This window comes from Stigmatopora nigra, chromosome 4 (assembly GCF_051989575.1).
Source record: "Stigmatopora nigra isolate UIUO_SnigA chromosome 4, RoL_Snig_1.1, whole genome shotgun sequence".
In the NCBI taxonomy this organism is placed as follows: Eukaryota; Metazoa; Chordata; class Actinopteri; order Syngnathiformes; family Syngnathidae; genus Stigmatopora; species Stigmatopora nigra.
Genome location: NC_135511.1, coordinates 14,679,533 through 14,913,565, shown reverse-complemented (window position 1 = coordinate 14,913,565; position 234,033 = coordinate 14,679,533). Strand labels below are relative to the sequence as shown.

The following is a 234,033-nucleotide window of genomic DNA, read 5'->3' as shown; positions in this document are numbered from 1 at the left end:
GACGCCACTGTCTAGGTTTAACCCCCCTACCCTCATTTTAAAGCATAAAGCCTTTAGCTCTTTTGTGATGATAACAAAAGGCCTCCAGTGAGAACGTGTGTGCAGAATTTTAAGTAGGTATTTTATGTATGGGCCTGGATTTCATTGCCTTATTGTGAGTTGGATAGATTGTGGGGTCTACACTTTTTGGAATGCAAAATGTCTAGCCATCATTAGAGAGACTAGACATGTGATTTTTGCATCCCAGCAGTGTGGTTGACTCTTAATCTGAGGTTGAACAGCCACTAAAACATAACAATATTTGCTGTTAACGTATATTCCAGGTGTCAAAGTGGCGGCCCGGGGGCCAGATTTGGCCCGCCGCATCATTTTTTTGTGGCCCGGGGAAGTCAATCATGAGTGCCGACTTTCTGTGTTATGATCAAATTAAAATGAAGAGTAGCTATGTATATAACATTTCCTGATTTTCCCCATTTAAATCAATAATTGTAATTTTTTAATGATTTTTTTTGTTTTTAGTTCAAAAATCCTTTTGTAAAATCTAAAAATATATTTAAAAAAGCTAAAATAAACATTGTTTTAGATTTTAAAAAAAACGGAATAGTCAGGGCTTTTAATTCAGTTCTTTTAATTCATTTATTTAAAAAAATATCTAAATATTATATTTAAAATGGTCCGACCCACGTGAAATCAAGTTGACGTTAAAGCGGCCCTAGAACCAACCCGAGTCTGACACCCTTGGTTTATTGTGTTTGTGTTGTATTGTTGACAGGCTGTGATTTGGCATTTCCTGCCAATAAAAAGATCTCAGCGAAACACTGCAAGATTGTTCATGATGAAAACTCAGGGCAGGTGTGGCTTGAAGACATGAGGTATGATTCCTAACACTCCTATTATAATCCCAAAATAACACATGTATTTATTACTAACAAATGATTGTTATGTTCTTCTAGCACCAATGGTACAGTGATCAACATGTCCAAATTGGTTAAAAAACAAACTCACATCCTTCAAAATGGTGACGTCATCTACTTTGTGTACCGGAAAAGTCAGCCTGAGAAAAGTAAGTTCATGATTGTTTTTAGGGTGTGACGTTAATTCTGGTCCGACAGGCAAAATTAAAATACTTCAGAAACAATTAACCCAAAAGTATTTTTGTATTTACAAGAAGCCAAAAACTGACAATGTTTTTTTTTTTTTTTTTGCAGATATTGCTTATCTTTACCACGCACTCACAACTGAGGAAACATTTTTGGAAGACCACCAAAGTAAGTATTCAAAACTCCTGGTCTAAAATGATGTAATATTTCATTACATTCCCTTATAGTACTACTCTGGGAATAACCGTCTATCTGTATGAAACTTTGTACTTACCAGGCCACAGTCCTGATACCCTTACATCCTCTGATATGACACTATCTGTGGAGCCTGTCATGCTGACAAAAGCTCCACGGGATCTTAATGAAGAGGAACCTCAGCCTTCCACCTCAACTTCCCACCTCTGTTTTCAGCTTCCTTTAACAGCAGGGACAAATAGAGCAGGTTTTCACTCAGGTGTGTTGTTTTGGTGTTTTACAAATACACTGCTAAAGATAGTTTGCAGTATATTCAGGCACGTTTGCTTGGGTTTTTTTTATGTCTTTGCTTTTAGCACTGGCATTGATTAGTTTAGTTTTGGTGTTTTTGCCTGTTTATTTAACACTATTTGTCACTTAAAAATATTTTATTGTGATCTGGGCTTTTTATACTAAGATAACAATAAGGTATGGTTTAAGTATAAACCTTAAGAAGAATTTCCACTTGAATCTTTTTGGTAAATTTAAATGGAGAATGCCATCTAATCTGATTTGATGTAGATTTCACTTGACATAACTGTGATAATAACCAGTGGTTATTCGAGTCAGGGTAAAAACTATGTAATGTAAAATCAAGCTAAATATAGAAGATACCAAATGTAATTAACACAACTCTATAGGTATAAAGTGGCTAAGCTGGGGAGTTTGTTTCTTAGATCTATTATCAAAAGTTTTCAAATGACATGACATGACGATGGGCTTTTTGAAATGATTAAAAGTAGCTTAACTGTGTCTTTTGTCACCTTAACAGGTTGCAAATCTCAAGATGTGGACCAAGAATGTGAGGAAGCACTTCATTCAGAGCCAGAATGCAAAAAGAGAAAAACAGGTGTGTTAGTATTTTGACCAACTGACCTCATACATATTTGTATGCTTACAAGAAATTCCCCCAAAAAATCTGATCTTTTTTTTACCTCTATGCCAAGAAAAAGCCATTAATACTATTCCTCTCTCATGATCAGTCAATACAAGCTTTCTGTTATAACTTTATTATAATTCCCACATTTGTCCAATAGAGGTCATTCCACCAACCTCTGGATCATCAGGAAATCTTTTGGGTCAAACATCGCCAGTAAAGACCAAGACAGATAAGATGGAGGAATCTCTGACATGTAGCATCTGCCAGGAACTATTATATGACTGCGTCAGGTGAAATTCCAATTCAATTGATATTTCTCATTGTGTGTTTGTGTCAATGACAATGTCATTCATGGTTTCTTCTACTGTTAGCTTGCAACCCTGCATGCATACTTTCTGTGCTGCCTGTTACTCTGGCTGGATGGACATTTCGTCTAATTGTCCAACGTGCCGTGCCTTTGCGGAAAGGATTCATAAAAACTACTTCATCAACAACCTGGTGGAGGCCTACCTCATTGAGCATCCAGGTTAGCATAAATTACTACAAATAGGGGTGTATTTTCAGTTGTTTTCATTGTTTGACCATACAGTATTTTTTTAGCAAAAAAACGGGGGTAATACTATGGAAATATTTTTCACAGTATTCCCTCGTTTTACGCGTTTTTCATTTTTCGCGTTTTTGCGGACATGGTGTATTTTGTAGAATGGAGGAAAAAAAAGTGTGGTCATCTGTCTTGCAGAAAAGTCTCGTAGTGAGGAAGACATGAAAAGCATGGACAGCCGCAACAAAATCAAGCAGGACATTTTGGAGCACTTTTCTGATGAGGAGTGCAGCTCAGATAATCTTTATGAGATCTCTGACAATGACAGTGACTCTTCTGTCTTCAGGTATGGATTTTCCTGGGAAAAAAAAAATCTGCACTGATTTTAAGTGAAACTAACCCGATAGCACAGAAAGGAAAAATCTTGGTCCTCGAAGGGCACCTCTACAGTCTTGTTTTTCCATATCTACCTCTTCAAACTCACCTGAATCAAATGATCAACTCCTCCGCAATCTCTCCAGGAACCTGAAAACAATCCTGGCCATTTAATTCAGGTGTGGTGGAGAAGGGAGATACGGAAAACACTGTGACCGGACATTTGGTCGACGGACACTTGGTCCCCGAACGTTTCGTCGAACGGATGTTTGGTCGCCGTATCAGCTCGCTCTCAAAATTATAATCACAAATGAGAGTTAACTGTTGAAAGTGATCAACCAGGTAATCTCTCACTCTCAAAATTATAATCATGAGAGGGAGAGAACTGTCCGTCGGCCAAACGTCTTGTTTGACCAAACGTCCATTCGACCAAACGTCCGGAAAACACCAGACGGGAGTAGGTGACCCCTGCCTTAGATAAGGAAAAAGTCATCAACATTGTTTTTTTTTTAATCTGAGATAAATATTAGGAAACACTACTAGAGAAAACCTTTTTTTTTTCCAGTGTGCCTCTATTCATGTGCCGACAATGCCCAGGCTACAACAACGAGATCAACCAGATGCCGTTTCCCACTGCCTCGAGTTATCGGTTTCCCTGCATGCCACCTTCGATGCCTCCTCCTCCTCCTCCTCCTCCTCCAAACATATCTTCAGATGAAGTCTCTGCCACTGATGGAGAGTCCTCAGTGTCGCCTGGAAACCCGGCAGGTATGAGTCGATGGAAGATAATCTCACATGTCTGTTTGATATTTCAAACAACAGATATAGATCTTGGTCTACCTTTTTTCTTCTATTGTAACCGGTCAACTATTTGTCTGCAGGTCCTCTGGAGTACCGCTGTCAACCTCAGGGCGATCATCTTATTTGTAACTGCTGCCTAGAGGCAATGCCAGATCGACGGCCTGAGTTGAATAGCCACCAGCAATGTAAGTACTTGTAGTGTGCCACTACCATTTATCGTCTGCACTTATTTTACCATTAAAGGCACTTCATGAAAAGTGTTTGAATACATGTTTGCTATGGGCCTTTCAAAATAAGTGTGGTAAGTCATTTTAGTGCCTTTTTTTCTGTGTGGATTTCATTGCTGTTTGTTTTCAGGTGCTCAATGCCAACGTCCTTTCTGTCACATCTACTGGGGTTGCCGCAGGATTGGCTGTCAAGGCTGCCTGGCTCAATTCAGTGGTAGGCATCTGATTTTGTGAACCATGATTGATAGAAAACTAGAAAACTGATCTTACAAACCTGTATGAACAGTTAAAAGTTTGTATTTCACGATTTTGCAGAGCTTAATCTGACTGAAAAATGTCTGGATGGTGTGCTGAACAACAATCACTATGAGTCAGAGATTCTAAAGGTAACATTTACTTGTAGTTATAGTTTCAGAATTTTGTCTGTATATTATTTATCTCTTATAGTTTTTATTTGAGATTTTTCCTAGAAGTTACTTTTCTTCTCTTATGTATCATATTATGGAAATTAGTGATTTTAAAGTTCATGTAGTTGGCAATATCGGGTATATGGAGTAAAATACAAGCCATTACTGCATCATTTAAATGAACTTTATTCTTTTTTTCAGAACTACTTGACTTCTAGAGGCAAAACATGGAAGGACTTACTTAAAGAGGCCTTACATGATTTGGAAGAAGGGAAATATTGCCTTTCAGGTGAGTTTTTCAATCAGTATTTGTAATGTCATCCTGCAAGGAAAGTAATCTGATTTTCCCCCATTTCCCCAGATCGGCATAATTCTGTTTCTGCAAATACAATCATTTGTGTGTGCTGCGGCCTTATGGTTTTCAAGGAGCTGGCGTACAAGTACAGACAGAATATTCCTACGTCTGAACTACCAGGTAAGATTGTTTTATTTTTCAGTTCCAACACATTTTGATTGAAACACTGCTGAAATTAGATGTTTTGATACCCTTTAATACAACACAATGTTCACAGTTAGCAAGGTTTGGGCAGTACTTTAATATTTTAGAGTTTTGCATATTATTTGAGTACTTTTATTTTTAGTCAAGGCAACTGAATGTGATTTTTACCCCCGCAGCTGCCGTATTATCTCGTCCCGACTGCTACTGGGGTCTTAACTGTCGTACACAAATAAAAGCCCATCATGCAAGGTAAGCCCGAAACACCTTTTTGGATTGTTTGATTGGGTCGTCTCACACAATGTGCTTAGTGTAACTATTAAAATTTAATGTAAAAAAGTACTATTTCTCTATATACATCTGTTTATAAAATAACAAGGCCTGAATTCCTAATTTTAATTAACACTTTCACCCGGTAGTCTTCTATTCCTGCTTTTTGCCCTGTTTACCACTAGATGGGGAGCTTGTGTTAATAAGGGACTCTAACCCCTCAATTGGACATGATAGGACATGACTGGACATGCCTGGACACATTACTCCCCAATGATTACATAGTGTGGTTAAATTATTATTATTATTATTTTTTTTTTTTTTAAATAGTCCGGTTGAATTTTTTTTTTTTTTTGATATGTTGATATCAGGAATTTCAACCACATATGTGAGCAGACCCGCTTCAAAAGCTGAGCTGTGTTCCTGTTCAGAAAGCAGACAAAAGGAGGGAAAAACACCAAATATGGTAGCTTTCCACCTGATGATGCTGTCCCATATTATGGATGCAAAAAAATAATTAGAACTTTTACCTAGCATGGATTTCCACTTCTCAGTAGGTGTTACATTGGTTGATTGTTCTCATTAACAAGCTAACAGGTTTGCTTAGATTATGGGCAGGTGGGTGTTCCTTTAGGGTATTGTTTAGAATTTAACAAGGTTAACATATACGATAACATAGATATGCTGTTCATACAATGATGTCATTGTGTTGGAATAATTTTCAAACATTACTGGAATTCTGGAATGGGAAATAACTTTTTATTTGTCTTTGTTCCCATTACATATTGTAAAAAAAAAAAAAGGCTAATGAAAGGTGGCATAGGAAAGTTAAGAAAACTAGAAAGTGTGAAAAGGAACTTAGTGTCGCTAAAAGAGCCTGGTTAGGTTTTAAGAATATGTTATGACTGTTATATAGTTTAATCCATATGTATGTTACAGTAATAACGGGTTGCTCTAGTAAAAGGGATACTATATAGATTTTATTGATAGATTTTAGATTCTATACAATTTGGGCAACACAAAAAAATCACCCTATCGCCAAATTCTCAAAATTGGATTATTTGGAAAGGATTTTATTGGAGGGAGAGTAAAGCCCACTTTTTCAGAACTTAAACTTGGAATATTTTGCAATATATTCTATTTACTAGACATAACAGACATTGTAGTTGTTATTATGAAGGGTTGTATTGCAGGAAAAGTTGCATGATTGCTATTAGAATTTTTCTTCAGCCATTTCTCACCATAGGTGAGTTTGAAATGTTTAGTCAGTTTCAATGTGCATGCCTCTCAAGACACACATACGTTAGTGTGTATAAAACTCCGGTTGAAAATGAAGATAAGTTAAAGGAAAGTTGTTAAATTTTAGCTGGCATCCAGTGAATTGTGTATGGACACTTCACTTGTATTGAGTTTGTTTATATTTTAGTTAGAATTTGTTTTGTGTGTTCTTCATGTTCAAGTTTGACAACATTTGCACAGTTATTTAATCAACCCTGAGGCTAAATTCTCAGCCATTTAAACCACATTTTGCAGTTTTATGGCAGTCATAAACAAATATTAGGACAATTGACTTATTGATCTTTATTATTTTTTTCTATTTAGTGTTATTGACAATGTTAACACACATGATTTGCCATGCAATTTCATTTTGAAGGCATTTTCTATCTAACCCTCCACCAAAGGGTTTATTTGGTCACGGTGTGAAGGTTAGGTTTTGTTTATTTAACCTCCTCTTTAGTCATGGTATATACAGTCATTTTAGCATTCCATAGCAGCTCAGACCCCTCTACAAAAGTCCATTCGATCCCCTGACAGAAAGGCTGAGTTTTAATTATTCCCTACCGAGGTCTGGCCACTCTTAAGCCAATAGCATTACCATGCCGCTCCAATCAGGAATTGGTATTAAAGAGGCTTTTCCAGGAGTACTTTGCATTTGTCCCCAAGATGGGAGGTTTATTGTATACTAACGCAAATGTTTACACATAGTAGAAAGTTTATGACTAAGACATATTGTTGGGTGTACAAACTCTTAGCAGACCCGAGACTGTTATAATCCCATTGGGAAAAAAAAAACTTAGTGATATCAATAAGCGAAAAATTGGTATCTGAGCCACAAATCCCTAAAATAAAAGTGCACAGTTGTTTAGCATATTTCCCCATCTTTTATTGGTATTTGGATTTTTTTTTTCTACCTAGTTTGGATTTGTCATTTTATCAGAATTAAAAAATCGTAACTGTCTTAAGACTGATTTTCCTGTTATTTATATTTGAAGTATTTTGTGATCTTTAGGCGTTGAACTAAATGGAGATTCAAGCATTTAAGTACACTTTGTGAGAATGACAACCTTTATTAAAACATCACATAAATTCATGTCAACTCATTTTATAAATAATACCGTGCTATCTATTTACTTCATACTAGATTTATCTGTTGATGTACATCAGTATAGTTTACAATATTTTGAGTTCCCTTTTATTATCCAGTAAAGTATACACACTGTCCAAGCCATAAATGTAATAGGAAATGTAGGAGTGAAGAAACCATGTCTGACAATTGGTTGGTAATATAAAATGTACACAGAATTGCAGTTATTGAAAGCTATTGAAGTGCAATATTTTAATAATCCTTCCCCAAAATGATCCACAAATCTGGTTTCAAAAAGTTCTCCTGGTTTCCATGTACACTTTGTCCGAAGCGTATTTTTTTATATACATATATATACATATTAAGACCTCAGCATACAAAATACAGAACAAGCAGCCTCCCCAATGAGAATAATATATTCCAGAACATAGCAATCAATTTGTAAAAGTTCATTTTTCTTCTGTCATAGTTGGTAATGTGGCTCTCAGAATAGTTCAAGGCATGCTTCATTGGTCCACTAATTGTTTTAGAATCTTCCTGGTCATTGGTTGGTCACACTGCACAAGCCAGTTGGCTGGCTGTATGGTAACTGGCAGTCTTTGATAGAGTTTGACTCACTCACGGTAATGGTTGTACTCGAAGGGAATGGACAAACCCCAACTAACGCCTGGCTGCCCGGAGACCACTCCAATCTAACCTTGTGATTCTGTGGGCTGGTGGCAGCTGGTTTTTTGCCATCCAAAGTGCCCAGAACCTGTCCATTCTTAATAGCGGTGACGGTACTTTGGCCAAGGTGTTCAGCCGAAACGAGAGGCTGTCGATCTTCTTCCTCAGAGATGGCAAACACGGGTACATTCATGTGATCTTCTTCACCAGGGAAATCCAGCCTATTGGTCACTTGGTTACTTTCATAATCACATTGGGAAGATGGAATGGAGTTAGGCGCTGTTTGGGAGCTCTGGGCACGATGGAACCCGGTGGTTTTCGTTGGGTCTGACGTCCCAGAGAGTAGACCAAAGCAAGGCCCGGTGAAGCGGAAACGCCGCAGGTTGCTGGTTGAGTTTAGGTGTCTTTGCCTCTGAGCTGGCTGAGCGAGTGGATAGGAAGCGTTGCTGATTGGTGAGTCGGAAATGGTGCTGGTGTCAAACTTGTCCGCCAGGTGGACGTCTGAGAAGACTTTCCTTTTGTCAGACAGCAAATTGGCCGGTGCCTTAAATGACAATAGATTGTTTTGATCAACACATACTTACTTTCTACTTTGGTATTCAGAAGGTAAATGTATAATCTCTTGGTTTGGGTCTTGAATGAATATATTTGAGGTTAGTGTGAGGAAATGATAAGAATGGTTTTGATACTGACGCTGTCTACAAGTTTGGTGAAAGGACTGGTGGAGTTCCAGCTGCACCACTTCTTATGGAGTTGTGGCAGTGGAGGCAGGAATTCCTGGAAGGTGCGGACACTCCATGCTCTCGGTCTGACACAGCCGCCACTTCCATCGGTGGTGGGACCAGACCGAGGCTGGGTAGAGTCTGATGACGCCCAGTCAGCAACGGGATCGGGGCCGGTGTCACTGTGCCTCAGGAACCGTTCCCTTTGCTGAGGAGTGAGAAAGCAAATGACACGTGAACATTCTGAAAATGCCACTCAGCGACGTGCTGATGGATTAAATGCATAATACCTTTTAGGAAATGTGCAAACCACGGCCCGCGGGCCATTTAAGTCCGTTAGGCTTTTTAATCCGGCCCGTCGACGTTGTCCAAAATGTTATTTTTTTTGTTTTTTCCCAAGATGGCGCCGTCACGCGTAAGTAGTGACAGTAGCTGTGTCCACTCTTATGTGTTTTTCGTGTTTTAATGCCCTCTATCTATTTATAAATTACATTTTAATATTTCTTAATACATTCCTTTTTACTCTACTTTGTACTTTATACTTTTAACTTTAACGAGTTTGTTAATACTTTAGTCTTTTTATTCTATTTATGTTACATGTGTACTGTTAACAGATGCCCTTTTTTATATGTATCCTATCTTGTGCTGACCTGGCCCATCTGTCAAATTTTTAAAGTCAATGCGGCCCCCGGGCTGAAAAGTTTGTCCACCCCTGTCTTAGAACCTACTTTTGCCAAAGGACTAAAATTGAGTTCTTCAAAAGCTCTGTTGCTCTTTTGAACTTGAACTGGCACGCAAGCTAAAATATAAACTAATTATGATTGAGATAACCAGCGTACATAAATAGCGCAAATATTGGTGGTGGCATTGTGCACCAACCCTCAACTGTGGATACAATGGTCAATGGGCTACACTGTGCGAGAGACTTGTTATTGAAACAAGCACGCATCGTTGCTACTGAACCTCAACATAAAGATCAGAAAGCAGTCAGTGACTGCATTGATTTTCTTTGAAAGCATACCGAAATTGACAATTCAGGCATCAATGAACTGACCCACTCTCAAATCCCCTCCCCACCTTTACTTCTACCCACGGATTGTTTAGTTCATGAATTGAACGGATTATTGAGAAGGAAGTGTACTGGCTTGCTTGGCTCATTTGGTCAAAAAGCTGGCCAACTCAGTATGTGTGGCTCACAGACTCATTCATTATTTTTTCGGACTATTAAAACAGAAGGGGCTTTGGAATTTCCACATTGTTTTAACAAAAATTAGACACAGAAGCAGAACCTCACATGTTTCTTTCATTTAAATTTAACTGTAAACTTGAAAACAATAGCAATAAAATACAGGATATTGGGACAAAAAATGGTAATGATTTTGTGCCAATAGACAACAGAATGCAATCCTTTATACAAATAAGTAAATGAATGAGTAAAACTGAAAATTGCTGCTTATGCATTTGATATTTTTAAAGTCTAGCATAACTTGACATACAGTAGTGCTACTTGCATAGTCATTGTTTGCCTGCCATACTCTAATCTTTCCTGATCTGAATGAAGAATCGAATAACAAACCATTCTTTTGTACTAAAAACGTACTAAAAACAAAGCTAAGCTTGTCATCTACTTTTTTTCCATCTCTTACCTTCCGAAACCTTTTTACACAATGTATAATTCTAAAAAAAAACACCTTATGTAACAGTATGAGGTGGTATAGTCATTGATAAATAAGACTCATATTACACTACATAAAAACAGTCTGAATACCTACTATACAACCCAATGAGATTGGTAGCATATCCACACCCAAGTGGTGATAAAATTACAAACCGGTTTATCATGGAAAAGTGTGAAGCTTGCTTTTACTTAAAAAAATTGAACATCTTCCACAATTTGATCTTCATTTCAGCTAATTATGACTGACAGGCTACACACGTGTATGCTACATTATCCTTCCTGATCGGTCAGCTGCTATTATTCCGGGGAGGGCGAAGGTTTTAGGGTTTGCGCCCATCATCGAGAGAACAAGAGCAGAATAATCCTTCACACAGTCACTCACCGTTAGCTTTGTCTAGACAAGAATTAGCTAGGGGTTTAAATAACATGTTCTTCTGGTCACCAAAGTACCTCGAATACAAAGAGTACTTTTAGGTTTGATACACAAGCTGACAAATCAGTATAGGGGATTGAGATGGGTCATTTGGGGAAGATTTAAATTGAATTTTAGGTCATTTTGTCAAAATTCCATGTGTTTTCTAGGAACTTTGTGAATTTACGGTCAGGTTGAGGAGAAGGTCAAAGGAGTTCATCTGGTGGCAGCATTATTATATGATATACAGGGGCGTCTGCAGGGAGGACACACACCGACAGACCACACACTGTGTGCCAAAGCATGCATGCAATCCACGCGCACACAAACACCCGCACACACAATTGCTGCTGGGAATCTGGCTCTGTTGATAATACTCCATTAGCCCAAGTTGCACAGAAGCTTGCCAGTCCTTTAAAAAAAAAAGCTGCCAGAACTGTTTATGCCAATGTTTTATTCCAGGAGAACACAAAAGCAAGTCGGAAGGATAATGTTTGGTGAAACTACTTTTTCCCCCATCAACATTTAAGGAAAGTGTTTTCTCATTGCGAATTGTAGAGGGTTTTTACGAGCGTTGGGCCAGTACCGTTATGTTTGTCTAAATAAAATAGAAAGAAAATAAAAAAGTGTGACGTTGGGATTAGAGTCTGTAAATGTCAATCTGTTCCAATTTACCCGAGACTCACAAAAGGATAGACCAGAATTGTTAGTTATCTTTGTAGAAGGGCCATAATAGCTATGTTTCTTTCTAAGGATGTTTGTTTGCCAAGTCATATAGAAATATAATGACCTCATATTATTCGACGGTGCTCGGACGTTTGGTCGCCGGTCTTTTGGTCCCATTTGGTCGCCGGTCAAATGGTGACAGAGAGATTACTGTTGAAGCCAACTATCAAAATTATAATAAAGAGAGACTTTAATATCTAAGAGAGAGTTTAATATCTAAGTACTGTTTGATATCTAAGTACTGTTTGATATCTAAGTACTGTTTGATATCTAAGTACTGTTTAATATCTAAGTACTGTTTAATATCTAAGTACTGTTTAATATCTAAGTACATTTGACCGGCGACCCAAGGTCCGGGCGACCAAACGTCCAGGCGACCAAACGTCCGGTCATGTTATTCGACGATAGCCGATCATGTAGTGAGCATAAATGTCAATGAAATCTTACTGTATAAGTGGACGCGGTTGGCCTTTTCGGGCTCGGGGCCGACGATATGATGAAGACCTCATCTGGACCAAAATCCAGCTCTGCCAAACCATTGGAGGAAAGTTCCATTTCTGTATTCTGCGTATCACTGACTGAGAAAAATGAATAATGTTTAAAAAAAACGTAAAAAATAAGTGTCCATATGAGACTATAAGAAATTACTCATAGGAGAAGGCAAAAACAATAACAAGGCTTTCATTAATATGGTCTCATGGTATGAAGAGACGGCTTACATTGCAGGCCAACTTGAATTTGTTAACCGTTTTATGAGCTTTGCATTTTTTTGTCCTCGCACCGTGACCGGAGCCCCCTGGTTGCTTTCGGGGTCAACCGACAAAGCTCTCAGTCTTAGTCTCTTCTTATTGGAAAGAAAAAGCAAGTAAAACCTTTCTGTGGTATAGACCCACCAAGGTTTTTCTCTTTAAATTAAATTAAACTGTACCTCTGCGATGCGTGTCTTCTAACTCAATTTGCAACACTTTATACAAGAAAATAACAACAACAAAATACAGTAGAACCATTTCCTGCAATTAACACCCATTAAAGTTTTTTCCCCAACGTACTGCGTAGAGCATGTGTCAAAGTGGTGGCCTGGGGGCCAAATCTGGCCCACCGCATCATTTTGTGTGGCCCGAGAAAGTAAATCATGAGTGCCGACTTTCTGTTTAAGGATCAAATTAAAATGAAGAGTATAGATGTATTTTAAAATTCCTGATTTTTCCCCTTTTAAATCAATAATTGTCATTTTTTAATCATTTTTCCTGTTTTTAGTTCAAAAATCATTTTGTAAAATCTAAAAATATATTTAAAAAAGCTAAAATAAACATTTTTTTCGATCCATTAAAAAAACGAATGTTCAGGGATTTTAATCCATGTATAAAAATATTTTTAAAAATCTAAATATTATATCTAAAATGGTCCAGCCCACGTGAAATCAAGTTGACGTTAAAGCAGCCCGCGAACCAACCCGAGTCTGACACCCAACTTCATTTTTGCACAGGCACATTAACACATTGCCTACCATTGGCGTTTATAGTTCCCCCGTCTTATTTAAACTGATTCTGGTTCTTCTCACCTGTGCGTGGTGGGCTGTACTTGTTGTTTTCCTGATCGCTAACCATCTCCTGATTGGTCTGACTCTCAGCCATGAGTTGCAGCTCACTTGTATCCACCTTTGCGTTCACAGCTGCCTCAGGCACCTTCACCGCAACATAGCAGGTTAAGCAGTTTATCCATTCTTTCACATCGATTGCTCTAATTTATGTAATGATTGGCTAAAAAGTTGTTTTTATACCTCAGTGCTGGTGGATGCACAGGAACGCTCTCTTTTTCGACATAGTTTGGGTCTGTAGATAAAAAAAGTCATTTATTAAGTGCTTTTCATTAGTTTCCTTATTTTCTATTAATCTACTGTAGGTTATTGTGGTATTTTTGAAGGACTTTGTCAAAAAGCTGTTCATTTAGTCGGCCGTTTTCAGTTATGTTTCTGTCCTTTTCTTAACTTCCAAATGAGCCAATGAAGCATGCTGAAATATTTGAACATGTATCCACTTATTAAAAATTGCTCTTACAGTTGAATGAGCCCATTACCAAACCACCGACAAACTGTAGAGAACGCCTGCTGCGATTCTCTCCACCTTTGCCTCTTTTCTTACCCGAGGGAAGCTTGGGAGTTAATTTCAGAACTGCTTTCCAACATTTAAGACCTTCTTTTCCCCCCATCGTTGTCATTGGATGTTCTACTGATTTGTTAGACATTGTTTATAATAATAAGAAACACCTCAAGCGGAAAAGGCTGCCACTGAGACTTTCCTCGTAGGCTAAAGGTTCCATGATCACACATTTTAACGCTTTTTTAACCAACTTGGCTTGTTGCTGCCGTTAATTGCGCATTCATTTTATGAAACACCTGCTTTCAATTTCCATGTCATAAATAGTTGACAGATTTAATGCTAAGGGTCTGATTGAGTCAAGATCTGTGCAAAAACAGGAACCAGCTTGATTACACAGACAGATGTGAAAACAGATTAGAAGAAAAGACACATTTTACTCCAACAAATTCTATTATAAACCATTAAACATCCATAGTTTGTGGTTATTGTCTGTCCCTTGCGATGAACAAACTAGTAAATTATAACCTTTGACTGTATGACACTATTACTAGCACCTGATGACTTAGATTCCGCTTTCACCTTCTGCCTTTTCCACCTTATTTCCATGCCAATTCACTTTTAAGCAGCTGGAATTAAGGCCAGGTGCCGTAGTACTTTCAGACTGATTAGAGAGAAAATGCTTCACATGCTTACAATTGACCAAAAAATGTGAAATGCTTAGTCTAATTTCATGGAACATTAAAAAAAATGGTGGTTTTTTTCCACGAGATGATTTGCTTAGCTCATTTTGGGAAGACTTTGGTTGACTCACAACAGGACAACATTGTAGAGATGTCCCAGACCCGATCATGTGATCAGAAACCGTATCTAATCATTTACAGGGGATAGCATACATCGCATTGTCAGTGTTCGGATTATGTTTCTTAGTTGTGAGAAGTGAGCAACATTGGGTATTTTTCCGATACCTAAGAGTCTTGAGATGTTACCTGAATATGGCGCAGAGGACACTGGTGATTATCAAGGTGAAGAAGGCAGCTCCACTGACAGCAGCCAGCAGAGAGTCAACTTTGGCAGATACGGGAACTAAATGTGTTCGTTCTCCGCCTGGTTCGGTCAAATTGTTGTAGTGGAAGAGTAGGGCAAAGCCACGCCCCCAATGAGTGGTTGTGATGAGCTCCATGATAACCTCCACCATCTCTTGACTCGAACCAAAAACCAACTGGCTGCTCGGAGGTCTATTAGAGCCACAAAACCTCGAAGAAAAGGTGATGAGATCGGAGATATAGAGGACGTCATGTGGGCAGGCATCCACTCCTGATTGCGGAGTTCCATAGCTTGAGGGTGTACTGTCAGTTGACTTCACCAAGGCAACCGTGGTCACCTTAGTCATGCTAAGGATTGAACTTGGGTTGAAGTCTACTCTCAAATGAGAAGAGGAAGCCGTGTTTATTGACTTATCAGAATTCAACAAGGCGTCAGGGAGGAGGACAGAAGCTGTGGGTGGTGACGTAAGACCAGAGGAGACATCTGTCGATCTTTTGGCAGAGTTGGAAACTTTCACTTTCTGGATTTTTGAGGACGGTTTCTCCTCGTCATCTTGAAAAGAATGCTCGCTCCTAGGAATGTTCCTCTTATCAGTATCTAATGATGAAGGCTTATCCAATTCCAAGCTGTCAGGGGCATTAGTCACCACATCTTGGACATCATCTATCTCGTAACTCGAAATGGCTGAGGTCTGTGCAGAAGAGTCGTGGCTTTCAAATACATCAAAGTCAAATATCTCAAGGATGAGCTGATAGTCAACAGGTATAAAGAACTGCCAAACACAGTGAGTCCCAGAAGAATAGTTATAAGGGAAGCCTGGGGAGAGTATCAGTCCTTGGGAATCCACCACGTCCACTTTGGCACCGCAGTCAAAGTATACCTGCAAAAAATAGATATAAAACATCCTTAAATGTTGACTAAATTTATAGTATCTTGCTACAATGACATTAGACTGCCAGACAAAACATTAGACTAAAACATTGCAAACCTCTTTTCACAATTACCCTTATCTCAAATACTATATTCACGATAGGGCAACTATATTTTGGGTTCAAAAAATGAAAGACTGAATGGATGCCTAAAAGTTTTAAGGTTTTTTTGAGATGTGTTGTATATTATCCCTCAGAGGATAACTTATCTTGACATTGAAAACAGTGTTAAGTTCTTAACCTTAACAATATGAACAACCAAAGTATGGAAAATCAAATAATACCCTTAATTTAAGTCTAATGGTTTCCTAATATAAAGCAGATTGGGAATGAACTATTCAACTCTGCTGTTTTTTACCTTTGTGGCATCAAAGACTGTTTTTTTCCCCAATGTAGCTTGCTTGTGACCCAAGGGAGGCTATTTTCTGGAACATGCACTCTAATTCTTTACAGGTGGTTGGGGATGGAGGTAGACTTGGGGGCCTAAATAGAGGCAGATGTGTAGCTAGTAACAAAACATCAGACCTTTGTAGGAGTTCTCGTGTTAACCTCACTTTGGGTCCGTGGGAATGACCCAGATAAACAAACAGCAATATCAGACGGGTGAACAAAAAACTAGGGTTAATACTACTGTGCCAAAGGAATATAACTTCCTGGGGACATCATTTGATCTGAGGGGAAAAGATAAATGGAAATAGGAACACATGAAGCTTTAGTTTAAGTCTAGGAATCAAGATTTACACTCCCTATCCTTATAAAACTAAATAATAATGAGCATTCAAACCAAAAAAGACAAGAACTACCATGTAAATACCATTTATTTGCAGAAAAGTACCCGATTCTAGACGTTTTTAGGGAGAAAATGTTGTCAATAATATCAGCTTCCTCCCCTAATTGAAGGTTTTCCTCACTGAATAACTTTAAGCACAAGGTCAAAACATTTGATCTCAAAATATTCAATACACCATATGGAATGACTTTAGGGCAAGACTGGGTAAAATGGTCCTGAAGGGTCAAATAGGGGTCCTGTTCTTTGTTCCAACCGACAGTTTACCAATGAGGTTTCCGCGGAAATAAGAAGCACCTGTCCGCAATCTATTGAATGAACTTGTAGGAAACTAGATTTGTAAAAAATAAGGTTGCCCACCCAAGCTTTAGAGCCTAATTTCAATAATAATCAATGATAAACTCACTAACTCGTAGCTGGTTGCAATTTAGTGTCGATTGTTAATATTGTAATGTACCTTTTATTTTTACAATTTCTGCCTATTATTGTGCATTTGCCAAAATATTTTTTCTTAAAAACAACAAATAATCACTAGTTTACACAAACAAATAAATGCAAATAGTTTCTTTCGACTGCACATTTTTGGAAATTCACTTTCTGAACAACTTTTTTTCCCTCTTTATGCTAATTTTAAATATCTACTGTTATTGCATTAGTAACATTCTTTGCAGTCATGCCACAAAAGCCAGTTGCATTGAACTGTAAGTCGATTTGGGGCTCTGGGTCTTTACAACTAGGTTGCGCAATGATGTGGTATAATTCACAAAACTAAATAGCAAAAATTCTGTTTTGAAGCAAGACCACACAATCAGATTTATTTAATTTAATTCTATAGCCTATTGCATTCAGATTTCCTTGTGTTAATGATCAAATATGGTCATAAAACTAGCTAAAGTATACTAACAAGTGTTAAAAGTGTAGATAATCTATTATCGGTCTATTGTCCCACTGGGATAGAGCAACTGGGAGGTCCCCCCACACTGGGATGTGCATGGTAGAATGACTACACATGAAGGGGGCCCCCAGAGTGCCATGCTATCCAATGAAAATGGGCCATTCCTATAATGCCAAACATCTTAGTTCTGTTACATCACAAGCCGCTCCACTGGCAGGCTGCTAATTATGCAAAGGTGCCTTTTCTCATTTCACAACAATTAGTAAGCAGTGCCATTTTGGGGAGCAATAATTTTTAATGAAGTGATGCTAATCAAACAAAGACAAGTTGGAAGTTTACATAATTAATGCCAGGTCAATCTGCCTCATTTGAGCGGAGTTATTGCAACATTATAATCAACAAACACTTTTACAGATCAGTTGTGAAGCACCAAAATAAGGTTATAAATGTATAGATAAGTGATAGATTAATTATTTTAATTAATATAATTTATAATTTTGAGAAAAGCCAAAAAGTTCAAACTTTTTGCACCTTTTAAACAAGGCTTAATATACTATTCTTTACCACAGCGTAATTATAATTCAAATTTCAAGTATTTTTCTTTTCATTTCCCCTATTTCAATCTTTTTTTGTGTTTTCTCATTATTTTATTTGTGATTTTGATTTTTTTATGTGATAAAAGTGCTTTAAATGACCTTGTTTTGAATTTTACTATGAAAATATACATTTGTGTTGCCTAGTCTAGCCTAAATACTGCATTTACTTACTCTGTTTTAATTGGACAAAGTCACACTTCTGCAATCTGACAGTCTAACTAACTGTTTGGCTGCAGAAGTTTTTTTTTAAACCACCCAGGCTGACAACACCACTGTGAAAACTTTGCAACATGAGCTGGCTTCTGCTGAACCACACACACACACTCATCTGGCTCATAAACAGGCTGGCGGGCCTCTCAAAAGGGGGCAGGAATCCTCACCCTCACCCTCACCAGGCCTGTTTACTGGAGGAGAAAAGTGACACTGCTTCTTCACAGTCTAGCGCTTCAACAGTGGCCGTCTGCTCACAACTTCAATTACACTTAATTCATTGAGTGAGTGTTGAGAATTGCACCAGTCATTTCCACACCTATCCAGGTTCATAAATTGCTTTCCCTCCTTATACACCTAAACAGAAAAAAAATACTATATGGGGAAAAACTGCACAATTAGAAGATAATGGATTTCAAATTAGCAATTTTTCAAAAAATATTCTGCAACTGCCGTTGAGCTTTTCAATGTGTAGCGGGTCAAATTCCCTTGATTATTGTGGTAATGTAGACCAGACATGGTGGCGATAAACAAAAAACAAAAAACGCAAAATACAGTCACCCCTATTTCTAAAAAATATATGTATATAAATATAAATATTTTTTTAGAGGACAGGAGTGGCTTCCGTTTGCCAGTTTCAGATTTTCACATCATTATGAATGTATTAAAAATAAAAATATTTTCCCAGAAAATAATCCGCCAAGTAGTGAAACAGCGAAATTTGAAGCCGCAATATTCGAGGGATTACTGTATTGAGTAAAATGAATTTTCAAATACCCAAACATATTAAATTCTGCTTTACTAACAAATTTAAACTGTATTTAATCAATATCTGTGTACAGAATCATTTCAAATCTGATGATTTGTTGGCATAAAACTAATTCTGATAAAAAAGTTTTACATCTTATTGAACTCTAACTCTTTTGAAACTAAAAATAACAAGTGCATATGATTATTTAGAGAAGTGAGCCTCCAAATGCTACAAATCATCATTTTCAGCATTACCTTGCAACATCATACGAAGATAACCTTCCCTTCTCATCACTATGGTAAGCATCAATACACATCCATCATTTTTAAACACACATAACACCTGCAATTTGCCTCTACTGGTGGACTCCTGTCAGTACACATACATCAAACTCGTAGTAAACAAACAAGCACATTTAGCCTTGGCATTTCCAAGATAGCCCTCATTGTCCAATTGGGATAATTTCATCATCATAGCTAAAATGGGAATTATGAAAGGCTCCTTTTAGTCCATTCATGGTTGGTCAACATTTTATTTACAGTGACATTTTTCCCATATGGCTTGTTTTCTTTGCCCCCTTCTGTCTTTAAGTGGACTGCTGGAAATGATTATTGCTTTGGTCCTTTCACATGCATGCATGTGGGTGGGTGGGTGCTTTTTTGGGCATGAGAACAGGCAGATGTCGTTTCTCCCCTCCATGTTTTGGGTGTAAACCTATTAGCATGTTTTCTCTAAAAAAGGGGTTTCTACTGCTGTGTGGTGCCTGTTAAAACGAGCCAGTGAGACCCTCCAGATTGTCCTTATCAACACAGTGGTTAAAAAGGAGTTTGGTGAAATTGTTGGCAGGTTTTTTTGATGATCTCTATTGATAACAATTGCTTTTTCAATGGCATTTGAAGGGGTAAACTTTTAACCTATGGGACTTTGCTTCAGTTATTTTTGAATTTGAATCACTTTATACTGAAAATTATGGCTAATCTAAAGCTTTTTGCCAGATTTAAAAATTAAAAAAGTGAGAGCAAGTTGGAATTTTTGTTATTAATTGTTTTTTATTATTCAGAAGTGATACATGGCAACAAAGGTAATGCTTGAATGTTGGTTTTTATCATTTGTTTTTATTCATTCCCAAAAGTGATGGACGTTGAAATTGCATCAAAACTTATTTTTTTAAAGTGCTATGCTCACCTGCTTAATACAACCCAAACCTATCCCATCTATAATTCATATATCAAGACCGAATCTAACATTTACTCACATTTTAAATATAAGCAAGCCAGAAAAACAAATATTCAGAGTACAAATTCACGGCTGGGAATTGACACGTAGACAAACAAATTTAATTTTTACCCCTATTTAACTCAAGTTTACTTGTTCCAACAAAACTTTACAAAAAGCCAATATACATACATGTAGTACTTAAAATATGTTAATCTAAGAAACATCAAAATTTGTTTACACACATTACCACCACCTACAGGGCAGGTAGAGAACTTTTAATTACTGTCGAGTAGATGTTTACATAAGTTTCCAACACCGTAGTTTGTCTCCTATCCCTCTATAGTACATAATTGTTCTGTATTACTGTATTGCATACGTTAATCTAAGAAAAACATCAAAATTTGTTTACACACATTACCACCCCCTACAGGGCAGGTAAAGAACTGTTAATTACAGTCGAGTATATGTTTACATACATTTCCTACACAGTAGTTTGTCTCCTCCTCATTCTCTCTCTATTGTACAGAATTGTACAGTATTACTGTATTACATTTTCCCCCCTTAATCTTGGCGGAAGGAATCAAACACTTTGAGCTCATAATTGTGAAGTGGGGCTTAAATAATGTCACATTTTGAGGGTACATTTCAGTAGTTGATTAAAACATATTTCATGCTCCAATGAATATTTGTATGCAGCCTTTGGTGAAAGCAAGCAAGCTAGGGAATGTGCGTTCATGGTAATGAAGGAACATGTCACCCAGTCCAACGCTTTGGCTCATTGATGTGTCTTTGATAGTTTTGGGAACAATAGAGCTCTGTGGCAAAGAGGAATCCATCAGACTCTGGATACACTTGTTAGTAGCATCCAATCAAGCTTTTGGCTTTGGCCTCGTCATTTGATTTCTTGGAAGTAGGAACGATATATAACATGGAACTCGTATTCACTAAACAGATTTATAAGATGCACTTACAATGACCTTGCTGGAAAGGGGGAAAAAAAAAGTGTGCTAGTAAATTCCGACTATTGTCTACGTGACACAAACTATCAACTCAGTGTTCTATAGTCTTTCCACTACCACAACATCATGCAATGGCGAAATAATAATACTATATATCTTCATTTTTAGGTTGATTATATCCCTAAGAGAAACATAAACAAGTCATATTTTCAAAATATTATTCCTTGAGAGCCTTACTCAGAATTTAAAAGTAAAAATACATGAAAATGTGAGCATTTTTATTCATTTCACCACTTTGAAAGTAAAAAAAAGTCTGAATTCTTTTGAGAACATTATTTTACTGTTGCTAATCAATGAGAATATGCATGCAGAACAGTATAATGAAGAAAAATTATGATTTTAAAAAGGCAGAGAGCCATATACATCCATCATAAGCCACATATGGCTCCCGAGCCATATACACCCATAAAAAGAGCCACACGTGGCTCCCGAGCCGTATACACCCATCAAAAGAGCCGCATATGGCTCCTGAGCCATATACACCCATCGGAAGAGCCATATACACTCATCAAAAGAGCCACATATGGCTCCTGAGCCATATAAATCCATCAACAGAGCCACATATGGCTCCCGAGCCATAGGTTCCCTACCATGGCTTTAAGAATAGCACTCCAATTCCATAAAATATTCAAAAAAACTCCACAAAACAGCAAAATTTAATTTTCTGTGTACATATCCCTGGAAATAAAAAGACAATAGCTATTTTTTTCCCCTGATGGGGATAGAATAAATGCTAAGCTTGTTTATGCTGTTCCAAAAATCAACTTAATACAAAAGGGGGGCAGAGGACAAAGACATCATTTAGCATGTCCTCTCAAGCAGATAATTGCAAAGATAGTGAGCACCCTATGCATACAGGAACTAAAACTGCTGCCCAGCCGCCATTCTTTATGAGCGGAAAGGACGATTCTTGATTGACAGCAACCCACTTTGGTTCCACAACATGGCTATACCTTTCATTTCCAAGAACACTTCATTTTAATCTGAACCGAATTGTGCATATTACTCAAATAAACCATTCATTTCATTGCTAACCAATGCAAACCCTAAATTTAACATCAAATTGACCCGTTTTCAAATTATCCAACTAAAAAGCAACCATTTTACAGCTGAGAAAATCCTCACAATTCCAAGAAAACAAGGATATTCAAGCAACTTTTGAGAGGGAGCATTCCAGGTCACTTTCTGTAATCTTGGAACCAGTACAAAATATTAATTGCCATGATCCTACTACAAGGAAATTGACTAATCATTTTTAATGACTCGAATTAGTGTGGTATAACTAATAAACTAAGAAAGTGAGATGCTAAAAAAAAACAGCAAATAATCCATTAAATTGCATTTTTGTTGTGTTCAGCTCTACATAATGTATTGTTCTATGAATTAAATAATTAGCACGTTTTTATTTATGAAAGTTTCACCCATTTGGAAGAATTCAACAAAACTTAATTAGCATGAGATTCAAATTTCAGTGATGCTGGTTAATGGAACACATTTTTTTAAAGAATGCATAATTATATAAAATTATACTGTTTGTTTGAACTTTTGAGGTCCCTCAATTTCAGTTTTTGTTTATTAAATTATATTTTTTTCTTAACATATGCAATGAGTTTTTAGCTATTTTCCCTCAATTGCACACGGGTTTAATGAGCACAGTGTTACACTGATTACTCTGCGATGTTAAGAAACTCACTAGAAAACATATTTTACAAAAGTAATTGACGGTGAAGGAAAATGACATTACAATTACAACTGACAGTTAAAAAAACAACAACATTGCTCGATAATATTTGTAATATTTAATGCCATGAGGATGGATTTATTTCCAACACGCTCGCTGAGCTCATTATGCCGCAAGCAACTACTATAATTTCCAAGAGGAATCAAATAAATGCATTTTCGGTGCAAGTGGGCACGGAAATCAACGTAGGTAGAAAAACTCAACTTAACGAGAAGTTTTTTTTGCAGAACACTTACTTTCTGTGCAGCGCATCCCGTCAAGAAGAGTAGATATGCTTTCATGAAAGTATTGGCCCCAAACGACGAAATCCAAGTCATTTTTTTTTTTGTTTTCCTCCAATGACTTCTACTTTGGCGATGCACTGTAAACTGTGTCCCGATTCTTTTGCTTCTCATTCACCTGAAGTTTCGGGGGGCGAGTTTCCATCGTTCATGACGCTGACTCCACTCCAGGACCAGACCCCCACCTTGACAAATATGTGGCCTCCATTCAACAAATCTTTCATTACAAAACAATTTGAACCACGCGCAACCCGTTTTATGCTCATTGCTCTTAATTACAGCGTGTCATTATTATAATAATTATTATTATTCTAACACAAGATATGATGCCGTGCATGATTTCATCACCTGAAACTAATTGATTTATGAGATCAACTGGTATTTGGAATTTATGTTCATGTTATTATAAACACTAGATCTCTATGGAGATCGCTAACAATGAAAATACTCACAAACTGTGGTACTTTCTTGCAATAATGGTTTCATTTCACTTTAGGTCAAATGACACGCCTTATTTGGAGTGAAATACAAGAGGAAATTGGTAAGGTCACTCGGAAAGTATGTAACAGGATCAACTCCAAGAATAGTTTTATTTACAAAACTTTGTATTATGTTGACATTGAACAGATGCATATTGAACAGCGCGGCTTTGTGTGATATTCATTCCACTAGAGGGTGCTGTTGTCGGGTACACAGTAAATATTTAAGGCAAGAAAATTAAAGGGGTAGTCGACGGCGTAAGTTATTGACGGCCATCTTGCGTCAGAGACTTCTTTCGGTGGGCCACACAGCAGGCTTTATGCATATGAATTTCTCCACTAAAATACCTTAAATTTTCTTAAATCTGGCTAGTATTTAGACATCCGAAAAATGTAAAGTATTACATAATGTAATGTAAATAGATTTTTAATCATTTGTGCTTTGTTCTTAATATATATTTTATTTAAATCATGCATAATTTGGATCGGTAGTACTGTTCACATTCAGTGTTTCCAGACGGAAGTTTTTCACAGTCGGAACGCAAACAGCCACGTAGTAGAAGGCGCAGCTGGTTTGGTGAGCCTTCATTCTCATTTTAATGCACTTCTTCAATGTGTCATTGTCTTATTAACTCGTCGATGTCTCAATCAATCAAGATGGGACACCTTATTAATAAAATCAATGTAAATACGAAAAGTAATCTAAGCACGGGCTCCGACTACTCCAGCTACCGAGTTAGCAACTTTCATGTTAGCTTGACAGCTCAGCTACCGTAAACATAACGCTAGCGTTTAGTCTAGCAATAATAAATAAATGTGCCACACTACTTTGCATTTCTTAGATCCCTCAATTTCTAATTGATCTTTTTACATTTTTATTTCGGTAGTAATTGCCTGTTTTGTGCATCTATGTTAGTTTGTTGTTGTTTCAGTCGTAAACTTCAGTTTCACTGGTCAATCAAATGGGCGTTTGGGTATAATGTAAATCGAAAAGGCTCCAATCCACTATATAACTAAATCATTTTCACTGACTTTTACACGATGCGTATCTGTTTGTTTTTATACTTCAAAAATAAAAGTGTTGTAATTATATAATTCTAATTTAACGTAATTAACATAATTCCTATGATTAACATATATGTCATATATGACACAAACACATCAGGTTCTCTTATCATTATACTGTCATCCTCTGGATATTACAGGTATTGTGTTTCTAACCAGTGATGATCCAGAAGGAAGGTTTGCTGATAATGGCCATTAAAAATTAATACACCGCTCAAATGGAGATCAATGCTGATCCAGATCACAGCACTTTGACATCTCGGGAGGCTGAAAGTCAGCAGCATTTGAAGCAACAAAGGCTCGATGGCAATCCAAATATAACCAAGGAAATTCTCAATGGTAAGTGCTCACTACTCCACTAACACGTCTTCTACTCTTTGAAAAGAGAAGAATGAACATGCATACCTTGAAACTGGAATAACTAACTCATTGATATTTGGAACCACCAACCAGTCATTATTTTTTATTTAACATTCCAGTCTTCCAAACGTCTGTTTAACAGTAGATTTTTAAAATTCTTTAACCGGGTATAAGGTATTCTTGAACAAAAAATGGCCGACATTGAATTCAATGGCAAATAGACAATATTTAGTCCGCAAAACACACAATTTTGTGTAGTGTACACATGCTTCAGTAACAAGACCTTATTGAGTAATCATTCATTTTGCTTTTATTGGTTTATATTACAATGAAACATTTTAGCATAGCCTGAAGACTATTGAGTCAGAAGATGAACTTACCATAGTTGCTCAGCCAGTTTGCTAAGAGATTCACTTTGTTTTTCTAGTCCATAATACAAACAATGACTTTCTTTCACATTCCTTGCAACTCGCTCATTTCAGGTCCAGTCGACTTGAATGTGATGCCAAATGGAGATGAAATATCGGAGGGCAAACCTACTCCTGGGAGTACCCATTTTAACGGTACCCTGCCCCGAAAAGACCTTTCACAAAGCACCGATTCGCCGGTCAACGCGCAAAATCAAGAGACATCTGCGGGCGTGACTGCTTCTCCACCCATGATGTTTGAATCCGAGCGTGGTGCTGGGGAGGAAACGAGTCACACGAGTGACGCGTTGCAGTCGCTCAGACTCAGTATGCCATTGCAGGAGACAGATTTGTGTAAGCATAAATTTGTGGTGCCAATGCCCCATTCTCTACATGCATGTTTTTGCATTACATTATTATTATTTTTTTTATAAATAGATTAAAAGAACTGGATTAAAAGCCCTGAATGTTCATTTTTTTTATAGATCTAAAACAATGTTAATATTAGCTTTTTTTTAAATATATTTTTAGATTTTACAAAATTAACATAAAACACAAAATTGATTAAAAAATCCAATTATTGATTTAAAAGGGTGAAAATCAGGAAATTTAATATACATGTATACTGTTCATTTTAAATTGATCCTTAAACAGAAAGTGCAGTGCTGATTTTCTTTCTTGGGCCGCACACAATGATACGGCGGGCCAGATTTGGCCCCGGGCCGCCACTTTGACACCTGTGCGCTAAGGGGGTCCGATCTGGCCCGCAGGGTTTTTCTGTAGTGTTAAGTAGGTTAACTCTTTGGGCCAAAAATAAATATGTTCGGCCCACATGAGATCTAGTTGTCATTAATGTGGACCGTGAACAAAACAATTTGACACCATTTCTGTAGGTTTTCATTTAAAATGCACGATAGCGTTTGTTTTATTTTGCATGTTTTAACCATGCAGATATCCCCCTTTAAAACTTTTAAGTGCTCACAAGTGGTTTCTTTACAAATCTTGAATTCCACATGATACTTATGCAGTGATTCACAAGTATATTATTATTGTTTGTTGCCTTTTGCTCTTTAGCCAATCAGAAGCCTTCATTGGAGATGGAAAATGAGGAGAAAATTCGTCTGGAGGCTCGCAGGCGCCTGGAAGAGCAGCTGAAACAATACAGAGTGCAAAGACATAAGGAGAGGGTGAGTAAACACATAGTCACTCTTCTTGGAGCACAATTGACATCTATGTATGTCTCAGAGTGGCTGCAATCAGTGTATGACACACTCCTCAAAACATAGCATTTTTGGTTTTATTCTTTTTATTTTTATCTAAACTCCTACCACCAAATATTTCTTTTGTTTCAGTCTCATCGTACACCCAAAAACAGGCCATTCAGCACCCTTGATCCAGAGTTAATGCTGCACCCCGAGGGTCTTCCCAGAGCTAATACAGTTGCCATGACTACAGAGTATTCCTTCCTGAGGACCAGTGTACCTCGTGGTCCTAAATTGGGTAGTTTAGGAATCCCACTCAACAAGGAAAAGAAATCGAGAACATCCCGTACGAGCAAGATTCACTCCTTGGCTGACTACAAATCTCCAGAGAATGACGCTGGTGGCGGAATGAAGACCGCAGAGAACATGGCGGGTTCCGTCCATTCCAGTGTCAGCACAGTGTCCACTGTATCTGAGGTCAATGTGACGTCACGGTCGGGGGAAGGGCAAGTCGGCGAAATTGTCTCAGAAATTGATGGCAGCGAATCTGCAGGAAGAGCTGGGAATGATGGCAATGATAGTGATAGCTCATCTTACAGCAGTGTGTCTACCAGGGGAACCTATTCCATGCTGTCTGCTGCCATGGATAAGCCACAGGGGACTTATATGGTTGAAGGACAGGAGATTGCTCCTGAGGCTATGGGTCAATTTCCTTCTCTTCATGAGGTCTTGCAAGCCGCCAGTGATGAGCAGCAACTTCTGGAGATGGAGCAAGAAGGTTCTGTGGAACCACGCAGTCGGAGAGATAGCTTCTCTAGCAGGTATTTTTTGGGTGGTGATGAAGTCATTTTCACTTTTTGTTTGTCTCATCTTGATGGTAACACTGATTTTTATTTATTTTTTTCATTTTCAGTGTCTCTTTGGAGAGTTCCGTAATGGGCCATGATGAAATGCTTCAGGTGCTGAAGGAAAAAATGAGACTAGAAGGACAATTGGAATCTTTGTCTTCTGAGGCCAATCAGGTTTGTGAGAATTTATAAACTCCTTTATTGGCTTTGCACAATTGTATCATTGAGATTGAGTTATTCCAACCATAGTAAAAGCTCTCATAGTTGTGACTATTTTTTTCCAATTCCCCAACCCTATGGTCATGCCAAAGTTTGGCCTCTAGTAAACACTAAATTCCATCTTGGAATTATGACTTTTGCTTGGAAATAGTGAATCATTCCAATTATCTGCTGTCTCTCCCAGGCCCTGAAGGAGAAAACAGAGCTCCAGGCTCAACTTGCCACTGTCAACGCTCAGATGCATGCTCAGAAAGCAGAGGTTCAATTTAGCCAAGAAAAGCAGAATGTCCTCAAGACAGAAGTTGGCAGTCTACGGCACAATTGCAGCCAACTAGAAAAGGCAATGATGGAGCTCCAGGGTAATTTGGAAAGCAAAAATGCCAGCCTGGCATCACTCTGCAATGACCTAAAAGTGGCTGAAGACCAGTACAATAGACTGATGGGCAAAGTGGAGGAATTGCAAAAGAATCTCACGTCAAGGGACAATATAGGTGACACTGAGTCAACTTCATAATCCTATTCATCATTCCTAGCCCAAAAAATGACTTTTATTCTTATGTAATATGTATTTATTTATGTACAGTTCAGGAAATGCGACTGCAAATGGCTGGTATTCAGAGTCAACTACAACAAGTCCAGCTTGAACGCAGTACTTTGCAAAGTCGACTGAAAACATCCCAGGCAGAAATTGACTCACTCAAGCAGGTCAGGCAGTGGTACCAGCAACAGCTCGGTTTGGCTCAGGAGGCCCGGTTGAGACTGCAAAATGAAATGGCTGACATGCAGGTACATTGGGTTTGATTTATTTTATTATGACATGTACATCATAGAATGGTTCTCACATTTTTTCCTTTCAATTTAGGCTGGAAAAATGACCCAGACTGGTGTTCTTGAACATCTCAAGCTTGAGAATGTAACCCTGTCCCATCAACTGACTGAGACGCAACACCGTTCAATTAAAGAAAAAGAACGTATTGCGGTTCAGCTGCAGAGTATTGAGGTATATTATCAAGTATTCTGCTTTTATTTCAAATTTATTGCAATATTATTTATATTTTTCTGTGCCTAGCACGTACTTATATTGTTTCTTTGCTTTTTACAAATTAGCGTCCATTCTATAGCAAACAAATTGTACTTAACTTGATTATGCAGGTCTGAAAATTAGTTTAAACTAAAGAGATTATTTTTAATACTGTGGATCTTCTGCTCCATGTGATATAGGCAGACATGATGACTCAAGAAGCTGCTTACAAGCAGATCCAAGATGCCAAGACTTTGGTGGAGGATGATCTCCAACACAAATTAGAACAGTATGAGGAAGAAAGGGAGCGCTTAATAAAGTTAGCCAATGCAGCCAGCGATTTGGAAATGGAACTTGAACAGGTAGATATTCTTCTGTCATTTCAATTTTTTCCAATAATTTTACCGCCAACCTCTAACTTTTGCTCATCAGTCCCAAACAATGACATTTTTTTTGTGTTCATTAGATCAAGTTGAACCTTTCTCAGAAGGACATCCAGCTGCAGTCTCTCCAGAAAGAACATCTGGAGCTGATGCGACAGTTGACCACAACTCAGGAGAATTTACATACCAAAGAGCAGTCAATCAATCATCTCGAGGCTCGATACCTAGAACTGGAAAGCCAATTGGCTGAGCTTCAGGCAGAAAGCAATAACAAAGACGACACTATCCAATACCTCCAGAATGAGAAGATAGTTCTTGAAGTAGCTTTGCAGACTGCCCGAGCTGATAAGAACCTACTTGATGAAAATGCTGAAAGGCTTGGAGAAGATGTCTTGGTGGCATCTGATGTGTTGGATCAACTCAAACAGGAGGTTCAGGTCAAAACCAACCAGGTACGAAATGTTAGTTGAGATTGTTGATTTGAGATTCCCTGAAATAGCATAACATTTTAAGAAAGATTTTATTTAAGCAGTCCTACATTAAATTGTGATTGAACTTATAATTGGACTTTTAGTTGAATATGATTGTATTTTTTTTTAGGTTCATTGATTAAATGTGTACCATATTTTTACGACTATAAGGCACACTTAAAAGTCTTAAATTTTCTCCAAAATAGACGGCGCCTTACAATCCAGTGCGCCTTATATATGGGAAAAAAATCAAATGTCATTTATTGAGGTTTCGCCTTATAGTCCTGAAAATACGGTAGTTGTTTTGATTTTTGTTTTTAAATTTAAGTACTATGGCATTTTCTATGTTTTAGATTGAAAACCTGCAGCAAGAAAATTGCTCTCTGAAAAAACAAGCTCAAAAATTGAAGGAACAGTACCAACAACAAAAGGTAAATCTGGATTTTATTTCTTTTTAATAATTAGCAAGCGCGCTCTTAATTTTACGTAAAATCAGCAAAAAGAATTATCCATTATTATAAGCCCCTTCTTGCAATATTATTGCAAACCAAATTTCAGGCACTATAGTTCTCTGCAAGTCCAAAAAAATGTCAGTAAAATTGATGGACCAGAAGCAAAATTTGCGTTTTCTTATAACATTATAATGCACGTCTTCCATCTTGCCAGTCCTTTTGATTTTGTGGGAGGACACGTCTATTGTGGAGCTGAATTACTGTCATGTCTAGAATAAAATGACTTTTAGAAATGATGGATGCTGTTTGATTTGCAATCAAAAGCTGTGACAAAGAAGATTGGTTATTTGAAAATGTATAAGGCTACTATATAATTAATAAAATGACTTTTCTGTGATATACGGCTAAAAATCTCACAAATAATGCAACATCTTTCACAGGTCATGGTGGAAGCATACCGGAGGGATGCTAATTCCAAAGATCAGTTGATCAGTGAGCTCAAATCTACCAAAAAACGTCTTCTCGCAGAAGTGAAGGATCTAAAACAAGAACTTCAGGAGGTTCAGGGAGAGAAGCAAAAGGCTGAATTGGAACAGGCACGGTTGCAAAAAGAAGTTCTCAAAGTCCAACAACAGATGAATAACATGGAAAGTCATCTGCAAGACATTCAGGGAGAACGAGACCAACTTGAAAAACAGATTCAGGTCATTGGAAGCACTTTAAATTGTGTTAAGTTTAGGGAAATTGGTGCTGATTTATATTTTCTTCCCCTATTTTACAGTCTTTGCAGTTTGATCAAAGTCAGCTTGTGGCTGTAACAAAAGATAATGAAACTCTTAGGAAACAAGTGGAGAAAATGGAAACTGAAGCTAAAAAGTGAGTCCTACTCCTGATTAAGCAAATGACACTTAAATAACTTCTACCTGTTTGATTTTATTTATGATCATATTTTTCAGGTTTATTTGTAGAATTATAGATATGATTCATGACCAAAATTGGCATTTTAGTGGGGTTTCAACCCGATTCGTGATACTACAAAATTTTGCTTGCGATTAATAGAAGCTTGTCCTTTATTGAAATTCAATGTTATCCTTTGCTTGAAACAGAGCCATTTCGGAGCAAAAAGTACGCATGAAGCGCCTGGGGACTGATTTAACCAGCGCTCAGAAGGAGATGAAGGTCAAACACAAGGCGTATGAGAATGCTGTCAGCATCCTAAGTAGGAGGCTGCAAGAGGCCTTGACTGACAAGGAGACCACTGAGGCTGAATTAGTCAAGCTCAAGGCTCTGGTGTCAGATGGAGGAAACGACCACATATTGCAGGTGCCTGATCACACATTAAAATATGTGCTGTTAATAGTTTTCATCTGTAAATCTTTATTATTGCAGTGGAATATTAAAGGTATGTTTGTTTTGCAAATAGTGTTAAAATATTTTTGGGATTCTGAGTTTGAGTACTGGTTTTGAAAGCAAAACTTATTTAGGATGTAAGCATATGATATACAGTGTTCCCTCGCTTATCGCGGTTAATGGGGACCGGGACCACCCGCGATAAGTGCATTTCCGCGAAGTAGGGATTCCCCTTCAAAAATGCTTAATTTGAATGTAATTCAAATTTTTTATTTTATTTTGTATTATTTTTTTTAATTAAAAAAAAACCCTGTATACAGCACACCATATAGAATACGGGTAGAGAGAGTGGAATTCATGTTATAACAAAAAAACCCTGTAAAATATGTTGTTTCAATGTAATATTTGTATTTTTTTTTTCCAAAAAAATCTGCGAAGCTCTGCGTCCGTGTTAACTGAAGCGCGAAGTAGCGGGGGAACACTGTATTTACATTTGCAGAATTGTTTTCTGTTTCGTAAAAGTGAAATTAATGGAAAATACAAGCAATAGGATACTGATAAGAACCAACTCTTTGTGTGTGTTACGCAGGAGAAGATTGAATCACTTCAGACGGAGCTGCATGCTGTGGCCAAAAGTAAAGCAATGTTAGAAAAGGAGCTTGAGGAAGTTATTTCCCTCACTTCCACTGAGTTAGAAGAGTACCAGGAGAAGGTTATGGAGTTAGAAGATGAGGTGTGCCATCAACTATGTGGACTATCTTAACATTCTTATGCCGATGTTTATGTCGGGGTTATAACAATATTAAACCAATGCTATCTTTCTTTCCCAAAGCTTCAAGAGTCCCGATGCTTCAAGAAGCGTATTCGAAAACTAGAAGACGCCAACAAGAAGTTAGCGCTTGAACTGGAACATGAAAAAGGGAAATTGGCTGGACTAACACAGTCCAATGGTACATTGCGCGAACATGCCAATATTTTGGAATCTGCTTTAGCAAAACGAGAGGCTGATCTTGTACAGCTCAATTTGCAGGTCGGTGTTATAAGTAGAGATGGAATTGTCTTATGTGTCGTTTTTTTTGAAATTGCAGAATTGTGAAGAATCATCTTAATAGTGAAATAGTTCTTTTAAACATCTGCTTATTCAGGTTCAAGCTGTTCTGAAACGGAAAGAGGAGGAGGACCAGCAAATGAAGCAAGTGGTGCAAACTCTACAGATTGCTTTGGAAAAAGAAAAAAACAAAGTCAAAGATCTTAAAGAACAGGTATAAATTCTCAGTTTTGGTCAATTTTACTATTGTGACTTTTTGGTTGATAATTATTGATTTTATGTTTCTTTGTAGGTGGCAACAGCAAAAGCTGAAGCAGCACACAATAGGAGACACTACAGGGCTGCCATGTTGGAACTTTCTGAGATTAAGAAAGACCTGCAGGCCAAAGAAGACTTGGTCAAAGCGCTGCAACATGAAGCCAACAAGTTACAGTAAGAAAACTACATTGTTTAAGAATACAGCATACAATAAAGAGAAGAATACAGATATTTAAACATTCATATATCATGTGCTGGTTGATAAATTTGCTTAGCAAAAATATAAGGCACCTTTTACACGATGTCTTAGTAAACTGTGATTTTCTTTTTCATTTTTGGGGGGAATTTAGCAAACAAAATATTGTTTTTTTTACGACTGATTTTATCTACAGATCCCAGGATGAAAAACATGCTCAAGAGGTCTCCACTTTCCAAGAAGAGCTAGCTGAAGCCCATTCCCAACTTCAGATCCTCCAGAAACAGTTAGATGAAGAGTTGTCCAAAAAGCCCCTCACTAACCAAGAGGTGTGGAGACTTTTATCGTTATTTACATACAATTTAAGGGACTGTCGTCATTGGCTTGGATAAGACTGTCGGTATAGGGTTGGACTTGTTAGGTTTTGAATAATAAAGTGTTGCTGTTGAATGATATTTCCATATTTTTACCCCACTTAAAATCAAACAAATTCTAATGCTGACAACTCACAGGTTGAGGACCTTAAGTGGGAGGTGGAACAGAGACAAAGGGAGATTGAAACTCAGAAGCAACAGTTGGAGATGATGGAGGAGTGCCAGAAAAAAGAACTGGATAGCCTACAAACAGCTTTGCAAGTAAGTGTTTATTAAAACAAAACAAACAAAAAAACACCTTGGTGAGCAAAGCAGACATTTTAAATGTGCTTTTTCCCCCAATAAGTGGATTTATTTGAAGCTTTTCTGTCACAGAATATAAAGATAGAGTTGGAGACCATCCAGGAGGAATTGGGTGGTACAAGGAAAGACAAGTTTATGCTACAAGCTAAAGTAGGGGAACTGAAAAACAGCATGAAGACCCTTCTGTTACAAAACCAGCAACTGAAGCAGGATCTCAAGCAGAACCGTCTCAGGAAGGTGATGCAGAATAGGCACATTCATTTCTTTAACCTCTATAGTACCTTCATATATGCCCAATGTAATTTTTGGGAAGCACAAATCCTCCCAGTATTGAGCAGCCAAAGGGTTAAGAAAGCTATATACATATATAGTTATCTCCCTAAAATTGGGATATTGTTTCAACAGCAATGGGTGGAGCTGAAGACTGAAGGGACCCCATCCAATCCAGTAACGCCAGTAAAGATCCCAGACTGCCCAGTTCCAGCTTCCCTGCTGGATGAGTTGCTCAAACCATCAACTTCGGTCAATAAGGAGCCCCTCAACAACTTGCACAACTGCTTACGGCAGCTCAAGTAAGACATTGGTCATTTGAAATACTATTTCTAATGCTAACATAGGAATGTGCTGACCTTTTTATTATTTTTTGGGGGGAATTAGGGAAGAGATGGACAGCCTCCAAAAGCAGATGGAGGAGCACACGGTAACAGTGCACGAGTCAATGAGCTCATGGCCAAACACAGAGGAAGGTCTAGCTCAACTGGGACTTCCAAATGACATCTCTAATACATCGGGGTCACTGGACAACAACGTGGTGGAAAATAATAATGAAGTAGAACAGCAGCAGCCCTAAAAGCAAACCTTTTGTTGGGGTATAATAACAGTGGAGTTTTATCCACAAAAGCATTGTTAGCCATTTATTCCAGTTTTCAACAATGGCTATCAACATTTGACCTTGTTTTTCAGTCTTTGCAGAAATTACCAGAGTCATACATATTATACCGCAGCTTTATTCTTGATTCGAGCTTTTTATACTGTATTATTTATTAAGAGTTTAAAAGAAATATACGACCACATAAAGACAACCCCTGATATTCTAATTTGTTAAAATTTAAGGCACTCTGAACTTTCGGTAGCACGACACACAATCCCTTCTGTGTAATAATTTCGGGTGATTATTATTATTATTATTTGTCCTGTCACATGTTCATATTTGGTCTCAAGGTTTTTAGTACGCCTTTCCTAATAATTTAATGATCGACTGACAAGATTTAAATATGTAAGGTTTTGTGAGTAAGCCACAATCGCTTGAATGTTTTTTTTTTATTATTTCTGGCTTATGACAGTTAAGATTTCACTAACAGGGTTACTCTTTGCAGCAGCTGGTGGTGGGACATCATTGCACCTTGTCATGAGGTCATGCGCACTAAAACACTTTAGTTGCCTTTTTTAAAAAAAGAATGCAGTAGGTCTTCATTTTTGTTGTAACCGTTCAACCAGAAGTTCTTTAGCGCTACAATTACATTATTTCTTAAGTTTTGGTTGTCTTGTCTAGACTGGTCTGCTGTCATTTGTATATGGAAAAAGCCTTATTGTGCTGCCTTTACAATGCTGTAATGAAACTGAATCTGGTTGAATGAGCGTAGTGTTTTGATAAGGGTCTGTGCAAAATGTAATATATTTTGAGTGTGGAAAATCTGTCAATCAGAGGGTTTATGTCTAACTAACAGCATGCCTGTTGATTGAAATCCAAATGGAAGAAAGCAAGTTGCATGTTGCAAAAATGGTTACCAACAAAAACAGGTGTTTATGGTGTTATTTGTGTACTTGGTGATAAAAGGTGACTGGAGTTATATATACTAATCTTGTTGTATGACTGCTGGATAAGTGAACTGTTTCCAGAGTTTAATATATATTTCTTTTTGTGTGATTGTAAATTAACAGTACATGTTTAATTGTGTAAAGACAAAAAAAGTAATGAAACATTATTTCGACACGTTCTATACATTCTTTCTGTTACAGATGTTTTTTTTTTTTTTGCAGTACAATTTTAAACATCTGACAATGAGGATGTTTTTTGTTGCTGTAAGTTCAGGGTGTATAAGTTAATTTAAGATATGTAACAGCGCTTGAGTATTTTAAAGGAACTGGTTTCAAATTTAATTTCTTTCTGAATTTTCATTGTCATGAAGCATTACTAAAATTGAAAATGTAAATGTTCTTTTAACATATCAAATATTGCAATCATCACCTGCCATAAAAATGTATTTGATCTAACTTTGGTGGTAACGCCCATTTTTTAATCAGCGTCATTTTTGCTCAGGCACTTTGTTGGACAACGTTGGGTCCTTTTTATCTGTATTTCAAAACCATCTGGCAGCAAGCAGCCGAGGAGAGGCGGAGGTGGGCATGGTCTTTAATATTTTTACACTGTATCATCCAACATTTCCCATGTGATTATTGTTCAAAGAACAATGCCAATACACGACACAATTAGCGTGGGTAATACTAGGTCAAACGTTATCTTGCAAAGACGCTAACGTTAGTACGAGAGCCTCAAACACGTATACCCAACACGCTTTTCAGTTATTTTGTATCGGGGTGAGCCAGATTTATTTGTATTATTGTTATTGTTATGATCATCTGTCAGATACAGGCTCCATTTTACTTTCGTTTGAGCTTTTGATCGTTGGCGTTTATTGCCACTTTTCTTATTTGTCCTTCGAGTAAAATTTGGAGATGTGTACTTTTTGCTGAGTACGAATCAGTTTAAGAGTAACACGTTTCATCACTAAGTGAAGTTCTAAGACGAGAACAACGAGACTCATGAATTGAATATACAATTAAAATGCATACATTAAGTTACATACATACACTAAGTACAATTATTAGCACCCATATGCATATATCCCATTTTAATTATGAGTACATTGCTATGAGTTGCTTGCCTAAACCTAAAAAATCCCACGGCAATTGACCGTACCATTCGCACTCCCAAACTGAGCATGCGCAGAATACGTTGTAAACAATGAGACGAGACTATCAGACCGTCCCTAGCTTTTTGTCTGTGCAACACTTTATTAGTATAAAACTAACAAGGACCTACCAAACCTCGTCGTAAAATACAAAACATGGTGCTCTGTGAGTATCACTACTCATTCGTTCCAAGTTGTCAACAGATGCACTTTTAGATTTTGTATGTTTTCAATCGGCATCACCACCCGGAAGACGTTTGTATGTCGGAGCCTAAGAACCCACCTTAAATGACAGTTGGGTGTGACAGCATGCGATGAATCGACTAATACGATCGTATGCATCAACAAATATCTATATTTATATGATGTGTTTCATGCACAATATGGATACAGGTTGTTTGAATTGCTTCCGCTTCTTTGTAATAGGCAGGATTTCATCAAAACCGATGTGCTATGCTAGCTACACTTATCACCGGGTTAGCCAGCTCAACATGTATTTATTTATTTTTTGATTGTTGATAGGTTGGTAAGATCTACAATGTTATGTAATAATACGCGCTTTGTCATAGCAAGCCTTTTATTTTTCTGTAGGGAGAAAATGAGTGCATATTAATTAAAAAAAATGTTTTCCATCTAATCCAATTGCTCCAGCACTAGTTGAATTGTTTTAAGAAATACTACCCTAGATTTTTCAATACTATTGCCAAAAGCAGAGAGTATCTCAAATGATTTTGTGTATTCTGCTGATCCCCAGGGAGCTAGAGAATGGAGGCAGTTTTGATCCGGTTGAAGGGCCTAACTGCCGATGAGCTACGTGAGGAAATTGCCAAAGCAGACCTCAAGTGCGTCGCCATCACAGCCACTACCCGATCTCTTCTTGAAAAGAAGTTGGCGCGGAAGCTTGCTGGGTCAGAGAGCAGCAACCCCGCCGCCGGAGCAGACAACAACGGTCCCTCGGCACGGGATGGAGACGGCGTCGATAAGGTGGTCGAACATGTCAAACCTTCACTGTGTGCCAACACGACCGCTGGAGAAAGTGGCGGTCCAATTGAGGAGCCGGATTTTGGCTATGGCGTAGGACTTAACCCACCCGAAGAAGAGGAGATATGTAAGTCTCAATGCAAAAAGAAAACTCTTTCAAAAGTGGAGCAAGTATCCCCATCTTTTTACTATGGGGTTCAATTGGAAGACATTTTGTGTCGGAATGGTAAGAACTCATAGGAAAGAAAATACTCACTTGTCAAAATCGGTACAAGGACTTACTCGGATTATTGTTTTTCTTTTTTGTAGAAAGAGTACTTGTGTATACAGATCAGAAGGATGCCCTTCAAGCTATCAAAGAAATGAAAGGATCACGCTTCAATCGTTTTTCCAACCGTGAGGATGCGGAAAAGTTTGCGAAGGGGATGTCTGAATGTTTTCTCTCTCCCAGCAAATCTATGCCCTGTGTATCTACATCTAAAGGTACAGTATTCAAAGCTTTATATTTCACAGAATGCTTTAGAAATGGCTTAAATAACTCAGGGGCAATGTTCCCTCTAATTTTTCATGTAATACATGCTTTAAAACACGAAAAAAATAAGAGTGGACAGAGCTACTGCCACTGGCTGCCGCGTAAACAGCGCCATCATGGGGAAAGGGCTAAAAAAAACGTTTGGATTTTATTTACTACGCGCCATATGATTGCTGCTGCGCAGAGAAGACGAGAGTAGTGCGCAATTGCGCATGTGCGCAGCTAAGAAGGAACATTGCTCAGGGGGATTTTTCTTTTAATACTAACTCGATTATTGTATTGGTGTCTTGCTGTGTTGTTAATTCTTCTATACAATATTTCTATTTTTTTTAGCAGACAATGTTCATGTTGAAATTAAAATGAGTTATGTAAAGGTATTAACTGCTCCTTGGACCTAAGCATTGTCCTCACTGTTACTTTCTTGTCTTTCTTACACACACTAGACGTCATGGAGGTGGATACCACTAACAGCGAGCGGGCCAACAGTCACAAGAGCCCACACACCCAGGACCTGACGACAAAACTGAGAGAATCGGTGGAGAAAGGAGATGAAGCAGCCTTCAGTAAGATAGTCTGGAACAACCCACGCTATCTCATTGGCTCAGGGGATAACCCTACAATTGTGCAGGTGAAATTGTACAACATTTCTTTTGATACCGAATGACTGGATTATGTCAATTTTAGGGCGACACAGTGGCCAATTTAAGATAAATACTGCCCATAGATGGTTGGGGCAGGCTATATCTAGCACCCCTGCGACCTTTGTTAGGATAAGAACATTTTAAATGTCTATTTTTAGGATGAAGCGAATTAAGGAAGCAGTAGAATGTTATATTGGTGACCCTGGATTGTTATTCTTAGCCTTTGAAAACATTAATGTAACTTCATTACCATATTTGGTAAAGAACTGGCTTGTGATGGGTCAAGTTGGTTAGCACAGATGTCTCCCTACTCAGAAATCTCAGATTAGGACTTTATATGTAGAGTTTGCAAGTTCTCCTAGTTCTAGTTTATCCTAAAATGTGGTTTGGGGGCTTCAGATCAGTCAGAGAGGTCAAGTTGTTGTAGTATTAGTAGTAGTATTAGTAGGCCTCTAGTAGAAGCCAGGTTACCAAAAATAATGGAAGGATAATAATTGACTAAGATGTTGCAAAACAATGAGGAATTACAATTGTTTTGATAACTGTAATCTTAATTGCTGTGTCCCACGACAATTTTAAGCCATTTTTTTTAATTAGGAACAATTCACTGTTAAAAAAGAGATTTTCTTCAAACTGTTGCATTTCAATGTGTGCTCAGGTGGCATGCAGGTACAACGTAATGCACGTTGCTTCCAAGGAAAACCAAGCAGGCATCGTCCAACTTCTACTGAATACTTTGGAAAACCCAGCGTTTCTGCGTCTGATGTACCCGGATGACCAAGAAGACGTGTTGCAAAAGCGTATCCGTTATATTGTCGATCTTTACCTCAACACTCCAGATAAGGCCGTAAGTTTTTCTGTTTTTTGTGGTTAGAAAAATAGGTTTGATCAATCAAATCATTCATTTTGGACTTTTCTTTTTAATATTTGACAGGGTTATGAAACACCACTACACTTTGCCTGCAAATTTGGATGTCCAGATGTGGTCAATGTATTATGTTCGCATCCTGTCACAGACAAGAACCGCAAAAACAGTAATGGCGAGAAACCATGTGATGTACGTCTTTTTATTTTTAGCAAAATCTTCTCCTGGTTTTAATAACAACAAAACTATTAGGTAGTCAAGACAGATTTTTTTTTTACTGCTACAGACATTCTTCTATTATATTTTACTTTATTACATCTCATTCAAGATGTACTTTAATGCATACTTCAAGATAATCAGATCAAATGTGTGTGCCCAGATTGTGGTGTCATGGTAAAATAGTCTTTAGTCATTAATTATGACCCAAAGCGAAATGAAAATGACATGTTGTGTGCTAAATTTTAGGAGAAACAACCTGGTGTATCATTTGTCTGAGTTTTTAAGAAGTTGTGACCTTTCGACTAGCTTCTCCAAACTTTTGGTTGCAATCTTTCGATGCCCATTGTAGGCTAAATTTAGAATAGCATAAGCACATTCCTTCCCCTGCTAATCTCGGTAACAGTTGGATTGTGACAGCTGGATATATGATGTGTGTGTGTGTGTGTGTGATTGATTGACTCTTTTCATAGATCATTTGTAGCAGAAAGGACACAACACCTGAAGTCAAACAGAAAATAATGAACTATTTGGAAGGTAAGGACAAAGCAAAACTTGGAAACCTTCTATATCAGACACGGGCAAACTACGGCCCGCGGGCCACATATGGTCCATTTGGATTTTTAATCCGGCCCGCCGACGTTGTCCAAAATAATATTTTTTTTTCTCCAAGATGGCGCCGTCATGCAGAAGCCAGTGGCAGTATCTCTGTCCACTCTTATTTGTTTTTTTGTGTTTTACAGCCCCTCTATCTATTTTTTACATTTTAATATTTTTTAATACATTCCTTTTTACATGACTTTGTATTTTATACATTTTACTTTAATGAGGAGTGATGAGTACGTTAATACTTAAGTTCTTTTTTTCTGTTTATGTTTCATATGTACTGTTAACGGATGCACTTTTTTATATGTATCGTATCTTGTGTTGACCCCGCCCATCTGTCAATTTTTTAAAGTCAATGTGACCCCCCCGGGCCCTAAAGTTTGCCCACCCCTGTTCTATATGGACAAGAAAATTGGATTTGTCCATGTAACAGCATGTCAATGCTTGCCTACAGATCGCTGCTACATCCCATTGCTCAGGGCAGCTGACAACACCTGTCAGCCCATCATTGGTGCTCCCTGGTCACCGGAAGCCTCGGAAAGTCTCTCACTGATCCAACGGCATGCAAAAAGCCCATTGGATCCACTAATGACTGTCACAGCTTTTGCCGGTCCACTCAGCCCTTCAAAAGTAAGAGCATTGATTTTATTTTGGCGAGATTATTCAATGATGTTGCATCGAGCATTTTTACCAAATAGAAGTTCAACAACTCTCATCAGTCTTTTTTTTCCCTTTCAGGCAGGAGGTTTTCGCCATTCCTGGAAGACGCCTCCTCGGAATCAAGCAAAGCACTTCCATAACGTCCTCAAATCAGACCCTGAACGTGGCGCAGAGCGCATTGGCAGGTAATTCTAAAGACTACTTGCAAGTGCTCTATGATAACATGATGTGTATCGCCAAAATTATATGCAACGTTCTTATTAGTAGTGCTATAAATACTTACTTAAATTCACTTACAATACAAAGTATACGGTAATTGTGGCATATACACCACTTTTCTACACTTTAATCAAACTACACATGTTTAATATCCTTCTCAATTGTTTTATCTTCATTCCCATTTATCCCATAGAGATTTGGCCCATGAGATGGGCTGCCCATGGGCAGAATACTGGGATTTCCTCGGCGATTTTGCAGATCTGTCGTCAACTAAGGGACTTAAACAACTTGAAGAGTACCTAAGCAAGAGGGATTTATTTGCACAGACTTGTGAAGAAGGGGAAAATGAGACCAGCAACAGATTTAGAACTCCTTCACCAGGTACTTTGGTATTTCACTTTTATATTGCTAGATTAAGCAATGTGCAGTGTATGAGACAATATAGGAAAAATTTGCGGTGGCAACAGGTCTCGTATATATTTTACGGGAAATTGACAAGGGGGCAGTCTGTGGAAGCCACACGTGTGTCAAAGTGGTGGCCCGGGGGCCAAATCTGGCCCGCCACATCATTTTTTTGTGGCCCGGGAAAGTAAATCATGAATGCCAACTTTCTGTTTTAGGATCAAATTCAAATGAAGAGTAAATATGTATATTACATTTCCTGATTTTCCCCTTTTAAATCAATAATTGTACTTTTTTAATCCATCTTTTCAGTTTTTTTAGTTCAAAAATCATTTTGTAAAATCTTAAAATAGCTGAAATAAGCCTTGTTTTAGATCTATAAAAAACTGAATATTCAGGGATTTTAATCCAGTTCATTAAATCCATTTATAAAAAAAAAAATCGAAATATTATATCTAAAATAGTCAGGCCCACACGAGATCTAATCGGCATGAATGTGGCCCGCGAACCAAACTGACTCCGTCTGACACCCCTGCTCTAATCCAACATCCACCATTGCAGGCAAGCCCAAGAAGTTCTGCAACTCCATCTCTGTCGGTGCCTTTTTGGATGAAAGTGAGGACATCAGCCTTGAGGAGATGAAAAATAGGCAAAACGCCGCACTCACCAGCATCACCTCCTCTGCATCATCCATGGAAAACCTCAAGGGCGCCGTGGGAGGTCACAACCTTCACATCATGCCAATGGCACTGAAATACCGGGGCGACGACCTCATCGAAATGGCGGCCGAGCACGAACTGCTATCGCCCGACGTCTGCAAAAACGGAATGGGATCCTCCCGAGAAGGGATTCCCAATGGAGATAAAGCGCCACCTTTACGCTGCTCCCCGTCTTCCGGCCTACGCTCGCCCGTCGCCAACCTGGAGGCGGAGTTCGAGCGCATGTCACTTCAAGATACGCCCGATAGCCCCGACGGATGTAAGGAGAGGAGGAGTGGTGTCGGAGCAACGAGTGCGTGGGCTCCTCCGATGGGGGCCGACCTGAGCAGCGAGTTGAAGCAGCTGTCCATCGGCCAGACTTTGGTGGGAGAAGACATGGGGGAGGGATTCGGCGGCGGCGGAAGCTCACAAGAGTTCTTCCGGGACGATGACGAAGACAGCCCGGATAGGACGAGCAGGACGGCTTTGGGAGTGCGCAACTTGTGCGCCAGGTCCAAATCGTGGGATCACGGAGGGAAAGATTTGAGTAGTTCGGGCTCGTCGGCATCGTCCTATAAGTCCTTAGAAAATGCCCATGACTTCTCTGCCAGGATTCCTGTATCTCCCATTGGTAGACGACTCTTTATTGATGGGTGAGTACCAAGCTTTGCGGTACATGACGTGTGTCAAAGTGGCGGCCCGCGGGCCAAATCTGGCCCGCAGCATCATTTTGTGTGGCCCGGGAAAGTTAATCATGAGTGCCGACTTTCTGTTTTAGGATCAAATTAGAATGAAGAGTACAGATGTATATTACATTTCCTGATTTTTTTCCCCCTTTTAAATCAATTATTGTCATTTTTTAATCATTTTTTTCTGTTTTTAGTTCGAAAATAATTTTGCAAAATCTAAAAATATATTGAAAAAAATGCTAAAGTAAACATTGTTTTAAATCTATAAAAAACTGAATAGTCAGAGCTTTTAATCCAGTTATTTTGTAAGGGAGCGTCTGTATTACAAATGTTGGTTTTACTTCGAGGAAAACTAATTATTCAAATATATAAAAGTTTTTTTTTTTTTTTTTTTAGGGATTCTCCTACCAAGTTGGACTGCGATGTGTTGACTGCAATTGGAGACGTCGAAGTGGACATCCAAAAATATCCCAGCGTTCACAAATGGATGAGCACAATCAAGTCCTACTCTTCCTCAGATATTCAAAGGTTCGTAAGTATACTCGAAGAACACCTTTCCTTAAAACAATCCACGCTACTCAAACTAAAACAATTATCGCCCCCGCCTCCAGCTGGCCCAGCCCCGCGGTACTAAAACGGCAAGTCGGAACACAACATCAGACCCCCGGCTCTCCGTCCAGCTTCCCCGCGTCGCCATCGGGTCGCTTCAGCCCAGCCCGCCACGCCGCCTCGCCGGATTACACCCCCAGCCGCTTCAGCCCCGCCAATGTGAGTTACATCCAACGCATTCGTCTCAATCGTTTGAACGAGTCGTCGATTTAGAGGGTCCAATCGTACGAGACCTATGGGAACAATCGTTAATTAAAGACGCCGAGGCTTCCTTTTCGTGGGATTCAAGAAGAAAGAAAAAAAATGATCCTCAGTGACGTATGTACTTCATCCGTGTAATTTGGCGGTGATATTATTCGTGTGCAACACCTGTATAATAGCCCAGATCAACTTTTTTTGGATATTGTGAATACAACAACAACTACTCAAAGTCTGTTTAAAAAAAACACTTTTAAACATAAGGTTCTCAGTACTTATCCTGTTCTTAAATTGGGGGGTAAAAAGACTATTTTAAGATTTTTTTTTTGTATGTTGGTCAGTAGCACAACAATGTTTTTTATTATCAAAGAAAACTGACTACCATTTACTGCTTTTTCCTCTGTTCAGTACTTGCCTTAATTTTATGAAGTTACACATGCGTTATGGTAGTTTGGGCTTTTATTCTCAGATAACCGTATTAGCTGCAGTATTATAAATACAAGAAAAAATACAGGAGAAGTCTATCTTTTAAATATTTGTTTAGAAATTTTTAATGTTTAAATCTGCCATGATTTTATTTGGTTTAATAAACAATGTGGATTTTACGTCTTTTCAGTGGATCGGAGATGTTTTGAATTTTTTGGAGGTTTTAAGCCACTTCCATTGGAGGAAAGTGTTAAACTGCAATTAGAACGCACAAGGAAAATATGCACAAATTGAGGGTAAGGATTAACTCAAAACATTTCATTTTTTTTTGTTTTTCAAAGACAAATTTGGATTTTTACATTCATTGAACGTGACGGAGGAAAGTTACAAATAATTGAACGGTAAGACATTTGAAAAAGGACAAAGTTTTTGATAGAAATCCATTTCCGAATACACTTGATCTGTTCTGAATGTAATTTTTTGAGTGAATTCAACCTTTCTCAGAGAGCACAAACAACTTTGCTGAGGAGATTGTCTTCACACGCTTGTGCTCTCTCAGGTTCGAAGAGAAAATATTTTGCTCTTTTGAATGTTTCTTAATGTGCGGAGCTTGGCAAAAGTGCCCCCCAAAGGAAAACTTTTGGTCCTGCTTCTTGTGCTTTTTGCAAATTTTTGATCAATTCTCTTCCTGTATGTCAGTCAACAGCTTGTTTGCTTTCAAGTAGTCAATAAAACATCCGTCATACTTTGGTTTTTGATCCTTCTTGTGTTTTTGTTGCAGGGGTGCTGTCACCTATCCCAGTCAACTATGGGCAAACCCTGAAGGGACTACAGACCATCTATAGTAAGGCTTTTCTTACGATAGAAAAAAGCCTTACTATACTATGTCGTTTTTGCGATAAAAAGCCTTACTATACTATGTCGTTTTTAGAGAAAAGCCTTACTATATATACTATGTCGTTTTTTTTTGCTATAAAAAGCCTTACTATACTATGTCGTTTTTTTGCGATAAAAAGCCTTACTATACTATGTCGTTTTTTTGCGATAAAAAGCCTTACTATACTATGTCGTTTTTTTGCGATAAAAAGCCTTACTATACTATGTCGTTTTTTGAAGAAAAAAGCCTTACTATACTATGTCATTTTTTGAAGAAAAAAGCCTTACTATACTATGTCGTTTTTTTGAAAAAAAAGACTTACTATACTATGTCATTTTTGAAGAAAAAAGCCTTACTATACTATGTCGTTTTTTGAAGAAAAAAGCCTTACTATACTATGTCGTTTTTTTGCGATAAAAAGCCTTACTATACTATGTCGTTTTTTTGCGATAAATAGCCTTACTATACTATGTCGTTTTTTTGCGATAAAAAGCCTTACTATACTATGTCGTTTTTTGAAGAAAAAAGCCTTACTATACTATGTCGTTTTTTGAAGAAAAAAGCCTTACTATACTATGTCGTTTTTTGAAGAAAAAAGCCTTACTATACTATGTCGTTTTTTTGAAGAAAAAAGCCTTACTATACTATGTCGTTTTTTGAAGAAAAAAGCCTTACTATACTATGTCGTTCTTTTGCGATAAAAAGCCTTACTATACTATGTCGTTTTTTTGCGATAAAAAGCCTTACTATACTATGTCGTTTTTTTGCGATAAAAAGCCTTACTATACTAAGTCGTTTTTTTCCGATAAAAAGCCTTACTATACTATGTCGTTTTTTGAAGAAAAAAGCCTTACTATACTATGTCGTTTTTTTGAAGAAAAAAGCCTTACTATACTATGTCGTTTTTTGAAGAAAAAAGCCTTACTATACTATGTCGTTTTTTTGCGATAAAAAGCCTTACTATACTATGTCGTTTTTTGAAGAAAAAAGCCTTACTATACTATGTCGTTTTTTGAAGAAAAAAGCCTCACTATACTATGTCGTTTTTTTGCGATAAAAAGCCTTACTATACTATGTCGTTTTTTTGCGATAAAAAGCCTTACTATACTATGTCGTTTTTTGCGATAAAAAGCCTTACTATACTATGTCGTTTTTTGAAGAAAAAAGCCTTACTATACTATGTCGTTTTTTTGAAGAAAAAAGCCTTACTATACTATGTCGTTTTTTGAAGAAAAAAGCCTTACTATACTATGTCGTTTTTTGAAGAAAAAAGCCTTACTATACTATGTCGTTCTTTTGCGATAAAAAGCCTTACTATACTATGTCGTTTTTTTGCGATAAAAAGCCTTACTATACTATGTCGTTTTTTTGCGATAAAAAGCCTTACTATACTAAGTCGTTTTTTTCCGATAAAAAGCCTTACTATACTATGTCGTTTTTTGAAGAAAAAAGCCTTACTATACTATGTCGTTTTTTTGAAGAAAAAAGCCTTACTATACTATGTCGTTTTTTGAAGAAAAAAGCCTTACTATACTATGTCGTTTTTTTGCGATAAAAAGCCTTACTATACTATGTCGTTTTTTGAAGAAAAAAGCCTTACTATACTATGTCGTTTTTTGAAGAAAAAAGCCTCACTATACTATGTCGTTTTTTTGCGATAAAAAGCCTTACTATACTATGTCGTTTTTTTGCGATAAAAAGCCTTACTATACTATGTCGTTTTTTGCGATAAAAAGCCTTACTATACTATGTCGTTTTTTGAAGAAAAAAGCCTTACTATACTATGTCGTTTTTTTGAAGAAAAAAGCCTTACTATACTATGTCGTTTTTTGAAGAAAAAAGCCTTACTATACTATGTCGTTCTTTTGCGATAAAAAGCCTTACTATACTATGTCGTTTTTTTGCGATAAAAAGCCTTACTATACTATGTCGTTTTTTTGCGATAAAAAGCCTTACTATACTAAGTCGTTTTTTTCCGATAAAAAGCCTTACTATACTATGTCGTTTTTTGAAGAAAAAAGCCTTACTATACTATGTCGTTTTTTTGAAGAAAAAAGCCTTACTATACTATGTCGTTTTTTGAAGAAAAAAGCCTTACTATACTATGTCGTTTTTTGAAGAAAAAAGCCTTACTATACTATGTCGTTTTTTTTTGCGATAAAAAGCCTTACTATACTATGTCGTTTTTTAAGAAAAAAGCCTTACTATACTATGTCGTTTTTTAAGAAAAAAGCCTTACTATACTATGTCGTTTTTTTTGCGATAAAAAGCTTTACTATACTATGTCGTTTGTTGAAGAAAAAAGCCTTACTATACTATGTCGTTTTTTGAAGAAAAAAGCCTTACTATACTATGTCGTTTTTTGAAGAAAAAAGCCTTACTATACTATGTCGTTCTTTTGCGATAAAAAGCCTTACTATACTATGTCGTTTTTTTGCGATAAAAAGCCTTACTATACTATGTCGTTTTTTTGCGATAAAAAGCCTTACTATACTATGTCGTTTTTTGAAGAAAAAAGCCTTACTATACTATGTCATTTTTTGAAGAAAAAAGCCTTACTATACTATGTCGTTTTTTTGAAAAAAAAGACTTACTATACTATGTCATTTTTGAAGAAAAAAGCCTTACTATACTATGTCGTTTTTTGAAGAAAAAAGCCTTACTATACTATGTCGTTTTTTTGCGATAAAAAGCCTTACTATACTATGTCGTTTTTTTGCGATAAATAGCCTTACTATACTATGTCGTTTTTTTGCGATAAAAAGCCTTACTATACTATGTCGTTTTTTGAAGAAAAAAGCCTTACTATACTATGTCGTTTTTTGAAGAAAAAAGCCTTACTATACTATGTCGTTTTTTGAAGAAAAAAGCCTTACTATACTATGTCGTTTTTTTGAAGAAAAAAGCCTTACTATACTATGTCGTTTTTTGAAGAAAAAAGCCTTACTATACTATGTCGTTCTTTTGCGATAAAAAGCCTTACTATACTATGTCGTTTTTTTGCGATAAAAAGCCTTACTATACTATGTCGTTTTTTTGCGATAAAAAGCCTTACTATACTAAGTCGTTTTTTTCCGATAAAAAGCCTTACTATACTATGTCGTTTTTTGAAGAAAAAAGCCTTACTATACTATGTCGTTTTTTTGAAGAAAAAAGCCTTACTATACTATGTCGTTTTTTGAAGAAAAAAGCCTTACTATACTATGTCGTTTTTTTGCGATAAAAAGCCTTACTATACTATGTCGTTTTTTGAAGAAAAAAGCCTTACTATACTATGTCGTTTTTTGAAGAAAAAAGCCTCACTATACTATGTCGTTTTTTTGCGATAAAAAGCCTTACTATACTATGTCGTTTTTTTGCGATAAAAAGCCTTACTATACTATGTCGTTTTTTGCGATAAAAAGCCTTACTATACTATGTCGTTTTTTGAAGAAAAAAGCCTTACTATACTATGTCGTTTTTTTGAAGAAAAAAGCCTTACTATACTATGTCGTTTTTTGAAGAAAAAAGCCTTACTATACTATGTCGTTCTTTTGCGATAAAAAGCCTTACTATACTATGTCGTTTTTTTGCGATAAAAAGCCTTACTATACTATGTCGTTTTTTTGCGATAAAAAGCCTTACTATACTAAGTCGTTTTTTTCCGATAAAAAGCCTTACTATACTATGTCGTTTTTTGAAGAAAAAAGCCTTACTATACTATGTCGTTTTTTTGAAGAAAAAAGCCTTACTATACTATGTCGTTTTTTGAAGAAAAAAGCCTTACTATACTATGTCGTTTTTTGAAGAAAAAAGCCTTACTATACTATGTCGTTTTTTTTTGCGATAAAAAGCCTTACTATACTATGTCGTTTTTTAAGAAAAAAGCCTTACTATACTATGTCGTTTTTTAAGAAAAAAGCCTTACTATACTATGTCGTTTTTTTTGCGATAAAAAGCTTTACTATACTATGTCGTTTGTTGAAGAAAAAAGCCTTACTATACTATGTCGTTTTTTGAAGAAAAAAGCCTTACTATACTATGTCGTTTTTTGAAGAAAAAAGCCTTACTATACTATGTCGTTCTTTTGCGATAAAAAGCCTTACTATACTATGTCGTTTTTTTGCGATAAAAAGCCTTACTATACTATGTCGTTTTTTTTGCGATAAAAAGCCTTACTATACTATGTTGTTTTTTTGCGATAAAAAACCTTACTATACTATGTCGTTTTTTTGCGATAAAAAGCCTTACTATACTATGTCGTTTTTTGAAGAAAAAAGGCTTACTATACTATGTCGTTTTTTGAAGAAAAAAGCCTTACTATACTATGTCGTTTTTTTGCGATAAAAAGCCTTACTATACTATGTCGTTTTTTTTGCGATAAAAAGCCTTACTATACTATGTCGTTTTTTTGCGATAAAAAGCCTTACTATACTATGTCGTTTTTTTTGCGATAAAAAGCCTTACTATACTATGTCGTTTTTTTGCGATAAAAAGCCTTACTATACTATGTCCTTTTTTGAAGAAAAAAGCCTTACTATACTATGTCGTTTTTTGAAGAAAAAAGCCTTACTATACTATGTCGTTTTTTGAAGAAAAAAGCCTTACTATACTATGTCGATTTTTGAAGAAAAAGGCCTTACTATACTATGTCGATTTTTGAAGAAAAAAGCCTTACTATATTATGGCGTTTTTTGAAGAAAAAAGCCTTACTATACTATGTCGTTTTTTGAAGAAAAAAGCCTTACTATACTATGTCGATTTTTGAAGAAAAAAGCCTCACTATACTATGTCGTTTTTTGAAGAAAAAAGCCTTACTATACTATGTCGTTTTTTGAAGAAAAAAGCCTTACTATACTATGTCGTTTTTTGAAGAAAAAAGCCTTACTATACTATGTCGATTTTTGAAGAAAAAGGCCTTACTATACTATGTCGATTTTTGAAGAAAAAAGCCTTACTATATTATGGCGTTTTTTGAAGAAAAAAGCCTTACTATACTATGTCGTTTTTTGAAGAAAAAAGCCTTACTATACTATGTCGATTTTTGAAGAAAAAAGCCTTACTATACTATGTCGTTTTTTGAAGAAAAAAGCCTTACTATACTATGTCGTTTTTTGAAGAAAAATGCCTTACTATTCTATGTCGTTTTTTGAAGAAAAAAGCCTTACTATACTATGTCGTTTTTTGAAGAAAAAAGCCTTACTATACTATGTCGATTTTTGAAGAAAAAAGCCTTACTATACTATGTCGTTTTTTGAAGAAAAAAGCCTTACTATTCTATGTCGTTTTTTGAAGAAAAAAGCCTTACTATACTATGTCGTTTTTTGAAGAAAAAAGCCTTACTATACTATGTCGATTTTTGAAGAAAAAAGCCTTACTATACTATGTCGTTTTTTGAAGAAAAAAGCCTTACTATACTATGTCGTTTTTTGAAGAAAAAAGCCTTACTATACTATGTCGATTTTTGAAGAAAAAGGCCTTACTATACTATGTCGATTTTTGAAGAAAAAAGCCTTACTATATTATGGCGTTTTTTGAAGAAAAAAGCCTTACTATACTATGTCGATTTCTGAAGAAAAAAGCCTTACTATACTATGTCGATTTTTGAGGAAAAAAGCCTTACTATACTATGTCGATTTTTGAAGAAATTGGAATAAGAAGAAAAAACCTGGGTTCAAATCATGCTAACTTTACCCACTGAAAGGTACCACAAAGTACTAAGTATGATTCTGGGAATGAAAAGAGACAAAACAACAAATACTACTATTTAATCTTGAAGAGTGGTGGCCCAATGGTTAAGTCATCAGTTTCCCACTTCACTGGTCTTGGGTTCAAATCCAAGTGCCTGCAAAGATTTTCCCAATATATTATTCAGGTCAACGATTGAGGTAAAAGTACAAGTGCTACTCCTTTCTCCAACAGGGTGGTGGCCCAGTGGTTAAGTCATCAGTCTGCCATCTCTGTGGTCCTGGGTCCAAATCCCAGTGCCTGCAAAGATTTTCCAAATATTATTCAGGTAAATGCATGAGATAAAAGTATAAGTATTACTACTTTCTCTTACAGGGTGGTGGACCAGTGGCTAAGTCATCAGTCTGCCACCTCTGTGGTCCTGGGTTCAAATCCCGGTGCCTGCAAAGATTTTCTAAATATTATTCAGGTAAATGAATGAGGTAAAAGTACAAGTACTACTCCTTTCTCTCACAGAATGGTGGCCCAGTGGCTAAGTCATCAGTCTTCCACCTCTGTGGTCCTGGGTTCAAATCCCGGTGCCTGCTAATATTTTCCCAATATATTATTCAGGTAAATGAATGAGATAAAAGTATAAGTATTACTACCTTCTCTCACAGAGTGGTGGCCCAGTGGCTAAGTCATCAGTATGCCACCTCTGTGGTCCTGGGTTCAAATCCCGGTGCCTGCAAAGATTTTCCAAATATTATTCAGGTTAATGAATTAGATAAAAGTAAAAGTATTACTACCTTCTCTCACAGAGTGGTGGCCCAGTGGCTAAGTCATCAGTCTGCCATCTCTGTGGTCCTGGGTTCAAATCCCGGTGCCTGCAAAGATTTTCCAAATATTATTCAGGTAAATGAATGAGGTAAAAGTACAAGTACTACTCCTTTCTCCCACAGGGTGGTGGCCCAGTGGTTAAGTCATCAGTCTGCCACCACTGTGGTCCTGGGTTCAAATCCCGGTGCCTGCAAAGATTTTCCAAATATTATTCAGTTAAAAGAATAAGTTCTAATGCCTAAGTGTTTAAGTGTATAAGTCTTCACTGGTGGATGAAACATTTTAACAAAAAAATGACTAAGTGTTTCACCCCATTTCCTTGGATAAAACGTTTCAACACCCATGTATAAGTGGGGCACGAGTTGGTGTAGTGGGTTGCACACTCGCCTTTGCACCGAGAGAACGTGAGTTCGCTTCCCGGTGTCGGCGGTTCACTGACCAAGCAAGCGGTCGAGGGTCGGCCGAAGGCCGACCCGAGAACGCCTTTCGCACATACAGGTCCATCAAGTGTCTTCCGAACTGCCGAAGGCAGTTCGGAATATAACCTTTTGCTGAAAAGTATGACTAAGTGTTTAATAAAAATTAAAAAGTTATTTTTTTTCTCTTCTTCTTATTCCATTTACTGAACTCCATGGTTTGGTGATCAACCAAATGTCGACAGCGGGAAGCGAACCCGGGTCTCCCCGATGGGAGTCCGGTGCACTAACCTCTGCGCCACCAAGTAGCTATACTTTCCTTAGTAGTCATTTGAGTATCTTGACTACAAATACACAGAAACAACTAAGTGAAAATGTGTCCCAACCGGGATTTGAACCAGGACCACCTAGACGAGAGACAAATGAGTTAACCTCTACGCCACAGTGCCATATTATACTAAGTCATTTGTTAGCAAAGAAGCCTTACTATACTATGTCATTTTTTTAAGCCTTACTATACTATGTCGTTATTTTCAAAGAAAAAAAGCTTTACTTTACTATGCCGTTTTGTATTTATCAACTCATTAAATTGATGCCACACTACCAAACGAAAGAAAAACAAAACCTTAAAACCCCAGTGCAAACATACAAACGCTAAAGTGGTTATTCTAGCACAAATTCCTCTCTCGCATTTCCTTGTCATATAGATATGCTATGGCTCTTAATAAATCATAACTCGGACAAGTGTTTTTTGTCACCTTTATTGATAATAAAAGGTGCAGCAGACATGGCTCAAAACAGTACAAATACTTGCTAAGTGCTTTTTTTTCCAGGCTGGACTGAATGCTGACACCACATAAAGATGGCTGACGATATCGCAAAGCACTTACAAATGGACTACTTTTGAAATGATTTTAACAACAGACCAATCAATCTGTACAGTCAATCCTATTTTCTCTTCTGGAAACAAGTCTTCCTTCCTATCCTATTCATATTAACACTTACACTAACTTTTTTTTGGTTAGGAACTTCTCTCATATAAAAATCCTGAATGACAATCTGTTGTTGGCTGTGGACGCAATGATAATTTTATCACCCACCCAAGCCCCCCGTGCCAATTAAACAAACCTTTGGACGTGAGACGAAAGACACTTGAGGAGAAAACTCATTATCACTGACCCCTGCAGACCAGTCCGTCATCCCAACTACGATTCCGGAAGGATTATCATGTCGGCCGATCAGGTTCGCGTTAGTTTATCTGGGGGCATGAATCCTGCATCTCCCAGAGTTCTTAGGGCCACTCGGCCACTAGGACGAATGGTGAGCCATGTGATGCTGCCATTGTTTAACCCCATACGTAACCAGCCTTCAGGTGGAAACTGCAGGGCCCTGATGAAAACAAACAAAAACACATAAAAAAATTAATTAGTGGGATACACACTCCTAAAAAAAGTGATATCTTAAAACATTGTATCAGGGGTGTCAAAATTGGAGTTGGTTCCCGGTCCGCATTAACGGACCATTTTCAATGTAATATTTAGATTTTTTTTATATAAATTGATTATAAGAATTGGATTAAAATCCCTGAACATTCTATTTTTGATAAATCTAAAACAATGTTTATTTTAGCTTTTTTTAAATATATTTTTAGATTTTTCAAAAATATTTTTGAACTAAAAACACAGAAAAAAAAATATTAAAAATGACAATTATTGATTTAAAAGTGGGAAAAATCAGGAAATTTAACAAATATTTACTCTTTATCTTAATTTGGCCGAACCATTTTAGATAAGAGATTTTTTTTATAAATGGATTAAAAGAATTGTATCAAAATCCCCGAATATTCCGTTTTTATAGATCTAAAGCAATGCTTATTTTAGCTTTTTTTAAATCTATTTTTAGATTTTACAAAAATATTTTTGAACTAAAAACTGAAAAAAATCCTTTAAAAAATTTAAATTTTTCATTTAAAAGGGGGAGAATCAGGAAATTTGATGTACATCTATAGTCTATACTCTTCATTTTAATTTGATCCTAAAACAGAAAGTCGGCACTCATCATTTACTTTCTCGGGCCGCACAAAATGATGCGGCGGGCCAGATTTGGCCCCCGGGCCGCCACTTTGACACCCATGTTGTATATCAAGGCTGCAACAACTAATGCAATTGTTGGCTAACAAATTTGAGGATGGAATTTTGCCAGCAACATTGTTCTTGCTAAGAATTTGGATTAAGAGGAGTACAAACCGGCAGACGAAATAGCGGATGACGTTGGCGTGACACACGATGATCTCGTAGCTGTCCTCCTTCTGCTTGGGTTCCGCCCGGTGGATGTAGCGTCGGAAGGCTGCTTCGATGCGTGCCCCGTCTTCGTGGTACTGCTAGAGGACGGTCGGGTGAAAGCGACAGTGACATATTATATGACGGGTGTGTTCTTTGGTAATGTAAAAGTCGCACAAGAGAGGGCAATTTTAATTCTCACCACAGCGTCCGGCTTCCAATGAGTGACGGGTGGGACGGGCTCAATGGGGGCGCCCTCTCGGAGCAAGTCGCAACTCAAAAGCTCCACGCCTGAAAAACACAAGATGAGCTGAACCAATTGTCAAATGGCATCCACATTGATCGTGACCATTATCTAGAACACGTGTCAAAGTGGTGGTCCGAGGGCCAAATCTGCGCCGCCGCATCATTTTGTGAGGCCCGAGAAAACGAATCACGAGGGCAGACTTTCTGTTTTAGGATCAGATTAAAATAAAGAGTCTAGATGTATTTTAAATTTCCTGATTTTCCCCCTTTTAAATTAAGAATTGTCATTTTTCAATCCTTTTTTCTTTTTTTAGTTCAAAAATAATTTTGTAAAATCTAAAAATATATTTAAAAAAACTTGAATAAACATTGTTTTACATCTATAAAAAAACTGAATATTCAGGGTTTTTGATCCAGTTCCTTTAATCCATTTATTTAAAAATAAATCAAAATATAATATTTAAAATGATCCAGCCAAATTAAGATGGAGTATAGATGTGTATTAAATTTTCTGATTTTCCCTCTTTTAAATAAATAATTGTCATTCTTAAACCAATAAAATTGATTATGTAAAATCTAAAAATATATTTAAAAAAAAAGCTAAAATAAACATTGTTTCAGATATATAATAAACTGAATATTTAGGGCTTTTAATCCAGTTATTTTAATCCTTTTATAAATAAAAAAAAAACTAAATATTATATCTAAAATGGCCCACGTGAAATCCAGTTGACGTTAAAGCGGCCGGCGAACCAACCCGAATCTGACACCCTTCATCTAAAAAGCTACAACGATACCTGGAAGGTGTTTGCTGATGATGTGTGCCGTCTCTGTGGCTCTGGACATACTGGAGTGGACTAGGACATCATATTTCAATCCCAAGGCCGCAAGGCGATGACCCGTCAACTCCGCCTGCTCTCGGCCTGAGGAAACACAACAATGGGCCGTAAGAATAGGAAATGACTTACAGCAATTGTGGATATTTGCTTCATCGAAACCCAAAAAAGGATTATGACGCAAAGAGACATACCCAAAGGGGTAAGGATGCGCTCTTTATCGCTGCTCCCGCTCAGGTTGTACTGGGAATGGCGGATGAGAAGAATGTTGCGCGTGGCTTTGGGTTTGCCGTTGTCCTGCTCCGAGCTGGGATCTTCCGTCGTACTCTCCTTTTTTTTGCCATTGGAAAGGCTAGAATGGTCTCTCCTGCAAAGCAGGATACATTTAGCATCACAAGTGTTATTTTGTTCTTTATCAAGAAGGAAATATTGACACTATAATCAGCTTAGATTTCATTGTGCTTAACAAATGAATATATTGATCCAGATTGATTGTTGTGTCAACATATGGCAGATGTCATGTATTGGCGTTTCACATTTGTAAATGTCTATTTGACCCGATTTTTATTTTATTTTTGTCCTACACGGGTGCATTACATTGATGATGAAGTTGAGTATCCAAGTACTGTTTAATATCTAAGTACATTTGACCGGCGACGAAAAGAGCGGCGACCAAACGTCCAAGTTACTTTTTCATTCTCGTAGTTTTGGTTCATTTCTGACACCTCGATAAACATTTAAACATTAAATGACATAGGCATCCACAGTATTGACAGATACACAATATATATTAGGATAAAACATCAGATATTATTATCTTACTTGTCCCAGTTGGTGTCCCACGAGTGCCCCGTCGGGACTGGTGTGATGCTGGCCGCCGTCCATGCTGGCTGTGCGGCTTCGAGCACGGACAGTCGGGATAAGCGTACGGCCGTCTCGCTTCTATTTTGGCCGAAATAGCCGCGAGAGTCGGCGGCGGCCACTAAAGCCACAGCGGCTGAACCAGTGGCAAAAGCGCATATTAGTTTGAGAGTTTTCCTGGAAGACATCGCGTTAGCTTTAGCCTTAGCGTTAGCCTGCCTGCCTGCCGGTTGTTGAATGCTAACAAATTAGCTTGATCGAAAGAGTGTTGCTTTCAAAATATGCCAAATGTTTGGCTACGACTATGAAAGACTTTAGTAGAAAACACACTGGTTGGTTTTAAGTTAAAACCATCCGAAGTATAAACACAACACTTGAATACTACCCAGGTGATAGTCGTGCCCCAGGAACTGAAGATAAAGCAGGCATACAGGATTGAAAAGCTAATCTTTAGCAAGTTGTTTACGTACTACGGTGGCCGAGTTAGGTCGCATTTCATAGACAGCCGATGAAAAATTGCAAAGAAAAATAGATTGCTAAATTTTGGGTGCAGTAGTTGGAACGATTTGAAAGCTAAACGTGAAAAATATGAAATATGAAAATCACTGCCTTACATAATAATGCATTATTTTAATAATGGAGTCAGAAATGTGTAGCAAGCACAAAACTCAAACACACTTGTGAAGAATTCTGAAACAGTCAACGATAATACCACCATTATTTTTGCAAACGTCATTTTCCCTATTTTTAATAAATAAATGAAACTTGTATTATTCAAACTGACTGGCTGGCCATCAATTCAGGGTGACCCATACATATCTAATGTTTCTCCCCCTCTTCTAACTATAAAATGTAAATAATTTAAAAAATGTCATTAAAAGGCCCCAATGAGGCTTTGGACAATTTGTAATCTACATAAATGATACATTTATTAGTCAAAAAAACGACTTGAACATCTCTGCCCGACACAAACAAATAAATATTTAAAGTCACCACACGAGGGCGCACTCAACTAAATGATACACACCACTAATAGCAATCATACTCTGCTTTCTCTTAAAAAATATTCAACTACCATCTGATTTACGTATACTAACCACAAACGATCAACCCTCATTTCCACAAAAATCCAACCACACCAACACTAAAGATCTCCCGTTTACGATGAAATAACATTCAAATCACGGTGCAGAACTGGCATTCGCTTCTGAATATAGTCAGGTATTTTACTTTGAAAAAAATAAGCAACTTTTCTCATCCCAGCCAAAATAATAATAAAAATGCAATGATTCCCCGTCATCTTTCCCCAAAGACACTTGCACGGAGTATTTTTTTTCTTTTCTAACGGCCCAGTGACCTCAGCAGTGGGCTGGATTGGAAGGGTGGGATTTCCAGGTTTTCAGTCACAGAGCTATTCCTATTCCTGCCTGCAAGAATCTATTCCGCTTCAACGCTAGCAAAGAGCGGACCGACTCTAAATCGCAGTAGAAATACAATCCTGGATCCATTTTTTTTCTTCTCCACATGCCATAGCACCCGGGATTAACAATTAAGGAATGTGGAAATTACAGAATGCCCACCAGCGCCGGAAAGAGATTTAAACCCAGCAAATACATCCCGGTATCTACAGCTGCCACTCTTCTTGTGGGATCGACCACTTTATTTTTCGTTTTCACGTAAGTTGCACATTGCCTTGGTCTTTTCGAGGTTTGCAGGCTCGGATTTAGGTTAATAACTCATTGGATTTTGGAATCTGCCATTGAAAGGGGTTTTGCACGAGAGCCCAGTGGACATTCAGTCGCCTTCATATTGCATGTGGGAGATGAACTTGCTTTATTGTTAAAAAAAAAACTAGTTAAAGAGTGTAACTATGGTATTAGGCATCAGTTTCATCAGTTGCATGGTCTACGTAGGCCCCCCAAACTCACTCATCAACAGCTTTATTTGATCTTTGAACAGGCCATCTCGTTTAATACATATTTAGAATGGTTGCCATGGTCACCTAACAGTGTTTGAAGAGTCCTAGTGACGGTCAGGCAATGTTGGATATTATAATGAATGGGTGTATGGATTTTAAACGTAGTTTTAGAGGAGTCACTGTAAATCAAGGATGGAGATGACTGTGTTGAAATTGATGACATCTGATGAGACCACCCCCCAAAATATACACTTTTTCTATTCTAATACAAACCCATTTTCTAATGTTCAATTAGGAGGGACATTGGGGGTAACAATGTGTTTATTATGGTGGTCATTTCTAGAGTTTGATCTGTTTAGGGATCACGTTTACATCATCTTTGGTGGGATCTAGACATAGTTGACTGGTGTAGTTGTACATTACGCATTTAATATTTATGTTTACTTGTATAATACATGGTTACATTCTGATTTCTTAATATTCAGTGCTTTTTTTCTGCTAAATTATGACCTGGAATCAATTAAAAAAAATACATTTATGCAGTAGGATGTTCTTGACTTACGTCTTGACGCAATTTAACTATCAAAGTGACCATACGTGGTCTGCAATCCTAGTTATTTTGTACTCTTAAGCTCAATGCTTGAGATTGAAGCAAACATATGGTGTTTGCGGCTTCTATAGGCCACTTGGACTCCAGCTTTAAAAGTCTTGTTTTAGCTTTGCATAGGCAAATAACCTACTTTGCAAAATCAAATGGGCAACCTAACACACATTTGTATTCAGATAAAACATAAATTCACAATTTCTGCCTGTCTTAAAAAGGAATTTAGTACATCTAAAGGCATTTCAGTACAGTACAAGAATTGTGTCGATCACTTTAAGTGTTCACAAAGGTTGGTCCCATAGCAGATGGTTCAAGGGTGAGGATTAAGACTTTACTCGGTTACTCCTTCATTTTGCAGTTAAAGGCCTAAAGGATTGATTTGAGCATAATGGAACTCCCTGGGGAGTCGCATACATCCAAACTAGGGCATGTCCCACTACTGTCAAATACACATAAGAGACTATTATGCTGATCCGGGACTCGTCATGTCTTGAATAAATTTAGTCTTCCATAATACAAGGGAGTTCATTATTTAAATTGTAAACTAAATTAAAAAAAAGAAGGCACAAGGCATATGGGACAATCAAAATAAACATTTTTTTTTGGATGAGAGTGTGTTATTTTACAGTTGCCAGCAATGGAGTGAGAATTGAGACCATTTTTTTGGCACATGCAATACTTTTCATGGTGGTTGTGTATTTGGCTTTCTAACAGCTTGTGTTTTCTACTGAGATTAACACACATTAGAGCAGATTTATTTAGACTGTTTTGCATGCATGACAATGAAATGGTGATAATTAAAGGCAGGCCATTTTAGTACTTATTATTATTATTTTTATATTGAATATACATTTACTATATTAAAACAAATAATGCAATTTGAGCTATGTTGGTTGTGATTTTCTTGACTTTTTTGTCTTTTTTTCTGGAAACTGTTTCAGTCTTTGTAAAAAAAATTGCTGCTGTCAAAAAATTAAAAATGTCAATCGAAATAAATCCTGCGTTACCCCTGATTAATCTTTTATTAATGTTTTAAATGCAAAAAATGTATATATATTTTACATTATTTAGTTCCCCGTAAACCTTAAATTACTCACTATAGTTATAGACATAAAATCCATATGAAATAGGAATGCTGGCCTTGAATATTTTTTACCGCCAATGACCTCAACAGACACCCAATCCAATTCGTTCAATTAAAAATACACTATTATTATTATTATTATTAAATACACAATTCCAATCATCTCCTTACCAAATTAACGCAAAACAATTTTATTTTTATCCTTTAATTTTTCTGATAACAACCATAGCAGAAAAAAATCTGGTCGAGGTTATATTGGGATAATACCATCTAGGGTTTTTATCTGCATCTAAAACCGGATTCTATCTCATAATAGAAAAAACTTGCTTAATATATTATTTATCACTACTCCTTGAAAGTCCTTTTGTTGGAAATAGAAACGTTGTTATGTTGTCGTCTGTTTCCAAGTCGTGTAGCAACAGTTTAAGGGCAACCGTAGTGGTTGTTTTCTGCCTGGAAACTCTAAATTCATCATCGAGTAATAACTTTGTGGAGCACCACTTGCAGTCTGTTTTTGAATTATGAAAACGGGAGTAAGTGTTGGCATTGCCTGCTGTCGTACCAGTCAATTTGAGCTTTGGAGAAGTACTGTGCAGAAGTAGTCTTGACAGGGATCTAATCTTCAGCTTCCACATCTGTTTCCTCCCTTTCAAAGCACGTCCATTCACCCACACTTCTTCATTCAGGTCCTGCAAAAAGCATTGTTTGGCCTTGAATCTGGTCTAGAGTCTTAATCTTGTAGGTATGTCCGGCATAGTAGTTGGACTGACTGCAGAGTGGTTGTAATAAATCCCATTTCTTTTGTCGTTAAACTGCATTTCACTTGTACTGAACTTTTGGGAAAGTTTTCCTCTACTTTGATGTGGATTTGTTGATGTGGAACTATTTAGAGTTTCACTTTAGTTGAAGCATCTGTTGACTGTAAAAGGAATTACAAACATGTTCAGATGTGTGTTTTTTTAGGGATGTTTTAAAAGGGACTGCATAGTTTCTATTAAAAAAATACACGGAAATAAAAAGTAGCTTTAGCAGTGTTAGTTTTGAATCGAACATTGTAGCAAAATAGAGAGGAATGTTGCATGTGAAGCCTATGGTGGTACAAAACATTGTTTACTCAATGTCAATGAACTTTAGGGTTTAGGCTTGCTACACATTGACTCTCACAATCATGCGTTTTTAATGAGGTTTTGGATTTTTTGGTCTTTTATTGTACATTTAAAGGTTCAAGAAGTCATCCAATGTTGCCTTCACGCTATTTATTTCCAGATTAGCTGCACTAGAAGAGCATAATTTAAATTAGATTAGATTAAACAACTTTATTCATCCCGTATTCGTGGAATTTCACTGTCATAGTAGCTAGAGGGTGAGAATACAGACACAGAAAAATACACTATAGACCTAAATAAATAGGTAATAAATAAGTAAATAAATACACATTTTGCATGATATATATACATATATACACATACATATATACACATACATATATACACATACATATATACACATACATATATACACATACATATATACACATACATATATACATACATATATACACATACATATACATATATACACATACATATACATATATACACATACATATACATATATACACATACATATACACATATACACATACATATACATATATACACATACATATACATATATACACATACATATACATGTATATAATGCAATTATAGTGTATTCATGAGGGAACCGTTATCTCTGGGGCTTTGTGAAGACAACGCTAAATTCCAAAAAAGTCAACCTGAGGCAAGGCTCAAGTAAAAACATTCCGCTGGTGAAGCTGTACTGCAATCACAGCAATCAAGCCATGTTGCTAGTCTTGCGTGAAAAGGAGCTCAGTGAATAAAAAGAAAATCTTTCTAATCTCCTTTCCAGCTATTATGTCACTGATTCTCAGCTAGGTGAAGATAAAAACCTGAGGGTGAAGTTTGAGATAGCCCCCCAAATCCGGTTCTTGCTACCCTATGCAGACTGCAACTACAAATTACAAGTTTGGTACAATTAGATGGTGTGTTTTGCTCTTTGATTTTAATTTTAGTAGACAGCAAATCATCAACAGCTAGCAAATGATATATTGATTTTTGTCTTAAAGTACAGTATGATATCCAACTTTGGGTAAGGTTTTGCATGCTGTACATTATTCCAGTTCTTCCTTTTGGTTCTGTAAATAGATCCATGTGGAGTCTGTGCATAGCAATGTGTGGGCCAAGTGCAGGAAAGTCCAACGAGGTGCTTTCCTCCCCAGCAAGTTTGTAGACTGAGGCCACCTGGAAAGTGTCTTTTTTTGTTTTTGGTGAACATGTGGTAGTCATTTAGACTTCCAGCCTATCCCCACCCTGTTTCCCCTAACGCTGTTTTTCATAGAGCAACTGGCAAGAACTAGTTGGGACTCTATAGCCTAACACTACTTACTGTGAGGTGTCTAAGTACTTAGACCTAGGCTGATATAGATTAAAATTCAATTAAAATGTTCAAAAGAGTTTTATAAAAGAACAAAATGAACATTTGATCTATTTCGTATGCATTTTTCTGGATTTTTTGAATGTGAATTCATTCATTCAATGAAGTTATCCCATGTGAAGCCATTGTATATTTTACACTGATCTAAGCTATGAAATATCTGATTAATTGATGCTCTTTGAATATAGTACCGAAAAATCAATTTAATCTTTGGAAATGTTACTTTTCCCTTCTGATAAGAGTTTGGCACAATAGTTGGAATGCAGATATTTAAGTGTGAAATAGTTACTAGTCCCCTGATAATCTTAGTATAATTATGAGCTTGTACTGGTGTTTGTAACGAGAGTCGACCAGTAAGTACTATGTGTTGAAGTAAGCTGCCACTGAAAAATTCTTGAAAAACTAATCTTCAATAGAATACAAAGTTCTTTCTATAAAATATAAAAATACTTGGGAGAATCACAGTTGGGCATGTTTTTGGCTTGAAATATTTGCGTTTTATGGAATAATAAACTTTAAAGGCTATGTTTAAGACCCATATGTCAATGTTGGCAGACTACAATGCGTGGAATTTCCAGAAATCATTCTTTAGGTGTGAGAACTCTCTAGCCGTTTTCACGGTAATGTTGTTTTCAGTTTATTTAGTCTCTGTCATAAGGGTATTTACCGTTTTTTTTTAACGCCCACAAGCATGAATTAGTCAGTCAGAGCTTAACAAATTTGGCTAAGCACAGAGAGATCTGCCATGCTTAATTTTCTCTCCGTGAAGTACACAAATGTAAATTACAAGAGTAAATGTGTATTCATCAATATGATTCAGTGTCTTCTCATGACAGATGCAGATATTCCTCCCGATTAGCTTTTACATTGCTAAAAACAATAAAACCATGCTCCTTCTCAACCTCAATGATTTAATGCTGCTTTATAAATAGGCCAAAATGATTTACTACAAATAGCACATTTTGATTCGTGACCGGACATTTGGTCGCCGATCTTTTGGTCTCTTTTGGTCGCCAGTCAAATATACTTAGATATTAAACAGTACTTTGATATTAAACTCTCTCTCTTAGATATTTAAGTCTCTCTCATTAATATAATTTTGAGAGCTGGCTTCAACAGTGAACTCTCTGTCACCATTTGACTGGCGACCAAAAGACTGGTGATCACAAGGGACCAAAATACTGGCGACCAAAAGAACAGGCGACCAAAAGAACAGGCGAGCAAAAGAACAGGCGCCCAAAAGAACAGGCGACCAAAAGACCGGTGACCAAAAGAACAGGCGACCAAAAGAACAGGCGACCAAATGTCCGAGCACCAATTTCATACAATGACTCATTTCAGCATCCCGCAAGACAGCACCACCCATCGTCACCCTAATGAGGACAAGTCCTCTTTGAGGAGTCTTTGAGTCTCCATAAACAATAGGGAACTGTTAAATTGTTCTGCTTTGAATTTGGCTGCTTCCATCATTTTAAATTGCACAATCTCTCCTGGTGCTTCGTCAATAATGCAGCCTGTATACTTTATGATAAAAGCATGTTAGCGTTTAGCATCATTTACTATCAGCCAGGCTATTGTGAATCTCCAACAACTTGAAGTATTGACTTTTATCACACTGCTCTGCACTCATTTTCCACTCTACGTCCTCGACCATGAATTTAAGATCAATGCTACGGTGCAGAAAACCTTGCAAGAAACATTTTCACATCATGTCGGTTCTCACGATTTTTCTGGAAATATAGAAAATGTCAACACCTTGTTACGATCCCATACTAACACTAGTCTGATACACACTTGCGGGTTTAATGTGTCTTGCATAATTTAGCCCATTTTATGATAAGATAATCATTCAAGGTGCTTATCTGCCAATGCTCCTAAGTACATCCCTCCTCGCACTCATGTGATACATACCGGGAATTGAGATACACTCCCTAAGAATGTATGCTGGATGTTATTAGTGCTGCTAAGACCTCCATTTGGTTCTACTTGGTAGAAACCAATGTGTTTGTGGGTTGGCTAAGATTTATTAGTTCCATATAACACGAGACTTTGCAGTGTGATTTTTCAAATAAGTCAGTCAATGTGGGAAAGCAAAATGGGAAGCTGAGTTTAACAGTTTCCCACGGCAGATGAGCTGTGGTTAAGTCATGCTGACGGTCAAGAAATGTCTGCTGCCTATGAACCCCAATGAAAACAATTGTTGAGATTGGTATTGGCTGTCGGGCAATAGTGCTGTCAACGAGTTGTAATTTAAAATGAGTGTCAACGGTGTTGCTTGAATGTCGAGGCGAATTTGGCAAAATCTCAGTTCACCTCTGATAGGGATGGACGCTGGATGGACGTTGTTGAAGATGGCAAAAGGACAACATCAGATGGAGGTGGTTTTGGAGATGTGATGGCAGCTGCACACATACTTCCAAGTGGCGTGGGTTGAGGTGTAGTGGCAGCTGGCAGATGGAGGTCATGTCCTTGCAACACCTCTATCTGTCAAATGGGATTTGTGAGTTTTATTAGCCATTTACAATTCACTCAATGAGTAATTGCACTTCAGGTCACTAAAAAAAAAAAGACATTGGCCTCGGTCAAAAGTTCGACTGATTTTTCATTTGTTCATTTTCCATTCTGCTTATCTTGGTTAACACAACCAACAGCTAATCAATAGATGTTCAATCTGACTGTAGGTACTTGTATATGCAGTATAATGGCTCCAAATGTTCATAGTAGTTCACGACTTTAGCACAGAAAATAATCAGTTTCCTTAATCTGAAATTAATTAAGAATAACATAAAAAACAACTTGTTTTCCACAGACTGTGAAAATAGCTGCTAGCTATTCACCATCTCTTTAGTTTTGCATCATCTGTCAAACACGATTACAGAGAGTGACAGGTTGTCTTCATCTCTTCAACTTCAGGCCAAGAAAGTCAAAAAATATCCAAAGTGTCCAATGTTTCATTGGCGAATCAGATTGTAGGAACCTCGAGCTATTTACTAAAACTGCTGTCCTTATCTGCACTGCATGCAAGCTCTTAAAGTGTGATGTCTATGGCACAAGTGTGTGTGTTAGTGCTTTACATTGACTTTGTGTGGGCAGTCGACAAGGGCCACTATTCAAGCGCTTCAGTGTGTTCATTTACAATCTGCTCTCCACATTGGCCGACTAAGTGGTGACTGATGGTCACTGAGGCCTATTTTTAAACTCCCCCACCACTCCCTCCACCGTAACTGGAGCACAGTACTAAAGGCTCATTTGAATGAGATACAAGGCACAACTTGGATTTGGTTGTCTATCTGGAACTACACACAAAGTTGTACTATATCCTTCCCTTAGGGTTCCTAAAAAAACTCATTAATACTTTTGAAATGTCTGCCAGGCACATTTAGAAGTTTATCTTGGCACAAAAAAAAAAAACTTGTCGGCTTGCACGTTCTGTATCTTTTTTTTTTTGTTGGCAGAAACTAAGTTGCACCTGTATGTTCTAGTTTGTTAGAAAGAGGATTGTGGGAAGACTTTTTTTCAAAAATTTTTGAAGGGTGTACAAAGAGATGTAGAGTTTGGTTTAGATGCGTAAAAAGGTTGGATTAGAGCGTGTAGTTTGTTTGGATTTAGACTGTCATTTACATATGGACAATGAATTTGATGAAATAAAGACCTTGTATGTAGGAAGTGGCTGCCAAGGGTTAATAACTGCAGAAACAAGAAGCTGACCTTGTCGTTTTTTTTTTTTTAGATTTCAACATCAGACAGTGTTAGTAGGAGATTATCATGTCCTTGAATTACAGAAACATTTGAATTAGGACATTTTCTGGTTCAAAATAGGCCCTACAATAGTCTTTTTGTCAAAAAATGACAGAGTTAGAGTCAAACCTGATGACATATCTTTTGTTTTTAATGTGTTTTTTGTTTGACGTTTATTTTTTGTGGACTCTAACAACTCAAAATAACAACAAAGAGTTGTAGCTGTTTCTAAGTGCTTTTGTTTGTTTGTTTGATCCATTGGACAGAGTTGAACTTTAGGTCTAAAACATAAGCGTAGTCAGCAATGAGTAAGAACTGTTATGTTTCATTTTCCTTTGTATCCAAACACAGTCATTTTGACACAAAGTCGGTCGGCATGGTCAGAAGAAGCACATGTGAAATAATTGGGACACCAAATGGAAAAAGTTGACTCACACTATACAGGGAACCCGGAGGGAGTAGTGCTTAACCGGGCGTCGTCTTCGTTTGTCATTGTGGATGTGTTTTGTCAAGCAAAACAGTTGAACCGGATGGTTTCAATGTTTCTTTTAAAAAAAGACAATAAAACACCATAATGAAACATACTTGTTAAATATAATATTACTTAATCTCCTACGACCTGGTGTCCACATGTGTGGACATCACATTTTTCTGGTTCTCAAGACTACAATGTTAAATTTTGGACTACAAGGTCCACTAATAATTTTTCTAAGAAACTACATCATGTAAAAAGATAGACATATTCTTTGTTTTTACACTCATCAGATCCCAATTAGCCTAAATGTTAAAGAGAAAATAAAACTGCATGCCTTGCAAGAGCTTGGGTCTTAGGAGGTTAATGAAATGACAATAAAGAATAAATAAATAATTGAATATAGTGGTTTTGGATGCTTGCTATAATTGACTAGTTTGTTCGAAAGTGCTTTCATTACATTGGTGTGTACAATATTATATGCTTAGAACTACTGTCATTTGTTTTGAAATGAGCCTGAGTAGGCCAAGCATTACAAAATGTACGCATATTGAGCAAATTATGTCTTAAACCTGGATTTCTTGTGAATCTTAGAGTTGTTTGTTTAATTCAATCAGTCCACAACATGAAAGTCCGCCTTTTCAAACATTATAACGCAAATTACTCTTGAAGTACTGCTGCAGCTCTTGATTAGTCATCAGTGGGCAGCCACATTTGCGTCATATGCTGGTCATTATATTAGCATTATTGAACTCTTCCACTGTATTACAGGGCCGGAATAAATCAATGTGTTGGATGTTGTTGAACTTTGAATGCATGGATGAATGAGTCTGTTACTCTTAGAGTGAACGGGTCTTAAACTAGCTAGCAACACCTCTTGTGGTGTGATCTAAAACGGCTGCATTGAATGCAAGTGGGTGAATGTGTGTCAGTTAAATATTGCTGAATGACAGTTTAGCCGTCTCACTGAAATAGAACAAGGTCCTCTTACATTTAGCAGTTATAAATATTTCAGTCCTGGGTGGACAGCTAGTCTTTGTTCTTTGCAGCTGCAATAAGAAAGTGCTATAAAGAGGTAACTGCTGGGATTTTTATGAGCTTAAATCTTCACATGGTTCTGCAGTACATATATGTTTGGGTTCATGGTGGAATAAAAATGCAGTTCTTTGTGTGTTAGGTTATCGCCTATTAATAGGATTGTTAGTTTGAATTCTCAGGTTCGATTTTACATGTGATTGCAATGAAAAGTTGGTATATTTTAATAAAACTTCTTCAAGAATGTGAAAGTTTTTGGGCAATATCATAGCAGTTTAAGCTTAATTACATGTTGTAATGGAAATTTTAGATATCGGTTGTGGTACTCATGTAACTACTATGTAGTTATTTGTAGTACTTGGTCAGGAAAATGTGATATCAGGCTTTGTTTACGTTTTAGACGTATCTTTAGCCAATTTGATTTTAATATATTTAAAATCTAAAGACATTTATTCAGTTGAATGAGTCTCAAAACTTTTGAAACCGAATAGGCTTAAGTCGTTAGTGTTTTACTCAAAGTGCATCAAGCATTACATTTCTTTTTCTACTTTAATGAGTGGTCTGTTTCGCATGACTGTCTGACATTTTCTCGCTGTATTGAGAAGGAAAAAAAAGATCAAGCTTTTAGAAGTGACCTTCATTCTCCTAATGTGGCATTTTAGCTTTCATGGCAGGGATTTAATAGTCATTTTTTTCACATATTTGAACAAAGAGCATGAGCTACTCAAACAAGCTTTACTAGGATTTGTGTTTCTCCATTTGAACCTTCAATTGAAAGCTAAGATTTCTCCTTTACCTGACGAGATAGCGGTTCATCAAACAGTGTACGAAACCATCCTAAATAGGTTCAAGAAATGTTCAATTAAATACTAATTCCCCCTCAGCTTTAGTCTGAATTGAATTTCTTCTCACTCATTGCGATAATGCAGTTTTTTGGTTATAATAGTGGTTATAACCTTTGAAGGTGATCATATTCTATTCATTTTAGCATTTAAAATGACATACTGTATTTTCACGACTATAAGGCGCACTTAAAAGTCTAAAATTTCCTCAAAATAAAAAATCCGCCTTATAATCCAGTGCGCCTTATATATGGAAAAAACTGAAACCCAAAAACGAAAAACCACCACTGTCGGATATTTAAAAAAAAACAAACGCCTGAACTGAAACAATACTGTTAAATATGCAGATGCCATCTTAGTTTACAACATCTTCCATCATATAGCTCCTCCCCCACAGCAAGATCCAAAACATCAACAATGGCTGGCTCTAGAGGTGACTGTGTAGTGAGTGCTTCCTACCTGGAAGTCAATAGCAATTACTGTATTTTCACGACTATAAGGCACACTTAAAAGTCTTAAATTTTCTCCAAAATAGACACTGCGCCTTATAATACAGTGCACCTTATATATGGAAAAAATGTCATTGATTGAAGGTGCGCCTTATAGTCGTGAAAATATGGTAGTTTGATTTAATTAATCAAGAATGTGCTCCCCCACAACTTTAAAGCCAGTTTGTTATATTTTCCACAGCGGGCTGAATATCCGGCCTACTAATACTACCTCCATTCATTCACTGAATTGAAGGTGTTTTTGAAGGCTATTGAGCACTCAACGTCTGCTTTTCTCCTCTACGGGCAAAAAACTTCTGCACGCAAAACTTTCCTCTTCATGAAGCGTTCATTTTCTTCACGCCGTACGAGCAATTTGGGAGAAGGGTAATCCAGACTCCCTGGAGGTTACGCTAAATAAAAAGAGACTTGTTGCCTAGTGAAAGAGACTTTCTGTTTCGACAGCCTGCTTTAAAGTGGCACTTAAGTTTGATTTTTTTTGCTTTGCATTCCATTTTCTAAAGTTGGATTGCATTTTACCGGGTTTACTTTGAAAATTCTCCGAATTTTATTTTTTTATGCTACCTCAGTTGGTCCTTTTTGTTTTTTTTGCGGAAGTATAGTTTGTCGCTAATTTGCTGCTACTTGGATCTCATTGGAATACTCTTTGCTCTGATTGGTTGAAGGGGAAGTGAATGTGTTGGACTCCTGGTTTTTGGTATTTCAAATTCATACAAAATTAAAGACCTGGCAAGGAACCCAACTCAGCTAATCTAAGAAAAGCGACTTGAGGTTGCCTATAGGGGGGTAACAGTGGAAAGAAATGTCACTAATTATTTGGATAATGTGTATTTTGTAAGTGTGTTTGGCAATTATGAGCAATGTTATTGCTTGTGGAGGAGAACATAATAAGATAACATGTAAACTCACACTATGCCTCACCAATTTAAACAACCTAGCCTTTGCAGAACATGATTATAATAAATAAAAATTATACAGTCAACCTTGAAAGCAAGCCACACTCCCTAGTTTGATCTATGTTATGCGTGGAAAGAGTTAAAAATATTTGCCAAATGAGCTATGGGCTTTAACAAGAGCCATCATTCACCCAAATATGTTTGAGATGAGATCTGTTTAATGATGTGGATATGCATTTAATTCGGTTTCCCATTAATCTTTCAAAGACATCGTGAGCTGGAGGCTGCAAGAAGAACAATTAATACCTCAAATAGAATAGCCCCCTCATCCCTACTGCCACCAACTCTTTAAAAAAATTGCAGAGCGTTCAGTCAGAAAGATAAATTGTTCTCCAATGACATTTTTTTAGGTACACATAGCTGTTATTTATAACCCAACCAGGTGGTTGCAAACTGATCAGGAATAGTTCACTTCAAAGATATTTTCTCTCAGTTGTGCAAAGCCTGCAGACACACTGACACTTCCACTTAAGTAGTGAGTTTTTTCTCTAGATTTAATGTACATAGCTATTTCCTAGAGTAAAACGGAGTTGTTTTGCACCCCCACAAAAAAGAGTAGTTTATGAAAGCAGCTCAGCTTCAAGCCTGAATGAATGGTTTATAAAAAAATAGCTAAGATAGAGTATGCCATGAATTCTGAACGCTTTACAGTAAAGCAATTATAGCAGAAAGGTGACTCATACTTTGTAGTATAATTCTCTCTCCATAAGAAATGGATGGAAAAAGATTGTGTAAATGAGATTTTTAGAGAAGTCATCACACATAAAACAGTACCGTATGTTCACGACTATAAGGCGCACCACATTATAAGGCGCACCCTCAATGAGTGACATTTTTCCATGTTTGGAGAAAATTTAAGACTTTTTAGTGCGCCTTATAGTCGTGAAAATACGGTAATTGCTATTGACTTCCAGGTATGAAGCACTCACTACTTTACAGTCACCTCTAGAGCCAGCCATTGTTGATGTTTTGGATTGTTTGTATAAAATCTTGCAGTGCAAACAGTAGCTTCATAGTCCTTGCCTTGGAACGTCATCCACCACTCAAGCACCCCTGGCCTTTTTTTCGAGATTTTGAATGCTGCTGGTTGGTTTCAGCCAAAGTACTGTCACGGCAATAAAAGCCACAAGACCAAATTCATATCCAGAAAGGTTGTGATTGTGCTTGTATGAATAGTTGAGTTCAAAGATCAGCCTGAGGGTTCAGTCAACCTTATTTCTACTTCTACAACATTTGGACTGCCACAACTGAATTTACAGTATGCCTGCTTCTCTTCTATTACTCACACACATTTATATCGTGATAGGGAAGTGTGATTATTCTATGTGCATCCAAGCTAAATCAAGACCTACTCGTTTTTGGGGGAAAATGTTGAAACGGCGCCTTGAGCGCTTCTGTCAGGATGAATGGAGAAACTCACTGGTGCTGGAAACGAGACAAATTAGTGTGTGACTCAAGGGGGAAGTTGCATTGAGTAGAGTTCAAACAAGGCTGCTTTTATGAAGGATATTGTTTTTCAGGGCTGGTGCTGATCACCAGACTAGCAATCCAGAAATCCATTTGTCATTCCTTCCTTCTATCCATCTTCTACTCCTTATTCAAGGTTAAATCGTGGGGTTCAGGAAACTTTCAAGGGTAAATCCAAACCTTCATATCCAATGCAACTATACGCATCTTTTTCAATGTTTTTCTACATGCACAAATTGATAAATGTCTTATTAATTGGAAATTAAAACCTACACTGATTGTATCTCAAAGTTCTTTATGGTAGTTGCAATATATTTTTTCCAGGACCTTCCATATCATACAATACATGAATATAGTTTATCCAAATAAGTCTTGATTTTGGATTGAGGTCCATTGATGGTGGAAGAGCAGATAAAGCAATGGAATTCCAGTGGGTGGATTGGAGAGGATTTGGGCCTAGAAATAGAATCACCTGTTCATCTGGGATTAGTAGAGAGCAGAGCTCTATTTTAGTTGCGCTAGGACGTACTCCCACCACGCCCTGAACCCTAATGACGGGCTCAGAATGTGCATATGGACTGCATATCTTGTGAGTGGTTCTCTGGTGTTGAGCTGTGGCCTGTGGAACTCATTATCCTGGACCAACTGGGAGAACATGATGTTGGGAAAATGCTTGTTTGCTACTGGCCATTACATATGTATAAATGTTTATGTAATTGACAAGTACAGATGGAATGAAATGCTTCCATGCTCTGAATGGAACTAGGTTACGGGAAGGGGTGAATATGGATAATGGGACTGGGTGAAAATAAGGTTAGAAGTATCTAGGAAGATATTTATATTCCAATTGAAGTACATAAAAAGGCAAAAACGGGGGACTACTGCAGAAATGTTTCACTATGTTTCCCGGTTTTTGCATTTTCGTACTACAGTAATATTTTTCAAAGTATTAGCCCGTTTTTTTGCGGTCACAGTTTTTGCATTTTCGCAGAACACTGCGAAAAACAGAGAACTACTACAGTAATATTTTTCACAGTACTAACCCGTTTTTTGTGGTCACAGTTTTTGCATTTTCGCGCTACACCGCAAAAAACGTAGAACTATGACAGTAATATTTTTCACAGTATTAGCCCGTTTTTTGCATTTTCTCGGTACACTACGAAAAACGGGGAACTACTACAGAAATATTTTCACAGTATTAGCCCATTTATGCGGTGGACCCACAAAAAAAAACGCAAAATGTGAAAAAGTTGTGAATACAGAATATTGCGAAAAAAACATACCGACCTTCTCCTGCTGTTATATCAATTATATAAGCAAGCTGCCTCACTTGAATAGCCCTACACATGTACTATGTGCACTCACGCTGTAGCTACAGAGCGTCCATTGACAGCAGGTCAACCAAATTTATTGACCGCGCCCCCCACTCTCAGTCTGGACCCTTCTTTGTGCCTAAGTTCCCATAGAACACTAGTGGGACGCTGCCCAGTGCTGCCAACCTCTGTGGCTAAAAAGAATCATTGTTTTGTCTTGTTGCTGCTCACTACATCAATGGCTCTCTTTGTTTCCCTTACAAGCTTTTAGGACGTCCAACCTCATACTGGCATATCGTGATTGAAGACTTAGCAGACTACATTTGTTCATTGTGCGGCTTTAGAAAGCTTACAAAATATACGGCTATATACTGTATCTTACTGAACTGTGGCACTATCACAAAACTGCAGTATTCCATCACCTTGGAGGCGCCACGCTCCGTTATCCTTCTCTCAACCTCTGCATGTTCGTCATATCTAGGGCCGTTCGTGCATTTTACAGTTTGCTTATGTGTACGTGCGCTCATTGCAGTGTGTGTCCTAGCGTTTAGATCACTAACCTGCTCGGAGGGGGGGGGGGAAATGGTGTGAGAATTTGTGATTAAAATCCCCAGGGATGTAAGGGGGACATTGCTTTTTGAGTTTTGGGGAGAGAACATGAAGGGAAGGAGGAATTTGGGTTTTTTGGCGGAGAAAAAGCACCTGCCTACACTTGGATTTGTGATGGATTAAGGAAAGGAACGCTGGAGGGGAGGGAATAAGAGTTATGTTTTAAAAGATTTCCAAGTTTTTTTCTGGAAATGTGCTGCTTTTGGCACATCTGTGTTTTTCGCAGTAGCAGGAAATGAAGTTAATTCATTTAAGTCTGTGCAATTCAATAATTTCTCAGTGGAGAATTAATACAAGTCTCTAGTGTAATCCTGTAAAACTCTCGCTATTGGATTTTCATATTTAGTGGCTTTAAAGTTGGACAGAAAATTGATGGATGGGTGGATAAATCATCAGCACATTTTGACACTGTAAATCAGCATGGAAGAAGATTAAATCAGATTGACAGTCTGTGAGTTTTAACTGGATTAAAGGAATTTTAACATTGCATGCCAAATGGCTGTTTATGTGGGAAAATGTGTTGGATTAAATGATAGGATGAGTCAATCATTGTAAAGAGAACAGAAGGAATGCTTCAACCAGTTTGGAGGCAAGCAGGGCAGCCTACAATTTACAGTACCAATCAATATCTTCCAAATTACACTGAAACATGAGCGTCCATATAGCCAGTATGTACTTCTAGTTTAAATGGGAGGCAATGCGATTATGATTTAGAGTTTAGATTTGAGCTAACCATGCAAAAACATGGATATGTGTTACAAAATGTACATTATTTATACACAAAAAGAGCAAACATTATTTTCCGTGTTCTAAAAGCAGAAATCAATTGTTTTTGAATGAATGATTTAATAATTCCTGCTAAATTTCATCAGACGCATCCATTGTTTAAAGAGTTGTTTCAATTAGTCCAAACCATGTGTGCAAATCAATGTTTTGTTGCAGTGAAATTAATACATTAGTCATTTAATTGCAACATTTTCCCATATTACTGTTTTAATCTTTAAATCCTTTAAAAAAACCATAAACAACAACAACAAAAAACTGAATTATCTCATTTCAGGTTGCCAGGTTCAGTTCTATCCTCGAGGTTAATGTTGGCTAAATACTGTAAATAATGCTGTAGTGTAATGAACTTAAAATAATCATTGAAATCAAGTAAGGGAGTTTGTAGATTTACGATTTTAGAGACATGTTGCCAAGTGCTTGGCAGAGTTGCTCAAATTTGTTGGCTACCGTCATTCTATCTCGCCAAGGGCCTCAGTTTGGCTAATGCCCTGTTCTAAGAAGGGACCCCTCCTTTTGGGGGGCTGTGAATCACTTTGTATTGTACAATGTCACCAAGGGTGGATATATGACACATGAATTACTACCAATAGCCGTAGCAGAAAATGAAGTCTTTTTCAATTAAATAAATTGTCTAACTAAAAGGATTCATTTGCTTTTTTTTGGCTTGGTTTGGGTGGTCCTTATTTCAGTGCTTACAGTTAAGTCACTTTTAGTAATTAGCAGAAAATGTCCCTACTGAGCACTGTGTTTTTGAATGCAGTTTTAATTTAGATTTGTCTGACAAAGGGAAAAACAAATAGACGTTTTGGAGCAACAAGTTTGTACTTCTTTTTATCCCATTCATATTTTAGTGCAAGTCACTTCAGGGCTGTTGGGTTCTTGCAAACAGCTTGCTCAGCCTTATTAAAAAGCCAGCAACATCCCCACATGGTGTCAGCTTTGGGTTGAGAGGATTGCTCAATTCTCCGGGGTGCCGTGTGTGCGCGTGTTCTAGTCTATGTTGAGTCTAAACACAATCTGAGTTTCCCGTGGGAGGCGTGAAAGGCAAGCGGACTGTGAGGTCACTACTGAACGGGTTGCAGATGGCACTAGTTGAAAACAAAACACTTTAGCGTTGAGAGGAAGAAGATTGGATGGACTAGGCCGTGGACTTGTTCCAGTTAGGGCTTAAGTTGTACAACTCTTTTAAATTTACATTTCAGTCACTTTGTACCATTCAAATTGGATCCATCTTTCTTGACTTTATCCCCATGTTTTCTCATACAGTATTTTGAACATGAGTAAGCACTATAAACAGGGAATTGTGTTAAATCCTGACATATGTCTTCCCAATGAGTCATTCATGCTCGAAGAACCACTCCTAACTTTCAATCATCTATCCATTGTCAAGACCAATGATCCTACTCAGAGTCAAAGGGTGCTGGAGCGTATTTTCATTTGACATTATCAAAGGTTGACTTCACTATCTACCAATCAGTCACAGGCTCTGCTACAAACTCACATCACTGAACATTGATTTCCCTACAGAAACCATTGAACAGAATTTCTACTGTCTTTTTTTGCCAAAATATGCAAAAAGCTAGCCCAAAAAAAAGAGCTTCCATGGCTCTCTGTTCAAACACTTGGCAGTCGCCACACATCCAGGTTTCACTCCTCTAACGAATGAGCGTTTAAGCATGTGCCATAAGACAACTTTGCAGAGCAGCCACGTCTAAGTGCCGCCTTTGCAACCGGTCACAATCTGGCTTCTCATCCCTTCTCAAATCTAATTCCCAGATTGGGTTTCACACTGTTACATATTTCTAGTGGCGAGAGCTTTGCATTTACACACGTTCTGGCACCAGCTGTGCTTTGGTGGTTTCAATACTGGGGTTCAAATACCTGAACATGGTAGCTTTACTCCACCAGTAAGCTCTCCAGTCTGGTTTACTGGCCTGTTGACCCATTGGTGAGCTTTGGTCCAAGTTTGGCAGCAATAAACACAGGCACATGTGTCTTCTTTCTCCCTTTGACTGTATTCCACTACTACTACTTCTACTACTACTATGCAATCAACAAACTCAACACTGTCATTTTTTCCACCCTGATTGAATTAGATTGCTAGATAACTTTGTACTACACAAACATAAGACATGGAAGTAAATTTAAACACATTTCCCCCACATGTCGGCCAACTTGTTTTTATGACAACTATTTTTATAATGTTTCGTAGTTCCCTTGGCACTTACTCACACTGCAAACTTAGACATCAGGATTTTTGCCTTATGTTTAATCCCTTAGCTCAATGAAAGTCAGATGATTATTTATATCAAAACCTGACATCACAACTCCTTCTTGAACGTTTCATAATACATAATATTTCATAGTTTCCAGATGTTTCCACTCATTTCCTTCGACCATTTTCGTTGTGTTAGTCTGATCTTGTTCATCATCCTTAGGGAGTTCACTATTTAAACTATCCATAGAAAATAGATAAAGGAACAGATGAATAATCCACCATCAATTTCCTATCATTTATCCTGACATGTTTGTGTTCTCCCACTTTACTCTGTGGAATCGTGTTACTACTCATGCTGCTTATTGATTGTTTCAAAACAAGACTGAGGGCTCACTAATAGTGTGTTTATATGTGCAGGTCCACTCAAGAGATCTGTAGTAAGGAAACATCAAAGTGTAGTATGTGTGTATTTAGGTATAAAAAGCCAATAAGACTTCAAATTGTTTCTTTCAGGTGCCCCTGGTTGACCAAGGTGATCTCCCCTATCGTGCCTGTCTACAATGGACTCATCTTCCTCTTCGTGTTGGCCAACTTCAGCATGGCAACATTTATGGACCCCGGTGTCTACCCAAGAGGTCTGTAAATCACCTCCTGCGTCTGTACTGACAATGTTGTGTTTTAGTTTGGCTATTTAAAGATTATTTTGTGTCTACACATAACGACTTCCTTAACCGGTTTGTTGGGCAGAGAAATGGACTGGACTAAGTTCAGCATTTCCGTCTAAAGAGTGGTGGTTGAACTTTCCCCTGCGGGTGTTTTTAATGTGCTTCTATATGATAAGCATCTGTCTTGAACAATTTCCTCTTTCTGTACAGCAGTAATTATGATAAGGTTGTTTAGTGCATATTGTCTTCATGGCAACAGGTGAGGGTGTGTCGCTATTTGTTTGCAGTTTTATACACGATCAATAAATCTTTCAATTACATGCCACGAGTAAAGTTAATCATGAAAAAATGAAAATCACTCATTAGCACCATATTTACTTTTAAAATGGGAAAAAACGTAGGCTTAACCATTGAGAACCATGTCAGAAATATTCAAAAAATGTCTTCTTTAAATGTCCATCTATCGATATAGATGTAGATATGTATGTATAGTTATAGATATGCATGTATAGATATAGATGTATGGATATAGATGTATAGATATAGATGTATGGATATAGATGTATGGATATAGATGTATATATAGATGTATAGATATAGATGTATAGATATATAGATGTATAGATATATAGATGTATAGATATATAGATGTATAGATGTATAGATGAATAGATATATAGATGTATAGATATATAGATGTATAGATATATAGAGATATAAATATAGATATATAAATATAGGTATATATAGATATGGATATATAGGTATAGATATATAGGTATAGAATTATAGATATATAGGTATAGATATATAGGTATAGAATTATAGATATATAGGTATAGATATATAGATATATTGTCTTGACTTACTGTGTGCGCAGCGGACGAGGACGAAGACAAAGACGACGACTTCCGAGCGCCCCTCTACAAGAACGTGGAGATCAAAGGCATTCAAGTTCGGATGAAGTGGTGCGCCACCTGTCACTTCTACAGGCCGCCTCGATGCTCACACTGCAGTGTGTGTGACAACTGCGTTGAGGTGAGGGTCTAGGTGGATGCACTGTGTGACAATAGAAATACATAGTTTAGCATTCTTGTTTTTTTAGGACAGAACGTACCGATTGTTTATCATGAATCCAAATTTCAAAATGGGCTTCCTTATTTTTTCAGGACTTTGACCATCACTGTCCTTGGGTCAACAACTGTATTGGACGCAGAAATTACCGCTACTTCTTCCTCTTCCTGCTGTCTTTAAGCATCCACATGATGGGAGTTTTCACCTTCGGTCTCATCTTTGTGCTCCACCATAGAGAACGACTAGGAGCGTTGCACACCACCGTCACGTATCCTTTCAAAAATCTCCCCTCCATACTTTGGCAATGCGTATCAATGGATTGTCCACATCTTGTGACTGTGTCGTGATCTGATCTTTCGCTTCGCCTTAACCCTTTCACGCTCAGATTGGTGGTGATGTGTATCGCAGGACTTTTCTTTATACCCGTCATGGGTCTGACTGGTTTTCACATGGTGCTCGTGGCTCGAGGCCGAACCACAAATGAACAAGTGAGGACAGAGAAGAAAATGAAAGGATTTTTTTCTCAAATGCCACCATCTTCTTATCAATTTGATCTGGGTTTTCTGCATTTGGGCCATCTGTTTGAAACTTTAAATATAGTCTTGTGTTCTTCAGGTAACAGGCAAGTTCCGTGGAGGAGTAAATCCCTTTACAAAAGGTTGTAGTGGCAACGTGGAGTATGTCTTATGTAGTCCTTTGGGTCCAAGGTAAGGTACTCTCCATTCACTGCCTTGTGCTGTAGTTGTCACCCTTACAATTTTTGAGGAGACATATGTGGGTGGTATTGGTCTCAAGGGACGTAATGGTTCATGATGCAAGAAAGTGTGGGTTTGATTCCCACTTGAATTTAAGAGTAGTGTGTGGTTCAGGATGTAAATTTCCTTTGACCTGAATTCTGCTTCTATACAAACATTAGTATGTACAGTATATGACGCCTGTGTTTTTGTCAATATCATCCATAATTTCTCATCCCATGCAAGGTACATCTTGGACCAACGCAAGAAGCCGCAAATCAAAATTCAACCTCCGTTTATCAGACCGGATGTCTCCGAAAAGCAGATCACCATCAAGGTCAATGACAATGGCGTACATAGCACTATTATAAGCTCCAAGGTGAGGTTTTGTACTCGGTTTAGAGTTTTTATTTATGTATTTACATTTTTCATGATTTCCACATATGGAAACTAATTATATATACACATAGATGTCTCCTATTAATACTCACTTCTTGCCTTGGGTCTAGTCAATAGTTGAAGGTGTTATTGATACTCTTCTCCCATCCACATAGTCCAAAATGAGTCCCGATGGCCTGGAAGACAAAGAAATTCAGCCTCCATTGCCACCAAAAGCTGACAGGTACAACCAGCTGAAAACGCATCTGACCTCCAGTGAGGGTAAGAACTAGAAAATATCACATTTCATTCCTCCCCTCAGCTCGCCTGTCAATCATCCTTTACCATTTAGACTTGCACAGGGATGACTGTCCACCATTTTAACAAGAAATGAAAGATGTAAACCAAAATCTACTGCACAGCACAGTACAATTTCACACAAAAAACAGCATTCATCAAAAAAATGAACCGCCATTTAGTCAAAGTATATTTGTAATTGTATATTTTGGTGTCCCGAATACATCACATATTGTACAAAATACCTTTTTAGCTTTTGTACCTTTTTTAACCGAGTCATGGCATTTCTTATATGCATATTTTACTGTGCAGTTATGATCTGTGCTTTTAAATCATGTGAAATCTCAACGTCATTAATCATTTTTCCACTTGCTGCATTATGTCAGGGAGGGAACATTTTGTCCTGCTTCAAGGAGCAGTATTACAACCTCCTGGCAGCTTCATGTACTGCAAGAAGGCATTTTTTTGTTATAAAAAAAGAGAATGCTTCTAATGCTAATTTATTTTGAATATGATGTTTGATATTCTGTGGGGGAAAAATAGTAGTTATAACTATAGTAAATTTGTAATCCCAGCCATGTTAAGAAACAACACCTATCTTAATTGGACCATCCAGTAATTCAACTAAAACTGTTACAAAAATGGCATAAATCCTGTTCATTCATTCATATTGACTTCCCCCCCTTATTTTTTTTTAAGCAATAGAAAGTTCTGTGTCTGGTAAGACCCACCCCTCCACTCCGGCTATGTACAAGTTCAGACCATCCTTTGGCACCATGCCCAAAGTTCACTACCATACAGCAGGGGACAAGGTAAAATAATCAGCCAACTGTACTACATCCATCTCAAGACTGTAGAAAATGAATGGTGTCTTCTTTTCGCAGATTATTCTTCCCGATGACCACACTTCCTCTGCTATCTTGGAAGAGGGTGTCCGTGGCCACGACTACCGTTCCGAGCCAAACTTAGACCTGCCCGAGTACACCAACGCGCCACTCCACCGCACATTCAAGTCCTCCCCATTCCAGCTAGACTCCGACCCGGTGACCTCTCAGACGCTGAGCCTGAGACAAGCCCACCACCGATCCGAGAAAGGGCAACTAATGGTCACCTCCACTCCCTACAAGAATGTCTTCTCTCCAAGCACCCTCTCCAACCGTAACGGCAGCCTATCTTACGACAGCCTGCTCCACTCCGGCGTCACCCCACCAACCGCCACCGATTGCTTAGCCCACCGCGGCATGCCTCCGGTAGGGTTCCACTCACCCTACCTGCCCACCAAAATGTGCCACGTGCGGCAACCGGAAACCCAGAGGCCGCAAGTCGTCGCCACCTACAGCCCAGTGATGTCATCCCGTATCGCGGGCCGTCAATCCCCCCACGTACGGGACAGAGACCCATCCCCGGTACGCTACGACAACCTATCTCAAACAATCATGGCCTCCATCCAGGAACGCAAAGAGAAGGAGGCAAGAGAGAAGAGACACATGCTCCATGGGCATTCCCAGACGCATATCTATGCCCAGGACTCTGTTGCGTTTGAAGGCTCGGGGGGTTACACCCTCCCACCCAACCTCTGTTACCCGGACGGGCCTCGTTGCGCCGGTTCCAGAGGCCCGACTCCCCCGGCTTACGGGGGCTCCAGGGACAACATAATGGGGTTAGGGCTAAGTTACGGCCAGAGGACCCCCGTACTGTGCCAGGCCGGGTCCACTCTAGGCCGAGCACCTAGGACTTCATCCGGCTCTTTACATACAGATCACATTAGCACCAACAACAACAACCATGGAAGGGTCTCAGGCCCCGAGGGGCTCTACCGTTCCCCCGTCCACCGTCCCCACTCCCCAGCGTTACCCCGATCTCCCTCATCTTACTCCCATCAGAAACTCTCATACGTGAGTGCCCAGGAGAGGGTGGACTCGCCTCGTCTGGGTGGGGCCAGGTATGATTCCTAGCCCTCCGGTAGTGCATGTACACCGTAAACCACCGGGCCTGGATACAAACTACCACCCTACCCTCCTCAAAAGGCCCCATTTCCATCAATTTAGTAGGCGCTAGGCTGTACATTTTTTAGCATGTTCTGTAGCATTAATAAGCATATTGTGTTTGTCTTACTGTCTATCCTCAAGATATAAATTCATGTGTGTTCCATGAATGGATTTTTTTTTTTTTTGGGCCTTAGAAAAGAAAAAAAAAGTTTTATATACGTCCGTCCGTCACTGTCATATTAATAAAATGGTGTGACTTTCCATTCCTTTCTGCATGCTTTTCATATTTTTTTCCATCTTCTCGCTCATTTTCAGAAGTCAATTGAGGCATGCCACTCCCTCCTTTTGTCTTTTAATCATCACTGTGCAAAGATGAATATTTTTTTTTTGTTGAATTTGTGCGTTTGACACTCGTTTGTTGCTTTTCTCTTTTCATCCAGAGAGGGCATCAAAGTAAATGGCCAGATGGATTGCCACCCAAGTGCCAAGGTTGTCGCGGGCAGTCCCAATCGTCATGGTAACGTCAAAAAGGTGACAGGGGTGGGGGGTACCACCTATGAGATTTCCGTGTGAGCCGGGACACTCAGCACCAGAGCCATGTTGGGTATTTTTGTGGACTGTAGTACGTTTAGAGAAGCTGGTGTTCAGTTTGATCAAGATCAACCAATCAAATGAACCCCCTGCTTATTGTATGTGGTTCAGTGTCCTGTTATCAACTGATCTAAAGTATAGGTAAGGGTATTACCCAAATATTTGGGGGGGTGCTCATCTTGCTAGTGTTATTGGACCAAAAGATTGTCTTCTTGTAGCTATAGTAGTCATGTGAGATGTTTGTTCGGAACAAATGCTGCTGAAGAAACCAAATACAAACATCAACAGCCTAAAAATACTTTTCCACGAATGACAACCTTGCTACTTGAATTCATTTAGAAAGCCACAATGTTCCAAAAAGTGAAATATCTGACTTTTAACATCAATATTAGAACAAAAGTAAGTGCTAGATTCCAGTGATTTGTTTTTAATTAGTTAAAATACCTTGAATATTTCATAATAGGTCACTTTTGTTTTGCTCCCAATGAGGTGCAAAACCAAGGTGAGAAAGGTTATTAAAATACATAATTAAAATATATATACAGGCATGTAGGATTTTTAAAAAAGGGATGCATGCCATCAAGGGGTTTGATGTAATGTTTTCTTCCCCCCAGTGTCTTTGAGGAGTTCAAGGTTTAAGTACTCTGCCTTCCATTGGACTCAGGAAGTAGCAGACATCTATCTTCTATAGCACACAATTACCTCATACAGTACCTAAGTACTACCTTTAAAAATCTAACATTGGAATTGATTAATATAGTATTTAATTGATTTTGTATTTGCTTGTAGAATCAAAAGAAACAGAATTGGGATAAAGTTGGGTATTTCACAAAATATTACCCTTTTGCTATTTTTAGTCAGTTAGTTAACATTGATTTGACAAAATTATTTTTTGTAAACTAGAAGCTTCACAAATTATTCTTTTTGTGATGAATAATAGTTTAACTCGGATTCATGAAGGAAACTGTCCCCTGCCAATGCCATTTTGGTGCCTGTCAAAGTGTTTTATTCTTAGCATTTTTTATATCTGTAATATAATTAAATATAGAGCTATGTGTATTATAAAGCAAATAGAAATATTAAGTAATTTCTTGGCCAGCTAGTCACAAGAAAAAAAAAGTTCTGTCCACATGTATCCAAAAATTCTTTGACAACAAAAAAAGTAGCATTTTGCAATTGGGGCTAATTGAATTTGAGGAAATCTAAATATTTGACATCTATGACTCAATAATTGTTGCCTTGAGGTAGTTTGTGAAAATAAAAGGAAAAAAAACAATATGATCGTATTAGCAGAAGAGATCGATTTACCTGCACAGTGGTAATGTTAAACATTGTTTAGGACTCCCATTGACACTTCACAACACTTCCGTTGCCATAACTCCAACTGCAATTTGGAAAACAGATTCAACAGGTGAAGGCCCAGAAAATGTTACTAAAAAAACAATAATAAACCTACTTTCAACCCAGATGTCCCTTTCCTCAAATTACTACATAGATGTTCCTATTTTTATGAATAAACAATTCCATCAAAAATGTCTTTTGATCAAATTATTTGGACAATACTACAAAGTATGCTGCTAGCCAACAACCGTTGGAAATGTAACACATTAGTATAAATTTTAATGTCACTGGTAACAAAAATGCAAAAGTGGTTGACAGTGTTTTATTCAAAGCTGGAGGAAATATTTCCAATCATTTTGAGTGCAAATGAAAAGTAACATTTCATCCATGTACAAGTATTTACAGATGCACTGGCACTTGGATGCTTTTTCTCCAGGTTGGGAAATGGTTTATGAGAAGAAGAAGGAAAAAAAATCAAAGTAATCAAGATAGATGTGGGTATTATTTGTTTTCTTTACTTAGGGAATGTTTCCTCGAGAATTCATGACAACGGCAAGCTGATGAAGTATAACTTTCAATAAATTGAAACAAAAATGTTAAAAAAATAAGTGCATCTGATGGTACCAAACCACAATGGGATCTTCTTATTGGCTCCCAAGCAGATGTGATGAACCAATGGCCCTGACCAGCACTACTTCTAAACGCCTTCAACCAATCACAAGCCACCGATTCAATTGATGAAGGGCAAGAAAGGCTCGCTGAATTGCATCATGGGATGTAACAGAAAAATGTTTTTTCCATGATACCTGGTCCCTGACCCCGTGCTGCTAACAAGCAGGCTACATTAACCGCTCCCTGCCAAAAAAAAAGAAGAAAAAAAGAACTAAATACCCCAATGTGGGAATTATCTCTATCACAAGCCTTATCACAGTTTGTCACAAGTAACATTAAAATGTTAATGACCATAAATGCAAAGCGTGGCATCCTGTTGATGTTTTTTTTTTTTGAAGAGAAGGGTAAGAGGAAAAAAAGGGGCTTCTATTTTCATCTGTTCATGATTTTGGTTGCTTATTTCTCAAAGTGGACTTGTGAGGCAAAACAGATCATTTAAAAAAACTAATATGTCAAGTGTCCAAATTCAGTTCAGTCTATTGTAGAAAAAAGAGGAAAAGCGGACCAACTGAAGAGCGGTATTGATAGTTCTTGTTTCTCAATTTTTTTCCTCAGCCTTCACTTCTTTTGTCTCCTCTTCTTTCTTTTTAGTCTCCTTGTCACCTTCCTTCTTGTCTTTTACTGAGAGTTCCTCCAGTTTTTCGGCCACTTTGATTGCACTGTCAGCATTATCTGTGGTTGAAAACACGAGTCAAATTATCCAATTTGAATCATCACAATGGAAAATGTAGTCTCACAAAGTGAGACCAAGGTTTTAGGACTCTGCATGCTCATATAGCAGATGAAAAAAAGTTCCTAGCTGGAATAAGCAGGAAAAAACTGTCTTCTCCTGGTAGAAAACGAACCATTGGAAGCCAGTTTGTCAATGGCCGTGATCAAGAAAATACCATTTGCAGTATTTTGGGAATTCTAAATAAAATGCTACCACTAATACAACTTAAGAAGTGAACTAGCCGAGCCCATACCTGATCCCTCACTCTTGTTTCTGACCACATCTTTGCATTCATCAAACTTCACTTTGAACTTCTGAGCATCTGCAAGAAGAGCAAAATTTATCCTTAATGTTTTGTGCCAATTCAGTGTAATCAAATGATGAGACAAAAAAAATAACTTTTGTGCTTTTCTAGCCAAAGTGTGAAATCTTACTTTCTGCATTTAAAAAGCGTATTGCCAGAAGTTCTGGTTTGGGTTCTTCATCTGCATAATCTGCTAGTGTGTTCCACACCCAGGCTCTGTCGCTCCCAGCGTTGGGCTTCAGTTCCATCATCGGTAAAACTATTATTTACAAGAAGGGGATAGTCTTAATTAAGTAGCTTCCAAATTGTTACATTTGGTAAAAAGTGCGGCTCAAATGGAGACTCACTCTGATGATTGGCACATAGCTTCAAAGTACGATCTCTCCTCATCAGAAGGCGGATTGTGCCTTTTTCTTTGTGCCGGAGCAGCTTGACATCACCGGTGCCTCTTTCTTTCCACTCAGGTGGGTCAATTTCAGAGGCAAATCGGTATAATTTAGCTCGCCTGAAAACATCAAGGAGTCATGACAGAAATACACAAAAAAGGGGACTAATATGGAGGGCCACTTACATTTTGAAAAGTTCTTCTTCATCTTCCTCTAACGTTTTGACTTCCTGTTCAGGAAGGTTCACGATTGGCTCAAATTGAGGATCGTGATTGGAGTCTTCCACCGTTTCTGCTGTGGTTTCAGGCTCTTCTTGGTCCTGATTAACGCAGAAAAATAAAAAGGTTTGCGTATGGCTTATGCGCGGACTTTGTGGTAATAATTACGGTGTTCACCCACGAATACTTAAGGGAGGTCTACTCTGACGACATTAGTATAAATACAGAGGAATTGTAAATCAGCATTAAAACAAAATAAGAAATTTGGACACAAACAATTGTAAGTGATGAATGGTCCCTTAAAAAGTATTTGAAAACTATATTATTTCTAGAAATTACCTCACAATAGCTAGTCGTCACAATTGAGATGTTACCAAAGAACGGGATTTGATAAATGAAACAAATCCACCTTGACGCTACTCCATGATGCGCTAGCTTAGCATGTTAGCCAAAACTGGCATCAACTAAGGAGTGGCCAGCTCAAATAAGATATCAAAAACTACACACGTAACCCTTGACACATAACGAAAACTCCATTGAATTGAAATTAACACACTGCCATTCCATTGTCCATATGTTATTTTTTACAAATTAATATTCTTTGTAACTTTGTGTGAGGGAGAACTCATTCGAAGTCGAAAGTTAGGCCTTGCGCGAGGATGAGTGAGGCGAAAATTTACATTACAAATGTACATTGTAAACAATATGTATATTTAACACCTATAAGCAAGGTGTAGATGCATTTATGAATTTAGGTTTTTAATGTGTATAGCGTCCTTGCGTCATTTTACAGGTAAGATTCAAACACATGGAAGATGCTATGGTGGCTACTTGGATATTAGCAACTGTTGTGCCTGGTGGACAATAGCGATGATGCGTAATACACGCGGAATAACACAATTACGTTGAGTTTTACTTACTCATTAAAACTTGAACAGTCAAAGAGTTGGTTATCATGTGTGGAGCCATTATCGCTCTAATATGGTCTTGATACCAATGTACAGCTAACTGGAACATGGTGACTGGCAACATAGTTGAGTGCACTCGCCAGAAAATCCATAAAGCGCGTAAAGACCGCGTCAAACGTCAAAGACAAAATACTTATTAACTATGAGTTTGTTTGTTTTTAAACGCGTATAACACACAATTTAAACTGAATTAGCTTTTGTAGCATCGCCAACTCATTGTCGGTAGTTTGATTCACCGATTCCTTTCAAACTTCGGTAAAGGAACGGAGATGGATTTATTCCACAAATAATTATTTTAAAACTATCATAACACATATTGAGACTTATTAATCGTGACCTCACCTTTGGGTCAGCCATGATATTGAAGATGTTTGCAGATTTTGAAGTTAACCAGAAGATTCAAAACACAAACTGGCCGCCGTTTTGCCTCAGCTTCACTCACTTCCTGTTCCAGATTTCGCGCGTCGAATATTCTCCTTACGTCATCATGTCTCGACGTACGTCGTGTAACCAAATAGATAGAAAAAACACATTAATAAATAAGTAAAATGTTTCTGAGTAGGCCTATATTTTATGTGCATGTATAAAACAAATAAATATGTAAAACATCAGATAGACAACCACTTGACAGTAGCATTGCATTAGGAAAGTTCAAAGTTCACAGTCAGTTCCACGTGGGTTCATTCGTAGATAATTTTAATACATTCTTAGATGTTTAATTCACTCTGTAGTTCAACGGGGACATGCGTCACCACTTTCTTGCCATTTTGCACTAGAGCTGTCTAAGAAATATATCGTTACAGTTTGTATATAGGTTATGATTGTTTAATTCTGAACTTTGTAATTCATGAATTTGAGATGCAAAAAAACTGCATAAATAAAAACAATTATGAAAATCTTAAATGTCAAGAGCGATTACTAACAATGTTAATATGTTTTGTTCTAAACCTAACTGTTTATAAATCTGTCAAGAATTAAGCGATACAAGATTATTTTAGTGGAGACATAACATAGAAAATAACTTGCCTTATGTCTCTGGAGAAGTTAACCGACGCAAGATGGGTACCAGTTACTTATTCTGCGACTCTGCCTTTAGACATCTAGTCTTAAATATTCTACTTACAACATGGCAGCTTTCTGAGCCGTCAGTGTGTTTGAAACTATCGCAAGGTAAGGAACCATATAAAATAGCATAGTAAACAACTAAAGTATTTTTACCTTTGCATCTTGTGTTACGCAACTAGCTCCGTTGATTTCCATATAAATTAATAAACAAATCAATAAATAAATAAACTAGATTTTCTACAATTCCCAGTTTTTTATGCCAAAGCTAAATTACATGGTTGAAACCCTGTTTTTTGCATTTTGTTTGCAGTAGCAACAATTCAAATTCTAAAAATGTGGCATTTGAAAGAAGTTGTGTCGACTTTTCTATTGCATTCCATTATGTGTTTCTCCAGTCAATGTGCAATCAATCTCACCTAATGCATAATTTCCCCTTAGCAATAGAGAAATAGACATGGAAGAATGCAGTGATAGCCCTGCAGTGGAATCAAGTCCTCCAAAAAAGGGGGACGACGGTGACATTCCTACTAACACATCAGATCATGTCAGCAATCCAGAAGAAACTAAAGTGTCCTCAGACTCCAACATCTACAGCTACATTAAGGACGACCTTTTCACATCGGAGATCTACAAAGTAGAAATCCGAAATGTGCCCAAATTCATCGGCTTCAACGACCTCAAGAAGTTTTTGGCCAGGCACGGCCTCAACCCACACAAGGTCAAGTTGATGAACAAACAAACCTTTGCTTTTGTCACCTTCAAGAATGAGGAAGAACGTGACAAGGCCATGAAGATGCTACACGGAATGCAATGGAAGGGTAACGTGCTAAGTGTCAAACTAGCTAAGCCTAAAGCAGATCCTATACAAAGGAAGAGGAAGCAAGAGGAGGGAGAAAGCGGGGAAGGACAACCACCTTCCAAGAGAGGAGAAGGTGACGAACCAGAAGAGCCTCTGAGTGTCCAGATCGCCAACGTGGTGACTCCATTGTGGAAAGTTCCTTATGATGAGCAGTTACGGAGGAAGGAGCAAGATGTGGTAGCAGTTCTGCAAAGGCTCGCCAAGTAAGTGCATGTCATATTTTTCTATGGTGGCCTCAAATGTCCAGAAATATATTTATTCTCATCTATGTCATTTCTCTGTTAGGGAGATTGCCAGCACCAATAAAGCCATGCTGCCTTGGCTTTTTGATATAAAAGGGAAAAACAACAGAATGTGTTGTCCTATGGAACCTATTCATCCATCCCCTATACAGGTTAGGTTGAAAAATATTTTGTTTTCTAATAGAGAAATAATTGGTTGAGGTGAGGAAGCATTGTTTTAGATTAAATTGGATTAGATAATTTTAAGATTAATAACTTTAGTCATCCCACATTCGGGAAATTTTACTGTCACAGTAGCAAGAGGGTGAGAATACAGACACAGCAAAAGACATTTTTTAGATATAAATAAATAGGTAATCAATAAATAAGATGGCTGCTGATCTATTTCCAAAAATTGTGGGGTTAGTTAATGTATAAATTGGGTTTAAAGTTTTCTGATAGTGAACAAAGGAGATTTATTCTGGTGTTCATAATCGTTACCATGTTCATTGGTAGACGGAGTACAGGAACAAGTGCGAGTTCCTCATATCCATGGGCGCAGATGGGGAGGACAAGACTGTTGGCTTCCGCTTGGGGAAATATAAAGGGGGTTCTTGTGCCGTGGTGGGCCCGGCGGAGGCGTGCCATGTCTCTGCTGAGAGCAAGAAAGTTGTCCATGAGTTTCAAAAATTCATCAGGTATTTAAAAAAAAGTATATGATAAGTACAAGTATAATTAATAATTGTACAAAATTCATGTAAATTTACATTGAAAATAAATCTATTAGTAAGTTCCTAATGATATGATTTACCAGGTCAACACCTTACGCTGTGTATAGTCCTGAAACATATGAGGGACACTGGAAGCAGCTGACTGTCAGGACCTCCACAACCAAGCAAACTATGGCTGTAGTATTCTTCAACCCGCAGGTAATAATAATATGGAGTTTTTTGTATTCCATGTACTGGGACTGAAGTGCTGGTCGGACAAGTCTACAAAATTTAGGAACATTTTGGCAAACCCATTCATTTTTTTTGGGCCAACCCATTAGAAAATTGAAGAATCGGAACTTGATACCTTGAAGAACTCCATGAAGAAGTACTTTTTGGAGGGAGAGGGCAAAGACAGTGGCATCACATCACTGTACTTTGTCAGAGATGGTCAAAGGTGAGGAGGAAAATCAAATATATGGAGCAATTTATTATTTGATCTGATTCAATGACAAATCTTTTGACAATTTTCCCTCCTGGTGACCAAAGAAAATCACCTAACATTGAAGACTTGCCTTGTGAATTAGTAGCTGGAGATACCTGCATCCATGAGGAACTTCTTGGTGTTAAATTCAGAATATCTCCTCATTCGTTTTTTCAGGTAAGACATGTTAGCACTAATTTCCCAGTTTAACAAGCTTATGTTTCTGCCCAGATCAACGGAAAATTAGAGGGAACATTGATCGTCACAATTCTGTGTAACCTTACAGATAAATACAGCAGGGGCAGAAGTTCTATACTCGACAGTTGGTGAATGGGCCCAACTGAATGAGGACAGTACAGTTCTGGATGTATGTTGTGGGACTGGAACTATTGGTCTTTCTTTGGCTAAGGTAATGCTACATGCTACTTCTGCATTGAACACGATTGACTGTATGTTCTCTAGTTGATCAGTTGAGGGCAATGCATATTCCAGATTAGTTGCTTGAGGAAAATATAGGGAAATATGGAGAAAAAATAAATGTTTTTTTTTTTTTGTTGGGTGGTCTGCAGAGGGTCAGGAAAGTCATTGGTATTGAAAGTTGCCAGGAGGCAGTGAAGGATGCTGAAGCCAATGCAAAATTTAATGGTGAGCCCTTCATGAAAAATAGCAGTAGCCATTTTTCCAATTGTTGTCTTGTAATTTGATCCAATGTCCTTTTTCCACATATGAAGGGATTACTAATGTAGAGTTTCATTGTGGAAAAGCTGAAGATTTGTTCCCCAATATTCTTAATTCACTTGCTTCGCCCAACATCACGGCTATTGTGGATCCCCCGAGGGCAGGCTTACGTGAGTCTATAAAAGCAGATCAATTTTTCCATGTACTGATTTACCTACTAAAAAGGGGATGCTATTTTAACAGATTCCAAGGTAATACTGGCCATCAGAAGAGCAGAGCATCTGAAGAGGCTGATTTATGTGGCATGCAATGCCAAGGCAGCCATGAATAACTTTATAGAGTGAGTTAAACTTTTTTTTTTTAAATAACCCTGAATACATATTGACAACATACCTTGTCTTTTTTTGTATATATAGCTTGTGCAGAGCTCCTTCCAACAGAGTTCACGGGGCACCATTCCAGCCTGTGCGAGCCATGGCCGTGGATATGTTTCCCCAGACGTCATACTTTGAAATGATTCTGCTTTTTGAGAGAGTAAACTACAGCTCCAAGCAGTCCGACAACCAGCCATCTTCATAAAGTCCCTTTAGAAATATTATGCATGCATTATTAGAGGAAAACTTGGTTTAAATATACTTTTTGAACTGTTTACCATACTATTTTTTTTTCAAGTCAGTTATTCCTCTATGTATGGTTATTTCTTTTTAAATAAATGTTCCCTCCTGAAATACTTTGTTTCTAAAGTAACTGAAGTGTACTACTTAATATTTTTTTCAAAATTTATTTATATTCCAACAGACATTATTGTCAATACATTTTATTTTGCATAACAAACATCACCAGCTGCGGAGTTCATGTTGCAATACAAGTTGTACTTCATTTTGTAGGCAACATCGTTCTCAAAAAACAAAAAACACTGGTACTAGTCAAGAGCATAAAATGTAAAAGCAAGTTTCACACTTAAAGAGTTGCTAAGAGCACACACACACACAACAGGAAAATTATAACACATTTATAAAACTAGCCAAATTCACAACATCTGATGGATGTCACAATCCCGATAGTTAAATGCACAGCAGTTTTCTATTTTAGCATGTCTTTTCATCTTTTGACAGTACAGCAATTTTAGGTAGTCTATAAAATGCATATGACTGGATTTCAACTTTGGTATAGTTTTAAAAGCTTGTCAGACTAGATGTTGCATTTTTATATGCCAGCTTTCCAACTGAAATGATCGAGGTTACATTTTACACATTGTACTGCACATAATCAGCTGTCAAAAGGTAAAAAGACAAACCCAATATACACAGTACTTTAAGACATGATCATGCTGCAGACATAATAAGATTTAAAAACACTAATTTGCTAGATAAATGCTTTATTTTTTTATAGCAAGGGACTCTGTCTTTAAAATTCCTGGCTAAGTTTTAGGTCCAATCTATTCACTCAAAGCCCTTTGTGAAATGGATAAACGAAGGCAATTTAATTTAAGAGAAGGGCATAGAAACACAACACAAGTGAAATGTTATTTGGTGTCCACTTGCTCATTACCCAAATAAAGAGTCAAGCTAAATGGAAGATGACGAATTTGATTAGCTATGAGAAATCACCACAATTTTAGACATTACTGCCTTCTAATCATACTTCAGAATAGTCACCATTTCACCACGTTTTTAAGCATGCAGACCACGTCAACTCTGAGGAAAACCATAATTGTAATCCTGCACACTATCAATAACACAAACTGATTATAAAACATTTTGTTTCCCAATTTGAACACAAATAGTCCCTTCCAAATACGTTACACGTTAAGAAAATTGCGAGTGATGGTACTGAAATGCAGCTATTAAGACACTTTAAAATAAATCTATGGTATGTGTTGGTTCCCGCAGTTAAATGTGCATGCATTGTATGTCAATTTCCAATATTTAAAACATGCCATCTATCTGCAACCAATGGGATTTCGTCCTTGTACCATAGATGGGATGCATCTATAGAGGTAGATGGTATTTGCGCTAAGGTCTGTTAGTGCATTTTCTCCAACCATGATGTATACCAACTGATTAAAAAAATTTAACACGCAGGTAAAATAGGCAAGCAGTTCTAACTGTATTATGACGTGATCCTACATAGCGATTATGTTATGGTGCTGAAAGAGTGCGGTGTTGTGTCTGGCTATAGTTACGATTAAACATCGACAGTGCAGAGAGGTTCACTTCCTGGTTGGGCAGATTCCATGATGGTCATCTTGGGTTTCTTTCTAGTTTCCTCCTATAGCAACAAGGCTTTTTTCAGTGAACATTCTTACACTCAAAAGGTTTAGATTTGTATCATACACTAACATATAAGACTAAGTCAGTAGTTGTGATTTAAAGGAATGTAACCAAGTGATAGAGTTGAAAAAAGCATGAGTTTTCTCTATTGGTGTTCTCTAGAATGGCATTTGAGTTCCTTACCCTTTGTGCAGCAAGTTTCCTCATCTCCTCTTGCAGTTTGTTCAAGATATGAAGGTTTGGTTTGTTCTTTTTGGCAAACTGCTGCAGCTCAATCACACTTTTGTCAGAGCTTTCCTGCATGGTCAACAGATGCATCCAAATATATTTAAAAGGCAACATTACCTCTATAACATAGTTAGCAGCCACTTGAAAATGACAGAGCTGCCCTTTTAACTCAAAACATTGTTTTTGCCATATAGACACGTCGTTCGGAAATATTAGGGATTGCTGAAAACTAAAAACCTACCTTTTTGACCATCTTATTACTCTCTCGGCCATACATTCGCAGCAGTGAGCCCCAGTTCTTCACATGAGGATGAAGCATTTGCAGGATCTTCTGAGATGCCAATTGCTTGCCAACTCTCTTGTTCTTGCCTGATTATAGTGACAAAAAAGCCACATAAAATGTGTCATTATTTTCCTCTTCAAAATTTTATTCAATGCACGTTTGGGTGGAAAAAAAAATTGCATCAACTTACACCAACCACGCACAGTATGCTTCCCACAAGTCATCACATATTCACTCTTCTGATTCTTCCCAGGTATCACCTCAAACTTAATGCTTGTATCTCCCATTCCATGATTTCTAAAAAGGTCAAAAAAAGTTCAAAATAAGTTAATAACGGTCGATTGCTTGAGCACAGTAGCCAAACAAGAAATCATGGATTCTTCTAAAATTCAGCATGCAATACTGACTTGACTCAGTCACACCATAAGTTTTGTAAACAATTAATGGACCTGCTTAAGTGGTTACCACATTACCTTTTAAGGCACTCATGAAGGATCTGATAAGGTGAAAGAAGCCCTGCTTTGTTGGTCAGCTCATATACTCTTGAGTCTTCTATACTGATATGGTTAAAATACTGTGGGGTAGAAAAGTCAACGTTAGTGTTACTTGTCATTGTCTTAATCAGAGATATTCACACGTTGCTTGCAGTCTGCAACTCGCATTACCTCGAGTTCGTCAGCCTCAACTGGCTTTTCCTCAGCGGTCTGCTTCACAAAGTCAGGTATAAGGATTTCCAGTGTGGCTCGTGCTGTAGTAGTACACATAATTATGCCAGGATAAGTTTAACCGAAGCAGAATGTCGTCTCACGAGTGTTACACTACTAATGTCATATGTAAATTATCATATGTCACATTAACCATCGCACAAAGCGTTCAGTTATTTATATTACCAGCTTTATTCTTGGCAAGTTTTTTACTGCTAGCGGTCCCTGTGCCGTAGGTGACTCCGTCAATAATGACAGACGCACCAAAGGGTTCACTTGGATTCTCTGGAATGAACGAAAACACATTTACATTTTTAATTTCAATTCAAGATGTTAAAAAAATGAATTCTGTATCCAGGTTTAACTTACCACATTCAAAAAAGTTGTAAACAGGTCGAACCTTTAGGACACGCTGCATATATTCGTGCAAGATGCAAACTTCAGACTTCCCATTGGGATTGATGACAAATTCTGATGAGGATGAAAAGTGTTAATATACAATCTAACAATTTGCCCAAAAGGAACATGTATAACATAGACATTTTTATCATTAACACAATTTATTTGCACAGTTCTACTTTAAAGAATACAAAGTAGTCCTATCTCTACTTACAGATGCAACATTGTATTTTACCTTTCTTAGTAGGGGCATCTTGGACGGACAGTGTAATGAGTTTCTGGTTGGCAGGAAGGATTGGTCGCTCCGATTCTGCCTGTTTCCTCTTCATGTCTCTGTTAAATTGTCTCCGCTCAGCCCAGGTGCGAAACTTCTTGACCGTCACTTGTTCAAAGTCAAAGCACTTTTCCAAGTATAAGCGGAAATCTTCAAGTTCTGTCAAACATTTATAACGTTAACACTGTGATTTCAGTAAAACTTGCATAAAAAAAGATCTTACCAATGGACTCATCCTTGCAAACTTCCACTTTGGCCCTAACTTGTCCGAGGGCCCCTTGAGCAATGTCGAATGGTTTTACTTCTTTAATGGGCTGACTGTGGTTGGTCACGTCTTCACTTGCTAAGCCCCCATCGGTAGCATTGCTGGCTAGCATGCTATCAAGTACCTCAGCTGAATTCTCTGAGTTCTCTACAGGCTCTTCACCATTTGCCACGTTGGTGGGATGAACAGGAGACTTTTGTGCTTGAAGATGGACCTCACCATTCAATTCCTTCTCCTCATTTTCCTTCATCTTCTTATAGTGTAAGCAGGGGATGCTGCTAGTAGGAGGGTCATGTTTCTATGTAGACGACAATGAGGAACAAAAGGTGAGAAAAAATAGCTGAGAGATCAAACCAAGTACAAGTTTCACAGTTGTTGGACGTTGAATAGACGTCAACAACCGTAAACTTCAAAACAAATTCACCTAGTATTAATACAACAGAAAGACGCAGAGTCAAAATATGTAAGAATGTGATGACTCTTACTCTGATGCTCCCAGTTCCAAGGAAGTATGGCCGAGACCATGTGACTACTCTGGTCTCTCTGTGCAGGTAGACTGGAATGCCTGAGTTATGGAATGTCATGATCCATCCATCTGGAAGTGGCTCAGTAGGTGGACGTCCTCGGCCTTGTATACACATTAACACACAGAACTCATTAAATAACGTAACTTTACTCAAGAACATAGTGGTCCCATTTTTTTGTTTGCATTTCCATAGCAATATTCTTCTATTGCTTTATCTTAAGTGTATATAAGCACAAAACCTCTAGACTTTCAGATGCAGTTACCAAAATGTCATAGTCTACTCATACTTGCATCTAGCATGATATCGACGTGTGCAGATATGTTCCAGTAGTTGGTAAAAAAAAGTGGCTTACTTTTCAAGACTGTTTTAATTTTGGTCATCATGGGTTGAACACCTTCATCTGAGTGGTGATCACTTTCCCCACCATATTTGTCATCCGATGGCCGCATCTTTTTTGGGACCGGCATTCCCTCTTCTAGAAGAGCGTCAACGTCGTTATCAAATTCCTCCTGTGAGCGTAGGTGAAATTAGGGTTAAAAATAATTTTAGATTTTACAAAATGATTTTTGAACTAAAAACAGAAAAATTGATTGAAAAATGACAAACATTGATTTAAAATCAGAAAAATCAACAAATTCAATATACATCTATACTCTTCATTTGAATTTGATCCTATAACAGAAAGTCGGCACTCATGATTTACTTTCCCGGGCCACAAAAAAATGATGCGGTGGGCCAGATTTGGCCCCCGGGCCGCCTCTTTGACACCTGTGATCTAGACTACTGTTACTATTGAGTTGCCATATTTTTAAATGGATGTCAGTGGGAGAACATACCTTGAAAAGAAGTTAGACATTTTATAGTAGTAATTAGGGACAAAGACATAAGGTGAGAGGACAGACTTACCTCAAAGCCGTAAACCATGGACTCATCGTAGGTTTGCTCCCGTTGAACTATGGCCTCCGACTTAAAGCCACCATTTTCTCCATCATCATTTGCCATTAAATTCTCACAGAGGTCATCTAACTCATCCAGGACAGCATACTCTACTTTATTTTCAGTCTCCATTTCAGCCTCTTCAACCCTACCTGCTCTTCCTGAACTACCGTCAACAACTTCCTGATCACTCGAAGAGAAATTAAACTCACCATTCAAATGCTCTAACCCATCATCACTGTCTTGCCCTTCGCCTGTATACAAAACCTTCCGATCTTTACTACAGCTACTTTCCGTGAAACTAACACGAACCTGAACATCTCTGAGTAGCTTGAGATCTGGTCGGAACGTGGTTGAAAGGGGAGCGTGACGAGCTGTTCGGGGACACAACGAGGTGGAGTAACTAGCCTCGTTCGTGGGTTGGCTACAGAAAGCTAGTGTACTAATACTGAGGGGCTCTTTTGCTTCCCCATCCCCTGGGACGCATATGTATCCATCACCACCAGAGCTAACGTCCATTACCTCTGCGTCACTGGACGTTTGCAGGGGAGGTGGTGGAGGTGCTCTGCCCTCATCACTGCCAAAATCATTAGGTGGCTCCAAAGGGAGAGGTGGTAAAATATCATCTAGATCCATTATTTTTTTTGGTAAAAAAAAAATTATAATTTAGAATCCAAACGTTTAAAACTACTCTTGGTTCTTATTTAAAAAGTAAGATGCATGCAGAAGCACATGACAGAATAGCACACGTATCAGATGGTTATGCTAAGCTGGCTACATTGTTCTTTTCATTAATGTAGACAGCTTTCAGAATCACTGTCTCAATTATTGGAAATCACAATGCATTCAGCCTAATGTGGGATCAAGACAATGATCACATCTTCCTGCAGATTCCTCTGGCAACTAGGAAAAACAATTAACAGTGAGAGCATTATCAGAAAATTGTTCACGGCCAGAGTTTTTTTTTTTAAATTCCATGCCACAAATAGTAGCTACTAGTCAATTAAAATGACAGAAAACATTACACCGGGTCGCAGATTTTCAGAACAGAAGGGCCCTGTTAGCATTAGCATCAATCCCAAGTGTCGAAAAACGGACAAGCGAGCTATACCCTGAATCGCATACAGTAAACGCATTAACGCCGACGCATTTAATGCTTATAGGATCTTGCATGAATACTCACCAGTACATATAGTTTAACTGTCTGGTCCCTCACTATCTATTTAATTTTCAAACATTAATTTGTAGCCCCGCCATCTTGAGGACGTGCACACAACCGCATTTCAACAGGAGGCCCCGCCCTTCAATGCCGGCTTGCCAATGATTGGTCTATTACGCTGTCAATCAAAGCCACTCCTTGTCCAATACATACATTTGTTTACATGGTATTGGAACGAGCGCTCCCCTTTATACATTTTTAATACACTAGAGGGCAGCATATTCTTGAGTGGGTTTTTAAAACACCATTCACACAGTAAATCGTTCAATTTGAAATACTCAAAATAAAAATTTTAACTTCATTTACTTTTCTTGAAGCCAGTTTTATTTTCCTGAGCTTTCACTCTTCATCTGCTGGAATATAGCAACATATTTTAGCCATCATCGGATGCTTCAGTCAGCAGTTTCTACTGCATCACATTTTGCAATATTAAAAAAATCATAAAACACCATCTTTGGCAATCTGATGAATAACAATCAAAGAACATTTTTGTGATTATCAAAAAAAATGCATTAAATGTCTTTCACAGCTCTGAAGTCGAGTTGAACAACTCCAATGTAGTTGCCGTGGTGATGGGGCTAAGAAACCAAATGATGATGATTTGGCGATGCGTGAAGTGGGGCTCTGAAGCACACAGCCACTTTCCATCATCATGTCTTCATGTCTGCAGCTTAAACTGGAAATAACTGGTAGTCCAGTTGTTTGTGTCACAATTGGGCATGGTTCGCTCGGTAAAGGTCACATTCCCCTCCACATCAATCAAGATAATTGTATTGGTCCTGAAAGAACAAATAGTATAAAAATGCAAATACAGCTAAGAGAGAAACAGGGCAAAGGATACTCAGTAAATTTGTGAGAGCCAGCTGAGCCCCTAGCAAGGGTAGAAGTATAGAAGTAACTAACCTTGTGCCATAATCAGGGGCGCGAACACATACGGCTGACATAGCTTGGATCATGGACTTGGTGTAACCGTCACCTTGGCTCTCTTGAACAGGATCAGGCGCATTCCTATTAAAAACCCAAATGCAATTGTTTGCGACGGGCAAATTCAACAATGAAAAGGCTAAATAACTTCCTGCTAACGGCATTCCATAGCTCATGAATAACACTTCTGTTATGCAGCATGGATGCTAGTTAATAAGGCCCAAGTGGCGACAAGACCAGAAGGGGAAAAAATGTTTATAAAGATTTCAAGTGTGTTCATTTGTATGTGTATAACTTTTTTTTGCACCTACAGTTCTTCGTTGTTAAGTACACTCAGCAGTTCTTGCACTAGCCCATCACAGGATAGTGATTGGTTGTTGACAATGCTGGTAAAGTGTCGCTTGCCTTGAAGCAGTTTTTTCCATGGAGTGTCCAGTAGGGAATTACTCAAGCTGTAGATTCCTATATTAAAAAAATGTTGTACATTGTAACATCATTGCAGTTCTCATATCAAATAGAGGCAGACAGTAAATATTAAAACCGTTTTGTAATAAGTATACAGCAGGGGTAGAGAACCTATGGCTCGGGAGCCATATGTGGCTCTCTTGATGGGTGTATATAGCTCTCCGCGAACCTGTGTGGTAAAATAAGAGACCTAAGTCCCGGACGCACCAATTGGAGCGTCCCGCCGGCAATGTATTATTTGTAGTGCCTTTTGAAAATCATAACTTTTTCTTCATTAGACTCTTCTGCATGCATTCTCTCATTGATACTCATTAATTAGAGACAGTAAAATAATATTCTCCAAAGAATTCCAACTTTTTTTTTACTTTCAGAGTGGTGAAATTAATAATAAATGCTCATATTTTCATGTATTTTTACTCTTAAATTCTGACTATGGCTCTCAAGGAATAATGTTTGAAATATGAATTGTTTATTGCTCTCTTAGTCAAAAAAGGTTCCCGACCCCTTGGTATACAGCATTTAAAAAGTACACACACAAGCAAAACAGACCTGGCTTGAGATGGATGGGTTCATTGTTGCCTCTGTTTCCATAGTAACACACATGATCCTGCTTGGCTCTACATTGGATAACATAAAAGGGACATTTTTTAATCACTGTTGGTTTAATTCTACACAGTGACAGAACAGATATACTTTCAATGAAAGTAAATGTATCAAGAATATTCATCCTTTTTCTGTTTTTAGAATACATACTGCCAAAAACAAATATACCTCGATTTTTATTTAAAAGTGAGAGTGACATAAATTTGGATTAGAAATTAACCTTATTGGAGAGTGAGATGAAATGTTGTGATGTCTAAAACTCCTCAAGCAGAAGCCACCTCAGATATTACAGAAATATGTAAAAATGTAATAGCAGTAAGCTAGCCCTAGTGTAGTTTTACAGAAGAGCAGTGACCATCAATGATTAAATCACAAGTGTGTAAGGCACATAACGTATATTACTAAATCAAGGATTTAATGGTTTAACAAGCACGACAACCATAATTTACAGATTAGTCATCGTCAGATTAAAAAACACTGTTCATTTGGAGTTGAGAATAGTACCGTATTTTCACGACTATAAGGCGCACTTAAGTCTTAAATTTTCTCCAAAATAGACGGTGCACCTTATAATACAGTGCGCCTTATATATAGAAAAAATGTCATTCATTTAGGGTGCGCCTTATAATGCGGTGTACCTTATAGTCGTGAAAATACGGTACTTGTATATCACAGATCAGTGTCCAAACAACTTTGAAGGTAAACAATTATAGAACCTGCCAGAAAATATCTTACTCACTTGAACTCTGCGGTGAGAAGGTTGAAGCCGTTATATAAGTGACTTTCTGTTGAGACCTTCTTGAGGTAAGAGTAGCAGTCCAAATCTTTGTCTATGAGGTAGTTGGAAACAAGGAAACCTGTGGAGTGGTAATGACATGTTGTAATCGTATTATTAGAATAAATGAGACAATAAACAAAGGGGTGACTTTTTAAAAATGACCTCGCCCTTGTGCATCTGGGTTGGGCCGGCCTTCCATGTAGTTGGTGATTGCAGCAAGTTTCCCGTTCTTGTTGATCCCCAACCATGATCCTCCTTCTTTGCCATATTCCAGATCTAGACCTGATTTGTGCATTAAGAGTCCAAATGTCTCAATTAATGTACAGATATCTAAAATCCGTCAATGATAGCAGATTGGTCAAAAACGGAGTTGTATTTCCTTGCTAAGAATGGCTAATGGTCAGTACTAAAGCATGCAAAAATGCAAATGCATAGAAATATAGAACTTAAATTTGTAGTTGGTTTAATATTTTGAGAGCAGCTGCACTTGTGTGAATCCCTTAATCAAGAATTCACTTTTAATAGTATTAAGTTAGTATTAAGAGTAGTAATCTTCCTGCAATCATAAACACAATACTATGTACTATATAAACCAAGGGTATCAACTTGGTTTCACGTGGGCAGGACTATTTTAGATATAATATATATTTTTTTTAAATAAATGGATTAAAATAACTGGATTAAAAGCTCTCAATATTCATTTTTTATAGATCTAAAACAATTTTTATTTGAGCTTTTTAAAAAAATATATTTTTAGATTTTACAAAATTATTTTTGAACTAAAAACCCGGAAAAATGTTTAAAAAATTACTATTATTGACTTAAAAGGGGGAAAATTAGGAAATTTAATATACATATATATCTATCATTTTAATTTGATCCTAAAACAGAAAGTTGGCACTCATGATTTACTTTCCGGGCCACACAAAATGATGCGGCGGGCCAGATTTGGCCCCCGGTCCGCCACTTTGAAACACAATATAGACGAATAAATGTGCTTTTGCAGCAGAACATCAAGTGACTTTCCACGTCGATAAAGGGTGTTATTTATTTAAGTCGACTACTTTTCTTGGTGATCAATAAAAGCAGGCCACTTAAACTGACAGTGACCAGTAGAGCCAAATGATCTCCCTGCTCTAAGGGTAGAAGGGAAAGATAACCCAATCCCACTGGGAGCCATATTTTACGGCACTTCTCATCTCATCATGCTACGTATTCTTCAAGCCCTCCGCGAGTCCCACAGAGAAAGCATTGCCTTTTATTCTTGTCACATTGAATAAAAGCAGACATCAATTAAAGACCCACGCTTGAAGTCTTGACCTGTCCGTCTATTACACAGAAGAGAAGAGAAGGGAGATGAACAAGGTTGCTATCTCTGCATTTCCTTCTCCAGGAGAAAGGAAAAAAAAGCATGATTGATTTCTCCCTTGGGAGGCTAAAATGTGTATTGAGCATTAGCCAATTAAATATAGTTTAATTCAGAAAGTATGGTCCTTTGATAAAGTGGAGAGTCAGATTTTGGGGTGCAAAAAGATAATTTGTATGAGTTTATTTCTGATTAAAATATATGTAGTAAACAGTGATAATTTTACAATTGGCACACTGCGAGTCCCAGGGATTTGCTTGTCTGAAAACTGTGCGTCCCAGGAAACTTGTCACGAGTCCCAACATACTACGGATGCAAATAAAACATAAACAACGATATATAAACATTCAGATTTAATTTATTTATTATATGGTTTAGGGTTAGGGTTTATTTATCATTGTACTAGTCTTTCAGCTCGTAGATCCTCCTCTCTTTGCAGCCAAAAGTCTTTTGAAATGTGCGTATTTTTCCTTGCTTCCCCCGTTTTGCTTCATGATCATCGATCGAATCTTCTGCAGTTCTTTTCTTACTAGGTGTATTTTTAACTGCGAAATAACTATCCAGACTGTTTTGCTTTTTCTGAAACATTTTTTATCTTTCTTACACTATTACGAAACTCTTGCTATGGATTGGATGAAGCTACTTTCCAATTCTGACATCATGATTTTACAATCTCAGCAGATTTTTATTTACTGTAAATAAAAATCTGCTGAGATTGTAAAATCATGATGTCAGAATTGGAAAGTAGCTTCATCCAAATCTGAAGTACAGTGATTAACATAACAGATATTTCATTAAAATTAACCTACCGTATTTTCACGACTAAAAGGTGCACCGGATTATAAGGCGCACCTTCAATGAATGACATACTTTAAAACTTTTTCCATATATAAGGCGCACCGGATTATAAGGTGCACTGTATTATAAGGCGCACTGTCTATTTTGGAGAAAATTTAAGACTTTTAAGTGCGCCTTATAGTCGTGAAAATACGGTAATTGCTATTGACTTCCAGGTATGAAGCACTCACTACACAGTCACCTCTAGAGCCAGCCATTGTTGATGTTTTGGATTTTTTTGTATAAAATCTGGCAGTGGGGGAGGAGCTATATGATGGAAGATTTTGTAAACTAGGATGGCATTTGCATATTTAACAGTATTGTTTCAGTTCAGGCGTTTGTTTTTTTAATATCCGACAGTGGTGTTTTTTTGTCTTTGGTTTTCTGTTTTTTTCCATATATAAGGCGCACCAGATCATAAGGCGCACTGACTATTTTGGAGAAAATGTAAGACTTTTAAGTGCGCCTTATAGTCGTGAAAATACGGTATGTCCTCCACCAAACAATAATCACCACAACTCTATTGAATATACACAACCATAAAATCCGTAATGTCCCCTGGATGTAGCCTGGTAGTTTAAAAATAATTGATTGGTGAGTGATTTATTAGAGTGACTTACCACTGAGAACATCAGTATTGGTCCCCCAAAAGTCAGCAGCCTTCGATGGTCTGTTGTAGTACTCATCTCTATTTGCAGCCAAAATTAGCCTTTTGGAGGGAGCGGTAATCTCGTTAGAATGTCTTCTAATTCAAGCATCCATTTATTTCGCATCAAAAATGCGTACTCAACTTGTAAATATGCATTAGTGTTCTTTTCATTTCAGGCAGCAGTGCTATTATTAAACTGAGAGTGTATTTAAAATAAATGTTATGCAACGCAATGGCAATTGTATCATTTGAAAGACTCTCAAAGACATTCATTATACAACACAGCTTGACACATAGACAGACAAATGACATTATTATTCTCTTTTTAACAATGATTGCTATCCATTATAATTTCCCCTATAATTTTAAATAGGCATACTACGTGGCAAAAACTAGAAGTAAAAAGCTGAGTTAATAATCATAATAAAAGTTCATTTACTCCCAATGGATGTTTTAATCAACTCGCAACTACAGAAAAAGTCAGCAATCTTTTTTTTATTTTATGTTTTTTAACCAAAGAGCTACTTCACGATACTAGTACTATAATTATTATTTCTTTAATCCTAGCACTAAAACACCATAGCTCCCCCTATCACACAGGGATAGGGAGCCTATGGCTCGGGAGCCACATATGGCTCTTTTGATGGGCGTATGTAGCGCTCCGCTAAACTGTGAGCTAAAATATGGAAACCGCTGGTGACAGAGCGGAGATATTGCATTTTTTAATTTGTATTAGACTCTTCTAGAATGCATACTATCATTGATTAGCAATAAGAATGTTGTCAATGTTGTTTTCAACTTTAAAAGTGGTGAAATTACTAAAAACAAAGAAACCCATTTACATGTATTTTGACTTTTAAATTGGGAGTATGGCTCTCAAGGAATAACATCAGAAAATATGAATTGTTCATGGCTCTCTTTGTTAAATGTTTATTTTTTATGCCTACCTATTTATGTGTGGACTTTGTAGTGTATCTTTAAATCTCATTGTATGTGTGTATAGTGACAATAAAGGCATTCATTACGTTATTATTAATAGTTAATTACATTAATTCCTGGGAAAACAGTTTCTCATGACAGTGTATATCAAAATGAAACACTTTAAATTGCTGTCCATTCAAAATGGTCAATGGTCCATGAGTGGTCAGCTTTTTCTGTAAAAGGGGCCCACAGGCTGTTTATATGGTGGTTGGGGAACACTATTGGGCCCACCGACACAACAAGAGTGACTGAATGAGAGCGCAAACAGGACAAATAATACAAAATGGAAGGTTATATACTGTCTATCCTGTACTGAAAAGTACAGTGAAATAATATAGAATATTTTTGAAAACTGTTGAACTGGATTGACCTCCCTGCGCTATACTGCATTGGAACCCCTAATTAATCCTTGGATGACAGGGAGGCATATATCTTGCTGAAAAGAAAGAGCTCAGCCCCAACTGATGGATATTAGAGGTCAGCCTTGGAGCCTTAAGGGCTAATCATGATGGCTTGTTGGTGCTGCACCAAACACATTTTAATGATGTCAATCGCAAGATCAAGTGTTATCAGACCCGATGGGCAAATCATATTTGAGTGGAGATGAACATAGAAATTGCCTGCTGCATTATGGGGGAAAGGGAGGAGTTTTTTCTCGTCTAAATATAGGGGTGGAGGGTGAAAGATTGTGACATCATCGAATAATCAGTTTCTGAAAAATGTTCAGGCCTTATTTGTGCTGGACACAGTTTGAATTACCTTATTTTATTTTCTTCATTCAGGGGGGTGAATATGAATGCAGTTTTATTTCACATCAAGTATTAATTACCATATTTTAGTATAGTCTTCCCTCTTCACTTATCGCAAATTCACATTTTTTTCCTGCAATTTATGATTAATAAACAAATATTTTTTTGAAAAATCATAAAAATGTTGCAATTTTTCGATTATCCCGGCCATGACTGGTCTACATTAACCGCGGTATTTGAGGGATTATTGTAAATGTCACATTTTTAGCAGTGAGAAGGAAAAATAACATTTCACAGTTAAGTATTGTGACTCATAGTCCAAAAAAAAATTTTTTTTTTTTTTTGTTCGGTTGTTAAAATACATTTGCAGGGTTATCATATTCCAAAGGTCGGGAAAAAATAGTGTGACTATGACTATCCAGTATAGGAAATATCAATATTTTCATTTCCTGGTTGCTTGCCCTATAATAAGTCAAGAGTTTTTGTCAAGTTTGAATGTGTACTTTATAATATTTGAATACCAGCAGACTTTACTAACTGCACATTGATGCTGGTGCATTTACTATTCTATATATAGCACTGCAGTTACGGAATGAGGACAAACTATGTTTCACCTTTCCTCGGGTTGATGTCTGAGTCACTGCACAAACACCTCTGATCTGATCTCCTTAGGCAGGGTCAGAATCCCAAAGACAAGGACAGAGATGGACTTTGTCCAGGTGGGACGTTGGCTCTCATCCTTTGGGACATTTAAATAAAGGCTGGCTTCACATCATACCCTAACCCGTACAGATGGCTCATTTTGCAGTAGTGGACGCCCTTGCATTATTCACTAAAAAGGTCAGGTTTACCTTCTACATTAGATGATAAAAACAGTGGCGAGAATACATTAGGATAGAGTTGTGACTGCAGACTAGATCACTTGTCATGCTAGGATTTAAGGACTTGGAAAAAAATGGTGCCTTTGACAAAAATAATCAATTACATTGAAATTTGATGTCTCATTAAGTATATGATGTTTCAATTGTTAATAAATAACTATATGGGAGTATATTTCTGAGATGAATGAGGCAATAAAGGTTTTAGCTACAATACAAAAAAAATAATATTATTTACTACATAGGCAAAATCCAGTAGTCTATTTTTTTAAAGTATAACGTTATCAGTAATATACTTTTCTTTTGTCAAATTGGAATCAACCATAAAATTAGTAAAAATTCCATTATGTTCCCTATTTTTTTTACTCCCGTTTAGCATCCCATCAAAAGTGTATTATTAAATAGACGTAAACAGATAATTAACTGTTGATGAATCAGCCCCAAAATCTGAAAATGATTGGGTTAATGATATAAAAAAAAGTTTAAAGACATTTTTTTGGAGATTAAAAATGAGAAAAAGGTTAAGATCTAATTGGAAGACTAGAATTATTTATTTTTGGTGATACCAAATAGCTTGGCTTGCAACAATATGTACAGCAAAATTGAACTTTCCTTCCACAGAGATGGCCAAAAAGGTTATCATAAACCAATGGATGAATTTACCTGTAGGCACTTTTTGATGCAGGCCGAGGATCAAATTTGATGAAAATGATACACATGGATGTATAGAGATGGGTGACGGGCTTCTAACCTGTCCACTTGTAGAATCAAAAAATGCTCATATCTGTCAAAAACAAGACAATAACAACAGTTAAGGAAACAGTATTTAGGCTCTATAGTACTTTAGTAAATCACTAGTCCTTACAGTACAAATACAAATCCACTTTTGATCTAAAATACAAGAAATATATAGCGATAACTTTAGTTTATACTTGGCCAGGTGTCAATATTCATTGCTATTCATTTTACAACAAACAATACCTAGCTAACGTTAGCAAACATACCTTTTACTTAGGAAAATAAAGTTAGTTTTAGTATATTGATCTCTTGTGCAAGGGAAGAATGGTAGATCGTTACCTACCTGTTATCTTTATGAGTGTGTCCTGGAGCAAAGTTACTTTCCTATTTACACTTCCCATCGCTTAAGATAGTTTAGCATCGTGTACACAGTTGGTAACTCGATTTACTTACTATTACGTCCCTCTTTTTGGCCCGAATCAGACCTATTGTATCCAAAGATATCATCCGTTTAGGCGTCCGTACTCCGCCTGTCTTTTCTGTCAATGTACTTAAACTAAACGCATATTTTGCCGCAATCCTCTGTTGACTTCGATTGGCTAGTTCAGCATCAGCTGTACCGTGAAACTTTACATATCCGGTTCTTGTCATTGCCAAAATAAAAGAGACAATATTGAAGCAATCTGAATTTGCAGAAAAATAGAAATGTACGTACTTAAGTATACTTCGACACAACGTTTTTGGGTGGAAATGGATATGTTCTATTTTGTCTGTGTTGATTTTAAATAACATACAATATACATGCATTGATTTTCTGTAACACTTTTTCTCATGAGGATTACCGGGGGTGCTGGAGCCTATGCCGGCACATTATGGGAATAGGTGCATGCTCAATTATTTTCTATCCTCAAAATCACCTGAATCAAATAATTATCAAAGGAGGTCTGCCCAGAAACTTGATAACGACAGGTGTGTTGTAGAAGGGATACAGTATGGAGAACTGACTAGAAAGGTGCGTTCAAGGACCAGGTGGGTGACCCCTGGTTGAACTATAGTCTAAAAGACTACCATTTTTTATATCTTCATTTTGTTGGCCACTTTCATTGAAAAAAAACGACTCACTACACATTATAGTTTTTTTTTTACATTAAAAATGTCCTCCACTACCGTGATGGAGATGGGCGGGGACATTGGTTTGTTTTGATGAAATTGGATAAACCATAATTCGCCTTTCATAAAAACGCGATCATGCCGTGATGAATTAGCAATTATTTACCAAACCTCAACTTTTGAATCGATGAATGATCGTCTACGCGCGTGCGTCTGCGTGCAAGTACTGCGATCCACCGACAGCAAGTGAACGCACCAACATTTGAGATTAGTGAGGTTGACAGAAAAGGTCCGCCGCAGCTAAAACTGCATACAAAAAGCCACTCTTCCAAGCCACCGGACTACTGCTCATCATTCCCAAGGTTCTCATCGAGGATGGACTAGACAAAGTGAGGTAATGCAACGTAGAATATTCAATTTCCGCGTAAATCAATGTGTATATTATGGATGTATTGATTGTGCACCACCAAGTTGTAGCCTGCATGTGCCTGCTTCACAACTCACTATAACGAGGGGACGTTTAAAATTGCCAATGCAATAATTGCTAAGACCAAGAAAATAATTGGCGAGACTACGGTTGATTTTTGATGATTTTGTTTGTTATGATATTGTTTTACTGCTCTTTTAAGAGAGTTGCCATGGAGAATCTTGGGTGCATGCCCCCTAATTACCTAATGTGGAGGTGGTGGGGATGCTGTCAATGGCAAGGCGCGTTTATTATGATAATATATAGTAGATGCTTTTCCATTATAAAGGTAAAATAATGAAATAACCTCATTTAAAAATGCTCATAATAAATGTCTGTTTATTCTAGAAGTGTTTTTGAAATGCATCTTGTAGGTTTGCATTCATTTCATTAATGTTTTGGAGCAATTAATTTAGAAATATTTTTAAAATATTGGATTTGATTGCTGTAGGTCATTGAAAAAGGTGAGTTTTAACTGTTTATTGATGCTTTTAATAATGGTTATTCATTTGTTTCAACAGATGTTATAATCAGATGTGATTTAATAAATCAGATTCCTTTTAAATGGTCTTGTTTATCAGTCAATAGTTAATCTTTTGATCAATATCATTCATCATGTATTTTTGTAAGGAATCTTAATATATAGATATACAGATACTAAATATATAGATATTTAAATTAAAAAAAACTTGAACAATAAAGTGTAAATGTATTTTGAAATTTCAATATATGGCTGTTATCATTACATGAAGTAACTATGAAATTATATCTGAAATACTAAGTAATTAGATCCGGAGACACAACATTAACTTGCACTGTTATAAAATACCTAGTAGAAGACTGTATTCATGTTTATTTTATGTCCATTCTTCTGCTTTCATGATTTGTTTATTTAATGTGCTCTAATATTTATATCTGATATTGTGTTCCCCCCTGGGCGCTTTATAAATTGTTGATATTTGTATAACACCTTTGTTTTGGTGGGAATTATCCTTACTCTTGTTTTCCTGGCTCTCTCTTTTTTTGTTCATGCGTTTTAATATACCTCTGGTGTTTCCACATGAGTGGTGTTCCTTGACAGTTTTATCATAATACTGTCAGTCATCCAGTTATACTAATGTTTGTGTGCACAGGGGGGGGGGGGGGGGGGGTGCAGTCAGGGAAAAGCAGATCCCTGTGGGGCTAACCTCATCAATGCCCTAAATTGAAAATACTTTTCTGCAGACCTACTGTCATTTTTGAAGCTTTCTTTATAATTGTCTTCAATTTCATTCTGCTTATGGCGCCATTTTTGTGTGTGTCACTGTCTAATATTTGCAGTTTTTTTACCCTTGAAAGTACTGAGCAAAAAAAAATGTTTAGGTAAGATGTAAGTATATTTTTTGGGAGGGAAGGCTTGTGTTAAGGTGATGCAGTCTGTTTAATGGCTGAAAGTTAGTTCTTATTCTCTATGGAATGGATTTTCCATCGTTTGCATGTTCTTCCCGGGCCTATGTGGGTTTTCTCTGGGTAACCCGGTTTTCTCCCACATTCCAAAGACATGGTAGGCTGATTGGACACTCTAAATTGCTCTTAGGTATGAGTATGAGCGTGAATGGTTGTTTGTCTCCTCGTGGCCTGTGATTGGCTGCTCACCAACTCAGCTAGGATAGGCTCCAGCACCCCCCGAGACACTAGTGAGGATTAAGTGGTTCAGAAAATGAGATGAAATGGAAGATGAGACATAAAGGAGTGTTGTTACTTTTTTTGCATGAGGCATATTATTTCTTATGTGGATTTCAAGTATCTTAGCAAAAATGTCAATATGTTATTATAAAATGAAAATAAATGTGATATTCATGATGGTAAAGTAAAACTACACAAGTTCAGATTTGAACCCGAGACCGCACAACTGTGGCGGACCCTCAAACTAACCTAAATGACAAAAAGGTCATACTAGAACAGAAGTCTAGGTGTTTTCCAACAAAATCTTAATTTTGCTACTTCTCTAAAACCCACTAGAACTCAATGGCATATCAGTTTGCTAAATAAATGCATAGTATTCTCCACAATGTAAGGAACTGATGATCAGCTTTGATATATTGCTGTTATTCCTTCCTTATTCTTACACTTTCCCATTCAGCATAGCATTTAATTATGAAGGGCTCACAGGGATTGTTCAGCAAAAGCATTATTACTACCCAAATGCTATGATGCATTTGTCATTTCATTTAGAGCAGATATTTTTGCCTTGCATGCTTAACTACTCTTCCTAAAGTGTTCTTCTAAAAAAATAATATCTATATAAATACAACACTTTTGGTTATGTTCATTTTTCCTAAGCTTTTGTGCACATATTTGGACATTAGTGGTGTCTCATCATGGACAAGAAGTATTTGATGGGTCTTGTGATATTGAGCTGTCATGGAATGCAAGTAGGAAGCAAGCGTCAATGCCTCTTTGTGACTCTGACACCTGCAGAGCTCAGTCTCCTGATTCTAAGGTGATTAACATGCACCTCCAAGCTCCCCCAGGCCGTCCCCTCTGAACAACACCCCCTACCTCCATTGGCTGTCCATGTTGGCATAGTCCTGTAGTCTTGGCACTCATTCTACACTTGCCCCTCTTTGCAGAGGAGATAACTCAGGTCTTTGTTCAAGATAGCCTCACCGTAGTGAGAATTGAGCTTCTGGTAGAATTGGATTTTATAAAAGGAATGAAATACAAAGTATAAAATGCCTTCAAGTTTGGATGTCCCAATTTTTTTCAGACTAAAATCCTCTTGGAAAAACTACTCCACAAAGCTTTTAGACCTTTATGGAGATTTAACATTATATCACTATGTGCCCCTTTTTATTTAGCTTTTTGGTGCCATTTCGTGAAATTACAGTTAAGAAGATTTGCAATGAATTTAGACCATGTATTCAAAAGAAGAGAAAAAAAGACGGAATTTAAGAATGGTAATTCATATGTTCCAGTACAATGTTTAGTTGCTGCTGATTTATTGTTTCCAGAATATTTTTAGCATTTCTTTTCTGGTAATTTGCTACTTCCTTAGTTTTGCCACCATCAAGCATTTTATTTGGGAAATCTGATATTTTGTACCCGATGGAGTGTAAAATTGTAGGTTAACAGGCATATTGAATTACTTTCTCGCCACTGCAGTATTTGTGTATCTTGAAATACTGGTATTTTTAAAAATATTTTCTTTTCCTAAGGTTCATTTTCTTTTAATTAATTTACCCAATTATATTTTCTAAATTGCATGTCACAAAGGAAAAGTAATTAAGTGAAAAGAGTGCAAGAAATATTGGATAGACATTGTAAAATTTATCAAATATTACAATATTGATATTAGCCTATTTAAATAGCCATTGTAATCAGCCACTAGTTTGGAAATATATGTTTTGAATAAATTAGGATGTCAACATTACTAAATTTAATTATGGCTCTCGTATTTTACCAAAATAAAGCTTACTATTACTATATTCTACAAAAAAAATGCTGTTGTATAGCCACATACACCCAAAAAGGAACTGATACCTGGAGTACATTTTAATGAGCTACTTCTACACTTGAGCATATTTCTGTTACTTCACCCCCCCACCACTGACAACCATCTTTTGTCGAAAACTCATATTTAATTCAAAGATTTGAAGAAGATGCTCCTTTTTTTCTATCTCCAGAGCTCCTTGGCTCCAACAAGCGGTGTCTGTCTTAGATCTACGCAGGGTGCAATGACATATCGAGGCTGTCAAGGCATTTTTGGAGCAGAATGTACTGCACCGCTGACAGAAAGTCGGGTTCTTTGACAGCATAATGACCTGAGTTACATAGCTACACCTTTCCAAAAATTGTTCATAATCTAGTTAGTCTAATGTCAGCTTGTACAACATGGGGAAAACAAAATATTTGATTTCCGCTTTTTAATATGCACTCTGTCCCTATGTGTAGTGGTACATAACGCCACTTTGATAAATGCTGGTTAGCGGCATGTTAGATTTAAGGCAACTAACGATGCGTTAACGTCAACTTGATTTCATGTGGGCCGGACCATTTTAGATATAATATTTAGATTTTTTTTTTTTTTAAAGAAATGGATTAAAAGAACTAGATTAAAATCCCTGAATATTCAGTTTTTATAGATCTAGAACAATTTATTTTAGTTTTTTATATATATTTTTAGATTTTACAAAAGGATTTTTGAACTAAAAACTGAAAAAAATGATTAAAAAAATTACAATTATTGATTTAAAAGGGGGAAAAATCCGGAAATGTATTATACATTTATTATACATATATATGTGAAACTCTGATTGTTTCACAGGCTGTGGACCATTTTAGATATAATATCTAGATTTTTTTAAATTATATGGATTAAAAGAACTGGATTAAAATCCCTGAATATTAAGTTTTCAATAGATCTAAAACAATGTTTATTTTAGCTTTTTTTAAATATATTTTTTTGATTTTACAAAATGATTTTTGAACTAAAAAGAGAAAAATGGATTAAAAATTACAATTATTGATTTAAAAGGGGAAAAAATCAGGAAATTTAATATACATCTATACTCTTAATTTTAATTTGATCCTAAAACAGAAAGTCAGCACTCATGATTTACTTTCCCGGGCCACACAAAATGATGTGGCGGTCCAGATTTGGCCCGCCGGCCGCCACTTTGACAACCCATGTGATTTAAGGTATCTGCTGGATGCAACTTTTTTGTTTATTTTCTCATAGACCAGGTTCATTGTGCCACAGGAGGAATAAACAAGCCTTCTTAACATCATGGTGTGCCTTGATTATGTCCAAGGATAAGAGCCTCCTCTTAATTGTTATCACTAGTGCGCTTCTGTGCAATACAAACATTGGAGTAAATCACACATTGGATATGCATATATGTGCCATATCCTACATAGAAGGGCAAACATTCCTTTGTAAGGTTGTATATCTTAAGTGAAATAGAATGTCATGTAATGAATGGAAGGTCTAAGTTTTCTGTTGCTTTTTATATTGCACTGATGGCTTGTTGTGGGTGGCAAATACACACGCCATCACTAATGGTTTCAGCCATTTTGCATAATGGACTTGACTGTTTTTGTATGAATCTTGACTGATCTTTGATTTTTTTTTTTACCGTCGAGAAAAATGTCTAAGATTCTTCATGAATTATTCCCCTGAAAATCTAGCTTCACAGCCCCTGCATATCATATAAAAGAGGACTAAAGAGGTTAGTTTGATGTTTTTTTTTTTTTTTTTTTTTTTTTTTTTTTTTAGTGGAACAAGCACATTGACAGAACGTTAGCGACCTTCCAGCGCAATAGGTTGGCCATCTGGCTTTATAGTTGTCAGATGTGAGGTCAGCTCTCAGATGACCTGTCCTTGGTGCACAACTGAATGTCCTTTGTCCTACTCTATGGGTGTGGATGTTAAAGTAATATAGTGTTAAGAAGGTTCTGTGCCATGGCTCTTTTACTGTTATGAAGTGGAATTTGCCATTTGGATGTTTTCCATTTTTCAACCAAATTATATAATAAGAACATTTTAGGAATATGTACAAGGTGACCCAAAAAAGATGCGTACCCATGAACATTTCAATTTTGACTTTGATTAAAAAGCGATTTATTTCAAATTACAACCACAGATTATTCAGTTTATGGAAGACCATTCACCAGTTTCAGCTATTTTTGTCAATTTTTTGTCAATTTATGGCTTTCCCAAGATGTGTTCCAAATATCCACCATTGCGTTGCAAGCAAACATGTACTCGTCTGACATTTTTATTTTATTTTAGCTGAAAATGATCATCCATAGGTTCACCTTTCACGTCCTGCAACAGAAAAGACATTAGTTAAAAAATGTTTTTTTTATCGAATAAAATATGGGTATGCATCTTTTTGGGTCACCCTGTACTTGCATAATCCGGTCCATAAGACATAAAGAGAGTTGAGTTTGTTGTTAAATGTTAGATGGCAGATTATATGTAATTTATATGTGATCCAATCATGTCTGTGACCAACTGAAGTAAAAAGGAAGCTGAATTTGAATAGAAAATCACATTTTTAATCATAATTTGCAGTCATACAGGTCCCAGGTGTCTTGATATCCATCCAATGGCTTGTTAAAATACCTCATAGTCACGAATAAAATTACATTTAAAAATATTTCCTTGCGTTAAATAAAATAATCTTGGTTTAAGGGCATATTTAAGTCATCTCATGCTCATTCTGAGCTGAGGAAGAGTTCCAAGGAAGGCATGGCCTTCTAAAAATGATCAGTACCAGCTCTCATACTTAAAATGGATAGAACGTCTTACCCACAAGCTGAGGAGTTAATACATAAAAAATGTAAACTGAGACATATATAGATTCTACAAATAACATCATCGGGGCCTGATTTCCAATGGTGTGATCAAATCAGGGACATCCCTAATGTTTTTCCTGCAAATAGTTCCATGTTCTGGCCAGGATAATTGATGTGAAGGTCATGTGAGCAGACCTCTCGGAGGCTGTCAAATCCAGACAGGAAAATCCTCTCCTCCCCTCCTTAAGAGTTGGCAATAGATATAAAGGGACCTTGTCAGAAAATGAACGTGGCAGAAAAGATGCCAGTGCATTCATCAATGCAGGGCTTTGTGTGTGGGAGGGAAGCTTTTTTGATGTGCTGCTATGGCTCCCATTGCATTGGTCTTCTGTTGTGGTTGAAAGCCAGGAGGTTTGTCCAGCTGGGACACTAAACTATGGTATATGAAAGATGTCTTTCCTGAATATCTTAACCTGATCTGGAGGAAAGTGACCTTATGAAGTATGTGTTGAGAATAACAACAGATTCTCGCTGTAAAATACCCAAGATAAGGATGTCATGTTGCCTACACATTTTGGATTCATGTATTGGTATACAGTGTTCCCTCGGTTATCGCGGTTAATGGGGACCGGGACCACCCGCGATAAGTGAATTTCCGCGAAGTAGGGATTCCCCTTTAAAAATGATTAATTTGAATTTAATTCAATTTTTTTTTTTTTTTATTTAATTTTTTATTTTATTTTATTTTTTAATTTAAAAAAAACCCTGTATACAGTACACCATATAGAATACGGGTAGAGAGAGTGAAATTCATGTTATAACAAAAAATAACTGTAAAAATATGTTGTTTTAATGTAATATTTGTATTTTTTCCCCAAAAAAAATCCGCGAAGCTCTGAGTCCGCGGTAGCTGAACCGCGAAGTAGCGAGGGAACACTGTATTTACTTATTGAACAGTGATCCATACATAATATTGGTGGTGTTAATGTATGTGTGTGTCTTACAATCTTTCTTGCATTCACTGCTATTGATTTTCTTGATCTGGCTGTTCAATTCTGCAACTTTAGAAGCTATTGCTTTCCTTTTTCGCCATGATAACCCAAACGGTTGTCCACGGTAGCCAATGGTTGTGCAATCACCGATTCATTTTCTGTCTTGTGTCAGGTACAAACCTGCAGAAGAAGTAGGAGCAAAATGAGAGCAGAAAGTAGCAATCACGTTTAGAAACAGAAGCCATAGGAGTATAACAGTCAAGAAAGAATTAAGGCCTGTAGGCATCAGAGTTTGGAACTAGCATTGTCAATTATTTGTTCCCAAGTCCTGATACCTTGCTGAAGGTAATGGCCAGAGGGTATAGTGCAGAAAATGACACCTGCCATTCCACTCAGACATCTAACCTCCATGTTGATCTTAGGGATTTCATGATACGGACTTTTTGACATCCGATTCAATCCAATTTTCCCAAGATATGTATTCCCAGGTCCTATTCCATTCATAATATGTGTGGTTGTAACCAGAGAATGTTGGCCAAGATGGTGTCATGCACACTAATTCAAAGTACTTTGCAATTATCGAAATCTTTAGTGTTTTACATCCAATTCCGAGTCATCCCCTTAAAAGCACCCATTTAAATATTTCAAGCTCGAATGGTCAGCATTTGAATTGGCTTGAAATAATCTCTTGCCTCCATATAACTGTGTTAATCCGTTGTTTCCCGTCACTCACTCTACATACAACACCACCACTCGCAAATACGGGATTTAGAAAGTACATTTCAGCCTAACAAAATCAATTGCCTGACTGTTTCTAGCCAACACAGATATCCAAATTTAGTCTTGACGCCAACTCCAAATACATGTTCCTCCTCTTTGGAACTGCTTACCGCTGAGTTGGTAATTTGCATCCAGCTGTTTGAGACAGGATATGAATATCTTAGGCGTGGCATAGCAAATTCTACCAAAAAAACCCACCCCCAAAAATCTCCTGCACATTCTGCGCATAGTAAAAAGCTGCCAATAGTCAATCTCATTTCCCAGTTATGAAAAACAGCAACAAAATGTTGAGTTATACATGTGTATTGGAAAATCATATGTGTTGTTACCCCCCACACCCCCTTTCATAGGCAGTCCCTAACCGCTCCAGCATAATCTGTTCCTATGGGTCTCAGCCCATGGTGTCTTAAACCACTTTGTCTCCAACAGCTGCTGAGGCTGGGTACAGGGTGGTATAGAGAGATTAAAAACGTCTTTGCAGCCCCCTCAAGGAATCCCACATGAGTCTCTGCCTCTAGCTCCTGTTGTCTTTGATCCATATGGGTACCAATTCATTTTCCTTCTGCTCTTTGCAAAGGGTTTCGTATACATACTCCACAACCATATATGGGCTTTGCTGTTTGTTATTGATCAAGTCATTTCGTATAAAAGCCTGACCCTCTTTTCACATTCTAATGACCCAACCATGAAAGCAACTGTTTCTCTAAAAGAGTAAATTCTTACTCGTAGAAATAGTCGTATTGGGCGCTGATTGTGAGTATTGATTGGGAGATCACTAAGTTGCATGCCCTTAAATGGCAGATCTTTGATCCCAACCCAGTGCTGACCATTGCTAATTAAATGGGATTAGTCATCCCTACTTTACTCCATGATGGAGTGGAGGATGTGATGGCTAAGCTCAAGGGAATTCCTGCCATGTTATATTAACTGTTTGGAAATGACTGGCTGGGGTTGCTCATAATGGTACACAATCAGATGAAGTACAGTTTGATACATGACCTTGTTTGTAATTGTACTGACCTGTAAAATTGGCGGTATCATATTAGCTTTCCCTTTTTAGAGTCTCTAAAATGGAATCCATGACTTTCCAGTCTCTCAAGAATTGCAGTGTGTAGGCAGCCATAATATTTTGTCTCCCCATATTGGGAAAATTATTATTTAAAATGTGGAAACTCATTTTATGCTCATATATTCGCCATTTTCTGTGCTATTCATTTCAAAATAAGTTATTTAGTTGGTTTATAGATTCGTTAGTGCAAATTATTTGGACTCATTTGCCCCAATAATGTATTTTAATACACAATTACATTATGTATTGGTCATTAATTACCAATTTCGTCATGTGCAGTTTCTGGGTATGATAACAATTAGGCTTTTTGTTGTTGAAGATGACGACAAAGCCAATGTCTTATTGTTATTATTATCATTATTATTATTAAGAAAAACTGCCCAGAGATTAATCAGTCCACGGAAAATAGAGCAAATCATATAGCCAGATCCCTGCCGACATTATATTTTTGGGCCTCTGCTTAAACATTAATATGTGCATAAACATTTCAACTTTGATTTAAAATGAAGCAAGATATTCATTCACATTTGTAGTCCTCAAGATTTAGTGACCTGATAAAACAAATGCAAATGCAATGTGTACATTTGCAATTGGCCATTAGCAAACCTTTTTTGCACCACTGAATTCTCTTCATTTAATTCTTACTGACTGGCCTTGCTAGTTAATTTAGTGAAAGTAAGATAAGCTTATTTTGGCTCCTTTTTAGAGTCTGCCCTTTTATACTCCCTAGAGGCTATATTGCCAATTGGCCATATGTCATCCTCATTTAGGCCTGGACAGTTGGTCTGCTCCCATGAGTTTATAGGAGTGAAAAACAGAAATATCCCCATTTAAGAATATATAGACACAGGAAAAGGACTTTTCTGTTTTGGTTGAAGACGAGAAAAGGATCACCAGTTGTCCGTGTTGGAGGATATGTCTTGTAAATGAGAAATATCTACACCTATTTAATGGGCTAAATTGTTTTTCGCCGATATCGGACCTCCATTTTCACCCCTACTTGTGTCCGTTTTCTGTTGACAAGTCGTTTAACAACGTTGACCGTGCTCTCCTGTTTGCCCTGTGGCCATCATTGTGTTCTGTCGGTTAATATCGAGGTCAGGCTAAGCCACTCTGCAGTGGTTTCTAGGACACAACACGACTGAGAAGTTGAAATCAAGCTGAAAGTCCTGTGGGAAAGAAAAGGTAGTTATTTGACACCCGCTAATTCCACTAAATAGATGTCCATGCCCACTACACAATTCATATAGAGGCACAACCGAACCCACCAATGCTTTCTCAGTCTTTTATTTAATGTGTTTCTGTTAAATGGACCCAAACGACGGAGCCATTGTGAACATTTATTATTTTCTAATGATGCCTTAAAATGTAAGGCTTAAATTGAATATTATGTTGTGTATATTTCACCAGTGCAATCCAAAGAGATAAAATACTCAATTATTGTAAAAAAATATGCCTTTTTAAACATGATAAAGCTATTTATTGAGAAAGACTCAGAGATATTGATTTTTGCTATCTTTTTTTTTTTTGGAGTAATTTGATTAATTTTATTGTGTTTGTCTATTTTGTCTGTTTTTCTTTCTAACCATTTTGTTCTATGAGTTCCATTATATGGACAAATCATGCTAACTTATACAGATTGTATCATACTTTTAAAAAAATGTCTATAGTTATTTCTTCTCCGAAATCTTTTCATGCAACCCTCTCTAAATTTTATTTTTTTAACATAGGCCATCACTTCCCACCATTTTATGCCAAAAAAACAAGCTTGCCAATCAATGTCATTTATTTGACTTCCTCTACTTTTGAACGATTCTTTGAAAAGTTATTTTCTTTCACCATCTTGCTTCAAAATGACAACATCATCTCACCTAGACTCCAAGTGTCAAATTCTCATTGCTCTTACAGAGGATTCAATCTTGTCCTTGGGAGTTTGCTACTATCTGGAGATTTTTTTTCTTCTGTCAAATATGAAGACACACTTTCAACACTAAAGGTGTGTCAGAAAAGTTTTCAGGACCACTGTCACAAAAAGGCATATCCCGCCATCATTTGCCTTCAAGACTTTCTGCCTTCATTCCTAAAAAAAAAAAAACTCTGCTGTGTCAGTTACGCCAGCCAACAACATTCTTTTCGACCGGGGAACTTTTGAGAGTTACTTTGGGTCCTGTTTTTCACCAAATATAAACCAAAAAGCACAATGACTTCCTGAAAAAAATCTTGTCTGGAGTAGTTTTCTCACTACAGCATAATAGCTCTTGGCATAGGCTAGATCGACAGGTGTAGGAGTCTTAGGAGAGCCTTATTGAAGTTAATTTGGATTAAACCCTGGCTCTGATTTGGAAGCACTTTCATTGTGGGCTTAATCCACAGCACATTTTTAGCACCCCCTACTTTGCTCTGGTATTTTATTCTCATCAATGAATACAGGTTGGAAATTACCATTTCGTATGAACCAAAAAATGCTTCGTTTTATCTTCTTTGCCTTTTCATATTCTGTTCAGATTTCTACTTTATATCATATTACCCACTCAATTGTATCTATCTGAATTTAGCATACACATTTTGCAGTTGTATTCAGTCATATATTTTCAGTGTTAAAAAGGTTATGTCTGGAATCTGGCCAATCAGAGAGATGCTACTTGAATTTGTCATTAAGACACTTCAGACTTGAAGAAAATACCACTCTTAATCTCGACAGTTCATCGGTCAGATACAGCCTTAGACTTAAAGCCACTTTTACCCAAGAAACTGTGGTCCTTGTACACCCCTTTATCCCCCCTTATGTCAAACAGTAAGCCTGCAGTCATGGAAAAGTGAAAATGTGGCATTACACATTACTTTCTTATAACCATCAGCTTTTCTTTGCCGGATTCTGTACAAAAAGTGTTTTTTATTCTGTTTCGGACTCGGTGCTCTGTACCTAGCAGCATCGTACTATGTTTTCTGCTCATATTTTTATTTAAATGGCTATATATGTTGTTTTTATAAGTGGCAATATTTACGAAAAATGAAGACTTGTTGCATTTAAAGGAAGAAATTGTCTAAATGAGCTAATAATGTAGTTCATTTGAGAGTACCTGGACTGAAACAGAATTGTTTTGCTTATTCCAACATGGCCAACTGAGATGGATGCGATCTAGTGAATGTGTGCGAGTGTATTCACACCCATAGAGGGCAGCTAAGCTCTCCACAATTTAGACAAAGCACAAACATGAGAGCTATGTAGTGTGGGACTGGCCTTCTGCCCAGAAAGTCATGCGTGCAATGTTGCTTATGGAGGGATAATAGTCGAGTGTATGTGAAGCCACATGAGAGCTCTGAACCATGTTTACTGTCGGCCAAATAAAGTCAGTAATTAGTTTATACTTCCCCATTGATTGCTTCACATGCCTCAAAAGACAAAATATAAAGACTCACAATACAGACAATGAAGCCAACCCGCTCCTTGTTTGGAATGTCACTGTTGTATTCAGGCTGTGTTTTTTCTTCTTCTTTTTTTAAACTCTCCATGTGATGGAGGCAGAGGAAGCCAAAAAAAAGAGAGCTAGAGAAAGAGAGAGATAGAGAGAGAGCTGCTACCAGGCCTGCAGTAGTTTCTGATAAGGATGGGCAAAGGGAAATAATTAAATGTTAGTTAATTATATTATTTTTCTATGTGAATTGGTAGTGTGTTGGAAGTAAGTTGCCTGATAGACAATGAAAAACTACAAGGAAACTAGCTTCATATTTCGCATGCTTCAAGGATAAAATGTATGATGAAACATATACTTCTTTAAATAAAATATATCTTGAGGAAACTCCATGTAAGGAAATTTAGATTAATTCATTCATTCATTTAATTCATTCTGCATATTTAACCTCAGTCTCAGTCTGCAGAAAATTCCCACTATCTGTGTGGCTCCAGTTTTTTTTTAACTAGGTCTACAATGTCTTCTGTGTCTGTCTTGCAATTGCAATCAAGGAAATTTTCCAAAAACGGGATGAAATAAAGTTCTAATTTAATCTAATTTGCCCCTAGGTATGAGTGTGAGTGTGAATGGTTGTTTGCGATTGGCTGACCACCAGGGTGCCGCCACCTCTGGCCTGAAGTCAGTTGGGATAGGCTCCAGCACCCCCGCAACCCTAGTGAGATAAAACCGGTTCAGAAAATGTGATGACACATTTTTTTATCGGTGTGATTGTATCAGTCTTATTTACCGTACTATAAATAATGTACAGTAGACTTTTGTCCTAAAAATGAGGTCATTTTTTTCCTGTCTTCATCTGGTGAAATGGGGCTACATGCATATAAATGAGGCATCCATGTACTAATGGTCAATTTATAGCACAAATGAGTCTTGTGGTATAATTACAGCTCATATTAAGATTAGAGTCCATGATATATAAATGCAGTACATGGCTTTCAATTTTGCAGACTTAATCATATCAGTATACTTCGAAGATTGGGTATAGTTTCACTTAAATGTGATTGTACTACAGATACTACGTATACCAGTGGGTTTGTGATGACCACAATCCTGAGATTGAAGGTTAAATCCCCTGGTAAATTTCCTTCCCCATCTTATTCTGCCCTAGGATTGGCTGGAAAAGGAATTCAGGCTGTATAGTGAGTTTGGATAGGCTCCAGCACCCCCTGTGACCCTTGTCAGGATAAGCTGTACGTAAAATGAATAAATTGATGCTATAATGTGTTGCAATGTGAGGGTATTATAACTGTTCTATTGAAGTAAGTGACTGTATAGAACAAGAAAACACTTTTTTTAATACACTGTGTATTACATGTCTGCTCACCAGTCCAATTACTTGGCTTTTGCTGCCATTCAATATTCACGCAGGGTTCCTTTTTATTTGGTCTGATTCCATCCCTGGAAAATAGAAAGTAGCTTAACTCCCCAGTCGCCTAGACAGCCACCTTTCTATAACATGGTAATTGACACAAGAATAGAATGAAGCACATGTGGTTATCCTGAAACTACCATTGACCGTAAAAAAGGGCGTCAAATCTGATGAAAAGTGAATGTTCGACTCTGTGAAGGCGCTGACGGGTGAAACGTGGGAAGAAGGGGTGAATGACAAAGCACAGGTGAAAATAATGTGTGAGTGACACAAGAGGTAGAGAGAAGTGACAAGGGGGAGACACAAAAGGGCAAGAAAAAGCTGCACAAAGACAGGCAAAATGAAAAGGGATGCATTACCAACAAGATACTTCAAACAGGCGAGTTTAAATTGGTACTTGGATTTAATGTTGTATTTGTTTGCAATGGTTAAGTTGAAGTTGCTATTACATGGAATGGGATTTATTGCCTTTTTGACCTTCAATTGATTGGGTAAGCATCCTAAACTGAACTGAGATCGGTTCAGGAATCACACGCGTCCATGAGCATGATCGAAAATTTGCAGTGTCCAATTACCTTCTGGGCACGTACGAGTCTGTGCTTGTAGACACCAACATTGAGCTTCAATGCTTGTGTGATTTCTCTAGTGACGTGAGCCTAACTTGTTTGTACAATTGGAAGAAATTAGAGGACACATTGGTGGTATAATTACATTTCTATTGTTGTTGTATTTTTTAAAAACATATTTCATTGGGTTTAGTCAAAGTAATGTTGTGTTCCCTTTTTGTTTATTTACCGTATTTTCACGACTATAAGGTGCACCACATTATAAGGCGCACCCTCAATGAATGACATTTTTTCCATATATAAAGCACACTGGATTATAAGACACCCTGTCTATTTTGGGGGAATTTTGAAGACTTTTAAGTGCGCCTTATAGTCCAGAAAATACGGTAAAAATATTCCGATACACCTTTTTTTGTAACACAATTCTTTCCTAAAGACTGAATTGACTTAAATTCCTAAAAGGACACAAGTTTTGAATTAAAAAAAATGTGTACCTGTGCTAAAGTAATAAAATATTTCATCCTTAGTAAACAATCTTAGTAAAAATGTCTGGAATGAAATCCAATGGAATCCAATGGACAATCCCCTTTTATTACCTTAAAATCGTTTTTTCTTTGTGTCTCAGTTTGATTCTTTAAAAAAAAAAAATCATTCAAATATGGACTTTTGTTGTTGGGGGTAATAACATTCCGCTGAATAGAAGCCTGCTACTAGCTGTATTTGGAAGATGAGGTAACGGGATGTATTATCGGATTTTTGCTCCACTCCTGAGGGTTAACAACTCCTGTTGCAAATGAAATTCAGTAAAACATCCCCATCTTCCACATAAACAACATAACACACACAATCTATCACTTCATCCCATCTGCAGTGAAGTCTGATCGCCAATCGACCTTCAGCAGGGTCACTTAGAAAGATATTCTGTTCCAGTAAAGCCTAAACCTAAAACCTGGTTGCAAGTGACCACTTTTAATGATAAATATGTTACATAAATAACTATACATTAGCATGAGGATGTTAAAAACAATACAAAATGCAGTTTGCTTCACTAGTTTTTCAGGATAGTGCAAGAAAAGTCAATCTAATGACATCCCGATGGTGGCGCTGAAGGAGAATTCTTGATTCTGGAGATTGCCAACTATAATCAAGCATTTAAACGTCCAGTTGTTCTTATAACGTATGTCATTCTGACCATCAATTCCCTTTAAATTGTCTTCTTAGATGGAAAAACCATAGCAATCATTCTAGCCTGGTGGTCCGGACCGCCATTTCTACCTGTGTTCCTATGGAAACCAAATATATTCTGATTGATAAAACAAATTGCAACAATTGCAAAGAGGCACACTTTAATTTAATCAGCTAGCGTAGTGTATATATGAATAAATCTCTTATAAAACTAAAAAAAAAATGTCCTTGCAATATGGCTTGTTGCCTAGCTGTAGTTATTTTACTTTCCCCACCACATCCCATCTTAACCAAAGTTCCCAGTGGGTGACAATATATTATGCAGCGTCATGTTCTGAGACCTGAACTGAGTTCCAGCAGTGCCAATTTGATTGTTTTATTACCTGCACATTTCCATTCCGGGAGGGATAAACCAGGATTATTTATTTGAATAAAGCCAGTACTTATAATCCAATTAAAAAAAAAATCTAAATATTATATCAAAAATGGTCCTGCCCACATGAAATCGAGTTGATCTTATTGCAGCCCGCGAACAAACCCGAGTTTGACACCCTTGCAGTAAATTGTTGACTGAACCTTGAAACCAGACTAAGGTCACCATTTAATTTCCCGATACTGTGTATTGAGTATATATATTATAAATGTATTTCTTGGAAGGGAGGCCTAATATGAAGCTTTTGTCTGACAAGTGACTATTTGCATGTTTCTTGTTTCCTTTGTGGTCTTCTGGGAATTATCTACTTCTCTGATTCTGGGAGTTCTACATCACTGGATATGCTTGTGTTCAGCTCAATGAAGAGGCATTGGAAAAGATAATCACTAGAAGGTCTAGAGAGAGGGGGGGAATTATAAATCTTGCAACATATTATTGTGAAGAGAGCCCGACCAACCGACTCTGGCAGTGTCTGCAGATCACTTTATCTCAAATAGCTCCCCCAAGCTTTGACTCTCTCTCACTTAGTTCCTTGTCCACTACTTTGAAAGGCAGAACCGCAGGGATTCAAGAAGTACTCAAGGCCCCCCACACCCTCTGCTAACTTGTTCTGCTTCATTGACTGCAATCACACAGTCCTTGCTTTCATGATTCATCAAGGTGAGAATCAGAGGCCAATGGTAGACTAACTGACAGCATATTGGTATTAAGTGAGGTCAAACTAAAGGCTCCTTAAATGCAGCATCATTCTACTGGGTAGCATTCATTCCATTTAGACACCTGTCATCCTTGTGGTGAACTTCACCAAAGTGAGTTTTTTTTCCTACAAAAACATGTAAATGAGGTCAATTGGACGCTCGAAATAAGTAAAATAAGTAATAAAATAACGCACTCAGAAGGACAAATTAATGATCTCCTTAAATGAATGTTTTTGTAGTGGCCATTAAAGTCATTATAGTATTGGAGTATTGTGTTATCAGTGCCAAAGATATTTTTATTTTAGTTTTTTTTTCATGTTTTAATAGCTTACAACATTTCCATCTTGTGTTCGTTGGTGGATGATAAATGTTAGCCTGTAAGGTGAAATGAAGCTATCCATCCAAGACCGCCTTCCTGCTCTCAAATCAAGGTTATTTAAACCTTAAATCGTTGCCTTTTCAAAATGTCTACGGTTTAATTAACTCTCTTGAGCCTCTCGATGAAAAGATGTTTTAATACTTACTGGTAATGGGCCAAGTATGGTTGACCGTCAATGTGTGTGCATGCTTTACATGAACTAATGCAGGTATATTTGTATAAACATCAGTATTTTTATTTAAACTGAAATGAGAAATGATGCAGTGTAATTGAAGAACAGTGTTTAAGTACCTGACATTAAAAAATACAACGTATGTGTTTTAGTTTGGGTTCTCAGCCATTCGTCATTTGAACAAATTGTAATAATTTTGATCAGATAGATCCTAGCCAGAAAATAGTGTTTACAAATTTGAAAATTAACAGAATATCAATAGATATATTTTATCTATTGTCACCAAAACTATTCTGCTACTTTTACCAAGAAAACCCAAGCATTTTTCTTTTATTTCCACAAAAAATAAACTTCTACAAATGTAATTATCTCCATTAAAATAAGTGTTTCCATTATATTCTTATTTTTTTTCAATCAATATACATTTGTGCGGATACGAATGTTTACCAAAATTGTGTGAAACACTTCAATGTTTTCCAAAGCGAACAAGCTTTTTAACAACCGTTCCTCCCTTTTTTGGTATAAAAGTGTGTCAAGTCCTCGTAGACAATCCTGGATTGCAATTCTTAAAAATGTGTATACGTGCTGTTTTACTGTGTCAGTGTGAGACCTCCACGATGCTTTACAGAGGAGGTGTGATCCACTCTACAGCATTTTCCACACTGTATATCCACGATAAAGTATAACGTGAGCATCATGTAGTGTCTATAAGCCCATATGGTGTTTTTAGTGGAGCTTGACAGTGCTGCGAGACCGCAGTGGCATATTCGTCTGGGAGGCAGTTGAGTGTTTCCGTATACTGGGTGCAGCCAGCATGACTAATCTGGGAATCTCCTCTGTGGAAAGCACGGATGGCCGTCCTTCACGCCTTGCTGATGGAAACTGTACACCGTTGGCCCCCCAACACTAGTGGAGTGGGTGGGAATGTAGACAAAATGTTTTGTGTAGGAGTTATTACTTTACACTCTCAGTCGGAGACTAATAAATCATGTATTTCTTGCTTCTGCATCTTCTAGAAGGATGTAGAACTTACCAAATATTCATATAAAACACAAGATGCGGATACAAAGTGTCTAACTTCTTGTATATAGGCTACCCTATTTTTCAGACTTTAGAGAAGGTGACTTTTTATTTGATCGGAAACCAGGAAAAACGATTTTAAGTACCGTATTTTCACGACAATTAGGCGCACTTAAAAGTCTTAAATTTTCTCCAAAATAGACAGTGCGCCTTATAATCCAGTGCGCATTATATTTGGAAAAAACTGAAAACTAAAAGCGAAAAACCACCACTGTCGGATATTAAAAAAACACAAACGCCTGAACTGAAACAATACTGTTAAATATGCAGATGCCATCTTAGTTTACAAAATCTTCCATCATATAGCTCCTCCTCCACTGCAAGATTTTATACAAAAAAAATCCAAAACATCAACAATGGCTGGCTCTAGAGGTGACTGTGTAGTCAGTGCTTCATACCTGGAAGTCAAAAGCAATTGCCGTATTTTCACGACTCTAAGGCGCACTTAAAAGTCTTAAATTTTCTCTGAAATAGACAGTGCGCCTTATAATACTGTGCACCTTATATATGGAAAAATGTCATTCATTGAGGGTGCGCCTTATAATGTGGTGCAACTTATAGTCGTGAAAATATCGTAAAATAGCAACAGGTTAAATAGTCACTGGTTAATGTTAAACTTTTTTTTCTTGATCACCTTGGCCTAAAAAAAACATGAGATAAAAACAAACAAACAAATATTTATACTGTTTTGTACTTGAGTATAAATAGTTGACTGTGTTTGGGAAAAAATCCATTTCTACTCCGGAAAATACGGTACTTTGATACAAATAAAAGACCGCCTGGGACCAGATATATGTTTTTATAGGTATTGCGGGTTGGATTTTAGTTGGGCAAAGAAATAACAAAAATGGGAGAATGAAGAATTGTCCTTGTATTCCCAAGGAGGTAAAATTGCAATATACAGTGGCTCTGTGAAAATAGGATTGCTTTGTTCATGCAGCACTGAGAGAACTTCAGAAAAATGCTTTGCTGTTTTTGCCTCCCAGCTGGTTGGAGTACTGCTGTTTTCTACCTCAGAGGGACAAGTGATGGATTTGCAGCCCGTATGACAGTGGAAAAAAATAAAGCTAACCACAATACATTCTTTTATGCAATTCATTTTTTTTTAGAAATGGGGATGATATCAAAAAATACATGGCAAACAATTGGAAATATATTTAGGATAATTGCACTGTTGGGAACTGTAGCCACTGTGTCCAAAGGGCAATTTAAATTCGTAATACTTTGTAAAAAATGTGTATTTAGGGTTTTAACAGTTTTATGGCAAGCAACAAATGAGAAATAAATGCCTATATTTTGGCAAGTTTTTTGGGTGCTTGGAGCTTATGTACTGTATTTTCACGACTATAAGGCGCACCACATTATAAGGCGCACCGCATTATAAGGCGCTCCCTCAAGGAATGACACTATTTCTTTTCCATATATAAAGCACACTGGATTATAAGGCGCCCTGTCTATTTTGGAGAAAATTAAAGACTTTTTAGTGCGCCTTATAGTCGTGAAAATACGGTACAAAAATATGTATGCATCATATAAGATGGGAGAGATCATTCTCAGCATTTTAAGATGAAACATATCTAGAAATAAGGATATCATTAGTCACGCCTGACCGCCATTGGACTTTTCAGTCGCCCGTACTGTCACATTTCGAGCCGTCAGAATGTCCGTTTGGATTGGCGATGGTGAAATATGCAGTTAAAATGCTCCATTATGCCTCAGGGAAGGAAGGCCTTACTTCATACTTCTTATCTCCCAAATGATATCACTAAGCTCCATTCATGTTTGTGGGTGTGTAGATGGGTCGGCAGGAAGGAAGGGAGTTTTGCCTCTTTTTATCCAGCTGGACTGGAATTTTAATTGGTCTGACTGGTCATCCTCAGAGATATGAAACAAGGCCATTTCCATGGACTGGCTACAATGGACCTAAATGTATGATGTATGTAGGGTGTGTGTGTCTTGACTGGGTGTCTGGGAGGAAAGGAATCCACCTTTTTTAGTTTCCGGCTCTCTCCCACACAGCTCACAGAATTAGAAAATGTATAGTGATTCATAGGAAGACTCAATCAGAATCTGTTATTCAGAGTAAAGAAGCAACGTTATGAAGTAATGCTAATGAGGAGCTTACCCGGCTACAAATCTTAAAGGCATTGAAGAATTTGTTCCACTGTCCGCCCTCTTTTTGCCCTTCCCCGTCGATATGTATCCTGTCTACCATTAGGACTTGTATTCAAGAGGGCAGCATTTTCATGAAGCAGTGTGCTTGATGGTTAAGAAGGGATTGGAATTTCACTTCAACAAGCACAGAATTAAGATGTATCTTCGTTACAATGCAGCATGTGAGACATATTCCTGATGTATTGTCCTTTTGCATTAAAAATTGTAAAGAATTGAAATTATAATGCAATGTATTCAGCATTAGTAATGATAGAAATGGACTAGATCAAGGGTGTCAGACTTGGGTTAGTTCGCAGGCCGCTTTATCGTCAACTTGATTTTACATGGGCTGGACCATTTTAGATATAATATCTAGATTTTTTTAAAATGAATTGATTAAAAGGCCTGAATATTCATTTATAGATCTAAAACATTGTTTATTTTAGCTTTTTTTATATATTTTTTTGATTTTATAAAAGGATTTTTGAACTAAAAACAGAAAAAATGATTAAAAATGACAATAATTGATTTAAAAAGGGGAAAATCAGGACATTTAATATACATCTTTACTCTGCATTTTAATTTAATCCTAAAACAGAAAGTCAGCACTCATGATTTACTTTCCCGGGCCACACAAAATGATGTGTCGGGCCAGATTTGGCCCCCGGGCCGCCAGTTTGACATATGGACTAGATTCATAATGTAAAATATTTTGTGCAATGGAAAGAAGGGAGAAATCTGAAAGAAATTCATCACATGTTGACTCTTTGATTTTATTTTTTAGAATTTTCTGATCTTATGCTGTCTGATCTGACATATATCTTTTTTTAAAATATGTTTTGCACATCCCATTCCACTTTGATCCCTATATTCATCAACCAGGAAAAATCTTAAAATAAAAAAAAAATGTATCAGTTTATTTGACAGCTACAGAAATACTAACTGACTAATGTTACCAAACACACACGTGGCGGCTACTGGATCCGATCCAATCTCATGAGGAAATCTGATACAACATACCGGATTGGGACATCACTCGTCTATGGTACAAAAATACCAGAATAGATATAAAACTCATCCTTCCTACTTTGTAAACTAATGAAACCTTCTCATAATCTCTGTCAATCCAAAGTATGAAAACATCTCAGCATGACGTTTTCAAAGTAAGAGCCGATTTTCTTTGATTGTAGAGAGGTGATGATTTCTCACTCCGCCAAGTCCCAACAGGGGGTCTCAGGCAGGAATCTGGGGGGCTGGGTGAGGAGTATGAACTCTTAAAGTTCAGTTGGACTCGCTTTTGTTATTGTACAGCTAAAATCAACATAGTTGTGGTATATAAAACACCACATTGCTTCACATTCTTCTCATACACCCTTCAAAATATAAGACTACTGTATCTAATCCTTTTTTTTAAGATTAGCAATTCAAATTATAATATGCTTATGCTGTACCTTTTTATATTAGTAAAGCGAAGTCTTAAGTACTTGGCTTGCTCTCCTCTACTCTTCTTGCTTCACTTTAATGTTTCATTTTAGTTCTAAATCAATTCGCAGTTTCACATTCGTTTGACTTTGCTTCTCGCAATGTTTCTGACCTTATTTGTCTTCATTCCTATTGAAAATGTGTACAATCCCACAGTCTCTGTTCCACAGATGTATACTAATGTCTGTACAAAAGGGGAACTAGGCAATTGGAACTCATAAGAACTTGCACTACAATGTTGGGACATTTTCCTTTTTTATTGACAATTTATTTCTTTTTTATTGACTATTTATTGGTCTGTCTGTTGTTGTTATTTATGCACGACGTGGTTAAGGCTTTAAATTTCATTGTAGTACTTGTATAATGAAAATAAAAGCATTCAATTCAATTAATATATATATATATATATATATATATATATATATATATATATATATATATATATATATATATATATATATATATATATATATATATATATATATATATATATATATATATATATATATATATATATATATAACGTATACACATGCTTTTAAAATTTTGATCAATTGATAAACCATATTCTAATTTGCACATAGCTTAAACACAATGCATAATTAAATTAATTAAAATACACTTTCGGATTTGACATGCTATCATGGTATGTAAAGTGTAAAATGAGAGATATGGCAGCATTTGTTTGTGTTTTTTATATAATTATTTATGCCAATGTAGGCATGCTACCTCACCATCTAACCTTAAGTGAATGTATTGTTAAACAAAATAACAATAAAAAGCATTTTATAGCTTTATATAATGAAAATAAAAGCATTCAATTCCACTAATGTACATATAACGTATACACATGCTTTTACAATGTTGATCAATTTATATACCATATTCTAATTTACACACAGCTTGAACGCAATACATAATTAAATTAATTAAAACGCTCCGTATGATTTTACATGCTACAACTATGATATGGAAACTGTGAAAATGGGAGCAATGGCAGCTTTTCTATTTATTTTATTATGTTTTTTTATGCATGCTATCTCGCCATCCAACCTTTTGTGAATTTATTGTTAAACAAAACCACCCAGCTGGATTGTCCTTTACAAAAAACATGGAAACTAGATTACAGGCTCCTCAAAAGCCTCCTAGCTGTCAGCATTGTTTCAGACGAAGGCACTGCAAAGACTACAGCAGCTCAGGGCAGGTGGAGAGAGCACAGCTGACAGGAAGGGAAGGAAAAACTGTGTCATGCTCAGGCATACGGAACGCAGGTGGTGACAAGGCTATTGTCAAAAAGTCATGTGGTGCTGATGGTGCACCCAAATGGGATTTAACACTACGTATGCGTACGAGCCACTGCCATTTTATTTGGAGAGCTCTCTTCAACAGAGAATTTCTCATCCACAATAGCACTGAAAAGAAAGAAGACTGTGTTATATGGGAAGATTTGTCCCAAAAAAACGTCATTTGTCAGATATTGAGCACAATTTGGAAACGCTGATTATTATTGTAAATCAGGGCTGTCAAACATACGGCCCGCGGGCCGGATCCGGCTCGTCTGGTGGTTTGGTACGGCCCAGGGGAGGAAAGCTGCATTGTATAAAAAAAATATGAATTTTCTTTAAAATGTGTAGTTATTGTATTGTCCGATAGGGGTGCAGTGTTTTAGTACGTGCAGACAACATGAATTGACATTTATTTATGTTCTTATGTTCTTCTCTTGTTCATAATATATTGTTCATAATGTAAAAGTAAAATTTTGATAATTTACTCATTCTTTGCACTAATTATTAGTATTAGTGACTAATACAAAGGAAAAAAGTGGGTTTATTGTTAGTTCTATGTCATTTTGCAATGAGTTTACTGCTTAATCTCAAATTAAGATGTATTCGGCCCGGAGACCAAAGGGAGTTTGACACCCCTGTTGTAAATAGAAGTGAGTGCAATTACTGGTTTTAGCCTACAATGACCACAGAGGCTCTTCTTGAGATGCCGCCCATAAACGACAAAGGAAATGTGTTACATCTAACAGTCAGTCTTTTTTTTTTTTGTGGGGAGGGGAGAGGGGAAATAATGCTGACCCGCCAAAGCGGCTGGTGGCAGAGACATTAACTGGATGAATCCATCCAATGTTTCTGCTTTCAGCTGCTGATGATTGTCATCCCTGAAGGGGAGATGATGCTGGGAGGACTGCCATGGCATCGCCATGGATCCAGATGGTCAGAGACATGAAGCGATGCATGTGAGCAAATTGTCAGCAGACCATGTTCTGGGAAAGGCTCAACTATATTATTCGTATGGCAGAAAATGTTTTTGCTTTGTGCTCTGCATATGGAAAAAGGTGCAGCTTTTGCTATTAAGAAAAATAGCCTTTTTGAAGAAAGGAAATATGGATTGAAGGTCAGGTGGTCTTTTGTTTTTGTTCATATTTGATCAGTGTGATGGGATGGATCATAAACGTGTTAGGATATTCACAGATTCTATAAGGTTTATTAGTCCTATTAGTGCTTTAAGACTAATTATATTTTCTAAATCCCTCATTTTAGTACAGGGTGTAAATGCACTGTACATGCTACAAATGTGATGCTTTTTAAAAGTAATAATAATAGTCGGACATAGGCTTTGTCCTTACCATTGACTCGACAAAAGCCCAATTGTCATCATACCTAGTATTTACCTATGAGGAAATTTGTAGGGCCAAATAAGGCCCAAATAAGTGATAATTTTCGGGATTCTGCCGTGATGGATACATCACATCACCTCCCCGAGTGGATCACTTGCCTCTCACTGTCTCTTCACTTACCTTCGGTCAGCCAGTAGGAGGCAGCTCACCTCCCAATGTCTTTTCATGTTACCTCACCCCGAAGTTATTACACAGAAGGGATTGTGTGTCGTGCGACCGCAAGTTTGGAGTCCAGATGCATTTGGAAAAAATTGCCCTTAAGCCTATTTGTCCCTACTTTGTGAGACCTGTACTGTCTGCCAGAAGGCAGCAGCTGGGACAGGTTGTGACCAGGGTGGTATGGGTCCCTGACAATGTTTTGTGGAATATACATTTTCTTTTGGGGTTTGCAAGCTATATAGTTTGAACATATTTTTGGAGTAACTGTTTTTACGCATTTAGATTGCATCGGTAAAAACATGGTTGATTAGGGCAAATATAAAGCCGACTATACGGGATAAAAAGAAGTAAAGGATAGAAGGATCAAAAGATGTTGTAGTTGGTAGTACAATATTTCCTGGAGAAAGTACGATGTTTCATTGTAGGTGATGAATTCATTTTATTTTTCGAAAATTTAAGAAGGTCATATAGGTCATTGGAGTATCATTAGCTAATCCAACTTCGGAAAAACGTCATGGTGTAGGACACATTGTTTTATTAATTTCACATTGAATCAGGCTGTGCATGATTGATAGTGTGGAAGTGATGGGAGCTGCAACATTACAATCTCTACCCTTTGTTATTTTAACACTAATTAGGAATTCTTTGTTGGGATCAACTCACACTTGGGATTCACTTTGCCTGAGAAGTGTTTTGCAGGCTTGACTGTCGGCACTATGATCAAAAGGATTATAATGAGATGTCGGATTGAAGGGAACGCAGCAGACGTTCCTTCACATGAGCCTCATTTAGCCGTTGTTTTAGGTGAAACTTTGTCGCTCTTGAATATAGAAAAAAAGAGACAAAAGGACGGTCAGGAGAAAAGTTGAAAACTTTTACAAATTGCTCTTCAATGGCTATTCTGTAAATTAGTAGCCAGTTAAATGTCTACTCTACCTTTCCATCTACAGGTTTAAAATATGTTACTTATGTTACTATAACCAGTACTTCGAGGGCCCAAAAAACATGTTGTCTTATTAAAAAAAAACGTGTTGTCTTATTAAGAAATGTACTTTTGCATTTTAGTGTGTATTTTGTGTGTTATGAGTTAGGGAAGAGTATGTTTTAAGTTCCAGAGCCAAGATTGGACATTTTGATCAATGTTTGGGATCAGCTATGTTATATTTTTTCGACTCTTGATGAATTTTGCAAATTTTTAACAATCGCTCAAAAAATAGTCCAAAGTTTTCAAGCGTTGCAGGCCCAGTAAACCCATTCATTTTTCAATTACCTGCTAGTTTAATGCTAATACATAATGGTAGAGAATGTTGTAAAAACACAACACATTACAAAAAATAATAAAAACAAAAAAAAACACCAAAACCAATTTTTAAAAATTAACATTGTGAAAAATAATCGAGATCAGATGTTAGGAAACATTTTTTTCAGGGGTCAGATCGCCCAGGCCTACTATGAATGCAACAAATTAATATCTTTTCAAACTTAAGACCTTTCAAAATATTTCCCAATTAATAACTCTACTGATTTTCCTCCACTAGTCTCATTCCTCCTTTGTTTCCAACACAAAAATCTTATTCACTAATCTGCTTCTGCGTATCAGATGTAATTGGCTTTCTTGTAAAACATTACCTTGAAAAATTGTTTTTCCTACTCCTGAAATGGCAAACAGCCTCTGGATTCTGTCACTTATGAGTTATGATACATTTTCTAAAATATTTTTCTAAGGCATTGCTGGGATATGAGCCAGTGAATTGTGGTCAACGTAGAGCATCCACTAATGAGTGGCAGGTCAGCCTTGTTTATGGATTAGGGTGGACATGAACCTATTCAATCAATGCCACTTATTTCTTGGCTCATTTCCTCTTCTGCTATCCATTTGTGTTCCTGCAAGTGGCGGCAGGATGCTCTCATAGCATACAGAATAAGGGAGAAGAGAAACCGTTCTATTTATCTTTTATTTTTTTCATTTTCCCTATCGGATAGAGTCCAGCACAATTAGAAAATGAATTTATTGTGGTCTCATTTTTTTTTTTTCATGCTGTAAAACACAGGTGACAAAGTGGCGGCCCGCGGGCCAAATCTGGTCCGCCACATCATTTTGTGTGGCCCGGGAAAGCAAATCAAGAGTGCCGACTTTCTGTTTTAGGATTATATTAAAATGAAGAGTATAGATTTATATTCCATTTCCTTATTTTCCCCCTATTAAATCAATAACTGCATTTTTTTAATCATTTTTTTTCAGTCTTTAGTTCAAAAATAATTTATTAAAATCTAAAAATACCTAAAAATATTTTTTTATGTTCCACTTTAATAAGGAACATAATGATTAAAACATATTTTCCCTAACAAAGAAAAAATAGCGCAAATAAACCCTCTTCTTAGATCCATAAAAAACTGAATATCCAGAGCTTTTAATCCATTTTTTTAAATCAATTTATTTAAAAAAAAAAAAATCTAAATATCATATCTAAAATGGTCTGGCCCACTTGAAATTGAGTTGACATTACTTGCTGTAAAAGTTGGCTTTTTAATAGTGGTGGTGCAGAATTTTCAATAAAATAAAAGCCAACTGTAATTTAGAAGCAAACTGACATTTTTGGTCTTTGTATTCCCATGGAGTGTAGTGACCTACATTATAATTCAGCATGAAATAATTCCCAATTCCGGTGTGAAATAAATCTGTATCCTGTCTTACATATAGATTTCACAAGTTATTACAGCAAGAAAAAGCAATGAATGTCATTTTTTTTATATTAAAAGGCCATCATTTCTTTTCAAAGACCTCCAGCTATTCCTCCTTTCATCTCCATATTTTTAGGTTTCATTACTTATGCGCCGACACAAGTGGAACATTTCATCCTGAAACCTCCCCCAAAATGCATAACCTCTTTTAGACTTTCTCTTAAATTAAGCTACAATAACAGTCAATGGAAACTTTAATATGACAAGAAATATAATGCAATCTGAAAGCTCATCTCAAATACCTCAAAGCACCTGGGATCACTTCAAATATAAAGATGAATAATTAATCGAAATTGGATGAAAACTTTTGATTTTGGCAGATATTTCCCACCTACTCACTCTCACAGACCTGATTGAGACTCAATTTCTGCACCTCTTACATAATCTTTAGATAAATAACATATTTTTATCAGGTATCCACGTGCACCATCGCACGCAATGTACCGTATTTTCACGACTATAAGGTGCACCGCATTATAAGGCGCACCCTCAATGAATGACATTTTTTCCATATATAAGGTGGACTGTATTATAAGGCACACTGTATTATAAGGCACACATTACAAGGCATCCTGTCTATTTTGGAGAAAATGTAAGACTTAAGTGCGCCTTATAGTCGTGAAAATACGGTAATTGCTATTGACTTCCAGGTATGAAGCACACACACAGTCACCTCTAGAGCCAGCCATTGTTGATGTTTTGTATAAAATTTTGCAGTGGGGGAGGAGCTATATGATGGAAGATTTTGTAAACTAAGATGGCATCTGCATATTTAACAGTATTGGTTCAGGTGTTTGTGTTTTTTTAATATCCGACAGTGGTGGTTTTTCGTTTTTGGTTTTCAGTTTTTTCCATATATAAGGCGCACTGGATTATAAGGCGCACTGTCTATTTTAAGGCGCACTGTCTATTTTGGAGAAAATTTAAGACTTTTAAGTGCGCCTTATATTCGTGAAAATACGGTACATCTCTTAAATCACAATTGTTTATTTTTAATAGCCGGACTGAGATTTTGGGGGGTTTGAGAAAACATGTTGCAGCAAAACTAGGAACCAGATCATCAATTCACTGCTCTCTCAGTGTCTTCATGGTGTAAACAAATCAATTTAACGGGCAGAGCGGATCGTGCATGGGTCATAAAGCTTGAATGTTACAAGAGATTGTTCTTCCAGTACAGCTGTTGCGCTAATATACAATCTGTCAATATACATTTTGTACACTGACTACAATAACAAGAAATATTGTGTTCATGTTTACTCCTTCAACAAAGTGAAGATTACACTTATGTATTGGTTATATACGTATTGGGACATTGACAGAAATTTCATTTTAGTGGTTCTACAGCAGGGTTGTCAGATTCTGGTTGGTTCACAGGCCGTGGACCATTTTAGATCTAATTTTTAAATTTTTTTTTTATAAATGGATTAAAAGAACTGGATTCAAAGTCCTGAATATTCAGTTTTTTTATACATCTAAAACAATGTTTATTTTAGCTTTTTTAAAATATTTTTTTTGATTTTACAAAATGATTTTTGAGCTAAAAACTGAAAAAATGATTAAAATTACTCTTATAAATTTAAAAAGGGGAACATCAGGAAATTTAATATACATGTATACTCTTCATTTTAATTTGATCCTAAAACAGAAAGTCAGCACTCATGATTTACTTTCCCGGGCCACCCAAAATAATCCGACGGGCCAGATTTGGCCCCCGGGCCACCACTTTGACACCGGTGTTCTACACAACATAGTATACAGTATTACAGTCATAGCAGAGACTAAAAAAGGATGTTATCCCAAAATAAGAGACGCTTGTTCCAATACTTTTATCTCCCAGGCTTTTATTTGCATAATTTTGCAAAGCAGAAGCCCAGATTTTCATTGCTGGATGTTGAGACGGGACCATGCAAAAAAAAAAAAAAAAAATTCTGCTTCCTTTTTATCTCACCGTTCAGTCATTTCTATTTCATATTTTTTCCCCTCTTGCCAAAACACAGTTGTGATGTTTTTGATCTTTCCGTTCCCTGACAGAAACATGGTATCCTGACAGGATTTCTAGCCTGCCAATTTGTTCATAGTTGTCAGCTGTACAATTCAAGAAGAATCTCATCAGTAAGAATTCATGTGTTTGTCATAGTCACTAAACCTCCGCGGTAATGCTTATGCTTGCGTTTCTCCCTTTAGACTCATTTTTTATTTATTTTTTTATGTCCAGCAGAATGTGAGACTGACATGGTTGGCATTTTGAAAGATGAACATTGAAAAATGGCAAATTACTGTCTGGTGTGAATTCGCGAATTCCTTTTAGCGACCAATCAAAGCGGATACTCTAATTCCCTTTAATGTGGTATATTCATGTCACATGCAGAAAATCAAAAAATCAAAAAAAGAAATGTAATTAAGTCTAAAGGTTGTTTTTTTTTTAATTTATTTTTGGCATTGTTTTAGCAGGTAACACAAGTTATTTTTATTGCTAGTCTGATTGAGTCTCAATTACCGTTTTTTTTTTTTTAACCAGTCAAATAATGTAAAAATAAATACTTTTTAGCTACTTCCGGAGTATAAGTCGCACTTTTGGGTGGGCAATTTTTCATTTTTGCGGAAATCAAAATCACTCAAACCTATGTAATAATAGTAAAATGGACAGGTACATTTTAACCTAAAATCAACAACATAACCTGTTGTGGTCAAAGAGCAAGAAAAAAAACATACATAAGTGGCAGGCCTCGCCAAACTATGGAAAAAAATGCAACCTATAGTCCGGAAAATACGGCATTGTTTATTCTCCAGGTTCATTAAACACAAGACTATTCTGATATCCCAAGGGTGTTGTATTATGCTTAAAATGATATCACCCAAATTCTACCACCTAGATTTGTCTCATTAAATGATGATCCATCATGCATATGATTTAAAATAATATCCCCAAACTCTCACTTTTGATTGACAGCAGGGCCGCTCAGGTACAGCTAAATCTAGGTCACACTTCTTGCTCAATGTCAAAGAGAAATGGGTGTCTGGTTTTTGGTCTTTTTCAAGCAGCCGGAAAGGCGGGCCTTCAATGAAAAGGGTGATGGATTGATGCTCACAGTCTCTCCCAGTGATAGCTCAGAGGTTGTTTGTTACCTTTCCATCTCACCTTCTTGCCGCTACTGTCAGAATAGCTGAGACTGAGCATATCAATATCGTATAGCACAAATGAGCAAGCCCTTAACTTTGGCTGTTTTCATTTCTTCGCCTCCTGTTCTGTCTTCGCCGCCCACCTCTCGGTAAACATCTCTCAGAAAAAGAGTACATGACGAGACTGGCAATACAAAAGTAATGATTGTTGGGAAAAAACACATTTTTGAAGGTTTTGGGGCGCATTTACATGCAGAATTATCATTGGTATAATTGGTTTGTCTGTATATAAAGCTTCAAATACTCTCCCTTATTTGTGAACTGATGGGAATTAAAATTGATGGCTTTAGATTTGGGATGTATACGCGGTTTTGTGTATTAGTTTTCTGCAATTACATTAGTTTATTATGGGCGTAAAGTTGCTAGTCCTATTGTTATGTATTATCATATATCATTGGAATGAATCAGATTCATGCATCGGTCGTCAAATATTATTCATTTTTGTATCAGGGCTGATTGCTATGATTATTTAGTTACTTGCGGGTGGTCATAGTTCATTTGAACCTTGTTTTGAAGGTGAATACCTTGGAATCTTGTTTGGAAAAAAAGGTTACTCGGTCATGCATAAAATGTCAATTCACTGAGGTCCATTATGTACATTTAATGGGTATACATAAAATTTTTTTTTTGTAAATTTAATGACAAATCTGGAAAAGTGTTTGACCTCATCTCATCTTTAAATATGGTGGGTGGAGAATTATGCCTTGAAATTGCAAAAAAACAATACTAGTGACATATTGCCTTGATGCTCTCAAGTCAATACAAAACATGTCAAAGAATTTATAGATATTGTGCACTCCTGATATGACATTTTGGACCAAAATAAACCATAACCAAGCCGCCTTTTGGTGTAGACTATTGGCGTATTTACCCATTTTTTTAAAAACCATCTTAGTTGGCAAATGAATTAATATGTGCAGGGTGTAACTGTTTACGAGCAGCTGTCGAGAGCGTCTTCACAATTCCTGCCTTCCCCTTCCGCCACCTTATCACACAAGTCCGTCTGTTTATGTGGACTAATGATGATGGTCTGTAATGTTCTTGTAGAAGAAGCAATTAGTGGATGCTCTCTCCCTACACAGTCTGCACACATAAAATAGAGCTTTTTTTTGCAATTGAGCTTTTTCCACTCTACTTTCAACCGAGCCATTACCTGGCAATATAGTTGAGCTGTCTAGGGCGCTTCAAACTTCCTTAAAATAATTGTATGAAATTCAGTTTTATGACAGGGTATACCATGAAGCTCGAGAGGAACAAGCTAGCGAGGGAGTAGATGAAGCAGGTGGTGTGTCGGAATAACAGATCGCTTCATATCGGTATAGAAAATGTTTAAAAGACAAAAGTAGTTTGGCAAGTATGAGGTGTATTTGGCATATATTTTTCTTTTTTTTTTTAATATCACAGGTTGTGTGATGGTGAAAATTCTGATGGATTTTCCAGTCCAGCGTCCAGTCCTTCATCTAGCAGGCGCCACTTGTCATTTATTATTAATCATAGAATGACCCTAGAGTATTCATTGTGGGTTTTAAGGGGAGCAAGTATTGAAAGAATATTTGATGCGAGGTATCACAAAGCATATGAGCAATATTTCTTGAGATTTCTTTTAGCAATGTGGAGCACAACAAGTGCGTCGGTATTGAGAGAATAAAATTACTGAGTCTATGGGACCTGTCTAATTATATTTAATATAGTCATTCACATGGAAAAAAACATGGTTAGATTAGAATTAGATAGCTCAGTTTATTGATCTCCAGTTTGTTAAAAGTATTCATTTGCCAAACAAAATGATTTTTTTCTCTTTCATTTTCTGAACTGCTTATCCCACTTGTGTCAAAGTGGCGGCCCGGGGGCCAAATCTGGTCCTCCGCATCATTTTGTGTGGCCCAGGAAAGTAAATGATGAGTGCTGAATTTCTGTTTTAGGATCAAATTAAAGTGAAGAGTATAGATGTATTTTAAATTTCCTGAGTTTTCCCCTTTTAAATCAATAATTGTAATTTTTTAAACATTTTTTCTGTGTTTTTAGTTCAAAAATAATTTTGTAAAATCTAAAAATATGTATAAAAAAGCTAAAATAAACATTGTTTTAGATCTATAAAAAACTGACTATTCAGGGCTTTTAATCCAGTTCTTTTAATCATTTATAAAAAAAAAATCAAAATATTATATCTAAAATGTGAAATCAAGTTGACGTTAAAGCAACCCGCGAACCAATCCGAGTCTGACACCCTTGTCTTATCCTCACAAGAATCACAAAGGGTGCCGTAGCCTATCCCACCCTGCATCGTTCCCCAGCCAATCAGAGTCCTCATAACTTATTATAATGAACCATACATAAATCTCACTCGGTTCAATGCCAGTTACTATTTTTGTCAGATAATGAGATTCCTTCTTAGTCATTTGAAGAGATCTTAACTCACAACATACATTGACTGATTATGAATGCAATTCATCCCACAATGTCTTCTTTTTATTCAAAACTATGATGAGATGCAAATGAAGCGATCATCATTCAAGAGAGCAGTAGATCCGATGTTTGGTTTGTCAGTTTTGTTTCTCGTCATCAAAGGCAGCCCAGGCGGACGTACTAACTGGCTGAATGAATTGTATCATAATAACAAGCATCAACATTCATTTTTATGCTATTATGCTGTCATGGGTCATTTTTTTTCTTCTTTTCCCACCCAGTTCTTATGATGTTTATATTTCTATGACACTGCAATGTGGGAAATAAAGGTCATGTTGCATTTTTGTTAGTTTAAGGCAAGTTAGGAATCATTTATGGAAAAATGCACTTATGGCATATTTCAATGCATTGCATGGACTTGCTTTAGGGAATATTTGTCCTTCAAAATATGCTAAATGTGTGTTTTTTTCATGTGTTTGTGTTTTTGTCATCAAAACTGCAGAGATTAATACCTTCAGGGGCAAAAAAGGCTAAACTCGGACATATAAATGTCACATTAAAGTACAAGCTAGGCAAATTTCAGTGCAAAAGATATGAAATGCATTTATGTTACTAAATGTTTTACCTTGCTACATCTTTTAATAAGACAAGAGTTGGATGAAAAATTTATGTTCGGACCACCATGGCAAATAAAATCCCATCTTCAAATGTATTAGTAATAAAGTTGTTCACAATATGTAAATTTTCTGACATTCCATAACTTATGTCATGAAAATTAATTTAGTGTGAGGATGCTAAACTATGATAGCAGTAGGCTAACCTTAACAACATTGTTGCTTATGTTGTTTTAATGTATTTTTTGGATCATTTATGCTGTCCAAATGTCTGTGAAATAAATAAAAAATATTTTTATATACCTGTAGTTTAAAAAAAATGATATAAATCACATGCAAAACATGCAAAATGTGTTCATAAATCAATTTAAATGAATTTATTTGAATTCATTTCTCTCTCTCTGCTGCAATAAGTAAAAAAAAAAACTTAATAAATTACTACCCACACAGTTTCAGTCTAAACTGATGAAATGCTGACTGTGCTTGAACTGTATGTTTGTTTGAGGACTCCCGTATTTATTAATATTAATAAAAATGCAGACTCAGCAAATTGGCTGCACTCTTAATTCTAATTTCATGTTATTTTTTGGTCACAGATCCTCTTGCCCCCTCAAAGACGGACCACTCAAGTCCAATCTATCCGACCAAACCTCGCCTTTTCTTGTTGTGCTTGTGGCGTGAAGACAGTCAGCGACATCAAAGGTACGGACCACCGCCTCCTCCTTTTTTTCCCCCTCTCAGCTTTCTTTAATCACTTTGTTTAGCTCATCATTGCAGCAATTATATTTCCTGACAGTGTTTTTTGGTTTAAACATTCAACTCATGCGTTTTTTTTTGTTTTTTGTTTTCGTTGTAATGCCTCCTCTAGGGACCGACCGCCTCACTCACTTTACTTGTGAGGGGGGCTTGTTGACTGTTTTTTTCAACGTTTGTTTTTCCTCTTCTAACAAACATGGAGGACATCATTGAATGATTGCTGTGGGAAAAAAACAGTTAAACTGGATTGGGTGTGTATTGTTCTCAATGGCAGGTTTTGAGATAGTACTTAAAAATAAATATATACATTTTCATTGCTGCCAAATACTATGAATAGTCTGTAGTTTACAATGGAATTCTTTCCCAAACTACTATATACTAGATTTGTGTCAAAACTACAAGAAAAAATAAGGAATCTATGTTTTTTTATTTATTTATTATTATTTTTCTTTATTTTAGGGCAGTTTACAAGGGAACAAAATTCAAATATTTTCGTTTTGAGCTCATTTTAACTGACCATGATGATTAATTTTAATTGTTTTCTGATTCATTTTAGTATTTTTCATGTTGTCAAACGTTCTCTTTACATATGAAATATGAATTTTGACATTTAGCGGCACTGCATTTAAAAAAAAATAATATTTTTTTACATTATTCTGATTAATTGAAAATGACACAATAGGACCCATCATCCGAACATGTGATTAGATATGAGACAACTCTATTTATTAAGAGTCTTTCTAGTTATAATTTGTCGATAGTAAAGCCAATGATTTTGAAGGTGTGCTTTTGTAAGGATTGCACGTCCACTGTTTTTTTTTTTAAAGTGTAAAGTAGAGAAGCTTCAAAGTGAGTAATATTACACTAACCCCGCATAGCAATCAGGTCTTATCGCCTTTTGAAAAGCTGCTCCTAAAAATTGCATCACTATTAGTTTTTCTTTGTAAAAATAAGGTTTTAATTTTCTATAAAGCACTTAAGGTTGATGAAGAAATTACATGTGTGACCTTGGTAAAAAAAAAAGGATTTTGTTACCTTTTTTGTTTTTGTTGTTGAAGATTTTAAGATGAAAACATGTAAGTAAATGTTGTATACTGAACAGTTTGCAATGGATAAAAAAATGAGCATGAGATTGGAAAGTGTCACTCACCTCTTTGTATTTATAACCAAATGCAGATATATTATCAACACATAGAAAGTGAATTCATGTAATGCGAAACGTCCTTCTAAATGGCTTATGACTGTCTGTGAATATTTGAAGGATTTTATAGATGTTCTTTACCCTTCAGTGAAAACAAAAACAAAAAAATGTGCCGGATCTTCACTGTATTTCATACTAATTAAATGTAGTGATGCCAAGAGGCCAGTTTCCCTTTATGATGAAAATAATGTATTCCTTCCTCCCTTTTGATTAGATAAGTTGTGTGCTCTACAAACAAACTGTTCACAAATTCTATGCATGCCTTGTGTGTTACATTGCTCTTTTTTGTTGAATTGATTGTAAAGACATTGACCTTCACTAATTTTGTTCCTTTGCGATTAGCGAACATCTGCTAATGCAAAAGGTAAATGGAAAAAACATGCAAAAATCATACTATGAAATCAGACTTGAAATAGTAACCTTGACACATTAATGGTATTTTTTTTTCCACGACTATAAGTTGCACCGCATTATAAGGCGCACCCTCAATGAATGACATTTTTTCCATATATAAGGCGCACTGTGTTATGAGGCGCACTGTCTATTTTGGAGAAAATGTAAGACTTTTAAGTGTGCCTTATAGTCGTGAAAATACGGTAATTGCTATTGAGTTCCAGGTATGAAGCACTCACTACTTTACAGTCACCTCTAGAGCCAGCCATTGTCGATGTTTTGGATTTTTTTTTGTATAAAATCTTGCAGTGGGGGAGGAGCTATATGATGGAAGATTTTGTAAACTAAGATTGCATCTGGATATTTAGCAGTATTGTTTCAGTTCAGGCGTTTATGTTTTTTTCAATATCCGACAGTGGTGTTTTTTTGGTTTTCAGTTTTTTACATATATAAGGCGCACTGGATTATAAGGCGCACTGTCTATTTTGGAGAAAATGTAAGACTTTTAAGTGCGCCTTATAGTCGTGAAAATACGGTAGATTTTTTTTTGTCAAATTGGGCCTCCTCTGCATTATTTCTTTAGGTGGAAGAGTGATGAAAGAAGCACTAGATTAGTGAAAAATAAAAAAATAAAAATAAAGAAGTGAACAACAAACATCAAAGAAGGATTTGGTACTTTAAAGGAAATGGACTTTCTGCTTACCATGACTTCTGGTGAAGAATGAATCCTGTTACGCGTAGAAACGCAAACACAGAAAGAACTGCTGGATATTGCAGCAGTATTAACTGCATTGATGAATAACAGCACTGCATTGAACGTCCTCAAATTTAAGTGGATTACAGTGGCTTTCATTTAAAGTGGTGGAATTATAATTTCCATTAAGAAAACGATAACGATGTGGGCATGTGGTTAGTGGAATTGTCCTGAGGCTGCTGATTGCAATGTTGGTTTCCATGTTCTCCCTTTTTTCGCATGGATTTTCTTTGCATACTTGTTCTCTTGTTCTGAAAATGATAAGCAATACACAAAGTGAATAGATTTACCTGTGCGTACATTAAAAATTATTGGAAAAAACTATGTTATTCACAGTATAGTACAGCATGGCATGGAAAATGCCATTTTCGAACAATTTTCTATCAAATCTGTTACAATGTACTCATTTAATTTGGACCATAACATGTTGTTGCTTTTTACCAAATGGAGAGCGTCCTCATTCCAAGAGCTTTTTGTATGTAAAATGTCTCAAAAGTATTGTCATTGCATTTCATCTAAATTCAATTTCTTTCATTTCTCTCCTTTTTTTGTCATTTCTTTTCGTCTTTTCTAGCTTTTTTCTTCCCGCTGTATTTTGCTTGAGGTTGGGGATGCCTCTTGGCTAACAGCTATCAGCCTGCATATCTACTGACTAGGTCTGTATTGTTGTGGACTATTTTGTAACTTCCATGTCATGCCGCCATTTGTTATGGATATCAACTTGTATATATGTGTGTGTGTGACAATGATATCCACTCACGCTTGTAAGTGTTATCTGGAAATCACAATCTTGTCACACTGTGAGTGATATTAAGGCCAAAATGTCTGTGTTTATATGTGTGTGTGTGTGTGTGTGTATGTGTAGGATTTGTGCCTGCAGCATTTCTTGCATGCCAGAATTCATTACAGTTGTGTGCATGATCATAAATTGTGACAGGGCCATTTCTCCATCTTGGCTATAGTTGTTTTTTTGGGGGGCAATGAAGGAATTTTTCATATTTAAACGTCCTTGTTGACAGTGTGTCAAAGTTCATGGGCATTTTTGATTGGGAAGTGTCTCTTCATGGTCTTAGATGTTTGTTTGTTGTTTTCATTGAAGCCATTCATGAAAAAAGTTGCCAAAATATGCACTGAGACAGAGTAGAACTTGACCTTTGGTGAGGGTCGTTTGCATTGCTACTTATAGTGAGGTAGCATGTGGTACTTTTGAAATTGTCTGTTTTGTGTCACTACTTTCTTTACTCTATTACCTATTTTCACGACTATAAGGTGCACTTAAAAGTCTTAAATTTTCTCCAAAACAGACAGTGCGCCTTATAATCCAGTGCGCCTTATATATGGAAAAAATGTCATTCGTTGAGGGTGCGCCTTATAATGCGGTGCGCCTTATAGTCGTGAAAATATGGTAGTTCTTTCTCTTAAACATGATTTCCCAAATAAACAGAACAATATAAATGACCACAAAACGAGATTACAAAATAAAACTCCCTAGTGGCACATTATAAAAGTTTTAGCCTTTCAAAACGCAGATTTACCATTCTGCCTGTCGCATCTCAACAGGACAGGTTAAAAAAAAATGGGAGAAAAAATAAGGTTAGGTCACATTCCTGAGTGAGTAACACACTTTAGATGTCTATTTTTCCCCCCTATAAGCGCTATTATTCTACTGATTTTCTACTCTAGTGCAGCTGTATGAAGATTGTCAGTTAAGCATTGTTTTATGACCTCTGACTGAACAAATAAATCTCTGAGTAAAGACATATTTCCCAAAATATGATCCAAATTCCTTTGACAAGATGAACCAATGTTATCTGTCAATGTGAAAGGTCCTTTGAAAATCATTTCCAGTTTATTAATAGACAGCATCGTCTTATAGGATCTCACATTTTTCTGAGAGAATCTAAAACACACTTGACATAAAGTTTGTGTTAGCTTTCCATGTGTGAACGGGCCCCAAGTGTCTGATGTTTAATTCCCTTTATTGTGTCAGCAATTGTTGAATTAAGCTTTCATTTTGTTCTAGCGAAGCTTTGTAAAAAAAAAAAAAAAAATCTACACTCAGTGCCAACCTTGCTATCAGTTTTTAACTTAATTAGCAAATGGGTCTAAAACTTTAGAATGCAAACCCATAATTGGCACCCAACAGAGTAGTAGTCTCATTAATATATCTGCTGTTGGGAGTTTTTTTTTTTTTTTTTTTTTTTTTTTTTGTGAATCCCAGATTTGCCCCCAAAGGCTTTTCCTTGGCAGGAAGAATTAAGGATTTTCCCCTTTCGGCATAGGTGTTAGAAAAGTGCAAATGAAAAAGATTAAACTAGCGTAGATGCCGCTCGGAGTGCTAGCAACCCCTCACCGTGTGTACTCAGCTCTTTTAATTGGTTTAGTTCAGAGTATCATGTTGGTGGATTTGCTGAAAGTAAAATTGCCGAAAGGCCACGCCATTCTTTCCTAGTCGAGCAAAGGGTGAGATAGTGTTGTTTTTGGCAGCACTTTTAATTTAGTATTTTGGATGAAAACTTATATTAGTCTTAGTTTTGAAGATATACATGAAAAATATAGCATATTTTGGGCTGTTTATGATAACTTGGCATAACTTGCCTTCGAATAAATCTCAGGGTGACATTTTAAGCTATTGTTGCCATCAAATTTGTTATTTGTGGTTATTAACATGATTCATTCCTTACTTCTTTCCATCTGATCAGATTTAAAATGTGATCATCTTTGTCACTGCCACTGTTAATCGCCCATCACTGACTAAAAAGTCCAATAACCAAATCTCAGTCATTGTAAACCTATGACAGAAATGATGTTTGATTTTTGTCTAGTCTAATCAGAAAACTGACAATCGTCTAGTTATGTTAGAGTCATCCAAGACACTTTTTAGGTCATCATTTTTACGTCGTCATCAATGTTCCGCGTGTGTAATTGCGCACTACTCTCGTCTTCTTTGCGCAGCAGCAATCATAAAACGTGCAGTAAATAAAATCCAAACTTTTTTTTACCCCTTTCCCCATGATGACGCCGTTTACACGGCAGCCAGTGGCATTAGCTCTGTCCACTCTTATGTTTTTTGTGTGTTTTACAGCATGTTTTTACATGAAAAATTAGAGGTAACATTGACATGCACCTGCTTATGCCAGGTGATACTGGTGTGCCCATAGCCAGCAATGATGATATCGCTCACACTGGTACTCAGTGCGCTCACGAAGGTTGTCTTTCTGCCCAGACCAACAAAAAAATAGAGGGGACATTGGTCGTCATCATCATGAAAAAACTGTTCCTCAACAAAATATGTTCTCCACCGTTAACGAAAACGACACTGTAGGCACAACTCACACTTTCTTCTAGTTCTGGGTCTCCTTATTGACCTGGTACTCTTCCTTTCCTCTTTTATCTTCCCCCCTTTTCTTCTTAACCCGTAAGATCAGGACAAACGCAACTCATACCAGACATATGGAGGACTACGAAGTTCGGTCAGCCGCCAGCATCCTGGCATCGGTGAAAGAACAGGAGGCCCGTTTTGAGCAGTTAACCCGAGCTCTTGAGGAGGAGCGTCGGACACTTCAACTTGGTCGAGCCAATGCCACTCCCAACCCGCCCCCCTGCCAACCCTTAGCATGGCAACAAGTGGTGATGCAGGTAAATGTGTGAGCATGCCAGCCCTTTCCTCCTTTGTCCGTTTCAACCACTACGTCTCTCAGACATTTCACTCTCCTACGCAGTCAATCCATCTGAACAAGGTTATTCCATATCAATATGTCAGGTCATCATTGGTGGGATTCCACCTGTTCAACCTCTGGCATTTTGAGACTTCTATTCACATTGCTTTAACCCTGTGCTTGGTATTCTGCAAAAATGCCTTTTTGAGGAAGAATGGTTCTGTGTTGCCTTGCTTCTTTTGACCATTTTGGCAAAGCAAGTGCTTGGAATCTTTTCGGTCTCTGGTTTTTTATATTGTTTGGTGGAGGTGGTGATTGAATAAGACTTTTAATCGAGATATATTGTAGCAGAAGGTCAGGTCAGGTTCCTCTCATTTCTGACCTTAATTGCAGGGATGTAAACTTGACCTTAATACATGACCAAGCCGTCAGATTGGAGGTTGTTTTTGGCAGATCCTTGAAATCAGTTGACTTGGACTTAATTGTAAAAATATGTTATAAGGCAGGGGTGTCAAACTCCCTTTGTTCTGCGGGCCGAATACATCTTAATTTGAGATTAAGCAGTAAACTCATTGCAAAATGACATAGAACTAACAATATGCCCACTTTTTTCCTTTGTATTAGTCACTAATACGAATAATTAGTGCAAAGAATGAGTAAATTATCAAAATGTTTATTAAAAGAATTTTCGTTTTACATTATGAACAATATATTATGAACAAGAGAATAACATAAGAACATAAATAAATGTCAATTCATGTTGTCTGCACGTCCTAAAACACTGCGCCCCTAGCGGATAATACCAGAACTACAAATTTTAAAGAAAATTCATTTTTTTATACAATGTAGCTTTCTTCCCCGGGCCGTACCAAACCACCAGACGGGCCGGATCCGGCCCGCGGGCCGTATGTTTGACACCCCTGTTGTAAGGACTGTGCAGTTTATCCCATTGTGAAGGATTTACTGGTGAAGAAACTAGTGGATGAGATCTCACTCATTGAGGATGCTAGAATGTGTTTGGGTCATACCCCATTTTTACCCATAATACATTTTTTGAACAGCGTGTCAGTCTACACATGTTTTAATGAACAAAAATCGAAAGCAATTTGTTTGTGCAGAGCCTACAAAGCTCAGTTGCAGCGCTTTTATTGGAGGTAAAAGTATAACAGGGCATTTACTATTGATGAAGTAAGACCTGCAGAAATGATTATACTTGCACTTGCCTAAGGTCATACTTTGTTAATGCTCAAGTTGCAAGTGTTAATCCTTCACTTGATATATATAGTTTCTTTGTAAAATTATCAATACTGCACTGTGTACTTAAGTGATCGAAGGGTAGACCTGAATACATTTAAACATTGCTAATTAATACACCAAAATTATAACAATGTTACAGACAAAAACATTTTTTTAGGCAGGCAAATTCCTTGATTACATTGAGTTTTTAAACATTTTTCTACTAAGGCAATCCCCTCTAAACTTTCCCAAAACTACAATACAACACAACAGTTTACCATCAATATTCACTGCATCCAATAACATGACAAAAGCATGAAAAATGCAAAGAATGTTATCCTCACATGGGAGGTTTATTATTAATAGATCAAACCCATCCTCTTTCTCTTCTCATAATTCTGGTGAGTAGTCAGTGATAGTTTTTATTGCTCTGAAGTCCCAAATCCTTTTCCAAAACTGATAGATTTAACTTGGATTCAACTGGGTATTACTCACATCAATGATCATTTTAAATTCTGCTTACTTATAAAAAACAAAAAAACAAAAAAAGGGGATTTCTCAACCACTTGAGAGGCTACACATTCTCAGTCAGTCTAATTTTAGTTTTTGGAAGTTGTACTATGTGTGGCATCATTCAGTTGCTGAAAATGAAAATTATACTCTAATACACAGGTGTCAAAGTGGCGGCCCGGGGGCCAAATCATGGCCCGTCGCATCATTTTATGCGGCCCGAGAAAGTAAATCATGAGTGCCGACTTTCTCTTTTAGGATCAAATTAAAATGAAGAGTATAATTGTATATTAAATTTCCTGATTTTCCCCCTTTTAAATCAATCATTGTAAATTTTTAATCATTTTTTCTGTGTTTTTAGTTCAAAAATATTTTTGTAAAATCTAAAAATATATATAAAAAAGCTAAAATAAACATTGTTTTAGATCTAAAAAAAAACCCTGAATATTCCAGGTTTTTAATCCAGTTCTTTTAATCCATTCATAAAAAAAATCTAAATATTATATTGGTTTTTTTTAACCTTTCCATTACAGTATCACTCATTCTACACAGCATCTTTTCTGTTAACACACTAATAACAAGTCCAACGAGGTGCTTCCAAACACCTCTGTCCCATATTTTTCATATTATTTTGAACATATTTATATTGCACTAGTCCCATTGTAAAACTAGTGTTTGTCTAATGTTCCTGCTAGACACTCCATTAGCGTCTACTAACCTGCTCATCAAAAGCAGCTCAGTGACACAGATCGAAATCCGTTTTGAGTCTTCCTCCATTGTGAGTCTTAGCATGCGACCATTCATAGCCAGACACCCTTTCTTCATTTGATATTGCGCTCGCCTTTCCAAATTGATTTTTGCCGGAAGGTTCTCCATCTTCAAGGCTTTTGTAAGATCAAATGACGTATTAAGCTCTATATATGAAGATAGTTAGACAGCCAGACCATCCCTCCTTGTCTGATGTAGAGAAGGTGACCTCATTTCACCAGACAGTTCGTCTCCCATCTCATATCAAACCCATTGATAAGAAAACAGAACCATTTCTAACGTCGTGGTTATACTAAACTGTTAGTTCAGTTCTCCAGCGTCATTATTCACCAGACTCGAGCCACTGCGGAACCATATTGTGTTGTCTCAAAGCTGTGGGAAGTTTTCAAAGACTTTCCAGCTTTAGAAGGAGGGAACAGTGCAGCTTTTGATCAGCATTGCTGTCTGTGGTGAGGATATACAGACCCTACGATGGCACTGCAGCACTCAACCGAGAATCAGCCCCGTCGCCCTCCACCCGCTTTCATCTCTACACAGCCCCCAGCCCCGTCTAGGCACAATGCATACAAAGGGCTGAGGGTGATATAGTGACAGAAGATCTATCCTTCCACTGGCTGGGCCTGGGAGACCTTGTACCCTCATAAATCAGCTTCCTAACAATGAGCTTTAGTTTCCCTCTGCTTTCCTTTTCTATGCCCCCCTTCTATCTCTACCCAATGTTTTCCACTCACTGTGCCATCAGGAACCTTCTCGCCCTCCATAAATACCCTAATTACCTTAGTGTGAAAGTGGCTCTTTTGTTTACTTTTGCACCTCACACTGTTCCCAAGGTCCTCCTTTACCACTTTTTTTTCTTGTACTGCTGTTATGTGGAGTAGTCGCTTGAGAATGCCAAGAATTTTGATGCTTGTTGTTCATGTAGCAAACACCTACTCAGGATTTGGACTTAACTGTAGCAAATCATCCTTGGGGGTAGATTTAAATGGATTTGAAAGAGGCTTAAGAATTCATGATTTTTTGGGGGGATGTTGGGAGAAACTGGAGTACCCGGAGAAAACCGACGGAGGCAATAAAACAGGGGTATCAGACTCTGGTTGGTTCGCGGGGTGCTTTAATGTCAACTTGATTTCATGTGGGTTGGACCATTTTAGATATAATATTTAGATTTTTTATTTTTATAAATGGATTAAAAGCCGTCAATATTCAGTTTTTTTAATAGATCTAAAAGAATGTTTATTTTAGATTTTTTTTAAAATATATTTTTAGATATTACGAAGTGATTTATGAACTAAAAACACAGAAAAAATAGATTAAAATATTACAATTATTGATTTAAAAGCAGCAAAATCAGGAAATGCAATATACATCTATACTCTTCCTTATAATTTGATCCTAAAACAAAAAGTAAGCACTCATGATTTTCTTTCCCGGGCCACATAAAATGATGCGGCGTGCCAGATTTGGGCCCCCGGGCCGCCACTTTGACACATATGCTCTAAAAATAAAAATAAATGTTGAATACTGCTGGCATTTCGAAAGAAAAAAATATACTATCCAAATTTGCTCTTTTTGTGAGTTTAAGGGGAACTTTTCAGACTCCATGTGGCCTTGAAAATTTAACAGGCCGACATTGAACATAATCTCAAATGTCCCTTTGCAGTTTTTAATTATCACAAGGAAAAACTGGTCTGAAGAACAGACAGTTACTGTGAAATCTTAAAATCTTTACCCACTAAAAGGAATTATGTCAATTTTATGAACAAAATACTATATAGAATCACTTTATCACTGAAAACAGTGATCCAATTATCAAAACAAAGCGGTGAAGCTACTTTGATGAACAGTTTCAGGTATGGAAGACTGTTTTCAATTAGTCTGTTTGTCAAAAATGTTAAATGGGGCCAGCCTTTGCCATGTTTGGTTATCCTGCTGGACATTTGGACAGGTCGCATTCCATTTTATTTCAAACATATGCGCTACACTTTAGCTTCTGTCTCAAAAGATGGAGGTTAAATGTATGTTTGGACTACATTGGCCTTCTTCAAGTATCTTTCGGAAGGAATGCTAGCAACTAAAAGTGTCAGTTTATCTATGGAAAGAGGATTTAAAGTGACAAAAATTGGGGCAGCTTCCATATACTCTTCTGAGTGCTTTTAAGGGAACTTAATGCTTTATTGGATTGTGATCAAATAGCAGGGACTTGGACCAGGGCAGACATTAAATCCTTTCGTGAGATGATTCGAAGAATTAAGGGTTCGAAGACCCAAGAGGGGAATAGAAATAGCTAATAATACAAAAGGTATTTCCATGCAAGCTGTTCTTTCTTTATGTTTGTGTCAATTACAGAGATGCGTATTTTAACCGCAGGGTCAAACCCTTAAATCTCCTTGTGTCTGCCAAATTGAGATGTAAAAGAGTTTTTTTATCTTGAGTTTCTGTGAAAAAGTTAGCCGTATGATTCAGAGAAAATCCCAATTTTATATTTGCATTTTTTTTTTGCCTTGTCTCATTCTTTTGTCGCATTAGCCTGTTTCTATGGTCAACATTCAAACATTCTTTTAGATCTATAAAAAAAAAAAACCCTGACTATTAAGGGCTTTTAATCCAGTTCTTTTAATCCATTTATTTAAAAAAAACTAAATATTATATCTAAAATGGTTTGGCCCACATCAAATCGAGTTTTTTTCTGCACTCTCCAGAATTATTGTAAAATAAAATAAAATAAAACATCCTAAATTGAATAAAAGTGAACATAAAAGCCATTTCTTTGTTAAGTATTGCGGGTCAACTTTCTCAATTGATCACATCCCAAATAACAATATTGGTGTATTTTGAAAGATACTAGTTTTGTCAGTGCAAGTGTTTATTTTCAAAATACTACACAAAGTATTCATTCATCTTTTTTTTAGTTGATCGCATAACGCTTTGAACATTAAACATTTAAAACAGGTACACTAACACGTACAAAGATTTACACTTTACTTGACTGGCTACAGTTTATGAGTTCTGGCTTTGCCTTTGGCTGAAGCAGACTACAAAACCCAGCATAGTGAATGTCACACACAGTTTTTTTTAGTTTTTTTTATGTCACACACAAAACATTCTTAAGCCATTTGTTCATGCTGGAGCCAGAAGGTGTTTGTAAGTTGGAGGATGAAGTAAAAGAATAAGGACTTGGCATGTGTAGTGTCTGGTTTTGTAGGGAGACACAGTTAAGGTGTAGAATGCGTGAAAAAGCAGCGACTTATCCAACTTTCTTGTTTCTCCGAGCATTTTGTTTCAGCTTGATCTTTTGAATGTAGCGGATTAAAGCAGACACGGTGACTACATTTGCTTTAAAAAGTGCCATCAGTATCAGGATTCCATAATTGAAGCATGTTTTTATATGCAAATGAGAGGTGGTGGGGGTCTCTAGCTTGAAATATTTCATTTAATAATGAGGTTCTATTGTTGTTTCTGTAACAAGGACATTTTTTTTTGTTCATCAAGGGTCAGTAGTTTGGTAGTGTATTCTTACCACTGTACTTTAGCAATATAAAACAAAGTAAGATGTGTTATTTTATTAAGAATAATACATAGCTTTAAAAGTTAAGTTGTTGTTGTCTGTTGTTAAAGGTGCTCGGACGTTTGGTCGCCGGTCTTTTGGTCCCTTTTGGTCGCCGATCAAATGTACTTAGATATTAAACAGTACCTAGATATTAAACTCTCTCTTATAGATATTATACTCTCTCTTAGATATTAAGCTCTCTCTTGTAGATATTATACTCTCTCTCTAAGATATTAAACTCTGTCTTAGATAATAAACTCTCTCTAATATATTGAACTCTCCCATGAACATAATTTTGAGAGCTGGTTTCAAACGTCCGGCACCCAAACGTCCGGCGCCCAAACGTCCGGCGACCAAACGTCCGGCGACCAAACGTCCGGCGACCAAACGTCCGGCGACCAAACGTCCGGCGACCAAACGTCCGGCGACCAAACGTCCGGCGACCAAACATCCGGCGACCAAATGTCCGGCGACCAAACGTCCGGCGACCAAACGTCCGGCGACCAAACGTCCGCCGACCAAACGTCCGCCGACCAAACGTCCGGCGGCCAAACGTCCAGTCACAGTTGTTAAAGCTCAAATTTTATTCTGCACTAAAAACAGTTCAATTTCCAATTCATTTACGACACTCAAAAGTGTTTTAACAGGTTTTGAACTGCAGTTACGGAACATAATGAAAAACCAAATTACCTCAATCTTATCATTGAAAGATATCGAGTTGAAACAAATGCATACTAAATGCTCATGTTTGGAGGTATTGTGTACCCAAGTCGATCTGAATTCAGCAATGCATGCTGGGCCGACTCTTTCATTAAGAACAACTGAATTCGCAACAAGGAGATGAAACGCCACTGGCGAGCAAGTGGAATGCTAAACCTAAGGCATTTCCTCTCTGCTTGGTATTTCTCCGTTCTCTGTTTATTTTAAGTCCAGCCATCCCTTTTCAGCCTTTTCCCGGCTGGCCAAAACGTCTCAAAGTTCCCGGTTAAGCTTTCATCGACGTTATTAGATTAACATTCCACCGTAGTGGCGGACATAGTACTTGATAGCCGAGTGTGAATTCTTTCACGTACGTCCCACCCCTTCCCTTTACATCCAGAGCAGTGAGGGGAACGGGACAAAGAGGGGAGAGAGAGAAAAGAAGCTGCCTGTGTCCATGTGTATTTAGGGTGCAAAAATTTGCAGAGTATGAGCTTGCCTTTGACTCAATGGGGGCAACTTTTGTTTTGTGTGTCTGAGACCCCCACCCTCTTTTTTTCCTCTTTTTTTTTCTCTTCGCCTTTCTCTGTCTGTGCCAAAAAAAGGGGGAGGTGTTTTTTGGGGTGAGAGACAGATGCAGCTGGGGTGCAGAGAAGTCCCTTTTCCGACTCATAGACTGTAAAAAAATAACATTTTAAATGTTTTTTTTAAAAGGTGGCCGGACTTTTGGTGACGTCACCAAGACCCTTTTGGCATTTGCGAGCTATTTTGGAGTATTTATATCAGGTTATTGGTTTTTAATCTGTATTTGGATACATGGAAGAAAAATAGAAATACATTGCATTATAATTTTGGTATGAATCAGCTTTATTATGGTGGTAAAATTGCAAAGTTGTTTTTGGATTCCGTTCAAATTGCTTTTTTCTGAAGGTGTATACAGTAAATTGGTGGTCCTGCCAGGTTTGTTAACATTTATTTAGCTTGATTTTGTTGCCTTTTTGTCCTGCCCTGCCAAGAATAGCCAGAAAGTGTGTATAATTGACAAAGATATACAGATATACGACACGGTGTACTCTTTTTACCCTCCTTTTCTTTGGCCCCTGTGGTTTTTGTGATGTGTGTGTGTGTGTGTGTTGTCATGTGTGCTCAAAGTGGTGCTTCAGGCATTATTGACTTGGACGCTTTAGAGAGTAAAAGTCCAATATTTGTCTAACACATTTTATTATATCCATTTCATATACATACTGTAGTAGCATCTCTTCAAGGATTTTGCTACCCGTCTAAAAGAAGTCAATTGCAATGGATATGTCTTAATATAAACTGCCTTTTAAAGGAATCTACATTTCAAAATAAGAGAACCATAAAGCCTAATACATGCCCGTTTAATAGTTCAATTAATTGCATGTAGGGATGGAAACAATAACATTGAAATTCATATAATTGAGGAAAATGTATAAAAACCTGAATTAGTATACTCCTACTTACAAAACTTCATTAAAATACGACAAAAACTTCATAAAACATGATTCAGTTTCCATGATCCTGATTTATAGTGATTTTTTTATACTTTTGAAAAATATTTTAGTGTGATCCATTTTTCTTGTTTTTTTTGTCAAGATACTATGTTTTTCTTCATCCTAACTGAGATTTGCGGGGGTGCTGGAGCCTCTCCCAGTTAAATATGGGCAGGAAGTAGGCTACTCCCTAAAAGGGTTGCCAGCAAATCCCTAAGCCCATATAGAAAACAACCTCACACACTATAGACAACTTTGGGTGTCCAAAGAACATACCATGCATGTTTTTGGGATGTGGAAAGAAACCACAATACCCAAAGAAACCCCACGCAGTTACGGGGAGAGCATGCAAACACCACGCAGAAAGGCTGGAGCCGGGGATTGAACCCTTGAGCTCAGAACTGTAAAATATTATTTAAGGCACAGGTGTCAAAGTGGCGGCCCGCGGGCTAAATCTGGCCCGCCGCATCATTTTGTGTGGCCCGGGAAAGTGCCGACTTTCTGTTTTAGGATAAAATTAAAATGAAGCGTATAGATGTATATTACATTTTTTTCACCTTTTAAATAAATAATTGTCGTTTTTTTAATCAATTTTTCTGTTTTCAGTTCAAAAATCATTTTGTAAAATCTAAAAATATATAAAAAAGCTAAAATAAACATTGTTTTAGATCTATAAAACGGAATATTCAGGGCTTTTAATCCAGTTCTTTTAATCCATTTATTAAAAAAAATCTTAATATTATATCAAAAATGGTCCCACTTCAAATCAAGTTGACGTTAAAGCGGCCCGTGAACCAACCCGAATATGACACCCTTGATTTAAGGTCTATTTAAATAAGGCACTCCTGTTCTGCAGTTTTTCCACTGATCTACTGTAAGTAATATTATTTTGCATTTTTGTAAATATAGTATACTTTTACTTTCCGTGGAAGAGTGTGAGTGAAGTGTGTTTATGAAATTAATGTTCAGTTGGAGTAATCCTTCCCAATACATGGATATTTTTGTTCTTAAATAATGTTTATATGCCATAGACCCGCAAAATTAAAGGCGAAGCAGTCTGGCTTTTACTTTGAAAGACAACCTTACGCTTCTGGTTTAGTTCGTGGTAACGTTTTTGAACTTGACGCGATCAGTCGAGGATGGCTGGCCGCTTTTGAGCAGCAAACCTCTGAGCTCTCAGAGGGAAAACTCAACGTAAATACTCCAGGATAAGCCAAGGGCACAAGCGGAGGAAAGGAGGGAAAGGCATAACTTTTCCGACTACTGGAAATCGCCACCAGACATATTTTATCCGGCGCGATAGGGAGGGGGTTCCATTTTGGGGAGCCAAGTGAGGAAATTTGGAGAATGCCTGCTGAAGTGAAACAGGTTCGTATTGATGCCTCTTCTCTCACTCTCAATGTGGATTTTTATTGTTTTCCTTTCTTTTTCTTCATATATTTTATATCCATGTCGTTTTTAAAGCAGATCCTTTTGTGTTCTGTTTAATTGCTGCTTTACGAGATGTCATTTGGGGGCGACAGTGCGCGCGCGTGCGTGTGTGCGTGTGCACGTGGGTCTCTCCTTGATTGACGTGTCCCGCCCCCTTAAAATACCTCACTCAGGATGACATCAGGTGAAATAATGCCATTTTTTTACAGAATTTTTTTAACTATTTGAGCTTTTATAGTGCTGCATAGTTGTGTAGGCGCGTGTATGTCTGCAGGACTTGGACTTGTGGGACTGTTAACAAGATCCAAGTCCAAAAATTGTGGACATAGGATGGGACAACCACAAAGTTTTATTCTCTGATCACCGCCTGAGTGAATTTTAAGCAACGGGTTGTTCTGACTATTGTGTGAAAGGCATGACATTAAACTCTTTTGTCTTTTCTTGCATAGAAACCACTGGAATGTGCTCGCAAGTATTTGTGTGTACCAGGGCATGATGTGCATATATTATTGAGTATTTTTCCGTCAAGCTTGGCATCTCGTTCGAGTGAAAAAAGACAAGAAAGTGAAGGATTCCATGAAGCCAACATCTCATAAACTGGTGGTTACAGTAGTTAACCCATGAAAGGCATAGCTGTCCAATCCATTTGAACTAAGAAGTTTGGTTGGCTGTGTTTAAACCAATTTTGTTACTTCAAATGTGAGGAAAAAAAATGTAAATTGACGCTAGCCAGGGGTTTCAAACCCGTTTTTTTTGTCACGGGCCACGTGGTAGTTTCAATTACATCTAGAGGGCCGTTATATCTTCCAACTAGGCTTCCAAAATTAATCAATTGATAAATTGACAGCTTTCTCGATCATGCTAATCGATAGATCATTTTTGGACATTGAAATTAGTACAAATGATTTGCAATTATTGATTTAAAATGAGGAAATACAGCAAATAATCTACAATCTGCATTTGAATTTCATCATAAAACAGAAAGTTGGCACTTTTTTGGGCCACACAAAATGATGTGGCGGGCCAAATTTGGCCCACGAGCCACCACTTTGACACCTAGACAAATAAAAACAGCCACACAATTGTATCATCCTCAATGGCACTTAACTAACATGTTAGGAGTTTAATCCAATGTAAATAAATGTTACCAAAAAGCTATTTCTAAGCAATGGATGCTGTAAATACTCCTGTATTTTTCCCATCCTTGGTTGTGATTAATCTGAAGGTTCTAAGTGCAATGTTAGTGCTGATAGATTCTATCCAGGCTTGTGTATGAAGGGTCACCACTTGTCTATCTACCTATCTTGAATGTAGTATGTGTGGCGGAATGTGTATCAACGACGCAAGAATATGCCCTTGCCATGTTTTTTTCTCCTTAAATGGATCAGAGAGGTGAAGGATGGACCTTGCATTAGTGACCTCTACAAGGCCAAAGATGGTTGGCATACTTTAGGCGAGGCCGGCATCACGGCTTGACCTTTTCAACTTGGAGAATATGAACACCTGCTATACATTGCTTCGTTTTCTTTTCACGCACACAACATAATTTGGTTGTATTTTTAGGCTTGATTGTAGAGCAAAACAATGAAGTCTAACTCCTCACAGCTGTCATTTTAATCTTCATAACTTGTGGTCAAAATTAATTGGATGGATGACAAGAATAAGAAGGGAAAATATTCTTACTATAATCTGTGTAAGGAAGAGTGGAAGAGACTAACATTTGGCAAAATATATGAAGAGACGCATGTAAACACATGATTTAACAACTTAAAATGATGAATTTAGAGAATTTAATTTTCTTAGGGCCCAAAATGAAAAGTTAAGAATAAAGTACCGTATTTTCAGGACTATAAGGCGCACCGTCAATGAATGACACATTTTATTTTTTTCCATATATAAAGCACACTGGATTATAAGGCGCACTGCCTATTTTGGAGAAAATTTAAGACTTTTTAGTGTGCCTTATAATCGTGAAAATACGGTAACTTTAAGCACACTTGAAAACCTCAAACACCTGGATGACCAATGGCAGTCAAGGGCACAAAAAAGCTGTTTTGTAAACTTACATTTTTTGATTACTTGGAAATAAAATTTTCTCAACAAGGCTTTTTGTAGCCCGACTATTTCGTTAGTAAAGGTAACGCCATATTATGTTTTTATTTTTTGACACCTACAGATCAGCATTGAGTACTACAAACATTACTACATACGTATTTTCACGATTTTAAGGCGCACTTGAAAGGCTTAAATTTTCTCCAAAATAGACAGGGCGCCTTATAATCCAGTGCGCCTTATATAAGGAAAAAAAATAAAATGTGTCATTCATTGACAGTGCGCCTTATAATGCGGTGCGCCTTATAGTCGTGAATATACGGTATACTCAAGCTGGAGGTTCTGAATGTAACTGTAAAATATTTTTAGCTCATTTAATATTTCTGCATACCGTCCCAATTACTTGGGAAACGTACAGGAGACCATGTCGGAGTTAAATTTAATCCGTTTGATAACTTTACACCCGAAGAGCAAAGTGTCAAAGGCCTCCGAATTCAGAAGCTTTGCCCATAGTATCATCTCATCATAAAATATAGAAAAATAGATATGTCACCAAAGGGAAATGAAAACATTATCAATAATCTAGTAGTTGCTATCTTTCAAAAGTCTATCCAAAAGCAGGCGGGATTTTTTTATCTTTAGCAAGTTGGGCCCATCTGAATTGTAAAATAATTCTTGGTAATTATCAGTCTGCCACTTTTTTAACAGGATTTTTTTAATGGATCATTTTAGCGTTTGTGGCATTCTGCGGGTCGTCTTCAGAATAAATCAAAAAGTTGTATGGCAGTGTTTGATATGATGGCCGACTCCTTTTTATCTAGTTTTTTTCCTCACCCTCTGTGAATCAATATTTGTAGATATGTAGGACTTGAGAAATGGCCTTGTTTTGGGGTCGTAAAGAAATAATGACATAATGACTCGGACTGGTAGAGTATGAACACAAACTAGCTGGGGAAAATGCTTTAATGGAAGGTCACAATTGATGAAGAGGCAGCAGCAAATGCTGGTATTTTGTTTTGGAGTGTGGGTCTTGTTGGACATACAATTGGATGGTGTTAGGTCATACCAGATGGCAGGATCTCGAAACCGGCCGTGTTTACTGCAGAAGGCTTTTGTTTGGTCTTGGTGTATCCCACATCATTCATAAATATGTTGTTAAAGATTGTTTTATCAATGGGTGTAAGGGGAAATAGCATTATTGTTGTTTTTAGTGGGTATGATGGAGTAGTAATTATGTTTAAAATAGTAAAATCACCAACCAGCAATTATTCAGTAATTATATTGACATTAATTATTTTTCAGTTGTTGTGATGTTATTTATTTTTCATCTGAAAAGGTTTGTATTTTTGTTTTTGTAGGAAAAGGGAAAGAAAAATATATCCAAAAATAAATTAAGGGTATTTTTAGTCAGTCAGTGATCGTAAATTTAACAGTTTTGGTTCAATGTGCTTGGATCTATGACACCTGATCATGAGTAAACGGCCTATTAATATCAACTACCGTATTTTCACGACCATAAGGCGCACTTAAAAGTTCAATTTTCTCCAAAATAGACAGGGCGTCTTATAATCCAGTGTGCTTTATATATGGAAAAAAATTTAAAATGTGTCATTCATTGAGAGTGCGCCTTATAATGTGGTGCGCCTTTTAATGTGGTGCGTCTTATAGTCCTGAAAATACGGTACTATAACAATTACATTTACAATGCCTTGTATTTTTTACACCTGCATTAGGATGTTCCATTCATATATGATTTATATTCAAAAGGCAGCCCTAACAAATACATTTTTAAAAGACAACTCAACCCCATATAAATAAACAGTGCAATATAGTATATTCAAGCTGTGTATTACTCGAAAAAAAACCCTCTGCTTTTTGGATTTTTTGGTGTCTGTTATCTGTGGCTCACGAGCAGGTGTTCTTTCACCTCCCCTCCCCCTTTTTTCGCACCCCCCTTTAACTCCGTCCTGAGTCACTGCTGGCTCCCGTCTCCACTAATGCAGCCTCAAAATTGTTCCTTCACCGTTTGCTCACTGTCGGATATAATGATTCCATGTCTTCCTTTTTCTTGCGCTGATGAAATTAAAGTCATTTAGACGCAGTATGTTGGGAAGCTGAAGAGATGCTGACACGAAGCCATGTAGGGTTTTGACAAGAGAAGTAGTGCAATAATGAGGTGGTAGTCTTATTATTATGCTAGAGCTGCAGTTTCTCTTTGCATATTCAGGGCCTTTTTATTTTGTGCAGCTGCATTCATTCCTCATCACATTGTGCCTGATAACACCATTACTTGCCCCTACTAGTTTGTAACAAGGGCTTTGCAATGAGTCAATCACATTTAATTATACAGCCTTTAATCACATGGGCGTCTCAAGTGTTTCATAGCCCCACAGTTGGCGGAAAAAAATAAAAAATCAACTTCCCTTGATATAAACCCTCCAAGGATATATCCTAAAAGCCCATTGGATGAAAATTAAAAAGAAACCTTGGATAGGTTAGAGGGAATTCCAAGTAGGCTACATTGATCTTATGGAAGATCTAAAACAGGGGTGTCAAACGTACGGCCCGCGGGCCGGATCCGGCCCGTCTGGTGGTTTGGTACGGCCCGGGGAAGAAAGCTGCATTGTATAAAAAAATAATAATAATTCTTTAAAATTTGTAGTTCCTGTATTATCCGCTAGGGGCGCAGTGTTTTAGTACGTGCAAACAACATGAATTGACATTTATGTTCTTATGTTATTCTCTTGTTCATAATATATTGTTCATAATGTAAAAGGAACATTATTTTAATAAACATTTTGATAATTTACTCATTTTTTTGCACTAATTATTAGTATTAGTGACTAATACAAAGGAAAAAAGTGGGCTTATTGTTAGTTCTATGTCATTTTGCAATGAGTTTACTGGTCCGGCCCACTTGATCTCAAATTAAGGTGTATTCGGCCCGCAGACCAAAGGGAGTCTGACACCCCTGGGTTAGAGGGAATTCCAAGTAGAAGATCTAAAACAACATGGAAGTCAATCTGACAAGATTCAATTCGGTTTTAAGCTTTGATATATCTGGTAATCAATTTATAAATAAGGATTTGGTCTGGGTAGCCGTGTAATTCTTTGCTGTAACTTTCTAGATATTACATACAAACCCTGACCTAGATTTGAACCGATGCTTTATAAAAAATATCGCAAGCCACGTGACCTCTGCCCTGACAAATGTTCTCCGGGAGGAAAAGGGCCAAAGAATCCCATAGACACACATTAAAAGTGTAATAGGAGCCATCACGAGCCACAAAGGGGAAAACTAATATCTTGTCCTACCTTTTGACTTCTAGTCTTGTGCAATAGTAAGTCCTTCGTAATAGTTCTACATATAACCAAAATGATTAAACTGCTTTTTCAGTAGATAATATGGCTAAAAGTGTAAATTATTAATGGAGCTCTGAAAGCAATGTCTGCAAATGTAATGATCATAAATTTTTTTCTGTCTTATGCATCCCTTTTGAGTTCAATTTGATGAATAATGTCCTGTATGTTCATGTCACTCCTTACTGTGATCTATACCTTCCGTTTGGTTCTACTTTTAGGGGTCTGGCTTCTGGCATTTTATCTTATAGCTCATATATACACCACCCCCATTTATTCTGCATCTTGGGACCTCTTCAAGAGGCCCTTCAGGGAAGGTCAGACTTTTTATGAAGCGTCTCTCAAGCAGAAAAACAATCATATGCCTCCGTTTCCCCCCTTTCTTTCTTTTCCATTCAAAGTATGAGGCAGTAGGCAGTATATGTAGGCTAATGTCGGGGCCTGGGGAAAGCATGTCCCTGGCTTCACTTGCGTGTTTCGTGGAGAACTTTCTTTTGAAGGATTAGCCTACTTCCTGCTGCTAGAAACTGTTGGGATGTCAGCGAGAGCATCGATCTGCCATCATGGAACCATCTGTCTCTGACTGCCTTTTGGGATTAATGATTCCCTCTGACAGCTCTTTAGTAGGCCTCTTTTAGAGGTGGCTGGCCATTAAGATTACGCTGACATGTGGCAGTGCGAGGACTTGGCACGATATATTGTTTAATTCCTTAGATGCGAGTCATTACAATCATACAAAGTAGAACTTAACACAGTAGTAGGATATGTAGACTGAGGAGGTGTATATTTTAATTGGATTATGATTCAGTACCATTTTTTAACCTTATTTGGGGTTAATATAGACAGAAAAAGTTTAATACTGTGGTATCTCTACTTAGAAAATGAATTGGTTCCAGAATTGGGATTTTGGATCTTGTTTTCATATATTAGAACAGTAATTTATACATTAAATAATGTTGTAACTTGAAAATGTTGTATGTAGAACAATTCATAAGTAGAGGTACCACAGTATTTCAGTTTGTTTTTTCAGTAGTCTGTTTTTTTTTTACTGAAGATGGCCATTATTGACCTGCAAGTAGTTGAAGAACTCAAAGGTCTGGCAACTGATTAAAACACTTCTAAAGCTTACAACAGTTGTTCTTATTGCTGATGGCTCAAATCCAGAAAGTAAAATAAAACGTAGCACTACTAAAAAAAAATGAAAGTCCAAACCACTGTAAGTTGACCGACTTTGGCTCGACGACAACCCTTCGCTACTCGCAGCGTCTGCTGTAGCAGCTGCAGCCGCACACAAACATTATGCTAACCAGAAGCGAGAGTTCAGCCAAAACCAGGGCGAGAACGCCCCAAAATGGAAAGACAAATGTCTTCCATGCATTCTTTGTGTTGCCAACTCGCTATGCAGACAACCATTTGTAGAGTTTAATGAAGGCATTTAGACGATCAGTGGTGGCTGTCATATGTCATTACATGGGATGGCACAGTCTTGTTTCTCATCTTCTATTGGATATGCACTCTTTCCACATTCCCAGAGGAGATACTCGTGAACAATGGAATGATGCGCTTGTTCTCACATTCCATGGACTCCTTTTGAGCTCTCCAGCGAGTCTTCACTGCATATGTGGCCGTGACTACATAATAACTAGTGGGGGTCGATATATAAATAAATGGAATACCATCTTGTCCCATAACACACTTGATGTAAAAATTGTTTGCTTGAAAGTGAAGCGTGTCAACCTCAGCCACAAAAACGGTGGGGAATGGGGTAGACATTTTGTTTTGTGGTTACTATCCAGTGTATAGGGGTTGGATTATTACGTTCAACAACACTTGGGGCAAAATGTATTTATTTTGTTTTTAAACATGTCATCATTCTAGCATTTTTGGGGGGGTTTTCATATGAAATCATGGCAAAACTGACTGGTCAATGTAATTAATTTAACTTTTATTGATTATCTTAGTACAAATAATAAATGACCTGATGTGAAGGCTGGAAAATTGATTTTTTTAAGGATTTAAGGTTTTGCCTAGTGTGACAAATCTTGGCTTTAACCATACTATCCTCTAAGAATCTTATTGAAAAGCATAACGACCTACTAATGAATCAAAACAAAATATCAGTTGTATTAGGTCTAAACTTTTCTGAAAAAAATGATTTTTGTAGTTTTGGATGTATCGCTTTAGTGTTGCAGATTTTTTATTGACAAATAATTTGCATAGTTGCAAAAATTGCTAGTTATTTTTCTGAAATATGTTTATACAAGCATGGCCAGAGACTTGCACATTGTACTGGAGGGTTGACCTTCAAAAGAAAAGCTTTTTTTTATTGTTATTGTTGTTGTTGTTGCCACATTGTAATGTGAAAATTACTGTGGGCCTGTGCAAAGAGTCATCTGGAACAACATTGCCTTCCACAAAGCCAAATCAAAAGTTTACGGGCAGCAGGCTGGTATAATGTCTGTAGCCTTCTAACTTTGAACTGCCACTCTCATAAATGACTACTGTGTGACCTACTATGCAATGAATTATTCTGTTCATCATGCTATTTATCTTCAATTGTGAACATTGCACCATTTCTACTGGAACTTCTTCTCCCTACTTTGGATACCCTACTTTTTCTATCTGTTTAAATTTCACAGATAATGGCGGTGTCAACATATCAGTCAGTGGATCATTTTTATCATTTCAAAGTGAGTCATGCATAATAATCCAGTGCAAAAGTGTGTGGAACTCAAAGTTGATGATGTAAACGTTTTTTTTTTTTTTTTTATTATCGGGTGTTAGTACTTGGCATAGACAATGTGATTGCTTGGCTCTTTTTTTCCCAACTTTGCCAGTGGCTGAACTAGTTTTGTGTAAAGATGTCAGTTTTGCAGCTTCCATTGACTTAAGTGTGAGAAAGGAAGTGAAACAAAACATGCTAATGGAACAGCACCCGGCTAAATAAGTATGTTGTCGTCTTGGATATGAAAAATAATGATTTATGTACGTTGTAGGTCGATTTACAGTTCCTCCAATAAGTTGTTCATGAATCAACAGTAATTGGCCTCACCTTGCCTAAAAATGACAAGTTTGTTTGGTCCTGATTTTGCTTCTGGAATATGCTGTACTATTGTTATTCCAGTTTACCGTAGTCGCATGTTTCCACTGTCAATCTAGATTTAGAGTACAGATTATTAGCATTTACTTACTGATGGTCAGAAATACTTTTTTTCAATCCATGAATTTGCAAGCGTGCCAACCATAATCATAAAAAAATAGTGCTTTATTTTGCTGAATCTGAAAATCTTGCACTCCTTTCAGATTGTTTGATTTTTATACGATAATTTTGCAAGGATGGTGCTCCATTGACATTTCCGCTAGAGTTGTTTGAGTCCTATGATTTAATATGACAGGCATGTCATTCAGCTTGTGACAGAGTAATTTCTCAGAAGTTGTGACATTTCATTCAAGCTGTATGTCACTCTATTAATTTCTTTTGACACCACAGATACATAATCTAGTTGCTTTGCCCAGTGTGGATCATTGTTGATGCTTCCACGTTGTATAAACTATGTAAATATGACCTGTACTAATCCTCTTTGGTATTGTTATGCATTTACCCAGGAAATCGATCTTTTATGAGTTACCGTAAGGGTGAACTTTTCCTGGAAAACTACAGAAATTAGGGTGACAATTGCACTCATTGCTCATTGGTTTCTGCTTCTGTGGTTTCATTGAATGTGTCCAATGGCTGACTCATTGTGTTTTTTCTCATAGGTGCAGAGAATAGAGGCTTTTTTTGTAAGTCTGCACCTACTGGGGTATAAATGAGCTCAATTGAGTTAAGATTCACCTAATGGTGACCCATTCCTGTCTTACTTTGGTAGTCCGGTAGGTGCGATTGCGTCATTTAATGAGCAGATGAGGAAACCACTCAGTGGTCGGTATGAAAGAATTCTGAAAGTGTTGGCATTTTTGCAAGGGAGGAAGTAATGGAACATAATAGTGGGAATGTCACCACCGTGTCATCATCATGCATGGCTCGGGATTCCACAGCATTGGGCTGTAATCCCCAGAACATGTTTACAGCCTTTGTTGAGCTGCAAAAATAGCAACAAAGTATTTGTCTCAGATGGCTATGTGAAAGTTTTTGCATATTTTAGCTCACTTTTTCAGAAATGAGAAATTTTTTGTGGAAGTTAGATGGAAATTCATATTTTGTTTCAGGAAAAGATCGAAAGGTTTTGGAAATCACGGTGAAAAAAATATCCTAAACTTTGTTTGGGATCCAAAATATTTGGCAAAAATGTATCCCAGTTCTTTTGATAAAAAATATTTTAGTCGAGTATCATTTCTAATATGTTTTCAATTATTTGAGTTTGGTAGATTTTTTTCCCTTTCCTTCTTTTATTAAAAACAGGACATTTGAAATTGAAATGGTAAAAGTTGATGCTTCTAGTTAAGACTATTTAGTCTTTAAAATAGTTAAAGAAGGGTGTTAAATGTTGTGTGACTTGGACATGGATTTTTTTTCCCCTGTCAATTAAATTCCAAATGTTTTGCTATAGTATTCACAAATCACCCTTTTGGCCTCTTTGTTCACTACTTCACTGGCTTGTTAAACTTGTTCCATCATTCTGAGGGTTTGTGATTTCTTCCTCAGGCCAGTGGACTAAATGGGCTTTGGTCAAAGGGATCCAGTGCAGGATTTTCCTCCCTCATTGGGGCACCTTTAGAGGCCCCAGTGGGGCATGTAACAATATGCTTGGTATAAAATATTTTAGGACTTTCTGGTATGAGTCAATCTGTTTCAGCCAGCTTTATATTTGGATTTTAAAGAACGCAGTTATTGGAAAAGGTTAAAATAAAGCTGTACAGAATGACCATCCATTGTGCTAAATCAGTCTGATCGAGCAAGTACTGTTTTATTAAAGATAGTTGTTCCCTTAGTCATTAGCAAATGTTGCTTCAGTATCATTTATCACCATAATTAAATATATACAGGATTTTGTAAAATAAAACTTGACATTCTCTTTTTGTGCATGCATTTATGTATTTTTAATCATTTTCCCTTAATGGATAACCCTTCTGTACTTTGAAATGGAGCCCAATAGTAGACCAGGGGGGGAAAAAAACATAAAACGATAAATTAAAAGTACTTATTAGTAGTAAAAATAAAAAGTACTTTACCCAGATTGATTTAGTGCCAGTTACAAACTATTATCACATAGTGAGCAATGACTTCCACTTAAAGAACGCAACAAAAGATGACATTGTTTCCTCAAAGCACCTTTGTATAAAGTCCACATTCCTGTTGAGAAAAATACTCCAGCCATTAAAGCACAGGATGTTACTGTATTGTAGTTAATGCTGTTGTTGTCAATCCTGCCATTCCCATGCCATGCTTTTGTTATCTCTACAGTTCAGTGTGAAAAGGTCTATCCCTTTTTTTTCAGCAGTATAATGCTTACAAAAGACATGTGGGCACATCCAGTTTTTGCTGAGGGAAATTGTGGTTTTATGTATAAAAGCTGACTATTGTATTCTCATGAATAGTGAAAGGAAATGCTTTGCTTATCCTGCCGTTTTTCAGTTTTTTGGATCATTGGTTTGTTTTCCCAAAGGTCAATATTTATAGTACAATACAATCCACAACAGTATTCTTCACTTATCATATTTTTTGGACTGTAAGCAACACCAAATGATATGGCGCACCACCAATAGACGTGTTAATTTTCATAAATAAGATGTGCCCAAATTTGTGCATCAAAGTACTGTATTTGTCATATAATATAGACTGATTGGACACTTCAAATTGTCCCTGAATGGTTGTTTGTCCATACGAGCCTTGTGATTGGCTGGCAACCATTTCACGGTGTGCTTTGTTAATTTGTGTTTAAATCACTTCACTGGAGCAACATAATACAGTTATTCTCCAACAAAAATGCATTGTAAAGCACCCTATTAATTTCATGATTTATATTTTTTCTTACTTAAATTGGATTTTAATTATGTCTCATTAGCCAAAAAATCCATTAAGAACATTCATCATTCTTCCTAATCTCAAAAAAACAAATATAGTTATTTATAGAGTTCATGTAATTATTATAGTTTACGATTATCTTTCCATAACATTCCTTTAGACCTGCATCCAATTATGTGGCGGTCGAATTTGGAGCTCTCCTTGCGCACACATTTATAATTTGCACAGCTCGCGTTGAACCCTTCGTTGGCCCCTCTCTCCTACTTCTGACAAAGCTCTCTGAAAAATTGGTCTGGCTGTCGTCATTACACACCCTCTATTTTAAGCCTTAAAACAGAGGCGCACTCCCCCTTGAGTGGACTATACTCTCTGTGTGGGCTATAGTGTAGGCCTTTACTCACTTAAGACAGCTCCCAACAGCTGTTGCAAAGGTAATATCTGAAATAATCTCTAAAACTATCCGCCTTGCCTACTTCTCCATTCTAGTAACACCCAATCCATGAAGATGATGCTCATTAAAGTGGGTGTTCACTGCCAGTCATTGCTGTCATAATATTTTTTAACTTAAGACCATGTCAGTTTTCCATTTGGCTTTAAACATCACCATAATACCCAATTGCAGAGTAGCTCCATCTGTCCCACTGCTATACTTTTCCCCAATAAAAATAATAATAATATTTGGCTTGTCTCCAACCACTTTTAGTTTGCTATTTTTTTTTTACACAAGTTTATTTTCCCGGGGTGTGGCAGCATTCCACAGTGGGCAGACAACAGGAAAACAACAAAAAAAACCACATTTCCTTCCTGTCTCTAGGTTGCGTGACCAGTCTTGACATATAGTATATTTCTCCAGAGCAGTCATAACACGGATGACATTTCCTTTCCAAGTTATCCATTGGTCACGCCAAGATCTTGGAGACCATGTGTAACACGTAGAGTATGTTTTAACTGTGCTGTGTCTGGGTAGTTGGTCAGTCAGTTCAAAGAGTGTTTCCAAAACCTCAAAGTGAATCTTATCTACACATTAGCATGTATTTTAGTCCAAGGCCATCAAGTGTTTTGTAGACCAGGATTGTCATTTTAATTGTCTCACAAGAAACTAGTTTATGGTTTCATAATTGTTCTTATCCATTAGGTATGTTTGATCTGATACTCTGTATCGATTTCGCTATCATTATTTTTGGAGTTTAGTCATGAGATCAGATCCGATCCAGTGGTCACTTATGTTTTTAGTTCTATTGTGGTTTTGTCCATTGATCGGGGCTACATCGCTTTAGAAACTAATGACTGTACCAGATCTTCATGTAATTTTGTAAATATAGTATTTCTTGGTTTTAATACAAACAGTGATTATTGTTACTGGCCTTAAAAAAGGCATCTGTTTGGCATTGGTATCGGCCAAACATATTTTGAAAAAAATTGGATTGAATCGGAAGTCAAAAAGTAGGTATTGGGAAATCCCTTGTTTCCATGTATTTGTAAAGACTTCTCTTGTAGCTGCTGCTTGCTGACGGATTTTTTTCTTCTTGAGACCTATAAATACGCATCTACAATCATCCAATCTACAAAAAAATGAATCCACTGATAGCTTTTTTTGTCTTGTTTAGTCCTGTTTGTTTTAGGATGTTATCACCGACAGCTATTTTGTATCCAAATCATGTTTACCGTCTTGCCACATCTTCTAAACTCAGCTTTTCCTGTTGCACCGGAAACTCCATCAGCTGATGAAGTTTGGCGGTGCTTTGTCATAGGCAGAAATGCATGTGTTTCCTTGATTAAAGCCCGGACAGGAGGTTTTGTGGCCAGATGTTGGGCTTGCAGCTGCTTGGCCGTCCGTGCAAGAGGGGGAACTGCACAGCAAGGCAACCTTGCCACAAAGTGGGGCTTATCCCGACATTGAGAGGAGATTATCCATATTTTGTCTGCATCCTCATCGTCCACCCAACCACCTGCAGAGTAACACAGACCCCCAGCCTGTATAGTGCATGCCATTGAAATAAAACATGACTTTATTTATGCACGCCTTTACATATCCACACCTGTGAGACCTCTTCAAATCCAGAACATATTTTTCTCTCAGGAGCTTCACGTTCATTCAAGCAAAAAAACAATACATACAAAAGGATCTACTCTCATTCTCATTTAGCCCATTCTGTCTTTTTACATCAGCCCACACCGCTTTCAGCCTGGATTTGGCTCTACTATCCATTCATAGTAGTCTCTCCAAAGCGCTGGCATGATTATTTCAAGTAGAGTACTCTTGATATTCTTAAATCATCAAACAAATACTTGGGATTAAAACCATGGCGTAGAAAAACAGCTTTAAACATACTATTTATTTGCATAGGTCCATTGCAAACTGTTGGCTCTGCAAAATGGAACATACTAAAAGGAGAAAATTATATTTCAGATATCCCTTTTTACAGATTCATGGTCAGCTCAGAGCTTTTGAATTAAGCCATAGAGATCCTTTATTGCTGCATCCGTGACACACATGCGTACGATTGCAGTCGCACGCAGATTATTAGTAGCAGATTAAGTATATGGTACTTTTTCTAGATTGATCTTTAACCAAACGATAGTGGAGTTTCCCCTTTTCTGTATTCTGCTACTGAATTATTCTCATTACAACCGTTGAAATGCCAGTGTGGGTTGGAGTGAGATAAAGTGCATACTGTGTGTGTACTTTGGTTGACCTACCCATGTCAGATTGTGGTTGAGTGTAATACAAATTTAAAGCAACTCTTTGGGAAGACTGCTGTATGCCTCTATTATTATCTAACTTTTCTATCTACAGAAAACCGCCGACTTTGGGTTTTTCGTTTTGTAGTACCGGATGAATATCTTGAAGTAGTTAAGCTGTGAAGTTCAAACCAAACCAAATCAACATAACATTTCAACAAGTTTTAAGATTTATTCACCTTCTACAGAGCTTGGCTAGGTCCTTGCAAATGTTCTTATTTTTCTTCAATTCAACTATTTTTCTATGTATTCAGTAAGGTAAAGAATAATTGGATTTTGCCACGTTTATTATCTCTTAAGTGTAAGACCCATAGGCAGCAGCTCATCTGTCTTTTATTGGGGTGGATGTCAAGGGGTATGTCGCTTGTATTAGTACACCAGCGAATTACAAAAAAAAATGCATCTAAACCTCAACAAAACCTCAGATGAACTTTGCTATGGGCTAACCGTACATTTCCAATGTTCCCGCACACTTTATTGTTACCACCCAACACGCATACCTACACTTTGCTGACAAAATCATGCTGACACGGATCCGGAGGCTGTGGGGAGGCGCGCTAGTACTACTACTACTACTACAAACAACCCTCCCTTTGGGAAGCTAAGCATGTGCAATGGCAACAGACCCAGAAAACGTGGATTGCAGCAAGCTACCGCAAATATGCTTCCACGCTTTGAATTCTTCTTCTCCGTCTTTCCTTCATTTCCGCACTCACTGTTCATATGCTTATGAATTGGCATTACCCTTGAAAATAACCCTTGTATTTCCTGGCTTTGAAATCCCATTGAAGTGGGATGTTTTGTTGTCCTACTATGCTTGTTTGTATTTGTATTTATTTTTGCATTGATTCTATTAGGTTCAGCATTGGTCTGTTTGTTTTTAAACCAAAAATGACTGCAGTGAGAAATAATGAAGGGTTGGTGAGGAGAAAGAAAGCGAGGGAGCAAAGAGTTTTGGCTCAAGAGCAGTCACGAGAGGAAAGATTACCTTCATTGGCTTCATCTCGGATTTTCTACTTCTCTCTCTTCTACTTTATTTGCCGTCCTCTACTTGCACATTTCATTTCTTTAACAGTCCCTCAAAAGTATTTTTTTTAGCCATGAATGTTCCGGTACCATAATCCACAAAAAGTCAGCTGTAAGGAGTCTAATATAGTCTAGAACTGACTTTAAAATTGGACTCAATACCACTTCATTTCATGGCATGTCTTCCCTCTATATCTTTTTAGGGCTTTTGCCATGCATTGTCAACTTTCTACTTCTTCTTCCTCCAGTTTTTTTTTTCCTGAGCTCTGCTTCATCTCATAACCGTCTCATGTTTTGACTGGATTTTTGAATCGCACATTTCCAATTCATTTTTTATTTATTTATAAGTCTCTTTTTAAAGCATACTCTCACATGCTCCTTGTCTCTGATACTGTTATTTTAACTTAATCATGTGTTGTTGTTTTTTTTTGTCAAGAGGGCAGGTGGTTAAACATAATGTGCCACTTGGAAGTTGGGTGATCCAAGTTCGTCAAGGGATCTTTTCCGGATAGTTAATTGTGTAAGAACCATGTAATGATTGCTGGCATGTCTGAGGAGTGAAATCCTGTTAGTCACTGCACAGGGGTTAGGCTAAAGACTGAACAGTTGTCTGCTTGTGCGTGCATTAGTGTATCTGTAAAAGAAGGAAGGTGACTCTTATCTCCTGGCTTGGCACAACCAGGTGGTGTAACCCATTCTTAACCTGACTTCCATACTGGACTGGGAACACATGGTGGATATGGGATGAAGGATTTCTCAATGAATCAAAGTCTTTTGTGCAAACCAACAACGGGTTCATGGAATCACAATATCGAAAACATATGGTAGACATAGTCACATTATTGGTTTTTAGCCAATTTCCTCTATGCCCAATTGACTTTAGTGACTTTTTAACGGGGTGACGGTGTAGTGTGATAATGATTATTTAATTGGTGGCCTCACATCTGTCATAGTGCCCCTTAGCAGTTAAAATTAAAATAAAATAGTTGCTTACCACCATTGACCATCTATAATATCATACTCACTATTGTAACTAGCTGTCCAGTAAATTAAATAACCGCTTTTAAAGAAGTATTCTGTAGTACTCCATATATTATTTAAGGTTTGCTTGTTTTGGTACATGATATACTGTACAGTAAACATAAATAAATTACATGTGATGGACAAAGCTATGCAGGGATGAGTAATTCTTGACTTGATGTTTTGTTTTTATGACTTACTGAAGGAATTCCATACCTGCCTTTTCTTGTCAACATTTCAGTTATTTCCTGACAAGCCGTTGAATACACTAGTATAGATTGACAGCCAATAGTAGACTACTACTAATTGACAGTGTTGTGTTCAGCTTATCCCCCGGCTTCTTGTTCTACCTCCCCTTTAGCCTTTTAGATGCACAGCAATCCGTTATAGTTTGGATTAGTCACTTTTAAGATGCCATATGTCCCCTCCTCGTGAGCTGTTGTAATGGCATGAACTCGACATGAGCTCACTTAAGTGTGCTGCATATTAAGTCATTCAAAGCATATATTCAATGCCTAAAATGTCATTTGGATATCTATTACAAAATGATCCATGTGTGTAAAGTAGTTTCTACTTTTCTATGTATAGTAGTTTCTAATAAACTATTATTTTAACGGTACAATTCAAAAAATCTAACAAAGTCTTACAAAGATAAGCAGAGTGCAATAATTTAGGCTATTTTTACTAACATTTCAATGTTAATACATTTAAAATTATTGAAATTTTTGAAACTATACCACTCAAAATTATTGAAATTTTTGAAACTATACCACTCAAAATTATTGAAATTTTTGAAACTTGATCAGTTTTTGTCCTCCTATATTTTTTTACTGTAAAATTCCAATAGTATGTAATCAAGATTTGCTCTTTTTATATCCAAAACCATTTTTTTGTTTGATTTTGGATCATAATTTATGTTACAATGATTAAATTGACCCTAACAAAATTGGCACCAGTATCTCCCTCCCCTTAAATTTACTTTGCTCAACACATCCTGCCCTTGAGCACCAAAGTATCCCTTCAGACAGGCAAGCTAGGCTATTACTAGACAGCTTTTAATCATTTATTTATAAGTTGGACTGCTAAATTGAACTCCTAAATTCCCCTTACTACAAGCAGAGATGAGTTGAAGCGAGCAGGGAACGCAAACCACAGGCACAGTGGGAAGCTTGGATCACGATCCTGTTTGTCAGCGAAAAAAAAAAAACTAAGGATCTCATTCCTATGCGCCCCATGTTTTGCCAAAGGCTCTGGTTCAAACAACTTCAGGATTGTATCTTTTATATTACATGCTCTGACTTAACTGCCTCTTCTTAGGGTACACCCAGTCAACTTTTTTTTTTTACAAAGGACCCTAAAGTACTGTGAATTTGTAAAAGCTTTATTACACGTGAGCTAACAAGAAGTCTCGAAAACCTTTTAAATGATTTGAAAATGACATTTAGAATAAACTGGAAGATAATATTATGAATAATGTGTTGATAGCTTTATTGCTTAGTGCAATGTGGTTATTATAGATGTTTTTTTTGGTTGTTATTCTCTTGATTACTGTGTTATTTAGGAAAATGAACAAGTACTTAAGTAGTAGGAACACAGTGTAACCACTTGTCATTTTTTCTCTCTGCTTGCCTACTCAAAATAGATTATTTTGTTGTCTTTTTTTGTGGTTTTTGTAATAGAAACTGCAACAAATGCATCAAACTGCCACACACAGCTTTCCCAGTCATTACTAGTTCTTTTTTGTGGGGTTTTTGGAACCAATTCTGAAGTGTAATTGCCTATTATGGGTTTAATCAGAGCAGGTAAATAGAAAAGTTTTTTGTACTTTTTGTTGCTTAAGTAAGGCAAACAAAGAGTAAATTAGTTAAGGTTTACCACTAGTGACATTTGGCACATTTTGCATTTTATGCACTTCTTTATTTTTGGGTAAAATACTAAAAAAAACATTTAGGTTCAGTAGAACTGGTGTAGTATTGAGAAGTATTGAGTATTTTCCTTCAGAGAGTATGCTTATGTTACAATCTGTAGTGTGATAGCCTCGTTTTTAATTTTTTTTTTAGTCAAAGCCGATTGGATCATTGATTTCTCCCTCTTTCCCATTTGACGAAGTATTATACTCAGTCAAAACTAATGTGTACCGTATTGTCACGACTATAAGGCGCACCGCATTATAAGGCGCACCCTCAATGAATAACTTTTCCATATATAAGGCGCACTGTATTATAAGGCGCACTGTATTATAAGGTGCACTGTATTATAAGGCGCACTGTCTATTTTGGAGAAAATTTAATACTTTTAAGTGCGCCTTATAGTCGTGAAAATACGGTGTATATATATTCTAATCTAAATTATTAAATCACTTTAATTATGGGTGATTTATTGCATTCAAGATTGTTCAGCTTCTAATCCTGCACAACTTCCTTATCTAGGTTATGAATGGGCATAATGCCAGCTCTGCATTATATTTTTTTTCTCAGCTCCCATTGTCTTTTCCCTCTATTGGTTGCAATTATTATTATTTTTTATTCCCTGTTATTGCCAGAAAGGATTTTCTTCTTTGTTTCGCCAAGAGAACTGTAATTTGTCACTTATGCGCAGAGGTGGCATATGCCAGTGTGCTGTATGTCTCAGCAGTGACTTTTATTTCAGTTTACATCAGCTGAAAAAGCAGCGGGAAGTTAATAAATTCCCATTCACATGAGCATGTTGCTTTCCAATTGTTTTATATTCATTCACCCACATAGTTGCCACTTCCTTAAAACCCATATTTTATATGTTAAACAATAAATCCTATTGGAAAGAATCAAAAGTAGATTTAGATTCTATCTGGCAATAACACAGACACATTATAAATCCTGGATTGTATTTTATACTGCAAAATAACCCAGTATCGAAATTTACAGGCTTTGCCACACTGCAATATTTTTAAAAGGAATAAAATGATTTATAACCTTTTTCAAAACCATAACCAGAAATATATTGAGAGATAAAAATGGGTTCATTCCATATTTACTGTTTACTCTGTTGCAGATCTCTTTGTGACACATTTTATGTTCACTCATTTTTATTTCACTTTATGCAATATTACATTAGATTACATCATGACTCAGAAAGTGGTAATGGCAGTATAAGTGAGTTTGGTTGGCAAAATTTTGAGTTATGCTTAATAGAGCCGAAAATAAGGTTTTGTGCATATTACAGTGTCTTTCTTCTTCTTCTTCTGTTAGCTGACGATCCATTTTTGTTAGTGGACTCGAGAGAATACATATGCTTGAAGTTCTTTTGAGAGCACATTTACAACGCTGTTCTGGTGGAAGCGGATCAGGAACTTTGTAGATGTGGGTCATAAAGGGATCACACACTACGATGCACAGCAGGACCCACCATGGCTGACAGCAGGAGGGCGGACATCTTGGCGTTCAGTTCAAATGGGGCTAGCTAGCATCTTATTTATACGATTTGCTAATTTTATCACATCCATTTTTGTGTGTTTATTTAAAGATGGAACGATAAACAGAAATGTTTTTCTTGGTGATTCTTGTCTGAGCCAAATTTCAAACATTGAGAAAAATAATGATTTATAGATGCACTGTTTGTATTTTATTACTTTTAGGGTGAAAATGCAAATGTACGTAAGATTTGGAAAAGGAATAATTTGCCTGATTTGTTTCCTTGTGCAGGAGCAGAGCCCCAGCAACGCCACATCCCTTTCCAACATGCAGGAGTCACCAGAAGTGGTGGAGGAGACGGTTACCATAGAGGAGGACCCTGGGACACCTACTTCTCATGTTTCTGTTGTTACTTCTGATGATGGGACCACACGGCGCACCGAAACTAAGGTTAGATCCTAAGAATATTTTATCTTCCCCTACAAATTTGTCAATCTATAAGACACATTGTTGTATAAGTCACACTCTATATATTAGTAGCACTGGAGTATGAGTGGGATTTTTTGGGGGGGTCAGTTTTTTTAATTGATCAGAAACTTAGATCAACTAATTTATTTGACATTAAAATGTAAAATAGGATACAACATGGGAAATAAGCACCTGCATGTGTAGCTTTAACAGTTTTTGGGATAACTATAGGATAAAAAAAATAACCTAAAAGGCCATTGGGGGTCTGTGAGCAAAAAAAAAAAGTATAACTTATAGTCTGTAGAATACGTTATACTGTATACAAATGAGCAACATAGTACTTAAAGGTGTTTAAATACTGCCCACTTTCCATATTTAAGTCCAGTGTTTTGCAGTAATTTGTTCTCAGAGGTTGAAAATTGTTTGTTTGTCGACTGTCTAGATGTCACAGATTCATGTTTCTCCAGTGGTTCGAACGACAGGCTTTCTTCTTTGTCTTGTCTTTGCGTCAAATTTCCAATTTCCCTTTTTATACCAATCTTGATTCTATATTTTGTAGATTCACACAGATGCTAGAGTTGGCTAAGAGAAGGGAGGCAAATACTGCGTGGTGATCCCACTCAGTAGAGAGTGTAATTATGAAGCCTAGTCTAATCTCTCATTAGGGCGGCCCAATGCCCTCCAGTGTGTTTACTGTGACGGGACCAGCCACACACACACACACACACACACACACACACACACACACACACACACACATGATTTGATGTAGTCACAAGTTAACTTTTGTAAGGCACTTGTGTGCAGTAAAACACTACTTGCAGACTATTCCTATGGGAAAAGGGAACAGGAAAGGCATAAAAGTTGCAAAAATCCCTGGGAGCAGAATATTAGGGTTTTATTCACTTGGAGCAGAAAATCTGACAAGAAGCAAAACATTTTTCTGGTTGTAAATAGGTTCAGACATAATCTACAGAAATACGTCACTTTTCATCTCAAAGTTTCTATTGTTCAAATTTAGTTTTTCCCGTTGGTAAACTTAGTGTTTTACAGTAACTCATTTTTATTTATATTAGACTACACATTCAATAACACTTTTCCACATTTGTTGACAATATAAATGTTGTCACATGAAACACAGTCTCTATAGATTAAAATAAAACACTAAGTGTAACACCTCTGCATAGGTTATATTTTTTTTCCATTTACAAGCTTGCCCTACAGCAATCATACTACATTCTTCAATTGCCCTGGAATGTATACTTTATACATTCAAATAAGCATTTTCTGTATATTTCTAATGAATGGCACATGTTCAATAACACACACTTCGAATTGAATGTAAGTCAAGCTCAGTTAAGCCAATAAGAGTTGCATTTCTGCTTCTCTCCTCTGTAAATTGCACATTTTACTGCCAGTAAAAATTGCGACATGTAGGAGAATTACATTATTTTCTACTGTAGTTGTATGTATTAGGTAACAACAACAAAACAAACACACTTCCTAGTCAATAGGTCCTGCAACTAAATCCAACACTCAAACATCCTTTTAAATCTAGGTGACCAAGGTGGTAAAAATGGTTACCCTTCGCACCTTTCATCCAGTAAGAATGACAGAAAGCTTGGTAGTGGAGTCCAGGCCTGCCACCAGGACCCCAACACCAGTCCCACCTGACATCGAGCCAGTAAAGAATGCTAAAACTTGTGTGATTTGTGTTGTGTATTTTGATACCCCTTGCCGTTACTTTGAATATTTGGCGATAAAACTAACTGGAGGAAATTAATGCATGGGCTTCACAATAACAGGCTTTTCCAAAAGCTGAATTATTACTTCGTTTTATACACATTGTGCCAGTTTAACCCCTCCCCCTTTGCAAAAAAAAGTGGGTAGTGAAATATTTTACAACCTTGTAAAGTGTACTGTTTGACATCTGCAGCTTTTCCCTCGCTTTAATTTGTTTCTAAACCAGAATAGCTTATTTACTTTTGAATATTTTAAAGAAATTCCTACAGGTAAAGCGACTCAAAAACCCAATCAGGTGCAAAACGAATGCATTAAAGTGATACAATTGGAGAGCACGTTATTTTAATCATCAGAATTAATGTAGCGGATAATTAAGAGCCGGGAATGCAATGCAAGAGAATAGATTATCGATCACAACAATATTCACTGGGCAGCAAACCGATTTTTTTATCCTCCATAACACAGGAAATTAGGAGGTGGTGCTTTTTCTTGAGTAAGAATCAGAAAATGATTAATTTTAGTGCTGCCATATGAGGTGTTGTTGATAAATAGCTACATGATGCTTGTCATGGTACTACAGCGGTGAATAACACAGTTTGACTCCATTTAAAGATGTCTGTCTATTGCTTATTAAGCAGAATTGTTTTTTTTTTTTTTTAAAGTATGTACACTTCTATACAGTAGCCTTAACATTTTTCCCTGTTTTTCTGCATGGTGTTCCAGAAGTGTCTAAAAATATCTTTACTAAGAAACAGTGCATGTTTTTTTATCGTCTCTAATGTTTGGGACTAACTACCATGTCGCTAGATGTAAGATAAGTCTCCAAATGTCTGACAGATTTGTCCAAATTCCTCTTCAGGTGACTAAAATGGTGAAGACCGTAACGACACGAACTGTCCGTCAGGTTCCTCTTGGCCCCGATGGCTTACCGATAGCAGAGGGTTCTTCGCCATTGGGAAGCTACACCGACTCCATTGACCGGCGCTACATGAAGAACGGGAGTGATCGCTTCATAACGCCTCAAGCCTCGTCAACTTTGACACGTTCCTACAACAACTCTTTCAACGATTCTTACGCCGAGACACCAGAGAGTCAGTACATCCGACACTACGGTCTCCATGACGGCTACCCCGATTTGACGGACAACTACGGAAGTCTGTCACGAGGCATCAACTTCCATCCGCCTCGTTACCCCTACATGCCCAATAGCTACCGGCCGGAGAACAGCTATACGCTGCCTATTCGTAAAGACGACTATGGTCATGTTGCTCAACCCCAGGTGCCTATGGGGAGCAGCACTGTGGATCTGAATCGGTCGCAGCCTGAGCGCTTTCAGGCCGAACCATATGGCCTGGAAGATGATCGCCGTAGCTTCGGCCCTGAGGACGAGGAGCCGTATGAGCTGGATCCTGACTATTCCACCGCTAACCGACGCACACTAAAAGGGGTCAACAGGGGTCGCACCCATCGGGAACCACTTCGCAATGGGCCCAGAGTCAGGTAAGGACAAATGGATTATGCGGATGTTCTTCGCTGATTTTTGTGTGGTGATCAAAACGGTGCTCGGACGTTTGGTCGCTAGTTCGCCGGTCAAATGGTGACAGAGAGTTTACTGTTGAAGCCAGCTCTCAAAATTATATTCATGAGAGAGAGTTTAATATCGAAGAGAGAGAGAGTATAATATCTTAAAAAGAGTTTAATATTGTAAGAGATATAGTTTAATATCTAAGTACTGTTTAATATCTAAGTACATTTGACCGGCGACCAAAAGGGACCAAAAGACTGGCGACCAAGCGTCCGTTCACGATCAAAACACACCTTTCCTATTTCTGCATCCTCACCCTACTACTTTGACAACAACATTTCCCGAATACGGGATGTATAAAGTTATCCAATCCCATACATTAATGCACTAATTCCTGGGCTCTACTGGGCTAACTATTATAATTAATCAATCAGTTATATGGTAAATGATAAATTATTCCCAAAAAGCTGCCATTTAAGGACGGGAGTGTGAACTTTCTGTAAACTCTGCACTGTAAACAAAAATATTTGGCGTCATAATTATTGCAGGAGGAAGTGAGGGAAACATACTGGATTCATTTTTGCAGATTTTACAACTTCCAGTTGAATGGAGTGTTGTTTGACTGTGGTTTGTGGGTTTTACGCATGCCTAAGCATATCATTTATGTTGGACCCGGAAGAAGGCATGATGACTCACTAAATTAGTTTGTTTTGTACACTAAGTTTGAGAAATTGTGTCAGAGTTCTGATGAGGATTGTATGCATTTTTGAGTATTGCTTTCCTCACTACTAAGTATGTTAATGGAGGAAGAAGTATTGACTTTATCCAAAATGGGTTCTGTAAACTTTGGAAGGATGCAGATGGCCCAAATTTCTTGATTAAAAGGAAATATAAAGATTTGGGAACAATTATGGGAACTGACATCTGGCTGGGGATGGTACCATTCTTTGAGATTGAATTTTTTTCTCTTTTGAATCCTACTAGTCAAATTATACAACAAAATGGCAAGTCAACAAACTAAAGGAAAAACTGACACCTTAGGAGAGCTTTTTTGCTTTTGGGAAAGGTGTAAATGATGAGATGGAGGAAAAAAACCTGCAGTGAAACACAATAGACGCAGGCTCATATTAAATCTGAGTTCACACTAACAGACTATTCTCGTGTGACAAGTCTGCTCGCTGTAATAAGTGACGATGGCATGCAAATGAGGCAATGGAAATTTGAAAAATGCCCATCAAACACTGAATACCTGCTTTCCATTGCCAAAATCCTGTCTCTGAGAGGTGCAATTTTTTATAAAATTACTGCAGCCAAAAACAAAATTATGGACTTGGCTTGATATAAGTAAAACACATAAACTAAACTTTACCGGGTCATTTTAAGGAAGAGAGGGGGAAAAAAGCATTCTAATTAAAGTCCCACTAATTACTACTACTATTTTCTGCGTAATGCTTAGGTGTATTTTTAATCTTTTTTTTTTTGTTTGGTTTTTATCTAATTTTGTTAACATATTGCTTTGCAGAAATCTATTTTGGGGTTTAAAAAAAAATGAAATACTTGGTCTTACACATATGTTTGGAGTTAGTGAAAGAACCTGTCTAAACCAGACAGAAAACTCGACCTCAACTTCACAAATACCTTCGGGATAAAAACTAAAAAAAAGAGATTTTAACCAACCAACTGTGTAACATCAGTAAACATTTTTTTTCTTCGGTATGAGTCGACTAAAATCTCCACAGGCACATTCTGAAATCTACCAAAAAGTCTAATCAGAGAGCCTTCAAGAATCCAAGATGGCACCACACCATATGTTTTACCGATTAATCTTTTGATAGTTTTCCTATCTTATCAACAACTTTCAAAACATCAAAAATGCACAATTACTAGTACTGTACTTACTACAAATACACTGGCACTTACACAGTCACAACAAAGTCCCAAAACCCATACAATTTGTTTTTTTTTTGCAATATAAAATGTCTCTTTTCTGGTCTTTACTTTTTGGTGCATAGTTGACATAAAATATAAATAATACAATAGTAACAAATAGTGAGAGATCACATAGGAACTGATGGTCTTAAACGAGCATCATGTCGTCTCCTTTAGTTGTGGTTTATGCAATTTGTATTTAATTTTTAAACAAAGTAAAACCAAGTTGGTTACAACAATTTTCCTTCCAGTCAACAGAATACTTTTGACAAAGATATGAATATTTCAGCAGCTACAAGACAAAGCCGGGTCAACTCTATTCCATTTATCTCCGCTTAGATTATTCCGATAACCCGCTTGACAGTTAGCTTTCTTCCCCTGACCCTCAGTTATCCAGATAAGAGTCCATCCCACTGCTATTTCCTTTCCCCATCCGTTATATGTGAGTCACTACGTCTCCACCGCCACCATACTCTGGATATACGTCCTTATGCCAGTGTGATTAATAGATGCTTTTGAACTAGGTCAGACGATTGGGAATGTCTATGAGGCAATCTCTAATGGCTCATTTCTCCTTGGGCAGCATGCACCTGCCCACCTGCATTTTGGGGGTCACACACACACACACACACACACACACATACATGAGAACGTTTCCTAATTGAGAGTTAGATTTTGTCGTTTTAATCAAGTAATGTCTTGAAGGGAACGGCCCGTGGAAGCGATCTGTCACTAGACAGATCCTCTCCATTTGCTTCTTTCTTACCTCCTCACCACACACACACACATACACACACACACATTTATACACACACATGCACACCCTGCCCACCTCCTCTTCCTACATCCTGCCAAGATTTCCTCAGAGAGCTGTATACTGTTTGATACTTTGCTTCCTGTTTATCATTTTTGAGCTTCCCCTGAAGAATGTCTTGAATAATAGAATACCATTTTTTGGTGTATTTGAAATAATGAAAATGGCCTACGAAGACTATGGAAAAAAATTGAAAACTCTTGTACATGAGGAGGTGTGTGTGTGGGGGGGGGGGGTATATCTTTTTAATATGAAGTGCATTATCTACTGCAAGGTTGTCAGACTTGGGTTAGTTCGCAGGCCGCTTTAACGTGAACTTGATTCCACGTGGGCCGGACCATTTTAGATATAATATTTTTATTTTTATAAATGGATTGTAAGAACTGGATTAAAAGCCCTGATTTTTTAGGTTTTTTTTTATAGATCTAAAACAATGTTTATTTGAGCTTTTTTATACATATTTTAGATTTTACAAATTGATTTTTGAACTAAAAACAGAAAAAATGATTTAAAATGACAATTATTGATTTAAAAGTGGCAAAATCAGGGAATTTAATATACATCTATACTCTTCATTTTAATTTGATCCTAAAACAGAAAGTCGGCACTCATGATTTACTTTCCCGGGCCACACAAAATGATGTGGCGAGCCAGATTTGGCCCCCATGCCACCACTTTGACACTGTAATCGTATTAGAGTCCAGAATTTAAAGCCATTGGACATGCTACCAAATACACCCCAACATTTTGCACACAATACTGCCAGTTTAAAAGCATTTTCCGTCATTCCCATCAGTAATTTCACGGTGTCTTTTTTTCCACTAAAAGTCTGGTCACGTCGACCAAGATCTTGGCAACCTGAGAACGAGACAAATGTGTCCATCTAATTTGTGCTGAAAATATGAAGGATACGTAGTCCATAACTGTGAAAAACGAAGTGTAAAAAAGACTTAAGTGAGTAACATTTCATTGGCAAGGATACTAAGATTGTTTTGTTATGGCTGCCATCATCCTTCAATAACACAGAAATAAAAACCTGGAAAATGACCTCACTGAGTGGGAGTGTTTGGAGTAGGAGTGCGTTTCCTAAGGACATGCTTAGTGGCAACACATTCAATGTGTGAAAAGCTTTTTCCATCTAGCTAAATCCAAGTCGATTTTTTGTTTGTTGGCCTTAAAAAGATGCTTGGCGAACATTTGAAATAAATAATTATTGGTTCCTCCTTCTTTGTGGTTAGTGCACTCTTTAAAATAAATAACAAAGCATACCAAAATAAATAACAGAGCTTAGATTTTATCCTTTTTATTTTGTCAATCGTTTAGAACAGGGGTGTCAAACGTACGGCCCGCGGGCCGGATCCGGGCCGTCTGATGGTTTGGTACGGCCCGGGGAAAAAAGCTGCATTGTATAAAAAAATGAATTTTCTTTAAAATTTGTAGTTCTTATATTATCCGCTAGGGGTGCAGTGTTTAGTACGTGCAGACAACATGAATGGACATTTATTTATGTTCTTATGTTATTCTCTTGTTCATAAAATATTGCTTATAATGTAAAAGGAAAATTCTTTTAATAAACATTTTGATAATTTACTCATTCTTTGCACTAATTCTGAATATTAGTGACTAATACAAAGGAAAAAAAGTGGGCTTATTGTTAGTTCTATGTCAATTTGCAATGAGTTTACTGGTCCGGCCCTATAATATGTGCTAATATTGCATCTGACACCCAAAGTTGTTATGCACTTTCTTACTCTCATTCAAATGCATTTGGACCGCTACAATTTCTCCTTCATTATCTGGTAATTCATTTTTTTCCGCCATTCTGGCTCAACTTGGGATATAATATCTTATTTCAACGCTCAAGCAATTTGAATTGTATCCATTCCCCCAGCACTATAATCGGACTAACCATAAAAGATGGTGTGTTACTGCAGGGCTTCTGGGAGGGAAATTGTATCTGAGGAATTCAGTGAATTTCCAGCAAGATGAAGCTCATGGAGCTCTTACCTTCTTTTTTTTTCGTGCATGCTGGGAAAGAACTATGAGGAGACATATTTAACATGAAACCCACTAGAGGTTCTGTTTTACACACTGCCATAGAGAGAAGCAAAAATTTTGATCATCTACTTTTTACAGACAATTTTGTTTAATTTATGAGAGATCTTTTGTGCCAAGTACGATGCATATCGGGCATTGCTTTTGGAATAGTAAAGTTAAAGCTGGTGTGTGTGTGTGTGTGTGTGTGTGTGTGTGTGTGTGTGTGTGTGTGTGTGTGTGTGTGTGTGTGTGTTTGTTAATGAACACCTTGATCTCACCACATTGATTGGACATCAAGTTTTCTGGCTCTCGGCCCCGATTAGTTCTGGAGAAGTCATTAACACGCCACTTTGCTCTGTGAATATTTACTGTAACATTTTGTGACTCGGATCATTAATTTAAGAAATTGATTAAACAATTTATATAGATATCCAGGCAAAAAGCGGGCCAACCAATCGTAGACAACCATTCATACTCACACTCATACCTAGGAACAATTTAGATAATAACTTTATTTTGTCCCGTATTCGGGAAATTTCCTTGGTTGCAGGAGCAAGACAGACACATGAGACATTGTAGAACTAGTTAAAAACCCGAAGCAAAGCCACGCAACATGCAAACTCCAAACCGAAAGATCCAAACCTGGATTTGAACCCAGCACTTCAGACCTATGAGACCGTAGCGCTAACCACTCATCTGCTTTGCCGCCTCTCAATTATTTATAAGACCAGAAAATACTTACAAAGTACAAAATACCTGCTTGGAAAACTGCGATTTTGAAAAATCGTCCATTATTTTATTACTGTATGCAGACAATGTGGCTGTGTAAATAAGAGAAGTAATGTGGAAGATTGGTGAAGGAACCCTTCAATGAACCTTCATCGACAACTCCCTTATTCCTCCCCCAGTGGACTTCCTTCACTGTCCTAGTTCCTGAGCCTTAAGGATGCTAATCCTACTGTAACAAAGCTGGCACGAGCGGCAAAATCCTGATGGATATATTGATTAAAAACAATCTTAATCATTCCTTTTATTTAGTTTTTCCATTATGGCTTGAAAAAAGAGGCTTCACACAATTTTTGCAGGGCAGTACACATGTCTTAGTTTCCTTAGACATGGAAATAGAATCCCTTCATTACATTTCATATGCAAGAGGTCATAGAAAAATTAAATACATATTAGAATCCATACCATATGTCGTTATGTAATGAGAAAGTAGACACTCATCAACCTTGGCCAATTGATGGACAATCCTTTAATTTCACTTAATTAATTCTCTTCAGGTTACAAATTGATTTTTTTCTTTTTATACTTTCTCGTAACATTGGCAATGCTTTTATGTGAAGATCAGGGATTGATTAACGGAAGGTTTTCACAGTATTGCACTATTTTTCCTAATGGGTTTTTCCATTTAATTTTTTCTGGAACAAATGGTTAGCAAATCCTATTTTTTAATGAGCATAATCTAACCTTATATATTGTTTGTTTTTCCCTCTACACACACAACACCTACCTAATACATCGTTTCACCTTTATTTCACCCTCTCATTAATCATTAGCCTCAATTTCTGTCTCTCTCTCTCTCTCTCTCTCTCTCTCTCTCTCTCTCTCTCTCTCTCTCTCTCTCTGTAGTTAATTCTACTCTCAGACAAATGATAGTCACCTTGTATTTAACTGTTCCATCCCTCTGATCCGACCAACCCTTTCTTTCTGTATTTTCCAGAGGTTACCCAGATGAGCCCAATGACACAGAGGTAATTGATGAACGCCACCCTTACGTCCATGGCATGTACTCGGCACCCCTGGCGCAACCTGAACGGGGAAGTATGGCCAGCCTGGACCGTATGGGCGGTCGACGTTCCCCCTCCATCGACAGTATCCGTAAAGATCCACGATGGCGTGATCCAGATCTACCAGAGGTCATTGCTATGTTGGGCCATCCCATTGATCCTGTAAAATCCAATGCGGCTGCATACTTGCAGCATCTGTGTTACGAAAATGATAAAATCAAAAAGGACGTTCGCCAGTTGAAAGGAATTCCTGTACTGGTCGCACTTCTGGACCATCCTAAATCTGAGGTCCATCGTAAGGCTTGTGGAGCCTTGCGCAATATTTCCTATGGCAAGGACAATGATAATAAGGTGGCCATTAAAAATTGTGATGGCATTCCTGGCCTTGTACGACTCCTGAGGAAGACCAATGATATGGAGGTTCGAGAGCTCATCACTGGTAGGATACTTTATTATTATTTTAAAATTGAAAGTAATATTTACTACAAGGTGTTAACTGGTATTAGATAAAATTCAAACAATACCCCAACCCTTGTATTAAGTGCAGTATGTTTACATTAATTAGTATTTACAGTATTTTTCGGACTATAAGTCGCACATTTGGAAGGGATTTTTTTATATTCTATCAGAAACTAAGAACAAAAATACATTAAAGTAACAATAGTAAAATGGACAACACCAAGCTAAATAGCCATCTGTTAACATAGCATTTTTTTAGACAACTATAACATTAAATAAATAACATAATAAGCTGCTGGTGGTCAGAGAGAAAAATAACATATGTTGTATTTGAGTATTGGTGACTGGCTTCAACCAAATTAGGAAAAAAATGTGATTTATAGTCCAGAAAATACGGTAATTGTCATATTACCATTGTTTTTTTGTTGTTGTTTTGTATTGTGAATGTGTTTTAGTGTATTTGTACAGTTTCAAGTCTACATGCGGGTAAAATGAATTCAGTCACTCTTATTTCCAACTTCTCATTATCTACACTACATTGTTATGGGTACTGGCTCCTGGAAACAGTTGCTTTTTCAAGTGTACTAAGACCGTGCACTTTGACAGAGATGTCATTGTGAGCGATGACTATGGCACAGCAGAAATGATTGCCTTTACAGCACTGCATTGCATTTACTAAAAATAACCCTGCACTACAACACATAGCTAAAGAAATGGGGAACTTCAATTGTTGTTGTTGTTGTTTACGTTTTCCTACACTCGTTTGCTCTCATCCCCTTTCCAGTCCTTGCTTTCTTTTACTTTTGATTCCTTGAGCTGTATTTGTTTTGTTTTGTTTTTTTACCAAACACCCACTTGTATACTCAGTCCCTTATTTCAGGTTTCAGTGTGCCAGTTCCAATGAAAAAGTCTAGTCACAATACGGCCTCAGCTTGTGGCACCAGCCCTTGTGGCGAGCAATTGCCAGGTCGTTCTACAATTACATATAATTGTAGGGTTTTAAATATAGAAACCCTTTTTTTTATAGTGTTCATTTCATAAGTATTGGCTGTTGGAGTGGTCTGTGACTGTAAAACCCCAGAGTTATCCTTAGGGAAAGTGATGATGTGGACTTCTGTGTGTTTTTCCACATTGGTTGAACCAATGAATCTTTTTTTTTATTGACTTAGGTCAAATTTTGCTAAATTCATCATCCATGTGGTGACTGACGTTGAATTGATGAGCGATACCTTAGTTTTTTATTGCTAAAAATGAGAGTAAAGGCATTTGTCATCAAAGTAATATGTTGATAACGGATACTCAAAGTACCTACTTACCAGACTATAAGATGCTCTTAAAATCCAGTGACAGTGTACTTTTTTTAATCCAGTGGATCTGTGAAGCCAACTCTTGACTTTTGCCATGCGCAAAATACATGCCAAGTCCGTCTTGGTTTTTTACAGTGTGGATTTGCACTATGTTCCCATATTGACTGACTAATCACAGTACATGTAGCAAGACTTTGTGATACGTCAAGAATGTGGGCGACAGGGAATCTGTTTTACACCCCTAAGAGTTTTGGAAGGTGTTGTGCATTCTTGCTTTTTAACCCGTCCGTACATCTGACTAAGAAGAGCTCGATGTAACTTTTTACATGACTGCCATGATGGTTTTAGAACTCCCCATTGGTGTTGTTACTTGGTAAATCTACATTAATTATCTTTACTTTAATCTATCCAATCCAACATCTAGAAGCTGTTTACCTTGGGTGACCCTGATGGGTTATAATAATCCTTACATTACAATAACAGTCAATATTACAGTCCATCTGTGAAAACAAACTAACATAATAGCAGACTTCTATCTAAGATGTCTTCTGTCTTCAATTGTTCAACCCTGAATTAGATTTTCTGCCAATATAGACATGCTTTTTTCCCTTTTTAAATTTTTCGTCTCCTTATATGGTCCCTTTTTATTGCATGTTTAATTTTTAATCCTTTTCTTTATTGCCTATTTTATTGCCTTATCTGTGTCTGATTCTCGTCCGGCTTTACGTACATAGGAACTCTTTGGAATCTCTCATCTTATGAGCCCTTGAAGATGGTCATCATCAACCACGGCCTCCAAACAATGACCAATGAGGTCATCATCCCTCACTCCGGCTGGGAGCACGAACCTAACGAGGACTCCAAGCCACGTGATGCAGAATGGACCACGGTCTTCAAGAACACCTCTGGGTGCTTGAGGTAAGTTCAACAATTTAGCTGGGCTACATTTGGTCCAGCATGGTGCAAATTGAGGTCATTTTATGTGTAATTATTCAAAAAATATATATAAAAAGCATTTTTTTAATATAGAAAGGGTTATTTTGCATGTCTTTTGCCTTTTTTTAGTATTTTTTTGCCTCAGAAGTGTCTTAGAAATAAATTGAAGTGCGTTTCATCCCTCTTGATTGCATTCTACATCAATATAGATTAAAACTGTGAAGTAAGTCGTTTTTAAAATACCTTAAAATGAGTTATCACTGTGCCCTATTGACATTACAAGTTGCTTTCTTGCGGAAATTATCACTATATATATGTATATATTACATTTTTCCTTGTCAATCTAACTTGCTTGACACTTAAGGTAATGCTACTGCTAAAATGGCTCCATAGTAACAGTTACCAAGCCCTCAGTTTGTCCTTAGGAAAAAAAATGCTGACTCGAGAGAGAATTTGTTTACTTATACCATCAAAGACGTGACTTACATTTTAAACAAGATCAAGAAAAAAGTCTTTTCCTGCATAAATATATCGTGGGTTTCCCATATATTATAATTCATTGTATATAAAACACACCACTATATTTCCTTTGAGGGATATTTACTATATTTGAAATAAGGGTGACACTGAGCATGAGTATTTTCTTTGAGCATTGTACTGCATGTATTATTCATGCTTTTCTGTTTGCGCGTTGCATGTTCTTGCGTGGGTTTTCTCCCAGAACCCCGGCTTCCTCCCACATCCCGAAAACATGCGTTATGAAAATAATTTTTCCATAAGTGTGAATCTGAGTGTGAAAGGTTGTTTACATGCATATACATATATACACGTACATACAAATAAATATATTCCACTCTTCCTGAAATAACCTAGATTTGTGACATCCAATATACCGTATTTTCAGGACTATAATGCGCATTATAAGGCGCACCCTCAATGAATGATACATTTAAAAAAAAATCGATATATAAATCACACCGGATTATAAAATGCCCTGTCTATTTTGGAGAAAATTTAAGACTTTCAAGTGCGCCTTATAGTCGTGAAAATACGGTAACTACTATATCATATCATAACATAACTCAAAGTTTGTAGTCATACCTCAAAGGTAGAATTTATCCAACAATTTCCAACTGACTAATACAAGAACAAGCCAATGACAAATGAGCTTTGCATTCTCAGTAAACAGAAAAAATGCTGATCCTGGCTCGCAAGCAGCTTTGAGTTGATGAAACAAATTAAAAGCCCATATATCTTCTTTTTTTATTTATTTATATATTTTTTCCTACGGCTGTGCTGCACCAGCTGCCCCATTAGTGGAGAATATCTATCAGATGTTCCCCAGCATAAAAACCACTGATACATAACATTATCATACAACACAACTGGCTTAAAAAAAACCTCACATTTTCCATTTTAAATTGAAATCACAGAGATTTGGTAGAAAAACATGAGACTTCCCTTTAAAGTAATACCATTTTAACTATGTATTGGAACATAAATTATCATTAAATCTACATACACTGTCATTCCTCCCGGTCACCTCTCTTCAAGAACCACAGCTTTACTTTGCTTTCTTAACTGACAGCTGTAGTGTCCATAATCCTTCCAACAAAGACAACTGTCCCCCAAAAGACTCCTGAAAATGAAACAGCTGGCAGTAAAACTCAGTCTGCTCCCAAACACACGCCTGTCAAATAAATCCAAGGTGGCTGCTCCACTGATTTATCGGCAAGGGTACTGGACACCATTGTCTGACAGCTGAAGACGGAGAGCATTGCTTCATAGAAAATTGAAAATGTTGGCGCTCATGTTTTTTTTTTAGACGCTATGGCCAGCTGGTCACTGTCACAGATGTTATGACTGTAATTTTTTATGTAGAGGTGGTTGTAAAGCTGTACACATTTTTTTTACCTTTATAATACTTCCGGCAACTTTTTTTTTACAAGATTCTAATGTCTAATGGGATTATACACCAGGGATGCTTTGCATAAACGGTATCACATGTGAGGCGCTCAAACTATCCTTAAACCCAATAGTCATAGTCAGGCGAAAAAAAATGGGGAAAAAACTCATTTTTAGATATCATTTGTACTGAAAATTTGGTTCTTACACTGATGCAATGATCTTATTGAAATACCTATATGTAACATAACACATATTACCTTGTACTGGTAGTTGCAAGGTAATCCAGTCTTGTTCCAATGCATCCATCCGAGAAAAATAATCACTAGTCTGATTAAAATTTGTATTTTTTAAGAAAAAAATGTTTTGTTTTGTTTTCATTAGTGAAATAATTATAGTCCCACAAGAGGAAATTAAGTTTCTCTCCTTGTATTATTGTGTTATTGTAAGCTTATCTGAAATCAACTTTTTGTTAACTACATGTATTCCGTCTTATAATACATTCAGAAGAAGTATTAAACTGGTTTATTTTAATAATATTATATCATATCACAGCAAAATTACTCCAGGAAATTCAACAATTGGTGACCATACTCTATAAAAAAAATAAAAAATTCTAATAAATAAATAAATAAATTAAAAAAAATATATAAAAAAACGTAAAGTTACTTTTACTATAATGTACCAGGTTCTGGCATTGACAAAATTATACCATTAGAAAAAGTGAAATACAGGTTAAAAAAAAATGGTACAGGTAAAAAAGAAAATGGTACAGTATTTGTACCTGTTTTTACTTGTTTTGCGATTGTGTATTCAACTATGTTTTTTAAAATGAATGAACCATGTGTGTTGTTTAGAAACGTAAGCTCAGACGGAGCAGAAGCTCGTCGTAGACTGAGGGAGTGTGACGGATTGGTGGACGCCCTCCTGCATGCCCTCCAATCAGCTGTAGGCAAGAAAGATATGGATAATAAGGTCGCTCGTCACCGGACTGCCACTTATTCCGTCTCTTGAGTCGGCTTTATAATATCTAATATGCATATATACTGACAATGTGACACTGTCTACTTCCACCTTCCTCCTACCTAGTCGGTGGAGAACTGTGTGTGTATTATGAGGAACCTGTCTTACCACGTCCACAAAGAAGTGCCAGGGGCCGAGAGGTTTCAAGATCCATCAGCGCCACAGACCCCTGGCTCTGCTGGGCCACAGAGGAAGAAGAAGGATGACGCCGGCTGCTTCGGAGGCAAAAAAGCCAAAGGTGAGGAAAATGGTGATTTTTTGGGGGGGATCTCACTAATAAATCACCTCTTCATGACAATTAATTAATTAATAATAGTCATGTTTTTGGAGCAAGTGACAATTTGAATTGCCGTTTTCGACTTGAAAAACTTGGAATTTCCACAGGCGTATTTTCCGGACTATGAGCCAAACTTTTTTTCATAGTTTTTGCTAGGCCTCCGACTAATTCTTAAGTACTATTAAGCCTGATATATATTGTTTTACTATTGTTACTTTAACATGTTTGTTCTTGGTTTTTGATACAATTATATAATTGTGTATTTTATAGCTGGTGCGACTTATAGTCTGAAAAACACATTGTAATTCCCAGCCAGTCAAAGAAAGGATTTCCCCACTACTAAAGTGATACTGTTAATAGGAACTTTTCAGGATCTTTTCCGTAGGGCATATCACATAAAAGAAATCCCCCTTAAGGCATTTGTTCTTTCATAAAAAAAAAAAAAACGGAACCCCCAATCCGACTGACAAAAGTCCTTGAAAATTTACCGAAAAAAATTGTAAAAACAGCTGCTTCCCGACTCATCATTTTGACCTCATCCATTTTAGAAAATATTGTCAATCAATAACTAAGGCATGACCATCATCAGCTCTTTAACAATTTATATGAATTTACATTAGCATTGAAATCTTTTCACAGCATGCTATGATTATAAGCCCCTCGTCAAGTACCCATGTTAGGTGGGCTCGGTTTGTAAGCGGCATCTCCTGAGCTCACAGCAGCACAACACTGTTGTCTCCCTGTTGTACACTACTAATGGCTGTCATTAATCAGACCACCAATGAAGTGTGACTACTCGTTGTTGACCCCCCGGTATCTAACAACTCTTTGGAGAAATCCCTCCAATTGTGGATTTGACAAACTGACTTTACATGCATGCAGACTTGTGAAGAAAGCAATTACCCATACGAACACTTTGTTGTGTGCAGCAGCCACGTAATGAGCTACTCGTAGTGATGCGGCCCCTCAAGGTGTTCTTTTTCCATGAGGAACATTAAACACAAACTATAAAGAAGCACACTGTGATGTTCTTAAGTCACACAGTCTGCTAAAATTGTTGGTAATTTCTTGTGTTAAGTAGGCTGCAAATTGCCTGCTCTTCACTTTAATGTGACATTCTGGTGGAATTCTTATTATAGCGTTATGATTAGCAAGGACAGAACAGTTTTACTGTCATTAGTTAATGAGCGGATGGAAATTAATCCCATTCCTTTTCATTTTTTTATTTGGGGTGATATTTTTTTAGTTTAATGATGCAAGTTTATAAATGTTGGTAAGTTACCGTATTTTCACGACTATAAGGCGCACCCTCAATTAATGACATTTTTTTCCATATATAAGGTGCACTGTATTATAAGGCGCAGTGTCTATTTTGGAGAAAATTTAAGACTTTTAAGTGCGCCTTATAGTCGTGAAAATATGGTAATTGCTATTGACTTCCAGGTAGGAAGCACACTACACAGTCACCTCTAGAGCCAGCCATTGTTGATGTTTTTGATTTTTTTGTATAAAATATTGCAGTGGGGGAGGAGCTATATGATGGAAGATTTTGTAAACTAAGATGGCATCTGCATATTTAACAGTATTTTTTCAGTTCAGGCGTTTGTGTTTTTTTAATATCCGACAGTGGTGGTTTTCGTTTTTGGTTTTCTGTTTTTTCCATATATAAGGCGCACTGGATTATAAGGCGCACTGTCTATTTTGGAGAAAATTTAAGACTTTTAAGTGCGCATTATAGTTGTGAAAAAATATGGTATGTTGTTTTTTCTTTAAATAATAACTGTCTACAATATAAGTGTAGGAAAGAAGTGGATTGCAAAGGTTTTAGTAGTCTTTCATTTTCTGTATCAGCCAGAAACAAAACATAGCCACTTTTTCCTCTTTTTTCCTTTAAAAAAAATGCTTTGTCTTTGCTTTTTTACTTCTTTCCCTCTATTGCGTCCCTTTTGGTCTCATCGCTATTTTCAGATATTGATTTCTGTACTCATTTTTTACACAGCCCTTTTGACATGTGAGCATGTGTTTTTTTTCACCATGCCCTTTCTCTCTCTTCTCTGCTTTTGTCTTTTTTTGGCTGCTGCTCCCTTGGCTAACTGTAGAGGAATGGTTTAATCAAGGTGAGTGCACCATGCAACTTTCTTCTTTTTCCAACCTAGTCCAGCCTAGCCTCCTTTCTTTCATTCCCTAGCATATATAGTTATGTACATAAGTGTGTGTTTATTTGTACTTGCAAAACATGTAGTTTTCCCATTTGTTTTGAAACAATTGGTCAGTCAAGTGAAGTTTAGTTTAGAGAGAAAATTTTTGTTATTCAATTTAATAATTCAGATTATAGTGGCAAATAATTAAATTTGTGGATGAAAGAGCAATTGCACAGGCTACAAATTTGCATGATGGCCATGATGTCAAAGTGGCGGCCCGGGGGCCAAATCTGGCCTACACAAACATTTAGTGTGGCCCGGTAGAGTAAATCATGAGTGCTGACTTTCTGTTTTAGGATCAAATTAAAATAAATAGTATTGATGTATATTAAATTCCCTTATTTTTACCTATTTTAAATCAATAATTGTAATTTTTAAATATTTTTTTCTCTGTTTATAGTTCAAAAATCATTTTGTAAAATCTAAAATAAAAAAAATAAAAACGAAAATAAACATTGTTTTAGATCTATAAAAAACTGAATATTCAAGGCTTTTAATCCATTTTTAAAAAGAAAAAATCTAAATATTAGATCTAAAATCCACGTGCAATCAAGTTGACGTTAAAGCGGCCCTCGAACCAACCCGAGTCTGACACCCTTGCTATAGAGCATTAAATGTAACTATTCTACCTTGTAAGTCATGACCAACCCTTTTGTTTGTGCTCATCACGCATCTTATTTTGGAATAATTACTCCAATTTGCATTTGTTGTTTAATTATTGTGGTGATTTCTCACACCAAGTACTTGCGTGTATGCAGCTGATCACTGCCACTTTAGCTAATGAAAATAAATTGAGCGACTAAACAATAAGACCCAAATTAGGAAAATGGAAAGCACTGTTGTATAATGACTTAAAGCAGACATAAACAAAGATTACATTGGAAACTGTTGGAAAATTAAGACGCCCCCGGAATAATTTTTAGAAGTTCTTAAAGACAACGAAAAGTAGTTGAAGTAGACTTTCATAATTTTTCCATCCCCCTCAATGAATAAATAAATAAATAAACAATATAAAACAGAATTTGAATATAATTTCAAGCCACAGTGTATAAACAAGTGCAGATTTAAGATTAGTGTATAATTGGCTGCAAACAAAAGTATTACAACAGCAATGAATGGATTTTGTTGCATTTGTTATAAAAAACAAATAAAGATGAGTATCTGTAATGTATTTTTTCAAATACATTAGGAAAAAATAAGTTTTTAATGCCAATATACGCATGTATTTACTTTCTGTATAAAAGAAATATGATGATTGACAGAAGGGACATAAGATTTGGTAATGTGGTCTAATCTGAATGATTAAACTATGTATTCTTACTACTTTTTATCAATTTTTTCAATTAATAATATTCTTCATTCGCTCTCTCTTCCATCCAGGTAGAAAAAATGGTGAAAATGACAAAAACTACGACACACTGGATCTTCCAAAGCGCACAGAACCAACAAAAGGTAGTTACCTCAACAATTGCAATGTGCAGAAACAAAAACTGGAATATAATCTGATTTTCTCCCAAAACTGTGGGCTACTTTTATTGGAAATCCCCTTAAAAAGTTTGGGTTTTCTTTTTTTTTTGTGTGTGCATGTAGTTGACAAAGATGCCATGCAAGACAAACTGGTTTCAAGTAATTGCCCTTCCAGTTTAAAATGTCAGAATGATCAAGTTCTATATAATTATTTATGGTTGGGTCGCATATAGACATGGCATTTTTGTTGTAGAGAAAGCAGATAGTTATTTGCACTTACAAGGTTTTTTGGGGGGAAACCTGTTTTGTTCTGTTGTTTTGTCAGGCAGGTTGTATGCTCTGTGTTTTTTTTTATGCCAGAACAGCTTGATGCTCTCTACCTGGTCATTTGTACTGTAATGGATATCCATTAGAAAAGCAGTCAGACAGAACAAGCTTTTCAGAAGAAGTACAAATGAGAGAGAACAGAGCAGGTGGAAATGAAAGCAGATAAATTACAATCCAATAGAATACAAGCACAGTAATCTAAATAGCATTTGTAATGTGTATTATATTGACTGAGAATGGTTTAAACTTACCACTTATTGGTTCAAATGAGTTGAGAATGTTCCTGCTTTCGCCATAAATAGTTTATTAAAAGCCTCTTTAATATAAATCTTTGATTCTTGTAAACAAAATCACTACTAACACAAGTATTTCATTTTTCTTCCTAAAGCAGATTCATTTTTTTTTCAAGTTCAAGTTTTATTACGCCTTGAAATGCCAAGTCTCTGGAGTAGTACAATTATCGCGCATTGGGAAGTACTACATTTTCTAGTTCATGCCATTTCCAACCAGAATATTGTAAATGATAGATTGTGCATCCTAAATTCCGAGTAGTAGTCACACATATTTTCGTTCTCGCGGTTAGAATGTAACACCAAGATAGCAAATGCTGACATTGATGTTTTTGTAACCCACGCATTGGTTGCTGGAATATGCCGTTCACCCTCTCATTCGACATAAACACACCACTCATGTCCCTCTTAAAATTCTCCCCTTCTGCCTCACTTCCTACTGTCACATTTCATAGAAAGGTGAGACTCAGTTAATACAACTATAGCATGAATAGATTCTACTGGACATTTGGATTGGTGATGGTCTATGCTGCTGACCATCATGAGATTATGTGTAGTCCTATTATAAGAGATCATACAGCATTATTGTATATGTTGCTGTATTTAATACAATGTCAGCAGGTGGTCCTAAACTGGAGCTTGCAAAATGCCCAGTAGTGAACTGGGAAAATATATTTTGGCGCCCATTTTAAAGAGTTTAGGTAGCTTTTAGTCATCATCAATGTGAATAATTCTATGGGACAGCGTCACTATATGATTGGATGTGAGTATATGTAGAAATAAGAGCAGGGATTTTCATTTCCTACACAAGAGATAATCCAGAGTATCCATTACACTGAAGCATGTGATGGGTTCATGGGGGTGGACCGAGCATTAAATGAGGGATGGTTGCTGACACCAATCCAGACACAGCAAATCCCTTCACTGTCAGCTACCATCATAATAGGCATCGTACATTCTGGATGCCTGTTCTGCTCTGAGAATGAAAGACCGAGCGAGTGTCAGCCTGCAGGGCACCGGTCCAGTGCAGTCGAGGGGGATGGGAAATCAGTGCGCTTCTTAATCAGGATTCAGTATTTGCCCAGCATAATAATCAGATTTGTGATGATTCTGTTACTCTAACAGGCATCCACAGTGACTGTAATCTGATGGCTGTGCATGTAGTATGTGCTTTTCTATTTTCTTTGATGGACATCTTCAATGAATGGCCTATTTTTTTTTAAATTGGTTTCACAAGACGTAGTAGTAGTAGTTGTGGTGGTAGTGGTAGTTGTGGTAGTTGTAGTTGTGGTGGTACTAGTGTTATGAGTTGTAGTAGTAGTGGTAATAGTGGTAGTAGTGGTAGTAGTTGTATTAGTGGTAGTAGTGGTAGTAATGGTATTAGTGGTAGTAGTTGTATTAGTGGTGGTCGTAGTGGTAGTAATGGTATTAGTGGTAGTAGTTGTATTAGTGGTGGTAGTAGTGGGGGTAGTTGTGGTAGCAGTAGTAGCAGTAGTAGTGGTAGTAGTACCAGTTGTAGTAGTGGTTGTGGTAGTAGTAGTGGTAGTGGTAGTAGTATTGGTAGCAGTAGCGGTAGTTGGAGTAGTGTTAGTGGTAGCGGTAGTTGTGGTAGTGGTAGCAGTAGCGGTAGTTGGAGTAGTGTTAGTGGTAGCGGTAGTTGTGGTAGTGGTAGTAGTAGCGGTAGTAGACATAGAGAGTTGTGTTATGCATGTTAGGATGTAAAGTTTTGTTTTTGGCTGCCATCAAGTGTTTTCTGAATGGTTGAAAATCCATCAGCAGAATTGGATTTTGAATGACTGACCTGTCACTGTAAGAGCAGCTGGTTGCCAAGGGTTCATCTTGTGTTAAATTGGTCTTTCATTTCCCTGACATTTTAGTAAAATTGCTGATGGACACCTGATGTTGAAATGGAGATCTGGAGGAAGTACTTGATAGGGGGTCTGAGCTGTCTATTTGTCTTTTTTGGCACTCTTCCTCTTCCCCCAACTGTCACTTGCCCTCAACCATCCCATCACACCAGGACATCTTTGTGAGTGAAAGCTGATGGGCAGTTGTACAAGACTCCGGCATGCAGACAATTTTAGTTTTTCCTCATTTCAAAAACTTGGGCTGACCGCTGTATGGATATGCTAATGTACCATGGCCTCAGACTGCCCGTAGAGGTGCCAATCCCCCTAAAGCTCCAAATGGGAGATGATAAAGCTTTGACTCCTGGCTACTGTCCATATAAAGACAGAGTAGGAGACGTGCCTTGGACACGAAGAGTCAATGTTTTCTAGCTTCTAACATACTTTTCCGTCATGTTTCAGTTGGCTGTAATTGAATGATTTTGAATCAAAAGGGCCCAAAAAATTCTATGAATTCTACATTGTAATGCTACCAAAATATAGTTTGTTTCAATTTTCTGTGTATTCGACCACCACAAAACATGTTTACATAAAGAGCACAAATAATGCAAAGTCAAATAATTCATAAAGCGATAAATAAAATATACATATATAAGTGTTGGGGTAAAAAGTCAGTTCAACCAAACAAAACATGTTTCATTATTTACAGTTGATTTTCTTCTTGATTTGTTTAATGTAGAGATGATTTACATTGCAGTCCATTGCCGACATGCTGTTTTACATAGCAAAAGTACATTGGTTATTTATATCTATGGCTTGCATTTATTCATTATTTATATTTTCTATTCATCAGTTTGCTCTTCTGAAGTTCACACACGTCCCTTTGCAAACTTCACACTAAAATTTAAAAGGATTCTATCGTGAAGAGCTTTTGAGACCCTTTGCCTTACACACTGATATCTTTATGATCCACATGTACACTATCAAGATAAATAAAAAAAGAAGCTAAGACACAATGTGTCATGAGGTTTAAAGTATCTCCGATTTTTCTAATGAAAGTCAGCCACCTACTGCAAACACACACACACACACACACACCGAGTTATTAAATGATGGCTACACGCCTTTGTCTATTGCCAACAGTCTGTAATCTGTCATGAATTGTTTGAGGATACTCCAGGTACTTCAAACAGTTTTCTCGCCCAAGCCAAAAACATAAACCACAATATTTGAGCATAATATTTCTTGGCTGAGAGATAAACAGAAACTGTTTTACTAATATTGAATTTGCTTTATACTATCTACTACTGTCCAAGGCAACTTGTGTAACATTTTCATGGTGGTGCCTGAGCAACCCACTCCAGATAAAATATGGAAATTTATACTATGTATATACACAATTTCACCAAACCTGGTCCGCCCATTTGGCTCTCCTGAGGGAAACATAGTTGCCCTAACCCGTGCCTATGTCAAAATGTCTTTCAGTTTTACTTTAAAAACTGTTTGAGGTCCAGATAATCTGAAATTACGGTCAGTAATTGGAGCGCCATTTGACAACCCCTGATTGAGAAGGAAGCAGAGTAGTAAGTAAGGCTTCACATCTTGACAAGGGCCAATTAAAGAGAGTACAAGATGATGTGATTGATACTTTTACCTGGTCACTAGGCAGCATCACGTGCCAAACTTGTGATTTTCCTGCTGATTACACTTATTTTCTTACCATGCTGAAGCTTCTACTGCAAGAGTCATTCTGATACTCAGTTTTTTTGATGATGGCATTTATGATTATTTGAATTGAATCACATATTACTCTTATTTGTTTATTTTATCTTCCCGGTCAAGCTACATCTCCCTAAAAACCATAAAAACTGTTGTACCTTGAAATCCAAAGTCATATCTGTACCTTCAACAAATATCAATACTATACTGTTAACACTTGTCCACATGTTGGAGTATATTGATTTTCAACCTAATAATACTGGAGATAACCAACACAAGATAAAACAGGATTATTTTGGAATTAGAGCCAAGAGGCCAATGACAAACAGACTATCTTCATCTGAATAACAGTAAGGAAGGATTTGATGAAATATTTATTTAGCTCTGTTGTATCTATCAGGAGTGAGCCACTGCACAATTTGTTTTAGCAATGCTACCTTGGCCCCTCTCCAGGTTTTTATTAAATCCATTCCTTTCTCGCCGTGCTATTGATTCAGCATCTGCCTCTATTAAATGAGAAAGCCACAATATATGAATCTGCTAAGTGCTTTATTGTTACATCCAAGCACTTTAGATATACTCTTATCTAATATTTTCTTTTTCAAATCATGTCATGTGTAACCTTAAATGACCTTGACTGAATAACTATTACTATCTTAAATGTCTTTAGTGTGTTACTTGGAAAATGACCGCAGGCTTTTGCGGTTCTGCCCATCCTACTCTGTGCTAATAGCTGATAATGTAATTATGTTTGCATCAGAGGAAGGCCTGATAATTAACAATGGCGGATGTGTTACGTGCAAGCAAGATCAAAACATCAAAAATGTTTTGTCTTTTCCGATCGATAATCTTCTTGTGTGTCATGATGAAGTATCGACTGTCATTTTAGTTTCATACTGGATTTAGAGTGCGTGTTGCAGCAAAAAAAATACAGTATTTTGCTGTTTTGCGCGTATATTAAAAGGGAGGGGTATATTAAATGGCGCACAAACAGGATGGTATGATCCACTACGCACTATTTATGCCGTGACGGGGTGCATCAATGCTTTGCAGACTAAAACTACTTACTACTCAGGTTAAAAATACTTACTCCTGAATAAAGTCCGACGTGGAATTTTAATGAACTTAAGTATCTATAATTATGCCCCCATGAACACCATACAAATCTTACTAAAAAAGCTGAGTTGCCGTTTAATATACCTGGGTATATTGAATGGCAGGGGGTATATTAAATGGCGCACAAACGTGAGTCTCAAAAGAGCAGAAATCATTTAGTATACCCGGGTATATTAAACTGCAAAATACCGTACTTCTGGCTATGTTTGGACAAAAGCTAATCTCAAAACTGACTTATTTTTTTTGTGTGTGTTTTCTTATAGGGTTTGAGCTTCTGTATCAACCAGAAGTGGTGAGACTTTATCTTTCACTGCTGACGGAAAGCCAAAATTTCAATACCTTGGAGGCTGCTGCTGGGGCTCTGCAGAACCTTGGTGCAGGGCAATGGACTGTGAGTGCAATTGTTGGGCTGGTATAGCTAACACCCAAGTTTTTACTGATTTGTTTATGTATCTCTACCCTGCTTTTTATGATATGACAGATGGATGGGTCGTGAGTTAAGAAATCCGTTTTTTAGGGATTTATCCAAAAGTTAAGGTTCACTGGAACTTGTAAAGATATGGCTTCACGGAAAATGTAGTGAGATAAATCTATCTGAAGCGAAAAGTATAGTTGAATCATTATAATTCATACAACTCCGTTAGATATTTGCTTCTGATGATGGAGGAGATGAGAAAATATTTGGCTGGGATCAGACGTGGTCCAATTAAAGCTGCAGAAAATATAGTGAGGAGCTTTTTGACTTGAAGCGAGCTGTGAATTTTGAACAGGAAAATGAGTTTTTTTTATGCCCGGAAAAAAAGTAGTGCTTTGTAATGTTCAGAGACAATGCTCTTCAAAATAATGAGTCCTGTAAATGATAACAAATCTTTTGGAGTGAGTAAGTCATCATTGTGAAAAGCTTTGCCAAAAGCCTGAGGCTGTTTTTAAATGGTTTTAGGACCACTGCCTCAATGCAAGTTAAGCAAACGACATCCTGTTAGCAAATGCATTTGAATGCTGATTAAATGGTTATATTTTCTTCTCCAGGACACTATGGCCTTTCGCAAATTTAAAATATTGATCAAAGAATGATTGATTATATCATAGGTGTCAAAGTGGTGGCCCGCGGGACAAATTTGGCCCCCCACATCATTTTGTGTGGCCCGAAAAAGTAAATGATGAGTGCCAACTTTGTTTTATGATGAAATTCAAATGAAAATTGAAGATTATTTCATTTTAAATCAATAATTACAAACAATTTGTATTCATTTGAATATCCAAAAATGATCTATCGATTAGCACAATCGAGAAAGCTGTCAATTTAATTATCAATTAATGTTGGCAGCCTAGTTGGAAGACATAACGGCCCTCCAGATGTAATTGAATCTAAAAAATGAGTTTGACACCCCTGGATTATACTTTTTAATATGCCTCAGTTGACTTTCAAGTTGCGTCGTGGTACTTTTTGGGGAAAAAAACTTTTTTTAGTGTTTGTTTCATGCATTTAAGTCTTTGGTTCCTTGCTTCATTGATCTTACGTCAAGCTCACCTTCCCATGTTTATACAAAGGTTGTTGCTTAGCACTGTCAGCATGCAACCACAGTTCCGTCCGTGTATTTAGCAGCACAGCAGCTATCAAGGAAGTGTGACCTTTCAGCCGTATGACATTGGCACCAGCGGGCACCCACAGCTACTTTGGAACTCTCATATTAGTGCTTAATTATCTCCATTCCAGATCATCACATTTCATCCTCTCAATAGTTCAGCTGGAGTGACTCCAAGCATGAGTACTCATTCTGAGGACAAATCCTTTTCTCCTTTGCTACTTTTTTTTCCTCTCTGTGGAAGCTGATGTGAAGGTCCACAGGCCAAAATCAGGAAAAAAGTAGAGCTACTTAACCATTTGTCACATCTGGCTGTTGGACTAAGCCTATGTGCTCTCCTTTTGGCTTTGGCTTTCTCAAAATTTAAACCTCAAACCACCTTTTTTTAATCATCGTCGTTGGCTGTTGTTAAATTTGAAGGCATACTACTGCCATCTTGTGGCTCCAGGTTACCTAGTGTGATTATGAATATTTTTCAATTGATTCCACTCTTGTATGAGTAAAAATGCACTGAGCTGGCCCACTTTTGTCTTACACAGTGGTCCAACTATATCCGGGCAACAGTCCGGAAAGAGAAAGGACTTCCTATCCTGGTGGAGCTGTTGCGGTCCGACTCTGACAAGGTGGTCCGAGCTGTGGCTATCGCACTGCGCAACCTTTCCATTGACCGCCGCAACAAGGACCTTATTGGTAAGCATACTTGCTATATATTATCTATACACACACATACTTAAAAATGGAGACTTAACGCAAAATCCTGAATGAAGCTGACCCGCATTATAGTGCTAAATACGCTTAGACAAGGGGGTCGAACTCGGGTTAGTTCGCGGGCCACATTAACGCCAACTTGATTTTATGTGGGACGTACCATAGATTTTACAAAATGCTTTTTGAACTAATAACACAAAATTGCAATTACTGATTTAAAAAGGGATACATTAGGAAATGTAATTTAAAAAGGGATAAATTAGGAACATTTGATATAAAAAGGGATAAATTAGGAAATGTAACATACACTTATAATCATTGGAATTTGATCCTAAAACAGAAAGTCGGCATTCATTATATACTTTTTCGGGCCACAAAAAATGATGTGGCGGGCCAGGTTTGGCCCCCAGGCCGCCACTTTGACACTTGTAGTTTAGACTAATTTATATTGCAATAAAATTCCGTGCTCAGTATGCAGAGTATGTTATGGCAGTATATGTTTTTATACTGAATCATATTTATATGATTTGGTAAACCCTGTTTTAGATTGGGCGTCAAACAAAATAAATGTAGTCCCATTATAAATGTTTTTTTTTTTTTTGCATGTCAATTATGTCTTTAATCGTATATTTTCTTTTGGGCATTGATAGGGAGTTATGCCATGCGGGACTTGGTCAGTAACTTGCCAAGCGGACAACAGCGGCCAGCCAAGAACTTGGAGGAGGACACTGTGGTGGCCATTCTCAACACCATCCACGAAATTGTCACCGAAAGCTCTGAAAACGCCCGATCGCTCGTGCAGGCTCAAGCTATCGAGAAGCTGGTCGCCATTAATCGGACTAGGTACCCTTTTATACCAAATTTCATGAAATTTGAGAAATGAGCAAGATAACTTTAATGTCTACACAGTCTTCCATAAGGGTAACTCATGTAGGGATATTTTTATACATTTTTCAACTCAGGGTTCTAACTAGATGTAATATTTGCTGGTGTTTCAAAAATAACTAATGAAAGCAAGTATTTCTACAAGTTAAAAATAACCAGACCGCTATTGTAAGTGCTATGATTATTTGTGTTTCCCCACATTTCTCACTTGCATGACATTAACAGATCTTTCTATATGTATCATCATTTCATGTCCTTTTGTATATTTTGGTTCCTTTTGTTTCTTCAGTCAGTCACCCAGAGAAACAAAAGCTGCGTCTCATGTGCTGCAGACAGTGTGGAGTTATAAGGAACTCAGGAATAATTTGACAAAGGATGGATGGAACAAAAGCCATTTCCAGGTATGACATCAAAATAACAACACAGACAAAAATGTCTTGCAAAAATTATATAACACTGGTTCCACTTTTATAGATAATAAACCTATATTTCCTTGAACAAAAAAAAAAAAAACTAAAAATAGAACAAATGCACTATAAATACTTTGCCTCCATATCAACTTTATTTTTGGAAAATATAAATAAAACCAAACAAATAAAATACAAATAAACACAGCCAACTAAAGTTTCACAATAAAATACATAATAAAATATACAATATTTACAAAATATGTGGAATATTTTTTTTCTTTTTCTCAAAATCAAGCAAACAAAAAAGAAATAAAAAACACATCGGGTTAAAAGAAAAAGAAACAATAAATGAAAAACCTAATGATGTACAAGAGTCCTATAAATTACTGTGAAATCTTTTTTTTTAATGTTTCAGTAACACTGGTTTACTCCATTTATTATGGGATCATTTTATTAATATGTATGATGTGCACTCCATCATACTTAATGTTTACCATGTTATTTATTGTAGTTAAATAAAGTGATAATGTCTTTTTTTAAGGCAATATGGTATGCGTTTCTAAATGCCCAATAAAGAAACTAGTGGGAGCGTATAATACATCTGTAAATTACCTCCTTCTGAAAGAAATGTCCTGTTTTAATGACTCCCTATGGGAATGTCACCAATTTGCTGAACAGTGTTTAATTTATCAATCAAATTAGCTTTGACAATAAATTGCACAATAATTTTCTTTCAGTCCACGACGACAGTGAACCCAAAAGGAACCAAAAATGGCAAACCCGGTTATGATGACACAACTCTACCCCTCATGGAGAAAAACCAAGGTTGGTCCGTACTTATCAACTGCTTAAATTAGTCGCTTAGCAAAATGAGGCAATGACAACCTCAAGAGACTTCTCAGTAGAATTAGCTGACATTATTATTCAATTCACCCCAAAATTAATCTCCATAACAAATTTGAAGAAATTAAGACGGCATCAGGGTCTAGTTTCCAATTTGAAGAATAAACCAAGGCAATATTTCAATATTGCTATATTGTGAGCAAATCCTATTAAGAGATAGACCGGCAACTGTAATTTTAAGCTACTTTATTGTAATTAAAGTTCAACATCTTTTGGTTAAAAATCAAAGGAGGTCCACAGCAGAATGTTGTTGAATTACCGTCAATGTCTTGTTATTTTCCAAACCACACTTATTTTTTTAAGGAGACATTAAAATATGCATAAGTCCGGGTCAGCACAAGATATGATACATATAAAAAAGTGCATCCGTTAACAGTACATATGAAACATAAACAGAAAAAAAGGACTAAAGTCTTAACATACTCATCACTCATCATTCAAGTAAAAAGTACAAAAAAATATATATATATTTTTAAATATTTTTATACCCCCCTTTATACAGTACACCATATAGAATACAGGTAGAGAGAGTGAAATTCATGTTATAACAAAAACAACTGTTAAATATGTTGTTTCAATGTAATATTTGTATTTTTTTTCCCAAAAAATTCCGCAACGCTCTGAATTCGCGGTAGCTGAACCGCGAAGTAGCGAGGGAACACTGTATTTGTCCTAATCTGCAATGAAGTTGACCCCTTTCTATCTAACCTCATTAGATGGTTACTCTACCCTTGACCAGAGGGACAGAGACTGCAAATACAGGACTGGTGACAGTTCAGTGGACCTAACAGAACGGGAACCATTAAAGGTAGCAGCAAAACTTTTTTTTTTTCGTCTCTAGAGGGGATTAGCTATAGAGGACAAAAATAATGGTGTTGCACTGAAATATTGTCACATAAACTCCCCTGTTTTTTCCTCCTCTAAAAACCCTCCCTCCCCTCTTTTCCTTCTCTGCGTTTTCTATGGTTGTCCTCAGTGGAACATTTTAATCCTATTGGTCCTTTAAAGTTCATGAATGTGTCTGTCTACAGCTCAGGGCTGTGTTTGCACTCAGATCTGTGAGCCACTAGTTAATTAAGTAGAAGCTTTCCGAGTCTGTAAAGTAATTATGCTTTCACTGATTAAAATAGCTGCCATTAGCGACCTCTCTTGGAACATGTCCTTAAAATGGCAATGAGAAGACTTGGTTGCTGGTGAGATTGACTTCAAACTCCCCATTTTTTGAAAATATTCCGAACTTATTAGGAATACACCCTCAACATACCGTATTTTCACAACTAGGTGCACTTAAAAGTCTTCAATTTTCTACAAAATAGACAGGGCGCCTTATAATCCAGTGTGCTTTATATATGGGAAAAAATTCAAGTGTCAATCAATGAGGGTGCGCCTTATAAAGCGGTGCGCCTTACAAAGCGGTGCGCCTTATAATGTGGTGCGCCTTATAGTTGTGAAAAAACGGTACATAAATATCAGATAACTCAACTATGATTTATTCGTATTATATCTAACCTAATATCCTTAAAAATGGAATTCCTACTAGTCTACATTCAAAAGAATGTGACAAATCTTGTCTATTTAGATCCCACAAGGCCATTTTCCCCTACTAAATATCTTGTGTATTGAGAGTTTTACTTTGAAAATCCTAAGTCTGCTATCTGTAACATCCCAGGGTTTTTCTACACAGCAACTTGCAGCCATTAATACTTTCTCCTTTCTTGGCATGTTTCTATGTCTTCTTTACCTTTTTTGTAGCTTGCGAACAGCAAAAAATTAACACTAGCATCTCTGGACTCCGCTGCATGTTTGCGTGTTTTGGGCCCAATGTATTGACCTTCTTTCGTTTTGCTTTTTGTGTGTTTTTTTAACCCGTCCTATTGCACAGAATGACACAAGTAGGAAACACTATATCAGGACTAATAGGCCTGCTGTCAGTCTGGTGGACGCTTGTGATGTTAAGCCACAGCCGGTTGATTCCTGGGTCTAAATGCATGCATGGTAGGTTTGAAAACGAAAATGACCAAGTAACCACCTTCATCCATGAGTCAACCTTAGGAAGTCCTTTTCATATATCTTCATTCTTGTTGTAAGAATCCCATCGACTTTGCTCCCACCTGCCACACAATGTCTTGCATAGTTTCTTTCACTGAACTCCTTCGTCAAACCTGTAAACTGGTTGTGTACTCTATACCCATAACTACCTTTCCCTTCACTGAAATATTTTTTTAATCGTGATTTTACAAATAAGGATGTTTTTATACCTATATTGTTTGCTAGAGAAAATAACTACGTAAATTTCACACTGATTTTTAACAGCAAATTGTTATTTGTCTCCTTGACACATTAATAATAGGATAAGTACATTTTCAGATCATATCAATGCATTCTATTGACACTTTTTTAAAGGATAGAGCCCTTTATAAAGGACTATACTTGCAATCCAATCATTTTATAGTAAAGCAAGTAATTCAGTGTCTCCAGTTAATAAAAAAATGTTTTTTCATCTATAAAACTTGGATAAATACATCCAAATCCAAAATAAAAGGTACATATAGTCAATCAGTGCTTTAATTTAGCAACAGCCCTGCCAACTGTTAGATACCCTCTCACCTAAATAGATTCCAATCCTATGAGAAACATAATTAGGCATATCAGGAGACAACTATATAGCTTTAAAAAATAAATGAATGTATAATTATGGCTACTCGGTGCTAAAGAAGGTAGAGGAATGTAAACAGGCTTTTGACTATGATTGGAATTCCTCATCATTTTCCTGATTGAAATGTGCTCTGCGATCCACTCACTGCCTCCCATGACACCCTTTGCTGAATTAATGAAAAGTAATGGAGGATTATTTGTCACCCCTCCAAATGTATCTACCTTAGATGCACGAAATCAAAAAGGCGAGAAGAAATAATGAACGAGTATATGTTATGATATTATACATTGACAAATTCATCAACATTTGCAGAAATATCTGCTTGATAAAGCAAAATGACAATTTGCATTTCATCAAATAGCCTAATTTTGCCTCATAAACAAGTCATTTGCCATTTTTTTCCCAATCGCCAATGTCCTAGTTCTGCTTTCATTGTGGTCTAAGTCCTCTACATCCATAAATGTGTGTTTTCCTTTTAGTATTATCGCTATGTGGCCACAATTTAGTAGCTTATGTGTCTCATACATTATGTTTGACCTCCATGTTGTTCTTCATCATCTTGTTTTTGTTGTCTATTGCATTGACTTTACGTTTTATTTTAATATTGCTTCTCATTAGCTTAGCAGTTAGTAAATAGAATAGTTGTAATGTTAATCGACCTTCAGGAAGACACATGCATAAATATAAAGTGTCCTAATGTGTTTTTTGTTTTGTTTTGTACATGTACTACAGGCTTAAAAAAGTGATACTACAAGAGGACCCTCACATCACCACTGCCATTTCATATGAAGCTCATATTTGGAGATGAACTTTGTACAGATAGACGATTAAAGGTATATTAATAATTATAATCACAATGACGACCCAGCAGAAGCCAGCAATTTTGCTTTAAAAAAAAAAAAAAAACTTTGGAAAATATAAAGACAGACTCTTCCTACTACTACTTTTACATTTTTTCAACATTCCCACTGGACAGCATGTGAAAATTATTCAGTTTACTTTTTGTCGGCAATTGCCGGTGACATCAAGGCATTCAAAGTCGACAATGGCGTAGGAATGATTGTGAGAATTGGAGGTGGGGGAACGTGAAGGTACAAAGAACGTAGGTTGAAAGCAAACCTGAAGCAAGAAAGATTGTTTTTTTATAAAGGTTTGGACTGTGTTTTACATCTGGGAGGTGAGTTCTTTTGATTGTTTGTGTAAATTTGGTATTTTTTGATCTGGGGTGTTATAGATAGATAGATAAGTCACTGGATGTTAGTTTGGGTTATGATGGGGGATGGTAAATTGAAGCCATATTAAGAATTGTGGATACATTTACTACCAAAAGTTATCAACCCATAGACAGACCATTTAGTTCACTTGTTTGAAGAAAACTGCACTGAAACGCTTTGGAAATAAGAGGTTTATTTTATAAAGTGAGGATTCTGCAAGTCGTGCTCTGGACAAAAAGAAGGTGAGAAATAATGAGTGAGTATCTAAAGGAGGAAAATCATCACATAGATGTTCTTTCCCAGTTTAAAAGCAGTTGACATGACAACAGTTTCTTGAGTTTCAATGGGTTTAAAAAGGATGGATATGGTTATTTTGTTGAAAAGATCTAAACCCCATTTTTTGTCATTTTTTTCATACGTGTATATTATGGCGACATTTTTACAAAGCCCAACTTCTTAGTTGTATATCAATAATCACCTTACAATATTTGAAAAACAATGGATTAAGGGTCAACATGTGTAAAAACATAAAATAACGACCATATAATAAACGTGTCAGTAATGCCACGTTATATAATCCATCATTTATTTATATAATGAAGGTCAAAGGGGGATTTTTAAAGAATTGCAGTGTTGTTTTTAATGAGGCAAACATCTTTTTGACAATTCCCGTGGTTGGGTTCAAAGGTCAGGCTATAACCTGACTTTTTAATATTCCTTCATTTAACTGCTACAATCAAGCACTTGTTGGTGCTTTTAAGAAAAAAAATATTCTCTTGTGAGCATGATAAAAAAAAAAGTGTACAGCTGTTCATATTATTTTTAAGTGCCATTTTTTTCTGTTTTTTTGTGATATCAGCAACTCTATTGACATAGAGAAGTGAACATCAGAATAGGTTAAGGTCAAAGGCAAGACTGAAAGGTTATACTCTATAAGTCAAGTAGGGAAAAGTCATAAAGTATATATTTTTACAAAGCTTCAGGGTAGGAAAACTTGGACTTTAAAAACAGAGTGACTAAGTCAAATTGCCATTTCCTTCATGTTGGGTTAGACCACAGAAATATATGTGCCACTGTGTTCTCCAGCATCAGTTCTCTGAGAGTTTGTATGTAATTGAGACTGAAATTAAGCATCACTCATGCGTCATTATGGCGAATGGCATGTGCCTGCGTTGACGTTTTTCCTTGTGACGTGATTTTATAAGAGCTTGCGTTTACACGGTGTTTACAAAGATTTGTGTCGTGGTAAAAAAAAATCTAAACTACAAATAAGTGTATAACTCAATTCTGAAAGTTAATAATATCCGTATTCTTGTCCACAAAGCTGTGTTTTTCGCTGGGTGATGCCAAATCATCATAAATGTAAAAAAATAAAAAATAAAATGAAAATAAATAAAAAAAACAATACAATAGACCAGGAATGGGCAAACTTTTCGGCTCGGGGGCCATATTGACTTTAAATATTTGACAGATGGGCCAGGGTCAGTATAAGATACGATACATATAAAAAAGTGCATCCGTTAACAGTACATATGAAACATAAACAGAAAAAAATGATTAAAGTATTAACATATTCACCACTCATCATTTAAGTAAAAAGTATAAAGTACAAAGTAAAGTAAAAAGGAATATATTAAGATATATTAAAATGTAATTTAAAAAAGGTTAGAGGGGCTGTAAAACAAGAAAAACAAATAAGAGTGGGCAGAGCTACTGCCACTGGCTTCTGCCTGACGGCGCCATCTTGTGGAGAGAAAAAAACATTATTTGAACAACGTCGGCGGGCCGGATTAAAAGGCCTAGCGGGCCAGATGTGGCCCGCGGGCCGTAGTTTGCCCATATCTGCAGTAGACTGTCCCTGACTGCCTCTGCAGCACCGCAACCAAAGTTACTGTATTTTAACATGCATCAAAGAGTTTATTGGGTTTCCTGGTTGTGTAATATGTGCATTGAAAAATGAAAAATCTCACATCAATCTTGTTAAATTCAAATATGACACAGGCACACATTGGATTTGTCCAATTGTGATTGGAATTTGTCCATATAAAGTCAGTGTATATCTCAGTAGCCAATGTGTTGTATGCCTATCATGTGCCTTAATCTTTTTCCATGGTAGATAAAAAAAATGTGTGTTTTGTACTTTATTCCTCCCCCTTCAACTGTCATCTTCCCAGAACTTGTCAGTTTCAAGCTTTTCTGACTTTCATCTTGTCACAATGGTATCATTCTCCTTCCCTGAATGTTCCTTAATGACAAGTAGTTTAGATTGCTGTTGGGTTTCTTCTATGTAATACATTGTATCATAAACTGCAAAAGTTAGGTTCATTAAAAGAGGATTTGAGTTTATTTTTTTTCCAAGAAGTGAAAAAAAAATGCTTACGCTTTAGTAGCAAACTGAAGCGATGCCACATTGACTGAATGTATTTCTTTAATTTTACTAATACACACATGCAAATATTAAGCTTGTTAAACATAACAGAAACATGGTTTGTAGAGTATTCATTTGGTGTGTTTTCAATAAATCATGCCTGGAACTAATTGCTATTATATTTCTGCCTCTTTCAATATTACATTTTTATACCTCATATTTTGTAAGATATTTTCCAACTTTTTGAAGAATACAGCTTGTGGTAAATTTAAATGAAAATGAAATAGAAAAATCACAACAATTCCAATAGTTTTGTTTATGTATGTAAGTAATTTTGTTTACAGGTATGCTATTACAACTGATTGCAACTAAAAAGAAATCGTTGCATTTCATCAAGTACTGCGATGCACTAATTAAATGAGTTAATTTCAACAAATTATCTCAATTTGAACAATCATACAGTCCAGTAAACGTATTTTAAATTACTGTGTATTTATAGCAGGCAGGTCTTAGAACACCCCAGACGCAACCGGGGTCCTTTTACAATAACAACATGGCAGCGCTCTGTCGGAGTAGACATCGTTGGAAACGGATCAATTGGTCTCATGTTTTGACCAGAAATCTAACAGGTAACATTTATATTCTGGTTAAGAATAAAGGAATAAATGCACGCGGCCCATATATGAACACATCGTCGCTTCTCTACTTTCTGTGGAGTGACACGGATCGACTTGTGGTAAATTGACCAGTCAGAATATTGCATAAGCTGGGTTTTTGATTAAGTGTTCTTATATAAAAACTTCAGGTTGAAATTGGACATTGTCTGATGGGTTTTATATGAAGTCTAGTAAGAATGACATCTTTTATTTTCATTTGTTCAACAAGGAAATTATGACTACGATGTGGTGGTTATTGGTGGTGGATCTGGTGGGCTTGCTTGTTCAAAGGAAGGTGAGTTTAAACAAAAATCCAAATTCTTGTGTGAAATATAAGATTTGATTTAATGTTTTTTTTTTTTCTCCTAGCTGCACAACTGGGACAGAAAGTTGCTGTTCTGGATTATGTGGAGCCCTCCTCAAGAGGTGAATTAATTCTTAATTGACAATCATCTTACTCCTATTTTAAACATTCAATGGCATTAAATTAAAATGTATTTTACATATTTCAGGCACCAAATGGGGTTTAGGTGGTACGTGTGTTAATGTTGGCTGTATACCAAAGAAACTCATGCACCAAGCAGCTCTCCTTGGAGGTGCAATAAAAGATGCAAAAAAATATGGATGGCAACTCTCGGGGACATTTTCCCATGATTGGTAAGCTTTGAGTGTATTATGTATACGTAATGCTTGATCAGACGTGTGTCAAATAAGATGATGAATGACTAAACAACACCGTCTAGAGACATTTATGTAGTACTACCAAAACATCAACTTCGCTAAAGTGTCGAGCGCGCCCTCTAGCGGCGGCCTTTAGCGATTGCAGCCAAAAAATGGAAAATGTGCAGAACTGAAATTTGAATGAATACTATGTTGAAGCAATAGCATAAACATACAACATAGCATCTGCTTTGACTATAGTTGCCATAGACCAATGATTAAATTGCATATTTTTTAATTTGATATTTCTCAAAATAATGAGGGTTTTTTGCCTATTGACATTATTTCAGTAATGCAGATAATTACACACACACACACACACAATCATTTTTAATGCACTGTATGCTGCAGGCTCACCATGGCTGAGGCTGTTCAAAACCATGTCAGGTCTTTAAACTGGGGTCACCGGGTCCAGCTCCAGGACAAGTGAGTAGCATGAATTAAATATTAATATTGGTCAAAGTTTCCATCTTCTATTGTCTAATACAGTCACATTTTATTTTGATTGTTTGTTATTATTGAAGGAAGGTGAAGTATCTAAACATGCGAGGTAGCATTGCGGATGAACACACTGTCAAAGCACGATCACAAGCAGGAAAAGAGGTGAGTTTTTAGACTACAGGTCAGATCCACTCCTACTGGGAGCGATAACGCTAACATTTTCTTAAATGGTTTAAGTGGAAAATGCTTTAGAGACCACTTGCCTTCATTGGACATTTCCTTGTTTTTTGAAGGATATGACCGCTGACTTTTCCTTTTTCATTTGTACTCCTCATTCAGATGACACTGACTGCCAAGAATATTGTCATTGCTACAGGTGGACGACCCAAAATTCCCACAAATGTTTGTATCAAGTTATTCATTATTAGTTTGTTAGTCTCATTATAATTTGCATTAGTTGTTCAGCATTTTTTGTATTGTGAGCATATCCAATATGTTTTCAAGGGGACTCAATGTAAAACTAAAAATCAAGTGGTTTTAATTATGAGCTGCACATATCCAAATATTAAAGATATTTTTATTCCGTGTTCAAAAGTAGGGACTTATTCGATTGCAAGGCTCTTGCTTCAATCCTAATAAATTATTCCCCTTTTGACTTTATTCCAGATTCCAGGTGCAAAGGAACATGGTATCACGAGTGATGACATATTTTGGCTGAAAGAATCACCTAGAAAAACGTGAGTCTCTCTCCTCTATTCTACTCAGATGCAGTTATGAATGAAAATTAAGATGCTTTTTAAAATAATGCATATTATATTCATGTTATTTTTAAATTATACAATTTCTGTGTATGGACTACATGGCAACATAGTGGTATTTCACAATTTTAATCAAAATCCATTTTTCGTGAAGCAGCTGTCAAAGTGCAAAAAAGAGTTTAAATTAATTTTAAGGCTGTTTTCTGGGGAAGCAAAAACAAAAAAAATATCAATTTTAGAAATGACTTGCACTCTTCACTCCACCTCACTTGCTCATACACCACCTCTCACTGTCATGCACTCATTTATCAGTGACAACAATTTTGTGATCCCTTATAGCCATAAACCTGTCTTCACCTTCGCAATTCAGATTAGTGGCAGGTATTTTGATTTATACTGAGCAAACTCTTTAATCCAGCTATTATCTTCTGTCATCGCCTGGTTAATTGATCTATCTCATATGTTTCCTCTTGGCAAAGTGCACAGACAGTGATTAGTGGTTGTGGTGTACCTAGGTCCTGCTGCTTGTTTGAGTACATTAAGGTACAGACATATTTGGATAATGACAATATCTATTATTTTGCCTTCATGCAAAAACTCGGCTAGGAAGAAAAAAAGAACATTTTGAGAGAAGTGTGTCTTATAGCATGTGATTTAAAAAGAAAATAGGCTTTTAATTTGGCATTTGTACTGGGAAAAAAAGTCTCAAAATGCGGTATTTGATGGTGCTGACATGTTTAAATTTTATTAAGTTTTGTGCAAAAGGTGCATTGCATTCTCGGAATAACTTATGTATATATTATTTTACCATTTGTCAGTGGTAAAGTACAGAGTATGACTCTTTATAGGTGTATTGGGGCAATAGAAGGGTTACAAAACATTGTTTATGAATCAAACGGAACTACTTTTAGGTAAAGTACTCCTTTTGATAGCATAATGGATAGCTACCACCCTCAGGCCAGAAAGGGGAAGCAATAGTTTTATTTTCTTCCTGAAGATTACAGCACCACACAAGGAATCAAGAGGATGTTGTTTTTTGTAGAGCTGACAAGCAAGCAGGTGAGGTCAGACAGACGATTTTTCTGGAGGCAAATATGGTGTGTGTATGAGTGTGTGTGGGGGGGTTTAGGCTGAGTGATCTAGGTCTAATGGGCCTTGGAGCACATTACACACTTGAGTGACAGATCTATCCATGCCCTGAAGGCAGGAAAGGGGAAAAACACAAAGCGCGTGGCAGTAAGACGATTTATATGCCATTGAAATTTACCTGAGCTCGATTGGAGTACTTGGAGTTAAACATGTCTTGTTTTCAACAATTCGGTGCAAGTTTAGACGCCTGAAAACACCTTTGACGTATTACAATTGCATTTTCGGATAGGACATGTCTATCAACTGGAAACGTTAAATGGAATGGTCACAAATTGGTAAAAAAATTTGATCATTAAGACTCTGGCCAATGGTGAGATAGGGTTATGAGAAATGATGGTGATTATGTATGAAAATGTGGAATTAAGAGGAATGTGTTTAGCTGATCTGTTTTTAAACCACTCAATAAGTGCACCTGGGCATTACGTACACGGTTATGGGGGCATTGAGGATTTTAGAGATTAGTTTTAGTATGGAGTGGGACAGGATTTGCTGGAGGCACTCGGAACTGTCAAATACATGGAAGGAGCTCTGGTGTAAACAAATGAGAGCTGGGCCTCCTGTATGCAGGTGATGGGCTTCACTCAGCAGACTCGTATCTGGACTTGAGCTCTGAACATGACACTCCTCATCCAAGGGATTATTTTAAATGGTAGCAATTAGCACTGCTCACTGTTATGGATTTTAGGCTTGGATGAGATGTGTTATTTACTTGGACCACACCGTTCCTTTACCACATTAGGTAATGTACAACAATACAATCCAATGCAGGAGTACTGAGAAAACTTTAGTTGTTGTAGCATTTTGCAAGTTTAAACAAAAAGTATGTTCAAATTACACATTTTAATTGAATTTTGAGTAGTTTCTTTAAATTCCACACTAAAATATCCGCCTGACTATAAGACGCGCCACTGATATTTCATAAAATTTGACAAAACATAAACAGATGGCACCTGGCTACAAGTTTTTGTCCCCTTTGGGGTCCACATTTTAACTATGGATATTTATATATGGGTATAAATACTGTTTACATACTAAAGATGTATGGCAGCATGACATTCATAAGAGGGTTCTGAAATATATGTTAAATAGTTCCTTTTTATTTATGTTTTACAGACTTGTGGTTGGAGCAAGCTGTATCCTGGCCTACCAACTCATATTGCACGTAAATAACTACTGCTAACCTAGTAATAAATTAAACTGACCACTTAAGGATTATGCCAGTGTTGCATGAAAGTGTACTATTTGTTTTGAGGTCAGTATACCACATGGGAGAGACTTTTTATTATTATTTTACATAGTAAAACACATGCTACCCATATGTGAAACTACTGCAGAAAAAACAAAATGACTTTGTTCCCAAATTCCAGTTTTCTATGGAATTTGCTACTGTTTGTCTTAGTGCTTTTAGACTGTAAAAATACATACTCCCTTGTATGATTCAGCAAATGTTCAAGATATTATTATATCATGCATATTCAAAGAACAATTCCTTAACTTTTTGTATAGATGTAGCTCTTGAGTGCGCAGGATTCCTTACAGGTATCGGATTGGACGCTACTGTGATGGTACGCAGTATTCCACTCCGAGGATTTGATCAGGTATTACTCTTTTTTATTATTATTTAGAAAGGACATTTTGTAATTTGAAATTATGGATTTAAACAGCAAATGGCAGGATTGGTGACTGACTACATGGAGTCTTATGGAACCAAGTTTGCATTTAAGTGTGTCCCCAAAAGAGTTGACAAACTACCATCAGGAGCCCTGAAAGTGATCTGGAATGATGCTGTGACAGGCCAGGAACACAATGACACATATGACACTGTGTTGTGGGCAGTTGGTGAGTGTCTTTTTGAATGCCAATTTGTGACATAGTTATTTAATTGTATTAAATTGTGATCATCCTGTAAAATTCCAGCCTTAAAACAGTACACTGGTTACATTATTAGGACTTCTCTAGTATAAAAGCTGTATCAAGGATAGTTATGCATACTCAGTTTTGATCAATACTGAGTTTTCCCCCCTTAACATTTTAATTATTTAGCAAAATATGCATTATTATTATGGTTGTTTATGATCTGAGTGATTTTCATCATACTAAGGGCTCAAAGTAATATTTTCCTTCCCATTTAGTTCTATAAAATTATAATGATACCGCCTCTATCGTAGCAAGCTAAACCCACAGTAATAATAATACTTTAGAAATGGAAAAGTACACATTTGAACAGTAATTTGACCTCCACCTAGCTTGCTTTGGAACGAAACAAGCAGCAGACACTATGACTTTCCTGCGATTATACCAAAGAATCTGTCAAAAACAGTCAACTGCTTTGTCCACCATCATCCAAAGGTCATTGTCATCCTCAATAGATTGCAGTGTCAGCAAGTCACTATGGAATCAAAGCTGAAAACAAAGTAATAAAGCCTGACTGATGAGGGATAGCCAAGGGAATCGTTAATCACCCCGCAATGTCCGACGGGCTGTCTGGGCGCAGAGGGGGCAGAACCGGCCGGGCAGGATGCGCCCAAAGGCACAGGGTCACCATATTCCTCTCTTTGTTCTCCTTCTCCCTTTCCTGTCTGTGCCAACTCAGCGGAAACCAACCTGCATCTGTCTCGTTCTATGAACTTTATCCATTTTTATAATCTTCACTTATCCCACCTTTCCATTCTACCTAGCAACAACTGATACAAACCATATCAGGGTCATTGTCACAACTTAATCAATGTTTACATCCTTTAACGCTCGAAAATATCTCATAGTGAGGCTTTCCTAATCTTTAATTATGTTTTATGTAGGATTTTATGGCTGGTATGAGAGCTTTGGGCATCTGCGTGTAACAGTCACAAGGATGTACGTGACCCCAATGCCGCAATGACGTTTGCCATTTCCTCCCATGGCCAAATTCCCACATCAGTCCAAGCGTGAGACGATTGGTCTTAGTGATATTTGCATTGAATTCTGGAAATGCTGTGTATTGTCCCATGCGTGAGGTGCTCTGACCTTTTTATGCTTGGCTTCCGTCTTAGACGTCTTCAAAAGGAGGCCATTATCAGACTTCCTATGGCCCAATCAAATGGTCAGGCGATTATCAGACTTCCTATGGTCCAATCAAATGGTCAGGCAGGCAAATTAAGTATCCTGATATCCACAAAGCTTCTATATGTAGTGAAATGTGATTAATTTTGTTATAATTCCAATTTGGTGAGCAAAAAGATGGCGTACGGCTTTGGTTCTTTGATCCTTACATGCAGGCCTTATGAGTCTGAGGCCACTTCCGTTTGTGGAGACCTTACACTATAGAGGCCAGGAAGGGTCCCGCAGCTCTTGGGGGTTATTAAAGACTTGAGAGGTCTGAGGGACCGTATTACCACTGTCTAACATCCTTCTCTTGACCATGCATCCCTCCACCTTTCCCCTGTTCCTTCCTGTGTACATGGGTGCGCCCATGTCCAGGTGCATTACACCAGGAAACAGAACATTTCCACTTCCTGTGGACATGACTTTTCCGTGTCAGTCCACACTATAGTTTTCCAGAATATTATTTCATGTAAAATCCCATAATGTGGAGGATATAGCTTCACTGTTATTTTCATAAAAAATGAAGGAGTACTCAAATACTATCAGGTACAGTTCAATATTTTGTTTCCTTTATATCCTCATATCATGATATTAAACTGATGCAAAAGAATTTGAGATTTTCCAAAAATACTTAAAATATGAACAAAGTACCCCGTTACTTTCATTCACACAATTGATAAACATAAAACAGCATGGTGGAAATTATATTTAATGCTGTTCTGGTACACCGTGTCCAGTCTTGATCGATCTTTTTAAAATCTTTTTGAGCATAAATATTGACAAAAGGTTTTAGCATCCTGTACAATTTCCCTTCCAAGCAAACCAATACCATAATTCCCATTTATCTTGGCATTTCATCGAGCAGATATGTTCTTTTCTTGCCATTAATTTTACTCTCCTGGTTTTTCTGGCTTATAATTATAGTTGCTAATTAGCTAAGCCATCTGGAAGCTTTCTCCGAATGTCACAACAGGCATTGTTTAACAAAGTATGGGGTTGTGATTCTTTCTGCAGTCCCTTATCTATGTTGTGTCGTCGGCATACAATGTGCTCACTCTTAAGTGGCGCTATAGACAGGAAGGCCCACAATGTAAAGAAAAGAAAGTCTTAAACTTGGAAATCATCTTAAAAAACTCACAAAAATCAAAATGTGTGTTATTAATTGACCTGTTAAAATATGGCACATTATACTCCATCATATGCGGACACAATATTGCATAAGGGAACAAACAAGCTACTAGAATGAGACTAAAACATTGAAATCCAACATAGTACACAATTTCTACAGTCTACAAAATTGTGAGTTAAATATTTAAGGATAATGTCTACATGTTTTCACCCCCTCCCCCCACACCTCAACCACCCATGTTGTGGAGTAGACGGGTCCCTGTTGTCCCCCCCAGTCTGGGGGAGAAAGCTGTTTTTTTGGCTCCGGCCAGGAAAAGGATCTCAGGGGTTTGTTATTTTTTGCTTTCCGATAGCATCTACATGTGTACCTCAAGCTTGGATGTTTATTATGCTGCCTAGACTCGTTTTGAGGAGCTGGATGGGGGTTATGTATGTATGGGCTCCGTTCTCCATCACCATGGAGATTTATGCTTGATAGCATCAGTTCACTGTCCCAAAGGAATGGGGACATCTATTTGAGGATTGGATTTTTGTCATTTTCTTTTTTTTTTTCTTTTTTAAAATCATTCTACTTGCTTAAAAATTATTGGATCAACACAATTGAACACTATTGATGACTAATTAAGGTGTTATTTGTTTTTTTGAATAGTGTCAGTGTTTTTTTAATACTATAAAAGAATATTATGCACAATTTTTTAAATGAAATGTATGTTTATGTTAACTACAGGTAGAGCTCCGGAAACCAAAGCTTTGGGTCTCAACAAACTTGGCGTACAACTCAACAAAGAGACAGGAAAAATAATTGTGGGAGTGGATGAGTCCACCTCGTTGCCAAACATCTATGCTTTGGGGGACATAAGCCAGGTATACATGACCATCAGGTCCAAATTTTCAAAAAAACTTCGAAAATGTGCAAATTGTTAATCCTAATTTGAGATTAATATATCAACAAACTTCTTATCACCGGTTAATTGCAAAACAAAGTTAGCATATGACCCTACCAAACCCTGAACATCATTAAAAGATACATTAAATCATGGGAAATTATATTTAAAGATGCTATGTAAATACTACAGCAAGTTACTTTAGAATGATAACAAACCATATTTTGGGGACAATTCTAAAAGGGTTAATAATGAAATAAGATTATAATTAGTCTACCTTTCTCGGCTGTCTTTACTGTACATGTTTGTTCTATTCACCCTATAATTTCTCAGTGTGGGCCCCCTCAGGAGAATTTATAATGGTGCTGTACTGTATTCAAGTTGGCCTTTTTTCCTTCAACACAAACAGCTGTGTGCTTCCTTCCTGTCTCCCCGGAATGATGACACACACACACACACAAAAACACAGAATAGCCACCTTTTGGCTGTCGGCTTGCTTTGATTAGTGTTTCACGCAAATCTGTCATCTTGTCAATGGAGAACTTGTTTTCTTCTTCCATTTTCAAGCAGAAGGTTTGATATCATCCACTGTGATTCTTGTTTTCATTTCTTCTTGTGTGCCAAAAAATGCATTACAATGACAAAAGTGATCTGGCGTGTAAACAGTTGCACATCAGAGAGTGCTACACATCCTCATTTGTAGAGGTGCAGATGTTTATGACAGCAGGATGTGTAGTGGAAATTTAACAGGTTCTAGTCATGCCTTTAAAATTGCCCCACAGCACTATTATTTCCTGCTCTATTCAGATGTGTGTCTGTCTGTCTATCTGTCTGTCAGTCTACACATGTCTATAATTTTATTTGTTTTGGCTCACATTCATAACAATACACCATTAACCTTGAAGTAGCAAAAAAATAAAAAAAATATTGGTATCAGACAGTTTTTCAATGGGTGGCTTATAGGTGCATGGAAGTAATTTTGGGGTCTCTTTTGTTTCAGGGCCGTCCTGAATTGACGCCTACGGCAATTAAATCAGGAAGACTCCTAGCCCGAAGACTTGCCGGTCACAGCAAGGAGCTCATGAACTATCACAATGTAAGACAAAAATACTGCATATTTTAACTTTATATAGGATTATATAATGTCCCGCATAAAGGGGGTACTAAAAAAAAGGGCCTTTTTTTTCCAAGACTAATGAATTTGGTTGTTGTCGTTATATTTTTTGCTTGATTGAAGACTGGAATGTGTCATACCTAAAGTCTAGATTGTAAATAAATTGTGTGCTTGTATAAAGGAGTAGTGAATAACATCATTCTAAAAAAATATTGTGTATTTGCGTGTACTTTTCAGGTTCCAACCACTGTATTCACCCCACTTGAATATGGTTGTGTGGGCCTATCAGAAGAGGAAGCTGAAATCAAGTATGGCAAAGACAACATAGAGGTAAGAATAGAATTGCATATTCCATATAAGTGGTGGTGAACTGTTATGAGGAAAAAAATAAACAGGCAAGGTTATCGTGAATTGAAAAACAAATTGACTTTCTAATGATGAAAGGGCATAAATACATTAAAAGCCTGTATGTGCCTTCTAATTGACCAATCCTGTTGTATTCATACTGTACATTTAATTACCGTATTTTCACGACTATAGGCGCACTGCATTATAAGGCGCACCCTCAACTACACATTTTTTCCATATATAAAGTGCACTGGATTATAAGACGCCCCTGTCTATTTTGGAGAAAATATTAGATTTTTAATTGTGCCTTATACTCGTGAAAATACGTTACGTCTAATTTTTATCCTAAAAAATGTCAGCCATGCTTAAGGAACACTGCTACTCTGCCATGACTTAATTTACAACTACAACAAAAAGTGTCCTTAAACCTCTAAGAACAATTACAGTACAAAACCAAACAAAACAAAGTTTTCCATCCGTACGTCGTACATGAGCATTTGCCAAATGTTAGCCAACACCTGCACAACACCATGGATAAATGGTTTAGCCGGTAAAGAGAGGCTGTCGGCACTGAGTGACAGGCGAGCGAGAGGCCTGATTGAGGTGTGTGTGAGGTGATGACAGGCATGCCTAGATCTTGGAGGAGCTGCCGCTATGGCGGCCTCTACAGCTGCATGCTCCTTGAAACTTGTGTTGGCACGCTTGCCCATTGAATTAAACGTATTAAGAACACAATGTCAGTCCCGAGTCTGACATGTGTCAACATAATTGGGACATACTATGTAAGTGGGATGGATTTATTCTATTTTCTGGGTGCTAAAATGTTGTTAAGTTTAAGTTTTGTTTTGCGCAAATAATACTTTTTTGTTTCGTCACAAGATGCATGATTTTATTTGATGCTGTTTTCGTTCAAGGGTGTCAGACTCGGGTTGGTTCGTGGGCTGTGTTAACGTCAACTCGATTTCATGTAAGCGGACCATTTTAGATATAATATTTAAATATTTTTTAAATAATGGATTAAATGAACTGAATTAAAGGCCCTGAATATTCAGTTTTTTTATAGATCTAAAATAATATTTATTTTAGCTTTTTTATATATATTTTTAGATTTTACAAAATCATTTTTGAACTAAAAACCAAGAAAATATAGATTAAAAAATAGCAATTATCAATTTAAAAGGGGGAAAGTCAGGAAATTTAATCTACATCTATACTCTTTATTTTAATTTGATCCTAAAACAGAAAGTCACCACTCATGATTTACTTTCCTGGGCCACACAAAATAACGCAGTTGGCCAGATTTGGCCCCCGGACCGCCACTTTCACACCTGTTTCTTAGAGGTTATTGAACTTTATGTTTTCAAGACAATGTTTGTCATCTGCTTTGACATGTTACCTCACTACAATGTCAAAATGATTGGGATAAACTGCATTTTTAAAGATGAATTGTCTTTGTTTACATCTCTGCAGGTTTACCATGCCTTCTACAAGCCTCTGGAATTCACTGTGGCAGAACGTGATGCTAGTCAGTGTTACATCAAGGTATTTTACAACTGCTCCGAGAAAGATAATCACCTATCGGATCACATCATCTTGTCTTAAATTTCATATTCTAATTGTAACTCTGCCATCTCAGGTGATATGCCAGCGAGAGGGAGATCAGAAAATAGTGGGTCTCCACTTCACTGGTCCAAATGCAGGCGAAGTCACACAAGGATTTGCTTTGGGTCTCCAGTGAGTTTAAAACTATTTGGATTTAATGTGATTTTTAAGGTGAATCGGATAAATATGTGTATAACTTGTTGTGTCGTAGATGTGGGGCAACATATTCGCACCTTTTGGAGACAATAGGAATTCATCCAACTTGTGCGGAAGAGATAACCAAGATTAACATCACAAAACGTTCAGGATTGGATTCCATGGTCACGGGATGCTGAGGTTAAATCACCGGTCTCTGAACACAGAGCACACAGGTTAGAAAAGGGTAATTTGGGTCCAGATTTTAAAAAAAAACCTGGTTCAGCAGCCTGCTCTTTCTTTTCAGTCCACTTTCCCTCCACATTAAAAATTATATAAATATTTGCATGTTGAACCACAATATTCTCAAACCCAGGTCCCCAAATCAACTTAACAAAATTCTTGCTTGCAGGGACTTTTTAAACAAGCTCATAAATCAGGATTACTAAACCCATATTCTCAAGAGTTCCTTGATATTATCCAAGAAACCAAGCACCCTTGTAACATTTCTCTGAAATTATATTTTCCAAATATTGTTGTTTCTCAAGGCCTGTACTTCCTGTCCATTAGTCTTTAAGGTGACACATACCATAACCCCCCCTACGGTCTACCCTCCACGACACTGATGGATAACCCCTAAGCTGTTGTTGCGGCGACACCGCCCCATTTCCCATGGAAGGACGGACACACAGTCATTTAGCAGTTGGCCAGTCTTCCTGTGAAATCTTGACCAGAGAAGCGTGCCATTCCGATGGTGTAGATATACTTCTCCTTATACAAATTCTTTGGCACAACATAAAACAATAGAGCCGAATGATAAACATCTTCAGTAGAAGCTTCCACTCACTCTGCAAAGCGGTATTACTCAGTTATACCCAAAGATGGCACTATTGCCTGCTTATTTCTATCCAAAAAAAAGGACTATAGTTTTCATTAGATCAAAGCTAATCTCTAATAGATTAATTTTGTGCGTTTAATACCCCAAAAGTGATTTATTTGGGGAGTAAAATTGATGAATTAGTCCATAACTGCTCAACCGTTTTATCTATATTTATATATTTACATAGATGGAAGGTTAACACCCAGTAGTCATCACCCTTTTAAGATAAGTTAAATTATTTACTTTATATATCTATATTCAAAATAGCCGATAAAAGAATGTCTAAACCTGCCAACTCAACGGAACATCCTCAATCAATCTTTTTTGACAGAAAATGAGACACTAACCTGGCTTGCTACCCAAATTTGGGACCATATTGGTTTATTTTCAATCCACCCAGTCTGATTAATGATTCCGATGAGGGGACTGACAGCGTGCCTGGCGAGAAAGAAAAAAAAAAAGAGAAAGCAGGCTACCAGGTTTATTTGGACCCGGTCTGGGACAGTCCCGGTTTAGTTTTAGCTAAACTGGGGTAGTAGGGTCAGGGGGGGATCCCTGTGTGCTCTGTTCGGGGCCGAAGTGCTGACTGAAGCACCCTGACCTCCGCTCAGCAGGAACAGCTTGACTCCATCACTGTGAGGACAGAGGGATCATATACTCCGATGCGGCAGCACAGAATAAGTCGAGTGGGTTTTGGGGTAACGGGGTAAACGATGGTCGCAGGACTGGGCAAACCAGAAAGATCCTTGTCCTTAACATGGCGTTGTAGAGACGAAGGGAAGTCATTCAGGGTTTCGGGGTAACCGTCTGTTTGCTTTTTATTGTCCAATTCCCACTGGCTGTCAATTTGCTGACAGTACTTACTGCTTATATGTGATACGCATTATAATTAGAGGAGTATTGAAAGATGTTTGCTAGGTTCTCTCGTCCTAAACTGTGAGTAGTGAGCAGCCTTCTGAGCAAGGTTCACATTTCAGGTGGCCAACTAATGATGACTGGCACTAAAACCCAAAAGTGGGGTGTGCTAGGCTGATGTCTACTGGCTACCAACTTCAATTTTATTAGCACTGGATTGTATAGGCTACTAAAATTGTGATGTCACACGCATCTATTAACTTTGATTAAAATATCCAGAAATCTTCACAACTATTTCAGCATCTTCTTGAACATAAAGAAAATATTTAAAACGAATAATGCAATTCATCAGGATGCTTAATTATTATTTACACCCTTTGAATCAATTCTGCAATAAATTGAAACACCGAAAATTAAAAATGTGTTTTTAAGGCTTAGTACAGGCAACCTCCAATCACACGACATGACTTTGCCTTCATATGAAGCTCAGTCACCAGGGGTGGTCACACTTTGACCCCGACTCGTCTCTGCTGACAGGTTCCTCTGCTATGCGGCCCTGTCACTCAACCCTACTCACCAACAATGGCAGAAATTCCAGTATGTTTGTTTGGTTAAGGATGGCTCTCTGAAACCCCTGAACCTCTTCCAGATCCACAGCAGCCTTAGTCACACCCGTGTCAGTCCAAATCCAGACGACAGGAATAAAGTTCAGCCGCTGTCTCAAGAAGAGCCAAGCCATTTAGCATTTGTATCGCTTATGTTCTTCTACAATGGAGCAAACAGCTCTAAATCCACCTTGAAATGCACTTAGTAGAACATGTCAACATGTCAGCCTCCGTTGCGTACTACGTTCCGTCTTAATCCAGCCCATTGAACGTTGACAGTTGTCTGTGAGTCAGACATTCACAAGGCCTTTGTCACCTTAGCTTTTGGGTCGGAGCGATTCTGGTGAAGAGCAGAAACCTCAGACACAGGTTCAAACACACATTCTGGGTATTAAGATCAGGGGGAGAAGAAAATGCGATTCATAGTACCTTATGTAAACATGAGAGGCGTAGAAAAGACTCAACTGGGGTGAGGATTATCCTTGAGAAATGAATAGGGGGACATTTATGAGTGCTCAGTTGTGCTGCCAGTAACTAGCTGAAGGCTTGTCAATCTTGAGATCCCTTCAGGGCCTAGACAGAATACGGTGCCTGAGAATGAGGCCTTCAAGGAAGGATGGTATTCCCATCTTCAAGAAAATCATCTCCAGAATTTTTTGTTTTCTTTAAATGTAATTGAAAGCCCACTAAAAAACAATTCTACTGAGTCCAAGAACAACTTTTGGAAATACTCCTCTTCAAATATGTGATGGCTCTCTGATCTAAGAGTTGCATATCGTATTAGAATGTGTTAGAAAGATCCAGTCAACAATGAGCATCCCTTCTTGGCTTTGCTTCAACCGCAAATGCCGTTGGAAAAAAAAAGGTCAGCGCTAGTCAAGCACGAGATCCCATTGGTAGCCTAGTGGAGGTGTTTGAGAGCTTGTGAAATGAGCTTATCTGACCACTGATAAGAGCAGGGTACCCTCGGGAATTATCTAATACAATACACATGGCCGCCAACGTGGCTTTTATCAACGGAGATGTGTGTTTAAAAAAAATACTATTAAACAGAATCAAGCTTGTAGCTATGATTGCTTTGGGTTCAAACATGTTTAAGTCCAAAATAGTGTGTTTTTTGTATGTATTTGTTAAAAAAATAGAACAGTTCAGTTATATCTAACTTTGTGATGGAAGACCGTTGCATTTTAAGTCCAAAATAGTGCTCATTTGTTTTTATGTATGTACTAGTTGGAAAAAAATAGAACAGTTCAGTTGTATTTAACTTTGTGATGGAATACATTTGCATTTTAAGCTTTAAAAACTTCACACTTTAAATTTAAGGACTTATTTGTTCTTGCAAACCACCATTTATTATGTTATCAGACCAATACATTAAATTATAGTGACTTGAAGTAAAAAATCATGCTAATACTAACATAGAATGTATTTAAATATTCTCTGAATCACTTCTCTACTCAGTCAAGGGACAAAGTTGTCAACATTCATTTTCACGCAGAGAAGCGGGTGTAAATTTGTGGGGTGCCGGACATTCTGGTATAGTCTGGCGGGGTTTATCGTGGTAGCTTTGCAACTGTGAGATGGATGACATAAAGACCGTGCATTGTAGGCGATCTCTTAACTTGTCATCCATCACTGTCATCAGTTGGATGAACTCAATGCAAAAATAATGCATTGCACTTAGCGCCAGTATTATAATACTTTACTGCATCTACTGGATTTATACTAAAGTATGGATATTCACAAGTAATTAAAAAGAAAATATGAACATGTTTATGATCAAAGATCCCTTTGGGATGTAACTGTTATGAATAGTTAACAAAAATAGCCAATAGCGCATACGTAATTGCTTTTGAAAATGAATGTAGTTTGGCTGTAATTGGCTATTTAGCGAGTAACATTTTGGCAATGAATTGCTTATTGGCTGCCAATTTTTTAGTTTTTTAGCTCAGATTTGCTGCGATGAAGTTTGAAGGCAACAGTTGGTTTTTTGGGGATCATTTATTTCCAATCGTATATGTTTGAAATTGCTATTCTTGCTTGTGTGTTGTGAAAACGCACATTGTCAGAAGACACACGGAGGCTGAGCTGCAGGGTTGTGTTATATGATGCAGAAAGATTGCATGCAGGATTTGCCCCCTGGCTGCTGTCGATGCCTTCTTGATTGATTCATTTTCTCCTGTTTGGGCAATACAATCTGGATGAGGCCAGGCAAGTGGCGTGGAAATGAATCACACTCACAGAGCGCTGTAGAGAGGATCCGTGTCTGGGGTTCACGGGCTTGCTTGTGTTTATTTGTCACATATTTGTTGAGAGACCGCTTCTGTGGTATGTGTTGTGGTTGTGATTCTATGTGTGTGTAACATGGGAGCAAGCATTTCAGTGTGAAAGTGGGGTAATTGAATACAGTTTTTTTTAAATGCAGTGGTTACTGCTGTATTTAAGATTTTGGAAATTATGGTGACAAGAATTAGAATGCATTGTTAGTTTGCTTTTTTTTACATTTTTGGATGACATTTTGGTACATTTTGTTCTGTTTTGGACTTTGAAAGAGTTATTGTAAAACTCCATTGGAGTAATGCCATCTTACCTGTGATTAAAAAAATATGTATTGGATGAGTCAGTTGGAGCAGGACTCTCGTAGGTTAGTTTTCAGGTGGTTCATTCCAAGTTTCAATGAAGTTTTACATGGGATGGACTGTGAGATCCAATTTCCACACTATCTAGATTAGTTGACTTAAAAAAGGGCTTATCAGCTTCTCAAATTTTGTTTGAATGACCTCCTATTACATTTCTGTTACTCTGTAAGAGCCCTGTTTCTTTTCTACAAACACTTTTCATACTAATGCTTCAAACTTGTATTCTATTTGTGGTATCCTCAAAAATGTGCAAAACATTTCTTTAAAATCACTGTTTTTTAACTATAAGATGCTATTTTTTCCTCTCCACGTGCTTTTAACATTACTATAGATTAATCTTCATTTAATGTAGTATAACTTGTAGCTTAGTTCATTACACTCATTGCATTCCAACACTTTTTTACCTTGGCTGACTACACACTCCACCACAAATCACTCAAGTAAGACTTGAAGATCACAGCTTCAAAAAGCCAACATAACAACATTATCTGCACAAACCGATATGCAATACTGACCTTGAAAAATGGTTTTATTTTAAAAGAGGAAGGTTACAAACCTTTAAAAAAAAACCTGATAAGACTATTAACTTGTGTCTTGGTTGTCTCCCTCATTACCACAACAAGGGAGGATATACTGATAAAGTATATGCTTAAGATGCCTCATTTTTTTGCATGATATCTATTAAAGTTGTGTGAGTGATAATCTCCCGTGCTGGGATAGTGACTGGCAAGGCCACTCACTCCTCACTCTTCTGCTTTCTTCATTCACGCCTGAATTATTCAAAAAACAGGAAAGGGAGTGTCTGAAAATCAAAAGATGATAAAATGTTTCTCTAGCATGTACTCCGACGCTCGCTTCAGTCTTCTTCTTATCTGTACGTTATTCCAAATTACTTGAAGATAGTTGCAGTGTGAAGGTCAAGTTCATTTATGGGGGTCATTTTTAGTTACTGAGAGAAATGGGACCTCACGTTTCCTAATGTGATCTTGTCATTTCAGAGTTCTCACCATGGATTTCATTACTTTAAAAATACCCTTTATTATCGATTATGGAGAAATCCACCTTGACAAGCTCTGAGACTATTTATACTAGTACTTTAAAATCTTGTTTTATGGAAGCATTAAGATTTCATTAGAAGGACAGAGAGACGCTAGATAGTTTGAAATTCAATTATTGCCCCAGTAGTTGATTCAATTCTACTTAATTCCGACAGTAAAATTTGGCAATATGGTTTTACAGCCCCTCTATCTTTTATTAAATTAAAATTTAATATTTTTAATACATTCTTTTTGACTTTACTTTGTACTTTATACTTTTTACTTTAATGATGACTATGTTAATACTTTAGTCCTTTTTTTCTGTTTGTTTCATATGTACTGTTAACGGATGCACTTTTTTATATGTATCGTATCTTGTGCTGACCTGGCCTGCCTGTCAAATTTTTAAAGTGAATGTGGCCCCCGGGCCGAAAAGTTTGCTCAATAGACTGTCTGAGGTGTAAAAGCATGGTGGGGTTTTTTGTTTTTTTTTGTGTTTTTGTTTTGTATTTAAGTGCTGACAGGTGTTTTATGTTTTCATGTCAAATTTCCGATGCCACCTAAATTTATCGCACTTGTAGTCAGGCTTCTCTGTGGCCTTCTAAATCAGCGATGATCTGTAAAGTGACCTGTGTGACACAGACTGACCTTTTAAAGTCGTATGCCATTCCTGGGATTTCCTTACACACATTATGTATACACTCACTGCCCAATCCAATGATGTCACTGGTTGCTCAGGGCATTTGCATGTTCACATATATTTAGCAATAAATCCTCAAAATGGCTATGGTATCCCTTTTAAGGCTTCTTGAAATTATACCTTTAGGTTTCAAGCTCCTCATCCCTTGCATCATCTTGCACTGATCCATCGATATACCTTTTTATTCTTTCATTTTGGAGTACAGGGGAATGACTGACTCTAATCCATAGCCACAGAAGAGGTTTAAAATACTCCAGTTTCATTTAATCTTCCAGCTCAAACCAATCCAAGCTTGAAACTTGCTTTCTATGTGATTGGAATGGACAAATAAAGGTCTCCCCCAGAACTCTTGTGAAAAGGGTCTGTGTGTTCTGTGGATTAAGGTTGTGCGTGCTTTCTCTGTCTCTCTTTCTCAATCTGAAAAGAATGGAAAAAGGCTCACCTGCTCATGGAGTGTGACTCTTACAACTCACTTCAACAAAGTATGTAACCTATACAAAATAATGCAAATGATGCTTTGTAATGAATTGTAACCTGAGATATAAAGATGCAGTTATGTTAGGAACATGCTGTCCAATATTAAGTCAATCTAAAAAATGTGAATGGGTTACAATGCATTTACTCCTTAATTAGAACTTTCTTTTGTCTGAATACATGGTATATCTGCAATATCCATCTCAGAAACACACAAGTTAATGTTTTTTTTAATGTGATTTATATTTAACATTGCTTGTCATTATTACCTCTGTTTTTTTATGTGATTTATATATAACTTTGCTTGTGTTTCTTTCCTCTGTGTTTCTCTCA

The 234,033-nt window shown here is 37.0% G+C and overlaps 12 protein-coding genes and 1 long non-coding RNA gene across 27 annotated transcripts in view; 7 read left to right on the top strand and 6 right to left on the bottom strand.

Annotated features, from left to right (window-relative positions):
* The window catches only part of LOC144195442 (E3 ubiquitin-protein ligase CHFR-like), a 6,740-nt gene extending 771 nt beyond the window's left edge, over positions 1 to 5,969 (top strand). The window contains exons 3-18 of the mRNA XM_077715086.1: positions 773 to 872; positions 954 to 1,063; positions 1,209 to 1,268; positions 1,378 to 1,554; positions 2,107 to 2,184; positions 2,372 to 2,504; positions 2,586 to 2,740; positions 2,954 to 3,101; positions 3,696 to 3,898; positions 4,012 to 4,116; positions 4,289 to 4,372; positions 4,474 to 4,544; positions 4,767 to 4,854; positions 4,927 to 5,040; positions 5,241 to 5,313; positions 5,703 to 5,969. Of these exons, the coding sequence (XP_077571212.1) occupies positions 773 to 872; positions 954 to 1,063; positions 1,209 to 1,268; positions 1,378 to 1,554; positions 2,107 to 2,184; positions 2,372 to 2,504; positions 2,586 to 2,740; positions 2,954 to 3,101; positions 3,696 to 3,898; positions 4,012 to 4,116; positions 4,289 to 4,372; positions 4,474 to 4,544; positions 4,767 to 4,854; positions 4,927 to 5,040; positions 5,241 to 5,313; positions 5,703 to 5,745 (1,742 nt within the window). The 3' untranslated portion in view covers positions 5,746 to 5,969. The remainder of the gene's footprint in view (positions 1 to 772; positions 873 to 953; positions 1,064 to 1,208; positions 1,269 to 1,377; positions 1,555 to 2,106; positions 2,185 to 2,371; positions 2,505 to 2,585; positions 2,741 to 2,953; positions 3,102 to 3,695; positions 3,899 to 4,011; positions 4,117 to 4,288; positions 4,373 to 4,473; positions 4,545 to 4,766; positions 4,855 to 4,926; positions 5,041 to 5,240; positions 5,314 to 5,702) is intronic.
* Positions 5,970 to 7,654: 1,685 nt separating this feature from the next.
* LOC144195225 (uncharacterized) lies at positions 7,655 to 23,681 on the bottom strand. Its single transcript, XM_077714693.1, has 8 exons — positions 23,426 to 23,681; positions 14,986 to 15,923; positions 13,681 to 13,732; positions 13,462 to 13,585; positions 12,348 to 12,478; positions 10,731 to 10,761; positions 9,056 to 9,327; positions 7,655 to 8,906 (listed from the first exon to the last, which is right to left on the bottom strand). Exons 1-8 carry the CDS (start codon positions 23,582 to 23,584, stop codon positions 8,238 to 8,240), a joined length of 2,376 nt encoding a protein of 791 aa, XP_077570819.1. The 5' UTR covers positions 23,585 to 23,681; the 3' UTR covers positions 7,655 to 8,237.
* Positions 23,682 to 24,472: 791 nt separating this feature from the next.
* On the top strand, positions 24,473 to 35,799 carry LOC144195857 (golgin subfamily A member 3-like). 2 transcript variants are annotated; one of them, XM_077715709.1, is made up of 24 exons: positions 24,473 to 24,526; positions 25,155 to 25,353; positions 25,857 to 26,135; positions 26,856 to 26,968; positions 27,134 to 27,804; positions 27,897 to 28,005; positions 28,235 to 28,541; positions 28,634 to 28,836; positions 28,913 to 29,050; positions 29,272 to 29,433; positions 29,538 to 29,906; positions 30,278 to 30,355; positions 30,817 to 31,080; positions 31,158 to 31,252; positions 31,483 to 31,699; positions 32,316 to 32,459; positions 32,559 to 32,756; positions 32,872 to 32,988; positions 33,067 to 33,206; positions 33,425 to 33,557; positions 33,741 to 33,863; positions 33,978 to 34,142; positions 34,311 to 34,477; positions 34,563 to 35,799. In XM_077715709.1, exons 2-24 carry the CDS (start codon positions 25,233 to 25,235, stop codon positions 34,753 to 34,755), a joined length of 4,506 nt encoding a protein of 1,501 aa, XP_077571835.1. In that variant the 5' UTR covers positions 24,473 to 24,526; positions 25,155 to 25,232; the 3' UTR covers positions 34,756 to 35,799. The 2 variants fall into 2 exon arrangements, with proteins under 2 accessions (XP_077571835.1, XP_077571836.1); XM_077715710.1 differs by having other exon boundaries at positions 24,491 to 24,526; positions 25,174 to 25,353.
* A 439-nt stretch (positions 35,800 to 36,238) lies between these two features.
* On the top strand, positions 36,239 to 45,369 carry LOC144195981 (ankyrin repeat and LEM domain-containing protein 2-like). Of its 3 annotated transcripts, none has more exons than XM_077715930.1 (14): positions 36,239 to 36,305; positions 37,632 to 38,084; positions 38,168 to 38,341; positions 38,834 to 39,018; positions 39,690 to 39,878; positions 39,966 to 40,088; positions 40,586 to 40,649; positions 41,173 to 41,348; positions 41,457 to 41,563; positions 41,791 to 41,978; positions 42,561 to 43,350; positions 43,783 to 43,914; positions 43,998 to 44,154; positions 44,810 to 45,369. In XM_077715930.1, exons 2-14 carry the CDS (start codon positions 37,643 to 37,645, stop codon positions 44,882 to 44,884), a joined length of 2,802 nt encoding a protein of 933 aa, XP_077572056.1. In that variant the 5' UTR covers positions 36,239 to 36,305; positions 37,632 to 37,642; the 3' UTR covers positions 44,885 to 45,369. The 3 variants fall into 3 exon arrangements, with proteins under 3 accessions (XP_077572056.1, XP_077572055.1, XP_077572057.1); XM_077715929.1 differs by lacking the exon at positions 36,239 to 36,305 and adding an exon at positions 36,911 to 37,043; XM_077715931.1 differs by lacking the exon at positions 36,239 to 36,305 and adding an exon at positions 37,104 to 37,211.
* Positions 45,370 to 51,080: 5,711 nt separating this feature from the next.
* LOC144195983 (uncharacterized) lies at positions 51,081 to 51,890 on the bottom strand. Its single transcript, XR_013326191.1, has 4 exons — positions 51,811 to 51,890; positions 51,678 to 51,745; positions 51,537 to 51,604; positions 51,081 to 51,463 (listed from the first exon to the last, which is right to left on the bottom strand). It is a non-coding gene; the product is annotated as an uncharacterized LOC144195983 (long non-coding RNA).
* Positions 51,891 to 53,140: 1,250 nt separating this feature from the next.
* LOC144195455 (serine/threonine-protein phosphatase PGAM5, mitochondrial-like) lies at positions 53,141 to 57,096 on the bottom strand. Its single transcript, XM_077715110.1, has 6 exons — positions 56,582 to 57,096; positions 55,954 to 56,126; positions 55,716 to 55,846; positions 54,880 to 54,987; positions 54,645 to 54,778; positions 53,141 to 53,787 (listed from the first exon to the last, which is right to left on the bottom strand). The coding sequence occupies exons 1-6, from the start codon at positions 56,806 to 56,808 to the stop codon at positions 53,637 to 53,639; spliced, it is 924 nt and encodes a 307-aa protein (XP_077571236.1). The 5' UTR covers positions 56,809 to 57,096; the 3' UTR covers positions 53,141 to 53,636.
* Positions 57,097 to 57,962: 866 nt separating this feature from the next.
* Positions 57,963 to 83,394, top strand: LOC144196086 (palmitoyltransferase ZDHHC8B-like). Of its 3 annotated transcripts, none has more exons than XM_077716077.1 (11): positions 57,963 to 58,296; positions 77,184 to 77,305; positions 78,216 to 78,373; positions 78,505 to 78,677; positions 78,795 to 78,897; positions 79,025 to 79,116; positions 79,390 to 79,522; positions 79,698 to 79,803; positions 80,524 to 80,630; positions 80,703 to 81,760; positions 82,247 to 83,394. In XM_077716077.1, the coding sequence occupies exons 1-11, from the start codon at positions 58,193 to 58,195 to the stop codon at positions 82,377 to 82,379; spliced, it is 2,289 nt and encodes a 762-aa protein (XP_077572203.1). In that variant the 5' UTR covers positions 57,963 to 58,192; the 3' UTR covers positions 82,380 to 83,394. The 3 variants fall into 3 exon arrangements, with proteins under 3 accessions (XP_077572203.1, XP_077572202.1, XP_077572204.1); XM_077716076.1 differs by having other exon boundaries at positions 80,518 to 80,630; XM_077716078.1 differs by lacking the exon at positions 82,247 to 83,394 and having other exon boundaries at positions 80,518 to 80,630; positions 80,703 to 82,071.
* Positions 83,395 to 84,046: 652 nt separating this feature from the next.
* On the bottom strand, positions 84,047 to 87,504 carry LOC144195351 (ran-specific GTPase-activating protein-like). The gene is made up of 6 exons (XM_077714924.1): positions 87,341 to 87,504; positions 85,998 to 86,131; positions 85,774 to 85,931; positions 85,557 to 85,685; positions 85,376 to 85,444; positions 84,047 to 85,082 (listed from the first exon to the last, which is right to left on the bottom strand). Exons 1-6 carry the CDS (start codon positions 87,353 to 87,355, stop codon positions 84,949 to 84,951), a joined length of 639 nt encoding a protein of 212 aa, XP_077571050.1. The 5' UTR covers positions 87,356 to 87,504; the 3' UTR covers positions 84,047 to 84,948.
* Positions 87,505 to 88,022: 518 nt separating this feature from the next.
* LOC144195472 (tRNA (uracil-5-)-methyltransferase homolog A-like) lies at positions 88,023 to 91,714 on the top strand. Its single transcript, XM_077715141.1, has 12 exons — positions 88,023 to 88,168; positions 88,502 to 89,125; positions 89,208 to 89,316; positions 89,660 to 89,841; positions 89,958 to 90,072; positions 90,195 to 90,310; positions 90,403 to 90,514; positions 90,624 to 90,746; positions 90,907 to 90,982; positions 91,069 to 91,185; positions 91,259 to 91,355; positions 91,432 to 91,714. The coding sequence occupies exons 2-12, from the start codon at positions 88,518 to 88,520 to the stop codon at positions 91,592 to 91,594; spliced, it is 1,818 nt and encodes a 605-aa protein (XP_077571267.1). The 5' UTR covers positions 88,023 to 88,168; positions 88,502 to 88,517; the 3' UTR covers positions 91,595 to 91,714.
* A 66-nt stretch (positions 91,715 to 91,780) lies between these two features.
* On the bottom strand, positions 91,781 to 98,193 carry LOC144195965 (microprocessor complex subunit DGCR8-like). 2 transcript variants are annotated; one of them, XM_077715877.1, is made up of 14 exons: positions 98,088 to 98,193; positions 96,875 to 97,807; positions 96,321 to 96,477; positions 95,927 to 96,069; positions 95,400 to 95,739; positions 95,138 to 95,335; positions 94,873 to 94,974; positions 94,690 to 94,788; positions 94,465 to 94,547; positions 94,273 to 94,373; positions 93,990 to 94,096; positions 93,758 to 93,885; positions 93,472 to 93,585; positions 91,781 to 93,286 (listed from the first exon to the last, which is right to left on the bottom strand). In XM_077715877.1, exons 2-14 carry the CDS (start codon positions 97,538 to 97,540, stop codon positions 93,203 to 93,205), a joined length of 2,322 nt encoding a protein of 773 aa, XP_077572003.1. In that variant the 5' UTR covers positions 97,541 to 97,807; positions 98,088 to 98,193; the 3' UTR covers positions 91,781 to 93,202. The 2 variants fall into 2 exon arrangements, with proteins under 2 accessions (XP_077572003.1, XP_077572004.1); XM_077715878.1 differs by lacking the exon at positions 96,875 to 97,807 and having other exon boundaries at positions 98,088 to 98,175.
* A 231-nt stretch (positions 98,194 to 98,424) lies between these two features.
* Positions 98,425 to 107,672, bottom strand: LOC144195464 (transport and Golgi organization 2 homolog). Of its 2 annotated transcripts, none has more exons than XM_077715125.1 (9): positions 107,431 to 107,672; positions 107,017 to 107,137; positions 103,717 to 103,805; positions 101,056 to 101,175; positions 100,855 to 100,972; positions 100,062 to 100,129; positions 99,359 to 99,509; positions 99,027 to 99,131; positions 98,425 to 98,902 (listed from the first exon to the last, which is right to left on the bottom strand). In XM_077715125.1, exons 2-9 carry the CDS (start codon positions 107,070 to 107,072, stop codon positions 98,782 to 98,784), a joined length of 828 nt encoding a protein of 275 aa, XP_077571251.1. In that variant the 5' UTR covers positions 107,073 to 107,137; positions 107,431 to 107,672; the 3' UTR covers positions 98,425 to 98,781. The 2 variants fall into 2 exon arrangements, with proteins under 2 accessions (XP_077571251.1, XP_077571250.1); XM_077715124.1 differs by having other exon boundaries at positions 107,435 to 107,669.
* A 645-nt stretch (positions 107,673 to 108,317) lies between these two features.
* Positions 108,318 to 213,496, top strand: LOC144195417 (splicing regulator ARVCF-like). Of its 8 annotated transcripts, none has more exons than XM_077715040.1 (20): positions 108,319 to 108,595; positions 143,159 to 143,264; positions 146,241 to 146,322; positions 149,095 to 149,305; positions 178,876 to 179,034; positions 181,655 to 182,295; positions 188,824 to 189,329; positions 191,391 to 191,574; positions 194,355 to 194,472; positions 194,587 to 194,758; positions 196,897 to 196,914; positions 198,379 to 198,450; positions 204,028 to 204,155; positions 205,890 to 206,040; positions 206,709 to 206,901; positions 207,233 to 207,344; positions 208,091 to 208,178; positions 208,973 to 209,064; positions 210,139 to 210,251; positions 211,645 to 213,496. In XM_077715040.1, exons 4-19 carry the CDS (start codon positions 149,120 to 149,122, stop codon positions 210,238 to 210,240), a joined length of 2,922 nt encoding a protein of 973 aa, XP_077571166.1. In that variant the 5' UTR covers positions 108,319 to 108,595; positions 143,159 to 143,264; positions 146,241 to 146,322; positions 149,095 to 149,119; the 3' UTR covers positions 210,241 to 210,251; positions 211,645 to 213,496. The 8 variants fall into 8 exon arrangements, with proteins under 8 accessions (XP_077571167.1, XP_077571166.1, XP_077571164.1 ...); XM_077715038.1 differs by having other exon boundaries at positions 149,090 to 149,305; XM_077715041.1 differs by lacking the exon at positions 196,897 to 196,914 and having other exon boundaries at positions 108,318 to 108,595; positions 149,090 to 149,305.
* Positions 213,497 to 215,029: 1,533 nt separating this feature from the next.
* LOC144195596 (thioredoxin reductase 2, mitochondrial-like) lies at positions 215,030 to 228,234 on the top strand. The gene is made up of 17 exons (XM_077715339.1): positions 215,030 to 215,123; positions 215,380 to 215,445; positions 215,520 to 215,576; positions 215,663 to 215,807; positions 216,222 to 216,296; positions 216,395 to 216,473; positions 216,651 to 216,713; positions 216,978 to 217,048; positions 219,332 to 219,351; positions 219,725 to 219,816; positions 219,883 to 220,057; positions 223,155 to 223,291; positions 224,312 to 224,407; positions 224,663 to 224,755; positions 226,244 to 226,315; positions 226,410 to 226,507; positions 226,587 to 228,234. The coding sequence occupies exons 1-17, from the start codon at positions 215,048 to 215,050 to the stop codon at positions 226,708 to 226,710; spliced, it is 1,539 nt and encodes a 512-aa protein (XP_077571465.1). The 5' UTR covers positions 215,030 to 215,047; the 3' UTR covers positions 226,711 to 228,234.
* Positions 228,235 to 234,033: the final 5,799 nt, after the last annotated feature.

Bases quoted from the DNA above. Each gene is read 5' to 3' on its own strand.
- LOC144195225 (XM_077714693.1), bottom strand. From the start codon at position 23,584: ATGAGAAGCAAAAGAATCGGGACACAGTTTACAGTGCATCGCCAAAGT. The intron at 13,586-13,680 runs GTATAAAAACAA...GTTGCGGTGAAG, and splicing joins GTGCATCCACCAGCACTGAG to GTGCCTGAGGCAGCTGTGAA. The intron at 9,328-10,730 runs GTAAGAGATGGA...TGGCATTTTCAG, and splicing joins GTGTAAAAAGGTTTCGGAAG to AATGTTCACGTGTCATTTGC.
- LOC144195857 (XM_077715709.1), top strand. From the start codon at position 25,233: ATGGAGATCAATGCTGATCCAGATCACAGCACTTTGACATCTCGGGAG. The intron at 25,354-25,856 runs GTAAGTGCTCAC...CGCTCATTTCAG, and splicing joins AACCAAGGAAATTCTCAATG to GTCCAGTCGACTTGAATGTG. The intron at 33,864-33,977 runs GTAAGTGTTTAT...TTTCTGTCACAG, and splicing joins GCCTACAAACAGCTTTGCAA to AATATAAAGATAGAGTTGGA.
- LOC144195981 (XM_077715930.1), top strand. From the start codon at position 37,643: ATGGAGGCAGTTTTGATCCGGTTGAAGGGCCTAACTGCCGATGAGCTA. The intron at 41,349-41,456 runs GTAAGAGCATTG...TTTCCCTTTCAG, and splicing joins GTCCACTCAGCCCTTCAAAA to GCAGGAGGTTTTCGCCATTC. The intron at 41,979-42,560 runs GTACTTTGGTAT...CCACCATTGCAG, and splicing joins ATTTAGAACTCCTTCACCAG to GCAAGCCCAAGAAGTTCTGC.
- LOC144195455 (XM_077715110.1), bottom strand. From the start codon at position 56,808: ATGTCTTCCAGGAAAACTCTCAAACTAATATGCGCTTTTGCCACTGGT. The intron at 54,988-55,715 runs GTTGTAGCTTTT...CAATTGGTTCAG, and splicing joins GCAAACACCTTCCAGGTATC to CTCATCTTGTGTTTTTCAGG. The intron at 53,788-54,644 runs GTTTGTACTCCT...TGTTTTCATCAG, and splicing joins ATCCGCTATTTCGTCTGCCG to GGCCCTGCAGTTTCCACCTG.
- LOC144196086 (XM_077716076.1), top strand. From the start codon at position 58,193: ATGCCCACCAGCGCCGGAAAGAGATTTAAACCCAGCAAATACATCCCG. The intron at 78,374-78,504 runs GTGAGGGTCTAG...TTATTTTTTCAG, and splicing joins TGTGTGACAACTGCGTTGAG to GACTTTGACCATCACTGTCC. The intron at 79,117-79,389 runs GTAAGGTACTCT...ATCCCATGCAAG, and splicing joins TGTAGTCCTTTGGGTCCAAG to GTACATCTTGGACCAACGCA.
- LOC144195351 (XM_077714924.1), bottom strand. The intron at 85,932-85,997 runs GTAAGTGGCCCT...TGATGTTTTCAG, and splicing joins GAAGAAGAACTTTTCAAAAT to GCGAGCTAAATTATACCGAT. The intron at 85,686-85,773 runs GTGAGTCTCCAT...TGTAAATAATAG, and splicing joins GCTATGTGCCAATCATCAGA to TTTTACCGATGATGGAACTG.
- LOC144195472 (XM_077715141.1), top strand. From the start codon at position 88,518: ATGGAAGAATGCAGTGATAGCCCTGCAGTGGAATCAAGTCCTCCAAAA. The intron at 89,126-89,207 runs GTAAGTGCATGT...TTTCTCTGTTAG, and splicing joins GTTCTGCAAAGGCTCGCCAA to GGAGATTGCCAGCACCAATA. The intron at 90,311-90,402 runs GTGAGGAGGAAA...TGGTGACCAAAG, and splicing joins TTTGTCAGAGATGGTCAAAG to AAAATCACCTAACATTGAAG.
- LOC144195965 (XM_077715877.1), bottom strand. From the start codon at position 97,540: ATGGATCTAGATGATATTTTACCACCTCTCCCTTTGGAGCCACCTAAT. The intron at 95,740-95,926 runs GTAAGAGTCATC...TCGTCTACATAG, and splicing joins TTGGAACTGGGAGCATCAGA to AAACATGACCCTCCTACTAG. The intron at 94,548-94,689 runs GTAATATAAATA...GTACTACTACAG, and splicing joins ACTTGCCAAGAATAAAGCTG to CACGAGCCACACTGGAAATC.
- LOC144195464 (XM_077715125.1), bottom strand. From the start codon at position 107,072: ATGTGTATCATTTTCATCAAATTTGATCCTCGGCCTGCATCAAAAAGT. The intron at 103,806-107,016 runs GTAAATTCATCC...TCCCTCCAAAAG, and splicing joins GCATCAAAAAGTGCCTACAG to GCTAATTTTGGCTGCAAATA. The intron at 101,176-103,716 runs GTAAGTCACTCT...TGCACAAATCAG, and splicing joins CAATACTGATGTTCTCAGTG to GTCTAGATCTGGAATATGGC.
- LOC144195417 (XM_077715039.1), top strand. From the start codon at position 149,120: ATGGAGGACTACGAAGTTCGGTCAGCCGCCAGCATCCTGGCATCGGTG. The intron at 191,575-194,354 runs GTAAGTTCAACA...TGTGTTGTTTAG, and splicing joins AACACCTCTGGGTGCTTGAG to AAACGTAAGCTCAGACGGAG. The intron at 204,156-205,889 runs GTGAGTGCAATT...TGTCTTACACAG, and splicing joins TTGGTGCAGGGCAATGGACT to TGGTCCAACTATATCCGGGC.
- LOC144195596 (XM_077715339.1), top strand. From the start codon at position 215,048: ATGGCAGCGCTCTGTCGGAGTAGACATCGTTGGAAACGGATCAATTGG. The intron at 216,297-216,394 runs GTGAGTAGCATG...TTATTATTGAAG, and splicing joins CGGGTCCAGCTCCAGGACAA to GAAGGTGAAGTATCTAAACA. The intron at 219,352-219,724 runs GTATCCTGGCCT...CTTTTTGTATAG, and splicing joins ACTTGTGGTTGGAGCAAGCT to ATGTAGCTCTTGAGTGCGCA.